This window comes from Macrotis lagotis, chromosome 1 (assembly GCF_037893015.1).
Source record: "Macrotis lagotis isolate mMagLag1 chromosome 1, bilby.v1.9.chrom.fasta, whole genome shotgun sequence".
Taxonomy (NCBI): domain Eukaryota; kingdom Metazoa; phylum Chordata; class Mammalia; order Peramelemorphia; family Peramelidae; genus Macrotis; species Macrotis lagotis.
Genome location: NC_133658.1, coordinates 24840429 through 25128786, shown reverse-complemented (window position 1 = coordinate 25128786; position 288358 = coordinate 24840429). Strand labels below are relative to the sequence as shown.

At 42.6% G+C, this 288358-nt stretch overlaps 2 protein-coding genes and 1 long non-coding RNA gene across 8 annotated transcripts; 2 read left to right on the top strand and 1 right to left on the bottom strand.

Moving 5' to 3' along the window:
• The first annotated feature begins 72548 nt into the window (after positions 1-72548).
• On the top strand, positions 72549-134919 carry ADRA1D (adrenoceptor alpha 1D). The gene is given in 3 exon segments (XM_074196095.1): positions 72549-72746; positions 72748-73702; positions 134285-134919. Coding segments are annotated over 3 exon segments (1767 nt in total). The 3' UTR covers positions 134899-134919.
• LOC141495047 (uncharacterized) lies at positions 74017-97011 on the top strand. The gene is made up of 3 exons (XR_012470647.1): positions 74017-79949; positions 86396-86509; positions 90497-97011. It is a non-coding gene; the product is annotated as an uncharacterized LOC141495047 (long non-coding RNA).
• Positions 134920-152374: 17455 nt separating the features above from the next.
• On the bottom strand, positions 152375-278090 carry SMOX (spermine oxidase). 6 transcript variants are annotated; one of them, XM_074196079.1, is made up of 7 exons: positions 277831-278090; positions 169680-169914; positions 161692-161918; positions 157391-157564; positions 155660-156419; positions 153971-154131; positions 152375-152877 (listed from the first exon to the last, which is right to left on the bottom strand). In XM_074196079.1, exons 2-7 carry the CDS (start codon positions 169885-169887, stop codon positions 152740-152742), a joined length of 1668 nt encoding a protein of 555 aa, XP_074052180.1. In that variant the 5' UTR covers positions 169888-169914; positions 277831-278090; the 3' UTR covers positions 152375-152739. The 6 variants fall into 6 exon arrangements, with proteins under 6 accessions (XP_074052180.1, XP_074052188.1, XP_074052183.1 ...); XM_074196087.1 differs by having other exon boundaries at positions 277999-278083; XM_074196082.1 differs by lacking the exon at positions 277831-278090 and adding an exon at positions 239613-239842.
• Positions 278091-288358: the final 10268 nt, after the last annotated feature.

Below are 288358 nucleotides of genomic sequence, written 5' to 3'. Positions count from 1 at the left end.
GACTCCAGGGCCAGTGCTCTATCCACTGGGCCACCTAGCCACCCCAGGTCATCAGTCTTCTAATGATAAACTCTTCCCTTGATACAGAGGAGAAAAAGAGTGCTCTCAATTGGTACAATCCAGTAAGCAGTTCTAGGTTGAATTCTGACTAGTTTCATCATTGTTCAGTTTCCCTTATTCTGTTCCAAGCTCTTTCTAGATTTTGATGCAATACGTGACCTACAGACACCCAGGAACATTATAAACTACTATGATGAAAACATCATGATGGAAAGACCAGGAGATCCAACACTTAGAGCTCTTTTGGGACTCATCTTAGTCCTTATCGAGAATGGACTTTACATTAAGGGAGTGACTACTAAGTATCCACAACCCACTAACCTCCTTTCCAAATGTGGCAAAAATCAATGGGCAAATAATTGCCTTCGTACCATCATTGTTCTAGGTCAAGAAGGTCACTTGGGGCTAGTTAGACTGGCTATTTACAGATTTTGGCATGGGCTACAGTCATCCAACCCCTGGTGCTCAGCTTCTTGAAGCTCACAAGTTCTCAGCCTAATTTGTTCTGTCTCTAGCATTCCTTCACTTGAGGGAGGAAAGAATAAAAACAATGGTAAAGGCAGAACCATGGGCTCATTGTTTCATGTTAGCTCAGATAGGATGAGAAGACGGCAAGTGATCAATGCCACCAACCCCCTCCCTTCCTGGAGTCTTATAGAGGTCCTTTCCACAGTCATCTAGAGATGGGGACTTAGATCCCATCCCTGTGAGCCCAGTTCATGTTCTGTAGTCAATAGCAACAAAAAGAAAGGCAAGAGAAGGAAATGTGGAATGCCTGGGAATATTCCAAAGACCTCAGGGTGTTTACATCAAACCAAGCATGCATACTCAGGAGGGCTGGCCTCTCTGGCTAGTCTCCCATCATGTAAGATTCCGAGGATCATTGCAATCCCTCACCTGGGTTTCAAGGGCAGTCTGATGCAGAGATCTGACAAGTTTTCCCATTGGAATTAATAAGAAATAGAGTAAAACAACTTTCTTCTTTTCATGTTTTTCACAATGCCCTTGTTCTTTTATCTTCTACCCCATTTAAAATTCAGGATCCATGAGGGAAGGGATAAGAGTCTTCTGCAGAGCCAGGCTCTAGGCTCCACACACAGACAGTGTCTTATCACCACTATTAATTGAAAAGAGACCAACAATGGGTCTTGGTCTAAATAACTTGGTGGCCCCTAGTTCAAGTGGGGCCAATGCAGAATAATAAATTAAATTAGATTGATCATGCAGCACCTATTTTTCAAAGTAAAAAATGAAACAGGCCCTGCTTTTATGAAGTTTGCATTCTGTTGGGAGTAATTATGTATAGATATAGATAGATTAGATGATATAGATATAGAGATAGAGATATATAGATATAGATGTACATTTATATCTACTTATACATATCTGTAAATATAATATATACACACATATTTATAAGTAGATACACATAATATCCCTTTCTGGCACCCAACTCCACACCAGTTGCCTCCACCCCCACCCACCCCCCATGGAGGTTTCTTGTCTTACCCAAATCCACCATATCATATCATCAGAAGTTTCAGTCATGCCGCTCACTTCCCTTTGGACACCTAACTCCAAATCATTTCCAGGAAGCAGCTCCCATGTCGACTTCATGTCTTCTCCCTTGAAATCATCTGAAAATCTAGGATGAATTCATCCCAAGGCTGACTCAATGCGTCAAGCGTATCCTGTCATTCCCACATCTCCACTACCTTCTCACCTCCCAGTCTGTCATACCTCCACACCACCTTCCTGGTCTCCTGTCATTGATAATTTACCTGAACTCTTTCTTCAATGGTTAGTATACTATCACCCTATCATATACTCCCTATTCTCCTAGAGGATGATGATGTTTGGTCATTCTTTCTCAAAAAAGATCCTGACATCAAGCAGATGATGCCGTGGATTGGATTTGAGTGAGGGAGGGCTGTTCTAAGCCACCAGTCTCACTTTCTCCTCTGGAGTCATGTGGGTGCAGTGGCCAAATATGAATAAGGACAACTGGAGATGGCTCTGGATATGAGGAAATCGGGGTTAAATGACTTGCCCAAGGTCACACAACTAGTAAATGGCAAGTGTCTAAGACTGGACATGAACTCGGGTTTTCCTGACTCCAGGGTCAGTGCTCTATCCACCCAGCTGCCCCTAGCTCCTAAATATGCTCCCAGGTTCCAACCTCCATTGTTAACCCCCCAATACCACTCATTTATTCCCAACCCCTTCACCCCAACTCCCCTCCAAAATATCTTCCAGATCAACCCAGCACTTTAACTGTGTCCTCTGGAATGCCTTTTCCATAGGTAACAAACTTACTTTTATCTTAAACCTTTTCCTTTCCAGCCTTTTCCATCTTCAAGCTCCCACTGAGACATGGTTCCTGCCTAAAAGCCCAGCATTACTGGCCACCTTTTCCAGTACTCATTGCATCTTAACTCGTATCCGTGCCCACGGGTCACGGTCAGAGAATCAGAATAGCCCGCGCTCACACCTTTCAGATTCTCTACCGCTATCGCTCAGTAACCTCTCCTCATTGGAGATCAATTCACAAAATCATCACCCAGTACACAGTTAACAGCTGTTAGCTATGAACTCCAGGATACTCTCCTTCCTTCTTCAGAGTTCAGGGCCTGCCTCCATTCTTTTCCTCTCCAAATCCTACCCTCATACTTGAAGACTGTAATATACACATTGATAGTTCCTCAGATGCCCTAACTTTCTGGATCCTTAGCTTATTCATTTCCCATGACATCCTCCTGCACTCTACCTCAGCTACACACAGAAATAGACATCCCTTTGATCCTGTCATCACCGATGTGTTCCATTTCCATGTTCATGGAATGTTCAGTTTTCTTCTTGGATCATTTCTTTATTCCTCTGTCTTAAAACCCCTAATACTATCATTTTTTTCTTAACATGATTTTTCAATTCTTCAGTTCTTTCTCAAGCTATCCCTCATCTTACCTATATTCTCCTCCCTTCCTCATCTTGATTGATCCCTTTGTAGATTCTACACCATCCTTTACTTTCTTTTTTTTTAATTTATTTATGGGGTTAAGTGACTTACCCTAGGTCACACAGCTAGGCAATTATTAAATGTTCAAGGCTGGATTTGAACTCGGTCCTCCTGACTCCAGGACCAGTGCTGTATCCACTGTGCCACCTAGCTGCCCTTCACTATCCTTTACTTTCAAATCATTTGCCCCTTTATGCCATCACCAACTGTATTCTTCCAATCTCCACCTTTGGATTATTACCATCTACTTCTTTCCCTCCTAAACACTTGCTACTGAACATAGTTGGACACATCATGAAACCGAACTTACTAACTAAATTTATTTCTAACCCTAATTCAATAAAATTTGTTACAGAATCTCAACTGGGCCTTCATCAAGGCAAGACAATCCTTTTAGATGTGCTAACCAAGTCACCATCCCATGCATCAAAGTGTCTTTTCTCAATTTTTCAGTCCTCCTCTATCCTCTCATGGCATCTTTTCCCCTAACCCACTCAGCTGAGAATCTCATCTCCTGTTTCACAGCAAAAAAAACAAAGAGGTTGTTTGCCAGGATAGACTTCTTCTCCCATCCTTCTCAACTCACATAACTTGGATGTCTTCCCCTACTTCCCTTCCTTCAGCCCTGTCTCACATGAGGAGGTGACCTTTTTTAAAAGCAAACTTCTCTACATGCACACATCTTCTCCATCAGATTATACCCCAGATTATTCCCACGCTCTCACTAATCTTCCATCTCTATCTACTGTTTGCTGCCTTACAAATATGCCCATGTCTCTGATGACCTCAAAAAGCTCTCACATAATCCATACATCCTTGTTAGCTATTGGCCTATATTTCTCCAACTACCTAATGTATCTCTCCCACAGGCAGCTTAACTTCCACATGTCCAAAGCAACTCATTTTCTTTCCTCCTAAAATCCCTCCCTCTTCTTAGCTTCCCTATTACTACTTTTGGGGGTTGTTTTTTTGGGGGGGTAAGGCAGTAGAGTTAAGTGACTTGCCCAGGGTCACCCAGCTAGGTAATTATTAATGTCTAAAGCCAAATTTCAACTCCAGTCCTCCTGACTCCAGGGCCAGTGCTCTATCCACTTTGCCACCTGGCTGCCCCCTCCTATTACTACTATTGAGGAGGCCCCATTCTCCCAGTCATCAAGGATCACAATTACATCTCAGTCTTCACTCCTAACTCTTCCCATAACTAATCTGTTGCCAAGATCTATGGACACTACCTTGACAATATCTCCTGCATATGTCCCCTTCTCTCCTCTGACATTGCTACCACCCCAGTGTAGACAACCATCCCTTGTGCTTAGACTATTCCAATTATCTTTTGATTAGATTTCTGCATCAAGCCTCCCCACTCCAATTCATCTTTCAGTCCAATCTATGTTTCACTCAGTGTTCTTTCTAAAGCCCAAGTCTGATGATGTCAGCCCTCCCCCACTTTCTGCAAACTCCAATGGTTTCACGTTGCCTCTAGGACAAAAAAGAAAAATTCTCTGTTTGGTTTTCAAATTCCTTTATAACCCAAGCACTCTTGGTCATCTGACACCCCATTCCCCTTTATATGCTCTGTGATATAGTGACATTGCCCTCTTTGCTTTTCCTCCCACGAAACACTTTATCCCCCAACTCGCACCATTTTCACAACTCCCACCCAAATTCTCTCCCTTTCAGTTTCCCTGGCTTCCTTATAGTTTCATCTAAAGTTCCATTTTTTTCAAGTATTTTCCAGGTTCTTCTTACTACTGGTGCTTTCCCCTGAGATTACCTTCAATTTATTCTGCTAACAATTGTTTGCATGTATGTTTATACTGTAAACTCCCTGAGGACAGGGATTGATTTTTGCCTTTCTTGGCACAGTGACATGTAATAGGTGCATAATAAATGTTTATTGACTTGACTATCAAAATAAGGAGCTCAAGGGAGTAGCAGAGTTATGTAAGTAAGATTTTAATTTTTTGTGTTGGGAAGTGTTGGGGCTCTTTTTAAAGTCTGGCAAAGATCTCTTTTAAAACTACTTTTATAAAGTATAGAAAAGATCATATGATTATAGATAAAGATCTTGGAAGGCATCCAGTTCAATTCTCTCAGTTTATGGTTGAAAAAATTGATGCTTAGAGAGTTTGAGTGACTGGTCCTAGGAAACCCAGTTAAAAGTGTGGGAGCTGAATGCAGGTCCTCTGACTCCAAACCCAGAACTCACTCTAGCAAACAGAAAACTTAATTCAATTCCAAATTATTCCACTTACTACTTTTGTGACCTTGGACAAGTCACTTAACCTCCTTTGGCCTCAGTTTCTTCATTTATAAAATAAGAAGGTTGAAGTAGATGGTCTCTATAGGAAAGTAAAGTTTCAGACCTATAATTCTATGGCCCTATACACTTCTCAAGTTCTTATCATGAAGAAACTGAATTATATGATCTCTAAAATCATAGGCAACTCCCTACCCTATGAGAATCACCTTGGCACAATAGGAGATGCAAAAGAGGGAATAAAGATACTAATATGGGGCATTCATTTTTATAACAGGATGAACCAAACAGAATTAGAATGCTATATTCACTGCCAAAAAAAACCCGTCATGTTTCTTTCAAATAACATATAGAAATAAATGTCTTTGGGGTTCTCCATTAAATACCTCAGCTAATTGAGAATTGGCTGGTGCCCTGCTATTACAAAACCTTCTGACCTAAACAGCCCATCAAAGATTTTCTGACTCTGATCCAGGTAGTCCTCCCCTCCTTCCCCACCCCAATCATCATTAATAATTCATCTCTCTATGATCAGAGCCAGACTTTGAGGTGAGGGGTTTTTTTCTCTGCAGACATTTTCTTCCAAACCCTCTTTCTTTTCAGTAATCTGTAATAGATTCTTTTCTCAAAAAGAGTGTTTTATTTCATTGTTGTTATTTCTGGGTTTTTTCCTGGTAGAATATGCCCATGTTTGGTGTCAGCCCAAAAGGGAACCTTTATGGAAAGTTACACACACACACACACACACACACACACACACACACACACACACAAAATCCTCTATGGATGGGAATGTAGGGAAAATATTTTTTTTCTTTTCCTCTTTGGAAAGAAAATGTCAGGGTGGGGGAGGAATGGGGAGGAGGGGGAAAAAGATCTGGGATATTGGTTCATTTTCAATATTCAAATGGAGATGAATTAGATACTGCTGCTTGTCCTTTGTTCAGATTGGCTTTGTTTTAAAAATAATATGAAATTAGTCATGTTTTAATTCCACCTAATGCCATTCAACCGAGTTTGCCCAACAACTGCTTGCTGCTAAGCTCAATGGTGAATACTGGGGGAGGTATCAAAGATGAAAAAGACAAGATCCCTGTCCTCCAGAAGCTTCCAGTTTGGTATAGAGCAAAGTCATGGGCATACCTAGCCAGGAAACTAAGTCAGCCAACAAGAATTTATTAAGTGGGGCGGCTAAGTGGCACAGTGGATAGAGCACCGGCCCTGGAGTCAGGAGTACCTGAGTTCAAATCCGGCCTCAGACACTTAATAATGACCTAGCTGTGTGGCCTTGGGTGAGCCACTTAACCCCATTCCTTGCAAAAAAAACCCCAACAACTAAAAAAAAAGGATTTATTAAGTATTCTCTGTCAGACATTATGCTAAGTGCTGGGAGTACCATCCAGAGTCAAAAGACAGTCCCTGTCTTCAGAGAACTTACATTCTAATAGGGGAAGAAAATACATTAAAGGATGAAAGGGGATGGAAGGAGAGAAGGTACCCTGTGTGAGATCATGGTGCAGAAAGGCAGTAGCACAGGCTGAAGTTCATAAGAAAGTGCCACTTTCAGGGCAGCTAGGTGGCACCGTGGATAGAGCACTGACCCTGGAGGCAGGAGGACCTGAGTTCAAATCCAGCCTCAGAAACTTAATGATTACCTAGCTGTGTGACCTTGGGCAAGTGACTTAACCCTATTGCCTTAAATAAAATTTTAAAAAGTGCCAATTGCCAAGATTCAGAGGAGTGAGAAAATCAGCATCTAAGGGCTGGAAGAGATCAAACTGTTTCATCCAAATCTTTCATTTTACATTTACCAACCAGAAGGCACTGTAAGTAGCCAATCTGAACCTATTCCACCTGAAGTCTTGACCAGAACTCTAGTCAGTTTTCAAATTCATCTTCCTAAAGACCATATCACTCCCCTATTGAACAGCTTCAATGACTCCCTATTGCTTCCAGGAGCCAATAGAAAATTCTATTTGACTTTTAAACTCCTTCATTCATCACCTGGCCTCTTCTTATATTTCCAGTCTTCTTACACCTTCCTTCCCTCTTTATACTGGATACTTCTATAGTTCTTGCTTCCCTGCAATTCCTTACGGCACAGACTCCATCTCTTCTCTTTGTGCATTTGCACTGACTTCATCTCTCCTTCTCATCTTGGCTTCCCAAGTCTCAGCTTAAAAATTCCATCTTCTGAAAGAAGATTCCTTCCCAATGGATCCAGTCTTCAGAGTGACTGTGCAGAGCAGGATTTGCATGTTGTGCTACCATTGGATTGTGAGCTTCTTCAGGACAGGGCCTATTTTTGCCATGCCTTGTATCCTCAGTATTTAGCACAGTCTGGAACATTAGGCAGCTAATAAATGCGTGTTGACTTGACTTGACTGTGCCAATGAAGCTTCTCCCAGACCCAGGCAGGAGTTGAGATGTTTCATCGGATGATTCTAAAGCAACTAATTAATTCTAAGTGTAGTTGAGTCCCTAGATGACTGATTCACAATCCCTGACTTTCCCTAATAGTCAGTAGCTTATTGTGGTTCAATCATTTCCATCATGAACTCTTTGTGACTTCATTTGGGATTTTTTTCGGCAGAGATATTAGAGTGATTATTATTTCTGTAGCTCATTTTATAGATGAGAAAACTGAGGCAAACAACATTCAGTGGCTTATCCAGAGTCATAGAACTAGTAAGTGTCTGAGGTTAGATTTGAACTCAGGAAGAGGAGTCTGACAGAACATTTTTAACTTATTGTCCTGTCACAGTCAGGGACTTCCTACTGCTTCTTAATATATAGTTTATTCATAGAGGAGAAATACAGATAAAGAGAACTACTCTGCTTCACCCCCCATCTTGCTGTCTCTTCCTCTGTCCCTGCCCACCCTGCATCTCTCTCACCTTGGCCCCCTTCATATCAAGTTTACCAAGACCTTTCAAACAACTTGGCCAATCTCTAGCTTTGTGACGCCATAGTTGGAAAAGGAAGGAGATGGTGACAGAAGGCTGCACGCATCTGCGTGACAAAAAAAAGACTGGAGCCTGAAAACAAGTGACTTGGGAGTCAATAGCAGGGACTTCCAATCTTCTGACTCCAAAGATTCCTGATTCTATACTTCTCCAGTGAAGAAATGATGCTGGAAGGTTCACTGTTCCTTTAAGGCCCTTTTAAGGATGATAGTTCATTGAGACAGCTTGCAAATGTTAGCTTTAAGTAGAGAAGAAAATATTTCCCCAGCCAGATGATGGCAAGGACCAACCGCAAGCAGAGAAGTCATTTAATTTCACATTTCTATAGGGGAAGGAGAAACAAAGGTTGAACAATAGCAGGATCAGAGTCAAGGCTAGGATTCTATTTTATTAGCCCTTACTGGTGGGGTTCTGCCTACCAGCCCACCCACAAGCTTGTCTATAATGACTGAGTCCAAGTCTTTAGAAGTCACCAAGGGACATGTCCATAGCTCCCAAGGAAGATTTAAATTAAATTTAAATTTAAATTAAATTAAAATCAAAATTAAATTAAATTTAAATTTAAATTTAAAAAATCACAAAGACTCACCACCCTGATTCCTTACATTGGAAGATAATGTGTCATAACAGAAAGAGCTCGGGATTTCTAGTTAGATCTGTGCTCTAATCCCACCACTGTTACTCTCGATTTGCATAATCTTAGGGAAAAATAAAACTACTTCAATGGTTTTCAATGGGCCTCAATTTACTTCTCTGTAACATTAAGGGATGGTATAGCTGATCTCTAATACCTAAATCTTTGATGATGAGTTGATAGGCGAATCTCTGGATCAGTTCCGAATATTGAACCAAAATCTGCTTTCTGCAGTTCCACCCAATGTCCCTAGTTCTATCCCCTGGGGCCAAGCAAGATTTCTCATCATGGTAGTATTTCTTCTTTTTTGTTCAATTTACTTATTTAAGGCAATGGGGTTAAGTGACTTGCCCAAGGTCACACTGCTGGGTACTTATTTAATGTCTGAGGTCGAATCTGAACTCAGGTCCCCCTGACTTCAGGCCATGCTCTATTCACTGCGCCACCTAGCTGTCCTTCATGGAAGGATTTCAAAAGTAATGGGAAATTTAATCCTCTAGCTCAGGAGAGGGGTTGGGAAACATTTCAGAATCTCCTGCACAGATGTCTTGAATCCATGAAAATGAGTAGATATTGGGGCGGCTAGGTGGCGCAGCAGATAAAGCACCGGCCCTGGAGTCAGGAGGACCTGGGTTCAAATCCGGTCTCAGACACTTAATAATTACCGTGTGGCCTTGGGCAAGCCACTTAACCCCATAGATATTGTTTCCAGCTAATACAGAGGCCAGCAGACGCAATCCAAGACCACTCTCAAGGTCCCTCTGAAGAACTTTGGGGTTCATTGTGAGACATGAGAGACACTGGCACAAGACCAGCATGGCATACCTATCAGAGAAAGCTGTGTCCTAGGAGTAAAGCAGAATCGCAGTAGCTCAAAAGAACCAAGAGCAAAAAATGTAGACTACTCCACTCCAAATGTTCATATGGACTATTTATGCCTTACCTGTGATAGAGGCTTCCGAACTCATACTGACCTGATCAGCCACAAACGGACACATTTTGCCTTGAGTTTGACATAGTGTTGTCATTTTGGTCATCTCTGAGAACAAAAGATAACAATTAGAGGGGGAGAGAAGAGAAGAAGCCAACAATAGACACTTGGGGAACACCATCCTTGAGGGGTTAGAAAATGAAGCATCAACAAAGGGAAATCAATAGAAAAAGAGTAATTGCTGAGGTGGTAGGGTCATAAGAAGCTTTAGAATTGTAGGTCTTAGACCTGAGAGAATTTTTAATCACTATTCAGTTCAAGGCAACTGATCTCTGTGAGTCTCAGTTTTTTCACCTTTTCAGTGAGTAGAATTGGATTTAAGTGACATCTCAGATGCCTTCCATTTCTGAATCAAAGATCTTACAGTCCATCTCCCTCATGTTACAAATGAGGAAACTCAAACCAGAGAGGATAAGTGTCTAAATCCATACAGGTGTTTCTAAGAATCAAGAAGAGATTAATTTGAGAGGAAATAGAGATGATGGCTAAATAGACAACTTATATAAAGACTTTAGCAGTGAATTCAGTTAGATCCAAGAAACATTCCTTAACGTTTCAGGAACTACACTAAATAACCATCAAAGATACAAATATAACTAAGTGAGATGGAGCGATGCATTGGATATATGAAATATAATTTAAAGATAAAGTCTTTTTTAAGTTCATCTATTTTATTTTTTAAACATTCATCCAAATGCATATATACGTACATATTTTTTTCAGTTACAAAATTTCCTTTCACCTGTCTTTCCCACCCCCTCAGTGGTGAAGTCAGGTTAACATTGTACATACATATTTTTAATAAACATGTTTACCAATTAGCCATTTTTGGTATGAGGAATTAGGATTAAGGGAAAGAGATACTTAAGAGATAATTTTTATAAAGTGTTCACCTAATTCTGAAGGGGTTATTTTTTTGGAGGGTTGTTTAGTTTTATTTTTCTTCCTCTGGATGAGAAAAACATTGTTCATAGCTGGTCTAATACAGTTGTCTTAGCTCTCTGAACTGCTGAGAAGAGCTGCTTCCATCAGGGTTGATTTTCTCTCCATGTTGTTAAAGTGTACAGTGTTCTCTTGGTTCTGCTCCCTTCGCTCAGCATCAGATCCTGTAGCTCATTCCATGTTTCTCTAGAGTCTGGCCATTTATGGTTTCTGAGTGAACAACAATATTCATGTATCATAACTTGTTTAGCCATTCCCCAATTGATGGACATCCCCTCAATTTCCAATTCCTTGCCATTACAAGAAGAGCTGCTTTGAATATTTTGGAACATGTAGGGCTTTTCCCATTTTTAACAATTTCTTCTGGATAAAGACCTAGAATTGAAATTGCCAGGTCAAAGGGAATGGACTTTTTTTTTGGACATAGTTCCACATTGCTCTCCAGAAAGACTGGATCCGTTCACAACTCCACCAGCAATGCATCAATGTCCCACTCCTTCCACAACCTTTCCAACATTGATTATTTTCCCTTTTTCTCATCTTGACCAATCTAATATATGCGAGATGGTACCTCATTGTTATTTTAATTTGCATTTCTCCAACCAATAATGATTTGGAGCATTTTTTCATATGATTATATATATATATATATATATATATATATATATATATATATATATATATATCTTTAACTTCTTCATTTGAAAACTATCTATTCATATCCTTTGACCATTTATCCATTGGGGAATGACTTGCAACCATATAAATTTATTGCAATTCTCTATATTTTTAGAAATGAGACCTTTATCAGAACTCCTAGCTGTGAAAATTGTTTCCCAGCTTTCTGCTTTCCTTCTAATTTTGGCAGCATTGATTTTGTTAATGCAAAAACCTTTTCATTTAATATAGTCAAAATCATTCATTTCACAGTTTATAATGAACTCAAATTCTTTTTTGGTCATAAATGTGTCCTCTTTCTGTAGAGCTGATAGATAATTTCTTGGTTTATTAATTTATCTATGGTGTCGTCCTTTATGTCTAAATCCTGTACCTGTTTTGACCTTGTCTGGTATAGGGTGTGAGATGTGGGTCTATGCCTAGTTTTTGCCATACTATTTTCCGGTTTTCACAAAAATTTTTATCAAAGAGTGGGTTCTTACCCCAGAAGCTGATATCTTTGGATTTGTTAAACATTAGATTACCGTATCTTTTTACTACTGTTTCTTTTGAATCTATTAATTCACTGGTCCATTACTCTATTTCTTAACCAGTTCCAGGTAGTTTTGATGACTGCCACTTTATAGTATAGTTTAAGATCTGATAGATCTCGGCCACCTTCCTTTACATTTTTTTTCATCAGTTCCTTTACTATTCTTGACTAAAGAATAAGTCTGAATGGTGGGTTCAAAAAATCCATTTCACAAGCATTAAATATCTACTGTGTGATAAGTACCGAGGATACAAATGTTTTAAAAAAGAAAATAGTTCTTTCCTCAAAGAGCTGATACGCTAATGGGGGAAGACAATACACAGAAAGAAGCTGAAAGGGTGGAGGGGCAGGAGTCGCTAGAAGGCTTAGGAATATGTCCATAAATGAAACCAGTCAGAGCAGCTGGAGCAAATGAAGAAATGGCTGAGATATTGATCCCTTTTGTTCCACCTTCTAATCCTCTAATCAGAGAGGAAGAAATAACTGAAAGTGTTGATGAGATGTAATAATGGTCCCATCATATTGTTCCTTGGTCAGATCTCATCTGGTGCATTAGTTTCCCCAATAAGAGTGTGAAGGGATGACTGTTTTCTTCTACTTGTGTCCTCAGAACTTAGCAAATAATGTCTTTTTTTCATTCATTCATTACATTCAATTCTGAATGCCACATGTTAGGAAGAACATCCATTAGCTGGAGCAGGGCAGAGCAAGGAGACCAAGGTCATAAGGAAGCTCAAGACCAAGCTATATAAGGAAAGAAGTTGAGGGAATTGGGGATATTTAGTCAGAGAAGAGAAGGCTTTAGAAAAGATGATGGCTGCCTTCATGTGAATAAGATAGTATAATTATTTTGCTCATCCTCAGAGGTCAGAACTGGAATCATGAGTAGAAGTGATGGAGAAATAGGAAAATACAATTCACATCACTCAGCTTTATAAAAGTGGATGAGGCTACCTCAGTTTCCAAAAGGGAGCTGGATGACCCACTTGTTACATTGACATCAAACGATAACTCTGAGTTTCTATGATTCTTTCTCTCACTCAAGACAAGACACCATCAAAGCCAATTTGTAGATGAGGAAACTGAGGCACATGAGGAAAGTGAGAAGGATGCTCTCAAGATTCCATAGCACCAGAGTCAAGGCTCAATGCCATATCTTCTGTTTTGTTTTGGGTTTTTTTTTGTTGTTTTGTTTTTTAGGTTTTTGCAAGGCAAATGGGGTTAAGTGGCTTGCCCAAGGCCACACAGCTAGGTAATTATTAAGTGTCTGAGACCGGATTTGATCCCAGGTACTCCTGACTCCAAGGCCAGTGCTTTATCCACTATGCCACCTAGCTGCCCCAATGCCATATCTTCTGACCTCCCAGTTCAGAGTAGTATGCCATGCTGCCCTTTTGACCACATGACTACCACCCATCCATGAGATATATATATATATATATGTATATATATATATATATATATATATATATATATATCCCCACCAGATTAATCTTTCCAAAAAACTACATTTATCTTATCAAACACAGCTCAGAAATCTTCAATGTCTTAAAGATAATGTCTGGACTTATCTCTGTTCCTTCCTTTCATTACAGCCTGAGAATAATCTTCACCCCTTTCCAAACAAAAGGCATGAGATCTGAAATTAGGAACACCTGAGTTCAAATCCATCTAAGATACTGACTAGCTATGTGACTCTGGGAAAGCCATTTCATGTCTCTGGGCCTCAGTTTCCTTATCTGTAAAATTCAGGAAGGGGAGAGATGGATTATATAACCTGTAAGTTTCCTTCTATATTTACTCAGTTTAATTAAGCAAGCATTTATTAAAACTCTCAGTATGTTTAGTGTTAAGGATAGACAATTAAACATAAGGCATCTCTACCTTCCAGGTTCTTAGAATTGACTCTGCCTATTCATGGACAGTACCCTGGAAGCTTTAACTTATTCTGGGGATTGTCTAGCCATCATACTTGACATAAAATTAGTCTTAATGATCCCTGAGATCTCTTCCATAGATGATTGCCATGATATTTTTAAAAAACATTATTTATTCATTTTCCAGCTGCATGCAAAAATAGTTTTCAATAATCATTTCTGTAAGATCTTGAGTTTCATATTTTTCTTCCTCCCCCTTCCCTTCCCTTCCCCTGACAGAAAGCAATCTAATATAGCCTATACATGTATAACCACGCTAAACATAAATATATATTAATTATGTTGTGAAGGAAGAATCAAATCAAAATGGGAAAAATATTAGAGAGAAAAAACATAATATATAAGACAACTTTTAAAAATTAAAGATATAGACTTTGGTTTTCATTTAAACTCCACATTTCCTACTCTGGAAATAGATAGCATTTTCCATCCCAAGTCTTTTAGAATTGTCTTTGATTTTTATGCTGCTGAAAGGAACACCTCATCTCGCTGTTAGTGTGTCCAGGGTTCTTCTGGTTCTGCTCACTTCATGCAGCATAGTTCATGTAAGTCTTTGCAGGTTTTTCTGAAATCCACCTGCTTGTGATTTCTTACAGAACAATAATGTTCTATCATATTCATATACCACAATTTGTTCAATCATTCTGCAATTGATGGGCATCCCCTCAATTTCCAATTCTTCACCACCACGAAAAGAGCTGCTATAAATATTTTTGTACATATGGATTTTTTACCCTTTTTGTGATATCTTTGGGATCTAATAGTAATATTGCTGGATCAAAGGGCTTTCCTGAAAGATTGGACCAGTTCACATCTCTTGGGTGCCATGATATTATAATCAGTGTTGATACGTTCACCTAGACAAAGAAATTCTCCCAGCCACTAAAGAATGTCTGACTACTAGTGAGTGCCCTTTGAAAGAAATTTTTACTCTCTATAACTTATTAATGTTATTATGATGGTGATAATGATTAATGATAACTTTTAAATGGGGTATGTAGGGACAAGCCTGTGATTTCATCCATGTTTAAAATGTTCCAGCATGAAAATCTCCTCCCACTGAGGCAAAGAAGAAACTCATCTGTGCCTTCCTAGAATCTCAGAATATTTAGAGTTAGAAGAAACTTCACTGACCATCTTGCTGTTGTTTGCCCTTGTTCTCAAGGAAGACCAAAACATCAGGGAGGTGATGCCAAGACATGGGGGTGAATTAGATTTAAGTGAGTGAAGGCTATGCAAAGTCACCAGCTTCACTCTCTCCTCTGGAGTCATCTAGATCCAGTGGCCAGATAGAGCAAAGTGACTGAAGGTGACCCAGATTCAATGCTCAAAGACCTTGGCCTTTAAAGCTTAGCTTTTTGTCCAAGTCCAGAGAAATCCCCAGTAAAACCCTCCTAGAGACAGGTACAAAACCTTGCCTTGAAGAGCTCTTTGAAAGAGGGACCCACTGCCTCATGAGGTGATTCATTCTGCTTTGGAAGAACCCAAAGTCTTAGAGAGTGACCTGGGACCCCAAGAGAGCCAGTGGTTTACCTGGGATCTCACCATCACCGTGTACCAAAAATGGGACTGGAACCCAGGAGAGAGCTTAATGTTTTACAAAGTTCTTCATATATATATATATATATATATATATATATATATATATATATATATATATATATATAATGGCAGCACAGTGTAATCAGAATGCTCAGGACATGAGTTCAAATCCCAGCTCTGCCACTTACTTATGTGACTGCAGACCCAGGAATTAACCTCCCTGTACCTCAGTTTCCTAATCTGGAAAACAGGATGAGTAGACTCCACAGACTCTAAGTTCCCTTCTGGCACTAAAGTTACAATGCTTTGACAGTCATTATAGCTCCCCCAAGGCATCTTGGGAATGGGGTACGGTAGACATCATGAAGACCTAAGTTCAAATCCCAGTCAGGTTGCTTATTACCTGAGTGAACTAAGGTGAGTCTCTTTATTTCTATTCTGTGCAGGTACTGAGTACCAGCTTACTACTTATAGAATCTTGCTATTATTTTTTTTTGCAAGGCAATGGGCTTAAGTGACTTGCCTAAGGTCACAAAGCTAGGTAATTAGTAAGCCTTTGAGGTTGGATTTGAACTTGGGTCTTCCTAACTCCAAGACTGGTACTCTGTCTACTGTACCACATTGCTGCCCCCATTTCTCATCTGTACAATGAGAACATTCTAGGTCTCTTCAAGCTCTGTGCCTCTAATCCACCATCTCACTGAGTCCTCATCATAGCTAAAACTAACACAAAACAGTTGCCTAAGGATATTGGGAGTTGTTTAGGCCAGCTGGGAGGCTCCAAAATCAGTCCAGTTTTGCTAAGAGGGATAGCAAAGAGGGGCTTTGAAAATGCCCCTTGTTTTCAGCAGTTGTTCTTGGACAATGCCAACCTTGGAGCATGCCCATGCACTGCCCACTGAGCCACTATTTGTGGGCAACAAAACAAACCAAGTAGGCCAGGATCCAGCTTTCTTGGTTCATTGCAGAGGAAGCTGAGGCAGTAATCAGGGGTCGGCTTTATTGCCCACCACATCTGAACAGTCTTTCCAAAGGACCCCATCCTAACAGAGATGACAGGAAGGCAATCCCTGCTAATTTTTAATGGTGCACAGGAAAATGGGATGCTTAAAAGCAGCCACTGTTTTTCCATTAAAGTTACAAAACCAGGGCAGGCTCCACATTTTTCCAGGCCCCAGAGGAGAATGGATTTTCTCATCTGCCATGGAGATAAGTGAATATAAAGGAGAAGGAGGTCAAAGGAAAGAACATGGCAGCGGCACAGATGTCCAAGACTCTGGGACCAGACCTCTGAAGCTTACCATCTGTGTGACCCTGGGCCATAGGCTTCACCTCTATCTGTAAAATGAGGGTCTTGTTTTAGACGTCCTTCAAGGCCCTTCCAGCTCCAGATGTGTGACATGCTAATTATAATTATTATAACAAAAGCTGTAGCAGGTTTTTATCTAACTTCTTAAAATTTGCAAATTGCCTTATATGTCTTATCCCTTTCAATCCTTACGACAGCCCCGTGAGATAGATGCTACAAGCACTTTTCTTCCTACTTTCCAGAAGAGGTAACTGAAGCTCATAGTGGTTATATGACTTGCCCTGAGTCACATAGCTAATAAATGTCAGAGGCAGAATCCTGCTCTAGGCCTCTCATGTTCTCACCCCTGTATCACAATGCCCTCCCCTTCCCTTCCCCCAAAACTTAGTTGTTCATTCAGTGATTCTTTGGACCCACTTTCCAGTGAAGTCATAGTTCTATTACAACATCCTGAATTTTAAAATGGAGAGCACTGATGTTCTGAGACTTGACTTGCTTTGAATCCCATAGTTTATAATCCTGCTTCGGCATTTCAAGACCATCCCCCCCCATTCTGTTTTAGGGACTGCCATCCTCCATCATAATGCAAGGTCTTAAAGGTCATAGATCTTTTCTTTTTGTTTATATTTGTATCTCCAACACTTAGCACCCTGCTTGTGACTATGCATGTCTTGGAGTCTGGACTCTGAGCTTATCTTTCTCCTGGACTTGCCACAAGTCTGCCTTTTTTGTTGTTCTTCCCTGGACATGGTGCCTTGCTCTCTGACTGGCAGCGGCACAGATGTCCAAGGCTATGGGATCACATCCTGCCTCGGAAGCTTACCATCTGTGTGACCTTGAGCCACAGGCTTCACCTGTGGACACTCCAGTGAAGGATTTCACCCTTCCCTTGGTGATGTTTCTTGATGAAGGGACCCAGGTCTGCACCAGGAGTCAGTTGTCCAAAGGAGAGGCTAAGTCTCATGGCCACTAGTCTTCTGGAAGGACCTTCCCACGTCCATCCCAAGTAGGCCTCAAGCTCTGAGTCTTTCCAATCCTCCTTTCTCTTCCATTGCTCATTCCCTAAGAAGTCTCTGCTTGGAATGAGAGGTTAATCTGACCAACTAATTTGTACTCATATCTTGGGGCAGAGATTTATTTGCCCTCATTCCACCACCACCAACTCATTTGATATAGAGTCATAGTACGTAATCACAAATGAAGAGATGGCAATGTTGTTATAAAACCTTAACCCTCCGCCCACCCAGTAATTTCTCCAATTCTCTCCTTTTCTACCCACTCCCAGTCTGCCTGTCTTCCTCTCCTCCCTCTCCCTCTCCTCTTCACTCATATCTATTTCCCTGCTTCTCTTCCTTCCCCCTCTTACCCCCAACTCAGAAATCTATGGTGATGGGGGTGGAGGTAAGGGTAAGGAAAGTCTCTCTACCTTTCTCTCCATTGATCATGTTGATTGGAAATGGATCTACTCATCCATCGGAATCTGCCAGTGCTGCCAGCTGTGATCCTCAAAAGAAATTCTGATGCAATCTATCAGGAAGAACACTTAGTCTACAACTGTCAGGACCCTCCCCAATTTGTCTCCCTTGGGGTCGCTGGACTCTGACAGTGGCAACCCTCAAGGCAGGAGGGAGGGAAAGAGGGTCCTCCCAGCAGGCTAGTGTCCATGAGACTTAGCCACTCCTTTGGATAACTAACTCGGGCACAGTCCTGGGTCCTCTCTGCCAGAAACATCACCTAGTCTTCATCTCTGCAGCTAGACCACAACCAGGCAATAGCAACAACACCAAGAACAACAGCCCTAGAGTATTTATATAGGGTCTTAAGGTTTGCCAAGTGCTTCCTGTAAAGATATCTCATTTGATCTTAACAACAGTCTGCTGAGGTAAATACTAGTACCATTTTACAGAAAAATATCTGATAACTGACTTGCCCAGGGTCACACAGTCTGTGTGTGTTTGTGTGTGTGTGTGTGTATGTCTATGTATGTGTTAAGTATGACTCTACAATCATCAAAAGGCAACTTTCAGAGGATAAAGATCAAAGCTGTCAAAAGACATTTAAAATGCTCTAAATCATTAATAATTAGAGAAATGCACATTACAAAAATTTTGAGTTACTATCCTATCCATTAGATTGACTAAGATGACAATGAAGAAAGGAAAATCAATTCTGGAGAGAATGCGAAAGCTGTGGCCAAACCTTCTGGAAAGCTATTTGAAACTGTGCTCAAAATGCTATTAAACTGACCATACTCTTTGATCTAATAAATATCGCTACTAGGTCTGTATCCCAAGTTGATCCCAAACCAACCCTTTTACTTTTCTTATTATTTCATTAATTGATTTGTTGTGTAATATATTATACAATTCTTTAATTATTCAAAATTGATAGTAGCTCTTTTGGGATGGGAAAGGATCAGAACAAGTTACAGATTATTATGGAATATTATTGTGATATAAGAAATGACGAAAACAATACTTTCAGAAAATCCAGCCAAACTTATATGAACTGATTCAAAGTGAAGTGAACAGAACCAGAAGAACACTGTACACAGTGGCCATAATATCATCTGATGATTAGCTGCAAATGCCTTAGCTATTGTCATTAATGCAATAATCTTAGACAATACTAAAGGAAACATGATAAAAAGTGCTATCCACCTGCAGAGATAGAACTGATTGATTCTGAGTGCAGATTAAAGTATATTTTCTTCTCTTTCTTTTTCTTTTGGAATATGATTGATACAAATATTTGCTTTGCATGATCATACATATATACATATATATATATACAACCTATTTGTAATGGGTTCTCTCTTTTTCTTGTCTTGTCAGCAGCAGAAGGGGGTAGAGATGGTGGAGAGAAGAATTTGGATCTGAAAATAAAATTAAATTAAATTTAAAAAGAAAAAAAAACATTCCACAGTTTACAAGGGGCCCAACCACACTGCGGTGTAGGTAGACTTTATATTACCCATATTTTCCAGATAAAGAAGCCAAGACCCAGAGAAGGATAGTAAATTGTACAAGATCACATATCTTGCAAATGGAAGAAACTTGACTCCAGTCTACAGCAAACTGGCATTGATTTTGTGTTGTCAAATCATAGTGAAGGTTCAAAGCTCCTACAGATGCTAACCAAGAGAAGGCCCACATTTCAAACTTTGCCTAGGGCACACAAATGTTCTGGGAGGGCTTTGCTTCAAACTCCAATCTTCTCTGGCTATAAATAATCATAATATAGGTGAGGGAGACAGAACAAAAGACTGAGCTGATCATTAGGAGGCCTAGTTTTAAGTCTTGGTTCTGCCATTTGCTACCTATGTGACTTTGGGGAAGTCACTTGACTGAGCCTCAGTTTCCATGTGAAGAGGTCTGACCAGAAGATCCCTAAGGAACTTCCCTAGAGGTCCCCTAGACCTAGAACATCCCACCGTCTCTGCTGCCTTCTCAACCTGGATTATCCATGGTGCAACCCCTTCCCTCATAGGTAAGTTCCTCCAGGGGCCTTCACTCCATTCTTTACCTTGTTTCTGTCTTCTGTTTCAAAACCATTTCCCAATTTCATTCAGCTCCACTTTTTTCAGCTCCCTTCTATAAATTTCCTCCCCTCCCCCATTAGAATATCACTTTCAGGGCAGCTAGGTCATGCAGTGAATGGATAGAACACCAGCCTAGGAGTCAGGAGGACCTGAGTTCAAATCTGACCTCAGTCACTAAATAATTACCTAGTTGTGTGACCTTGGGCAACTCACTTAACTTCATTGCCTTGGAAAAATGTCACTTTCTTGAGGACAAGGACTATTTTTGGATTTGGTGCCAGATACAAAGCAAATACTTCATGAAAGCTTCTTCCTGATCTGCCTCTTGCCTCCTATCTCCTGCCTCCAATGAGTAATAGCCATTTGACTATTCTGAGTCTCAGGGCCCTTTCTAAGACTGTAAATAATACTACCCATGATGGTATTGATGAAAGATGATCTTATTCCAAAAACTATTTGATGTCTAGCTTCTTGGACCCTCAATTTCCTCAATGGCAAACTCCGGCAACAACCCCTTCCCATGGTAGTGGTGAGGTTTAGTGAGACAAAGTCTATAAAGATCTTTACTGTTTTACTACATGGGTTCTCCGGGGCTCAGCCCAGCTATAGTCTCTCCTAGAGTGAGAAATCAGTTGAGCTCTGCCCACGCAGCTGTACTCTCTAGTAGCCTTTCTTCATTCTACCTATCCTCCCCACCTCTCCCATCCAGAACCATTCCTTGGCCCAGCCCTGGCCCAACTCCCAAACCAAATAGGAAAACACCCTGCTCCAAACTATATTTTGAATTCTGCCCTAGTGCTCGACTCATTTCTGCAGCATGCATATTTATTTGTCCATGAAATTCAGAGGATTTGGAGAGAACAAAGAGGGTGAAGGAGGCACCATCACTGACCTCCTGCTGCTTTAGCCCTGCTTAAGCTCAGGAGACAAAGCTAAAATGTATGAAAATATTTTAGCACAAAAATGCTAATACTTGGGATCCTTTGCTGACTTCTCTGTACAACTGGAGTTCTGGAAATAAAAAGGTAATGGGAGCAGAGACTTCAAAAAGTCTGGAGAAGGAATGAGAAAGGAACAGAAGAATGAATAAACAAATACCAGAATTAAATGTTGATTGGGTTCCTAGAACTGTGAGAAGCCCTGAAGACAAAGACACAAAAGTAATGAGAGACTCTGACCTCAGAGACTGTATATCCCAAAAGGGGTACAAGGTGGGAGGGGGAAGGGAGGGAATCTATGTGTGTGTGCAGATATATTTATATCCATATATACATACAAACTTGTATATATACACACACACATTTGAAAACTGGCATTAGCTGAGTGTTACAGGCATCAGACCTGAAGTCATGAAGACCTAAGTTCAAATCTTATTAGCTGTGTGACTCTGGACAAGTCACTTCATTCTGTTTGCCTCAGTTTCCTCATCTGTAAAAAGGGTTGGAGGGGAAGCTAGGTGGCACAGTGGATAGAGCACCAGCCCTGGAGTCAGTAGGTCCTGAGTTCAAATGTGATCTCAGACACTTACTAATTACCTAGCTATGTGACCTTGGGCAAGTCACTTGACCCCATTGCCTTGCCAAAAAAAAAAAAACCCTAAAAAGAAAGAGGTTGGAGAAAGAAATGAGAAGCCACTCCTATATTTTTGCCACAAAAAGCCCAAATGGGGTTGCAGAGAGTCAGACAACTGAAATGACTGAACAACAAACTGGGAACTGCTGCCCAGGGACAATTTTGAGACAAACTGTACCTTGAAAGATGACTAGAGCTTGAATAGATTAAAAAAAAAAAAACAGCTATGGTAAACTGGGCAAAACACTAGTTTCCAGAGTCAGAGGTGCCGAGTTCAAGTCCTACTTCTGCCATTCATTAACTTGGGCAACATTGATCCAGTTGCTACCTCAGCTCTAGGTCTCCATGATTTCATCTAAAGAAGATGAGAAAATTGTACCAGATGATCTGAAATCATTTATATAATAGAAAGACCCTTAAATTGGAATTCAGAGGGCCTGGGTTTCAGTTCCATCTCTGCCCTTTACTTGTGTAACTTTAGGCAAGCTACTTGGTCTTCCTCAATTTCCACATCTCTAAAATGAGAGAATTGAGTCTTCCAGGCCTAAATCTGATGATTTCTCAAGTCCTTCCCATCTTTATAATGTCAAAGCCATATAGGAATGAGCAGGATTCATACCAGGGATAGGGAATGAAGCTACAGTCTTTTTTCTTTTACATCATAATGGGAAAGAAGCTTCTGGAGAAAGGAGGATAGCATCAAAAGACGATACGTCTTGGGAAGATAAGAGGTAAGCCTAAGTAGGATTCAGTCACTGTATTCGTCACCATTTCCAAACTATTGTACACAAGCAATTTCGGCCCCACCATCCAATGCTCTTCATCAGAATGAGCATCCCACCCCCATACACTCCACCCCAGTCTCATTGCCTAGTTGCATTAGGTATCAAAGACTCAGAATTTGACGTCCAATCTGATCCTGGGACCCTTCAGAATGTCCTGCCCTTGAGTTGGAAGTGAAAAAAGAGGAAAGAGAAAGGAGAATCAGGGTTCTTCAAAGTTCAGTTGAAGCAACTGCGCCATGTCCTTCCTATCCCCCCCACACACACAGACAGACACACACATACACACACTCTCCATGCTTCTCCCCTTCTGCAATGACCACAGATTGATTTCCTTGATGTCTCCATTATATTGCTTCTTGTCTTGATGTTGCTTCTGGAGATCACTGACTGCCTTGTTTTGGTCTTTGGGTTCCTCGAACAGGGAACCTTTTTTTCTGCCAAAGGTCATTTGGAAATTTAGAGCATCATTCAGCAGCCATACAAAATTAGCAACTTAAAAATTAGCCTGCAATCTTTGGTCAAACATTTCATTAATTTACCCCTAAAAAGGTCCTAGATTTATTGTATTTCTAAGTTCTTTGGGTGCCATGGCCATTCCAGACAAGAATTTCCGGGAACCTTATACACCCCTGCATGGAACATTGTACTATTAGATAAACTCTTAGTAAATGTTTGCTGAATAATTCATTAGTTGATTGAAGAGATAAAAAGAAAGGGAAATGCACAGATAGGAGACATAAATCAAAAGACAACCAGAGAAAGATCAGAAAGTTATAAGAGAGAGGATAAGAGGAAAAAGAGAAGACAAATAAATATACAGACACAACAAATGAGAAATGAGATTACAAGGGGCTGGTTCTGGAGGAAGTTGTGGACCTGTTGCAGGATAGAATCTGAATGAGTTGGGAAGGGGAAATGCTATAGGGCTGCTGCCAGGCTGGCAGGCCTACCACTCCTCAAAGATGTTCCACTTGGCCCTCTGGGTCTCAGGTTGGCAGGGTTGCCTTCTAGGCCCTTTAAGTGGTCTGCCAGCCACATTTCCTATTTACCAAGAGTCCTGGTTCTTTTGCTTCAGTGACCTACACCTGCCCCGAGAATGACTTTATTAACATTGATTATTTCAACAAACATTTGCTGAGCAAAGGTTGAATCTGGGCTGGAGCCATGAAAGAGGCAGGAGAAGGCTTAGAGTCTGCCCTCCAGGAGCGAAGGAGAGAGCTGCAGAGATTTGGTCCCCATTCATCTAAATCTCTCATCCCTCACACCATGACGAAGCAAGACTGGGATATCATCTCTACTAAAGGAGCCTGGCCTAGTGAAGAAAGAATATAGGAACTTGGCATCAGGAAGCCTGGGTTCGAGTCCAGTCTCTGACCTCAACTAGTTATGTAACTAGAAGCGGTGAGTTAACATCCGTGAACTCCCACATCTATCAAGCACTGAAGAGAATACCTGAAGAAATTAATGGTGTAAGAATTAGGAGCTGAATACTGAAAAATCTGAGCTCCCATCAAGCCTCAGACAGTCGTTAGCTGTGTGACCCTGAACAGGTCACTTAACCTCCCAAAGCCTCCTCATCTTAAAATAGAGATAGTTACTAGGATTTACCTCCTGTGATGGTTGTGACAATTAAATGAGACGACCTATGTAGATGTCAGTTGTTAATATAACGATTTCTCATGCAGTGCGCGCTGGTAGTATAACACAGAGATGCCTGAGCAATTCTAGGATGCTGAAAAGGGGTCTTCCTATTTAAAAATATTGAGAAGCACTAGTATAGTTTAGAAGGCAGCTAGGTACCACCAAGCCTAGAGTCAGGAGGGCCTGAGTTCAAATCTAGCTCCAGATGTATACTAGTTGTATGACCCTGGTCGAGTCACTTCGCCCTGTTTGCCTTGGTTTCCTCATCTGTAAAAATGAGTTGGGGAAGGAAATGACAAACCACTCTAGTATCTCTGTCAAGAAAACCCCAAATGGGATCACAAAAAGTTAGACATTATATGAACAATTATAGAGTTTAGACTAGGCCCTGGTTCTCAGAAAGCAGATATCAAAAAGGAGCATAAAATGATCAATTGTAAGATTGATATGGGGATTAGGGAAGGACCTCAGAGGCCATCTGGTCCATCCCAGAGAGAAAAAGGAGCAGATTCCAGAGGCAGGATTCTCACTCAAGGCAGCAGACTCATTAGGGCATGATATTTGCCCTGAAGAGGTGCCAACAAAGACCCATCAGTGAGACCTCATAAGAGGGGAGAGGAAAGGAGAGAGTGAGGAGTCAAGGAAGTGGTTATTAGCCATCTTCTCTCAGGGAGGAAATGAACTGAAAAGCTATCCACTCCATTCACAGCGATTGTCTCAGGACTATGTTCTTATGTCTGACTATGGTCCCCCTCCCAGAGGAGTTGGCAGTTATGAGAAAAGCACCTTGAGGGGCATCTGGGTGGCACAGTGGATATCACACCAGTCCTGGAGTCAGGAGGACCTGAGTTCAAATCTGGCCTCAGACACTTAATAATTGCCTAGCTGTGTGACCTTGGGTAAGTCACTTAACCTCATTGCCTTACCAAAAAAAGAAAAAGAGAAAGAAAGAAGAAAAGAAAAGCACCTTGAAATGGTTTTCCCTGAGCCTGAAAATGCCAGTGCTAGAATCACAGGCACTGGAGCTAGTCAGGAGGAAAAATATTTTAGATTTGTTGAAATTATGGCTCTTTATCACATCTATATAAGTATCCCTTTCATTCCATAACCTAAATGGATCATAGGATTTACACTTGGAAGGGATCCTAAAGACCACCAAGTCCAAACAATTCATTTTACAAATGAGGAAACTGAGGCCCAAGGTTACACCAGAAGTAGCAGAGAAAGGATTTGAACCCACTCCCTCTGCTCTTTCCATGGGCCAGGTGACCTCTCCAGATCAACTTCTGAGAGATTCAAGATGCTTTCAGTGAATTCCATAATTATTAATGAAGTGCCAGTTAAGGACACCGCAGTAGAGAGAGAGTTAATGCTTGTGGCTGCTTATATTAAATCTCAACCATGACCAAATTAAAAAAAAAAATGGAAATAAAGAAAAAGAAAAGAAACAGGACAGGGAGTCCTTTTCAGCTGCCTCTTGCCTCCTGTCAGGAGCTTTCCAGAGATGACTTTAATTGGTCAAACTATGTGTTTTTCACCACAAGGGCAAAAACTGCATAAACCAGAGTAAGAATGATATTTGGCACCAGAAGCCACCCCCCAACAGTCTCAGAAAATCCTTTACAGGAAATTGTGCAAAGGAACACTCTGTTATCTCCTAGGGTAGACAAGCACATCCAGTGAACATCCCCTCCTCTCTGAAATTGGAAGTCCACAGACCTCATGAAGGCCAGAGCCTGGCTGCCCTCTCCTGGAAACCCCACTCACAGAATGGCCAGTATTCTTTGCTATACCCTACCCCAGGCTTTGGTCTTTAGAGCTAGCCGATTTACAGCTGGAATCGTTTTAGAGCTCATACAGTCCAACCCTTGGATTTTACAGATGAGGAAAACAAGGCAGAGAGAAGTAAATCAATCTAACAAGGGTCCTACTGGTAGGAGGACTCCAAAGGCTTTGAGTCTCACTCAATTTGAACGCAGTATGGAGGTTGAGACAATAGCAGCTGAGTGGCCCTGAACAACCCCTCACCTCCTGGTGCCTTCAGGCCACTCTCCAGGACCATAAACTAAAGACCATTTCCAAGTCCAAAAAGATGACAAACAATCCCCCTTGGGGAAGTCCCTTATCACTCTGAGCACATTAGCAAGGTCTTTACTGAGTGTTACTAAGATTCTGTGGGGACAGATTAGGAACATTTGCTGATTAGAGGAGAGTGGAGAGTGCAGGAAATAAGAAAAGGAACAGGAGGGTATGTAATCGAATAAAAGTTATCATGGCACCAAGGGATGAGGCGGGTGAGGAGGGTGGTAAATATTTAACAGCTGGGCCTCAGAAACAAATCAATGTACATGGAATATACTTTAATCTGTGTTACTATTTTCTCAAGTACTTGAAAGCAATCAAATAAATCTGATTTGTAGCATTTACCAATTTCCAATGTGTAAATTTTCACACAAAAAAATTGAATTAGTTCATTCGCCACTTTCCATTGTGTAAATGTTCACACCAGACACTGAACAACTGCCATACAGAGCCCCCAAAAGCTGGCTCCGGCATATGCCTGCATAGAGTCCCCAAACTCCAGGCTGAACAAAAACAGAGGCAAGCAGAGCATGGGGCTGTCAAAACCAGAGTGAAGCAGGGCAGAAGCAGGAAAGACTAGACTTTAGAAGGGTCACAGGAACTTTTCCTACTGGTGCTGTGAATTTGAGGGCATTTAGGTGGCACAATTGATAGAATACTGAACCCAGCAGCTCTGGAGGAAAAAGTTACACCCTCATTCAAATCCAATTCATGTGTTTAGCATGACATCACCTCCCTGATGTCAGAGTCTTCTTTGAGAACAAAAGACAAAAAAAAAATTTGAATTTGGACTCCCAACTGAGTTCTACTCTTGTCCTCAATTGCATTGTAACAAATATACTTCACATGCTATATGAGGCTTGGTAGCTTTGGTTGCTAGCAAAGGCAATGATAAATAAATTAGCTTCTGATGTTTCCAGATTTATCTAGTTGGGGGCAAAATGCAATCGATAAAAATGAGTTATTACTGAGAAATCACAAGAACCACCAATGCAACCCAGAAAGTAGGAAGGTGAAGGGGGTTTGGATTTTCACATTTGAAAAGATAGAGAGTTACCCATATCTGATTCTGCCTCTCTCATAGAGTCCCAGCCAGAGTCCTTGACCAGGCAGAGCCAAAGCAATCACCCCAGTCAATCAAGTGAGTAGGGGGAAAGTACACTGAGGCATTTGGGTAGGTATGAGGCAAATAAAAGTGCCAGTCCTGCAGAGCCAACCTTAGGGAACTTTCCATGCAATATATTTGATTTTCTGTCTCCACTGGTTGTACACAACTAAACACCCTTGAAATGAATTAAAAAGGCTAAAAAGAACCCAATGATCTCCAAAACCTGTAATGCTCCTCCAGGGAGGCTCTTAAGCAGGAATGCTTAAGGATCAATTAGGATTTTTTTTTAGTGCCCACTTCTGGATTAAGGGACTGAGTAGGAGGGACAGAGAAAAGTCAGAAGACCCTCTTAAAAATACCCCTTTTCTTCTGGGAGAAACAAATCCAACAATGTGGGGGGGGGACCAGCCTCTGTTCTCAGGGAGCCCTCCTTCTAATGGGGGGAGACAAAGCACCCTCATTCATTGATTTTAAAAGTCCCCCTCCCTCCCAATTGCCCCTCATGCTCCAGTTCACTGAGCAAATATGTTCTTTTCAGAGCCCAAATCCAAGGAAGCACATCTCAATCCAGTCAGTTCTAATCCTTGGCAACCATTCAGCAAATGCTTTGCAGGGGGAGAAGAAGATGTATTTGTTTTTTATAGGAGGCTTGGAAATTATCCATGCGTGTCATTTATGCGGGCAGGCTCCCCCTGTCCGCAATTACCATTAATAATCATGAGCCTCCTTCTACTGAAATGGAATTTCTGGAAAGAAATGGGAACATAGGAAAGTATCACCTATGAATGAATTATGCTTTGTCAAGCCTCCTCACCTTTGCTCCCCATCTTTTGTAAGGGGCTGCTGTTTATGGATACTGGTAAGAGGATATGTTCAGAGGATTCAGAGCTAACAGGAGCTGGTACTCTGTGATGCAGTAAAACCAGTCTCATTATTCCACCCCCAATACACTTCATTTCTCTATTGCAGGAATGTTCTCATGCCTAGAATGCCCCCTTCCCCTTCTCTGCCCCTTCTCAGGCTTCCTTTAAGCCCCTGCTCAAACCCTATCTTCTATAAGAAACCTTTCCAGATATCCTTAATGTCTGGGTATTCCCGTGAATGATTACCTCCAATCAATCTTGTCTATAACTTGTTTGTACATCATCATTCTCATATTCCCACTAAATTGTGAGCTCCATGAAGACATAAATTAGTTTTTACCTTTCTTAGTATTCACAGTACATAGTAGGTTCTTAAGAAATGATTATTGAATGATCACTAGAAAACATAGAGACTGGGGGCAGTTAGGTGGTACAGTGCATAGAGCACTGGCCCTGGAGTCAGGAGTACCTGAATTCAAATCCAGCCGTGGACCCTTAATTACCTAGCTGTGTGGCCTTGGGCAAGCCACTTAACCCCATTTGTCTTGCAAAAAAAAAAAAGAAAAAAGAAAAAAGAAATCATAGAGACCAGCCCTTCTCTTTTAATGGGAGAGGAAACTGAACCCAAGAGCAATGAACTTGGAGCCAACATAACCTAAATTTGCATTCCAGATTGGGCATTTGGTACTTGGGTGACCTTGGGCAAGTCACTGCTGCTGCTACTCTAGTCACATTTCATTGAGAAACTTCTACCAGGTGTAGAAGGATTGCATTCTGGGTTGGGAGAGGGGATGGATAACCCATGAATGAAACTGCAGATACTTGAAATAATAAAATCATAGTTAAGCTTTATGGGGAATCCTAGAATCTCAAAGTTGGCCTTGTGCTCAGGGCCAGCCTTCTACCATTCATATGTAAAGAAGATATCACTCTGCAATTTAGTGGGGAAGACTAGTCTGCCTTGGCCTCAAGCTCACCTGGGAAATACAACTGGAGGCCATCTAATGTCATAAGATCACAAATGTGGAAATGGAAGAAGTCTCAGTTCAATCCCCCAATTTACAGATAGGAAAACTGAGGTTTATACAGGGGGAATAATTTGCCCAAGATCACATTAGTAGCAGTATCAGAGGAGAGATTTGAACAGAGTCTCTTTCACAGCATTATTTTATTTCTCATCTCAAGAAGTGAGTGTTGGGGCAGCTAAGTGGTGCAGTGGATGGAGCACCAGCCCTGGAGTCAGGAGGACCTGAGTTCAAGTCCAGCCTCAGACACTTAATAATTGCCTAGCTCTGTGACCTTGGGCAAGTCACTTAACCCCATTTGCCTTAAATAAATAAAATTTAAAAAAAACAAAGAAATGAGTGTTCTTGACACATCAACAAAACTGATCACAAAGTAGAGGATTCAGGGACAGCCCAGGACTGAAAATTTCACTGAACTGTTAATTTTACCCCCCTCCCCCCCATTTAATGAGTTAGTTGTGTCTATAGTTATGGTCATTGTGAGAATAAATTAATCAATTAAATTGGACATCAGGAGCTCTGTAGACAGAGCTCTGATTGGAGAGAGTGAATGGGGTAGCTTTGGCTCTCCATGTCATTGTTTCTTTCCCTGTCTCAACACCCAGAACCCCCAGAGATTTCCTACTGCTTCTGGTTTTTCCTGTCAGAAAGACAGTCAGTGTGAGGACTTCAGGGAGGCAATAAATTGATTATAGTCCTCTCTTAATCAAATCAAGAGACACCAGGACATAGCGGGGAGAGAATTGACTTGAAAAGCCAGTGTGACCTAGGTTCAAGTCCCACACCTGACATATAATGATTGTGATTGTGACTCAGGATAGATCAAAGCCTTCCTGGCAGCAATCTGAAAAAGTGCCATCTGAATTGGGAGAGGGAATTTCTTCACCTAAAAAACCCCTATTCTAACTGTCACCGCTTCCTTCTCTATTTCCATTCCCAGAATTAAAGGATAGGAAGGAACTTCCTTCCTCTAATCCACTCTGAGCTTTCTGTCTGAACCAGTGGTCTCCCAGTCCCTGCGCAAAGATGGCTGCTCAGGTAAAGAGGCCCGGATCATTGCAATTCTAAAGCGTTCTCACCGTTAAAAAGCTTTCCTTTACCTTTGGTCTAAATTTGCCACTTTGCCACATCTACCCATTATTCCCTTCTACCAATAAGTGTATATGCCCTATCTACTATGTAGCAGGGTATGAAACTAGGTTTCAGGGATATAAGACAAAACAGAAACTACCCTCGCCCTCAAAGAGCTTATTTTCTATTGATGGGACATAACTAGCTGTGTGTTAGTGAATATTTAACAACCAGCTCTTTACACAGAAAAAAATGTACACTTGACAAACTCTTAATATTAGCATTTTCTCCATCATTTCCCTTTTTTGTTTGTTTTTAACATACTTTATTTTCCCCCAATTTCCTGCAAAAATTTTTAACATTTTTTTTGTTTGGTTGGTTTTGGGTTTTTTGCAAGACAATGGAGTTAAGTGACTTGTATCTGAGGTTATATTTGAACTCAAGTCATCTTGACTCCAGGCCAGTGTTCTAACCACTGCACCACCTAGCTGTCCCCTTAATTTGAAAATTTCACTGAACTAATTAATCCCCCCCCCAGGTTTAATGACTTAGTTGTGTAAATAGTCATGGTTACCATGAGAATAAAATAATCAATTAAATTGGACATCAGGGATTTTGTAGACAGAGCCCTGAGGGGAGAGAGTGAATGGGGGATCTTTGGCTCTACCTTTCATTGTTATTTCTTAAAAATCTGAAGTAGGAGTTCTCTTCCTCCCTCACCCCCTCATTGAGAAGGCAAGCAATTTGGTATAGGTTAAACAGGTGCAGATAATAAGTACATTTTATTAAAAAAAATGCTTTTAAACAAATCTTTCTTCCATTGAAAAGCTCTTTAGATTCTTCAATAGAGCATTCAGATCTCCTCTAAAACTTCCCTTCTCCTCTTATGCATCCCAATTTCCTCCAAGCTTCTAATATGACACAGGCTCAAGGTGCTGCACATTCCTAGTTGTCTTCCCTGGGAGGTTCTCAGGCTCCTCAACGTCCTTCCCAATCTGTGACACCCAGAACAGGGCACAATGTGTCAGTCTGATCTCACCAGAGCAGATTTGGAGGTATTACTGACATACCTGGGTGGAACTACTCAGGACATATGGGGAACAGCGAAATCTGGGCCTTGGGAAAGGGTCTGGGGCTGGAGGCAAACATCTGGCTATCATCCACTGAGAAATGAAAGCTCCCCATCATTTTGTCTTGATTGCCCATGTTTCCCAGCTAGAAAGTATGACCAAGTCAGGGAGTGAGGAAGTGTAGGAATCCCAGCATCCCAATGTTAGAAGGGACTCAGAGATGATCTGGTCCAAATTGTGTCTGACCAAGGTCTGGCAAAGGGTCATCCAACCTTTGCTTGAAGGCCTGTAGTGAAGGGGAATTCAATTATCTCCCTCTTGGAGCTTCCCATTTAATTCTTGGATAGTTATGATTGTTGGGAAAGGGATTAAGATCTTAGGGGGAATGGGGGGTTGTCTCCCCTTTGACTTCCTTTTAGCCCCTCCCTAGTTACCACATTGTCCAAGTTCAAGTGGGTGCCAAAGTCTGGAAGGAACTCAGCTAGGTAGGGCAGGGAGGGAACACTCATCCTGGAGTCAGGAAGACTGTCAAATCCAGCCAAGTGACCCTGGTCAAGTCTCTCAACCTGTCTGCCTCAGTTTCCTCATCTGTAAAATGAGCTGGAGAAGGAAACTGGCAAACCACTTCAGTATCTTCGCCAAGAAAACTCCAAATAGGGTCATGGGGAGAGTAGGACGCAACTGAAAAGGCTCACCAACAACAGGGCTGGAAGGAAGAACAGTCTGACTGTTTTCACTACTTGGCTATGCTCTCTCCATCTTCCTTTCTCCACCTTGTCCTCTCTCTAAGGATAGAATCTCCATCTCTCCATTCCAGGTATTTTCATGTCCTGAATAGCTGGAAAGTTGGCCCTCCTCCTATTTTTTTTTACTTTTTTTCAAGCCTCTGATAAAATTCTCCCTTCTACAAAGAGCTTTCTGGATCTTCCCTAACCCTACTATCTTTCCTTTAATGATTATTTCTCATTTATCCTATCTAATGGTACAGTGACGAGAGAACAGGACCTGGAATCTGGAAGACCTGAGTTCAGAACAAAGGTGTTTCCTTCTAAACCTTCCTTGCTAAATCTTGTTTGTACTTAGTTACTTGCATTTTATCTCCTTCTTCAGTCTGTGAACTCCTTGATGTCCAAGATTGTTTTTTTTTTTTTACCTTTGGATCCCTCATATTTGACACAAGGACTAGAATATGGTAAGAGCTTAATAAATCTGGATTTGATTCTTGACTATCACTGTAGTCTGCAAGACTCTATCATTTCAGTTGCTAGTTGGTGCAGAGGATGGAGTACTGGACTTGTAGTCAGGAGGATGAATCCAGCCTCAAATACTTGCCCCTTACTAGCTGTGTAACTTGGGCAAGTCACTTAACCCTGATTGCCTTGTATCCAGGACCATCTCCAGTCATCCTGATCCATTATCTGGGGGAGAAAGTGAAGATGGTGACTTAGTACAGCCTCCTCTCACTCAAATCCAATTCATGTGCTTGTCATGGCATCACCTTAATGATGTCATGGTCCTTTTATAAAATGAAAGTCAGAGCAGCTAGGTAGCTTAGTGGATAGAGCACTGGTCCTGGAGTCAGGAGGATCTGAGTTCAAATGCAGCCTCAGCAGTGTGAACTTGGGCAAGTCATTTAACTCCATTGCCTTGGGGGGAAATTAATAAAATGAAGAACAAACATCATCATCAACATCATCTGACTTGACAATGGCTTTGCCATCTGCCCTACCACTGACCCTTAGGATGACTTGGCCTTCCATCCCACCCTGTAGCTGAACTTTCTTCCATGTCTTATATTCTTATATTCTTTTATTTTCTTGTCTTGTATTCGCCACTAAAATGAGAACATCTTAAAAGCAGGACCTGACTCAAATTTTAACTTGGATCCCCTAGCTTAGCCCAATGCTTAATATTACTATAGTAAGCCCTAATAAATGGTTTTCCATGCATTTGTCCTTCCATTCAAGCCCATATTTTCAAACACCTCTAACCCCTTGCTCCTGGTTTTCCCCTCTGGGGTCTGCCAGAACCAGTTTAATTCCCCTTTAGGGAAGCAGTCCTTCAAATATTTGAAGACAGATTTCATGGCATCCCTGAAGTCTTTTCTTTGCTTCCCCTGCTAAACCGGGATCGATAAGAACAGCAGCGTCATTTTTAATATTTAGTTTTCCCCAGTGCCTAACACAGTGTCCTCCACACTCCAACAGTCCTTTATGATTTCGGTCCTTAATCATAGTTATTGAATTTGTGGTATGGTGGGCGTTTCATAAATGTCTGCTGTATCTGATTGAATTTGTACATGACATGGCAGCTTCCAGGCCTAAAGTCTAAGATTCTGGGATTATTGGGAGATCTGCTCATTTTTCCTTTGCTTAGTCAAGCAAGAAAATATGGCTTGACAACATTTGATCGTCTTCCCCTTCTAATACTTTGCCAAGAGAGATCAGTGAACGCTAAGAAGGGGTGATTCAGGCAGAATGAAATATTCCACAGGAACGTGGGCGTTCTCATTAATGTACACCTTCTGATCTGAGCCACCTGAGCACACTATATATCAAATGGAATTGGATTGCAGCCCACGATAATGGAGCTAATTAAGGTAGGGAAAGGGCAGGCCACGTCAGCAGCTCATTCAGAAGGTAGAGGAGGCGGTCCTGTTGGAGTGGAAGGAGTTCTGGGCCAGGACTCAACAGAATGAGGTTCCAGCTTCAAACTCACAAATGAACCAGTTTGGCTTTATTTTCCTCATCTAGAAAATGAGGGTTATGGACCAGGTGATCCCTCAGGTTCTGCCAACTCAAGACCCTACAAGTTCGGTCTTTCCCAGTCTAACATTCTCTGACTCCTTGAAGCTTGTGTCGGAGGGTCTCTCCTTTAACCAGGGCCTGGGTAAGATCTGGGAACTGGCTCTCACAAAATCTCCCCAGCTCCTGCCTTCACCTTGGAAGTGCTGGGAATCTCAGGGGCTAGCTCATTTTGAAAATCTCTCTGGCCTAAGCCCCACTTCGGAAAACCCTGGGAACCTCAATCTATACTTCATTTTGCTTTCCCAAAAGGTCCCTCCACTCTTTTACAAGCATTCATGCTCATAAGACAATTCCATTAAAGGGGTTTTATGTATAACACAAAAAATAGTGTAAAGACCCATAACTAAGTTCAATTCCCTCTCCCTGTTTCTCCCTTTCTCTCTCTGTCTATCTATGCCTGTCTCTCTCTCTGTCTCAGTCTCTCTCTCTCTCTCTCTCTCTCTCTCTCTCTCTCTCTCTCTCCATCCATCTATGCCTTTCTCTCAGTCTCTGTCTCTCTCCTATCTCTACTTCTCTTTCTCCCTGTCTCTCTCTCAGTCTCTGTCTCTCTACACACACACACACACACACACACACACACACACAGACACAACACCACAGGGACCTATTTAGCCCTACTTCAGTATCTGCCTCAAGAAGCTCAAAGTCTAATGGGGAAAAATGGTGACAAACAAATCAGCATGATAAATTAAGATATAATCAGCAGGGAAGGCCCAAATATAAAGAGGAACCAGAAAACACTTTCTATGGAACTTGAGGTAAGCCAGAAGACAGGCTGAAGAGGGAGAACATCCCGGGTCCGGGGGGCAGCCAGTGCAAAGATCCAGAGTTAAAGCATCTAATGTATTTCTTCAAGGACCAGCAAAACAAAATGCATGGTAGAAAGCAAGGGACAAGAAGAGTGGAAAGAGAGAAAAGGACCAGGTTAGGAAGAGTCTGAAAATTCAAACTGAGGATTGTAAATTGGATTCCAAAAATAATAGGGAGCCAGATGTATTGAGCAGAGGTGTGACCCTAGACCTGCTTGGTTCCCATGACTCACAGTATTGGTGAAGAGTAAGATCCAAGTTGGCCCCTTTAGGCCATTTTTCTATTTCTTTATCTGGTTCTCAGTTCTGAGATTATATGCATATCAATATTTCTCCCTTGCTTTTGAAAGTTAGTTCAAAGCCTCTAAACTATGGTCTTTAGAGGACTTGGTAGGGATACAGAAACCCTCAGGTTGGGGTCAGAAGCAATTTAGTGTGGCCATCCTTCTCACTGACTCTATGTAGGCAATGACCTCTTGTCTTGCCATAGGATTTTCCTTCTGGATCTACCTTCCTTAGTCATATAATCACTGTAGCAGGAATCTCCTGTACAAGAAATAGGGAGGGCTCCCCCAGCCCCTCCTGGTTGAGACCCAACACAACCCCATTCTGTGATTCCATGACAAAATTAATTTGTCACTTTTTTAAAAAGTCTACTAGCAAAATCACCCTCCAGCTTCCAGTTTGACTGGAGTCATGGAAGTGAAGGAAACCTTCAGCAGGCCTGGATTATAAAAGGGGCTCAACTGAGGCTGAAGATTCACTCCAGAGAGACTTGTTGAGGGGAGATATGTTACAAATCCCTGGTTTCCTCCAGAGCTAGCCACAGAAAGATCACGGAAGGGAGGCGTGTGACCTCTAGAGGAAGGACATTTTATATTGCTCATTAGAGGAGAGAAGTTATTCTAGTGTGTTTGTGTGTGTGTGTGTGTGTGTGTGTGTGTGTGTGATGACTTTTTGACTGTTATGAGAGGCATGAATACAAAGGCAATCCTAGTCTGGAAATATAAAGGGAGTCTATTTTTAAAACCAATTCGAATCATATGAAAGAAAGGGAGCCAGAAGTAAGATGCTTGGGCCATCATAACCAGGACAAGATGTTTGACCTCACTCCTCTCACCATGACTACTACAGCCCCTGAAGCCATGGCCATGCCACACCATACCATACCACAGCTAGTGACCAGGAATGCAAGAACTAAGTCTTCATTTAATGACCTGCCCTGGTGGATTCCATGAGTCGAGTCTCACTTGAGAACAATGTTGTATTGTCTGCATGCTTTTGTCTTATCATGAGAGGAGTGCTAACTGAGTAATAGATAAATGAACATGTTCAGAGCAGCCTGGGTACTCTCTGAAATCTGAATCTGGGAAAGGTCAGTAAGGAGGGTTTATTGCTTTTCATTTTCCCATGTTAGAAATGGAGTAGGTCAAAGTAAACAGAAGTTAAATTAGAAAAGACAGTATATGCTCATACTTGAATCAATATTAATCAATATTCTAATTTCTTTGATCCTGGATTGTTTTTAATTGTATTTGATAAACTTAATCATTACTTGTTAGGGTGTGAGTTGAACAATTTGCCTACATGGTTTAACTATGTATAGATACATAGATAAACATGGAAATGGTTAGATAAACAGATAAGATATAGACAGATGGACAGATGGACGATGGATGATGGATAAATGGATGGATAGATGTATGGATGATGTTTCTTTGTCCTTCATTCTCAAAGAAGATTATGACATCAGGGAGGTGCCAAGATAAGCACATAAATTGGATTTGAGTGAAGGGAGCTATGCTAAGTCCCCAGCCTCACTTTCTCCTCCAGAGTCATTGATCCAGCAGCCAGAAATGAATCAGGATGACTGGAGATGGCTGTGAATGTGAGGCAGTCAGGGTTAAGTGACTTGCCGAAGGTCACACAGCTAATAAGTGTCTAAGGTCACATTCAAATTCCATCCTCCTGATTCCAGATCAGTGCTCTATTCACCAAGCCACCTAGCTACCATGGATGGATGGATGGATGGATGAGTGGACAGATGGATGAATGGGTGGATGGATGGATGGGTGGATGGATGGGTAGCTAGATGAACAGATGGATGACAGACAGATAGACAGATAATTTGGAATCATTGGGAGAAAAACCAAGTTGTTCATACTTTTTGACCCTTCCCAGTACCAGACATGCAACTCAAAGAGGTTAAAGACAAAACCAAAGTTCCAGGGAACACCAAACTATAAAGACATTACCATGAGATAAAAACAAAGGGCATCAAGAAAATTTGGTTTTTATATAAGAAGAAAAAGAGAAAATCATTTCATGGAGCTTCTTTGCCAGTAGAGAAGGAATAATATCTCCTAACTTCCTCATAGCAGAGTCTTTCCCCAGAGCCAGGGTTACATTCAGTTGTGCAAAGAAACTTGGAATTCAGCTTTCCCTAGAGTGGGTGGGTTCAATATAGTCTAAGCTCTACAGGGGTCATAGTTCTTGTTTTGTATTTGAAAGCAAATAAAAGAACTCCACACACACACACACACACACACACACACACACACACACACACACAATCTATCACCAGTGTCCCATGTACTCAGACATCCAGGATGGGTCTAATAATGAGGATGAACTGCATGGCATCATCCTAACTCTCTCCGCTGGACTCTCTTAGAGCTGGCAGCACTTACTTTAAACCATTGAAGGAGTTGAAGCAGTTGATCTCTGCTAAGGGTTATGAGAAATTTGAATAAGGTTTCTTTTTTTAAATTTTGTACAACTAGTAAGATAGGGCTGCTGTCCAGAACTTAAAAGTTTGCAGATCACCTGGAGTCAACACCTCAGATGCTATTATCATCTCTAAGTAACAGATGAGGAAATTGAGTCTCAGAAAGGCTGACAACCTTACTTGCCCAGGGTGGCATTGCTAGCATCTGTCTGAGGCAGGATTTGAAGACAGGACACAGAAAATTGGAATTGGAATTTTGTAATATTTTAAGCACTTGTAAAACCTTGTCCATAGCATAAAACAATGGACATGTTGATCTGGTGATTTTCCTTCCAATCTTCCCATAAATTCACTACAGAGGGTCCCAGGTACGAGGGATCTTTCTCAAGTTCTCTGGACCCCCTGGCATGTCCCCTGGCCATCTCTCACCCTTGCTAAATGACCACCCTTACTTTTCTTCAACATTAAATGTATTGTTAGGACACAATCTGAAGGAACACCATCATCCATTTAGCCCAAAAGCAATCCCTATTTTAACATTTCTGTGAAAAGATTTCCATAAAATGAAAAATGAAAATGAAATGAAAAATGAAATGAATAGAATCAAGAGAAAACTGTTCTATAAATTAACAGCAATATTGTTTGAAGGATAATTGAAAATGACCAAGTTATTCTGAGTACTATAAATATTCAAATCAACTTTAAAGGACCTATGAAGAAAGATGCTATCCACCTCCAAAATATCATTGGCATAATGTTATTTCCCTTAGGACATCTATGATCGGTCAAGTCATCCACACAGAAGAAGCAAAGTGGAAAGAATCAAGAAATAGAAGTACACATAGTATGGTTTTACATTTATTTATAAATCTCTATCAAATGGTGGCCTTCTCTGGTGAAGGGTGAAGAGGGAGGGAGACAGCTCAAACTTAAAATATAACCAAAAAATTTAATTTAATTTTTAAAAAATTATAACATACCCTACAAGTGGATTCCAATTTCTGCTTGAAGTTCGCCAATAAGGGAGAACCCAGGGGTGGCTAGGTGGCACAGTGGAGGGGCGGTTAGGTGGCGCAGTGGATAAAGCACCGGCCCTGGAGTCAGGAGTACCTGGGTTCGAATCCGGTCTCAGACACTTAATAATTACCTAGCTGTGTGGCCTTGGGCAAGCCACTTAACCCCATTGCCTTGCTAAAACCTAAAATAAATAAATAAATAAAAATAAGGGAGAGCCCATTACTTCTCTAGGCAGCTCTGTCTACTATTGGACAATTCTTGTCTAAGTTAACATTCTTCCTGTTATCAAGCCTCAATTTGCCTCTAATTTTACTTCTTCTGTATAATTTCTCATCCAGGCTATCTTACACCCTGCTCATACCCATGTTACATTTCTCCATTGCCTCTTGGGTAATCCTCATTCACAATTTTTGGAGACCATAGAATGGAATAACCAATGGTCATTCAACATCACCAGAAGAACACTGAGGTTAAAAAGATAGAATAACACTTTTGGGGTTTTTTTTTTTAGGTTTTTTCAAGGCAAACGGGGTCAAGTAGCTTGCCCAAGGCCACACAGCTAGGTAATTATTAAGTGTCTGAGACCGGATTCGAACCCAGGTACTCCTGACTCCAGGGCCGGTGCTTTATCCACTGCGCTGCCACCTAGACGCCCGGAAAGATAGAATAACAATTACTAATGACCTAGCTGTGTAGCCTTGAGCAATCCAATTAACCCCATTTGCTTTGCGAAAACCTAGAAAAAGAAAAAGGAAAGATAGAATGCTGGTTCCTCCCATCTTTGTCCTTTCCTAAATACTTCAGAGAGAATCTACCCAAAGCCTTCCTCTGGAATTTTTAATATTTTGTGGATCTCAGTGCACATCTGGAGCTATGTGTCAACCCTAGTCTTCACTATTTACCTGACCCATCACCTTTTCTGAACATACATATTCCTCCTGAAGCCATTTGTGCTGCTTCTCCTGCATGGGTCAGTCAATTAATCAAAAGCATTTTTTAAAATGCTGTATACTAGACACTGAACTCATTTCCCATCTGACAGCACTCTTGAACTTCATCATACATACCGTCCAGAGTCTCATCACACTGCAATATCACATTGACTCTGAAATTCAAACCTCCTCAGTACCTGGGATTCTTCCCTCCTTCTGATGGTGGGGGGTTGGGGGGGATGGTGGACAGTGGAGAGCTCCTCCCAGTTCCTCCATTTAAAGAGGATCCCTGGGTCAACCATCTCTATCTTTTCCCACATGGCTGTTCTTTTGAATTTCATCACACCCCTGAGCTGGGTACCCTTCCTCATCTTCCCCATCTACTCCCACTTCATCTTTTTATGTGTTTTCTTAACTATTAGATTGTCAGCTCCATGAAGACAGGAATTGCCTTTTGCCTTTCTTTGTATTTCCAGAGTTTATCACTGTCCTGGATGAATAGTAGGGGCTTAATAAATGTTAATTGACTGATTAAAAGGTAAAGATTCAAAAAAAAAAATCAAATAGTCTCCACATCAAGGAGCTCATGCCCTAAAGAAGAAAACAATATATATGTAAGAACACAGAGATAAATATAGAGTGCATGGAAGATAACTTTATAGATAAAATATCATTGGAATAATGTTATTTCCCTTAGGTCATCTATGATCAGTCAAATCATCCACATAGGAGAAGCAAAGTGGATGAAATCACATATAGTCCAGTTTATGACATACAGGTAGATGGTTGCTCAGTGAAATGATTATGATAATTGATTTATATATACATATATATATATTTGTGAAGTACTACTAGTCTGTTCAGTTTAAAGCATTTTCAAACTTTCCATTTAGTATCTCATTTGAGCCTCAGGATTTATAGCTTTGATTGGTTCTGCAGATGGAAAAGGAGCTGATCCAGAATTGAGTAAGAGGAACACATTGGGCTGGCCAGCATTTGGGAAAATGGACAAGATTTTAATGATTCCAGGGTGTTCTGGGCTGCAAAATCCCAGCTTTGTAAACACTGAATTTGTCAGAGGAAATCTATTTGATGGGGAGCAGGGAACACAATGATCTCAGAAGAACCACAATGGAGGGAGAAGGAAAGGGGCAGGGGGGGTGTTAGGGCAGTAGGTCTCTAATGAACAAAGGAATAACAGCTGATATTTATAGAGCAATTTTCATGCATCATTTCATTTAATCTTCACAGTATCCTCAGGGAGGCAGCACATTGGAGTGAAATGAATACTAATTTAAGTCAGAGGATCTGGGTTCAAATCCTGCCTCTGTTCCATGGTATGCATATGGCCTTTGGTGGATAGCTCTACCTCTCTGGGTCTCAGTTTCCTCATGTGTAAAATACAGTGACTAGACTTGATGATTGGTAAGATCCCTTCTGTACCTAAATGTAAGACCCCCCAAAAGCAAGGGTTACAGGGTTTTTGTCCCCATTTTGTCCCCATTCAAAAAGTCCATGGAGACAATGAGTGACAGAGGTAGGATTTGAACCCAGAACTCTTCTCACTCCAAGGAAGGCACTCTTTTCACTATACCAAGACTGCTCCAGTTAATACATTTTCACAATTGTGTCTCCCTATGAGGCTGGGGTTACATTGAGTTTTACCATTGCAAACCTTATTAGTCCTTTCCTTTCCCAGGCTCAAAGATAGATTCTGGGCACCAGCCAAAAAGGAAAACCAATTAAGGCCATAGTCCCCTGGGATCTAATTCTCATCTTTTCAGATCCTGCTGTACCCAAACAGAATAATATGGATAATGGATTGGAAACAAGGAATCCTTGCCTCTAATAACACATTTATAGAACTTGGCAAACCTTTAAGTCCTTGTATAAATATATTAGTGAGTTTTATCTTTACTGGTGGTGGTGATGTACTCACTGTGTCCAGGAGATCCTCCCTGGGTGAGCAGGGAGTGAGTCCATTTGACCCTTTGGTCTCAGTTTCCTCCTCAGTAAAATATGAAGGTTAGACTAGAGATCCCTAAGGGCCCTTCCAGTTTTGGCATTTCTTTGCTGTAGAGTTTATGATAGAATGAACAGCCTTGTTCAGAGTTCACAATCATCCCCTAAGATTCAAGTCAAGAGTGCCTTGAAAAAAAAATCTGAGACCTTATGGGATACATCCTGTGAGTTCCTGGGGATCCCCCCCTCCCCATCCCCATTCTTTGATTTCTGGTCTTCAAAGACTTACCTCAGTCACTGTCTTATCCTCGAGCTTCCTTCCTCCTCTGCCCTGAAATATTCCATAACCTTCTTGGCCTTCTCAAGCTGGAGTGTCTCTCTAAAAAACTTATCCCTTTTTTTCCGACATATGAATTCCATTTAAGGTCTTGTGAAGTGATATTCCAGTTACTTGTTACAGAAAAATAAGCTTAAAACACACATATGTATTATATATATATATAATATGTTCTATAAATGTGTTATTAGAGGCAAGGATTCCTTGTTTCCAATCCATTATCCATATTATTCTGTTTGGGTACAGCAGGATCTGAAAAGATGAGAACTAGATCCCAGGGGACCATGGCCTTAATTGTTTTTCTTCTTTGGCCGGTACACACATATATGTGTATATACATTTATAAATATATATGATGCACTGTTTATGCTTTATATCTATAGTTCTATTTTAAACTTAGTTTTCTGTAACAAGTGGTTGAAAAAATTCACCTATTTCAGAAATATAGGTTTTAAACATATATACATTTATATATATCTATGATTCACAGCCTCTGTTTTGGGGAGTAGTCCAAGCCAGACTCCATTTCCCCTCTGGGTTCTCTTCCTGAATCCCAGACTTCAAAACCATGCCCTCTTTTAGATATCTGAACTTGTTCCCCCTCTCTTCTCATTTCCCATTTATATATGGTCATCCCCCATTAGAATGTAAGTCCCTTGAGGGCAAGAGACTGTCTTTTTGTTTTTATTCCTATATCTTGCCACTTATCTCTGAGTCTGCTACATGATAAACATCTAATAAATGTTTGTGCTACTTGAGGAACCTTTGTCCTTAAGGAACCCTTAGTCTAATTGAGAAGATAATTTAAACCATTATGCACAAGCAAAATTTAGGCAGGTTAAATTGGAGATGATCTGAAAGAGAAAGGAGTAAGATTAAGAAGGAGGGAGAAGATGGGAGTAGTATCCACAAATGTGAACTGGCCCTCTGACTTCATGGTATAGGGCTGGTTTCTAGAGAGGAAACCTTTCTATATTTTCTCTGCTATGGATAGTCTTGTAAGAGTTCCAGTAAAACTCCATCAACCTGGACCCTTGAGATGCTCCTGCAAGTACCAAGGTCTGGTAGAAAAATTGCAGAACACGTGGTTATCTGTCCTTCCCTCTATCCAGCTGTACAGAGAGATAACTTTCACATCTACTCTGTGACCTTTCCAGAGAGATGGCACCTATTTGGGAATGAGACCAATTATTTCCAGTTATTTGCCGAATTGGCCTACTTCAATTAAACATGTTGGATCTTGGACTCAAGGTTCCTACTTGAGAATGGTCATTTATGAAATAGTCTCATTACCCCCTCAAAATAAACAATGTTTGAGTCTCTAGAGAGCTGGCTTGGAACCAGGAAGACCTGGGCTCCAGTCCCACCTATGACACATACTGGGTGTGGGATGAAACTTGAAGTTGTAACTGGGTGAGGACTATTGGTGGGAAGTCTTCTGGGAGCCAAATGGTTTAATAAGCCATTTAATAAGTCAGTTAGTCTTTTAGTTCCCAAAGACCATAAGGAACAGAGAAAATGAACTGGGAGGTTTGGAGAGAGAGGATATTCCTCACTGGGACCTGTCTATATCACTGAAAATATAGACCCAGCTCATGGCAAATTTTGAAGAAGCAATACAGCATCATGGATGGATCTCAGTTTGAATTCTAATTAGTTATTTTAATAAGAGAGTTGCTCATAAATTTGTTCCATTTTATCTTCTCAACAATTCTGTGAGGAGGATGCTATGCTTCCCATTTTACAGATGATGAACCTAAGCAGACAAGGGTTAAGTGACTTGCCCAGGATCACACAGCTAACATGTTTAAGGGGGATCCAAATTCCCTACTTCCTGACTCTGTGTCCAATGTTCTATATTCACCACACCAAGCTATCTCAAAGATTATCATCTTAATCCTAAAATTATGGAAATGCACCTAGTACTGTACCCTCATTCTGGTAACAAAGGAATTGAGGCCCAGAGAGACATTAGGTGATTTGTTCAGATCACACAATAGTAAGTGAGGCTGGATTTGAATTCAGATCTTCTTGGCTCCAAGTCCAGCTGCCCCATAGAGGCTGCTATCTCCTGCTTTCCTCTGGAGTCTCACTGTAGCTAGGCACAGGGCCAGTTGCAAAGTATGTAAAGCCAAAAAGCCTTCTCTTGTCTAAAAAAAATGCCCATGTGAACCCCAAGGGATCAGGGAAGGGCTAGTGATAAAAAGGACCCTAATGATGCTTACCAGAATTTGAGTTGTTATGGCCCATTTTCTTTCAAAGTCCAGAGAAGGAAGGGCCATTTGTCTCCTCATTGTAAAAATGGATCTGTAAAAATCACCTTATGTAACAAAAAAGGCTCTTAACCAACTGAATGAACAGTTCACAGGAAATGAGATGCTTTTCATATTTTTTTTTATTCTCTCCAAGATATTGCCATCATCTCAGGAGTCTAAACCCTGAGACTTTCAAAGCTCATAGCCTTTCACTGCTCCCTCTCCCAAACACCCTTCAGGGCTATAACCAGGGCAATGCAACACGCCCTTGGTCCAGGATGCAGACAGCACTGGTCCTTCAGCAGGGAGGAAACCACTGAGTTTAGTGCCTATCAATCAATTAAATAGTATATACTGGATATAAGGAATAAATACAACAAATGAGACAATCCTTTCTCAAAAGGATCCCACATTCCAGTGGGGAAGACATTGGGTAGCATATGGCATAGAAATACTAGCCCCTTTAGAGTTCAGATGGTATAGTAACAAGAACAGTTTCTGGAATCAGAAAACCCAAGTTCAAATCTTGCCAATGTTGCTCACTGTAACTGATCTCCCTCAGTCTCAATTTCCTCATCTACTCAATAAGGGGGATTAGACAGAATAGCCTCAAAAATCTCTGCCCGCCTTACATCAGTAATTCTGTGACTCCACAAATCACGCCCTGCTCATTCCCCTCCTCCATGGATTCCCCAGAAGCAGTACTCACAGATCATTCCAAGGTCTCCATGACCACATCTTTTCTCAGCCAAACTGAGGATGTATTTGCTGCCATTTTCCTCTTCTGCATTACATCATCCTGATTCCTATCTGGCCACTAGACTCAGATGACTCCAGAGGAGAAAGGGAGGCTGGTGACTTAGCACAGCACCCCTCCACTTAAGTCCTATTCACTGGCTTGTCAAGGCATCATCTCCCTGAGTCATGGGTTTCAAGAATGTAGGACAAATATCTTCTTCTGCACTAATAGCTATTTACGATGCTGTCCATTATGTTCCCTTTTCTTTGTACACACTGATTCCTGGTTCTTATTCTTCAAGCTCAGTCCTGAATGTCCATTACCCCCAACTCTTCTCAGTTCATTGGCCGCATTTTTCCCTCCCCAAATCCTAGAACAGGCTTTCAAAAATCCACTTCTGTTGCCCATCAATTGGGGAATGGTTGGACAAGTTATTATATATGAATGTTATGGAGTACTATTGTTCTATAAGAAGCCATGAAAGGTCAGACTCTAGAGGAGCATGGAAAAAAATTACAGGAACTGATGCTGAGTGAAGGGAGTAGAACCAAGAGAACATTGGACACATTAACAACAACATTGTGAGGTGATCCACTTTGATGGATGCAACTCTTCTCAGTAGTTCAGAGAGCTAGGAAACTCTAGGAGACCTGTTATGGACAGTGCTAGTCACATCCAGATAAAGGAAAACAAAACAAACAAAAAACCCCTATAGAATCCGAAGGAACACTGTGTTCACTTTTTTGAAATTTCTCTTGTGCTTTCCCTTCCTATCTCATGGTTTTCTTTCTTTTCCTTAGTCCTAATTCTTCATACAAAAAAAAAATGACTAATCTGTAAACATGTTAAACAAAAATAAATATGTTCAATGTTCACTAGACTGTTTGCCACTGAGGAAAGGGGGTGAGAGGAGAGGGTGGAAGTAAATTATGTAAATATGTATATTATATGTATATAGTAATAAATATGTATATGCATGTGGATCAATGTTGAAAAATGTTGATAATGTGTAATTGGAAAAATAAAATATCATTTGGGGAAAATTCACTTATGCATTGTTAATGGAGCTGCTAATTAGTATAACCAATGGAATTAAGTAAATAAAGTAAGGTGTTGAATAAAGTGTCCATAATCTTTGATCCAGAGAGTCTAGTGCAAGGCAAATATTCCAAGCATGTCATTAATGAGAAGAAAGCCTCCATATACAGCTACATTTTTTATAGCAAAACTATTTTTGTGATAGCACAGAACTGGCATCAGAGTAGATACTCATGGGTTGGGAAATGCCTGGACAAGCAGAAGAGGTTGTTGTCAAAAAGAAGACTATTACATCAAATAACAGACGGCATGATACGGACATTATGTTGATAACCGTGAAGGGAATGTTGCTCAAAACCGTCCTTCTCACTGCCTTTTCCAGAACCATTATTATCCCATGGCCTGATTTAATAGGAAAAAGGACATCTGTTGATGATCCAGATGCTGTGGGAGTCCTTGGACTCTCGTAATAATGAATTTCAGAAATGCCAGGCAAAAAACCAGTTAGGTGATTTTTTTGGCAACTTTGCGACAACATGGTATGACTAACCTGTTTCTCCATGGTCTAATCATCATTGTTGTTCCGCTCAGTCCAGTCTTTGGGTTCCAGGGGCAGTATGGAGATACATGAATGGAATGGAACATTTCTGTGCCATAAGAAACAAATAGGATGAATGCAGAAAAGCACGGGAAAAACACGAACAGATGCAATAAGGTAGTCATCAGAGCCAAAAAACTGAATACAACAATGTCAATGGACAAAACGATCCCAAAAGAATAAAAAATGAGCGTGGCAAAATGACAAAGAATGTACTTAGCAGCAAAGAGAAAGAGAATCTAACTGCCCCTCCTCCTCATTCTTTGAGAGGTCCTCAGGAGTTAAACAGTAAGTGTATTTTCAGAGTTTTGCTGCATGGAGTGATCTTGCAGGTTTTTTTCCCTTCTTTTTGTCTTTAAAAAAATTCTTTGTTATACAAGAAAGTTCTCTGGGACAAGACATCAAGGAGAGAAACAGGGAGATACAAGGTAAGGTAAAAATAAAAAATATCTATTTAAAAAATTGTTTCTATAAAAAAAGAAAAAATCTTTACTATAAGTAATCATAGGATAAAAACTGGAAGAGACCTTAACAGGGTAAGGTAAAAATAAAAATATCTATTTAAAAGAAGTGTTTCTAAAACAAAGAAAAATGAAAACCTTTTCTATAAGGAATCATGGGATTAAAAACTGGAAAAGACCTTAATTTAAGTTGGAAATTCAGTGGTTTCCTCAAGGTTATAGATATGATGAGGAGGAGAAGGATAATAACTAATATTTATATCATAATTTAAAGTTTGGAGGGCACTTTATATATGTTATCTCATTTGATCATCATAATATCCCTCTGAGGCAGGTGCTGTTATTCCCATTTTATAGATAAGAAAACTGAGGCAGGCAGTAGGTAAGTGACTCCCCCAGGGTCACATAACTAGTAAGTGTCTGAGGCTGGATTTGAACTCAGGTCTTCCTGACTCCAGTCCCAATGCTCTATTCATTGCACCATCCAGTCATCCTAGACTAAAACCATCTTACCAATAAAGCAAAGGTCTGATGTTCCCTTTGAACTTATGGGTGAATTGAGGCAGCAAGCAAAATGAACTGGGGCAAGAATATGAGGTCAGTGAAAATCAGCTGTATTTGAATTGAGCTTTGAAAGGAAATGGGGCTTCCTTAAAGTGCAGGGGGGCAAGGAGGGCATTACAGGCAAGAGATTGACAGTCTCTGTGAAGGCAGGGCATCCTGGGCAAGGAACAATGAGTAGGCCAGTCTGGTAGAAGAGGGAAGTGTGTGGAGAAGGAAGAAAGTAAAATAAACCTGGAAAGGTGGGCAGGAGCCAGGTTGTGAGGGACTTTAAATATAAAACCAAAGAGCTTTCATTTTATCTTAAGGCGATAGGGAGCCACTGGGGATTCTATAGTGAGCTAAGACCATGGGCAAACCCATGTTTTAAGAACATTACCTGGAAGATATGTGAAAGATGGATTAAAGAGAGGGGAATTTGGATGCAGGGAGACCAGTTAGGGGACTGGGGCTCACCCACCAGCAGCCCATGGTCTGGCTTTGTTTTTCAGTATATGATGTGCCTCTGCATGGAAACCTCCCATGTTTCCAACAGATTGAGTGTGGGCTTGGAAGGTCCCCAGACATGGCCTGAGCAGCCTTCTATCTCACGGAGTGAGTCAGAGATGGCTGGCAGGTATATTTTGGGAGAGGAAATAGAGATTTTGTTGCCTCAGAGACTACTTGGTGGTCTCAGAATGGGTCCACCAAAGAAACAAGCCTTTCCTAATCTCAAAACAAATTAATCCAGCCAGGTGAAAGGCAGCAGGCCTCCTCCCAAGAACCAGCATCATGGGAAAAAGGGCCCACCCCAGTGAGTTCTCCCACTCCCGTGGGTGTCCTATGAGTGTGATATAATGTGAGGAAAAGAGGGGTGAATTGAGATTCAGGGAAATCTCTGGTGCTTAGCTGCATGACCACGAGCAAGACACTTCTCATGAACCTCAGTTTCCCCAGCTACAAAATGAGTAGAAATAACACCCCCTACTTCACAGACCCGATGCTTGGTTCTTTTCTCTCCTCTTTCTAATATTTTTTAAACCGACTTAGTCTTTCTCTGAAAAGCCCTCCCAGCCCCAGCAAATCCCCCTTCTCTTACTTGGTCCATCCTTCCTTTGGGAAACTTCCAAACTAGAAAATTTCATCTCTCCTGAAACCAATCATTTTCCCACTTGAGACATCAGAAACAGAACATGAAGCAAGCAGACAAGACCCTGGCCTCCCTTTCACATCCTTAGCCCTCCTCAGTATCCTAGAGTGTGCTGGAATCTAGACACATCTCCGTCTTATCTGTGATTTTTCAAGAGTAGTCCCATCTTAGAGATGGAAAAAGTGAGGTTCAGAAGGGCTGGACCACACAGTTTATTCGTGGGCCAGTCCTAGAATAAAGACTTTCATTCTCCCCAGGGTTTTCATGCTTCGTTGCTACCAAGAGAACATTCAGGTAGAGTTGCCTCCTAGGTTGTTGGCTCAGAAAAGATACTGAACCTGGAGATGTAGCTAGGAGCTTCATGGGCAAAAAGATGAAGAATGACATCGTATAGATAGAGGGGGATCACCTAAGGGGAATGCAGAAAAGGGAGGGAAGAAATCTGAGAAAGAAAGGAGATGGGAGGAAGATACTTGGAAGGAGGCAGAAAAGGACTGAGCAGAGGAGAAGGAGGAGTGGGAGGAGTGGGAGGAACCCGAAGGGAGGAAACAACATATACAAGGGGGGAGTGGTCAGGGGACATAAAGATCAAGCAGAACCTGGATCCTGCCTCTGTCACTCTCTGCATGACCTTGAACCAATCACTTCATTTCTCTGGCCTCAGTGTCCTCATCTGTGAAATGGGAGAGCTGAGCAACTAATCTCTTAGATCCCATCAAGCTATGATCCCATGATCCTGAAAGGGGACAGGACCTGCTAGTTGGGAAGATTCCTGAGTCTCTGGGAGTCAGAATCCAAGGTGTCCACACTCCCTATATTGAGGGTTATTAGATCCAATAAGGTGCTTTATGTAAGGGACTTCATAGCCAGGTATATAAATGCGAGGGCTTCTTTTGTTCTTTAATTTTTTATTCATATTAAACTTAAATATAAAATAAGAGGAGAGGGACAGCTAGGTGGCACAGTGGATAGAGCACTGGCCCTAGAGTCAGGAGTCCCTGAGTTCAAATCCGGCCTCAGACACTTAATAATTGCCTAGCTGTGTGACCTTGGGCAAGTCACTTAACCCCATTGCCTTGCCAAAAAAAAGGAATAGGAAAATGGGGGGGAGAGAATATTTTCTTTTTTCAGATTCACAGCAGAATATAAGATAGGATTCAATAAAAGAGGTTTCTTTTTTTAAAAAATAAGATGGAAGTCTTCCCTATTGAAGACAAGGGATTTCCAATACTTCTATTCCCCACTTGTTGCAGGCATTGCATAAACCTCTCCTTGCATAGAGAGAACAGAAGAGAAGGAGAAAGAAGAAAAAGGAAAGAAGGAAGGATGGAAGGAAGAACAGAAGGAAGGAAGGAAGGAAGGAAGGAAGGAAGGAAGGAAGGAAGGAAGGAAGGAAGGAAGGAAAGAAGGAAGGAAGGAAGGAAGGAAGGAAGGAAGGAAGGAAGGAAGGAAGGAAGGAAGGAAGGAAGGAAGGAAGGAAGGGAGGAAGGGAGGGAGGGAGGGAGGGTTGGAGGGAAGTAGGAAGCTAGGGTCTGAGGTGAATTTGAACTCAAGTTTTACTGACACCAGGCCCAGCACTCTGCACTATGGCACCTTAGAGAAGATGTGAGCCCAGCTCAGAACCAGCCCAGTTTGCAACTCTAAGCTGGCCATTTGACCTTCATGTGCCTCCCCCTTTTCCTCAACTATAAAATGAGCTGGTGATTTGACGACCTCTCTAAATTGATGCCTAAATCCCTGGATGTCTCTGGGTCTCGATTCTTCTCCCCATCAAACAAGGGCATTGAACTAGACAGAAGAACTGGGGGGGGGGGGGCCCTTCAGACACAGATCTATGATCCAAGCTGAAAAATGGGATTTGGCTGAGCTGCCCTGGGTGGTTTGTTCTGGGCACCCTCCCTGCCTCTGCTGTTGCCTCTGGCAGCCTGGGCAAGAAATCCCTGTGTTTGTTTTTCGTTGTTTCCTTTAAAAGCATTAACTTGTCAACCCAAATAGTCCAGATCAGTTTCCCGGAGCCTGGTAGAATAAGCCTGAGCTGCAGGAGATGTTTGCTTCCAGGGTGAAGTTTCAAAGACAGCTTCTCAAGGTACCTCTGGTGTGGCCAGCAGCTCTGCAAAAAACAGGCAGGAAGGATTGGGGAGCAGCCCCTTCTTGGATTCACCCCCCCCAGCCTAATAAGGGTGAAGTCATAGGGCCTAAAACCCTGGGTCTGGACTCAGAAAAATTCATTGTCCTGAATTCAAATCCAGTCTCAGACACTTACTAGTTGTATAAACCCTAGACCAGTCACTTCACCCTGTTTATCTCAGTTTCCTTATCTGTAAAGTGAGCTGAAAAAGAATCTCTGCCAAGAAAACACCAAATGGGGCCATGAAGAGTTAGATATGACTGAAATGACTGAATAACAACCTCCTCCTACCCCCAGTATCTGAAAGTTCCTTCCACCCCACAAAGACTGGCTCCCCAGGTCAAGAGGATGAAAGAAAACATAGAAAAGTAAGTTGTTCCTAGAGGCAATGAGGTCAAGGAGTAGACAGAGCACTGGACTTGGAGTCAGAAGTGAGTTCAAATCCAGTTCAGAAATTTACTAGCTATTATTACCAATAAACTTAAGGGCGCCATATCCCCAATACAACATTCCCCAAGGAATTCCATCTATTTTCTGCATACTAAGAGAGTCAGGTGTCTGCCATTCCCCCTTCTACATAGTATAGTGGAAATTCTTCAAGCATTCATTAATCACCTATTGTCTACTGACAGACTGAAGAAGATAGTAGACAAGCCACTCAAGTCTTTCTCTCTCTCTCTCTCTCTCTCTCTCTCTCTCTCTCTCTCTCTCTCGGCAAGGCAATGGGGTTAATTGACTTTCCCAAGGTCACACAGCTAGGTCATTACTAAATGTCTGAGGCTACATTTGAACTCAGGTGGGGCAGTGGATAGAGCACCAGCCCTGGAGCAGGAGGATAGGAGTTCCAATCCAGCCTCTGACACTAACTGTGTAACCTTGGGCAGGTCACTTCACCTTGATTACCTCTCATCTAGGGCCATCTCTAGTCTTCCTGATTCCTATCTAGCCACTTGACCCAGATGGTTCTGGAGAACAAAGTGAGGCTGGGGACCTAGCACAACCCCTCCCCCCTCACTCAAATCCAATTCATGTGCTTGTCATGGCATTACCTCCCTGATACCTGGTTTTCTTCAGAAATGAAGGACAAACATTACTGTCTACAGAGCACTGTACAGAAGACTAAGTTTTTAAAACTAACCAAAAAACAGTCCTTACCAATGAGGAAGTCACTGTCCAAAGAGGGAGACAACTTTCAAATGACTGTGTAGAAACAAAGATAAACTGGAACCTTGGATAGAGGGGGAAGCACCAGGGTTAAGGAGCATTTGAATTTTACAAGAAGAAAGGGAGATTTGAGGTGGGACATAGAAGAAACCAGAGAAGCTAACTAAGAGTTGGTGTTAGAGGTGAAGAGGTGAAAAGGGAAAGAATTTAGGCATGAAATTCCAAAATTTTGTCCTGGCCTCTCTCCCCTCTCCCATCTTTTTCTTTGCATCTCTGTATCTATCCCTCTTTCTCTCCCTCTCCATGTCTGTTTCTCTCTACCTCTCTGTGAATCTCTCTGCTTCTCTATTTGTCTGTCTTTGTCTGTACCTGTTCTTCTGTGTTTCTCTCTCTCTCTCTCTCTCTCTCTCTCTCTCTCTCTCTCTCTCTCTCTCTTTCACACACACACACACACACACACACACACACACACACAGAGCAGTAGCAGCAGCAACTTCACCAGTTCCCATGTTTCCTCTATGACCTCTCTACAGGTAATTCCCACCTCAGGTAGCCTTAGTCTCTCCCATAAGTTTCAGTTCAATTCCACATCATCAATTGAGGCAGCTATGTGTAAAATGAATTAGAGAAGGAAATGGCCAATGACTCCAGTATCTTTGCCAAGAAAACCCCAATAGGGTCCCAAAGAGTCAGATGCAACTGAAAATGACTGAACAACAATCTATGTCAGGCATTTTACAAATTAAAATTAATATTTAAGTATTATTTATTAATATTTAAGTATTAATATTAATAGTCTCATTTGAGTCTCATAACAATCAGGAAGTGGGGATAAGAGCTAGCATAGTTGAGGAAACTGAGACAAACACAGATTAAGTGACTTGTCAAGGGTCACACAGGTAGCAAACATCTTAGAACAAATTTGAACTGAGGTCTTCCTGACTCCAGGCCTAGTGTTCTATCCACTTCACCACCAAGCTACCCTGCCTGGTTCTATAGTTACTTTATAAATGCTTATTCCCTTTCCCAACTGCCTGTTAAACATTTCAAAATAGATATGCTGCAGACACAAGTCAAACTCAACATACCTTAGCCAGTTCTGGTTTCTACCTCCACATTTTGCATCTAAGCACTTCTCCATTCTCACTAGCTACCTCCCTAGTCTAGACCTTCCTTACCACTCAATTAATCACTTCTGCAGTCCCTAGTTAGTGTCTTTGTCTTGAGCATCTTCCCATTCAACCTGCACACTGCTGCTACCAAAGCAAGCTTTCTTAATCTCAAATCTGACCCAGTGACTCCCCTGATCAATCAGCTTCCTGCCATATCTAGGATCAAATGTAAACTCCTCTCTTGAGCTCTGAACCCCCTTCACAACCTGGCCCCCAAATTATCTTGCTTCTTCGTCTGCTCTCTGAGGTCCAGCCAAACTGACCTTCTCTCTGTTCCCTACTCAGCTCTCTATCTCATGTCTTCATGCCTTTGTCTTGCTTATTGCCTATGTCTGGAATTGCTCTTCAATTCTACCTACTAGAATCCTATTCATTAAGAAACACCCCAGGAGAAATGATTTAGGGAAATTCAGAGTTCCTCTTTTCATATTTCCAAGATTTCAGTCTCTAAAGGTAAGTTAACCTTTCTAACCAACCTCATCCAGCCTCAAAAGGAATCTCTAGTTTAAGGTGAATTCAAGCTTGAATGTAGACAGACCTTTTTGTCTAAACTGCCCAAGGCTGGGGGTGGGTTGGATAGAGATAACCTCCCTACCCAAGGGTGACAAGAAGTCACTCTCAGTCCCCCATTGCATTATTCATTCTCTCACTAATTGTTAACCAGAGTTTATTGAACACCTGCTTTTCTTTTTTTTTAATTTATTTTTTATTCTCATTTTGTACAAATGTTTTTTTTTACATTAACAAAATATACTTGTTTACAAGTAAACAAAATACCCCTCCCCCCATGAATATAGATAGACTTGCTTGGGTGAAAAAAAGTAAAGGGGAGAGAAAAAAATTAATATTAAAAAAAATAATAGTAATAATTGTAGGTATGGCCAGGTGGTGCAATGGATGAAGCACCAGCCCTGGAGCCATGAGCACCCGAGTCCATATGCAGCCTTGTAAACCCAATAATCACCCAGCCATGTGACATGTAAGCCACCCGATCCCCACTGCCCTGCAAAAACCAAAAAGAAGAAAAAAAAAAGACCCAAAATAAAATAAAATAGTATTAATTGTAGGGGTGGCTGGGTGGCAGACAGAGCATTGGCCCTTGAGCCAGGAGCACCTGGGTCCGAATCCGGCCCCAGACACCCAAAGATCACCCTACTATGTGGCCCCAGGCAGGCCACCCAGACCCACTTGCTCTGCACCCTCCCCCAAATGATAATAACAAAAAATGTGCTTCAGTCTTTATTCCAACACCATCAACTCTGTCGTGAGTGGATCACATTCTTTATAAGTCCATCACAAAAGTTACTTCCATATTTTTCCAACGTTGCCATTGCTGATCGCAACTCCCTCCTTTCTTATTTCTCCACTACCATGTACTCTATTTTCTCTCTCCTTTCACTATGACTCTGCTGTAGGGTAGCTGAGTGGCATAGCAGACAGATCCCTGGTCCTGGGGCCAAGAGGCCCTGGGCCCCTATACCACCCCTTAGGCCCAGAATCCACCTGGCCCTATGGTCCTGGGCAGGCCATCCAATCCCAGCCCCTTGCAAGAAGTAAAAAAAAGAAAATGTGTTATATCTGACCACTGACCCCCCATGGTCCATCCTCTCCTCCTTTATTCACATCCCCGCCCCTTCCCCCTGCTCCCCCCTCCTTCTTACTCCAGATGTCTATACCCCATTGAGTATATTTGCTGTTTCCTCTCCTAGCCATCTCTGATGAGAGCAAAGGTTCCCTCATTCCCCCTTGCCTCCCCCCTTCCATATCATTGCAATAGCTCATTGTAATAAAAAAAAATCTTATTATGTGAAATATCTTGGACTATTCCCCCCTCTCCTTTTTCTTTCTCCTATTCCATTTCCCTTTTTTTCCTATTGACTCCATTTTTACACCATATTTTATCTTCGAATTCAGCTTTCTCCTGTGCTTCAACTATAAAAGCTCCCTCTACCTGCTCTATTAACTGAGAAGGTTCATATGAGTATTATCAGTATCATTTTTCTATACATGCAGTTCATCCTCATTAAGTCCCTCATATTTCCCCCCTCTCCTCCAATCTCCATGCTTCACCTGAGTCCTGTATCTGAAGATCAAACCTTCTGTTCAGCTCTGGCCATTCCAAAAGGAACCTTTGAAATTCCCCTGGTTCATTGAAAGTCCATCTTTTTCCCTGGAAGAGGACATTCAGCCTTGCTGGGTAATTCATTCTTGGCTGCATTCTAAGGTCTTTTGCCTTCTGGTATATTGTATTCCAAGCCCTACGAGCTTCCAATGTAGTTGCTGCTAAGTCCTGTGTGATCCTGACTGCAGCTCCACAATATTTGAACTGTGTCCTTCTGGCTGCTTGTAATATTTTCTCTGACTTGGGAGTTCTGGAACTTGACTATAATATTCCTGGGGGTTGGTTTTTTGGGATCTCTTTCTCGGGGGGGATCAGTGGATTCTCTCCATTTCTATTTTGCCCTCTGCTTCTAGAAGATCAGGGCAATTTTCCTGTAGTAATTCTTTGAAAACAATGTCAAGGCTGTTTTCCTGATCATGACTTTCAGGTATTCCAATAATTTTCAAATTATCTTTCCTAAGTCTGTTTTCCATATCAGTTGTTTTTTCAATGAGATAGTTCACATTTTCTTCTAATTTTTCATTTTTTTGGTTTTGAAGTATTGATTCCTGATTTCTGGTAAATTCATCAATCTCCCTGAATTCTATTCTTTGTCTGAAGGATTTGTTCTCCTCAGAGAGTTTTCTTATCTCTTTTTCCATCTGGCCAATTTTGCTTTTTAAAGCATTCTTCTCCTCAATAACTTTTTGAACCGTTTTATCCATTTGACCTAAGCTGTTTTTTAGCGTGCTATTTTCTTCAGCCTTTTTTTGGATTTCCTTGACTAAGCTGCTGACTTCATTTTCATGTTTTTCCTGCATCTCTGTCCTTTCTTTTCCCAATTTTTCTTCCAACTCCCTCATTTGATTTTCAAAGTCCTTTTTGATCTCTATCATAGCCTGAGCCCAATTTCTGTTTTTCTTGGAGTCTTTAGATGCAGGAGCTTGTGCTTCCTTATCTTCAGACTGAGTATTTTGATCTTTTTTGGGCTCATTTGCAAAATATTTCTCAATGGTCTTCCTCTTGTTTCTTTCCTTGTTCATTTTCCCAACCTATGCCTGTTTTTTGGGGGTGCTTCCTGAGCTTTTGTGACACTCCCACAAGGATCTCAGTGTGAGGTTCTGTCCTCCCTCCTGGTCTGTGAATGAACATAAGCGTCCCACTCTGCCACGGGGCCGAGGTCGGGGGGGGCCCTGTTGTTCTATGGGGGGGGCCTAGACTGGGATCAGGATCTGAATGTGGTCAGAGCCCCAGAGTCCTGTTCCAGGGGCAGAGGACCGAGCTCACAGTTTCTCTTCACTCCCCTCCCTCAGCTCAATGGGCTCATGCCCTGGGGGCTCCTGCTTACCAGCTCCACCTGCTTCTGTTTCCTGGTCTGGGAGAAAGACCAAGCTGCTCACTGTGTGCCCCAAGGGCTGGGCTCCACGTGCTCGCTCTGGCAGAGGTCCCCTGCTGTTCCCCCACTTTGTGCCCGGTGCTCCCTGGGGTGCAGCTCAGGAGACTCCCCTGCTGCTGTGAGCCGCAGCTCCCAGCGCCCTGGGGCTGCCTCCGGGAGGCTGAAGTTCTTTGGCTCTGGCAGGCCACCCCTCTGGCATGCCGCCCCTCTGACCCCAGGAGCGGAGCCTTTCTGCTCTTTTCCAGGTTACCTTGAGTAGGAGAACTGCCTCACTGGGTCCCTTTGTGGGTTCTGTCTCTCAAAAGTTTAGTTAGAGTCCTTAGCTTATGAGTTTTTATCAGAGAGCTCCTAAGACTCGATCCCTTCATGTGGCCATCTTGGCTCCGCCCCCCAAACACCTGCTTTTCCAAGGGCAAATAAACTGTGACAAAAGAGGGATGGCAAATGACCACCCTTTTTATTAATAAGCATTCTGATCTTACCAATAAAATGATTAAATTACCTTATTTAGAAGTTATATTTCTCAAACCCTTTTAAACACCACAACCACAAGCACCATTCTTTGTTTAAATCCTCTCCTGGTCTGTCAACCACTAGTGCCTTCCTTTCTGAACTATCATGTAATTAATACTTTAAATATATATGCATTTATTAATTTTATATCTATTCCATACATAATTATATATATATATATATATATATATGTTATCTACTCCATCAGAAAATTAGCTCATAGTGGAATAGTTTCATTCTCTATGCTCATCTCCCTCCTGTCTGGAACATAGTAGGCACTTATTAATACTGATTGATTGATTGGTTCATAGTCAGCAGATTCAAATTGCTTAGAAAGTATAAAGGAAACTTTAAAGAACAGAGTTAAGCTTTGGAATCAGCTTTGGTTGGAAATCAGCCCGGACAGGAAAGGGGAGATAAAGCAATCCTTCAATCATAGTCATAGAAAGTCAATTCTTTCATCAATATCCAGAAGGGAGGAAAGACAACAGCAGAGACTCAAATCCTCAGTCTGATCCAGAATATCTGCCTTATCCATTGGGTCACTTGACTATGGAGTAGAAAATGAGGCCTCTAATACAGCACCCCTTCACTCAAATTCAATTCACTTGCTTGGCATGACATCACCTCCTTGATGTCATGGTCTTCTTCAAGGAAGGACAGGGTGGATAGAAATTGTCTCTGTAGTCAGGAAGACCTGAGTTCAAATCCAGCCTCAGACACTTGATACTTACTAGCTGTGTGACCCTGGGCAAGTCCCACAAAAACAAACAAACACAAAGAATGAAGTATAAACATTATGATCAAATCCTCATTGAAGGGAGAAAAAGCAATTAATAAAAAAGGCATTTCAATATCCAATTTCTAATCCTCCCAGGACATCTTTGATTCTCTCTCCACTCTCTGGCTGTTTAGATTCCATTCACATAAAATACCAAATTTCTCCCTCCCTAAACTAAAACTCATCAATTCATTCTCCGTTTCCTTAGGTTACAATTGCAGCAACCTACTTAACATTCCTAGGATGAAAACAATGCTATCTGTCTTAGACTACATTTCCCAGAATCTCATGCAGTGTCTCTGTTGATTTTTCCTAATCCCTAGAGACCTATCCCCCAAAATCCTTATCCTTTTAATTAGGGATTCTTCTCTTTCAGTTCACTTCCACCCCTTCTTCCTTTCCCATCCTCCTAACTCTCATAAAGACCTGGAATAAGGGGTCATATAAAACTACTCTCATTGCCTAGCAAATTTAGGTAAAATTTCCTAAGCTTGGCAGTCAAGGCCTTTTCTCCAGCTACTCAGATGACAGGCATGAACTTCATTATCATCTTCTTAATTTCCTTCAAGACTCAGTCACCTCCTGAAGGAAACCTTTCACCCTTCTGGCTAATCATGTTCCCTCATTCTTCATATTATCTAGCTCTTGCTTCCCAGTATTAAGGTTATACCCTCCCTCCACTACCAGGGAAATAAAATTCCATGAGCATTCCATGTGCCTCCCTTATGCAAGGTGTTATAGATACAACACAAACACAAAATGATACATGCCCTCAAAAAGCTTACATTCTATTGGCGTAAACCGTCTCCATACAGAAAAGCAAAAAAGGGGGGATTTGAGGTATTACTAACAATTAATAATATAGGAGCTAAACCTTGTCGTAGCTAAGGATCCTTGGAGATGCAAGTGAGAAAGGAGCACGTTCTAGGCACTGCCTGTGAAAAGGTTCAGGGCAGTATGTGGTCTGATGGGGATGTTTATCTGTAGTTGTGTTATATGAATAGGGTAGAATACTACTGGATTGTAAGAAATTATGAAGGGAATGGTTTAGAAAAATGTGGGAAGACTAGCCAAGCAAGTGAATTGAATTTGAGTGAAGGGGTGCTGTATTAGAAGTCACCAGCCTCATTTTCTCTTCCATAGTCAAGTGACCTAATGGATAAGGCAGATATTTTGGAATAGATTGAGGGTTGGAGTCTCTTTGCTGTTGTCTTTCTCTCTTCCCTTCAGGATCCTGATGAAATAATTGACTTTCTATGATTATGATTGAAGACTAACACCTCTGAAGTATGTCACCAGAAGACCAATCATCTTTCCAATTATATACATGCCAAAAGTAAGGGCATCTTGTTAGTAGAGCTGTGAACTAGTCTAATCATTCTGGAAAGCAATTTGGAGCTATGCCCAAAAATCTATTAAATTGTGAATACATTTTGATACAGTCACATTGTTACTGTATGCCAGACTAAAGAAAGAGGGAAGGAACTCATAGTTCTTTTTTAAGTCCTATAAAATATTTAAAATACCTCTTTTTTCTCAAGAAACTGGGGGAGATGCCCATCAGTTGGGGAAAGACTAAACAAGTTGTGTTATATGAATAGGGTGGAATACTACTGGATTGTAAGAATTATGAAGAGAATGGTTTAGAAAAATGTGGGAAGACTTGCTTGAATTGATACAAAGTGAAGTGAGCGGAATCAGGAAAACAATGCACACAATAGCAATATTATAAAAATAATTCTGAAAGACCATAGTAACTCTGATCGATACAGAGACCCACCATAATTCCAAAGGGGGGCATGATTAAAATATGCTGTCTGTCTGAGTTGATAGAGAAGTGATTGACTCAGTTTAGAGACTGAAATACATTTTCTAGTCCTTTCTTTTTCCCATTTTATTTTGGAAAGAGGGATGTGGTTAGTGCAGAAAATTATTTTGTATGATCATTTTTTAAAAATGAGGTTTTCTTGCCTTCTCAATGGATAAGAGAGGGAGAGGATTTGAAACTAAAAATGAAATAAGGGGATGGTTCAAAGGTAAGTATCTAGGAGAAAAGTGGAAATGATGATCACAAAGTTCCACCAATAGGCTGACTTCAAACTAAGGATGCTACCTGGAGACAGAGGTTTGGAAAGGCTGGCTCTGTCAAATTTGAGGTAATAATGCTTATATTATCTATCTCAAAGGACTGTTATAAGAAAAATGCTTTGTAACTCATAAAAAATGATTGTAGAAAAATTTAATATTATGACTAAACTTCTCCCTAAAGAAAAGATGAGAACTCGTCTTTCTTTTTTTGGAGGGGGGGAGGGTGTGGCAGGTGCAGGAAAGGTGAAGGACTATGGATACTTAGCACTGCATACATATTATGATTATTATCAGACACTGGTTGGCTAGTTTTGCTGACATCCTTTTATTTCCCTTCTATTTTATTCTGTGTTACAGGAGATAGTTTACTGGATTGAGGAGGAAGGAGGATTAGACTCAAAAACAAGCATAACGGGAAAATGAGTATTTTCTACAAAGGGAGACTAGACTAAGGTCATTGGTACTGGTAAGCAATATTGTTGTTTGTCCTTCATTTTTGAAGAAGACCATGGGGTGATTTCTTGACTTGTTCCAGAGAAGAAAATGTAGACCATTAAGTTATATCTGCATCATTAACGTTTTCTCCATCACCTTCTCAAGTTAATCAATCAACAATCAATAAACAAATAAAAATGTCTAGACAATTAACCCAATTATTCTGGATTAACCTAGAGAAACCTGGATTTGTAACAGTTTGCCAATTTCCCAAGTATAAATGCTTATATTGAAAAATTTAACAATGGACTCTCTACGTGGATTTGAACTGGCTCCAGCACACTCCTGATAATTAATATTTATTTCTGTGGCACCATAAAGTTGGCAAGGTACTTTATATATGCATACTTTGAGCCTTGTGGTTGAGAATACAACAATTCTATGAAGGAGATGATGTTATTACTCCCATTTCATAGATGGGGACATCAAGGCTTAGAAAAGAGATTTGCCCAGGATACCCCAGCTGTTAAGTGTCTGAGGTAGGATTCCAGCCCGGTTCTTCCTAATTCCAGTAAAAGCAAACACTATCTACTGCTCCTTAATCTTTTTCTAGAACAGTGTAAGCATTATTAACCTTATTTTATGAATGGGAAAGTTATCCCCCAGAGAGGTTATTTAGGACCTGTCAAGGGCCACAGTGTCTCATCAGAACCAGGGCTTGACATCAGATCTCTGGATTCCAAGTTCAATGCCCCTCTTTAGGGGCATTGGGCAAACACCAGTAACCAGTTGCCAAATAAAATATATTTGCAATTATCAGGACTGTTATTGCTATTATTTAAGACAGCCCACTGTTACAAATGGGGTTCCATTCATTCTGCCTCTTCATCCCCAAGGCTGATTCTATGTCTCCTGGCTCTGGAGGGAGAACCTCCAGGATTATTTGGGTTTTATTGCTGGGCAGAATGGCTGGGGATTCCCAGCTCTGGCCTGGCTGCCTGCCCTTCAGGAGTCAGCTCTGGAAAGAGTTTAATTAATGACTGTAAATCCCAAGCTCAGCAGGAGGAGATTCCAGTAGCAGGAAAGGAGAGAACCTCAGAACTTTAGCCAGGAGGTGAATCTAGGGGGCAAGAGGGAGGGATAGGAGGAGGCCATAGAGTGAAGGAAAATTGAGGGACAGGGGCAAAAAGCAAAGACTTCCTAAGTTGGACTTCCATCTCCTCAAGTCACCTCCATGGATTCCGAGGAAACCAGAGCAATAAAAGTAATAGGCATTTATCGTTTCCTTGAATCAAAGACCCAAAGGAAATGAAATAGGCCTTTGAGGTCCCAGTGAACCTTTTATTCTCCCTTCTCCATTCTGCCCCCAAATCACCCAAAAGATCCATTTGCTTCATCATAAACATTAAGCCAACAAAGGGTTAAGCATACATTCTCAGTACTAGATCATAGGTTCTTAACATTTTTTTGTACCAGAGTGTTCTCTGGAAGTCTGATAAAGCCTATTTGGAGAAATGTCTTTGATGCATAAAATAGAATACTCAGGATTACAAAGAAAATGAACATTGACGTCAATTTTTCTAATTTTTTTAAAGTTCACAAATCCCAGATTAATAACCCCTGGCTAAGGAAACAAATGCTGTGGACCAGGAGCTGGAGACACAAAGGTAAAAATCAACTACTTCCTACCTTCAGGGAGCTTCTAAAGAAAATTGATCTTGAAGTCATTTTCCCCAGAATCACCTTTCCCTCCCCTAAAAGACCCATACTCATATTACTCAAAGGCTTCCAAGTACCTGAACCCTCTGGAAAGACTCTATCTGGAGACTAGATCCTGGAGAAATAGTGTCCTCTTCCATCAGTGTCTTCCCATCACTTTTGGACTTGTCTACAGGACCATATGGTAAAGAAACTGGGCATCCAATGGCTAGTAATTAGGGAGGTGATGCCTCCAAACACACACTTATACATGAACTTATTTACATATGCAAATGCACAAACACACACACATATTTCTTGGGGGCTCTTGAATTGCCCCTCAGAACTAAGATACCTATGGATTGACCAGAGTTTTCCTTGAGAAGATAATTGGTCTTGTCTTTAGCATGTTTTTATCTTCCTTTCGTGTGATTTTATATTCCTTTTGCATGTTTTTATTTCTTTTAGTGTGTTTTTACCTTTCTTTTGTGTGTTTTTAAGTTTCTTTTCAACATCTGATGTCTCTGCTAAAGTTCCTTCACCTTCTCAAAGACCCTGACTTAAGTTTGTAGAGTTTTGCTCATTGATAGAAAGCAATCTAACAAGCCAATTTGCACAAACGTGCCAACAGTTAATAATGGCTTAATATGTTCCTTTCCCATGGGGCATTTATATTTTAACAAGAAACTCTGCCTTTCTCCAAAGGAATGAGACTGTAATGATAAAATGCCAAGCAGTTCCAGATAAGGAAGAGATAACGATATAGAGATAGATTAGGAGAGGGAGAGGGAGAGGGAGAGGGAGAGGGAGAGGGAGAGGGAGAGGGAGAGGGAGAGAGAGAGAGAGAGAGAGAGAGAGAGAGAGAGAGAGAGAGAGAATCTCACCATTACTTATTTGGCACAGAGTAAACTTTTATTTTAAAATGATTCTGACTTGACTTATCCAGAGTCAATGGAACAATTTAGAGTGATCTAGTGAAATTTATGCTTTAGGAATGATGAGGATCTAAGGATCTATTGGGAAGGCGAGTGAGCCTGGAGGCAGAAAACAGCCATTTGGGAGACATTGTACTAGTCCAAACCACAGTACATAGGCGTCCACCTACCCTTGCCAATGAGCAAGGTCAGTGCTAGTCCTAGTCGCCTGTTCTCACAACTCAGGACCTTGGGATTCCAGGAACTGAGTGGATGTCATTACTGTTCTCATCGGTCTGACTTTGGCCACTTCCTGCCTCTGGAGCCCCTTCCTAATTGGTCTTCTATGTCATGACCCTAAAAGTTGGCCCTTCCCCAGGATCACTGACTTACAAGTTGGGGTGTGGGAGTAGATGAGAAGCTCACAAAGCACAAAGTTGGGGGGAGTGGGGAAAATAAACACAGCAGTGATGCCGGAAACCACAAGTTTCCAATCCGACTGGAACAGCTGGAAGTTCAAAGCGGTCAGTCCTTGCACCCCATCCATCAGGCCGCACATGGGCTGAAGCCCAGATGTGACCTCTGTGCTCCCCTCCATTGTCTTCTGGGCATGTTGTAAATCCTCATTTTCTCCAGCCATCCAGTCTCCTCCCTTTGAGTCATCAAATATTAGAGCCCTGGGAGGTGGGTACAGATAATCTCCCCGGAAATACTCATTTGACAGATGAGAAAACTGAGGCTAGTTAGACTCACAGCTAGTTAGCTAGTTAGACTACAGAGTTTGAGCTTCTTTGGGGAAAGGGCAATTTGATTAACTCCATCATTTGAAATACTCAAATCAATAGAACTACAGCTCAGCTGTCCCAACTGGGGATTGCCAACATTGATTGAACTCACAAGTCTAAACCATAAACAAATATCCCCCTCTCTGTGTCTACGTAATAAAAGGCAAGTTATAACAGAAAGATATTAGCCTTGGACTAAGGCCAAGCTTAGAGTCTCACCTCTAATATATACCAGTTGTATAAACAAGGTCAAATCATCTCACATTTACAGTAGGTCCTTAATAGATGCCCATGGAATAAATGAATGACTTAATCCTCTTGTGTCCTAACCAGTTCTCTAAGCCCAGATAAATAACTGGGAATTCTGATACGCGAGAAAATTCAGGGATGAAGAAATAATGACCCTGTATCCTCAACACCCAAGTCACAAGAGAAGGCCAAGAGGGTGGGAAGAGACAGTGGCAGGCATAGTGATAGAAGAAGGTAGTCTTCAGAAGAGGGGTTCAACTCCATTGGGACTCTGACTGTGGCAGCATAGGACAGGATAGCAGAGGTCTAGGAACCAAAGAGTAGAAAAGCCCTCCAGGTGAATGCTAGCACTCTTCAGCAAAGCCCTGGTTGCCCTTCCAGATTACAGCTTTGTCTAAGACAATACAGCTAAGTTGTTGCCACTCTGCATTGGTGGGTGGCATTTTTAAACTGGGCACACACCTATAGGAATGAAGTTACAAGTCATACCAAGACTTATCTTGGTATGACAAAGAAGCAAAAGGATAGGAGTGAAGGCAAAGGACGAAGATTTCTAAAGGCCAAAGTTGTCAATGAAATGACCTTTCCCCTTTCCACATTTTATTTTCTCTCATGAAAAAGCAGAATCAAGAGTCACTGAGGATCTGAAACCCAGAGGACCCAAGAAATAGAAGCTTGTATAGCAAGTCCTACTGGGACCCCAGGCAGCTCCTAATTGTCCATCTCTAGAGGATTGGGCAGCATGCCAGCCAAATTGCACTCCATGTGGGAACATCATTTCTGGAATCATCTCTCCTCCTCTCCACCCCACCCTGTGCCTGCCTTCCTGTCCCCCTTTCATTTCCAGAGCCATGGAAGCCACAGTGACTAATTTCCAAATCAATTAAATTTATCCTAAGTACAGCACAAAAAAAGTAAAGACAACAACATTTACATTTTCCCCCTGCAGCTTATCTCCACAGAGAGTTAGAGAGTGGGAGAACTACAGCTTTGTCCTCTTCCAATTCCTCAATTCTCCTTCTTTCCCAAGGATAAAGCCCCTTGGACATTCCCATTGAGCATTCCATCCTGGCTCTAAGTTGGGTCCCACAGCAGCAGGAACGGGCCGCATTGAGTCAGCCCCACCATCTTGACCTTTGTGATCAGTGGCCTCTATTTGTGAGGAGGCTGATAGGTTTGGGTTCCATACCTGGGATGAGAAAGCCATACATAGCTTAGATTAATGGTTACTGTGTTTAGGTTGGGATACTTCCAACATCAAGTTAAGTGTCAATTTGCAACCTAGATTAAGGATCAATCTATGGGAAAAGATAATGGTCAGTTTGCGGCTGGTATTAGAGTCAATCTGTAAGCAGGATTTGTAGTCAGGCCCTGGCTAGGGTCAGGGGTCAGTCCATGGCTGGATCTGGAGCCAGTTCAAAACTGGGGCAAGCACATTTCTGACCCAGAGCTGAATCTCACTCTCCATCCTATGTAAAGGCCAATCTTTAGCAGTCAAGGGTAGGAATCAATCTCTAACTTGGATATGGCGATTTATATGCAATTAGAGATCATGGCCACTCCGAATCCGGATGAAGAGTTAGTCCGTGATCAGAATTAGGAATCAAGTTATTCTTGGGAAATATGCTTGAATTTTCCTTCAGGATTTCACTGTCAGTAATCTTTGAAAGGTAATGAGAATGGGGACGGCTAGGTGGTACAGTGGATAGAGCACCGGCCCTGGAGTCAGGAGTACCTGGGTTCAAATCTGGACTCAGACATTTAATAATTACCTAGCTGTGTGGTCTTGTGCAAGCCACTTAACCCCATTGCCTTGCAAAAAAAAATAAAAAAACTAAAAAAAAAAGATAATGAGAATGGAGAGAGAGAGAGAGAGAGAGAGAGAGAGAGAGAGAGAGATCAGAGGATTAGACAAGGACTGATGTCCCAGTTTTCAAAACAGGGAAGAGAATGGAATCTGCAGGTTGCAGGTCAATGAATTTGATTTTGATTACTAATAAAATTTTAGAAGGTTATTATTAAAGCGGAATGGTTAGCGACTAGAAAAGGAAGCAGTGATCACAAAAAAAAAAGGTAGTATGTTTTCTGAGGAGGGGGAAAAGAAGGGAGGGAGGGAAGGAGGGAGAAAAAGGTAAAACTCAAATCCTTGCCAAAAAAAGGATCGGTGAATACTACCATTGCATATTGTTAGAAAAACAAATCAATAAAAATATTAATTTAAAAAGGCAGCATGACTTCATCATGAATAAATCATAGCAAATCCTTTTTATCAGGTTACTAAATTGGTAGGTTAAGGGAATGGTCTAGCTATAATTTATCTAAATTTTGGTAAAATATTAGAGAAAGTATCTATTCCTGTGGAACAGGCAATGAGACATGAGTTACATGACAATGCAACAGAGACATTCTGAACAGAATGAATGGTCAACCCCAAAGAGAAGCATTAAGATATCAATCCAAGGGAAGTCTTTAATTGAAACAGACCATGCCATTTAACATTATTAAGCTTGGGTGAAGGTATAAATAGCAAGATTAGCACATGTGCTAATTTTCTAAAACTGGCAGGGAAAACTATTTGACATTGATCCCAAAATATGGCAAGCTAGAAGTTCATAAGGTAAAATTTAACAGGAATCGTAACAGCTTTAAATGTTTATAAAACAATTGAAAACATTACCCGTTTCATCCTAGAGGGCAGATGCTATTTTCTCCATTTTATAGTGGCGCAAAACTAAGGTTAAGTGAAATGTTCATGACCTCACAAATAAGAGGTATCTGAATAGAATTTGAAATCCAGTCTTCTGGAGTCCAGGCCCAGCACACTATCCACCATAACACCTTTGCCTTAAAAATCTTCACAAATGCAAGATGAGAGGAGGACATGGCAATGAGAAAATGGCAGGCAATCTGAAGAAGTTCTGAAGGTTTGGTATGTGAGACATGATGGCCTCAAAAATCCCCTATGACCGTTGATAAAACCAACACAATCTTGGCCTGTATTGAAAGGCATAAAAGTCCCAAACTTGGGAAGTGACACTTCTGCTATACACCATCTTTATCTTCCTATATGGCCTCTTAGGAACTCACCATTTTTAGCAAGAAGAAAAGAAGTCTCGACAAGAGGACACAAGAACATAGATTCAAACCTGGTCATCAAGTTCAATGTCTTCATTTTACAGCTGAGGAAACTGAGGTGCAGAGAAGTGACTTTCCCGGGTCACACGGCTACAGCTAATCAAGATTCCCGATTGCAAATCCAATTCTTTCATGACTATGCATCTGTGGCTTTCATGAGGAAGGATGAGGGCTGCCTTTAATCCCCACAGGTAAGAGGAATTCTAGTGATTCTGTTTAGCCCCTCAGCCCTTAAAAGAGCAGAACCAGGAACCTGGGGAGAAGGTGCAGAAGGACAGATTTTTCTCAACTCCCCATCAGGACAAAAGATCTAACTAATAAGCTACTCTCAAGTGACACAGACAGCTAACATTTCCATAGTACTGCTATGTGCCAGACTTAACAAATATTATCTCAGTTGATCTTTACAACCAATCTCAGAAATTGGGGTTTTTATTATCTCCGTTTTAGGAAATTAAGTAGACCGAGGCAGGTAGAGTTTAAGTGATCGTGCAGATAGTAGAGCACAAGAAGTTGGTGTTACTGCCTCCAGGTCTGACTCTCTAGCCACTGTGCCACTATGTTGCCTCCTAATCATGGACCCCCTACTTACAGGAGTCTTCAAGAGAAGACAGGATGGTATTTCAGCCATCAATCCATCATCACACGCTGCTTATTTATCCATACTGGGCTATGGGGATGTCAACCTGAAGTGGAAACATTTGCTGGGAACACTGTAGATGGGAATCTCAGGTGAGTAGCAGTTGGATCGGATGGTCTGAGATGGCTGCCAACTGAAAGAGTCATGATTGTTGGATTTTTCTTACATTTGAAAGAGCGATTAGCCCTGGCTGCCCTCTCCCAGTAGGCAGATAGATGGGCACTTATTCATCAAGATAGGAAAAGGTCAAATGGTGTCCAGTTTCTTGGGCAATAAAGGGAGAAAACCTTCCTTGGAACTTTGTTCATATTAAGCATCCTAGGCATGTGTTCCAGGCTGTGTCTGCCCCTACTCCTTCCAGCTCTGAGGAACAGTTTGGGAGAGCCCATGACCACCATTTCTGAAATAATTCTTATTTTGTTCTTTTTTGTTTTTATTTTTGCAAGGAAAAGGGGTTAAGTGACGTGCCCATGGTTTCACTTAGGTAATTATTAAGTGTCTGAGGTCAGGTTTGAACTCAGATCCTCCCGATTTCAGGGACTGTGCTCGATCTACTTCCCCTGAAATAATTCCTAAAGGGTTTGGGACACACCCAAAGTCTTCTAAACTCTCACTCCCTGGAATCTGTCAGAACTATTAAATGACCCTGCTTGAACTGTGAGCATCTAGTCTAGTCTCCTTCAGAGGAGGGTCCCTGAGAGAAGAAGGGATTTGCTCAAAGCTATACAATTTACAGTTGCCCAGAGCTGGGCCAGGACTTCCTGATGTCTCCTCTAGTGCCATTTCCATCAGGGGATCCTCTCCTCACTAAGCCAATATATATGTCCTTGGATAAACTCCCCTGAACTGACTTAGTCCAGATTCCTAGTTCCCCCAAAATTGAACAATTCCAGAAAAAAAAATGGCAAGAGGGAGTTGTTGAGCTGCTTTGAGAGAGGAGAAGATGATGGACATAGGCTCTGAAACTAGATTTAAGCCACCATATTTAGTTTGCAGAAGGTCTAAACTTTACCTTTTACTATTACATAATTCAAATAGTGCAGGTCAGATGAGGGTACCTGTCTAGCCACCCCAAGGTCATTTCCCAGCCAAAATGAAGCCAAAGAATGGGAAGGATTCTAGGACCCTGAGGAAAGAAAAGACTCAGAAGAGCAGAATTGTATCCATTGCTCATGGACTGATATTTGTCCATGTGTATTTTCATAATTTCTATGCATGTACAAAAGATGGAAAGATTTGTATTAGATTATAGAGCCATTAGATGGATTTAATTGAGTAAATGGCCAGAACCATAGAGAATTCCAAGCCAGTCTGCAAGGAGCTCTCTAATACAAGATTCCCAGAGTTTGGTACTTGGCCCCATGATGCTTATTATTTTCAAAAGTGACTCAGATAAAGGCATAGAAGGCAAGTCTGTTAAATTTGTATATTGTGATAAACATGCAAGATGTCAAGTAATAGCTAATAGTAAGATAACAGCAGCAGAGCTCAAATGATTATGATGGACTAAAACATTTGGTACAGATCTAATAGGATGAAATCTAATAGAAATCAATGTTAATCTTACACTTGGGTTCAAAAAGTCAATTCCAAAGAGTAAATAAGATTTTAGGTTTCCATTACTGAGGCCAAGTATTCTGAAGCAGGGGGTTCAAAGTCCCACTGTATGGTGCCCTGGTCAAACCACAGTTAGATTCATGTGCTCATTCAGTAGATCATATTTTAGGCAGGTCATTGACAAACTGGAATGTCCAAAAGAGGACACCCAGGATGACAAAAGACCTCAGTTCTTTTCAAATGAGTAACTAAGAAGAAAAGAGTGCAGTCAAGTATCTGAAGGTCTGTCTGTGAAAGCAAAATTAGATTAATTCTACATGTCCCCTTGGAAAAAACTAAGAAGTCAAAATAGGGGGAAATTTCCCAATAATTAGAGTGAGATGAGCTGTCAAGAGATCCAGGCCAAGGCTGAATGACCATATAGTCAGGGCTATGGTTCATAGATGCTTGTCCTTCATTCTCTTAGAAGACCATGACATCAAGGAGTTGGATTTAAATAAGGGGGCACTGTGCAAAGTCCCTAGCCTCACTTTCTCCTCGAGAGACATGTGCTTCCAGTGGTCAGATATAGATCAGTATGAATGGCCCTGGGAGACTAAGTCATAGTATAACTGAGACAACACTCATCCAGTAATTAAGGTTAGGGAAGAGAGAGAAGTAAAAGAGGCCAAGGATGAACACCTCTGAGGATCTGGCCTTCCTGAATTGGTGTGGTAGAAAGGCATAGAGGGGACTAGAAGGCCTTTGAGGTCCCTTTCAACTTAGAGGTTCTGTTATTTGGTGACTAAAGGAATTGGATGTTGTTGAGGATGAGATGATCCAGGGAGTACCAGTCAGGAGAAAAGAATCGGTGAAGCATTTGGGCAGTCCCTCACCTAGCAGTTCAGCTCTCCATCATCCCCTCTTCCTAAAGGCAAATATCTAAGACTCTAAGACTGCAGAACAGGGACTACTCTGCATTGGTAGAGCTGCCTGTGACCGAGGAGACCACGGAGAGTGCTATGTAGAGGGCAAGAATTCTTCTCTGCTTCCAGATGATATCAGGCCCACCTTGGGGCAGACAGGAAAGCCCGAGGCTGGATGACAGCAGGGTGGAGTCCATGGTGACCTCTCCAAGGGGCCCACGTCCCAGAATGTCCTGAAGCCTGGAGCCATACCTAAACCACCCGAGGCATGCCTAGCGCAGCGACTAGGGCAGGCTGCGGGGGTCCCGCTGGGGGTGGCTAGCTGGCTGCCCACACAGCCGGACTGGGGTTCCCAACCAGAGGGGCTTAGCTGGGGATCTCCCTCCTGCAGAGCCGGAGCCACGGCAATCTCAACGGCCTGCTGCCCTCTAGCGACGCCCGTGAGGAGCACAGGAGCGGCCCCCGAGACTCGGCACTTGGCGGTTTGCAAAGTGTTCTGCAGACGGCCGCTCGGGGGCGCCATGGTGGGCCCCGCTTGGCCAAGTGCTGGGTGAAAGGGGGCTGGGGGGCAGAGAGCGTGGCGCTCGGACAGCCAAAGTGAGGGAGGGGGGGGAGAAGGGGACAGAAAAGTCAGGAGATAGGCAGAAGCTGGGGGGTGAGAGGGAAGGGGGGAGAAGCTGCAGGGGAGGGGGAAAGGGGAGCAAAGGGAGAGGAAGAAGCTGGGGAAAGGGGGGAAAGGGGGAAGGGAAAGGCAGAGGACAAAGGGGAAGGAAAGGGGAAGGAAAGGGGAAAGAGGAAAGGGGAAGGAAAGGGGAAAGAGGAAAGGGGAAGGAAAGGGGAAAGGGCGAGGAAGAAGCTGGAGGCAAAGGGAAAGGAGCAAAGGGAGGGGAAGAAACTGAGGGAAAGGGGGGAAAGGGCGAGGAAGAAGTTGAGGGCGAGGGGCAGAGAAAAGGGGGAAATGGACAGGGAAAGGGGAAGAAGGGGGGGCGAAGAGAAAGAGAAGAGAATGGGGAGACATTAGAGAGGACAGAGACCCGGAGGGGGGGAGAGGAGGGGAAGGAGGCCGGAGAGGAGGGAGGGAGACTGAGGGACCCCCGGCCGAGGAGGGAGGAGAAGCGGGCAAAGAGCGAAGGCCGGGAAGCGGGCAGCGGAGCCGGGAGAGAGGAGGACGGGGCCGGACTGAGAGCGGGGAGGCTGCGGCAGAAGGCTGAGCCCGGCTGCGGCGGCCGGCTGCCCACTGCCGAGCCCGCCCCCCTCCGCCCCCTCTGTCTCTCCTCCAGCCTCCGGGTCCCTTCTTTCCACCAGGAGTTTCTGCTCCCCCCGCCCTCCCAGAGCCCTCCCCCCGGCGGCCCCTCCTCCCGTCGCTCCAGCCCCCCCCCCCCCCCCCCCCTTGGCCGCTCTCTCTCTCCTCCGCCAAAGTGCCAGCCGAGCCGGAGCCGAGAGCAGCAGGGAGACGAGCGCTGGCAGCCGCCCGGGCCGCCGCCGCCGCCGCTCCCGGCCCCCCGCCGCGGGACCCCCGCCGCCCGGCCGCCCCGGCCGCTCGGGCTCCGCCGCGCTTGGAGATCCATCCCGCCCCCTCGGGTGTCTCGCCTTCACCTTAGCGCTGGGCTCCGGGGACGACCCCCACCCCCAGCCCTTCCTGGGCACCGGGGCCGCCCCCGTCGGCCCGCTCCGGGGTCCCCCGCCGCACCCCGCGCACTGCCCGTGGGAACTGGTCCCGAGGAGCCCGTCGGGGCCGAGGGCGCGGCGGCCGGGGAGCAGGAGGGGGAGGCGGCGGCGGCGGGGAAGGGGCTGCCGCTGGCGCTGCCGCGGGAGGGCCATGCCCGGCTGCCCGGCGCCCGCCGGCCCCGCGTTCCCCCGGCTCGGATCCCCGACGGCGGTCCTCTAGGATGCCATTCCCGGACCTGCTCCGGGTCGGTTTCGACGGGCACGGCTCCGACGGCGGGCCGGGGGGCGGCGGGGCCGGCGGGGCCGGCGGCGGGGCGGGGGGCGGCGGCGGGGGCGGCGGCGCCGGCGGCGGCGGGGGCTCGGACGGCCCCGGAGTCGTCGTCGCGGGGGTCCCGGCCGCCGCCGCCGGGGGGCGCGACCGTCGTCGTCGTCGGGGCGGGAGGCGGCGAGGGCAACCGCACCTTCCCGGGGGCGCCGGGGGTCGCGTGCCCGGCCGGCAGCCCCGGCGGCGGGGGCCAGGGCAACGACACGGCGGCCGTGGGGGGGGCGGTGGTGAGCGCCCAGGCGCTGGGCGTCGGGGTCTTCCTGGCCGCCTTCATCCTGGCGGCCATCGCGGGCAACCTGCTGGTCATCCTGTCGGTGGCGTGCAACCGGCACCTGCAGACGGTCACCAACTACTTCATCGTCAACCTGGCCGTGGCCGACCTGCTCCTCAGCGCCACCGTGCTGCCCTTCTCCGCCACCATGGAGGTGCTGGGCTTCTGGGCCTTCGGCCGCGCCTTCTGCGACGTCTGGGCCGCCGTGGACGTGCTGTGCTGCACCGCCTCCATCCTCAGCCTCTGCACCATCTCGGTGGACCGCTACGTCGGGGTGAGACACTCGCTCAAGTACCCGGCCATCATGACGGAGCGCAAGGCGGCCGCCATCCTGGCCCTGCTCTGGGCCGTGGCCCTGGTGGTGTCGGTGGGCCCGCTGCTGGGCTGGAAGGAGCCCGTGCCCCCCGACGACCGCTTCTGCGGCATCACCGAGGAGGCCGGCTACGCCGTCTTCTCCTCCGTCTGCTCCTTCTACCTGCCCATGGCCGTCATCCTGGTCATGTACTTCCGCGTGTACGTGGTGGCCCGCAGGACCACGCGCAGCCTGGAGGCCGGGGTCAAGAGGGAGCGCAGCAAGTCCAGCGACATCGTCCTGCGCATCCACTGCCGCGCCCCGGGGCCCGACGACGCCCGGGCCGCCAAGGGCCACAACTTCCGCAGCTCGCTCTCCGTCCGCCTGCTCAAGTTCTCCCGGGAGAAGAAGGCCGCCAAGACCCTGGCCATCGTCGTCGGGGTCTTCGTCCTCTGCTGGTTCCCCTTCTTTTTCGTCCTGCCCCTGGGTAAGTGAGCCCCGCCATCCTCGTCGCCTCTCCCTGGCTGCCTCTCTGCCAAGGCCCGGGTCTTCCTGGGCTGCCCGGAGCCCCCGCGGCCTAACTTGGGTCGTCTTTGGTGGATGGCATGTCCAGCTTAGTATGTGTGTGTATGTGTGTGTATGTTGTGAATGTTGTGTGTATGTGTGAGTTGTGAGTGTTGTGTGTGCATGTGTGTGAATGGCCTAACTTGGGCTGTCTTTGAGCGATGGCCTCTCCACCTGGGGGGGGGGGGGGGGGGGGATAAGAATCAAACGAAGAAGTAAGGTGTGGAGAGAGGGCTGTTTTGTGAATCAGGCTGACTTGGGTGCTAATGTGTGGGTGGAGAAAGTGAGGCTGGGGACGCAGCACAGCTTCCCCCCCCCCCCCATCCACTTTGTGGACTTGTCATGGCATCAACTCCCTGATGTCATGGTCTTTGAGAATGAAGGCAAAATCCCATCGTGTATCTGTGTGCGTGTGTGCCAACATGCATGTGTGCCAACCTGCGTGTGCATCCACAGGGGCCTAGGTCCTGAGAGGGCAGGAGGCATTCTATGGGCCCATCTCCCTTTCCCTTCCTGCTGCTCTCATTAACACCTAGAAACCTGCCCCTGTTCTTGAAACCACTTAGCCTGGGGTGGGGGGGAAGCTGCCAAGTTGAGGTTCCCCTCATCCATCTGGGGAGCAGAGGAGCTCAGGTGGAGATGCTTCTCTCGAGAAGCAGATGCTACATGCAGAGAAGGGTTTTCTCATGAATGATTGCCAAGCAGGGAACTAGGATTCAGAGGAGGACCTGGGGCTCAGGACTAGTTCTTCTATTGCTTACTGTACATGGCCCTTCCAGCTTCTGGTCTGCCTCAGTTTCCTCTCTATGTCAAATGAGGAGTTTGGGCTGAGTATTTCTCAACTCTCTTCCAGCTCTGCCATTTTCTCATTCTTAGAGTTGCTAAAGCCATCTCACTCAGACTTAGATAAGCCTGGGAATGCCCTGCCCAGGTAAGCTCCCTTCTCCCCAATACCCTGTGTTCTCTCTCTCTCTCTCTGTGTCTCTCTCTGTCTCTGTGTCTTTCTCTGTCTCTCTCTGTCTCTGTGTCTCTGTGTCTCTCTGTCTCTCTCTCTCTGTCTCTGTCTCTCTCTCTCTCTTTTTCTCCTTTCCCTGACTGTCTCTCCTTCTATCTATCCCTCACTCTTTCTGTCTCTCTGTCTCTCTCCTTTCCCTGTCTCTCCCTCTGTCTATTCCTCACTCTTTCTGTCTCGCTATGTCCCTCTCTCCCTCCTCTTTCCCTGACTCTGTCTCTCTCTGTCTCTCTGTCTCTCTGTCTCTCTCTCTCTGTCTCTCTCTCTGTCTCTCTCTGTCTCTCTCTCTCTCTCTCTGTCTCTCTCTGTCTCTCTCTGTCTCTCTCTGTCTCTCTCTCTGTCTCTGTCTCTCTCTCTCTCTCTCTCTCTCTCTCTCTCTCTCTTTTTCTCCTTTCCCTGACTGTCTCTCCTTGTCTATCTATCCCTCACTCTTTCTGTCTCTCTGTCTCTCTCCTTTCCCTGTCTCTCCCTCTGTCTATTCCTCACTCTTTCTATGTCCCTCTCTCCCTGACTCTCTCTCTCTCTCCTCTTTCCCTGACTGTCTCTCCATCTATCTATCCCTCACTCTTTCTGTCTCTCTATGTACCTCTCTCTCTCTCTGTCTCTCTCTCTCCTCTCTCTCTGTCTGTCAGTCTGTCTCTCTCCCTCTTTCTGTCTCTCTCTCTCTGTCTCATTCACCCCACACACACACACAGAGCATTCCATGCCAAGGAGCCAGTGCTGCTGCCTGCTCCCTGCCTTCTCTCCAGAAGCCTCAATGGGGAGAACTCTGTGTCCAGTACAATGTGACCCGGCTGCCTGCTCCAACATCTCGGAGCTGAGCAGGGCTCCCCGTCCCAGCCCTGGACATGACTCCAGTCCCCTGCAATGCTGGGAGGCCTCCCCCCGGAACATGCCAGCTCCATGGAAAGCTGCCACTCCCCCAGCCTGGCCTGGGGAGGAAGGTGCAGGGAGCTGCTTCCTAGTTGGTGAGGACAGCTGAGGATGCCCATGGGGGGGCATGTACAGCCATTCATCATATAGGAGCAGTGATGCACACACGTGTGATGTGTTCATGCTGCCAGATAGACATAAGGAGACAGGAGACACATGCATATACATGGGGAGACAACCACGTGCTTATGGGAGTTGATGGAACCACCACTGTAGAATGAGAAAGAGATCAAAGAATTCAGTCCTCTCATTTTAGATCTGAGACAAAACCAGAGAAGTCAGATGATTTGTCTGAGGTCCCCCAAGGAATCGGCTTGCAGAATGGAAAAGAGCTGAGTTCAAATCTTTCCTATCCCCTTTATTTCTTACATAGTCTTACTCCCTTGAAGAAATCATGCTTTGGATCTGTTTACTCATCTATAAAATTAGAAGACAGGACTGGAAGAACTCTCACATCCCTTCTCCAGTTAAGTCAGTCCCCTCTGTAGATCCCTTGAGGACAAGTCTCTTTTCCCAGGCAGTGTGGCCCAGGGCTGGCCTTGGAGTGAAGAAGTTTTGAATCCCAAGCCTGGAATAATAGATAGAGAGCTAGCTAGCCTCCAAGGAAGGAAGGCTTGGGTTTAACTTTGACTTCAGACACTCACCAGCCCTGTAACACTTAATCTCTGCCTTGGTTTCTTCATCTAAGAAATGGGGATAATAACGCCTGCCTCCCAAGGCTGTTGTAAAGATCAAATAGATAATATTTGTAATATGTTTAGTACATAGTAGCTATTTAATAAAAGCCTGGTTCCTGCCTTCCTTGCCTCCTTCTGTCCCCAGTGTCTGACATAGAACAGATCTTAATTGATTAAAATCAGCATCAATGATAAGTAGCCATTGCCAAGACTCTTGGTCCAGGATCCTAGAGTGTCTCCATCAGGGTCTGAAGAGAGATGGTAGTCAAGGTGGTAGAGGTGGCTTGGCACATGTTTCTTCTTCTTCTTCTTCCTGTCTCTCCCTCAGGTTGCCTCTATTTGGCTAGGCTGACTTGTCAGCCTTCTGAGTGGCTGTTGGTTAGAAATTGGTGGCTTTACATAGTATTTTGATTTTTGAACCCCTATCCATGCTTAAAGCTTAATTCAAAGGTTGCCTCTGCTAGGAAGCCTCCAGTGACTGGGGAATAGTGTTCCCCATCAGCCCTGCCCCACAAACATGCTTGGCCTTCTCTCCTACATCCATCAAATAATAATTCATCTTCTAGCTCCAGGAATTTGTCTTGTTTCTCTAATAAATTGTAGGGGAAAATTATTATGAAGGAAAAGACTCTCAGAATCTCTTGTCTTGGTCTCTGTGTCTATCTCCCTGTCTCTGTTTCTCTGTCTGTCTCTATCTCTATGTCTCTAACTCTTTGATTCTCTATCTCTGTCTATCTGCCTGTCTGTCTCTCCATGTGTGTCTTTATCTGTTTCTCTCTCTCTCTCTCTCTCTCTCTCTCTCTCTCTCTCTCTCTCTGTATGTGTGTGGGTGTCTGTCTTTCTTTATCTGTCTGTCTCTCTCCAAGACTAACATAGGCAGGCTCTATTTGTAAGAAACAGATGAATGGATGAATGGATGAATGGATGAATGAAAGAATGAATGAATGAATGACAGTTGTATGTATATCCATGCTTATATCCATACATATATATAATGCTTGTTTAACCTATATCTACATACAGTTTGCAAATATATATGTATTATATATGTCCATATAGAGAGAATATACCCATATATACTTCCATGAACTAGATGATCTACTTAATATGAATGCGCCTCTATAAAAATCTATGTTGAGCTGGCAAACAGATCCATGTACATCTGTGAACACAGGGCCTTGCACAGCCATGACAATTCAGCGTGTGTGGAGACTGAGGATGTCATTTGAGTGGGGCTGCCCATGCATGTATCTGGACATGTAGCTATGTAGGGGTATTGTTGTATATTGAATTTAAGTGGCATTTCATGGGTGTTTATGGATGTGCATGTATGGGGATGAGTCCATGCAAAAAGATGTCATCTAGAGAAGAACTGAACTTGGAATCAGAAAGAGCTGGATTTGAAACTTACCTCTGCTACTTACTAACTATGTGATCCTGGACAACCTCAGTCACTTCTCTGGACCTCAGTTTCCTCCCCTGTCAAATAAGGTGGTTAGACATGATTTCTAAGTACCCTTCCCATTCTAAATCTATGATACTGTGAGATATGGGTACAGGAACAGCCATGCTTTTCACTGTGACAAGCTCATTAGAGACCCAGTCCTTCCCTGGGAAACACACACACACACACACACACACACACACACACACCCCTACAGGTGAGGAATGGGGATAGCTGTGAGTTCCCTCATTTTAGCATCTGGAAGCTCCTCTCCCAGCCCACTGTGCCAGATGGGGAGAGGTGAAAGGAAGGACGTGAGCCCCCCAAGGGAAAGAGAAAGGGCTGGTGGTGCTTTTTTTCTGGAAGCTTCCTCTGGGCTCCTGAGGATCGCTGTTGGTATCCATGAGTACATCATAAGACCATGCTGGGCTCAGCAGGAGGCCCCTGGCAGAGGGGAGGAGGGACCCAGGACTGCAATGGGGCGTTTCTACTCAGAGTGCCTTCTCTGCAGGTTGGAAACTTCCCAAGCATCGAGCTCTGTCTGGCACCTGCTCACCACCACCGTCCATCCCCCTGTCCTTAGCTAGTAGCTTGGGGTAGTACAGACGTTGATCCATTGGCACTAGGAAACCTTAGATTTCTGCTTGGCTGCCTGTGACCCTGGGCAAAGCACCTGACCTCTCCAAGAGGGTGTTCCTTCCTGTGTGAAATGAGAAGGCTGGGTCACACTTCTGTGGACCTGCTCCTGCCTCATTCCTGTGGCAGAAATGGAGAGATGCCAAGGAAAGAGTTTCTAGAAAGTCCCAGGAGAGACAGGGACTGAAGGGGAGCCCTTTTATCTCCATACAAGCCCCACTGCCCTGGTTTGGGTCTCCCAGAAGAGCATCTCCTAGTTGACTTGTTGTACCTTCCAAGGTTACAGCTTCCAAGGCATTGGGCCAACCAGCCCCTTGCCTAGGGTACTAATGGGAGCTGGCTAAGGGCTCTGCTCCTAAGTGGCAGGCATGCTGGTATGGAGGCCTGCTGGGGAAAGTGCCCATCAAGTATCCATAATAGGGGAACCTTATCCCAAGGTAGGTGGTGGGGCAAGATAATGAGTGGGGACCTTAGGGTACCCCAGGCTATGTGACAGATAGATTTTGTGTTCAGTGATTGTGTCTTACTCTTTTTGATCCACTGGCGGTTTTCTTGGCAGAGATACTGGTTTGTCATTTCCTTCTCCAGCTCATTTTTCAGATGAGGAAACTAAAAGCAAGGAAGGTTAAGTGATTTGTCTGGGATCATACACCTAGTGTCTGAAGCCAGATTTGAACTTAGATCTTCTTAACACCAGGCCTAGGCTTCTATTTTCTGTGCCCTCTAACTATAAGGGCATACGAAGGCAGTTAACATTTGTCTGCCTCAGTTTCCTCATTTTTAGAAACTAGGATAATAGCACCTACCTCCCATTTTTGTGGGAAGAATCAAATGGGATAAAATTTGTAAATCCATTTTGCAAATAGTAAGGCACTAGAAAACTAAGAACCAAGACAGCTCCTCCCCTCAAAGAGCTAATGAGGGAAGACCACACACAAAGAGGTGTGGGAAGGAGATATGGCTGGGAATGATGTAATAAGTTGCATCCACCAGCCTAAATAGAAGGGAATAGGAACAAATTCTTCATTCATAGTGATTTCATCATTGTGGGGAACTGCCAGTATGGCCACTTCCCTCCTCTAATGCACATCAGCTCTTCCTCTCTAACATCCAGACTCAGAGAGCTCTGTGGATCACCAAGGTATTCATATAGTCTACATGTGGTCTTCACAATGTTTCATCATAATGTCACACCCTTAGGCCCACTTTACAGACCAATCAGTTGAGGCTCAGAGTGATTTGCCCAAGGTGACCAAGCCCATAGATGATGAGAAAGATTGGGAGTAAAGGTTTCCAGGACCAATATTCTATCCACTGCATACACTACCTCTGGAGGTAACCAGGAAATGTTTTATATAGGTGTTGGACCTTCAGTTGCACCTTGAAGCCAAGCCATAGATTCTAACAGGTGGCAGTGAGGAAGGATGGTATTCTAGGCAGAGGATACAGCTCAAACAAAGGCTTGGAGGTGGGTGATGAGAGCACAGTTGTTATCTGGGGTGTGAAGATGTGTAGAGCTTTGGACTCTGAAGGAAGATAGACAGTAATACCTCACTTTTCTGTGACCCCCCCCCCCAAGGATTTCCAAAATGCTTTTCTCACAAAGGTCCTGGGAGGTAGGGAGCGAGGGAGAATCATTCTCATTTGATGGAGGTGGAAATTTAGTCTCAGAGAAGATAAATGACTTTCTCCTAGTCGCCAAGACGTTGATCACTCACCACTCATTCGTTCAAAATCTGTTCTGGGACAAAGACGAGAGCAGAGAAGTCCCTGCCCTCAAAGAGCTTGTAGTCTACACTAGGGAGCATTAATAATCAACATATATAGGATACTTTAAAATTCACATAGTACTTTCCATGTCTTGTCTCTTTCGGTTTGCAGAATAATCCTGGTAAGTCAGGTACTATTATTATACCCTTTGTACAAGTAAGGAAACTGAGGTAGATTAACCAAGCTGTTAAATGACTTGCTCAGGGTTATTTTATAAGTATTCAAGGTGGGATTTGATCTCAGTTCTTCTTGAGTCCAGGTTCAACTGACCTCTTTAGTTATAATTTATATATATATATATAATTTATATATATACAATTATATATATAATTTATATATTTATATAATTTTATATCATTTAATTATTATATATTATATATTAAATAATTATATTATGTAATTAAATAATGATATATAATTTAATTAATTATACATAATTGATATTGAATTGCCACTTTAATTAGTATTCAGTTAATTTCATTAAAGATCATTCTTTAATAGTAACAATCATACCCTAACATTTATATAAGTGCCTTAAAATTTGCATAGCCCTTTATTTGTGTTACCTTTTTTTTTTTATCTTTACAATAGTCCTGGGAGATGGATGCTGTTATTATTCCCATTTTGCAGATAAGGAAACTGAAACAGAGCCCAGGGACAAGAAATCAATAAATCTATCAATAAACACTTCTAGGCTGTGCCAAGATAGTAAGTGTCTGAAGGTGGATTTGAACTCAGGGCTTTCAGACTCTGGCTCTTTGCACACTGTGTTGCCATCTAGCTGCTTGTAGCTATATAGCATGAACCTGTATAATTATATATACAACAAAAAAGATAATTTCAAGGCTCAGAGTCAGGAATTAAAGAGGTTTTCTGGACTCTTTCCATTAGACCATGTGTGCCTCCCAGTCTCATTCTATTAACGAGACACAGTCATTAGCTTAATAAGCTAATAGAGCTTGAAAATAACTTGAGATCATCCGAACCAATTAATTTCACAGGCAAAGGAACAGATAATTAATCATGATAATGATGATAATAATAATGTTTTTATTTCATTTAATTTTCACAACAACCCTGGGAAGTAGGTGCTATTATTATTCACATTTTACAAATAAGGAAACTGAGACTGAGATAGGCCCTGTTCTTTGCCCAGGGTCACCTAGCTAGTAAGGGTCTGAAGCAGGATTTGAACTCAGACTAGAAAGATGAAATGATTTGTCCAAAGTCACCCAACTAAATCATGGTGGATCTAGGATTAAAATACAGATTTCTTGGATCAGTCTAATGGTCATTCCATTGCATTTCTCTAAGGTGCTCACGGCTCAACCAGGGCATCATACATGACCAAGAATCATTTTGATATAAAGTAGACTGTGCCATGCGCAAGAGAAGGAGAAGAGAAACAATACAAAGAACAATAAAGAGTAGGGCAGCGACTTATTGGATCCCAGCTCAGAACAGAGTGAAGAGCTTCAGGGCAATTTCATCCAACCCTGTCATTTTACAGATGAGGAAACTAAGGCCCCAGCAGGTTAAGTGACTTAAAAAAAACCACAGATTCCAAGTTGGAAGGTCCCATCTGGTTCAACCTCTCATTTTACAGTTGAGGAAACTGAGACCCAGGGGGGCTGAGAGTGACCCAAGTGGAAAAGTTAAAGTTACAAAGGGAGTAAGGATCAGGGGTAGAATTTGAACCCAGTGGTTCTGCTTCCATTATACCAAATAGTGGATTTCCAACAATTGTTTCTATCTCAAATCTACCAAACATAGAACCAGAAAGAACAAAAGCAAGAATAATAATACATGATATTTGTGTTCTGTAATGTTTATTATTTCTTTTGACCTTCTAAAAGATAAAATATCCTGTGAGTTAGAGACAGTAGGAATTATTGTACCCATTTTTGTAGATGGGAAAGAAAGGCCCTAATGAGGTTAGTGACTTGTGTCAGAGGTGGGGTTTGAACCCTGGCTTTCCTGACAACTAGCCTAGCACAGAAAACTTATAGATTGAGGAGAAGGAAGTGTATGTGAGCTCTGGCTTGGTGGGAGGGGGATGAAAGAACAGGAAAGATTTCTTGGAAGAGTGGTCTTTGAGGTAGACCTTGGAAGAATATTAGATGGAGAAAGGGGTGGGGGAAAGGACCACCCAAATTGCTTGAGTCTCCAATGTGTGTGACACTGTGCTCGGCCTTGGGAATCCAAAAAGTGCAAGCCCTGCCCTCAAAAAGTTTTCAGTCCAGTTGGAGGGAAAGGACATAAATGCCATAGTTTAGAGGGATATAAGTTGAGAGAGGGTGCCCTGGTGAATTTCGGTCTTGAAGGATGAGTGGTATTTAGAGAGAAGGGGAGAAAAAGCAAAGAAGGCATTCAGGGTAGAGATTTTGTGGGACACAGCAATAATAAAGTGTGGATGGAGGAAATGGGCACACTATATTCTAGGAGCAGTCAGGAGATATGCCATTCTTGTTTATTGGGGGGGGTGGAGTTGCAAGGCAATGGGGTTAAGTGACTTGTCCAAGGTCACACAGCTATGTAATTATTGTGTCTGAGGTCACATTTGAACTCAGGTCCTCCTGACTCCAGGGCCTGTGCTCTGCTCTAGCCACTGTGCTACCTCACTGCCCTGAGATTTGCCATTCTGGAAGAGAGAGGGTTTATATATTGTAAAAACAGGTGAGCAGGTCAGAAAGGCAAGTTTGAATCAAACTGTGATGGGCCTTGAATATCTAAGTAGTGTGGACCTGATCTTTAAGGAGTTGGAAGCTGCTGAGGGACTCTGAGCAGGGGAATAGCCTGATCCAGCAAGTGTCATAAGATGACTCTAGGCCAGGAAGGAGAGAAACTGGAGAGGAGAAAAATGACCAAGGAGGCTTGTTAGGGAATTTCAAGTGATTCGTCCTCTCTTTTCAGAGGTGGGGGACTACAGATGTGGAATACTGTAAATACTGTAGATGTGATCAATGTGGAACAGCTAGCTGGCACAATGGGTAGAGCACTGACCCTGGAGTCAAGAGGAACTGAGTTCAAATTGATTTTGGACACTCACTAATTACCTAGCTGTGTGACCTTGGGCAAGTCACTTAACCCCACTGCCTTGCAAAAACCAAAAAAAAAAAAAAAAAAAGATGTGACCAACCTGTTCATTAGGGAGGGGAAGAAGAGGGATATTCAGAAGCCAAGAGAATATAAAAACAAAAGATGAAAATAAAGATTTTGTAAAAAAAAAATTGCAAAATGAGAAATGTTCAGGTTTGGAGCTTGAGTTTGGAATATAAAGTTCTGGGTTCAGATCCCACCTTTGAGATATTGGCCAATTTACTTCACCTCCTAGGTATCAGTTTCTTCCTCTGTAGAATGAGGAGGATTGAATTAGATCTCTGAGATCTCTTTAAGATCTAGAATTTTGACTCCTAAATAAAAGTCCAGGTGGTCTGGGGTGCAGGTCTGGCCCGGGGAGCCACCATAGCGGATTCGAGGAAGGGATAGAAAAGAGTCAGGAAAAATGAACAGGGCTTGGTGACTGCCCATGCCAGGAATCCATCTCCTTGGGAGGGAAATCTAGGAATCAAGGTGAGATTTGGAGTTGAGGAACCAGAATCTGAATCTGGTCTTGGGTAAATTTCATCTGCCTCAGTTTTCCTCATCTATAATAGTGGTAGGATTAGGGTTAGAAATGGCCCATGGGCCTTGAGTTCCATGGCTGGCAAGCTTGAGAGGATAAGGCAAGAGGTTGGCAGGGAATCTAGTGCACCAGGGGAGGGGGGGAAAGAGCAGTTCCAGATGTTGTAGGTAGGGTTCATGGATCTTCCCCCCAGAAGCCAGTAAGAAATCTGGGAGCTAGGGTAGAACTAGCCCCCCCCCCCCCGCCCCAAGACATTAGTCTCATAAAGTGTCACAACCAAGGAGAATGGAACACTCACTGGTCTCTTTCTACAAACAAGGACCTCAAGGAGGAGGACTCTCCAGAGAAGAACAACTACAATATCTAGAATAGAGTGAGGGGGCAGACCCCAGAGACCCTTGAGGGCCTATCCAAGCTAAGGGCAATGTTGTTCAATGGTTAGAGTGATAGACTTGAAGTCAGGAAGACCTGGGTTGGCGTTCTGATTTAAATAAATTCATACATTAGCATTCAGGTGCTAACACAGACACATAAGGGACACAATAAATGTAGAATGATTGATTGATAGACACTTACTGGCTCCATGACTCAGAGGAGCCTCTGTACCTCAGTTTCCTCATCTGTAAAATGGACATAATAACATAGCACCTCCTATATGAGGTTATGGTGAGAATTAAATATGAAAACAAGTGGAAAGTATTTTGTAAACCTTAAGGCACTATCCCAGCATCAACTAATGTTATTATTATGGATTTGGATTTGAATTCCAAAGATCTAAATTCATAATCCAACTCTATAATTCCCTGGTTGGGGTTCCTTGAGCCAATCACTTAATTCCCAAAGTCTCCATTCAATATAATGAGATACTTGAACTAGTTATCTACTAAGTTCCTTAGAGTTTTAAATCTTGTGATTGTGGTTGATAAGGACTGTTTCCTTTTTATCTTGATATTTTATACCAACCAGGGCCTGGTATATCAAAAGTGCTTAATAGGGGCAGTTAGGTGGCACAGTGGATAAAGCACCAGCCCTGGATCAGGAGGACCTGAGTTCAAATCCGGCTTCAGACATTGCATAATTACCTAGCTGCGTGACCTTGGGCAAGTCACTTAATCCCATTGCCTTGCAAAAAACCAAAAAGAGTGCTTAATAAATTTCTGCTGATTGGCCATTTATCAAGTAGACCCACCTGAAGGGGCAGTGAATGTGTGTGGTCAGGGACCTATTCTCCAGCCTCACATAGGACCAGGAGATCAAGGGGAGCTAAGTGAAGGTGAAACCATTGGACATCTCCCTTTCCTCAGCAGGGAATGATTATGAGGGACAAAGATTAAGTTAGAAGATCAGAAAGAAGAAAGAGAAAAAGAACCACAGAATGGTATAATAGGAAGGACCTGGGAGGTCATCCATGCTGATGAAATGGACCCTTGGAATGGAGAAGGAACTCGTCCAGGATCACCCATCTCCCTTTGTCTCTTTCCTCCTTGGAGGCTTCATTTTTTTAAAATGGGGGAATGAATGTGATGACCCTAAGATCTCCTTGGCTCTGATATTCAGTGAGTCTATGGAAGAGGGAAGCATCCTGCCCTTAGAAGGGGAAGATGCTTAGTAGGCCAAGGAGCTTTAATGGATTCGCAAGCTTGTTGAAAATTACCTTTAATGAAGCAATTTGCAAGCCTTTTTGAGAAGGATCAGTATAAATGTGAAGCATCTTTCTGTTGCCTGGCTCCATCCCCTGCCATGTTCCCATGTATAAATGCAGATCAGCTCTTCTCCCTCAGCAGTCTCTCTTCCAAGTAAATATCGAAAATCATCTACTTTCTAGTCTCTCTCCAAGGGAAGCTGCCAAATAGTCTTAGGCTCAGGGCTGAGGCAAGACCAAGGATTTAGAGAAGGGATCACTGTTCCATGGCCCCCATTACTAATAATCCTCTTTTCCTCAGGAGGATTCATAATCCCCTTCCTTCTTACTGACTAGCTTGTTTAACTCTATAGAAATTAGTCAAACCCCCATTCCCCCAGGGACTGACTTTCTCTATCTTCCTAGCTAACAATTTACAGAATTAATAACTACACACACACACACACACACACACACAGAGAGAGAAATATACACCAGAGGCATTTTAGATAGCCAGTGTGGGATCATAAATGATGGGTTAGACTTGTGGGTTAGGAAAATCAGTCCCCAGTCTTACCTGACCCCTCCAAACAGGGACGTACTAGAAACAACTCATCTGAATTCTTGAGAGCCAATTGTTAAAATTTTATTCTGAACGTTTGTTCCTCAGAAATCACCAAAAAAAAAGATACAAATCAGGTTTGTTGCTTTTATTGATTATCTCTGTTTAAGAAAGTGATGGAGAAAAATGCTATGAATGCAGATTAAACTTAAAGGTATGATCTACAACCTTTTTTTATTTTTTGGAGAGTCGGGTGTTAAACATTTATCAGCACACTAATAACTATAAGGCATATAGATAGTTCTGAGCAAATCATTTAACTTTGCCAATTCTCAGTTTCCACAGTACCTACTATGTGCCAGATCAGGGGTGGCGTGGATAGTGGCTAGAAAGCCAGTCTTAAGAATCCGTACAACCAGCCTCTGACCCATTCTGACTGTGGGATCCTGGGTAAGTCACTTAAGACTTTGTGCCCTCAAGAAGCTCTCTAAGGTTATCAGTTACAAAGAAGATGCCAGTCTGCATAGATTGATACCAGAGAAATTATAACTCCAGTCCACCCCAATGGATATGGATATATATATATATATATATATATATATATATATATATATATATATATATATATATACATATATATGTGTGTGTGTGTGTGTGTGTGTGTGTGTGTGTGTGTGTGTGTGTGTGTGTGATTCCAGTGATCTTGGGCAAAAAAGTCCTGTCATCAAAGGGCTTACATTCTAGAGAGAGGACACAAATACTTACAGATATGTATATACAAAGGGTTTCCACTAAATTTCAAGAAGCAGAGAGGGCCAGGGACATCAGGAAGGGGCTGCCATAGGAGGTGCCATCTGTTGGACTTTGAGGGAGGTGATGAGAAATGGATATGGAAGGAGTATGGACGAGCAGTGTTTCCCTTTAGGAGAACTCTTGATCTTGGAGGAGGAGTAAGGGAGGATGGAAGGAAAAAGGGATGATTCACAGCCATGAGTCAGGCAACAAAATAAGACAGGATATGACCAGGGACCTGGAAAGTAAATCAGAATTTCCATGTTTGAAGGAAATCAGAGGAGGGAAAGATAGGGATGGAACAAGGAAATGTGGGAAAGCTTGTCAGAGGTTGTGGGACTTTGATCTGGGGACCCTTCAAGACAGGGGAGATTGGGATGCTGTGTGGGTGGGTGGGTAAAGCAGCAATGGAGAACAGAAGAAAACTCCAGGGCAAGGGTCCAAATGGTGTCCACCTCTGTGAGAGTTGGTGGCTGCCCTGGGATGAGTGTATAGAAGCTAGGCCATTACCTGGAGCTTATGCTTAGAGATCAGTTCTCCTGAGGTTTTCAAAAAAAAAAAAAAAATAGAGTCCCTAGAAACCCTGAGGCCATGATGGAGAAGAAAACTCTAGACTTAGAGACAGAGGGTCTGGGTTCAAATTCTGCCTTTCCTGTGTGCCACCAAGCAAGTTTGAACTTACCTAATTAGCCTCTGGTTTCCTCATCTATGAAATAAATGTGTTGGAATAGAATAATCATTAACATTTAAATGGCATTTTTAAAGTTGGCAAAGTACTTGTAGATGTTATATTATTTGACCCTCATGAAGCCCCTAGGAGGTAGCTGTTCTCATGATTTCTGTTTTATAAATGAAGGGTCTGAGGCTAAGAGAAGGTTAAGGGCTTTCCTTGTATCATTCAGCCCATCAAGTGTCTGAGGCAGAATTTGAACTCAGGGTCTCCCAAGTAAATGTTCACTCACTCCCAAAAGACCCTAAGGATGAAGGGTCCATCGGGGGGTTTGTTCCCCACTCATTGGACAAGCTCAGGTCAGGCTCTTCCTCCTCCAGCCACTTCTTCTTCATCCCAAGGACTGAAAGAGCTGGAATCGCTTCCCCCAATTCAGCCCATTAAGGATTTTTTGAGCACCAGACTCAGAGGTCTGGGACCTGATGATCCATTCAAAAGAATGAAGCTTTCTCTGACCTCAAGAACCTTCTTTATGACACTTATTCACAAATTAATACAAAGTAATTTGAGGAGGGGAGACAGTGATTGAAGGAGTGGAAGGAAGAGAGAGAATGAGAAAGGAAAAAAGAGAATGAGAGAGGGAGAAAAAAAGAAAGAATTAGATAGAGAAAGACAAAGAAAATGAGAAAGAGCTAATGAGAGAGCTAAAAAAGAGAGGGGAGAATGAGAGAAAGAATGAGAGGGAGAGAGAGAATGAGGAAAAAGAATGAATAAAGAAGAGAATGAGAGAAAGAGAAAATGAGAGGGAGAAAGTGGGAGTGAGTGGGAGGAGAGAGATATAGAGAGGGAGAGAGAACAAAAGAAATAATGAGAAAGAAAGAATAAGAGAAAGAGGAAATGAGAAAGAAAGAATGAGAGGGAGAATGTGAGAGGGAAAGAAAATAAGAGGGGTGGGAGGAAGAGAGAGAGAGAGTAAACTAGAAAATTGGGAGATCTGGGGAGTTCAGGGAAGGCTTCATGGAAGAGATGGCACCTGATCTGAGCCTTCAAAAAAACCACAAGAATCACAGAGGATGAGCTAAAGATGAGTATATGCTAAGGAAGGAAGTGGCTTGAACAAATAAGCAGACTGGAAATGAAAGGTTGTTTTTAGAGAACAGAGAGTAGTCCAGCTGGGCTGGAATGTGGTCTAAATGAAAGAGAGTCCCTTGAAATAATGAAATAAGACTGGGGAGGGGGAGGAGGTAGTTAGAGTCAGGCCCAAAGACCTTAAATGCTAGCTGCGGAGTTGTATTTCAACCTGGAGGTAAGAGTGAGCTATGGAAGGCTTTGGAGGAGGGCAGTGGTATGGTCCGAACGGTGACTTTGGCAGTTGGATACAAGATGAACTGAAAGGGTCAGAGAGGCTTGAAGGAGAGAGACACATTAGTCCTACAGACAAGTGATAGGGTCTGAACTAGGAAAGCAGGTCAGCAGAGAAGAGGGGATGGGTACAGAGATCCTATGGGGAAAATGAGGAGGATTTGGTAGCTAATTAGACATAAGGAGCAGGGAAAGGAGAATAAAGAGTCTGACTCTGAGACAGAGCTGGAACTCATCATTATAAATCTAGAGCCAAGATGCCCCAAATATGACTAGATCAAATATCATGTATTCTGTCCTCAGATTTACTTTTTCCATTTTATTTTTGGATGCACTTGGGGTTAAGTGACTAGCCTAGGGTCACTCATCTAATAATTATCTGAAGTCATATTTGAACTCAGGTCCTCCTGACTCCAGGGCTGGTGCTACCTAGCTGTCTCTGAATCAGAATTTTAGATCAAGTCAAATAGAATCAGGGAGAGGTTACTGTTAGCAAGGCCACCTTGGGAGAGGTGAAGCATGGGGCAGATTTCAAATAATTCTCCACCCCGCCACTGCCAGTGGAGAGGAGGAAGCTGCCATCTGGTGTCTTCCTATTTTAATTAATTGTTCTTGCTAACCAGCTGTTAAGCACTCAACAAGTGTTTATTAAGTTTCTACTGGGTGCCAGCTCTGGAGAAGGCACTGGAGATGCAGAATAAATAAATAAGAAACAGTCTCTGCTATTAAGGGAATTTGTTTCTATCTATAGAAAAGACAAGGGGGCAGCTGAGTGGTGCAGTGAATAGAGCACTGGCCCTAAAGTCCAGAGGAATCTGAATTCAAATCCTGCCTCAGACACTTAATAATGGCCTAATTGTGTGACCTTGGGCAAGTCCCTTAACCCCACTGCCTTGTTAAAAAAAACACCTAAGTGATCTCAGCTCCTTTTAAATTTGGGTCAAAGAAGCCCCAGCTAAAAAAAAAAAAGAGTGAATCTGGAATCAGAAAGACCTGAATTCAAATCCTGCCTCAGACACTTCCGAGCTGTGTAACCCTAGGCAAGACTTTGAACTTCTTAAAGTCTCATTTTCTCATCTTGAAATAATGAAATAAGACTGGGGAGGGGGAGGAGGTAGTTAGAGTCAGGCCCAAAGACCTTAAATGCTAGCTGCGGAGTTGTATTTCAACCTGGAGGTAAGAGTGAGCTATAGAAGGCTTTGGAGGAGGGCAGTGGTATGGTCCGAACTGTGACTTTGGCAGTTGGATACAAGATGAACTGAAAGGGTCAGAGAGGCTTGAAGGAGAGAGACACATTAGTCCTGCAGACAAGTGATAGGGTCTGAACTAGGAAAGCAGGTCAGCAGAGAAGAGGGGATGGGTACAGAGATCCTATGGGGAAAATGAGGAGGATTTGGTAGCTAATTGGACATAAGGAGCAGGGGAAGGAGAATAAAGAGTCTGACTCTGAGACAGAGCTGGAACTCATCATTATAAATCTAGAGCCAAGATGGAGGGACTCAGATGATGTAATCTCTAGAAGGTACTTTGTGAACTTTGAAGCACCAAAGAGATGGTAGCTCCTCTTTGTTACTGTTACTGTTACTGTTATTATTTGTGACTCCTTGTTTCAGGATAATCAAAAATGCATCTTCAGGCAGCGGGCAGCTTCGTGGGGAGGGGTTTGACTGACTTCATCGAGACTGGCAGCTTTTAATAGTAGCATGAGGCAAGAGGGCTTTCAGTTTCAACCACTGATTAATGATCCTGGCTCTCCTAGGGAATGTGGGGAGGGTTTGTGGCCCCAGGGGAATGTGTGCAGCCAGAGCATGGTGGATATTTCCAGGGGCACAGAGGGGAAAATCCTACTCGTACTCTTCACGGACAGGGAGGACATCATCTCCGCTCCCTCTCTCCCAGAACGTGACCTCTGAACTGTGAAACCAATAGTAGGCATGGGCTACCCCAAACCATCCCCACTCCTCCTTCTCCCGATTCCTTCTTGAATGAGTAAATGAAAACACGTCTGAAGCACCTACTGTATACAAACATGATGATCATTGCAAAGTATGTGAATAGAAAAAAAAGAAAAGAAATGAAAGACAGCCTTTGTTCTCAAGGGGCTCACATTCTGATTAGTGGTGGGGTACGGGGTACAACACCCATAAAATGAGTTCACCTGAGATCCAGAAACCTTTAGAATATATCTGCAGATTATACAATTGGAAAACCCCAAAGGACTTCAGGATGCCAGACACAAGTTAGATGGGAACGACAACCTCATCATTCATGTCTTTTTATTTCTTTTTTTTTTTTTTGCTTTTAGCAAGGCAATGGATTTATGTGACTTGCCCAAGGTCACACAGCAAGGTCATCATGAAGTGACTGAATCCAGGTTTAAACTCAGGTCCATTCCTCCTGACTTCAGGGCTGGTGCTGTATCCACTGTGCCATCTAGCTGCCTCTCATTGTTCTTTTCATTGGTGATTCTAAACTCATCTAAGTGAAGTGAATAGCCAATTAGATCCTTCCTACATGGCTGACCTTGGACCTTGGTGGAGTCTGGTCATCCATCAGAGACTGGGAAAGTAGGCTGGGGGGAAGGTTGCCCCCTTCCCACTCCCAGAAATGGTTTTTTCCCCATCCTCTTTCTATGGGACTGTATATGTGTGTATGTTTGTTGCTCTTATAGATTATGTGTATGGTCATATGGGTTTGTCTAAAGGTACCTTACAGGAAGGTAGGAATAGTTATCCCAAGAATCCTATGCACCCCTCTCCAAGGAGTAATTTGATTGCTGCCCAGAGATAGTGGTGTGACTGGTTGTTCTTTTCTCCTCAAAAAGGAGATACTATGCCCCCTTAGATCTCTCTGCCCCTCTAAATTTCCCCAGTCTAGGGGAGATGCTTTTATTCTTGGCTTCAAATCACTGACCTGGCCGCTATCCCTTAAAAAGGGAAGGGTTACCAAACTTATATCTGCAAGCTTGACTTCATTCCCGTCAAAGGCTAATTATGAAAGGGGCATCACAAACACTGAATGGGGAAATAAACTCATTTATCCAAGTGAATCCCAACCAGAAATCAGGGTAGGTAGATTATTATATTAAACTAAGCAATTACATTAGAATATACTAAACAATACAAAGTGAATAACTGGGAATAATGAGGAATGAGTTATCTCAGCTAAGGTAGAGGGGGTGTGGGGAGAGACAGAGAAAGTCAGAGAGAGGATGAGAGTCAGAAAGAGGAAGAGAGAATGTTAGAGAAAGAGGGAGGGAAATCAGAGAAGGGGAGAAAGAAGCAGAAAGGAGAGAAAAGGGAGAGAGAGAATGAGGGAATGAGAGGAAAAGGGAGAGAATGAGAGGAAAATCAGAAACAGTAAGAATGAGAGAGGAGAATGGAGAAAGAGGAATAGAGATAAAGAGTGAGAAAAAGAAGATGAGAGAATGAGAGGAAAAGAGAAAGAATGAGGGAAAGAATGAGAGAGAAAGAGAATGAAAAGAGAAATGGAGGGAAACAATGAGAGAGAATGAGAGACAGAGATAAAGAGACAGAGACAAAGTCTCACTCAAGGGGAAATTCCTCAGTTTCTAAAGAGGCCAACCAGATTTCAGAGACAAGTCAAGCCTCCTCCATGTCTCCTGCAAATCCAAAGTCTTTTCACCTTCTTCAGTACCTGAAGAAAGCTTTGGGATTATGTATGTTCTCTCAACCCAAGAGGCTTCTCATCTTCCAGGCTCTCACCAACTTCACATCTCAGATAGACACACCACCTCCAATGATCATTCTCTCCCCCAGAGAGAAGAATTTCATGCAAAAACATCAGGTTAGACCCCAGGTTTCATCTTCTTTGAGAATAGAATTGGTAGAATCAGGGGTCAGTTTGTGGCCAGGGGCAGGGGTTATTTTGTGGACTATTCAAGTTTCCCCGCATCTGGCTCCCACCTAGCTCTCATTACTTATCTCCTTGTTCCCTACATATGACATTTGTTTTCCATCTCTTAATCTTTGCCTCATGTGCCCCCATGTCTAGAATGTACTTCTCTCTTGCCTCCATCTGATGAACTCCCTAGCTTTCTTCAGAGCAGAGGTGTTAAACTCATGACCCCAAACTCCTGGGCCAAAACCACATTAAAATGCAATTGGAAAATGCTTGGAAAAAATAACTCATTTTTCTTGAATGATGAATATTCTCATCTGACATAGAATATGGCTACTGGTAAAGTTGTTTTTGTTAGAATACTGAGAAAATGTTTAATTTGGGGGGTTCCTCTTTAAAATTTATAATAGTAGGGGCAACTAGATGGTACAATGGATAGAGGACCAGTCATGGAGCCAGGAGAACTTTAGTTCAGATCAACCCCAGACACTTAATACTTACTTAGCTGTGTGACCTTGGGCAAGTCATTTACCCCATTGCTTTGCAAAAATCCAAAAAAAATTTATAGTAGTTCCAAAGGTGTTATGCAAAAGTTAGTTGATGGAATTTAACTTTTGTTCTAGTGGCTATTTTTTTGAGCTGCTTAGAATTGTACATCTTTTAATACCTTCTATAAGAATTGTTCTAGTTATCAAAGATTCTACCCTGTTGAATTTAAAGGGGGTATCCTAATTTGTAATATATGTGAGATGAGATAGAGTTCACCTTTGAAACATTTAGTCCATTAAAGGGAAAATAGTAGTACCAAGAAATAAAAGATAAATAAACAAAAACACAACACAATCTAGATAATGTTAATTTGTGATTTTCTAAGTCAATCTGAAGCATGGAGAGTTTCTATTTGGGTTTGACACCTCTGTTTCAATGCCTGGTTCAGATACTCCACTATCCAAGGCCTTTCTTAAGCCTCTTCCCCGCTCTCAATCCCTCATTCCCCCCTCCCTTATACCCCCACCCCAGTGCTTCATTCTCTCCCCCTCTTGAAACATCTCTTCTATTACTGCATGAAAAAACTCCTGGTATTTACTTGCATTTGCTACAAGTCTATATTATTGTCCCTCCCCCCACCCCAAGAAAATAAAAGGTACTGGAGGGAAAGAGCTTGATATTTTGCTCATAGTAGTTTTTTTTAATAATTTTTATTTAAATTGGAATGAATTGAATTAGCCAATGATCAAGGTCACTTTGTAGATTAGTCTAGGGCTCAGTCTGTAGCCAGGCTGTACTTATAGTCAGGTTTAGGGCTCATCCAGACCTCACAGCTGGCTTGTGTTCACCAGGAACAAATCTTAAGGATCTTTTCTGCTTAGGAAGACAGTAGCATCCTCATGTGGCATCAATTCATAGGCATTTATTAAGCTCTTAGTATCTGCCTGGCCCCATGCTGGAGACTGGGGGCACAGAAACAAAAATCAGAGTCCGTGAAGATCTTTCATTTTATCAGGAGAGATGAACTGTACATGCCTAGGTGTGACACTAAGTCATTTCCCAACTGCCTTCAGTGACCCCAACATTTCTCCCAATCTTTAAGATTGGGAGAAGGATTTGAAGGCATAGAAGATGGCTTCAGTCATCTACTCTGAAAAAATTACCATCTGTTTCTAGAAAAGTTATTTTCCCCTCTCTGTTTTCTACCAATGCTATAAGGAAAATTGTGTGAATTGGAGAGAATTATAAAGGTAGGAATGCTGGTATGGTTACATGGTAGGGGAGGAGAAAAGGGCAAGGTGAGAAGGAGCCTATGTGATTTCAAATTAGTGATTTCATCCCTTTGTGATAACTCCACCATTGACAATTTGTCTGAAGCCTATCATAGAAGAATTGCATAATGACTAGTGTGTACCTGAAATAGAGCTTCCTGATTTCATGACCAACCTTCTATCTACCTCATCTCCAAGTTTCCTGCCTTGCACTTAGCAAGGACTCAATAGTTCAATGTGTTTTGATTGAATGAAAGAATAAATGAATGGGGAGAGGGGAAGAAGTTGGGAGAGATGAAAGAAAACAGAATAAACATAGCCTCCAATTCCCAGTAGAGATTGGCCTGCCTTCTGTTTAGAATTTCATGGCTTTCTTTTCTGAGAAAATCTCATAAAAGTGAAGATTAGTGTGTCTAAAGAACGGAAGGGAAGCAGCATGGGGTAGTCAAGGGGATGGCAAAAGAAACAGTAGCATAGGGTGATTAGAGGTAGTTGAACAGATGCAGGGTAGGCCCGCCTGGAGGGCACAGTAGGTACCCATCACCTATGGGTGCTGGGCTATGGCAGAGGTTCTAAAGTTCCCCTCCCCCCCCCAAAGGTTTCTTCTCCCCCTAAGCCCAATCTTCCTTCTATAGGGCTGAGCTTTTTGATTTACCACCCTCTTTGAGATGCTCCCAAGTTAGACAACAAAGCCAGAAATGTTCCAGACTCCCCATAGGACTTTATTCCCAGGAATGGAAGCCCTGGGAAAGGAGGAAGGATGCTCAAGGCTTCCTCTATGTAAACAAAAGTCTAAATTAATTCATCAGAGGAATGCATTTTCCCTGCCCAAGAACCAGAACATAAATCCTTATATTGTTAGATTTCTTCTTCATTTTTTAATTTTCATCTTTTCTTTTGTTATCAGTTCATTTCAGAAAAACCCAGATAGAACTATAAAATGTAATAATTAAATGTAACCCTAATAAACCTGATGCCAAATACAATACAGAAGCTTTGTTTTTGAGTTTGCCATCTTTTGTAACAATAAAAAAGAAAGAAAAAGACAGGAGAAAAGAGTTAAGCATAAATAACCAACTGAAAATATATCCAAAACTGAAAATCTATCCAGTTTTTACTGACCTCATAAGAGAGAAGGATTTGAAGTCATCGAATAGGATGCCAGTCCTTTCTCTGCTCCTTCCTAATTGTGCAACCTTGCCTAGCTTCTTAGGCCTTGGCTTACTCACCTATAAAAGGATGAGATTGACCTAGGTAATCTCCAAGATCTTCCACTTCCAGAACTTAGAGACCATGGCGCACTGGTAATTCATGCATGTACTATCCACTCTGAAAAAATTACCCGCTGTCTCAGGAAAAGTTATTTCCCCTCTCTGTTTTCTACCAATGCTAGTCTCCTACTTCTTCAAAGGAAGTGAGATACATTTTCCTTTCTTATTTCTAAGGCGAAAGTTGGTCATCATAATTACATAGTATCTGATTTTGTTTTACATTATCATAATTGTGTATATCGTTCTGGTTCTGCTTACTTTACTTTACCTCTGTTCATACACATCTTCCAATGACTCTCTAAATACTTCATATTCATTGTCTCTTTCAGCGCAGTTATATCCTATGACATCCCTATGTGAGGATTAGCTTGACTACTCCCCAATCAATGGACATCTACTTTGTTTCCATATCTTTGCTCACATAAAACTTTCTGCTAGGACTATTTCCCTGTGAATGAGACCTTTCTTTCTCTCTTTGACCTCCTTGAAGATCCCAGGACTGGAATCTTTGGGTCAAAGAGAATAGGCATTCTGGTTATTTGTTTAACATATTTCCAGAGTTGCTGAACCCATTCATAGTTCCACCAATAGTATACTAGTATAAGTCTCTTTGGAGAGTCCCTTGGATGGGGCTTTAAGTAAAGGTTCATCAGTTTATAATGTTGGAGAACTGAGATTAGAGAATTCAGCCTAAGATGGAATCAGGGATCAAGGACTAGGGAAAAAATGGGCCAACCAATTCCCAGAGAGATAGGCAAGAGCAGAGATTAAATTTTTCTGGATTGGGGAGAGTTCAGGACTTTGGTTTAGTAAATAAATATACTCTTACTAAATGAACAGGGAAGAGAGACCTAGAGATCCAGAGAGATAAGGGGGGAAAGGAAGAATGATGGAGAAAGTAGGGAAAGGAAATAGGAAGGAAGAAGGAAGGAAGGAAGGAAGGAAGGAAGGAAGGAAGGAAGGAAGGAAAGAAAGAAAGAAAGAAAGAAAGAAAGAGAAAAAGAAAGAAAGAAAGAGAAAAAAAGAAAGAAAGCAGGAAGGAAAGAGAGAAAGAAAAGAAAGTAGGTAGGGAGGAACAGACTAAGGAAGAGAGGGAAGAAAAGCAGAAGGGAGGAAGGAAGAGAAGAAAGAGAGAAAGAAAGAAAGAAAGAAAGAAAGAAAGAAAGAAAGAAAGAAAGAAAGAAAGAGAAAGAAAGGAAGGAAGGAAGGCAGAAAGGAAGAAAGAAAGAAAGAAAGGGAAATGAGAAAAATGGAAAGAGAAAAAAGGAAGGAACAAGAGAAGTAAGAAAAGAAAGACACAGTACAAAGTGGAATCCAGTGCAAGTGAGAAATATTTTGAGGAATAATGGGTCAGGAAGGATAGACTATGCCAGCTCTAGTTTATGTGATCACATCTTCCCTCAAGAACTCCTTTGTTGCCCTTGAGCCCTACCTCCTTTCCCTCCTCCTCCCAACCCCACTGGGTGGGTCCCCACTACCCTTTTTAGCATGGCCCCTTAGGCAGAGGAGCTAGGTCCGCTCTGAGCCAGGCGAGGCTGCCTGCCAGCACCAACCCAGGCCACTCTCTGGTGTCCTGGGGGAGTTGGCCAGGTCCCTGAGCCAGCAATGATTTCATGGGAGATTTCTCCATGATGCTCTCTGTTTGTTTCAGGTGCCAGGGGGTCCCAAAGGACCAAGCCAGTGGCCTTCAAGCCCTGGACAGATTGTGGGAAACTAAGGGCGTGAGGCACTCAATGACAGTCCCAGGCTTCAGGCCTGAAACACCAGGACATGCCAACTGCCCTGGTTTCACCCACCCTAATTCTGCATCTACCCCTACCATTTCCTGGCCTGGCCAAAGGGATTACTTTTGCTCCAGAAATCCAGAAGCCCCTCAAATGCCCATAGCTTTCTCCTCCAGGCAGCCCTTCATCCCTAGACCCATAAAAGCTTAGATTCATAGGGTTAGCATTGGTTTCTAATCATCCAGAAGTCGTACTTCAGACCAGGAAGCCCTGGAGGTCAAGGATTAGGGTCTAATCCCCCTCCCATCAGACCAGAGACCCCAGCACCTCCCACTAGAATTGTCTGAGAGCAGAAATTATGTCTCAAGCATGAGATCAGAGCCTCCCTGAGGTCAAGGGTTGTACTTCCCTCTTCTGTGTCCCTGAGAGGACAGACTATGCCTCCTTTATCAGACCAGGAGGTCCCTGAAGGTAAGAGTAACTCCTGTCTTGGGTGGCTGACCCAGTATCATACTAGTCTAATTTTATCCCCTAATTCTGGAAATTGTCTGAGCATGTGTGTACAATTAAAATAATTTGGGGTGGCTAGGTGGCACAGTGGATAAAGTACCGGCCCTGGATTCAGCAGTACCTGAGTTCAAATCTGGCCTCAGACACTTAATAATGACCTAGCTGTGTGGCCTTGGGCAAGCCACTGATCCCCATTGCCTTGCAAAAAAAAACTATAAAAGAACTAAAAAATACTTCATTCAAATCACCAAATTTTCACCATCACCTTCTGAGCATGGATCACCTACTATGTGCTGATCAGACCTAATGTGTGCCAATTAGAAGGTGTCCTTTTGTACAGGAATAAGGAGATTGAGAAGGGGCTACTCCTCTCCTGGCTAGAAACACCTAGTAGTGTTGAGCAGACAAAATCCACACATGTGAAATCATTAGAGAATGAGACAGCCTGCCAAACCGAATATAACCTCATGCCAAAATAACTGACACATCATTATAGGCAGACTGCAAAGGGAGCCATCAGTGTGTTGGCAGGAATATTCTAGAGTCACCAGCTTGAAGAGCTGAAAGATCTTAGAAATCAACTTAGTATTGAATGGACTAAGGGGAGGAGTTTGGGAAATCCTATTGTTCCACTGGTGGCAAGAATCTGTAGCCAAGGTTATTGGAGCCAGAAGTATTAAAGACAGTCGTTCAAGCGCAGATCTCTGCCACCAGAATATCCGAAGTGTTATCATCCCTAAGAAGTCTGGACTTAGTGATAAATGCAAATTATTCAAGGAAATGAAAGAAATTGGGTGATATTTCCCTTACAAGCTGGAAATTGTTAGCATCTCCCAAACACCAAGCAAAACATCCCCTGGCCACTGGAATTATAAATAATGTTTGCTATCCTTCATGGATTGACAAATGACAAATCCTCATGCTACAAAGACAAACCTCAGACTATGCTGGAGAATTCAACCAATAAACTGTCCTGAAAGCAGACCATAATGAGAGATCAAATGGCTGCCCACAACAGCCTGACATCACACTAATCGGTAAGAACTTAGGAGGGAGGTTTTTGGTAGACATCACCATTCTGAATACTCAGTCCATCAACCAACATAGAATGAAAGCATTTCAGAAGCTAGAGACTGAGGAGAAAAGGTTAAAAAAAAGAAAGAAAAGGGAACTGCAGAGACAAGTACCACTGTCCCCATCATCTCATTGTCTCCTGGAGGTATATGATGGATGTTCTCAGTGAGCCTAGGAAGGAAGAGCTTAGGTCCTAATGATTTTATCCAACTACATAAAGCATTTGTCAGATATTCAATATAAAGAAATGGTTGGTGGCTTGTCTTGAGACTATTTCTATCTGAACCCCATTGAAAAAGATGAGGAGTGGGGCAAGCTAGGTGGTACAGTGGATAGAGCACTGGCTCTGGAGTCAGGAGGACCCAAGTTCAAATGTGACCTCAGACACAATACTTAGCTGGGTGACCTTGGGTAAGTCACTTAACCCCATTGCCTTACAAAAATAAAGATGAGGAGGTAATAGCTTCGATGGATATAATATCTCACAGTTTACAAAACAGTTTGCTCATATTATCATTGAGATTTAGAGGAAGCAAAAAGTCATCTGGTCCAACTCCCTTGGAGGTGCAAGGATAAAAATGACTTGAGCAAGCTCACACAGTAATTGGAGCTGGGCAAAAACTCAGGTGTTCTAGATTCTAGTCTTATATTTTTTTCTTCATATTACACAGTCTCGGATGCTGAGTGAAGCAACAAAACCAGGAGAACATTGTTCACATTAATATTGTGAAATGATCCACTCTGATGGAGGCAGCTCCTCACACAGTTCTGAGATCAAGGACAATCCTGAGACACCTACTATGGACAATGCCATCCACCTCTAGAGGAAAAAATATGGAGTCTGAATGCAAAGCAAAGCAGACTATATTCACTTTTAAAACTTCTTTTATGTTGTTTCTCTCTCTCTCTCGTGGTTCTCCCCCTCCAGCTTTAATTCTTCTTTCTCAACATGACAAATATGGAAATATGTTAAACATGATTGCACATGTATAACTTTAACCAGATTGTTTACTGCCCTGGGGAGAGAGAGGTGGAAGGAAGGGGAGATAGAAAAATGCAGAACTCAAAAGCTTGAAAAAGATAAATGTTGAAAACTATCTTTGCAAGTAGGTGGGAATATAGAATAAAAATACACAGTTTCTTATATTTAAGGGAGAGGGACTGAAGGGACTCCAAAGATTTTTTTTATTGCTCAAAAAAGTCACTTGCTTTCAGAGATCCCACATTATAAACATATGGATTCTATTGTCCTCCAAATTTGGAAAACAGTAGGTCAAAAAAAAAAAAACCCTGGAATCTCACACAAAGGATTTTCAGGTCTTATGGAAGTATCTAAATTACTTTAAATAATTACAGTGGAGGGGAAAGATTTCTGGATTAGTCAGAAGATCTGGGTTCAAATCTAGCCCTGCTAGTTACTAGCTATTTGAGATTGAATTTTCACCTTGCCTCTGGGGTTCTGTAAAATGAGAATTTTGAGGCTGATGACCTCTGAGGTCCATTCTACTCCAAGTCTCCATCTCCCCAAGGAGGAGAAATGATTTGAGAGTGGGATTGGAGTTTGCTGAATGAGAATGATGGGAAGCAGGAATTCACCCTGTTCATGACCATATGGACTCTGAAGGCTGGAAAGGAGCTCTGCATATTTCACTTAAGTTAAAGGAAAAATGAAAAGCAAAGAAAGATCAGTAGGCCAGAATTCTCTGATACTGACCCGAAAGTCTGGAGCAGTGGGATATGGGTTTGACATTTCCACCCTTCTCTGTGAATTATCAGCAGTATTGGGCCTGAAGCCCTAGGGAAGGGTCAACAGAATGTTCTCCACTAGCTCTGCCAGAATATAGCTGTTAATCACCCTGTCCCTGCTCACTTGGCTCCACAGTTATCTGCAGTCTTTGGCCTGGGAGTTTAGCTCTCCCTCACCCCTTCCCTTTCTCCATCACCTCTGGGTCTCCTTTCTAACAGGCAGTCTTACTGCTTGGGGTTTACAGGGCAGAGGCAGGGTTCAGCGGGAGAAAGAAAGGATGGGCTCTCCTACCTGGAGACCACTACCTGGATCAGCTATCAGCAGAATTCAAATGACAAAGACAAAATAATCCCACCTGTGGTATAAGAGATTACATTATCCCAAGGGTTTCAGTGGGTGTGCTTCAACTCACATTTATTAAAGTTATTCAGGGAGTGTCGTTAGTTATTTAGCTATTAGTTATTTAGGTGGTACAGTGGCCAGAGCCCGAGAGTCAGGAGGACCTGAGTTCAAATCCAACCTCATACCCTTGATATTTACTAGTTGTGTGACCTTAATCCCATTACCCCAACAAGTAAAAACTATCTAGAAACAGGGCTCTTTAATCAGAGAAGCTAGGATTAATTCCTGCTTCTGACCTTGGCCAAAGAGGATGAGGTTCCACGGAAAGAATATTTTAAAATTCGCGAAGCACTTTATTATTATCTTCTATGATCTTCACAGAGACTCTGGGAGGTAGGTGCTATGTTATCATCTCCATTTGTTGATGAGGAACCTGAACATTAGAGATGTTAAATGACTTACACAGAGTCACACAGCATTCGGTAGTGACTGGGGCAGGTTTGAACACAGGTCTTCTTAACTTTGTCTGGCTCTCTAGGGAAACTAGGTGGTACAGTGAATAGAGCACTGGCCTTAGAGTCAGGAGGTAGGAGTTCAAATTCAACCCCAGGTACTTGACAGTTAATTGTGTGGTCTTGGGCAAGCCACTAAACCCTGCCATTTCCAAGCAACCTGACTCATATGTGGCCCATGCCTGGGCCTCAGTTTCCTCCTTTGTAAAACAAGGCTATTAGACTAGACAGCTTCCAAGGGCCTTCCAAGCTCCAGAGATCTCTTAGTTCGGGCTGGCCATTGTGTTAAGCACCAGTGTCCTCATTTGGTGCACTGGGCAGCTTGGAGCCTGAGATTTCCCATAAGCAATCACTTTACTCAGCAAAAGTACAAACGAGCATGACTTTTCTCTATTTCCCATAAACTCTATTTCCCTCAACTCCCCAGAAAGGTCCATGAAATCTGAGAAACCTGCTCAATCTATAGAGTGGCCCTTGGTATAAATTCAAACAAGAATAATAATACCAGGAATATCCGCCTCGCAGGGCTTTTGAGAGACGTTTGCAAAGTGCTTTCACCAAAGCATCGGCTGTTACAGATACAATTAATCAACAAATATCTTTTAAATGGCCATGACGTACCAGACACTATGCTAGATGCTGGGAATACAAAGAGAAAAATAGACACTGCCTTCCCTCAAGGAACTTACCGTCTAATGGAGGAAACAATGTGTCCTCATTTAAGTGCTTAAAAATTTGACAAAGTAATTCGATCAAGAAATAGTATTAATCATATACTATGTGTCTACACATACTACACACAAACACTGTGCTAATTGAAGATACAATCAATGGTTGGTTGGTTGATCCCTGTCCTTCATAATCAAAGAAGACCAGAACAATATCATTATCAATTCCCAAGTTCATAAGAGAGATCTTCAGGGTGTCTCAGGATCACTTCTTCTGACACCCCTTGTGAGCACTTTCCCTGTGTAAATTTTCCATAAAATAGTTTTTGGCTAGCCTATGCTTGGCATATGAACCACATGGCCAACCCATCATAGGTGTACTTTCTGTAGTAATGTTTTGAATGCTTGGCAGTTTAGCTCAAAAAATGACCTCAGGGTCTGGCATCTTATCCTGCCAATTCTGGGCACTGAAGATAGGATTAATAAAAAAAAAAAGAAAAGAAAAACAAGCCTTGCCTTTAAGGAGCCTACAATCTAATGGGGGCAGGGAGCGACACTTACACAAAAGGAGGCAGCAAAGGGAGTGGGAGAAGAGAACACCGGTCAGAACAGCAGATGTAGAGTGAAGTGTGCCCAAGAAACTAAGGCCTACCCTCTAAAAAGGGAGCATTGGTATGCTACAATTCTCCAATCAAGGAAGAGAGAAGAGGGTGGCAGGTGCAGTCAATTGGGCTTGAATTAGCCCCTGAAGGAATAGGATTGGGGGAAAAGGGAAGGGCTATTAGCTATTAAGACCAGAGAAGATCATGGGGTAGTCAGGTGGTGTCCTGGACTCAGAAGGACCTGAATTCAAATGTAGCCTCAGACATTTAATAAGTACCTAGCTGTGTGACCTTGGGCAAGTCACTTAAACCCATTGTATTGCCAAAAAAACAAACACTAGACCAGGGAAGACCTGGAATAGAAGGTGGTGCTTGATGTGAGCTTCGAAGGAAGCCAGGGATTGGTGAGCAGTGAGAAATAAAGTACAGCCATGGCATGAGGGATAATCATGTATCTGATCATCTTTTTTCACTAAGAAAACCTCCCAGATGGCAGTTCTGAGCCATTTCTTAGCTCTACTCTCTATACCCTGAAAAATCATGTCAAAAGTAAACAGGGTCCATTTTCTCTGAAAACATGATCTAATTCTTCAGCAACATCAGCAGCAAATGTTTTCTGAGTACCTGTGTATACTAGTATTCTGTTAGCTGTGAGAGGGGCATAGTTCAAATATAGGTACAACATCTTCCCTGCCTTTGGTGGTTCTTTTGGTGATTTCCAAGATGAAGGGATTTAATGCAACAGACATTTATGAAGAGCCTACTATATTCAAGGCATCGTATTAGATGCCTTGTCTTTAATGGGTTTTAATTCATTGAAAAAGATTAGGTATTTAAAAAGATAAATGATAATAAAGGATTTCATAGGTGAAAGTCAGAGGAGGGGAAAGAGGAAAAGGTCACTGGAAGTTGGGATAATCAGAGAAAGTAGAACTAAAGTTACTCATTGAAGACTCCATACATTTGGAAAACCATAAAGAAGAGTTTGGTCTTGTAACATGTATAGCCTTGGAAACTGAAGGGTTAAGGAAAGAAATCAATAGATTTTTAATCTTCTCAGCAGCCAAAACATGTTTTTGATAACTGTTCACCCAACATCTCTTTTCTAGATGTCTGTGAATCAGGTTGGACCAAAAAGGAGTTCATAATGTGAAGGATAGATCAGAAAAACAATCTCTTAGAGACATCTTCTCCAGAGATAGCCTGTCAAGTGAATCATTACAAGGTTGATTTCTTTGGGGGGGACCAGACCACTGGCTTCATCATTGCATGGAAACACATTCTACTGATACCATCAAAGTCTGAGTAACTCAGTGTTAGTTATTTCTTAGAGCACCGAAAGCTAAAATGAGTTTCCCATGATTAGAGAACTTTGAACTCAGATCTTTCTTATTCCAAGTCAAGAGCTTTATCTGTTACAACTCCAACTACTAAGCCCAGTTATTCATTATTCTAGCACAGTAGGCATTATATAAATGCTTCTTCCATTCCATTGTACATGGTTTGAGCCCAAGTCTTTTTTGACTACAAGACAGCTTTGCTTTTATATAATACTTTACAGTTTACAAAAGGACAAAGAAACGATGAGAAATTGTGAGAGATAGTAGCCCATTCATTTTGAGGTTATCTTGTTTGATATTTGGATAATGTTGGTATTTTGATGGTTTGTTGCTGAGACATTTCAGTTCGGTCCAACTTTTCATGACCTCATTTAGGGTTTTCTTGGCAGAGATATTGGAGTAGTTTACCATTTCTTTCTCCTGCTCATTTTATAGATGAAGAAACTGAGGTAAACAGTGTTAAGAGACTTGCTCAGGGTCACATAGCTGGTAAGTGACAATGGCTGGATTCAAACTCAGAAAGATGACTAAAAGCTCAGTTTTCTATTCATGAGGAAACTAAAACAAATAGTGTTAAGTGACTTGCCCAGGATAACACATTTAATAAGTATCTATGACTGGATTCAAACTCAGGAAGATGAATTTTCCTGATTCCAAATCCAGTACTCTATCCATGGCACCACTTAGCTGTGCTATCTTTACTATCTGGGCTAATGTTGGTGCATTGTCTAGGATCTGCTCAAAGGAGAAGTGAGAAAACCCAACTGAGCAGGAAAAATACAAGAAAGTACTAGAAGATAGTTAAAAAGTTCAATTTTTTTAAAAAAATTATTTTTAACATTCATTATTTTTGAAAGTTTTGGGTCCCAAATTATCTTTTTTCCCTACTGCCCTCTTCCTCATTCATTAAAAAGGCAAGTGGTATGATAGATGAGCTTTTTTAATGAAGGATCCAGAACTGAAAATAGAAAACAATGCTATCTGGTAGATATTGAAACTATTCCAAGTAACATCTGGATAAGGGCTATGTTTGCTTCCTTGCTGGAGGCACTTGTCAATTTTGTGTGTGTAAAATGAGACAATCTTGAAACAGCTTGAGGAATGCCTTTATGTCTCTAGCTTATTATATAAAATGAAAAGTCCCTAGAGAAGATGGGGGGGGGGGCCATCTGGGAAGAAAACCAGGAAATAAAACATTCTGAGGAAGTTGGGTGGGAAAGAATGGAAATGAGGATCAAACGCTTAGTGATTGGGATAGTAAGCACAGAAGAGAAAGGAAAGGAGAGAAACCATCATCGGGACTGAGGCATGAAACTTCTCCCATTTAGAGAGACTTGGGTCTTTCTCTGAACTTTGGCGAAACAACATTTCAACTACAACCATAGGCAAAGCTACAGTTTGGGATGCTTAGCTACACCCCCCCAAAAAAAGTTCACATGGCCCATAAGGTTAAGTGAAGAGTCTTGCATTAAATGTCCAGAATATAATCAAGAAATTCTTTAGATTTTTTGTTCCTGCCCAATATCACGTGATACCATTCGGGTTATTTCATACAGGTGAATAAATGAATAAACATTTCTTGTGTCCACTATGTTCTAGACACTGTACAAGACAGTGTAGTGATACAAAAATAAAGGTAAGACATTCCCTATCCTCAAGGAGTTTACATTCTAATATGCAACTATAATACATATAGGGGAATAGTTACTAGAGACTGAAGTTTGAGTCTGGGGAGTCACAGGGATGAGCAATTGGCAACTGGGGGAACAGTACATGAAACAAATAATTCTGATTCTTTGTAGTATGACAAAGGCAAATTTAAATTCCATTCTTTAGGAAATCATTTTATTTACGGCTTACAGTAAACCCAGATTTCTTAGGATTTAGGATTTTAGAATGAATTCCTTTTTTTCCATTAAAAATGTTAATCAATTAAAAATCAATTTATATGTAGTCTACAGTAAGGAAACCTTGAATTGAAATCCAGCCTCAAGCATATTCCAGTTGTGTGACCCTGGAGAAGTCACTTAAATTCTATTTGCGTCATTGGTAAAATAATGATAATTGATAATAGCATTTACCTCAAAGAGTTATTTTAAGGATCAAATGAGATAAATATAAAGTAATTATCCCAGGACCTAGACATAGTAGTCATTACATATTTATATTCTTCACATAAAGCAGTAAATCAACCCACTATTTCTAGTAGCAATGATTCTTGAATTACATTCCCAAAGTCAGACTCATGCTAGACTAGACTGGACTAGACAAGGCCAGAATAGAAGAATAGAACAGAACAGAACAGAATGGAATAAAATATAGAATAAAAGAATAGAAAGAAATTAGAATAGAATAATAGAACAGAATAGAATAACAGAACAGAACAGAATATGGTTAAGGCACAGAGTAAATAATATGATACCCACACTGGGTAGTTCCTAGTGATTTGAAGCATGGTCAGGCTAGCTAGATATAATGGATTAGGGGCATTCACACACCAATCAGGACATCTTAGCCCCAGGGTATGCCCAAACTTTATAGATTAACTCCCCCAAGGTGAAGATGCTTGGTGTTCAGATCCAAGAATGATGATTGATACCATCAAAAGAAACCTTGAGACTATCTCCAAGTATGATAAAGTCCTAGGACAGGAAACTAAAATATCATGATTTATTACTTCTTTTTATTGTTAAATGAGTAGTTAGGAAAGAAAGAAGAAAAACAATACTGAAACTTCTCCAAAGTTATAAGGACACTTTAGTTGCTTGATTCAATGGTCTTTTCTCAGTCTTCAGCCTTCTTGATTTCTGTGCAACCTTCAGCACCACCTGCTCCTCTCTGGGCATTCATGGGATTGCTCTCTCCTGGTTCTCTTCCCTCTTGTTTGACAATTCCTTCACATTCATCACCACCACCACCACCACCAGAAGCACCACCACCATCATCATCATCATCATCATCTCCTCTCTCTCTCTCTCTCTCTCTCTCTCTCTCTCTCTCTCTCTCTCTCTCTCTCTCTCTCTCTCTCTCTCTCCCCCTCTCTCCCTCTCTCCCTCTCTCCCTCTCTCCCTCTCTCTCCCTCTCCTCTCTCTCCCCCATCTCTTTTTCTCATTTCTATTTCCTCATCTCTGCCTCCTTCCTTGTTTGCCTCCCACTCTCTCCCACTTTCACTGTCACCCTTACTCTTAATTTTCCTCTCTAAACATAGCTCCCACATGTTCTCTGTATCTCTATATCATGATACTCAATCTACATACTCAGTCATTCTCTCGTCTGAATTCTAGCCCCATGTCTCCATTGGTCCTACTGGACATCTCTATCTGGATATCTCATGGGGATATAAAACCCAACATAATGAAAAAATTTTTCATCATCTTCTTCCCCAAAACTAAAACCAAATAAAACAAAATTTTCAAAAGCTGCTATCCCTATAGCAGTTATGCATCCCAGCCTACCAGTTCCCCAGGTTTACTCCCTTATTAGAATCATCATGAAATCTCTCTTCCTCACCACTCAGATCCAATCAGTTTCAATGTTTTGATTTTGCTATCTTATGTTTGAGACCAGAGTGACTTCTTAATGTCATTAAGTACAGCCTCTTAATTTTAATAAGGAAACTGAGGTGCAGAAATTATGTATCCGGAGTCACACATGTAGTTACCATGAGAGGGTGAATTTGAATCTAGGTCTTCCTGCACTCTTTCCAGGATACCACAACAACCCATGTCTGTCCTCTTCTCTGCACTCATATAGCCATTGTAGTTCAATGCTAGTCAATTGTACTATTTCAGGAACCTCCTTCTTGGTTTCTCCACCTCAGGTCTCTCCTGTTTCCAAACTATCTACCACACAGCTGCTAAAATGTCATCCCTAAAGCACAAAGTTTCTATAGCTCCGCATTCCCTGGAAGATAAAACTTCTCTTTTTAACTCCTAAAACCCTTCACAGTCTTTCCCAATTCTTTATATAGTAATTCCTCTCAGTCACTCCACATCTCAGCCAGACTGCATTATTAACTAAAGTCTTACACTATTGCTGTTGTTCAATTGTTTTTCAGTTGTGTCTGACACTTCTTGATCCATTTAGGGTTTGCTTAGCATAGATACTGGAACAATTTGCTATTTCCTTCTCCAGCTCATTTTACAGATGAGGAAACTAAGGCAAACAGTAAAAAGTCCCACCTCACCAATTCATAATGAGAGTTACATATTTATATTCTTGCATTAAAGATTCATATTAAAATTTGCTTATGACATATTCTTTGCATGGAGAATATAATCTTGTTTAGGCCCCATATTATCAGGCTGTTGGGTTCTTCTTTATCCAACTCTGACACACTCTGGATAAATGAAAGGGTTCATGACACCATCTAGGACTCAGTGTTGCTGACTTTATGATATGGATTCACCCATTTCAATCTTTTCCAGTGTTCTCCATGACTCAGATCACAGGCAGCAAGATCTGCAGGCCAGTCCAGCATATAAGACTCCTCTAGGGAAGATAGCTCACTTTCTTAAAAACCAGGAAACAGCTGAATTCAGATCTGGTATGCCACTTGCTATAATACCAACCTCCCTTGGCTTTTCTTCCCTTCCTCCAATAGTAAAGATGATTGATATTAGGATCAAGGCAATCTCAGTCATCAGCAATAAACTACTGCCTTTGTCAGCTTTTATGTGTTAGCTACAGGCATCCCCAGTATTAGAGAGAAATGGTCATTTGTCAAGGGTATAACACATGTTTTTGTCCTTCCTACATCATGTTGTTTCTTTCATTTGTTATCATTATGATGATGATGAAGATGGTGATGATGATGATGATGACAATGAAGGTGATGGTGATAATGATTATGGTAGCGGTGGTGATGACAGTCAAAGTGATGGTGATGAGGTGATGATGAAGGTGAAAATGATGTCTAGACCTATGATTTCAACAACAAAAAGTCAACGTAGAATATTTGCTAGCATTTATATATGCTGTAAAGTTGACAAAGAATTTTTCAGATATTATCTCAGAAAGATTAGAGATAGTATGATGTGGAAAACTGGATCACTAATGAGAAATGACTTGGATTGAAATCTGACATCCATGTTTACTTCTCATATTCCCTCAGAATCTCAGTTTCAGTCTCTATAAGATGAGGATAATAACTTCTGTGTCACCTTACAAGAATTCCATAAGAAGCAAATGAGAAAATATATAAAGTGTTTTGTAATTTTAAAGCATGATATTAATATCATATATGATTATGATGTGAACCTGTGTGGAGAAAGCATGGCAGATAACATTTGAAGGAGGGTTAAAAAAAAAACAAGCAATTTTAAAGAAGTGACTATAGACCAAGAGGCCAGATGGAAGATATGGATGATTCTTTCCTAAAAGAGTTTACAAAACCAACCCAGCTAAAAGATATGGAGGTAGTATACATTATGGCTGAGCAGACTTGGTGTCAACATTCCTATATTTGAACCCACCTCATACATAATAATGGATTGGTAGGTCATTTAACCTTTCAGAGAGGCTTAATTTTCTAATCATTAAAAGTGGGATGATAATGCCTGTAGTACTCCCTAACTAGATTGCTGTGAAGATCCAATGAAGTCCTTTTATAGTCTTTTTTTCAGACTGTAAAGGGTTATACAGGGTGTCACAGAAATCTGCCCGAAATTTTAAGCTATTAAAAGTGTGTAACTGCCCAAAGATTTTTGGGACACCCTGTAAAAGTATCTGCCCTGGTTATTATTTTATGAATCCGTAAGGCCATACACAAACTTGAAGAAGAGAATGTGATGGAAAATATTCAGATGAGGGTAAAAAGAAACATTTTATCTTAGGAATGCTGTCAAAACCATCCTAACAATCAACCAGAATCTATGAAGAAGGCTTGTGCTGGGCTTAGTGGGAGGTGTTGGAGGCTACTATTGTTCAGTCATTTCAGTTTTGTCCCACTCTTCCTGACCTCATTTGAGACTTTCATAGCAAAAATAGAGGAGTGGTTTGGCATTACCTTCTCTAGCTCATTTTGCAGATGAGGAAACTGAGGCAGGTAAGGTTAAATGACTTACCCAGGCTCATATAGCTAGTAAATGTCTGAGGCCAAATTTAAACTCAGATCTTCCTGACTCCGGGTCCAAGCTTTATCCATTTTGTCACCTAGCTGGCCATGATACTGTAATGGTTTACCGTTTCCTTCCCTGGCTCATTTTACAGATGAGGAACTGAAGCAAATAGTGATAAGTGACTTGCCCAAGGTTGCGCAATTAAAAAGTGTTTGAGTTCAGATTTGAACTCAGGTCTTCCTCTCTCCAGTCCCAAGATTTATCCACTATGCCACCTAGTTGGCCGCTAAGTTCTGGAGACACAGACAAAAATCAAACAGTCACTCCCCTCAAGGAATTTACCTTCTTTGGGAGGAGACACAGTATCTAGCACATAGGTTTACCTATAAGTGTATTCAGGCTATATATAAAAAACAACTCCCAGGTGATCCCAGGGCAGTGGGAGGCATTAGCTGGGGGTGACAATTGTCTCAAGTTTGTGAGAAACCAGGACTCTAAGAAGGCCAGGATCAGAAGCTCTGTATGACAGCTTGTACAAAGGCATGAATATGAAAGGAGATGTATGTGAGGGCGAGTAAACAAGAGCATTGTGGCGAGACTGTAGAATCCAGGGAGGAGGAGGATCTGTAGCAAGTCTAGAAAGGGAAATCGGGTGTAAAATGCTTTAGATGTCAAAGAGACAACTTTGAATTAAGCTGAGAAAAACTGGGGAGCCAGTGAAGTTTCTTAAGCAGGGCTTAACAGCACTTTGGCAGTTGTGTGAAGGATGGATTTGAGAGGAGAGAGACGAGAGGAAGGAAAATCTATTAGGAGTCAACTGGAAAGAAGTAACAAGGCCCAGAACCACAGGGGTGGCTGGGTAGGAGAGAGAAGGGAGCCGATGATAAAATTGTTGTGGAGAGAGGACCAACAAATATTGGCAACCAGTTGGCTATGAGAGTAGAGGAAGGGAAATCAAGGTGGAGGGTGTAGATTATGTTTTCTTAATGACAATTATAAAACCAGTCTAGGACTATATACATGTATACATATATATATATATATATATGTATATATATACATATATATATATACATTTGCTTATATGTACATATATACATATATTCTGGTCCTCGATGCTTCTTTCTGAGACTATTACAATTCCTTCCCAATAGGTCTCCCTTTCTCTAATTTCTCCTTACCCAATCCATCCTTCACATAGCTGTGAAAGCACTGTCATTCTCCTATGTACTTTTATATAAAAGATATCTGTATATGTGTATGGGAGTGAGTAGCAATATCTGATAGTAATATGGGCTATACATAATATAGAGCATTTATTGAACAAATGAATCTGCAGATTGCACAGCATCTGATGAATTCTCTTTCTTTGCTGATAATTTAATCTCTCCTAAGGTAGAGAATGCAATGAATGAGACTAATGCTCTATGGTGGTTTTATTTTAAATTAATAAGGAAAAAACTGGTTGGTGAAGTGGAAATGACAGAAAACTGGGGAATAAATTAATATGTTTCATCTAGGCAAAGAGGGAAATACTGAGCATGGGCAGACGGGGAAAGAGAACCATTTATTTATTAAATATCTAACGTGGAACAATCACTTTCTTAAATCCTTTACGAACATGATTTCATTTGCTCCTCAAAACAAACCTGGGAAGCAAGTACTATTATTGTCCTTATTTTACACTTAAGGAAATTAAGGCAGGCAGGGATTAAGTGACTTACCCAGGGTCTTGCAGTAAGTATCAGAGGTCAAATTTGAATTCATATCTTCCTGCTCAGCACTCAGCCATATGGTTTCCCTAACTGCCTCTGGGTATCCTATTCTGAGGAGGGCAGGTGCATATCTGAGCCTTTAAGGAAGGTTCAAGGAAAAGAAGTTGGTAAGAGGCTGTAGTGAACAGAGGATAAACTCCAGAGTCCTGTCTCTGACACTACCTGTGGGTCCTCGGGCAACTCACTTAAGCTCTGTCTGCCTGTTTCTTCATCCATAGGATGAAAAACTGAAACTCAGCATCCTCTGAGGTCCCTTCTTGCTTTCTCTAAAGATATTTTTCTAGGTTGAGATTCTATTTTTTTTTTTTAGTTTTTTCAAGGCAATGGGGTTAAGTGGCTTGCCCAAGGCCACACAGCTAGGTAATTATTAAGTGTCTGAGGTCGGATTTGAATGCAGGTACTCCTGACTCCAGGGCCAGTGCTCTATCCACTGTGCCACCTAGCCACCCCTTAGGTTGAGATTCTAAAAGGGAAGATAGGCCAAGAAGGATGAAGGACTCTCAAGAATAAAATTCTAACAATCCAACTTTAGAGGAAGTATCTAGAAAGAGTGATCAGATTTGACAGGGATTGCAGATTTTTAAGGACATACAATACTATGGAAGCAATGAATCATCACCTAGGCTGGCATGAATAGTTAAGAAAATTATTAGGAAAAGTAAAACCCAAGATGAACTGGTGAGGTTTGTTGGGAAGATATTAAAGATGCCAAAATGGGAGAGCTTAGTTGAGTTTAGGTGGAGAAGAAAAAGGAGAAAGGAAAAATCTCCTGCTTGGAGTAAATGGGACATCATAAGTCATTGTTGAACGAAATGCCACTAACAGAGAACAGAATAAAGGAAAATCACTAGGCCTTCAGCCTCCATGATGATTGGAACTAATAGAACAAAAGTACTTGAAAGGGATTTTTAAGATCCACGTAAGACAGACAATTCCTAACTCAGGTAAATTATTGCATAGAGAGGAGGAAAAATTCTCATGTGATACCAGAGAATGGTAGAATTGTCAGAAAAGGAAAGATTAAACAAAAATCCCTTTTTTAAAAAAAAGGAAGAATTCCCAAAATTATATTCTGGGGATCCTAATAGTGGTCCCCAGAAAAATGTTCTAGAACCATTATTAGAGATAGTCTGTAAGCACTGAGAAAAGAAAGCAGCAATCTCTGGGAGATAATGTGGGTTGACTCAGAACCATGGAGTCACCCTTGAGTCATCCACATCCACATCACTCTTGATTATATCCCCAATATCTGAAATATTCATTCCTTTCTCTCTACTCCCATGGATACCACCTGATTTCAGACCTGTTCACTTCCTACCTCAACTATTGCAATAATTTCCTCATTGGACTGCCTCCTTCCTAGATCTTCTCTCATCCATCCTTCATACCTTTAGCATTCTCAAAGTAATTTATATCTATAGATGAGGTGTATAGATGTAATATATGTATAAAACAATCCTTATATAAAACCAATATTATCCCCATTTTACAGTTGAGGAAACTCATAGTCCTAAAGTACAGATCTGGCTAGCTTACTCCCCTGGGGGATTTTTAGTGAGTTTTTCTTGTCCCTAAGATAAAATACAAGCTCCTTCCTCACCTTTAGCATTCCAAGACTCTCACTCTCTATTTCCACCTTGTTTCACCAAACTGTTTATAAAATAATGTCCTTCTTGCATTCTATGCTTCAACCAATTACTGTTCCTCAAACTCAAAATTCCATTTCCCATCTTTATCATAGAACATCATTAAAATCATGAACTCACTCCCTCTTTACCCCTGCCTCTTAGAAATATTGACTTCCTAAAGCCACTGTTGAAGAACCTTTCCTGAGCCCGTAATCATTAGGGATCTCTCCCTGTTCAAATGATCATATGTGTGCTCATCCAGTTACACATTCATCCTCAACTCAAAATACCAAAAGTTCCTTGAAGGTAGGGCAGGGAGAGGGGAGTCATTTTCCTTTGAATCCTCAGTGTTCAAATTAGTGCTTTGAACCTAAGCCCTGACAAAGCAGCTGGGTGGCTTAGTGGATAATAGAGTCAGGAGGACAGGAGTTGAATCCCGTCTCAGACATTCGCTAGCTGTGTGACCTTTACCCAGGGCCACCTCCAATCCTGATTCATATCTGGACACTGGACCCTGATGATTCTGGAGGAAAAAGTGAGGCTGGTGACTTAGGACAGCACCCGCTCAATCCAATTCAGGGGCTTGTCATGCTATCAACTCCCTGATGCCATGGTCTTCTTTGAGAATGAAGGACAAACATCATCTTCATCATTATCATCATGAAAGGGATTGGACTGAAACCACCAAATTAATTTCATTTTATTACTTATGTGGGAAATTCTCTAAATGTAGTATCTATGAATTTCAGCAAGATATTTGGCAGAATAACCCTTAGGACATGATGAAGAAAGGCAACCTTAATGACAGTGTAGTTGGATGCATTGGTAGCTACAGGGAGAGTGACTAAGGACACCAGATCTAGAGCAAAGAAAGTCTGGATTCAAATCCAGCCTCAGATACTTAGCAGTTGTGTAATCTTGGGCAAACTGATTAACCTTTGTCTACCTCAGTTTCCTCATCTGTAAAATAGAAATAATGATAGCTTCTTCTAGGGGTATTGTGAAGCTCAGACAAGAGAATATGTGTAAGATGCTTTTTGAATTTTCAAACACTCTATAAGTTCTAGTAGCTATTATTAATCATTATTGTTGTTAAAGGAATTGCTTGCACAATTAGAACCACAAAGGCAGTGACTTGACAGCAGCCGTCCTTGTAGCCTGCTGGGGTGCTCTGTTCTAGGTCCAGTCTTGTTCTGATTATTATTGATGACTTGGATAAGGGCATAAATAACATAGTTGCTAAATCTGGGGAGATAAAATAAAGCTGGCATGGATAAATTATACTATGAGTCATTGAATCAGAATCTAAAAAAATGCAACAGGAAGAATCAGGGGATAGGACTGGCAAAGTGAAATTTAAAAGGGATCAATGTAAAATCTTGACTGTAGGCTCAAAAAATCAATTGTACAAGTGCAAGAATAAGGAAAAAATGGTCAAATTATTGCTAACTCAGATAAAAAAAAATTAAAGCTTCTGATTGACTATGAACCCAGCACCCAGCACCAAACAAAAACTCAATACTTTTTAAATGCAGGAAAACAGTGGGAAATGCCTACCAGACAGATAGGTGGCAAAATAGATAGACCACTGGACTTGAAGTCAGAAAGACCTGAGTTCAAATTTGACCTCAGAGACTTACTAGCTGACAAGTCACTTCACCTCTATTTCCCTCAGTTTCCTCACCTATAAAATAGGGGGAAATAATGGTGCCTAGCTCCCAGGGTTGTTGTGAAGATGAAATGAGATAACATTTGTACAGCACCGTACTTTTTAACTCTTAAAGGGTCATATAAATATGAGATTATTATTATTATTATTATTATTATTATCATTATCATTATCATTAAGTGATTTATCCAAGGTCATACAAGTCATTACTGACAAGGCAAGTATTCAAAGTCAGAACTTCTGCCTCTCTACCCTTCACATTGAAAATGCTTCCTAGAACAAAGTAAATTTAGTAAAGAAGGGAACAAAAGATGCATATGCTATCAGTCAATTCGTCAACATTTTATTAAGTGCCTACACTGGACTAAGACCTGGGGTTCAAAACAAAGGCCAAATGAAAAACTAAATCCTTTGGGTCCTGCTGTCAAAAAGCTGGCTAGCTCCAAATCTTTGTCTATCTTGACTATAATATGGAAGATATATATTTTATTTCTTGGCCCTTCCAAAGGACATAGGAGGAATGAATGGAACGGCAGAAAGGAAGGTTTGATATACCAACCATCAAAGTGGAATGGGCCACCCCAGGAGATAGCATGTGCCCCATCTGTGCTGTAGAGACTGGACAGCCACCAGTGGGATGAATTGTCAAGAGGATTCCTGCTCAATTATAGATTATACTGACTCCTGCCTTATTTCCTTCTCAATGAGTGATCCCATGGACTTACCAGAAGACAGATAAAAGGAAGAAAATCATGCAAAGGATGGATGTCCAACAATCAGTTGAGTTCTTCTTGTCTAGAGAGCTCTTTCCTTACCCCTGGAGATATACAAACATAGACTGGTTGACCACTCATTGACCATGTCACAGAAGGTATTCATACTTCAAGCGAGTAAGGGTTGGATGGATGACTTCTGAGGTTCCATACCAGTAGAGGCTTCACAACTTTTATGAGCCAGGGAATATCATCACCTCCATTTTACAAACAACCAAGCAAGTCCAGAGAGGTTAAAGAATTTCGTGAGGACATACAACAAATTAGTGGCAGAGCCAAGTCAGATTCCCAGACTCCTAGATCAGTGGCAGTACAGTGGAGAGAATAGGGGATTTGATGTCAGAAAGACTTGAATTCAAATTTTGCCTGAGACACTCCTCTACAGAATGAAAAGATTGTACTCAATGCTGCTGCTAAAATCCTTTCCAGTCCTTAACCTCTGACCCTCTGAAACACACGCATTTAGCCCCTTTCAGAGTCAGTTTTCCCATCTGTAAAAATAGAAATAATGACATTAGTACACATCTCACAGGTGCATGTGTGTCATTTTGAAACTTTAAAACATTGTATGTGTTAGCTATTATTGATGATTTCTAAGCATGGATGATAGCCCATCTCCATGATTAGGGGAAAGTGAACCCTATTTCAAGGTTAGCCTCCATTTCCTTATACAAGTCCCTCTCCGGACATTCTTGCCTTGTGTCTAACCCCGGTCCCCCGGGACAGAGTTTAAGGCAAGCATGGGAAGGCAAAGAGACCCTCAGATCGTTGGTTATGCAATCTGGTTCTTGGCCAAGAATTCACTGTCCCAAGAAGGAATCATCACCCCGGCCCTGGCTGACTCAGTCAGCACAAGATTTCATGGTGAGATGTTTTTAAACCATAATAGAGTTTTAATGGAATTAACCTCTGCCTTTTCAAAGATAAGAAAGATTAACAGCTACCACCAGGCCCTCCACTCACCTTGCCATTTTCAGGAGAGATGTTCTTTGGCTGAATATGGCATGGGAATTTTCATATTTTTCTGCAAGGACAAGAAGAGCCCCTTGGAAAACTTGATACAATGTTCTTCTCGGACAACAGCATTCCTCTGATGGCTCAGCTTCCAGAATTTTTCGTATTCCTCTATGTCTTTTCAGCCAAGCGTGGACTGTGTCCTCAGAAGGCACTCTTCCTTATTAGATAAGGGAGGAGAAACTAATCCGCTCTCTCTAACAAGTTTTTTTATACAAATGAAATATATTTATTTATATTTATGTCCACAAATATAGGTTTTCTTGTTGCTCAATCACTTTTTAATCATGTGTGATACTTTGTGACCACATTTGGGGTTTTTGGGGGGCAAAGATACTGGCATGATTTGCCATTTCCTTCTCCAGTTCATTTTTCAGATGAGGAAACTGAGACAAACAGGGTTAAGTAACTTGTCCAGGATCACACAAATAGTAAATGTCCGAGGCCAGATTTGAATTTAGGAAAAAAGAGGGCCCCTGACTCCAGGTTCAACACTCTATCCACTGCACCACTTAAATATCTGTCTACAAATGCATATGTATAAAATACTGAAAACTATATAATTTTTATTAAGCACCTACAATGTCCTATTCTATTTTATTATTATAATTGCTGAGGATATAAATACAAATAAAAACAATTCCCTCTCTCAGAATTTATATTCTATAGGGGGTAAACAATATGTAAACACTCTGGAGTCAAGAGGACCTGAGTTCAATTCTGGCATAAGAGAGTTACTAGCTGTATGACCCTGGGCAAGTCACTTCACCTCAATGCCACCCCCCAATAGAACCAACCACAGAATATAAACACACAGTAAAAACATGAGAATTCATGTTGCAGGGGAAAGACATTAATGGTTACAGAGGATCAGGAAAATCTTCCTATATGAGATGGTATAGAAGCCAAGATTCAATGGAAGGGAGGAATTCCAAGAGGAAGAGGAGGAGGAAAGAGTGAAAAAGTCCAAAGGTAGGAGGTAGAACATTGTATGTGGGGAATACCAAGTTAAATTAGACTAAACCCAAATGGTGAGAGGCAAAACAGGAGAGCTGTGTTTCATCCTGGAGGCAATAGGGAGCCACTGGACATGATTGAGAAGGGGAGTGATGTGGTCAGATTTTCAATTAAGAAAAATCACTTTGGCCACAGTGTGGAGAATGGACAGGCCAATTATAAGACATTTCTGGTAGGCAAAAGGGAGTGACTCTGATAATAGCTATGTGAATAGAAACAATGGGGGCATGAGAGAAGGTAGAAAAGGAGAGATGGCAAGATTCAATAAGTGGCTAGATGTGAGGGAGAATAACTGAGGCTAATGGCAACATGAGTAACCTAGGAGACTGGAAAGGTGGGGCTATTCTGGATAGAAATAATGAAATTTAAAAGAAACGAGGGCTTGAACATATTAAGTTCAAGATGTTTCTGAGACATAAAATTTGTAATGTTCAATAGACAACTAACAATTTGGGCAGCTACATGGTTCAGTGAGAAGAGTACCCAGGCCTGGAATCAGGAAGACCCATGTTCCTGAGTTCAAATGTGACCACAGGTACTTCCTAGCTGTGTGACCCTGGGCAAGTCACTTAACCCTGCTTGCCTTGGTTTCCTCACCTGTAAAATGAATTGAAGAAGGAAATGGGAAATCACTCTAATACCTTTGCCAAAAAAAATTTTAAAAACCAAATGAGTCACCAAGAAGTGGACCCAACTGAAATGATTAATCAGCAACAACAAATTTGGAAAGAAGCAAAGTGGGGGATGTGGAGCCAGACATATGGACCTGTGAGACTTCTGCATAAAGATGAGTATTAAACCTAGACGAGTTAAGAAGGTTACAGGAGCAACTAGGTGGCGCAGAGCACCAGCCCTGGAGTCAGGAGGACCTGAGTTCAAATTTGACCTCAGACACTTAATAATTACCTAGCTGTGGGACCTTAGGCAAGTCACTTAACCCCACTGCCTTACAAAAAAAAGCCCCAAGAAAGCAAAAACAAACAAAAAGGTTAATGAAAGAAGCAAAAGGGCTCAGAGCAGAACTCAGGAAATGTTCACAACGAAGATTGTGAATGAGTTAGCAAAGTTAGAAGGAGGGATGAGACAAGTATGAGACAAGTATGAAGAGAATCAAGAGATAAAATCAGGCCAAGACAACAAAGAAAGGAAGGGCTGAGAATGGAAATAAAATTATAGAACAGATTATTTAAGGATGTATATGTTCTTTCTAATGAAGCACATCCCAGTCCTCCAGACCTATCCATTCTGTGGAAAGCTTGTCCATGTCCTCCTATAGGTTCAGGACAAGAGACCTACCACTTTGGAGACATTCTTTGCTGTCTCTTAATATGGAAAGGCTAACAATGGAGTACCCAGGCTGTTCACTGGCTATCCCAGGCTGTTCACTGGCTATCCCTTGCTCTTTCTATGTGATCAATCCATGTTTGTTTGTTTGTTTGGATTTTTTTTGTTTCATACATACCTTTGCTGAGAACCTTTGTTCCTATCCTTCTGTGGAGTTTCTCATTGGTTACATGCTAAAGGAGCATTTACTCATCATGTACCTTTCCAGTGGGCAACATTCTGGGCATCACTCATTTTCAGCTCTCCAGGGGTGAAGGAGGTATTCCCTTATTCAAAATAATACAATAATATCAATAGAATTTTGGTATTAAAAATCCTGATAGAAATTTTAAAAACTTGACAATTTTCCAGAAGCCATCTAGAACCTTTTTTCTCCTCTTGTTCGATTTTGAGTGCAACTATTTTTTCAATTTTTTCAATTTTTTTCTCAATTACATGTAAAAGTGTTCAATTTTTAAAACATTCCTTTAAAACTATTTTTGTTTTCAAATTCTTTCTTCTCCTCTCCACTGAGAAGGCAAACAATTTGATATAAATTATGCATGTAAGTTCATGCAAAATATTTCCAAATTAGATATGTTGCAAAAGAAAACACAGGGCAGGTGGCTAGGTGGCACAGTAGATAGATCACTAGCTCTGGAGTCAGGAGTAATTCAGATCCGGCCTCAAACACTTAATAATTACCTAGCTGCGTGGTCTTGGAGAAGCCACTTAACCCCATTGCCTTGAAGAAAAAAAAACTAAAAAGAAAAAGAAAAAATAAGAAAACACAAAACAAAAACAAGAAAAATAAAGTTTAAAAAGTGTGCCTTGATCTAGATTTAGACTCCATCAGTTCCTTTTCTGGTTTTGGACAGCATTTTTCCTCCTATGTCCTTCAGAATTATCTTGTATCATCAGTTCATATGAGTTTTTCCAGATTTTTCTGAAAGCATTCTCATGTCTTATAGCACACTAAGATCTATCCCATCACAACCAAATGGATGGGCATCCACTCGATTCCTAATTCTTTACCACCACAAAAGAGCTACTGTAAATAGTTTGTACAGGTACTGGATATGCACAGGATATGCATGGTTTCATAACCCTTTGGGCAGAATTTCAAATAATTGACTCCAAGTCTTGTCCATCTTCTCATAAGTATTAACTAACTTTGCAACCTTGGGCAACCTAATCCCTCTTTTCCTCAATTTCCTTAACTCCTGCAAAATGGGATTTATAATAATAATAGCTCCTACTTTCTGATAATTGTGTGTGGGGGTGGATTTTTGTAAAGATTAAATGAGACAGATAGATGGAGCGGATTAGATCACTGGGTCTGTAGTCAGGAGAACCTGAATTCAAATATGACCTCAGACTAAGCACTAGCTGTGTGACCCTGAATAAGTCACTTAACCTCTGTTTTGGTTTATATATATTTAATGGTGATACAGTAGGCATATATCTCACAGGGCCGTTGTGAAGATCAAATAATATTGCATCTATAAAGCATTCTGAAAGCTTTAAAGAGGTCTAGGAATACTAGTTATCATTATCAGCAAACCTCATAGCACTGTATGAATCAGATGTCTGTTTTGATGGATGACCTCTCTAGATCACAGACTTTCATTCCCTTGCCTTTTCCGGTATGAATGGTCAGGTCAACCTCTTCTGGATGGTCTCTTCCCAGAAGCCAAGGAGGTAGGTCAGGGGTTATTATTTCTATTCTACAACTTCCCCCTCAATGAGTTTAAGTCTGGTAAGTGTAGGAAGCAGGACTTCACCCTGACTGCAACAGTTGGAAACATTTCTTGTGTCATGGACTCTTTCTCAGAATGATGTTTTTAAGTGTATAAAACAAACTCTGTAAGCTTTCCAAATGAAAACAATTATACTGAAATACAATTTTCCACATGATTTTAAAAAAAGTAACCGACCCCTGACATGCATCCAAGATCTTCAAGGGTTCTGTGGACACTGGATTGAGAACTGTCCTTTGGGTTTCAAAAAACATTATTTGAACAAATACTGAGTGGAGTGACCAAGAAACAGCACATAGTGATAATAATAATAATATTGTATGATGATCAACTATGATAGACTTAGCTCTTTCAGTAATACAATGATCCAAGACAACTCCAAAAGATTTATGATGGAAAATGCCATCCGCGTCCAGAGAAAGAACTATGGAGTCTGAACGCAGATGGAAGCATACAATTTTCATTATTTTATTTGCTTCTTGTTTTTTCCTTCTCATGGTTTTGCCCTTTTCTTCTGATTCTTCTTTCACAGCATGGCTAATGGGGAAGTATGTGTAACATGATTGTGCCTATATGACCTATTTTAGATTGCTTGTTGTCTTAGGGAAGGGGGAGGGAAGGGGAAAAGGAAGAAAACTTCACAAATATAAATGTTGAAAACTACCTTTTACATGTAATTGGAAAAATAGAATATTAAGATAAAAAAAAGAACTGCCCTAGAACAATGGATCTTTCCAACATCAAGTTCCCCTGAGATGGCATCTGAGGATGTTAACTTAGATTTCAACTTTGCCTTGATTATGAGGGTCCTGGAGGGAAAGGATGTCTTTACATCCCCAAAGCTAGAGCAGTGCCAAGAACCCAAGCACAGTTTCATTGATGATTGTTGGTTCGTAGATGATAGACATTACATTGGATCAGTCTTTGGCTGAATTGCTTACAGCAGTGACAACCCCAAGCCTGGTTCCCTCACAAAAGAGCTACAAAAGGGAAAGCTGCCTGGAGAAGATGACTCTGGAGTTAGATCTGAAAGAAAGAGAAGAAGGCTATGCTTATGAAGGAGGTGGTCAAAGAGGAAGGAGTTAAAATAACTGTTTCTTTACATGCAGAGGGGAAGTCAAGAAAAAGCCATGACCTGGGATGTAACTGTCAGATGGTGATATGCCCATGGAAAGGGGGCACCTCAAAGCCCTTGAGCCTCTAGGGATGGTGTCCAGGTTTCTCTGGGTCAGAAGAGATTCTTCACCACATCACGTTCAGTCCAAGGAAAGGTTAGCACAGCTGACTATCCTACACACCATGATTGCTTCTGTACCGCCCTGCCTAAATAACTATATTAGACCCAGTTGCCATTAGCTCCACTAACATAGAATTTGGCTAGAAAACAGAAGGTGTGAATATTGTCCTGAGCTCTTCTCAGGGAGGCTCTTTTTTCTTATCTCCAGTCAAGGAAAGACACCGTGAGTTATTTTCATCAGAAGGACCATGGCATCTGAAAAAAATACTGCAGAGACAAAAATGCCAGTCCCATCACCAAACAACATTTTTCTACTTGGCGCCAGGGTCTGCCCTCTTAGTCAATGTCCCCGGGTGACTTCCAATTCAAACAGGATTTCAGTTCATAACAAAAACATCATAGAGTTTTTTCCCTTTGGCTGGGTCCTCAGCTGCCAACCAACCCCAGTCTGAAACCATAATGGGACCTGGATCCCCCTTCAGACCTCCCAGGCAAACACTCATCAATGTCCCTGTAGATGTCAGAATAATAGCTGGCAAGGTATGCTGGTACTTTGAGGTTTGCATTCATGATCATGCTAAGAGCTTGCAGGCATCTGGGAAAGATTAGAAGTGACAGGATGAAAATAAGGAAACTGAGGCTCAAAGAAGAGATTGATCTGCTATCTATTTCCCATTGGCAGAGGTCCCGGCACCAGAAGCCCAACTATCACACCTCCAATCTATGACTTGGTTTCCTGAAGGTGTCCCACTGAAGCAGCAGGATGGTGTGGTTGAAAGAAGGTTGGGTTTAAAGACAGATGACCTGGGCTTGAGTTCCAGCTCTGTAATATATGACTCAGTTTCTTCAACTATAAAAAATAAAGACATCGGATTAGATGATCTCTAGGATGCCTTGCAGCTCTAATTCTAGGATACTATGATTTCCATGTCATATCTTCCCATATGGGTGGATGCTTTGGTCCCTTCAGTTAACTCTTAGGAGTAAACCGAGGTATCTCATTCCCTAGATCCTCTAACATGCCAACCATCTTCCTGATACTTCATCTGTGCTTTTTTCTCCTCTTCTACTAACACCTCCACCCTCTTTCCAATATCTTACTCTGAGAACAGTTGATTGGTGATTATTCTTCATTCTCTGATATCTATGGTAATAATGTAATAATCAAGTTACGGTGTGTCCGGCTGTGACCAATTTGAGCCTGGAATGTTCTACCACAAGTTGGGCACAAATAGTCCCCATGGGTTCTCTAAATCTGCACATCTCACATTTCTTTCGAGTTGCTTCCATTCTACCTTGCTTATATAGAGCGTAGCACCCTGTCTTATGAGCAGGATGCCATGCTGGACAGTCCTATTCCAAAGTCTCCCATGCCACACCATCAATTCCAGAAGTCTTCAGAGAGACCTTCAGAGTGTCCTTATATTGGTTTTTCTAAAGTGTCCCCCCAAGAGTTCCATAAAATAGTCTTTTTGGAAAGCATGTGTTTGACCCTCAAACAACATGGCCAACCCATTGAAGTTGTGCTCTGGGAAGAGTAACCCTTGCAACACTGCCATTCTAGGATATAGTAATCAAATCAAAAGGACTCTACTGACTATCCTTGTGACTGGCCAGAACAAAGTCCTAAATGCCACTCCTCATATGTGTTGAGTTTTTCTGTTAGATGGTAAACTCCTTGAGGGCAGGGACTGTCTTGCTTTTTTATATTCATATCTACTGCTCTTAATACTTATATTTGTCCTTTATTCTCAAAGACCATGACATCAGGGAGGTGATGACATGGCAAGCAAGTGAATTGGATTTAACTAAGTCATCCACCTCACTTTCTCCTCCAGAGCCATCTGGGTCCAGGTATAAGTCAAGATGTCTGAAGATGGCCCTGAATGGAAGGCAATCAGGGTTAAGTGACTTGTCCAAGATCATTCAGCTGATTAAGTGCCAAGTATCTGGATATGAACTCAAGTCCTCCTGTCTTCTGGTTGGGTGCACTATTCTAATATCATTTCCTCATACAGAGTAAGCTTTGTCATTCATTTATTCAGATAACACCAGCCTGGCTATATCTTCTCACAGGTGCCTTGAAATATTTTCAAGAAATTAATTCACCATCCCTCCCTAGTTAGGATAACACAGTGGATAGATTTAGGGGTCAAGAAAATCTGAGTTCAAATCATGCCTCAGATATACTCTAGCTGTGTTATCCTGGGGAAATCACTTAATGCTTCTCGGCCTCAGTTTCCTTAACTGTAAAATAGGAATAATAATGAAAACGCCTACCTCACAGGATTGTTGTTAGGGTCAAAGATATATATATATATATATATATATATATATATATATATATATATATATATATATAATACTGTATATACTTAAAGTCCTATATGAATGCTAGCTATATGTGGACTTGTATATTGAACTGGCTTCCTGTTGATGTCTTGAGAAAGAGGAAGTAGTTTAACATAGAGTGTGGACCCCCTAGGGAACTTATTGGAAAGATAGGAAGCAGAATCACTGAATGAGGAGGTAAGGATGGAAAAAAATGAAAGTTAAAGCAAAGTTAAAGCAAGGAAGTGACCCAAGCCCCATACAGTGAAAGTCGTACTATTAGAAGTTAGAATTATGTAACATGGTCACTGCTTCCAACCCAATGGCAACTTGTAATCCAGATTCAAATGATGCAAGAAATTTCTTCAAGGAGTTTCTTGATTTGAACTCACCAAGACCTTGCCATAATGCAGTCAATGGTCTCAAGATTCCACTGGAATATTGGACAATCCCCGAGCATGGTAGAATTGGAAGAAGTTTCAGAGGGCAACTCATTCAGAGCATTCCAAACTGAGACATCTCCAAGCTTCAAGAATTGGATACCACACAAGCTCTTCATTGAGTTCCCTAGATCTCCTTAGAGAGCAGGCCCTTCCAAATGGAGGTTGGTGAATAGAAGACATGCTGCCCAGAGGTCCTTCTATAGAAAGCCTCTAATGAGAATTATCACAACAGCAATCAACACCAAAGTTTTAAGGTTCACAAAGTCTTTTTCCTACATTATCTCATTTGATCTTCACAAAATCTCTATGAGGTAGGTGTTATTGTTCCCATTTTAAAGATAAGGTACCTGAGAGGAGTTAAGTGACTTATCCAGGACCATACATCTGAGATAAGATTTGACCCATCTCCTCAACTCCAGATGGCTCTTGACTAGGCCAGGCTGCCTCTGTTCATCCTTCTCCCTGTGTCCCACCCCACTATCTCTTGCTAAGCTATAGCAGGAAAAAAACGCACATTTCTATTGCCTAAGATCTCTAGCCTTCCAGAGCTGTTCTTAAATCTGACTCAAGAACAGAAACCTTGGGAAGGAAGTGCTTGGGGCTTTTCAATTAGCAAAGACCTAGGATGGAACCACTGGGAACAGGGCCAACCCTAGAGGGAGTAGAGAACAGGTTTGATGATTATTCCAGTCTCTCCAGAACCCTCTTAGAAGAGCAAGGTCAGAGGCTGCAGTCAGAGAAAGTCTTCTTTGTGAACCTGGATCTGTTTTCCCCTGGGAGGAAATGGGATCAAAGGCTATGAAACAAAGAAAAATAGGATCCATGTCCCCTTGATGAACCAAAGACCCTGAAAGCAGGATCAAAATCACAGACAGACTCACATTCACTGCCTTGGATGGTCTCTTTAAAAGGCAGTCTTCCATGTTGACTGACACATGGATGGAGGATTCAAAGTATTTAATCTAATCTAGCCTAGATCCCTAAATTTTCGCAGCTGAAAAATGAAGGCATTGTGCACTGGATTCGTCTGATGTCCCATGTCTATGATTCTATCTTATGATCTCTGGATTTCAATGTCTTCATCTAGAAAATGAGAGCATTAGACTAGGTGGTCTTGGTAGTCCCTTATCACTCTAAATCTATGATTCAAGAATTTTAAATCTCTTAACCTCTCTGGTACTGCCACCAAAATCTGGGGTCCTATGAGCAAGAGGGTCATTAATGTGGGACTGCTGCTCTGCCCCCAGGAACACCTGGCCTCCAGGATCCATCCCCCATCACCCACTGACTCTGGTGAATCCACAGGAAAGTATCCCTGACAACAAGTCAACAAGATAGCCTGCAAAACCTCTGCCCCCAACCTTGGTTGACCCTCTGGGGCGTTCCATTCTACAAAGCTGGTTAGAAATCTCAGTTCATGCCCCAAAGGTAAAGATGGCTAGCAATGACCTGGACTGAAAGCTCAGAGTGTTCCTATGGAAAGATCCTTGGTTTCTCTGCAAAATAGGAACTGGCTTAAATGATCACTGAGGTCTTTTCCAGCTTCAGATCCTGTCATCTGATAAATGACCATCACACATCCGGGCTTGGGATGTGATTTCCATCCTGATCCTAATTTTGGAGATAAGTAGCTAAGCCCCACTGCAGTGATAGCCAATGGCCAAGAAACAGGGTAAAATGCAAGACTCTCCATCTCCAAAGATGGATTATGTGGGGCGGGCAGGACTGTGGGAATTTTATAGTACAAAGAGTGGTGGTCTTGGAATTGGAACAAGAGACCTGGGTTCAAATTCTGTCTCTGGCACTAACTAGTTGTATGATTTTGGCCAAGTTGTTTCTGCTCTTCAAGACTACAAAAATCGTCTGCTCTACCAGACTACGTTGTCTGTGAAGGAAGGGTAGTGTTATCTGTTCTGCTTCCCTAACAGAAGTGATGGAGAAAATCACTCTGTGAACATTAAAGTATATGTGACTGTGACCTCTCAGCCTCAGTTTGATACCTATAAAATGAGGGGTAACAATAGCCCCTACCTCACAAGGCCGTTGTTGAGACTCAATAAGATTATAGATGCAAAACTCTTATAAATGATGCATGCTGCCAACTTAAAGAAGGGAAAGCTTAGTCAGGGCCAAAGGAGACAAGGGAAGGTTTCTTGGATGGGGTAGCATTTGAGTTAGGAGAAAAGGAAAGAAGACCAATCAAGAAAATGTGTATAAAGCATTCAGAAAACTTAAAAACAGGGGCGGCTAGGTGGCATAGTGGATAGAGCACCGGCCCTGGAGTCAGGAGGACCTGAGTTCAAATCCGACCTCAGACACTTAATAATTACCTAGCTGTGTAACTTTGGGCTAGACACTTAACCCTATTTGCCTTGGAAAAAAAAACCTTAAAAAAAAAAGAAAACTTAAAAACATGATAAAAACAATCCATTGTTATTGTTTCCTCTTTATCAATGGATCATAGATTTAGACTTGGAAGGGACTGTATAGGACATCCAATCTAACCCCTTTGTTTTACAGAGTACAGAGAGGTTAAATGAGTTGGAAAACGTCACTTAAACTATTATGTGTCTGAGTCAGAATTCACACCCAGGTCTTCCTGACTCCAAATCCACTACCCTATACACTACGATATTGAAGTTCAGAGAGAAACAATCCAAAGACAAATCCCCCCTGCACTTTTTAAAAAAAAAATTGTTCAGGGAGGAAGAATAACATAAGCAGAAGTAGAAGAAAAGGATAGTCGCTGGAGAGTGGGAGAGTGAAGTCTGATTCAATTGGATGAGTCCCATAGGAGAATGTGGGCAAGTCTGGACACGGAGCCAAGAGAGTCAGGTTATGAAAAACTTCCACTGAGACCGCTCCAGCTGAAAGTTTTATGTTTGGTTTTCCCAGTTTGTTGTTGAGTCATTTCAGTCATGTCCGACTCTTTAGGGCCCCAGGAGGCATTTGTCATTCTCTTCTCCAGCTCATTTTGCAGAAACTGAAGTAAAGAAGGGGATGTGACCTTCCCAGGACCACAAAACTAGCAAGTGTCTGAGGCCAGATCTGAATTCATGAAGAGGACTGTTCCTAACTCTAGGCCCTGCACTCTCTCCACTATGCCACCTAGCTTTTTCAGTGCTTAAACTAAAATAGACCAATCAAGAGATCTCTCCTTGTGTTGCTGAAGGCCCTGCAAAATGTCAGTTAAAGCTGCTACTCAGTACTTAGAGAGAAATTATACCTGAAGATGAGCAAAATGAAGAAGGAAAATGCATAGATTTGTTATTTAGGGAGATCAGTTTGTTCACAAACATAGTGTAGTTACAGTCTATAATCCTTCTAATAAAATAGTAGAGATTGTTTTTAGCTGTACAGCCACAAAGTAGATTATTTTTAGGTTTTTTTGCAAGGCAATGGGGTTAAGTGGCTTGCCCAGGGCCACACAGCTAGGGAATTATTAAGTGTCTGAGACCGGATTTGAACTCAGGCACTCCTGACTCCAGAGCCGGTGCTCTATCCACTGTACCACCTAGATGCCCCAAAATAGATTTTTTTAAATGTGAATTGTGTTATATTCAGGTTAAATAAAATTAAATGGCATTTTGTCATTTATTCAAACAAAGGAAATCCCTTCTCATGTGTGAATTGAGTTGCTTTCACTCTTCCCCAACAGTGATTCCTAATCTTAACTTCTAACTCTGACCATACCATGACCCCTAATCCAAATACAAACTAACCTTTAATGCTTGCCATAGCCACTCATTTTGACCACAGGCTGACCACTAACTTGGCCATAGACTGTCTTCTAATCCAGCCCTGTTGCTCTTCAGTTGTTCAGTTGTGTTCAATTCTTTGTGACCCCTTGGACTAGAGTACACCAGTCCCTTCTCTCCTCCACTATCTCTCAAAGTCTGTCCAGGATCAGTTCATTGTTTCCATGACACTCTATCCATCTCATCCGCTGCCATCCCCTTTTCCTTTTGCTTTCAATCTTTCCCAACGTCAGTCCTGTCTTATTATTATGTGACCAAAGTATTTAAGCTTCAGCTTCAGGATTTGACCTTCCAGTGAATAGCATGAATTAATTTAAGCGTTGATTGATTGAATCGCCTTTCTTTCCTAAGTATTCTCAAAAGTCTTCCCCAGCACCATACTCAAAAGCATTGATTCTGTGGGTCTCAGTGTTCCTTATAAACTATCACTTAATCCAAAACCAGACTTGCCTCTAACTTTGACCATAAGATGGCCGCAGATTTTGGCTACAGGATAGCCTACAACCTTGGCCACAGTCTGGCCCTTAGCCTAATTCAGACTGCCATTTATTTGGCCACAGATTGGACTAATCTTTAAACCACAGATCTGCCCTCTAACTCTGACCATAGGATGGCCACAAATTTTGGCTACAATATAACCTCCAACTTTGGCCACAGACAGTCCTTAGCCTAATTCAGAATGCCATTTATGTGGTCACAGATTGTCTCCTAAATCAGAATGGACTAATCTTTAAACCACAGATTGACCTCTAACTCTGACCATAGGATGGCCACAAATTTTGACTTCAGGATAACCTCTAACGTTGGTCACAGACTGGCAATGTATCTGTCCACAGACTGCTTCCTAAATCAAATATGGACTAATCCTTAAGTCAAACACAGATTGTCCTCTAATCCTGGCCACCAACTGAACCCTAATAATAGGCAAGTGAATGGGTGTACCAGCACACCAGGAAGAAGCATTCCCTTTGGTCCTTCCCTTTTCCAGCTGAGGAAGAATGAGTAAGTGCCTGGCACTGTAGGTATGCTGATCAATAGCAGATGAATTGTTGAATCTAGAAGTAGTATGAAAATTTGTCAAGAAAAAGAAAGGACTTTAGTTAGTCATCTCACATTTTCCCAAAATAAAAATTCCCTTCATTGGCATCCCTGAAAACAAGGCCATCTAGCTTCAGCCTGATCAATTCCAGTGACAGGTTGGATCATTTCCCTTCAGGAGAAGAGACAATGGCAATATTTCCCCAAGGGTGCTGGCATACCTTTTGCCCACCCGATCTAGTCGAAGGCAGACTCCTATCCCACCAGAGATCTTTTAAAGGCGGTCTGATGGAAGAAGAGGGGGAGGGGGAAGATGGAGAGGGATAGGAAGAGAAGAGAGGGGAGGGAAGAGGAGGGAAGGGAAGGGACGAGGAGGGGAGGAGAGGGGAGAGGAGGGCAGGGAAAGGGTAAGGGAGTAGAGAAGAGGTGGGGAGAGGGGAGGGGAGGAGAGGTCAGGGGAGGGGAGAGGAGAAGTGGGGAGAGGGGAGGAGAGGGGAGGGGAGAGGAAGACAAGGAGAGGAGGGAAGGGAGAGGAAAGAAGAGGAGAGGAGGAGAAGGGGAGAGAGGGGAAAGGAAAAAGGGAAGGGAAGAGAGCAGAGGGGGAGAAAGAAGAGAGGAGAGAGAAAAGAGAGACAGGGAGCAGGGGAGAGGAGAGGAGAGAGAGAGAGAGAGAGAGAGAGAGAGAGAGAGAGAGAGAGAGAGAGAGAGAGAGAATGTGGATAGTAGTTCTTTGTAACCCATGCTAATAAAGTCAAGAATATCTTACAAATAGGAGCATATTGTATGAGTCTCAATTCATATTCATCTATAATACATCTCTGCCCCATTTCCTTTCTAGGGATTTTGGGAGGAAATTAGTTTATAAAGAATAAAGCAATAAATAAAATCTTTCTTTAAAAAAGAATAAAGCAGCAAAGAAAGGAGATATATTACTATTCTGAGAGGGGTCAGCAGAATGAGAAGGAACCTGACCTTCCTCTGGGATCCTTAGGCTGGATTTTACTTCTCTCTTCCATCTTTAATCAGGATGGTAATTCATCCTGGTCATTAACTCCCATTTGCAAAGCCACCCTCTGGTCTAGGTCCTTATTACCTAATGCCTAGACTATTGCATAGCCTACTGGTTGGTCTCCCTTCCCTCAAGTCTCTCCCCAATTCACTTGCTAATATAATCTTCCTAAAGTACAAATCTGACTGTGTCATCCCCTACCTACTCAGTAAACTCCAGTGGTTCCTTATTGCCTCCAAGATCAAAGTTAAAATTAATTGAAAGTTAATAGCCTGGCCCTTCCTGCCTTTTCAAGTCTTCTAATGTCTTACCCCAGAGTCCACAATCAGCCTTTTAACTGAAGCAAGAGCAATGGCTCTCCATCTCCTGACTCCATATCTTTGTCATTGGCTTTAACCCAAGCTTAAAATGTTCTTTTTCCTCCTCACAATTCTTGGTTTTCTTTCCTAGTTTTCATCAAGATTCAAATCAAAGCCTGTCTTCAATAGGAGATGCCCATTTCCTTACAAATATCTTGGTTGTACATGTTGTTTCCCTCATTCTAATTTAAGTTCCCTGAGGACAAGGACTATGATTTTTAACCTTTCTTCGTATCCTCAATGCTTGGAAGAGTAGTGGGCGCTTCAGAAATTCTGGCTGACTAGCTTATCAACCAGTGGCCATAACTGGAACCCCTCTGTGGAAGGGCAGGCAGAAGGCATGACTGTAGAATGACATCTCTCCAAGCTGTAGCCATCCTTCAAGGCTGACCCAAACTGGCCTCTGGACCTCTGGCCGTCGGCCCCTACCTAGCACTACTGGCCCATGACTCTCTTTGGCATGAATGGAATAATAAAGCTAATCATAATAATGATAATGCTTCTAAGTCAAATGGAAGCTCATCGCTTGGCACGGTTAACCCAATGATTAGTCATGCTAGGCTTAAATAAAAAGAAATTCACCCTGTTAGGCTTAAATAAAAAGAAATTCACCCTGAGAACGGGATTTTTCAGCCATAGTGTTTTAAAAACAGGCCCAGAGTGGCTAGAAGATACTTTCCTCTAGTTTCTAGCTCCACCTGCTGGTGAGAATAAGGATGGAACTAGTGAGGTGATGGAGAAACCTCCAAGTTCCAGGAGGGTTGAGCAACCTTCTTTGCCCAAGGTTTAGGGAAGTGCCTAACCTCCCAGGAGAGCGGGGGCAGCCTATTTTGCCTTTCTTTGTATCCCCAGAACTTGTAGGATGACTGACATATAAGTGCTTGCTAAATTGTTTCTGCCACATGCCCGCCCCTTCCTCCCCCCTACTTTGACCACCTCCTGAAAAGTGCCCAGCCCTACCTGCTAGAAGCCTTCCTCAGAGCGGGAGCTGTCCAAGATATCAGCAAGAGCCTTGGCCTTGCCAAGAGTTTTACCTCTGTTCTCCTTAAAGCGTAATGATACAGGGGCAGCTAGGTTGTGTAGTGGATAGAGCACCTGCCCTGGAGTCAGGAGTCCCTGAGTTCAAATCTGGCCTCAGACACTTGATAATTACCTAGCTGTGTGGGCCTGGGCAAGCCTCTTCACCCCACTGCCATGCAAGAAAACAACAATAGAAAGAGTAATGACCCTTGGGGCAGGGTGGGTTCCTCAGTATCAGAGATCCTCCCCAGAAGGCTGGGCGATCACTGGTGATATTGGAAATGTGGAAGATGCTGCTGGTAGTTGTCATTGTCAAAGTGGCAATTCCTGTTTAGACATGAGGCAGACCAGATTGTTACCAAGCTCCCTTCCAAATGGAATATTCTGATGCTGTGAGGGAGATCCCAAAGCACTTCCATGGTAGTATACCCACCCAGATTGGGCTGCCCAAAAGAGATTAAAATGTGGTTGCTGTATAATTGTAATGTGTTGAAATATTATGTTTTTAAAGAAGTATATAAACATTGTGGTTTTTAAGTCAACGTGTGGCCCATAAAGCTCCTCACGTAAGGCTTAGTGACCCTTAGTTCTACCTGGGTTTGAAGTCACTAGTTTACCCTGTTTCTCTCTCTAGTGTATGTTATTGTTTCTAGGGTATTTGTTTTCTTTCTTCCCCATGAGACTTGAGAGTCCCCTGAAGGCAGGGGAAGGGGTTACCTAAGGAGCTTGTAGCAAATAGAGAGCAAGAAGGTTCCTTAGGGGCCCTGAGTCAAACTCCATCATTCATAGATAAGGGAGCTGACTGCTCCAGGGCCACCTCCAGTTGTCCTGATTCATATCTGACCATTGGAATCAGATGGCTCTGAAGGAGAAACTGAGGTTGAGGACTTAGCACAGCTCCCGTCATTAAAATCCAATTCATGTCTTATCATGGCATCACTTCCCTTGATATCCTGTTCTTCAAGAACAAAGGGCAAACATCATCATCACACAGGGAGTGGGTGTCTGAGGCAGGATTCAAATTATGCTCCTGATTTCAAGCCCAACCATCTAGGATTAATGGGCTTCCCCTATAAGAGTAAAGGCTCCCTGGAGGCAGGGGCCCTCTTCTACCAGATTAGAGCCTTCCTGAGGGCAGAGCTCTGTCTCTCCTTTTACATCAGGAGCTTCTCAGATGCTAGAACTGGGTAACACTCCTATCAGATTGGGAAACTGATGCTCTGAGATTAGGGTCCCCCTAATCTAAGTGACTGTCTCCACCAAGAGCTTCTGAGAGTTTCCTGCATCAGGGGCTGTCACATGGTGGGGGGGGGAGGATGAACTCCCCAGCTGCCTCACACATCCCTGGATCCTCCTTCCCCTGCTTTCCCTCTGAGTCTCTCCCTCTCCCTCCAGGCTATCAAATGATGTGGGGGGGGGAGGGGAGAGGATGATGGAAGAATTGACCCCCCCTTGCTGCCCAGCCCCCACACATCCTCTGATCCTCCCTCCATCTCCCTCCAGGCATCAAAAGGGTGGGGGGAGGTTGGTGGAAGGATGGACCCTTCTCCCCACCCTGGCCCTCACCCATCCCTCTCCCTCTCCCTCCAGGCTATCAGATGGGGGGGGGGGGGGATTGTGGAAGGATGCCCCCGACCCCCACCAGCTGCCCCACCCTCACCCGTCCCTCTCCAGGCTATCAGATGGGGAGGGGGAGGATGGTGGAAGGATGCCCCCCCGGCTGCCAGGCCCTGAGCCGACCCTCTCCCTCTGAGTGTTTGTCTCCCTCTCCCCGCAGGCTCCCTCTTCCCGCAGCTGAAGCCGTCGGAGGGCGTCTTCAAGGTGATCTTCTGGCTGGGCTACTTCAACAGCTGCGTGAACCCCATCATCTACCCTTGCTCCAGCAAGGAGTTCAAGCGCGCCTTCCTGCGCCTGCTGCGCTGCCAGTGTAGACGGCGGCGCCGCCGGCCCCTCTGGCGCGTCTACGGGCACCACTGGCGGGCGTCGGGGGCGGGGGTCGGCCCGGGCGGCTCCCGGCGGGACTGCGGGGCCCCCGGGGCGACCCCGCGGAGCGCCTCGGCGCGGCCCGACTGCCTGCTGCCCGGGGGCCCGCCCGACGGCGGCGCCGTGGGCCCCCGGCTCAAGGCCACGGCCTCCCTCCGCGAGTGGAAGCTGCTGGGGCCCCTCAAGAAGCCCACCACGCAGCTCCGGGCCAAGGTCAGCAGCCTGTCGCACAAGCTGCGCGCCGCCGGGGCGTCGGGGGGCTCCCCGGGCGGGGGGACGCCGGCCACCCCCTCCCGCAGCGAGGTCGAGTCCATCTGCCTCGGGGTCCCCCAGGATGCAGGGGAGGCGGCCGCCTACCTTGCCTACGACTTGGACGGCTACTGTGGCCTCCGGGAGACAGATATTTAAAGGAGCCCCCCCCCCCCCCCCGCCGCCCCCTGCATGTGGTCAGTGAGGCCCCGGCTGGGGGTGGGGGTCGGTTGGGACTTTGCAAAGGAAGTACCCGTGTACTGTGGGGAAGGGTAGAGGTGGATGAAAACTGGACCAAGGCAGGCAGGGGTCCTGAGGGGCTCCACTCGAAGACCTGGGCTCTACTTGGTCCAGCACCTACACGGATCACATCGTGCCATCTCTGGCCTTTAGGTCAATGGCAACTGAGATGGAAGAGGTTTCTGGGACCAAGGCTTCGGGTCAGACTCTACTCTTTCTTCTGGGTTTGGGGCCCTCCAGCAGCTCTCTCTCATAAAGAAAATCCATTCAACCTGTCCATCAGGTTGAAGAATACCAACTTGAGCGTCCTTGCCTGGGCCTATCCCAGGACCCATTCCCTCAAGACCCCCTCCCACTCAGTTTGCCCTGGACCTTGGCCACCTCCGGTGTCTGAGTCAACCTCAAGTCGGATCTCAAGCCCAATTAGACTAGAACCACCCCAGTCTAACTTTCACTTAAGAACCTATTGGGAAAACTTCCCAGACCCAAAGCTGGACCCCAGATTTAAAGAAAGACACAGTCCGCTATCCCTTTGACCATCCCCAGCCCTGCCTTTGCCCAACTTCCTGCTACGGTCTTCAGATAGGGATCTCAACTCCAGTCTGTAAGAGATTCGAAGGTCCCTTCCCACAATGATAATTTCTGAGTCTGTGAGAAAGGCAATGTGGTGAAGTGGCTAGAGGCCCAGCCTTGGAGTCAGGAAGCCCTGGGTTCAAGACCTACCTCTGACACAGACTGGCTGTGGGCAAGTCACTTAAGCTGTTGGTGACCCAGGCAACTAACTCATATTGTGATGAGTCCCTACTTGAGCACTGGGAGTTTCCATCCAAGAAGTTCCCTGCCTAATGGACTCATGCTCTGCCTGGCAAAATACCGGAACTCCTATGATCCTATATTCCCTTTCCTGGGTGACGTGGTCCCTGGACACTCACCCCTAGGTGCTCACTAATCTCCTGGAGAAGTTCTGACCTGACTCAGGACAGGGAAAGGTCCCCTGCTTCTTCTAAAAGTCCTCTTCTCTTGATCTGACCCCTCCACTATTTGGAGTTCTACTCACCAACTGCCCCCTTTTCCAATGGGTATCCCGCCCCTTGGAAATCTATGGTGAGCTTCTACCACCTCTGAGCCCTGGCCCCCAGGAACCTCCTTGCCCTGCTGACTGCCCCCTCCTCTCTCTCCCCTCTGCCTCCCACTGACTCTCCATTGCTTCTTGAGGATACCCAAAGGAAAGGAGAGGGAGGAACCACCTCTCTGGAGATGTAGGAGTTTGCCATCCCAAGTGCCCACTTCCCAGCCAGTCCCCTGCCACTGTTACACTCCTCACCCTGGCTACACCATCCCGCCACTTCTCCTGACTAGCCTCTACCCCCAGCTGCTCCTCAGTGGAGCCAAACCACACCATCCTGTTTACACTGTACATATCTCTGTGTGCATGTTATAATGCTTCTTGCCATGTTTGGGAGCATCTATGAAGCGTTTTTTTTCTTTTCCTGGAGATGTATTTATTGGTCAGAATATTTCTATGTTGTGACTTGTTCTATGCCAGCTTTCTGGGCACTCTGTGTGCCCCCTGCAAGCCCCTGCTCCTTAAAAATAGCTTTGCTTTTTTCTTTGTCTAAAATTCAGCAAGTCTTTGGTGGCCAGCCATGTCCAACTGAGTGCAGACTGGCTTTATGCTGATGGTTCTGCTCTACGAGGGAGACTAGAGTCTAATTGTTTATTTTAGTGAGTGCTGCTGTCCTTAGAAACTGTTAACATGTCAGAAAGGTCTATGAGAGAGGCAGTGGGGTAGAATGGGGAGGGGGCCATTCTTGGAAGCAGGTTCAAAACCTACCTCTGACATATCCCACTATTAAACATTTTTAAAACAAAATAAGCCCGTCAATTCTCCTCCAGGACATAAGCACAATTTTTCACCTTGCCTTGTTCAACAGGTAGGTTCAAGATGTACCAAGAGTCTCAAACGAAGAGACAGCCATCCGTGACAGGAACAAAACATTAAATTGCAAACAGGAGTAAGAAAACAGATTAATGGACCCGAGATCCTCAAACCTGGCTTTGATCTTTGGCTGTCATCTTTGGGTACAATATTGTGCTTTTCATTTCCTGTATCCTGACCAAACTCATAAGCTTTTATCTTTATGCTGCTGTTGCCAACCCAGGAAGAAAATTTCTGGTCCCAAAGGCCCTTGAGTTTCTGTTCACAACTTGGTAAGGAGCCCACATTAAAAAAGAAAAAAAAAAGAAAAAGGTAATTTAAGGATGTAAAACTCAGCCAGTATGACCCAAAATTAACATAAGGGAAGGTTAATGGTATACAAGGGGAGAACAGCAGCTGAAAAAAATTACTGTAATTTCAGATCTATCAAACTTCTCCCATCCAAGATTTAAAGAGTCCTGTAATTTCAGGTCTGTAATGTCTGAGGGGGAACATTCTGGCTTACCATGATTTCCAGTCTATTGCATGCATGGGAAAACCTGAGTTTGGTTTGAAAAAGACTGGTATTTTCTGAATCCTCTCTATCCCCTCCTGTAAGATTGAAATAGTTATCTCAGACCTGTATTGCATCCACTTTAGTCAAGGGGAGGAATACAAGATTACCTTCATTTCCAACCCATTCCAATCTGTGGACAAGAGGAGAGCTTTTACAATTGATGGAGTGACGTAGTTTCCAACCCCTCTTGATGTTTGTCTTTCCTTTTTGAAGAAGACCATGACTTCAGGGAGGTGATGCCATGACAAGCAAATGAAATGGATTTGAGTTGAGGGGGTTCTGAGCTAAGCCTCACTTTCTCCTCTGGAGCCATCTGGGTCCAGTGGCTAGGTGTGAATCAGGACTTCTTCCAAGGCTGCAAAGGACATTTGGGAGTTCTCAGATGCTGAAAAAGCACACTTAAAAACTGGTGTGTTATTTTTGATTTGTGAGATCCCTGAAGCATTTGAAGGAGGGGAGTCCAGATCCTCAAAGGAAAACAAGTTTTAAGTGGGTCTAGAGAACCTAGCAAGGTCTAGGTTCTGGTCTACAGAATAGATAACCAAACAAAATTATCTGGTGGAGAATTGAGGGGAAAAGGTAAGGAATTAGGATTATTCCTCTGGGAAAAAAAGAGAGAAAACTAAGAAAAAATCACAATCTTTGGGTTCATGTTATTCAGCAAAATCTAGGTATGAACCAGGAGGAAAGAGGCAGACATTGAAACAAGACAGATGTAGGTAAGACTTGGAGATGTTAGACCCTAGTATGACCAAGGTAGGCATGGGAGTGGGAGGATCCATTGTCTATCCGGGAGAATCCAGAAGGACAGTGAAGAGAATAAAAGTAGCCTCTGACCCATGGCCCCTCCCAGCAGCCTGGTCTGTCTTACTGCTGTTAATACACATTGTGAAGTGAATCATCTGTCTTCCCCCTCCAACTCTCCTATCAGACCCCTCTCCCCAGGTGCCTAGTGCCATCATGGGCACTGCCAGTCCCAGGCAGAGTCAGTTCTCCTGACCAGCCCTGGTTTATTTGGCCAGGCAGGACAGGAGTTCTCCCCAAAGCCAAGGGACCGAGCATATCAGGGAGTCTGGAAGGGGTAATTTCCTGGAGGCTGGCCTCCCTCCCACTGCCAGCCCCTAGTCACCACTTAGTGCCATCTCTGTCAGAATCTGTGCCCCAAGGGGCTTCTGTGGAAACTTGTTCTGATGATCAATAAAACACCATGCTTAGTAATCTTGGTCTCAGACTTCCCATCTGTGGGCTGGGCCTGAGAGATGTAGCAGCATCCATCAGAAAGGATGTCCTGAATAGAGGGAGAGCTCGGTGAATTGGTTACTTGCTAATTCTGTGTTCATTCCTGAATTTTTTCACTTAACATATACTGATTTTCTCTCCTTCTTACCCCCCCCAACAATAAAGAAATTTTCATAATGTGTACACAGTCAGCCAAATCCCATTAGCTCTATCCAAAGAGGCATGTCTCATTGGGCATTATGAGCCCATAACTTCTCGCTCAGAAGGTGGGCAGTATGTTTCATCTCCAGTCCTTTGGAATCATCCCTCAAGCTCAGCACTGTGGGAGGAGCCTGTGGGTGGAGGGCTGGAAAAGGGACCTGGTCACTGCCTAGTTTAGGAGGCAAAACACAGAAAACTAGAAAATGATTCAATTAGGGTTCCAGATTTCATGGTGCAGACTTTTTAAAACTATAGAAGTTAAACTGAAAGGGACTCGGAAGGTCACCTAGTCTAAGCCTCACGTGGGGGTAAAGAAACTGTCCCAGAGAAGGAGAAAAGAAGGGACTTCCCAAGACTGCAAGATTAGCTCATGGTAGAACTGATTCATCTACACATTTCTTCCTGACTTGAATCACTGCATTAGAGTGACTCCTCTGGTTTAGACAAAACCATTCAGGGATATTAGCCCAGGAATAGCAGGGAGGATTTGGGGTACGTCTTCCAGTCTTCTCCTGTTAGCCCTGGAACAGGCAGGGATAGTTTATTTGATGAGTTCCTGGCCTGTGACCTTGAGAAGCAAAGAGAAAGACTGGGGGACGAGGGGTGGAGTGGGGAATATGTTCCTTTAGCTGAGGGGAGGGGGAGAGAATAGGACTAGAGACAAATTTCACCACCATCACCCTTCAGAAGGGTGGAAGGCAGCACCACGACTACCATCTAGTGGCCAGTTCCTGGATTACACATAGTGGGCATGGTCTGAGGAAGAGAATGCGACAATGATGACAACCATGGGGGCCATGAAGACACTACAATGACAACGACAAGGATTATAGCTAGTGTTCCATTTACTCACTTATATAGGCTTTAAAGGTTTCCAAAGTCTTTTGCATATGTGAATTCTTAAACTAAAGGAGGATCATAGGAATAATGAGATGCCAACTTTAGAAGTGGAGGGGACCTTAACAGATGAAGGAACTGTCCAAGGTTCCTTGACCTTACAAAAGAGACCTTGGAATGTATCACAGTGCTCAGCTAGTGAAGCTGTTGTCAGGGACCCAGGCTGCCCCCACAACCCTAAACCTAGGGCAGGTGCTCCCACAGGGGCAGGGAACATCCAGCCGGCCACAGAAGGCTCAAAAAAGCATTTGGTCTGGTGCTACCTTAGCACCTGCACACTGGACTCGAAATTCAATAAATCTAGAAACTTTTTAGGGGTGAATTCATTAAATATTTGATTAAAGGACACCCAAGATCAAAACCCAATTCAAACACTCACTAACTGTGTGTCCCTGGGCTATCACTTTACTGTCTGCCTCAATTTCCTCATGTGTAAAATGGGGATAATAACACTAAACTCCCAGAACAGGGAGAATAAAATTAGATTATACCCATAATGAGTTTGGGAAATTTTAAAGTGTTATATAAATGCTAGGTAGGAGTACTGTAGTAATAGTAGTAGTAATTGTTATTCAGTCATTTTCAGTTCTGTCCCACTTTTGTGACCCTTTGTGGGGTTATTTTGACATAGTTACTAGGGTAGTTTGCCATCTCTTTTTCAGTTCTTTTTATAGATGAGGAAACTGAGGCAAACAAGGTTAAATGACTTGCTCAGAGTCACACAACTGGTAAGGATCTAAGGCAGAATTTTAACTCAAGTCTTCCTAACTCCAGGTCTCTCTTCACTGTACCAACTTAGTAATAGTATCTATATGACTGTGGGAAAGTAACTTAATTTCTTTGGACTTGTTTCATGGAAAATGATGGTGCTAAACTCTTAAAGGCCCTTTCCAAGAATTAAAACGACTTGGCAGTGGAGAGATTAAAACTGAAGGCCCTCAGCCCTAGACCTTGTCAAGTCTCATTTGCACATGGAACTTAAGAGATGGGAAGAAATTAAAGTCATTATTAAATATCATAGCATGAGAGTGACAGAGAGACAGACAGATGGACACAGAGAGGGACAGAGAACACAACAAAAAAATAAGAGGAAGTGTAAGGAAGAGAAAAAGAAAGAGAAGAGGAGGAAGAGGAAAAGAGGAGAATGAGAGGAAAGAGATGAGCGGGGAGAAAGAAGATAAAGGAAAAAAGGAGAAAGAGAAGGAAGAGGAGAGGAAATGAAAGTAGAGGAGGGGAAAGAGACAGACAGTCATAGAAACGGAAAAGACCCCAGAGACCAGCTAGGCATTTTCAATGCCATTCTCACAAGTCAGGAGAGGATTCCAGTTAGCCACCTTTATAGCAAACACACTCCTATTTGTATAACATTATTCAGCCAATCAAAAACTTATTAAATGCCTAATGATATGCTGAGCCAAACAGCAAAGTCATTCAGGCCCAGTTTCCAGCTGCCAGGGACAGAGAAAGGGCTCCTGGTCCTTAGGGTGCAAGAAGAAAACTGATGTTAATGTTTCCTAACCATTCTAGTTTCTGCTAGGATGTTGAACCCTTTGCTGTGACAAGTACTTTCCTCTCTCTTTCTTTCTCCTCTCTTCTCTCTCCTCCTCCTTTCCCTCTTCCTCCTCTTTTCCTCTTCCTTCTTTTTATCTTTCTTATTTTTCCTCCTGTTATTTTTTGTTGAGTTTTTGCTCTTTCTGTTTGTCTCTGTCTTTGTCTCTCTATAGCTCTGACTTGACTCTCTCTGTCTCTGACTCTCTCTCTCTTTGTCTCTGTCTATGTCTCTGTCTCTGACTCTGTCTCTGTCTCTCTGACTCTGTCTGTTTCTCTGTCTCTGTCTCTCTCTCTCTTTTCTTGTGATATTTAAGAATGATTATAGATGATTATAGTTTCTTCCTGTCTCTTAAGCTCCTTGTGTTCAGGAGATGTGGGGGGAGCACCCCCAGGCAAAGTTTTCAGGTGCATCTCCACCAGGAGTACTTCCTAAATATGATGACTGTGGTCACTGGGCTAGAATGAATATGAATCCCAAAGCTCAGGGTTATAAACTACTTCCAGTAGGATCTAAGAAAAGATGATAGTCAAGATGGGTCTTCTGCCTCCTGTCTCTCCCTCAGGGTGCCCTGCTGCTTCCACCTAGCAGCAAAGCATTGGACTTATAGGATAAAAATGAAACAGCCCCCCCAAAAAAACACCCTACTTCCTCAGGGGAGTTAATGTGAACATATATACATAGAAAATGAATTCAGGTGATATGGGGAGAAGTCTTGCTCCTGCCAGTTGGGGGGGTCTAGCTTCAAGTATATCTAAGGTGGGATTTGAACCTACTCTTCTGGCTTTAAGTCTAGCACTCTTTCCATTACACCACAGAAACCAGACCACCCCCTAGATGACTCATTAGGGATCTAGCCTCCAGCAATTTCTCCAAACCCTTCCTGACCCTGTTCTATTTCCAGCCTTTCTGACCCCCTAAGGAGTTAGTTATATATGTCCTCCCCTCCTTGGAAGGAATGTCTGAGTTTGGGGGGTTTTCCCCCCTCTTTATGTGACTTCTGTGAATGTTAAAACCAGATGTTGGGCAGAGGATGGAATGGTGCCTTGGCCCACACAGCTTGGAATATCTCTCCTGTGAAATGCAGAATAAGGAAACAGGTGGTATCTGGGACTCTGGATATTCAGGAGACAAATATGGTGTGGGGTGGGGTGGGGAGCTTCTCTTTTCTTCTTAAGGATGTGATAAAAGTCTTCCCTAACAACTGGTGGTTAGAACTCCAATTGTTTGCTGCTATATGATACTATATAGAATCCAGATGTGTTCTGAATCATGAGGGAGGGGAGGCAGAAAGGAGGGAGGGAGGAGGGAGGGGGGTTGGGGGGAGGTGCCATCCAGTGATTAGAAACAGCCCCAGGAGAGGGAGAAGGGCACTCAAGGGTAGTGTTTGTGTTAGAAAAAGGCAAACATCAAATATTAAAACAGATCATATTGGTGCTAGCACTCCATAGAATGCCAAGATCCAAGAGACTTGAGGGAACCTGCTAGCAGGAAATGAGGGTCAGGACATCACTACTAGATTCGGTAGCCAACATGCACCAAGTGGCTGCTGGGCAGCTACAATCCAATTCCCTGAAGTTTCTCTTTTTGTAAGGTCACTCCTTACCTTCCTTGCTTTTCTCCTGTTGAGCCAGAAGGTCATGAATTATAAGCTCTTCGGTGTTTTATTAAAAAAAATTAAATACCTACAATACACAATGACCAGGTAGTAGCAGAGTGGACCTTCATTCACTCAGTAAAAGCTGAGTTCAAATTTGACCTCAGATACTTATTAGCTGCATGACCTTGGACAAGTCATTTAACTTCTGTTTGCCTCAGTGTTCTCATCTGTAAAATGAGTTGGAGAAGGAATTGGCAAACCATCCCAGTGTCTTTGCCAACAGAACCCCAAAGGAATCAAGAGGAGTTGGACACAATTGAAACGAACAAGGCCCTGAGCCCGGGAGATGGAAATTAGAGGACAAAAAGGAAATTGTCCCTGCCTTCAAGGAGCATCCTCTAGTGGAGGATGTGGAGGGGGTTGCAATATGTACAGGCAGGTGAATGAAGAATGTATATAGAGTAATACTAAGTTACTTCAAGGGGAGGCTGACGTTCTGGATTGACACCAGTGAAAACGTCCTCTAGCAAATAGGGGCTGAGATGAGCTTGGAAGGACTCAGAGAATTAAACATTCTAGGGGAATCTAACCAAGGTAGAGGAGAGAAGGAAAAATGGAGGAGGGGCACAAGTCACTAAAAATCTGATTCAACCAGTACAAGGAATATATGAAGAGGAGTGATCTGAAATTTTTCTGGAAAGGAAAGTGGGAGGCAGATTTATTTCCTGGGTGAAGGGAAGGTGCCCAATGAGAGAACTCAGTCGTACCAGTCACTCCAAAGAGATAGATGGGGCCAGAGATGAGTGGGATATCACAAACACAGCATAGACCAAGTTAAAGAGAAGGGGCTGGCCCAATGCTCAAGAAATGTCACAAAGGCAACTGGTATTTAGAGAAGGTGAGAAACAAGATGTTTGAGCAACTGAGAACAAGATGACAACCTCTCCACACAGCCTGGAGGCCTGGAACTTCTAAAATGGGGGTGAGGCTGGATTCAGTCTTTCTATGTAGGCTGTGTTGGATATTCTATGTAGAATCATAGACTCTAGAGCTGGGAAGGACTTGAGACCAACTAGCCCATCACCTTCATTTTGTACTTTATCCAAAGACACATGATTAAACAATTGTTCAAGGTTGAATTCAAACCTGGATCCTCTCACTCTAATGTTAACGTTCTCTCCACAACATCCCTTCATGCTACTTATAGAACCAGATTAATGGGATCCTGGGTTCTTCCACAATAGAAGAGATTTTATATCATGATTTATGGAAAAATATAGTCAGTGCCTTCTGGACAATCCTGTAAAATCTCTCCAGAGTAGTTAAAATAGTAGGTTCTCTGAGGAAAAGCCCCCAGTAGGTAATAGTAGCAACAGGGACTAATGTAGTTACTGTTCCTTTGATTGCATCAGCAACACTCAGACTAGGCTTTGAGGTCCAAATCACTCTATACTGAAATGCCATTAAGTTGTCCAGTGCTGAACTTCAAAGATTTGGGGGAGGGAAGACTAACACTAGGGGGTGTAAGTCAGCGAGAACCAGGCCAAGCTCAGGAAAGGCCAAGGACTCCCTGTGAAGAACATCATGCGACAGAGCCCAACATCAAGGTCTGATTCAATAACTAAAACTGGAGAAATCAGTAAACTAAAATAGACACTGACCTCTATAAAGAATTATTTCAGATTCAAAGATACCCCCAAATCCAACTCAACCTCTGGCAGAGACTGGAAAGAAAATGGATTTTCTAAATAAATCCCTAGAAGAAATGGATCAAGAGATTTTGTTAAATGAAATTAAAAAACTTTGAAGGAAAGATTTAGAAGGTAAGCAAATAATGTAGAATAGACAATGACAAATCTTACTCAAGAAATAGTGATCTTAAACATTAGAATATAACAAAGAGAAATTAATGATGCCTGAGTAAGGAATATTAGCAAGAAATATGAGAATAAAATAAAAGTGTTGAATAAACAGAAAGCAATATAAGGCATTGGACTGAACTGGATGGGATGGGATGGGATGGGATTGGATTAGACTGAATTGGAGGAGAATGACTAGGAGTAAGGATGAAGGGATATATGTTTGCTTTTAATTTATATGTATTTATACATGCTTACAATACATATGTGTGGCAAAACCATGCTGAAGACCCTAGAATGTATGCAATGAATGAAATGACTTCATAATAGGTCATCCAAAATTGAGTCCCTTAGCCCCTCCAATCCAGAAGCCCCTCTGTAGCCCCTAAGTCAGATCGTGTCACCCCTCTGATAGTCTCTCTTTATCCTTATGAAACTGTTAAGAGAGAGGTGAGATAAGAGTTCATGGGGGCAAATTCTGAACTGATTAGATAAGTCACCAATGTACTGACAGATGACTTGGAAGAAAGTCTCTAATGAAGTACCGCAGTCATCTGTCCTTGTTCCTGTGCTGAGAAATATTTTTATCAATGACTTGAATGATGCAGAGATGACACAGAGATAGCTAGCATGCTGAGTGAACAACTGGATCCCTAAATCTCTCACCAGAGCCAATGTTAATTAAATGAAATTTTATAGTCTTAAACATGAGTTCAAAAAAGACCCAACTTCACAGCAAGATGATCCAGGTATGACTCTGTCTCAGTTTGATAAGCAAATGTTTGTTGACTTATCTGAAAAAGATCTTGAGATTTTAGTGTCCCACAAGTTCAGTATTGTCCCATCCAATATTACCTCTTGTCAGACCTCAAATCTGTGTTGCACTAACCATTCACCACCTTTGACCTCATTGAAGTGCTGCTCAATAGAGTTGGAAAAATTCTGAAGAGATGCTATTTTACAGATTTATGCTACATCAACTCAACTGATTCTTCACTTCTGCAAAATACCTCTCTTGAGTGAGTTGCTATCCCACTCACACAATAGCTTGTCCACTCTTTTCACCCTTCCTCAGACCTCCCATGTCATCCCCTCTTCTTCTCTAAGCTCAGAAGGTCACTTCAAAGTTCACTGGAAAAAATTAAGGTAATTTGCTGAGAGCTCTTCCTTCCTCTTATTATCCAAATGCCTTCCCCCCTCTTCCTTCCCTCCCGTCTCAAGGGAAGGCCCTTCCCTTTGCCAATATAAGCATAAATGCCTATGGTTCTATTAATCCCATATTTTCCAGTAGATTTCTGGCATCTGCACATTCTCACTAATCTTCAATCTCTCCCTGTCTCCTGGTTGTTATCTTGTTGTCTATAAGCATGTTCCTGTCCTTCTAACATCCTTCATCTTTTCATACATACACACACACATACTCACACCTTCTGGTTCTCCTCCTTTCTCTCTTCCCTTTCATGGCTTACCTCACTGAGAAACCTGTCCCTAAATTGGTGCCTCCCTTCCTTTCGGCTCACTCAACCCTGAACCCATTGCATTCTAGCTTCTGATCTTAATCATCTATCTATAATGGCTCTATCCAAAGTTATCCAGAATTTATTCATTGTTATAGCCAATGGCCTTTACTCAGTCTTGACCCTTTTGTAACAATGTTGATCACCCTCTTCATTCTGTCTTCTCTTCAGGTTTTCATGATACTGCTATCTCCTAGTTCACTTTTTACCCATCTGACACTCTTTCTCAGTCTCCATTGTCCAGGTCATAACCACTAACAATGAATGACTACCAAGAGCCTATCCTGTGCTCTCTTCTCTCTAGCTCTCTTGGTGATGGTATCTGTATACAGGGAATCAGTTATCATCAGTCCATGTAGATGATTCCCAATCTATTGTCATTGTCGTTGTGTCATTGTTCCTGTGCTGAGAAATATTTTTTATCAATGACTTGAATGAAGGCAGAGATGACACAAAGAGATAGCTAGCATGCTGAATGAACAACAGGATCCCTAAATCTCTCACCAGAGCCAATGTTAATTAAGTGAAATTTTATAGTCTTAAACATGAGTTCAAAAAAATCAACTTCACAGCAAGATGATCCAGGTATGACTCTGTATCAGTTTGATACACTCATGGCATCATTTGGGATTTTCTTGGTGAATACTGGAGTGGTTTGTCATTTCTTTCTCCAGCTCATTTGACAGATGACAAAACTGAGGCAGAGTTAAGTGATTTGTTTGGGTCGTATGGTTAGTGTCTGAGGCCAGATTTGAACTTAGAAAGAAGAGTCTTTATGACTTCACACTGGACACTATGAACTATGGCATCAAACCTACATATACAGCCCCAATCTCCCATCACCATTGGCCTATTGGACATTTTCAATTCAACCAGTCCATGAAGTCAGACATAGTACTGACAATGACTCCTTTCCATCCCTCCAATAGGCCACTCCATCTCCTAACTCCAAACACTGGTTGTCTCCCATGCCTGGATCACTTGACCTTTTCATTTTCAGTTCCTAGTTTCTTTCAAGTCTCATCTAATATCCCAGCTTCTAGAAGACACTTGAATCTTAGCGTCTTCCTTCTGAGATAACATTTAGAATGCATATTCCATTCACACTGTATAGAGAGTGTCCCAAAAGTCTTAGTGCAGTTTTATATTTTAATAACTTCAACATATAAATGCTGCAAACTTAAATTATTTACATTTAAAAACATGCATATGTTTTTTATGAAAATTCAATCAAACCACTACATCACTCGAGTCTATTTTCAAATTTTGTAAAAACTTTCATTAGCTGTTGCCCAATGACTAAAAGGATTGCAACTGTAATTCTGACTTAAGATCATCTCAGGAATGAGGTTTTGATGCATACACAACAGTTTCAGCATGGTCCCACAAGAAAAAGAGATCAGGTGAATGAAGTGACTGAAGAAAAGGATCTTTTCTTCCAATTCAGAGAACTGAGAAAATTACATTGAGAAATTCTCACATGCGCACTGAACAATGCAAAATGCTCCATATTGTTAAAATTAAGTATATTTTTCTCAAAATTCACAAGGGTAATAGCATTTTTAGTAATTCAACTTTCAAATGCTGTTTTTGTAAGTTTGTGGAATTTATATTTTGAAAGTTATTAAAGGTTAAAATTGTATTAAGATATTTGGAACAGCCATGCAACATGTATGTACATAGCTATTTGCCATTGTCTTCACCATTAGATTGTGCAATCTTAAGGAAAGGGATCAAGGTTTTTGCTTTTCTTTGAATGGCACGGTGCCTGGCTCATAGTAAATGCTTAACAAATGGTTGCCAATGGACTACCTCAACATGAATCAATTGTATGATAGAGTAGCCAAAATAGATATTGAAATTAAACAAAGAATGAAACCATTCAGTTGCCTCGAGACTCTAACATCCAGAATGATCATAGATTTAAAGCTAGACAGAACCTCTAAGATCATCTAGTTCAACTGGATAAGGAAAAAAATAGCTGAGGTTCAGAGATGGGAGTTATTTCCCCAAGAGAACACATAGGTGTTTAGTGATAGAGCAGGATATCAAATCCTGTCCTCATCACATCATGTCTTCACTCTTGTGTCCTATCCAGGGCATCAGAATTTAGAAAGGGCCTCAATTGACTGGAGAGCATCTAGAGGTTGGCAACTAAATTACGAAGGACTCTGAGTCCATACCATACAAAGTTCAACTGAAAGAACTGGAGAGGCCTGGAGGAGGGACATCATAAAGGAAAATTATAGCCATATTTAAGTATAAAAGTACTTATTATTGCTGTCATTATTATTACTTCAAATTCAGTCTCAGATTCTTACTTGCTTTTGACATTGTGCAAGGTACTTAACTTCTGTTTGCCTCAGTTCCTTCATCTGTAAAATGGGGATGATAATGTCACCTACCTCTTAGGGTTGTCTCACATAATCTAGTGCTGACTCTTAGTAAGTGTTCTATAAATGTTAGTTGGTACTATTATCATTAATACTACAACTATAATACTTTATTTTATTTAGTGCCATTTATTAATTTATTAAGTGTTAGTAAGCATAACTAATTATTAGTGATAATAGTGATAAATAACATTAGTGATTGAATATGTTGATATAGTAATAAAATAACACAATTACTGATACTCTTGGTAATAATTAGTATTATAATATTAGTAATTAATCATTGCTTTATTACTAATTAGTAGTAATCAGTAATTGTATTTTTACTAATTGTTAAGAATTAAGTGTTAATATGGTTAATTCTATTTTCATTTTTAATTCTAATTACTAACAATAATCATTATTACAAATTATTAGTCATAATAATTAGTGGCAATAATTAGGTATTACTAATAATAGTAATAATGCTGCTATTACCCTAATAACATGAACCAGATAGCTAGCTTTATAGAGAGGTTAAAGATTTTGCAAAGTGTTTCATTATATTTTTTGATCTTCAAAATCAAATCATCCTGGATCTCCTGGATTGGTCAACAGTAGATCTCAGACCAATCCCATTTAGGTATTGTTTGGACTCTGATTGGTTCCGAGTGAATGTAAATAACAATTGCTTCTGTTTGGGTCAGAAATTCTGAGGGTCTTCCCAGATTGATTTTTTTGGGGGGGTGGGGGACTATGCGAATGACATTTTTTACTTCTTTTCTTTCTTTCCTGCCTTAATCAGTGAGAAACCCTGAGGGTTTTACCCTCCCAGATTATTTGGGGGGGGGGGGGAAGTGGTCATTCTTGGCCTCTTCTTTTCTTATTCATTCAGTCAAACTGTGATTAACTTTAAAAGGTTAAGATCTCCCACTGCATCCAGGACCATCTCTAAACATCCTGATCCACATCTGGAACCCAGAGGAGAAAATGAGGTTGGACACTTTGTACAACAACCCCTCGCTTAAAACCAATTCATTTGCAGGTCTTGGCATCACCTCTCTGGATGTCATAGTCTTCTTCAAGAATGAAGGACAAACAACAATCAACCAATCAACGCAGGTCTTCTGAATGCAGGACTTGTGGCCTCTGTGGAGTAGGCTCCAAGAAGCCGAAGCAGAGTAAGGGGTCTGAGGGGTCCAAAGAGGTCCATCGGAATACAATGTCAGAGGGAAATCCCCCAAGATTGGACCATCCAAAGATGGAATGGGCTGCCCTCTGGAGTCTCCCCTAGTAAAACAGAGGCAGTAGAGAGCATTTGGCTAGTGTAGTGAAAAACAGATTTTTGCTCAGTTATCGTTGAGGCTGGGGTCCCTTCTTATTATTTGGGTTCTGTGATTATGATTCTGTATTTTGTTCCTCCCCTTAAATCCTGCTCCAATGTCCCACCAAAATAATAACAATAGATATATAATATATCGCTTCATGGTCTGCAGAGTCCCTAACCCATTATTTCATTTGAGTCTTACCACTCTCCTGTAAAGAAGATGCTAGTATTATCATTTTACATATGAGAAAATTGAGGCAGGGATTAGGCAGTATGAAATGCTTGAGGCAGAAGTTGGACTCAGGTCTTCCTGGCTCCAAGGTCATTGCTCTATCCTCTATGCCACCTAAGTGGCAGAGGGCTTTGGGGTGATGGCCCAGTGATAGACTTATAGGCTCATCATTCCACATCCAACATAACTAGATCATCACCAGGTGAGCTGTGGCTCGATGCTAGATTCATCCATCACAACCGCTCTCAAGGAGCCCCTCCCAGAGGTTGGGATCTACCCTGTGAGGAGGCCAGGGAGAGGGCTGGAGTGTCATATAAATGGGTAAATAGTCAGCAAATGATCTGGGGGGCAGAGAAACCCTGGGAATCTCCCCAATATACTGTCTTCCTTAACATGGCACAATAATGGGTCATGCTGGGTAATGGCCACCAGATGGAGTCCCAAGCCTTTGTTCTACCTCCGGGCTAATGTCTGAGCCACCTCCAATGTGGGCACAAGGTTCAATGGGACCAAGGTCTCCCTGGAGAAAAAAAAAATGATCTGCCTCCAAAGACAGGGTTCATTTTTTTAAGGACAAAGATGGTCTCTTCCCATCCCCACTCCCCCACCTGCAGAAGATCCGAGGCTTCCTGAGGGTTGTGACTATATTTCCTCTTTAAACATAAGCCTATTTTCCTGTAATGCTCTAAAATCTGGGCTTCCCCAAATCCTTTCCTTAAGACAACTTTGGGATGCAGATGAGGAATTATTAATAGTAGTAATAACAATAATATCTAGCTTTTATATGGCATTTTAAGGTCAGCAAAGCAGATGAGGATCTTACAGACGGGGAAACTGAGCCTAGGAGAGGTCAAGTGACTTGCCCAGGGTGACAGCTATTAGTATCTGAGTCAGGATTCAAACTCAGGTCCTCCAAACACCAAATCCACCACCCTATGCTCCTGTGCCACCTGTTATGCCCATTCAGGGAAGCTAACTTACAGAGTTCAGCAAGTTGCCCAAGGATATATTGCTGGGGTTGTGTTTTCTCCTTCAGGTACCTCTTATCCTGGCCCACACCCTGACCTAGAATTCTACAGACTACATTCCTAAGGACAGAGAGGGTGGTTTGCCCTTGCTCCCTCTGATACTTTGAAAACCGACAGCATCTTTCAGAGAGGGAGAATCGGGGGCAAGCAAACATGCCATTTGCCAACAATCATCAGGTTCTGCCCAAGTGTGGCTCTCCCCTTCTTCAGGGAGTTCCCCTCCAGGATTTCCAGTTCCCATGTACCCCAGGGGTAGCAACAGCGTGACCCAGAGAAAAAGGCTCTTTATTTAAGGATGTGATGATGCTAGACCTGCCCCTGAAAGTGGAATTACACTACATGGTCCTGCCCCCTTGAACATCTACCAGCCCCTAGGGAGGGCGAGTGTTTCATTTCACTGATGAAAGTGGGGGCCCCAGTGTTTTAAAGCCAATCCCCAGAGGTCCAGCCTGCCCTTTCCTCTTTGTAGATTGAGTCTAAGGATAGGACATCACTGACTAGGGCAAGATCACAAATTGAATCGGGATCTCAGAGCTCTCCTTCATTCCAAGGCTTGGCCTCCTGGTCTAATCACAGATTCACTTCTTTTTTTTATGTGTTTTTTTTAGGTTTTTGCAAGGCAAACGGGGTTAAGTGGCTTGCCCAAGGCCACACAGCTAGGTAATTATTAAGTGTCTGAGACCGGATTTGAACCCAGGTACTCCTGACTCCAAGGCCGGTGCTTTATCCACTGCGCCAACTAGCAGCCGCACAGATTCACTTCTAAATAAGGCCACAGACTGGTCTTTAATTACTAACTTGCCCAGTTGTTTACCTCTAATCTTGGTCACTACCTGGTCCCTAAACCCAACCACCACCCTCAGCCTCAGGCTGATTCCTGATTCTGGGTTTCTCTAAATTATCAGTAGTTTGGGGTCCTCCAGGTCCTGCCTCCCCCTGTAGGAAGATAAATGTGGCTTTTTTAAAAGGAGAATTTGTTGATCAAAAAGATCAAAAATAAGCTATAGACCAAAAGATACATGACATGGTAATTATTGCAGCTTTATGGGTGGGTAAAGGAAGGAATGGATGAATGGATGGACTGAGAAAGGGTCGGACACCTCTTTTATTCCAAAAGTATTGAAGGCACTTACAATACAGAGCGGGGGAAAGAAAAGGAAAATGAGAGGCACCAAGAAGTGCAATCAGAAGGGAAACAGAGATTAAGTTCAAGGGGTTAGAAGCAGATCCCCACCCCAGCCCTGGTAGAAAGTACAGTACAATATGTAATGAAGCTACAGGGGATGCCCTGGGCAAAATTAGTAGAGGTTTCTGCTTATTAAAAAAAAAAGATAAAAAATTAATTCTTCTCAGGATCAAGAAAAATAACTCCCTGGGCCTTGCAGAATGAGAGGCCCTGGAGAAGGGGGTCCCGAGTCATGGGCTCTCTAAGGCCAGAAGCCTCTCAGGTCCCACAATGGAAAAGGTCTTGGTACATCTCGATGAGGCGAGCTGCCTCCCGTTGGCCAGAGAGCAAGGCGCCATGGGTGGTGGAATAGTATTTTCGGTGCGTGGCCTCCCCAGAAAACAGCACCTGCATGGGCTGGAAACAGACCAGGAGAGAAACCAAGGTGAGAAGGAGTCAACAGTCTCATGGGACAGTACAGTGGATGCGACTTGCCTGCTTAGGACCTATCCCTTGAGACAACGCAAGAAGTCAAGAAGCCTGTGCCTCCCAAAAGGCCAGATTATCAACACTGGAAAAGGGTTCAGCAGTCATCACGTCCAGCCTGGATCTGAACAAGAAACCTCACTATATCGTGACTGATAAGAAGTCATCCATCTTATGCTGGAAAGCCCCTAGTGATGGAAACACTGTTTCCCAAGGCAGTCCAAAATGGAGAACAAGACTAATCTTTCATCCAACTATCAACCCTTCAAATATAACTTGTGTCTCCTGCCAAGAGGCTTCTCTTATCTAGGTCAAACTTCCACTCAAATGGTGCCCTGGTGCCCTTCACTATCTCAGTTAGCTTTCCCTGGATGCTCTCCAGAATCCCAATATCCTTCCCAAATTTCAGAGCTAGGAGCCAACCCAATACTTTTCTCAGGAGTTGAGCAGGGTAGACCAACAGGACAAAACCCCTCCACCAATAGAACAATACCCCTCCTTATTCCTAGATGCTAAGCCTCTTTCTTCATGGTTTCCTTCCTCTACATTCCCCCCTTCGATGTTTGGTCCATTTACTCTAAATATACATACACACATTCTATTGGATATATACACAGTCTCCTCATTAGACAGCAAATTCCTTGAGGGCAAGGACAATTTTTGCCTTTCTTCATTGTCTCTCCCATTAGAAGGAAAGATCCTTGAGGGCAGGGACTGTTTTTATCCTTAGAGTTTGATATAGTAATTAGCCCATAATAGGTGCTTAATAAAACTTTATTGATTCATAATCCTGGCTTCTTCCCAGGGTGGTTTCCATGAAGACTGATGGAACTTAGCTCATTCTCTTAAGCAGCATATATTTGAGTCTAGGGTCCAAGTTAGATCTTGATGAGGGCTAATTTCACGCTTTTCCACACAGTATGGTTGAGTCCAGGACCAATGACTCCAGGGCTTCCTAAATACTTAATGTTTGGTTGATGGCTCCCCCTTCCTCCCTCCCACATCCAGGAGGCCACCTACTCACCGCTGTCTTAGAGCTCTCCGTATAAGGCAGTGGCTTGGCCAGTCTCTCCACATCAGCCCCACTTGAGCCCACTTGGGTGTAGGAGTAGGAGCCTCGGAAGTGAGGGTTGCTGCCCCAGGAGGAACGGAGGATCCGGCGAGGCTTCGGAATGTCAGGGTTCCCTGTTGGGGATCCACAAGAGGAAGGGGTAAGGGATGGATCCTGGAAGGATGCAGAACCCCCTAAGGGTCTGAAAGTTGAGGAAATTTCCTGATCCAGAGGCAGAGAAAGCCAGTGGTTACTTCAGGGATGGAGAGAGGAAAGAGACAAGGAGGGAAAGAGCATTGGGAAGGAAGTCACAACGGATTAGGAGGAGAACTGGAGAGTAAGGAAGACCTCGATTGTAATCTCAGTTCTACCACTCACTTCCTGATGACCATGGGCATCTATGAGACTCAGTTTCTCATCTCCAAAAAGGGAAATTTGTATTTAATATCTCCTAATGTATCCCACAGCACCAAATCTAAACGTGGCCCAAGAGATAACAGCATATGGGTCTGGCTTCAACTCCTGGTCCAGCCATTGACTTTAACCCCTCTCAATCTGTTGCAAATTCAAAATGGAGGAGGGGGGAAGTATGTCAGAGAAGATCCACCTTCATCACTCGGAATGCCTTCTTTCCTTCAAGACTCAGATGAAACATCACCTTCTACCTGAGGTCCTTCCTGACCCACCCCACCCCCAGCTGCTGGTCTTTGCCCACCCTCATCACTCTGTATAACTCTGTATGACTGTATCTGGATATATTAGATTACCAGCTCCCTGAGGGCAGTTTATTATCCATTGCAACCTCCTCTAGAGTCTCACCCTGGTTAGCCTGGGTCTTCAGATGCCACACCATCCTAAACCTCCCACTCTATCTAAATCTTACCAATCTGGAAAGGTTGTGAGGATAGGCCTAGATGAGCAATAGACCCATCATCCAATGACCAGACCAGCTAAGTTTGAAGAATCATGAGGCTGGCGACTGGAACCCGCAATGTCCATCTGTTAAGTTTCAGGGGAGTTGTAACTACATTAATGAAAGAAGGCTCACCCAAAGAAATCCCAGTTGTTAAATGTATTTTCGTCCAACCTCATTTTAAAGATGGAAAAAAGGAGACCCAGCAAGGGAGAATATATACTGACTTAAAGTAGGAACCTTGGAAATAAAAGGGCAAGCATAATTGACAAGAGCCCTTAACTAGAGTTAAAGCTTCTGGATGGCAGCACCAGGTCTCCCACTTAATAGTTTGGCAAAGTCATTGAACCTCTGTGACTTGGTTTCCTCAACCATAAAATGGGGCTAGAAAGTCCTCAAAGACACTTCATTTTGCAAATGAGAAAACTGAGGCTCGTGGGGGGGGCCAAAGTCATAAAATCATAGATTTTGAGCTGGAAGGGCCTTAGTCTAATTTTATAACTGAAGGAACTGAGGCCCTGGAAGCTGAGGTGATTCACTATGGTCACACACACAAAAGAGGGGGGGGGGGAATTTGAACTTAAGGCCCTTGGACTTCAAAACCAGTGATCTTTCCATTATAAGCTGCCTCTCCAGGTTTGTTTCCCTGACCCACCTATCTTAGGAAATCTGCTCCTCAGATGATAGATGAGAGTGTATTCTGGTTATTCAAAAAGGTGACTGATGGATGGATGCCCACACCCGCCCACCTGTGAACTTCCGAAGCATCTCAGTGCAGATCTCAGCCACGGCCTCATCATCACATTTTTCCATGACGAGAGCCTCCTCCCCACAGATCCAGCCACTGAGCACATGGCCATAGCGTTCTGGGGGATAGAGGACGTCAAAGCCGCAGATCTTGCGGTACCACAGCTCCTCGGGGTAGGTCAGGCTCCGGCTCTCAGCCTCATCTTCCCACACGAACTGGAGGCTGTTGCATTCGGCCCCCCAGAAGGGCTCTTCAAACTCCAGAAAGATCTTGTCGGTAGTGCCAATGCCCAGGCGGCGAATGGCTCCTGCCTTCTCGGAGGGAAGCCCAGGCCGGAAGAGGGTGGAATGGTGCTTCTTCAGGACACCCAGGGACACGGTCACGATGACGTGGTCAGCTGGGATCACCTCACAATCCTCACACTCCACGGCCACTGGCCACTGGTTTCTCTCCTCCTCTCCTCCTTCACTCCGGTCCTCCATGGGGGCTTCCCCACCTTCATCAGAGGTGTCGTTATTGTGGTCGGCCAACTGCTCGATCTCGGGGCCACCACGCCGAGCTGATGCCTGGTCCCAGTGTATACAGCGGACTGCCTTACCCAACTGGATGACACGGTCCGGGATGTCTTGAGCCAGCAGCTCAACGATGCGCATGAAGCCACAGGGGATGACGTGGTGTGCTCCCGGAATCTCTGTCCACTCTCCAAAGGCGCTGAGGGATACCTCATCCATGCTGTGGGAGCTGCTTTCACAGCTCTCCACCTGATGAAGGAAGAGGGACAAAGAATGAAGAAGAGACTGAGGAAAGAGCCAGTTGTGATAGACTAGAGGCACTCCTGATTAGCTAAAGAATCAAAGGAAGTGTTGTGTGACCTTGGGCAAGTCACTCTTAACCCCATTTCCTTAAAATAAAATAATTTAAAGAAAAGAACCAAAGGAAGTCCCCCCAATAGATCAGAACCTTCCAGATAGTCAAGTTTCTGTCCCTTCCATAAGCCTAGGAGACCACCCAAAGATAGGGACTGTTTCTGACCTCAGCCAGGAAGACACTAACTCCATGACTTCTGCTTTGTGCCTCATATAAGACCTTGCATATATAACAGAAACTTGGTTAATGTTTGTTCAGTGACTTCAAGGGAACAAATGAATTATGGTCAGTCAAAGTCTGAGACTAGCTCCAACATTACCCAAGGAGCTTCCAGGCCTCACAGGCAGTTGAGATATGATAAATGTTTGTTCGGTGTATTCGTGAATGAGTTAATAAAGGAATCCAAGGATGGGAGGCAGCTTGGTACAATCTCAGTTTGCCCACTTGCTACTGGGGGCACCCATTGGACATATTAGCAGGCTACTTCTCTGGGACTCAGTTTCCTCCACTGTAAAATAAAAGTGTTAGACTTGATGGCCTCTAAGGATGCCTCCAGCTCTAAATCTGATTTGTCCTGTCCAATTGGGCGATACTGTCTCTTCACCTTGGACAAAAAGCTCTCTTAGGGGATTGGGAGTTCCATACTTCCCCCAAATCAGGTCAGGGGCCCCATTGAATAGTGGCTGTGTCTTCTCCCTCTGCCTCTTCTCCCACCATCCAACCCAAAAGAGGGCAGGGAATCATCCATCTTGAGGTAGGAGAGACCTCAGAGATAAATAAGCAAGCTCAACTCCCTTCATTTGCAAGGGAGGGAACTGAGGCACAGCAATGGTCGGTGGCTTGACCCAGAAGTGACCCAGCCCACCTTCAGATACTGCTGGATCATGGCAAGCTTCAGGCGTTTGGTGGTCTCCGAGTCATCTGGGTCGGCTTTGATGCGGTTTCGCACTTCTTCTCGGGTGAAGACACCCACACTGTTCTGACTTTCAGCATTAACTGGTTTACCTCGCTGGAAGAACTCCTGGGTCAGGTTATAGACCTGGGGGGAGGAGGAGATCAGCACAAAGACTGAGAAATGGAAGGGCTTCCATTCATTCACAGGTTCACCAGCCAGCTGCTAGAGGAGCCATCAAGAGCACCAAGCCCAGATCCTCAATTTACAAATGAAGAAACTGAGGCCAAAAGGATTTTCCCAAGGCCATCCATGTAAGAGCTAGCACTAGAAGTTTAACCAGTCTAACACTCTCATTTTCTAAATGAGAAAGCTGTGTCAGCTCAGAGAGACTTGCTCACAATTATGAAAATAGTAAACTGGGTCATAGGCCCATTGATCTAGAGTTGGAAAGACCCAGCTCAGGCTAACCACTTCCACTGCTTCATTTTACAGATGAGGAAACCAAGGACCCCACAGGTTAAGCAAGCTTCCCACAGCCTACCAGGTAGCAAGTTACAGAACGAGGTCTCTCACCAGGTCCTCTCTGACTCTCCCTCCAATATTCCTTCCTCTGCCTCAATTCTAACACACATTCCAATTCCAGTCTTCCTCCAGGCTCCTTCAAGTCGCTTCCTCCAGGTTTGAATTAGTCTTCTTGGACAGTGGGTCTGTTCATTTAAGCCCCTTAGCACTTGCCTCCTTCATTCCACAAGACTAACTCCTCTTATTTTTGTTTATAATGGCCATTTCTTAAAGACAATTAGTGTGTATATGGATGGGTGGATGAGTGTGTGTATGTGTGTGTGTGTATTGTCTCCCCCATAAGACTAGGAGGTCCCTGAGAAATGGCAGATCAGACACAAGTCTCCTTAAGGGGTTTCCCTCCCAGAGCTCGGGGGTCACATCACAGAATCTCAGAGGTGGAAGGAACCACAGTGACCATCAAGTAAGTGGTCCCTTCCAGTGTGGGAAAAGCCACTCCCTCCTGGGAAGCCCAGACTGATGGACAGCGAGGTGTGCTGCTTTCTGGATATCATGTGTCCTTGTTGAACCTCAAGAGGAAGGAGAATCTTCTTGGGTCCTGATTGGGTTCAGACCAACTGACATCCCCTGCATGCCCTGGAACATATCAGCTAACCTCCATGGACTCATTTCCTGGCTATAAAATTAACAAGTTGTACAAAAGATCCCTAAGGACTCTCAGCTCTAATAGGGGGGTCTCTAAGACTTTAATGGGAAAGAGAAATTCCCCTCCCTGGTGGCCTCCAGCTCCATGGCTGCGTGACTGTCCCCACTCTCCCAGGAAGCCCCAGAGGGGACTTGGCCAGGTCCCACATGTGTCTGTGCACGTATCTCTCTCCAAAGAGTCCAAAGTCATGGTTTGCCATTCCCTCCCAGAGTTCGCTTGGGTTCTATCTCAAGGATGCATGTTAGAGATCTAGAGGACAATCTATCAGAGAAGAAGAGAGGGGGGGAAATGGTTTCTAGAGAGACCCCACTCCTTCCTTTACTTACCAAGCAGTACCTTGGAGAGCCAACTGATCTGCTTGAATGAAACAACCTCAGAGCTATATCAAAAAGGGCAGCACCCTGATATGAAGGACTGGATTCAAAGGCAACCTCAACTACTTACTAGCTGTATGACTCTAGGCAAATTTCGTAACTTCTCAAGACCTCAGTTTCCTCATCTGCAAAATTAGGTGGTGGAACTCAGTGGCCATTAAGGTCCCTGGCTGTTCTAGTTCTATGGAACTAAGTCACATAACCTTTCTGGACCTGTTCCCCATAAGTAAAATGAGGGGATCGGACGTCTAAAGTTCCTTCCAGCCCTAAACCAAGGTGGTAAGGGAGTAGAGATGGGACAGATGATGGAGAAAGCTAGTCTAAGGAAGCCCTAGGAGGTAGGCCACTGAGAAACAAGGTGTGGATGCCCAAGTCTATCCAACCTACCTGAGTTTGACATCCACCCCACTGCCAAGCTTCCAATTTTTCCTTGTCTTTGTTTGAAGACCTGCTTTTAGAACAATTCCATCTGTCATTGATTTACAATCAGGAGCCCCTATGGAGCACCAAGGATACCCCTCACCAGATTCCCTGACTTCTCTGCCACTTCATACAGCCTTCCTACTTTAGTCATTCTCCAAAGAAGCATAGACTCTGAGGTTATCATTCAAGAAGTCATTGGGCTGGCTCAGGTGTGCACTGCTCAGGTGAGATCTCCTTAGAAATCAGCACACCACACCTACCAATGGGGACTAGTAGACTATGGGTTGGGGTTCTTTGGAGAGGAAAACGTGCACAATGATGCATGGGCACAGGCCAGATCCCCTCTGGAGCTTCCTCATGGATGTGAGGACAGCCCCAGAGCTGGAGGTCACCCAGGAGGGAAATTTCTTTTCCCAGAGAAATTTTCAAGTCACAGTATTAGCCCTGGAAGGGACCTAAGGGACCATCTAGCCCAACCCCCTAATTTGACAGCAGAGGAATTGGCTCCCAGAGAGACTAAGTTACCCAAGGTCACACAGAGTTTAGTCCCAACCAAGAAATCAATCAATTCCCTCTACATGAGACGAGTCTCATAGGGGAAGTATGATATTAGTAAAGCTTCCTAATTCTAATCAGATCGAGGTTGTTTTCTTAATAACTGATCTATGGCTTAATCACTGATCCATTTCTTAATAACTGATATTAGTAAAACTTCCTAATTCTAATCAGATCAAGGTTGTTTTCTTAATAAACAATTCATCATTAGAATACCAATTATAGGTTCCGTGAGGCCAGAAGCCCCAATCCATTTCACCACCCTTCCAGACTTTCAGTCATTAAGAAACATTTCCTTAAACGAAACTGAAATCCAGAACCCAAGTCCAATCCCCATTCCAGGTGATAATACTTCAGGACTAAATATACACACTTCCTTTAACGGAATGGTAAGTCTAAGATACTGATGAATTAATAGGTATTCATAAATTCCCCATCACAGTATGGTGAAAGGATAGAGGACTGACCTTGGAGTTGGGGAGATTTGAGTCCAAATATTCCCTCTTGAAAATTGCTTAAGTCCCTTTAGGTCAGGGGCAGCTAGGTGGCATAGTGGATAAAGCACTGGCCCTGGAGTCAGGAGTACCTGGGTTCAAACCCAGCCTCAGACATTTAATAATTACCTAGCTGTGTGGCCTTGGGCAAGCCACAACCCCATTTGCCTTACAAAAAAACCTAAAAAAAAAAAGTTCCTTTAGGTCTCAGCAGCCCAAGTCACTCTCAAGGACTCTGAGTTACTAAAGGTAGATGAATTTCCTCTTGGTGGAAACTTTCCCACACCAATGAGATCCCCTATCAAGGTAGTCATGTGGTGCAGTGGATAGAGCATTAGACTCAGAGTGGGGAAGACCTGAATTCAAATCTTGCCTCAGAAACTTAGAAGCTGGGGCAGCTAAGTGACACAGTAGATAGAGGACTGGCCCTGGAGTCAGGAGGACATAAGTTCAAGTCCAGCCTCAGACATTTAATAATGACCTGTGTGACCTTGAACAAGTCACAACCCCATTGCCTTGCAAAAAGAAAAGAATTAAAAAAGGAATTTAGTAGCTTCATGACCCTCAGCAAATCTTTTATAAAATACGTTTGAAACTCCCAAGGTTGCTATGAGGATCCAATGAAAAAATATTTAATTGTCATTTACTAGGGTCCAATTCTTTGTGACCTGTTTTCTTGGCAGAGATACTGGAGTGGTTTCCTATTTTCTTCTCCAGTTCATCTGACAAATGAGGAAAGTGAGGCACACAACACAAAGTCACACAACTGTTAAATGTCTAAGGCCAGATTTGAATTCAAGAAGATGAGCTTTCCTGACTCCAGATCAGTGGTTCTCTGAACTATGGTCCCTGCCAGCTGTCGTTATACTCATAAAGGATTTTGGAGACTTTAAGGTGCCCCATGCATGCAAACTATTGTTAGTGCTACTGTCCTCACACACTCAAACATCAAAATAACTCACAACCATCCTTTGCATTTGCAATATCTTTTTAAACTATTTAAAGGATCTGTATTCCATTTTCCTTGGGAAGTAGAAATAATTATGGCCACGACCCAGAGAGGGTAGTGAGTTTTTCAAAATCACACAGCAAGTGAAGGACAGGGCCAGACTCCCCCAAAAAAATTTCAGCCAGCCTTGGGGAGCTCCTTGCCCTTTCCTCCACCCATGAGCTCCTCATCCCTACCCTGTCACTTACCTCGTTGTATAAATCACTGAATTCCTCAACCACATCCTTAGGGATTCTTTGGCCACGATTGGTGAGGTAGTAGGCCACGCCATTCTTGGAGTAGAGGCTGATGCGGCCCACGCTGCGTTCCCCATCAGTTGTCTCTTCCAGCAATCCATTCTCTTCTGCTAGATGGTAGACAGGGTTTCCATGGGAACCATGGATCCAGGTAGCTCCCAGTTCAAAGGTGGCGTGTTCTAATGAAGAGGACGGTCAGAATCGTCATCTCGCCCATCTGTATAAAGTTTCCTTAGAGTCACAGAGAATAAGAGAGGCCCCTGAATCAGACCTCCTCATTTTACAGATGAGGTGACTTGGCCAGCAGCCCAATTTGGGGCTCCTAAGAGTATGATTCCAGAGTCAGATGGCACCTCCAAGACCATGGAATCAATTCACCCTCTTCATTTAAAAAAAAATCTAAGTTTTTACTATAATGAAAGGAGGTTTTTAAGAGAATAGCAATAAATGATTAAAATAAACCTGACTCCATGTCACCAGTACATTAATGCTTTTTCAAGGCCAGGATGCCCACCTCCTTCACAACTGGCCAATCCCTCTCCCTTCCTTGAACCCCTTCACACCCTCCACTGGTCCTGAGCCCTCTCAGTCCAGTCAATAGGAGCATCTCTTTACCTGCCCAGGAGACCCAAGACCCATGCAGGCAGAGTGACTGATTACAAAGTTTGGATGATATAGAAGCTACCAACTCTACAGGTTCAGCCAAGATGAAGGATCACCAGGTCTCTGCCGTCTAAGGTCCTTCAGGCTTTATCATCATGCAACCTCTCTGAACAGATCTCTCAGAAACCTAACCTGCATCTAACCTACAGGTGTTATCATGTACATTTTTGGCCCTTTCTTTTCACCCTATAGCTAACTTCCTTAGGTGTTTGTCTCTTCCACTTGGAGTATCAGCACCATGAAATCAGAGAGGTCCGTGACTGGCATTGATCATGGCAAGGACATTTTTTTTTACTTTCTACTTTAGATTTTATTGAATTTGTTTGTGAAAAATCATTTCGATTTAATGCAATCAAAACTATCCATTTTGCATTTAATAATATTCCCTCTCTCTTTTTTGGTCATAAATTATCTTTCTCTTCCTAAATCTGACAGGTAAATGATTCACAAGGACATTCTTAAAAACCCATAAAGAGGGCAGCTAGGTGGTACAGTGGATAGAGCACTGGAGTCAGGAGTACCTGAGTTCAAATCCGGCCTCCAACACTTAATAATTGTGTGGCCTTGGGCAAGCCACTTAACCCCATTGCCTTGCAAAAACCTAAAAAGAAACTCACAAAGGAAGGAAACTTCCTCACTAACATAGTTTTCAACCCTCAGCACCGAGTAGCCTGGATCCCTCCTATTGCATTTAGTCTTTAGGAAAATAAAAAAGGGTAAATCGGGACTCAGTTTATAGACTCAAACTGGGCTACAATCCTCATTGTAGGACCATGGACATATTCTTGATTCCCTATCTATACAATAAGGGCAAGAGTAGAAAACGAAGGAAGGGAGAGAACAATATTGGACAAGAGACTCTCTCAGGCTCCTTCCCACTCTAACATTTGATGATTCATTTCCTCTTGTTCCATCCTGGACGGACAGAGGTCAACCAGAATTCCCCCTTTGGGAATTCTTCCTCCCTAAAGTGTTTCAAAATATATTAGCCAGAATGGGTCCAATTTCTAGAGAGAGGGCTCACTTTGCCATAACCCAATCAGGTTTGGGCCATTGTGCCCACTTCACAGGCAAGACCATTGAGGTTTAAAGAGGGTAAGTGATTTACACAAGGGAGTCTGTCCAGGATTTTTTGACTCTGAGCTCAGCATCCCTTCCACTACAAGAACATACCACTGCCCTTCTTTCCCAGAGAATAGAGACCAAGACTATACCTGCATAGGTTGTCCTGGTATTCAGCAGGGAAGGAAGCTCCCTCTAGCAACACAGGTGGGCACGTCTCTCTGTAACCTAAGAGCCCCAGAGAGTTCCATGGGTCATCCATGAGAACGAAGGCACCTGCCCAGGGTCTGGTGAGCAGGATGTGTGAGACACAGGATCTGAACCCAGGTCTTCCTGTCTTTGAGGACAGCCTCCTGTCCACCATAGCCTCTCTTCCTCAGAGAGTGACCTTACAAACTGGCTGGGGGGAAGAGGAGGGATTGCTTAGGGTTCTCAGGACTCCCTACCTAGTTCTAAAGCTGGGAGAGACCCCAGAGCTCAAGTCCCACCTTTCATTTTACAGATGAGAAACTAAGATCCAGAATGGGGAAGTGACTGTCCAAGGTCATACATTTAGAGCTAGGCCTAAAGTTTGATCTGACAGGAGAAAGAAGAGAAAAAGAAAAGGAGGAGGAAGAAGTGGAGGAAGGAGGAGGAGGAGGAGGAGGAGGAAAAGAAGAAAAGAGAAGTAGAAAGAGGAGGAAAATAAGAAAGAAAGGAAAAGGAAGAGGAGGAGGAACAGAAGGAGGAGGAACAGAAGGAGAGAGATAAGGAGAAGGAGGAGGAGGAGAAATAGGAGGATAAGGAGGAGGAGGAGGAGAAATAGGAGGATGAAGAGGAGGAAGGGAAGAAGAAGAGAAAAAAGGAAGGAGGAGAAAGGAAGAGGAGGGAGGGAAGAAGAAAAGAAAAGGAGGGAGAAGAAAAAGAGGAGGAGGAGAGACATTCATATAGTATTTTAATGCTTACAAATTACATTTTACAATTACTTCATATGCCAGGCCTCAGTTTCCCCCTTCCCTTCAAAGCATTCATTCTGTTCTCACCCTGTGATTTTTATCAATATTAGGAATTCCTAGCAGGAAAATGTTGATGCCATTGCAGATCACATAATCCTAAAGTTGAAGGTCTGGACAGGATCTCAGCACCCACGACTCATCTCAGGCTTCTCCGGCTTAAGCCACTGGGAGGCGTTGTCATAATAATAATGATTTCTGGGACACTCTGAGGTTTGCAGATCACTCTATTTCTACTTTCTCATTTGATTTTCACAACCCTGAGGCAGACAATACTGTCATCCCCATTTCCAGATGAGGAAACTGAGGTTCAGGGAGAAGAGAATAGCCAAATAGAAACCCCACAAAACCCACCTCCTCCATGGGGCAGGGTCTTTTGTGGGGGAGGGGAGGGGGAAGTGCCTTTTCACTAGCTGTCCCACCATGCCCTCCTCACCTCTTCCCTTTTAAAAATCACATGTTTCCTTCCAAATGTGGCTCGGCCCTCAGCTCCTTCCAGAGGCCTTTCCCAGTCCCCACTAGTTACTGTGGGCCGCCCCCCAAAATGTCCTTGCATCGGCTTTGCACAGATTATGGCTAGCCTTACACTTACTCTTTATCTCGCCAGCTACCTGGCAGAGGGCCTGCTGCTTCCAGGGCAGAACGAAGCTTGGCCACTGACTATTTTGCCTTGATGCATGGAACCGGGTCCCTGGCTGGTAATAAATGAATGGACTCGGTGAGGAGGGTCCAGGCAGAAGAGCCAGGGCCTCCTGAAACACTGGCAATTGCTCTGGTTCCTAGGTAGGGAACCTTGGTCTCCTGAGAATGCACACTCACATGGATGGACACACACACACACTCTCTCACACACTCATCCAACACACTCTTACTCTCTCACTCTCACGCACTCATCCATACTCTCACACACAATTCACACATAGACACACATACTCATTCATTCATACATACACTCACACTTACATGCACAACTCACACATACACACTCTCATACACTCGCTCATTCACATCCACACAGTCACATATACTCTCTCACACTCACACCCTCACATACTCTCTCAAAAACTCTCACACACCCATTCACTCTCTCATGCTCGCACACTCATACATACTCTCACACACACACAACTCACACAATCACTCACTCACACACATATACACATTCACACACGCTCTCACACTCACACATACAAACACTAATACACTCTCACATACAACCCCCACATTCACACACTCTCACATGCAGGCACATACACTCAACACCCCTGCCTCAGACTACCTTCTCTTCCCCTCTCTGTTACTCCAGTAAAGTAGAAAGCTATTTCAGACTAGGGCCATTTTGTTTGGCCCTTGAACCCTAAGCTCGCAGCCCTGTGTCTCCCCTGGGATGGACTGAACTGAACATCCCATCCCCTTCCCTCAGCTCTTGTGGTCCAGCCAAAGGGGTGGCAGGAACCCCACTTTCAGGGAGGTGAGCAGGCTGGGAAAAAGGAGAAAGAAGCAGGTTGTTTCCTCTCCTCCTCTCCAGGCAGCATCTCATTATTGGAGCTGCAGCTAAAAATAGGAGCCGGCTCCCCAGAGAATGTCTGAGCTCACCACAGAGTCGCAATTAATTCCAGGTGTTGCTAAAGTGAGTGAGCAGACGGTCTGGGGAGGGGGCCCCAGCCCCAGGTCCCAGTCTGAGACTGGGAGACATCCAAGGCCACTGGCCTGATAAAAAATTATATAATTATATATAGTTTTTCAGACACATTCCTATCACCAAAGCCCCCACAATATCTCCTCATGTAGAAAAAAGGGAAGTGGGTCTTTGTTTGGGGTCTAAGACCCCATGGGCAGCCAGCTGGGAAAGTCATGGGCCCTTTCTCAGAATCCTATTTTTCAATGCATCAAATAAGCTACATAGAATTACTAAAAGAACCTATTCTATTGAAATATAGCTGTCAAATTTCTTTTTTTTAAGTTCATTTATATAAACACCCCTGGACTAAAAGGTCCCTAGAGTTACTTCTGTCTTTCGATGAATCTATGATTTTTTTAGGTCACTTCTCCCTAGGCCTCAGTTTCCTTATCCACAAGTAAGATGAGAAGCTTCTCATCTTCAAACACATCCAGGTACCCTCCGAATTACTGCCTATTTCTAACAATTTATGAGTCTAAGCTAGCAGGGCAATAGGCAGTAGATAGATCTAGATACTTAGACAGCTGGGTCTGGAGTTCAAATCCAGCCCCAGACACTAGTTAGGTAATCCTGGCCAAGTCACTCAACCTGTTTGCTTCAGTTTCCTAGGTACTGTCATTATATTATTTATAATATAATATTGCATGTATATTATATACATATATATTTAAATCGACCCCTTTGTAACTTTCCCCCTACTCACATGGTTCTATGCCCTGAGTTAGAGAAGTTTAACCTTCTTTCTTCCACAATAACCCTCACAAAGACCTTTACGAGAGAGTAAAATGAGGATAATAACATCTCCTGTGATTGTCGTAAGGAACAAATGAGATAAGTGCACTATTCATGATACATTAACAGCAACATTGTGCAGTGATCGACTATGAAGGATTTGCTCTTCTCAACAGCACAATAAACAAAGACAATTCTAAGGGACTCAGCCAGAGGAACTATGGCATCTGCATGCAGATCAGAGCTTACCGATTTCAATTTTTTAAATGTTTCATGTTTTCCCCCTTTTATTAATATTCTTCTTGTATAACATGACTAATAAGGAAATATGTTTCATGGAATTAAAAAATGACTGGTATAACTAATATCAAATTATTCAATGTCAAGGGGAGGGGGAGGAAGAAAAATGTGGAATTCAAAGTTTTACCAAAAAATGAATGTTGAAAACTATCTTTGCATAAAATTGGAAAAATAAAGAAATTTATTAAAATAAACAGTTAGTGATGGTAGTGGTGATGATGATGATGACATTGTAGTATAATGGACTAAGTTCCTAGGAGACAGAAAGACCTGAGTTCAAATCCTAGCTCAGATGCTTCCTATATCTGTAACTGAGCAAGTCATTTAATCACGACCTCAGTTTACACATCTGTAAAATGGGAAGGATAATAGCACCTCCCTCACAGATTTTTTCTTTGAAAATTAAAAGATATCATACACCTGAAGCACCTAAATGATTGCTATTTTCTCATTTTGAAAGATAAATAAAGAGGGGAGAAGAAAGGTTAAGGCGACATGCCCAAGCACACAGAAAGTTAGTGATGACATTAGATTGGTGCCTAGGATTAGAATCCAACTCTCGTAGGTCATGGAACCACCAAATGGATAAGATGACTTCTCGGGTTGCTTCCAATATTCAAATTCTGTGAATGTTAAAGCTGGAAGGGACTGTAGATGGCTTCCAATTCAATTCTACTGGGGTGGCACAGCATTTCATCCAGTCCAAATAGAAGGCCAATGACATGGAAGAGCATGTCGGACTTGGGAATCTCTAGATATGACTTCTCCTTCCTGTCACCTGCTGCTGTGTGACCTTGCTAGAGTGACTTTCCTATTCGGTAAACGTGAATTCGGTAAACGCTAATACATGTCCTCCCTGCTTCATCGGTGAGGCTCATATGAAATAGTCTATAGGACTAGTTTGACCTTAATGGCAGTCATTATCATTCCTTTGCTTCATAAATCCCAATTTCAATTGGCAGGGAGCTCAGAGGTCAAACGGAGCCAAGCCCTGCCCAAAGCAAACAGAAGTCCCAAGATAATGAACCTGATCAGCAATTGTCAAATGCCTGAGGAGGGGACCCTATCACCCCTTCAAGCAGCCCCCTCCATTTTTGGACAGCTCTCATTTTTAGTGACTTTTTGCTGACATCTAGGCAAATAGACAGCTCACAGAGCTAGAGTCAGAAAGATCTGAGTTCAAACATTGGCCTCACACACTCACTATTCATTTGATCTTAAGCAAGTAACTTCACTTGTGTCTGCCTCAGTTTCCTCACCTGTAAGAGGAAGAAAAACTCATCTATTTTGCAGGGTTTGTGAAGATCAAATGAGGTAACACTGCAAACCTGAAAGCACTATGTAAATCCTAGGTATTGTCATTATATTACTTCTAATTTATTACATAATATATGTTAAATTTACCCCTTTGTAACTTTCCCCCTATTCACATGGTTCTATGTCCCGAGTTAGAGAAGTTTAACCCTCTCTCTTCCATAATAACCCTCCACAAAGACCTTGAAGACAAACACTTGGCCTCTCCTTTCTCCAAGGTAAAGAATCCTAGTGTCTCCCTTTGATGCTCATGTACAATGAAGAAATGCCCCAAGAGGAGAGTGATTTCCAAGGTCACAGAATCATCCAGGAATAAGCAAGAAGGAGAACCTGCCTCTCCAGGTGCGATGGCTTTGATCTGGGAAGGAGGGGACATTAGGACCACTTGGAGAGGGAGAAAGGGATTGGGGGGAGAAGAGCCAGACTAAAAGGATTTTCCCCTCCCCTAGATTTGCTACATTTGGGGCATAAGAAGTCAACTAATTTAAAAAAACTCATTTCAGACCTTAAGTCTTCTCCTGTAAAATATAGAGCTGGGAGTTGGAAGACCCTTCCATCACCGATGACCTATGATTCTATTGCCAAGCCACTGAACTTCCCACCTCAGGCCACCAGGGGGCAGAGGATCAATTTAATTAAACATTTCGTATAAGAGGATAAGACTATTCTCACGGCTTGTAAAGTGCTACTAACCACTTTACAAATATCCGGTTGTTCTTATTTGGAGAGAACAGCAGGTCCGGAGTCAGAAGACCTGAGTTTAAATCCAACTCAGATTAGCTAAATGACCCAGAGCAAGTCATTTAACCCTGGGTGCCTCAGTTTCCTCATCTATACCGTGATCTGGAGGAGGAACCATCCAACCACTCCAATACCTTTGAGTTGTTATGCTACTGTCCAAGGTCATAGGGTCAGTTAAAGTCACAGATGGGACTAGAACCTCGGGAGTTTGCCAATATAGCAACATGTCTCACCAAATTAACCATAATAAAGAGATAATAATCCTTGGCCCTGCTCACAAGGCTACTTTTATCTAAATGTTCCAGAAACATCCTCCCTACTTTCAAGGAAGAGAAGACTATTCCAAAGGAATGAACATCTAATGGTCAAGTGAGACCACAGCTTGTCCAGACGAGCTGCTGACCTTAGGGGGAGAGGAGGAGGAGGAGATGGAGGGAAGGGGCAGGGCTTCTCACCGAGTTTCACACTCTGCACTCGGCCTCCGATGCGGTCCGACGCCTCGAGCACTGTGACATCAGTGAAGCCGTGCTCCAGGAGGGCTTTGGCGGCGGCCAGACCGGCCAGGCCAGCGCCAATCACAACCACTCGAGGTTGTCTCCTTCTCCGCAAGCCACGACTGAGAGGGTCATCCGCACTGTCACCAGAGGTTTCACAACTTTGCATACCGTCCGAGCTGGCTTTCTAAGGAACCTGCAGGCAGAGGTGGCAGGGAAGGGGGGGGAAAGGAGGAAGAGAATGCTGAGCCTGGAACGTTGGCCATCCCTCCTTCCCTCCTTCCATTTTTCTATCACTCCATCCATCCATCCACTTACCCTCTTCCAAGAGTGAAATCGAAACAATGATTTTCCCAGCCCAGGTCCCAGGGTCCCGCAGTCATTCTCCCATCAACCCAACTCAGGAAAGAACCCGACATCAGTCCTTTACCCATCAATGCCGGCTCAGAGAGGATTGGTTAGAAGGAGCCTCAGAGTTCATCTAGTGTGGCCTTTCTTTTTACAGAGAAGGAAACTTCTACAGAGGTACAATGACTTAACCAGGGTCGTGCAGGTAGTAACGGTAGGGCCAGGATTCCAATTCAGATCCCCAAGCTCCAAAAGCCAGCCCTCTCCCTCACCACACTGCTTCATAGTTCATGCTTCAAGAACTCTTAGAAGGTTCAGAAGTATATAGACCTCTCATCTAGTCTCTCATCTGTCACACACAAAGGTTGGACTTGATGATGGCCGAGGTCTTTTCCAGTTCTAATCTATGAGGCCGTGAGGTTCCTTCCCCAAAGGGAATTGGAAGAGATGGAAGAAATTTCAAGAAGATGAAGAAATTAGGGAAGAGGGATCTTCCAGGATGGCCCTCAATTCCCACCAAGATAGTCAGCTCTGTTCCCACCTCATCAACTGGTGAACCCCTTGTTTTTCCTCACTCAGAGGGTGGCAAGATGATGGACCCTGAAGCAAAGCAGAAAGGGGGGGGGGGCTGAGAGAGAGGGAAGCCAAGGAGAGAAAGGGGCCCTCCCTATTGGGGATGATGATAGGGACCCCAGGGAAGGAAGATGGTCTCAAGGAGGGTCTCCCAGTCTACCCCATAAACAACTTCCCATCCAGCCCCTGCCCATTCACCTCCTTACACAATAAAGAGGAAAGCCCGATGGCCAGCTCAACAAAGGAGAAACCTCAGGAGCCCAACTGAATCAAGGTTGCATTTGCTGGACCCCCAAATCCAACAATCTAACTACACAAGTCAAGTTCACAAGGGGTTCCTAAGGGCAGTGGGGAAAGAACTCTTCTGACCTTACTCTTTTATTTCTCTCCTTTTCCTTCTTCCCCCCTTCAATTCTCTCCTCTCTGTCTTTGTCTATCTCTCTTGACTTGCTGTCTCTCTCTGTCCCTCTCTGACTCTTCTGTGACTCTTCTCTCTCCCTATCTTTCTCCCTCTGTGTCTGTCTTTCTCTTCTCCCTCTGTCTCTGTCTTTCTCTTCTCCCTCTGTCTCTGTCTCTCTCTCCCTCTCTTCTCTCTTCTCTTTCTCTTCCCTCTCTCTCCCTCTCCCTCTCCCTCTTTGTGTGTGTCTGTCTTTCTCTCCTATTTCTCTGTCTCTCTCACACAGACATACAACCTAAGGAGGCTGGTAATTTGGTGGGAAGGAACATGGTTCCCGCCCTTCCCCTGGAGAGTGCCACGGAGGCCGGCGATGTGGCCTCCCTTATTCCTGTCTGCTTTTCCCCTCACTGTCTTCTCCAGTCACCACAAAGCACACACTGGGCCTGGGAAAATAGAGGGATTGGTACAATGAGCAGGGTGGGTGAAGGAGGTGAGACGTCCAACTCAGTGTTAATCCAAGGCCTGCCATCCTGTCCCCTGCTCCCTTTTCCTCTCAGGGGTCACCCATGGGCCCAGTCAGATTGCCCAGTTGTTAGGGGGCACCTTTGACTGAAAGATGGCTCCTCAGCTTCCTGAGCCTCCCCTCCATGATCCAGGCCTCTTGGGGAGCCACGCAGGCTTTCCTGATGTTCTCTATAGACCTCATTCAATCTCTGGTCCCTGTTCCTTCACACAGTCCATCCCCCAAATCTGGAATGTACTCCCTTTTATCTTCCCTTTTTGGATCTAGTCCAAACCTACCCTTCCAACCTTATTACATATTAATGTCCTTTCCATCCTCTCCAGTCTGGCCAAATGGCCCTTCTGGCTGTTCCTCTATCACATTTCCCATCTCCATCCCTTTGCCCTGGCTGGGTACTCTGTCCTTGCCTCCACCTACTTAGAATCCCTTATTTCCCCTCCAAATTCAGCTCACCTATAACTGTCCACATGAAGCCCACCCTGGTTCCCACCATCCTCCACAGTTCCTGTGGTGGTCCCCTGGCAAAAACATGATTTGTATTTGACATTTTCCTCATCAAATGTCAGCTTCTTTGAGAGTTGGGACTATTTCATATATTTTCAATATTATATTCTCAACATCAGGGCAAGAGTTCAAATTCAGCCTCAGACAATGATAAGCCATGTGACCCTGGATAAGTCACTTAACCCTGTTTACCTCAGTTTCCTCATTTGTAAAATAAACTGGAGAAGAAAATGGTAAACCACTCCATTATCTTTGCCAAGAAAACCCCAGATGGGGTGACAAAGAGTCAGACACAACTGAAACAACAGAAAAACAAACATTCTCAGCATCTAGGAACAGTGTCTGGCACCTTGTGAGTGATGAATAAATACTTGTTGCTTGGTGGCTTGGAACCCCTAGCTCCTTTTGAGGCTCAATTCGAGCCCTTCTTCCAACAAGAGACCTTTCCAGATGCCTCCAGGATGTTACACTCGGCCCACTGAAATTACTGGGTAATTATTTTGTAATCCATCAACAAGCCTGTACCAAGAGACTACCGTTTGCCAGGCCTTGTGCCAGTATCTCTTGAATGGAAGCAAAGTGGTTTCTCTGAGGTGGGGCCAGCATCCAGAAGGTTTGAAGACCTTCCCCTCCCTCCCCACAAAGACTGATCCCCATAATGCCATTCACTGCCTCAGAGGGATTTGGAATAGAACCCCACCCTATGAGACCAGCATCAGGGAGGATAACCCTAATTCTTGGGATCTGATTAGTGATAGGCTCATAAAACTTGGCATTTGAGTCAAGGAGTTACGAATGGCCTTCCTGGGGGCAGCTAGGTGGTGCATTGGACAGAGCATTGACCCTAGAGTCAGGAGGGCCTGAATTCAAATCTGATTTCAGACACTGAATCAATACCTAGCTGTGTGATCTTGGGCAAGTCACTTAACCCCATTGCTTTGCAAAAACAAAAACAAAAAAACAAAAAATAACCTTCATGGAGGAGGAATAGAAGCCTTCCACCAGAGAGTATCCACCTGCTAAGCCCCTCCCTACTGTGCCAGGACATGGTAGCTAAGCATTCCAGCACCCACCTCTTGTACAGCCATGTAAAACTGGGGGACTGTCAGTCCTCTAGGTCTCCAGCCTCCCCCCACCACCACCAGGCAAAGGCTTTGTCCCCTCTTTCAGTCCAAGGACTCATCAGATTGGTCCAAAGCTCAACCCTGAAGCAGCTGCCCAAGGACCAGCTCCAGATACTACCCAAATAAGCTCTGCTCTCTAACTCAAGAAGGCCCGTCTCCCAGGACCTCAATTCCCCATCCCTCCTAGTTGGGCAGAAAGGATGATCTTTGTATCCCTGACCCATCTCTTCTTCTTCTCCTCCCCACTTTCTCACTTTTCTTTCTGTCCTCTTCCCCTCCCTCCTGATTCTCTCTGCCATCTTTTGTCTTTCTTCCTCCTTCTTTCCTTCTCTCTTTCCCTCCTTTTTTCTCTCTCTCTCCCCTTTTTCTTTTTTCATTCCTTTCTCCCTCTTTCCCCCATCTCTCCCTTCTCTTTCTCTCTTCCCCCCTCTTTTCTCTTTCTTTCTCTTCCCCCTCCCTCCTTTTTTCTCTCTCTCCTTCCCTTTCTCTGTCTTCCTCCTTGCTTCCTTGTCTCTCTCCCTCCTTCCTTCCTTCACACACTCTGTCTCTGCTCTCTCCCTATGTCTTTATCTTTCTTTGTCCCTTTCTTTCTTTGTCTTCCTCCCCCCTCCTTTCTTCTAACTCTTTCTGAACTCCCTGTCTTTATCTTTCTCTTCCCCTTTTGTTTTCTCTCTGTCTCCCTCCCTCCTTCCTTCCCACTCTGTCTCTCCCCTATGTCTCTCTCTCTCTCTCTTCCTCCCTCCTTCCCACTGTGTCTTTCTCTCTGTGTCTCTGCTCTCTCTCCTTATGTCTTTCTCTTTCTCTCTCTTTCCCTTTCTCTTCCCCTCTGTCTTCCTCCTTCCTTCTCTCCTCCTTCCCTCCTTGTCACTCTGTCTCTCTGTCACTCTGTCTTTCTCCTTCCCTGGCTCTCTCTCCCCATTCTCCCCTTTCTCTCTGCCTCCTCCCTTCTCTATCAATTCTCTCTTTCTTGCCCCCACTTCTCCCCCCTTCAACAGAGAAAGCCCCCTCCTTCTGCACAGAATTGTTCAGAGACCAAAGACTTTTCTTCCTGCCTCTCAGGTACTAAATTTAGAGGAGAGGATGTGGGGCAGTGGGGAGACGATGAGGTGAGGAGGATATTTGTATGTTTGGGGGAGGGCACGCTCTGTCCCCCTTCCCCAGGCCCTCATCTCCCGCCCCTCTGATGCAGCTGCCGGATGTAGCCCTGTCAGTTCATAAACAGTCACAGCATGCCCAGGCGGGCCCAGTGCCAGCTGCTAAGCAGGCTGCTGACGCCACCAGGGCCACCGGAGCAGCAGAGGCGTCCGGCAACGTGGCGCTCACTTCCTGCCCCATGCCCAAACACATACACGTGGCCCATCAGGAAGCCAGCTGCCAGGCTGGGGGCTGATGACCAGCCCTCAGCCAAGCCTCCTGGGGAGGCTGCTCTGCCTCCTCCCACCTGCCAACCCATGCAAGCCCAATTTTGCCCAGGTTGGTACCTCAAGGTGTTTCTCTTCTCTCCAACTTGGAGCAGAGAACAAAGTGACTCTGAAATGCAAGGGTTCAAAACTCCCCTAGGATGTTCATGCTCTGTGTGACCAAAGCTCCATGAGCCTCAGTTTCCTTCTTTGTAAAATAAGGAAGTTAAACTAGATAGTATCTGAGGTCCCTTCTAGATTCATGATCCTAGGAAAATCTTTCTCTTCTCCAGGCTGGTCTCCTTCCTTCCAGCCTCCACTCTCTACTCTTGCCCACAAAGCAATGGAAAAAAAATCACTCTCTATTGTTAAACAGTCAGTCGATAAACATTACTGAAGTGCCGACTATGTGTTAATGCTGGGAATCTAAAAAGATAATCTCTACCCTCAAGGAGCTTAGGATCTAACTGGGGAGACAACAGGCAAATAAGAAACACAAAGGAGCACTATATAAGATAAATAGGAGATAATTAATAGAGGGAAAGTACTAAAATTAAGAGGGATTGGGGAAGGCTTCCTGGGGAATTTTAGTTGGGATTTTTAAAAAAGCCAGGGAGGTCAGTGGACAGAGTGGATGAGAGAAAGCCTTCCAGGCAGGGAGGAAGGACGCCAGAGAAACTGTCTGAAGCTGAGAGATGAAGGGTCTTGTTTGTGAGATAGGCAGGAAGCCAGTGTCATTTGATCAAAGGGTCGATGTTGGGGAGTAAAGTACTCTCGGTCCTTCATGCTCAAAGAGGACTAATGACATCGCTATGCTGAGGTCAGACCAATGACATCACTATGCTGGGGTCAGACCAATGACATCACTATGTTGGGGTCGGACCAATGACATCACTATGTTGGGGTCAGACCAATGACATCACTATGTGAGGTTCAGACCAACGACATCCCTGTTGGGGTCAGACCAATGACATCCCTGTTGGGGGCAAGTCACAGTGTGTCCTCAAACTAAGAGGAGTTCAAAAATGCTCCACCCCAGGTGGGGTACAAATAGTCCATGTGAACACCTGGGGTGCTTTAAACTTACACATCTCTATTTCCTTTAAGCTAGTTCCATTCTGCTTTGCTCATAGAGTGCATCTCCCTCACTGATGGGGGCACACCATACTGGACAGTCCAGTGCCAGTGTCTCCTATGTCATGCAATCAATTCCAAATTCTTGAGAAAGACCTTGAGAGTGCCCCAGTATCCCTTTGTCTGACCCCACTTATGAGCACTTACCCTATGTGAGTTCTACATAAAAGAGTCTTTTGGGGCAACATACATTTGGCATTGAATCAACATGGCCAAGCCATCAGAGCTGTGCTCTCTGTAGTGGCATTTGAATGGTTGGCAGTTCAGCTTGAGAAAGGCCCAGTACCTTATCCTGCTAGGTGAACTTCAATTTAAATGGAAGTGATTCAGTTTTTTGGCATGGTACTGCAAGGCTGTCCAGGTTTTATAGGCACGTGACCATGAAATCAGCACAATAGGTCTACAGACCTCATCAGTCTAATGCTTCTTCTCTCCCTTACTTTCTTTTGGAGCTTCCCAAATACTGAGTAGCTCTGGCAATGCGAGTGCCAACCTCATTATCATACTCATTATATATCGCCAACATAAGTGAACTCCTCCATAGTCCTCAAAACTTCTCCATTTGCTGTAATTGATGGTTCCGCATATGGAGGATATGGTGTGATTTTTTTTTTTTTGTCCTTCATTCTTGAAAAAGACCATGACATCAAGGAGGGGTGCCATGACAAGCAAGTGAATTAGTTTTGAGTGATTGGGAGTTCTATTAAGTCACCAACCTCATTTTCTCCTCCAGATCCATCTAAATCCAATGGTTAGATATGGATCAGGATGACTGGGGAGGGTCCTGGATGCGAGGCAGTCAGGGTGAAATGACTTGCCCAAGGTCAAGTGTAGCTAGTAAGTGTCTGAGGCCAGATTTTAACTAGGTCTTCCTGACTTCAAGGCTAATGCTCTACCCATCTAGTTGGCACCTGTGTTTTCTTGCTATTCATTGTTAGGTCAAAGGAACACAAGCAGCAGAAAATTGATTCAGACTTTGTTGCATCTCAACCTCAGAGGTTTCACTGAGGTGACAATCATCTGTGAAACAAAAGTCACATCCCAACTCTCCCTTCACTTTCTTTTGTCTCTCCAGTGTCTGCCAAAGAGTAGCCACTGAATAAATGCCATTTGGCTTGATTGCCCTTACAACCCCACTGCCTGGCACTTGATCCCTCAATAGAAAGGCATCATTTTATCTGGCCCTCTCAATTCACACGTGGGGAAGTAAAGCCAAAAGAAGATAGAATGGAGCAGACAACAGTTGAACCCATACCCACTGCCTCCCACACTACAAAAAGTCTTGCCAAGGAATGAGAAGGCTTCCTACTCTAAAGAGTGAGTACCAATGGGGCTGTCTCCCTGTCTCCCTCCCTCTCCTTCCCCCTAACCCTCAACCCCAGCTTCTTTTGGGGACATAAATAAACAAACAAACAAACAAACAAATGAATAAATAGATAGAGAAAGAAAGAAAGAAAGAAAGAAAGAAAGAAAGAAAGAAAGAAAGAAAGAAAGAAAGGCAAGAGAACATCCCACTGGCCTGCTGATCTGTATGTATGGCCAAGACAGAGCACACTGTGCTAGCTTAGCAGATAAAGGAGTACAGAAGAAGGGAGGGGGAGAAGGGAGGAGAGAGAATGGTGGCTCAGCTGGGAAGGAGGGACATAGGCCAATGGGGGCCAATCCTCCGCACCTCCACCCCAACTTGGGATGGATGGATGGGTCACTCAGAGAATATCATCTCATCTAGCCCCCCTGCCTCAGCACCCACAAACTTCCCCTTTTCCTTCTCATCCCTGGTCAATCCAAGCCTGCCCCCTCCCCTTGCCTTGCTGGCATAAGGTCACAGGACCCAGGATTCAGCCCCTTGCTGCTCCCTGCCCCCACCCCCCAGGAAATGCTCCATGGGGGCAGGGCCACCCCATGCAAGGTTAGGCATGACAGCTCACACTCATAGAGCACAATGAGGCTTTCAAAGCCCTTTCCTGGCTATACATGAGTACTCCGAAGTAGAGCAAAGGAGCATAATTAGTCCTACTTTCCAGATGAGGAAACTGAGGCACATTAAGAAGTTAGATGATTGATCCAGGGTCAACAGCTACTAAAGCAGAACTTAAGTGCCCAAGCCAGAACACTAAACCCCATTGACTCAGTCAGGCTGGGACAGCTAAAGTCATGGCAGGCTGAAAGGAAGGGAAAAGGGAGAAGGAAGGCACCCACAGGGCACTTTAAAGAGAATTCAGGTGAGACTGGCAAGCTCAGCAGTCCGCGGTCCGGCACCCACCAAACACAGTTTCAACATCTTATCTTGTGAAATGAGTCAACCCTGCATCACATGAAGCTGTGGTTTCAAAGATGACCCAGTAACTTGCTGACACCGATGAGAACTAGGCAGTGGGAGCATCAGAGCTATGCCCATTCAAGGCTAGCTTCCTTGTATAGACAGGATACCCCCACTGGCTGCTATGACTCAACTGGGGAAATAGGCTGCCCACAGCCAGTCACATCCTTCCATCTGCCCCTCTGCCGTGCTTAGCAGACAGAAAGTCAGCGGACTTAGAGTCAACCTAGAGCCAAGAGTCAGGATTCAATGGCCAGGGTCAGAGGACAGTCTATAGCTATAGGTAAGAGGTAAAGTATCCGGCCAAGGATAAGGCTCACCAGTCAGTCTGTGACCAAAGTTCAGGGGTATCTCTTTTGTAAGTTGAGATCAGGGGTCAGTCTATGGTCATGGGTAAGGTTGTGTGTGGCCAAGACGCAGGCTGATGGTTCACCTATGGTCAAAGTTAGGGGTCAGTATTCAATGAGTTAGGGTCAGGGGTCTGTCAGCGGCCATGGTAAGGTCAAATAACCAGATTTAGGGCACCACATCATGATCAAGGTTAAGGATCAATCTAAAACCAAGATTAGAGGACAGGGCTTCTCTGGGCTCCATTCAGTTTTTGGCCCGAGATAAAGACTCTGGCTTGTGACCAGGCCTATAGGGAGTCAGAGTTAAGGGTCACTAGGGTATGTCCAGAACAATCTGCAGCCAAGGTTAAGACTGGGTGACCCATATCAGGGTTCTGGCCAGGGGCCAGAAACCTAGACAAGAGGCTAATGGCTCTGAGCGCTTCTATCCTTCTAGTAGAGAGACAGAGTTATTCTGTGAATAGGTCTGGAGCGTAATATTGATGGCAAAGGCATAAACACTCAAAGGGGGCCAAGCTCGCTGCCTCCACATTAAACTTGTCCCACTCTTTTGAGGACTTTAGCCCAGCCTACAATTCACAGGAAACATTTACTAAATGGTGAAAACTCCTCAGCCTCCAAACCTGGTCTGTAGAACAGACTAGTGGGAGCCATCTTTCCTCCATGCATTTAGTCCGGCCTCGAGTCAATGCTTCCTCTTCCTAAATGGGAAGAATGAAGGACTAATGACCTAAAGGTTAGGATGGACTCTAGGATACCCAGCTATACACCTCACCCTGTGGGATCCAATTAATCAACCAACGAGCCTTTATGAAGCTCCTACTATGTGTCCAACTTTGCCCTAGGACTGAGGATACAAGTGTAAAGAAGACAATCCCTACTTGCAATGCGTTTAGACTTTAATGAGGGAGGCCATAAGTAAAATATATGAATAACAAAAGTTTACCTTTAATACATACAGACAGAGTAGTCCAATGGGAGGTAAATGAGAAGAGCCTCAGCAGTTGGGCAGGGCAGGAAAGACTTCATTCGGATCTAGCCTGAGTTGTCTTTTAGGATTCTATAAGATGGCGACCCAGGAGGGAAGCATATTCCAGGGATGCAAAGGTTTGGAGATAGGAAATGAAGGGATAGCAAAGAATAGACAGAAGAGCCATTTGGTTGGATCACAGAGCAAATGGGGAGTAATGTCCTAAGTCACTGAAAAGACTCATGATTGGGGTCACAAAGGGCTTCTAAAGCCCTTCTAAAGAAGAGTTTATTTCTATTTATTTCTGTTTGATGCTGGAGGCAATAGGGAGCCATGAGGGTTGGTTGAGTAAAAGAATCACAAGGTCAGATCTTCACTTAAAGACAATGATGTTGGCAGTAGAAAGGAGGATAGACTACAGTGGGGAGAGATGGGAACCTATTGGAATGATCTAATCTTAGAAAATCATGAATTAGAGTCTGAGCTAGCAACTAGTGAAGTATAGAGAAGGTGCCCCATTCAAGAGCCAGGGTGAAGTAGAATTAGCAGGATTTACTAATTGGTTAAACACGTGGGCTGAGGGACAGCAGAGAGCCCAAGGGAGGCAGAGGTGACTAACCAAGACCCTGGAAGGATGGGGATGGAGCCAAGCAAAAACCGAAATCTGGCAGCAAAGAGAAGAGGGGTGGGGGAAAAGATAATGACATGCTAAATTTCAGTTAAAGGTTAATGAAAATAAAGATGTAATTAATTGTTTTCCCACCCAAGTTTCTGGATGCCCTAAAATCTATTCTTAGAGTTCATGGATACCAGGTTGAGAATCTATGATAGAGGGGGGCAGCTAGGTGGTGCAGTGGATAGAGCACTGACCCTAGAGTCAGGAGGCCCTGAGTTCAAATCTGACCTCAGGCACTTAATAATTACCTACCTGTGTGGCCTGGGGTAAGTTACTCTTAACCCTATTGCCTTAAATAAAGTTAATTTTTTTTTTTTAAAAAAAGAATCCATGATAGAGAGGAGCTCAGGATAGAGCCTTGGGGAGCTCCCCCAGAAATGGTGGCAAGAATTATAAGCCAGCAAAGGGATCAAGAAGAAATCAAGTCCCACAAAGTTTATGTGGGCTTGGATTACCTCCCCCAGAGGCCTTTGCAAATTTACCCAAGCTCCTCTGTTCTCAACCCAACAGCGCTGACACGATAGAGCACGTTTGGGTTGCTGAAGCTCTTTACACAAGTGCTCTATTGCCCTGGAGAAATCTGTTCCAGATTTGGAGTTGGAACCCATGTTTGAACCTTAGCTCCAATTATTATTTGTGTCATCTTGGTTGAGTGACTTACCCCCTCTGGCCTCAGTTTCTTTATTTGTAACATGATAGGGGTCAGATTAGGTCCTTTCTAGCTCCAGATCTCTTTTGAATCCCAAACAGCTCCGTGTGGTGGGAACTGATACTGATCTCATTTCACCTTTGAGGAAACTTAGTCTCAGACCCAAGGCACACAGCTAGCAAGTATCTGCAGTAGGGCTCAGAACCCAGCTCCTTACCTCCATGCTGGCCATCTATATTCATATATTGGGGCCTCTTTAGTATTGAGGTAGATCTGAAAAGATTCAGAAGGTCCCAGGTTGCAGTCAAGCAGGCCTCCTCATGACACCCTATACATCTCCCACCTCTGAGCCTTTGCTCAGGCCTGTCCCCAAGTCTGGAAGATAATCTGTTCTCATCTCCAACCTGTAGATCCCTAGCTGTCCTCCCATTGGCTCTAACAGGTAGTCCTTCGTCATGCCTCCCATGCCTCAGGAACCACCCAGGATCTATGTGTATAAGCTCGTTCGTGGGTTGTTAGCCCCCAAGAGAAAGGAGCGCTCTGTGGAAGTAGTTGCTTTTATCTTTAAGTTTCTGGTGGCATTACCGTACCAGTCCACATCCACATGGTAAATTGTTGAATTAAATGACTGCACTAACCAGCTCTGTACCCTTGGGGAAGGGAGGCATCTACCCTCTTAAATCTCATTTGAAACATTAGTAAAATGGGAATAATAGTTGTCCTACTCAATCTCCGAGAATTATGGAGAGCTCCAAGCTTGATATAAAATGCTAATTATAAGTTTAATGTGCATCTCAAATCCCTGGTAATATTAGAAGCTCCCTGAGGGCAGGGAACATTAATGCAAGCTAATTAGTTAAAAAAAAACGTTGGCATTCAAATTTGAGAGTCAGGAAGATATGAATTCTAAATCTGTCTGGACTAGCTGTATGATTCTGAACAAGTCATTGAAATTTGTTTCCTCAACTGTAAAATGAGAAGATGATAATAACATCTATCATAAAAGGATCAGATGAGGGGCAGCTAGGTGGCGCAGTGGATAGAGCACCCGCCCTGGAGTCAGGAGTACCTGAGTTCAAATCTGACCTCAGACACTTAATAATGACCTAGCTGTGCGGCCTTGGGCAAGCCACTTAACCCTATTTGCCTTGCAAAACCTAAAAAAAAAAAAGGATCAGATGGAATAATGAGCATCAAGCTCTCTGCAAACCCCAAAATACTCAACAAATGTTGCTAATATTATGATATCATTTCTCCTGCATCCCTGAGAGTGATGAATTTCTATGGTTTGGGAGGCATGTCTCCTGTCTTTGAGATTTTCCAGATTATGCTGCGCCTCTGAGTTGGGACAGGCCTGGTGTGGAAGTGCAAGGCCCTGCCATAGATGCCCCAAGAGGCAAGCCAGAGAGAAATGCCACTTCGTGCCCACCCCAGCTGGGCACTGGTGGGGAAGGATTTTGTGTCCTTGTGGCTCCAGGGACAATGCCATTATTCTTCAGATTTTCCAAACAGCCAGAAATCCTAGCCCGCCTGCCTCCTGTGTGGGCCAGAGGGGTCCAGAGCCGCAGACAATGGGTCTCCTGTGTTTGCAGGAACAAGAAGCCCTCCCTCCCCTCCACAGCCATCCCTGAGGGATGTGCTGAGTCAGCAAGAAACCCTGGGGTCCCATCAACCCTGGACTCCTACTGCCAAAACAGGCCTCTCGATACCAGTGGAATGAGGCGAGGTCTGGGGGGGGGGGGGATGGGGGAGGAAGGACAGACGGGACAGAGGGAGCAGAGAGGAAAAGAGCAAAGGGGAAGGGAGGCGAAGGCAGAAAGAATGGAGTAGTGGAAAGAGCCCTCTGGGATCCAAGGACCTGAGTTCAAATCTCACTTCTGATGCTAAGCATGATATAACCTTGAGGAAACAGCCCTGGGCCTTGGTTTCCACAGTTAGGGTTGGATCAAACGGTTTCACAAGTCCCTGCCAGCTCCTGGAAGAAGAGAGAAACAGCAAAAGGAAGAGGATGGGGAAGTGAGCTGCGGCAACCCCTTCAGTCTGCAGAGGAAGCAGAGGAAGTGACTTGCCCACAGTCGTGCGACTCTGTCAGCAAGTAGCAAAGAATACTAGTGCTGTAATCACCTGGAGATCATCAGATCCTTCCCATGTGTGACCAGGTGGTACTTCTTTGACCTCCTCAAGCAGGGATTCCCCAGCCCCAGAGAGGGGGAGCCCCCAGAGGACCGGCACAACAAGGACCCAGCTCTCAGGTCTCACAACCTGACACCAGATCTCAGTTTATCCCATTGCAATCCATCTCAGCATTGCTTCTGGTTAGGCTCTCTGGGAACCAGAAGAAAAATCCTACTCGTAGAGCCCTGACCCTGGGGCACAGAAAAAGCCTGCTCAGACCCAAGCCTCCTGATGCCAACCCCAGGGTGATCATCTGGTCAGTCATTGCAACCTTCACAAAGAAAATGAGTTCCTTGGACAGAGTATGATACCTCAGACAGGTAAGTAGTGACATAAAGTAAAATGTGCAATGGTCTAGTTTCAAATCCTGCCTCAAGCAAGTACAACCTGTGGCTTCTGGGCCCTCAGTTTTCTCACCTGTAAAATGGGGAGCATAGAGAGAACTAGAGAACCTTCAGGAACCTAAATCAAACTTCTTCTGTCCCTTCCTTCTAGCCACAGGATAACTCCCCTTTCTCTCTCTCTGACCCCTGACCCTGAGCCCAGGCACCCTCCATGGAGGGCCATCCCCACCCTACTGCCCAGAACCAGGAGGAGGGGTCAGATCCACAGACCAAGGATGCCCTTGCTGCTTGCCCAAAGTCCAAGCTAGGGCTAAGAGTTTGGGGAAGAATGGAGGGAAAAAAGAAACTAAAATCCCAATGGAAGTTTCCCTTTCTTTCTATGAAACTCGAGGCATTAAGCTATCATAACAACAATATAATAGCATCGAGATCACCATCAATGAACATATCAATCCTCCCAACATCCCTGGGAGAAAGGTGCTCTTGTTGACCCCATTTTACAGCTGAGGAAACTGAGACTGAGAGAGGTCAAGTGACCCATGTCACTGAACTCAGATCTTCCTGACACGTCCAGGGCTCTCTCCCCGACTGAGCTGTCTCATGGAACAGATTGAGTCTTATGATCAGGGGAAATGGGTATAAGTCTTGCCTTGGGAATAAACTTAATATGTGACTCTGAACACATCAATTCCTTCTTGTGGTCCTCAGTATCCTCATCTGTAAACTGGGGCAACCAAATAGCATAGCCTCTGAGGTCTCTCCTGGTTCCAGACCTTGGGAAAGTCTTATCCCCGTAGGAGTCTTGGTTTTTTCATCTATAAAATGGAGACTTTTAATTGGACATTCCAGGTGGTTCCTTCCATCTACACTTGATATCCTGTGAGTTAATGGCTCAGCTTTCCAGACAACATTCCAAGACAACCAATGGTTGAGGTGGCTATTGGCCTGCACAACTAAAAGAGCCTTTCTGCCAATGAAATCACAGAACCAGTAAAAAAACAAAGCCAAAACCAAAACTATTCAAGGTACCCAAGAAGAAAATGAAAACTAACTTCAAGGGCCTTGTCTTCCTGCCTCTTGGCTTTTGCCCTCTAGCTGGCATGCTTTCTCCACTTCACCCATTACCACAGATATGCTGATATTTGCTTCCAACCCCACCTGGGTCCCCAGCTCTGAGAGATGGGTGTCGTTATAGGTGTTCTCCAAGGAGAAGAGATTATGACATCTACCCTAGAGTAAAAATTTCATTCAAAGGCTCAACTGTCAATGCCAAAAAGACTTTGAATCAACACAAAGGGACAAGGAAAATCAAACATTTGAATTTTGTTTAATTCTCCATAGTTTACAGTTGAGGAAACTGAGGTTCAGGCAAGGAGAAGGATTATATCTCAAGATCATAGCATCAGAGTTGAAAGGGGCTTCAAAAGGTTATGAACTCAACCCCTTCACTTTGTAGAGGAGAAAATGAGGGCCCAGAGATGTTAAGTGACTTTCCCAAGGTCGCACAACTAGTAAATAGGAGAAGTCACATCCCAGGACAGATATGGTGCTCTTCCCACTAGCCCACATGACCCTTGGACTACCCAGACTGATCCCCTCTGAATCACCAGTCTAGCAATAGCCAAGATGCTCCAGGAGAGGGGGTATCAAGGACTGGTAGAGAAGATGAATCCTATGGAGAGAGGGGCCCAACCAAGAGACCCTGGGTAGAGCTACCCACACAGAAAAGTGGAGGCCAAGGACCTCAAGGCAAGGTGTGGGGAGATCAGAACCTCCATCTCCACCCTTGACAGATGCTGGGGCCTGGGCCAAAACCATGTTTGCCCAACCCTAGTTATGACACCCCTTAGAATGTCTCATTTCCTTTCAGCCTCAAACCAAATTTCAGTCACCTACATAAAGCCTGTCCTGATGCTCCAAATTACTAGTGCCCTCCTTCCAAAACAGATAATTCATTTTGTACAGCGTTATTACTTATGGCAGCAGCCCACCACATTGCCCAAGGCTGATACAGGGATCAGATTCAAATTTAACAATTGTGAGTTGTCTTCCCCCAGTGGACAATACGCTCCTTGAGAACAAAAGCTGTTCCTTTTTCTTATTTGTATACCCATAGTAGGAACTTAATAAATATTTACTGAATTGAATTTACTGAAAATAAATTTTGAAACATAGATAACATTTTAAAATTAAGTCAATAAAAGGTCTACAAAAATTCTCAGAGATTGAATGGTGGCCGCCATTCCTATTGAGTTTACATGCATGGCTCATTGGTTGGTTGGTTGGTTGGTTGGTGTTCTTTGTTCTCAAAGAGGACCAAAATTACATGACTATGTCAGGGTCATGGTACAATACAAAAGCAAACTTGGAAAGTTTCACCACTTGCTCCATAGTCTGCCCCAGAATGCCCAAGGACAAGGATTGATTCCCTTTTGCCTAGAGATTGGATCTGTGATTTAATGGACTCAGAGAACTCCCACTCCCAATGAAGGTGAACATCTCCTTTCAAGTTCTAGTATGAGAAAGATTTCTGAGACAAGGGGATGCCAAGTGGTTTGCCCAGGCTTACTGAGACACGAGGTATTAGTCTGGCCTTGAACCCAGACCCTCTTGGCTCTCTCCCCTAGACTAAGTTGCCCAACAGACTTGATGAATCTAGGAGTCCAAGTCAGCACCAGGTCTCAGTATTCTCAACTGTAAAATGAGTATAATCATACCTACCTCCATACCTCAGAGGAAAATAAAGGTAAGAGATTTGGAAATATTGAGAAGTACAGGACACCATGGGCTCCAGACAGATTCCACCCAATATATACAGCAAACTTTTACTAATCTCTTTCTACTCTTGTCTAGACAGATGAAAGTATAGCATTCCCATCCTCAGAGAGCTTAAGTTCGAACCTAAGGCCAAGCCTGGCAGGTGTCCATCAAGCCCCTGCCACAAAGTATGGCTTCCTGAAATTCTATTTCCACTTTCTAAAATGAAGTGATCCAACTAAACAGGGCCTTGAAGGTCCACATCAGGGACCCTGAAGGCTCCAGGTGGGCTTTTCTCTGTCTCCCTCAGAGCTCAAGCCCAGGCTCTGAGCCAAGGTTGCTTCTTCTGGGCCATGGTAACCCATTAGGCCCAACCAGAAGAAAAGGAAAACTTCTAAGCCAGCCCCAGGGACTCCCTAAGGGTCATTCCATCAAATGAAGCAAAGTAGGAATTGAATAATTGATGGGGTGAGTCAAGAGTGAAAAAAGGCTGGTTCTAAATCTAAGAGATACGTGCCAATGGTCAGGCAGGTGAGGACATGGCTGCCAAGGGAGGGCTCCTAAGAGGAATGTCAAGGTCCTCTAGATGGTTGTCTCATGTGGGCCCTGCTCCCCAAAGACAGGACTGCACCCATATTGACACAGATAGGAAGTAGCCCCAAGATCGAAGTTTCTTCATACCCTTCCCACCCACACCCAACACAGACTTGGAGTTCTCTAGTTCGTTATTGGATCAGACCTAAAACCCCACCTACCCTTGTAGTCAGAGTCCAATTAGTCTCCTAAAGAGGAAAAAATATAATCTTCACTTTAGCTTGTATGAAAGTTAGTGACTGATTCATTGATCCAATGGGCAAGGCACAATGCCAACCCTCAGGGGGGCCTTTAGTCTAATGGGAGACATATAACACAGGCCCTGCCCCCAGGGAGCCCCTGGTATGATGGGGAAGACACAGGTCCTATGCCTAGGGAGACCCAAGTCCATGCCTTGTTCTCCTCACATGGTACTTAGAGCAGGGCTTCCCCTGGTTGGGGACAGAAGACTAAGCAAGTAGTCCTCCATGTGCCACTTGACAAAATTATAGAACCTTGAGCAAGTCACCTCCTTGCTCCATGCCTCAGTCTCCCCTTCTGTAAAATAAGAGGTAGAACTATATAGTCTGGAAGATTCCTTTCAGCTCTTAAAGTCTCCAACTATGTAAAGTCTTCTCCCACCATCCAAGTACTATATAAATGCAAGCTATCATTTATTATTATTATAATTATTATCATTATCATTATTCATCACTCATAAACAATGCTCATTTGCTGATATTGCCATATCAGCAGGATGGGTGGCTTAGACCTGGGAAGATGAAGAACCCCTCCCCACCCCTAACCCTGGGGCCAAAGAAGCCAGAACCTAAAAGGATGAGCTGCTCAAATCAGAAAAGATCCTAGAGATTTGACCTCAGTCATTCACTGGCTGCGCAAGTCAGTATTCTCATCTGTAAAATGTGGATGGTATTAGAACCCAACTCCCAGGACTGTTGTAAAAATTAAATGATTTCATCTACCACATCCATACTTATTCCTTTTCCTTCCCAACAGAATAAGAAAATATTTCAGAAGGGGGAAAAAACCAGTTGGAGAAGGCGGAGAGCTTGGTAGTCTAGGGGACCAGTCAAACATACTCAGTCCCACCAGGGGAGTGAGTGAGCTGGCCAGCCCTGGCCACCATGAGAGTTCTGGCAACACATCCTTGGAGTTGGTGGGTCCACCAAGTGGACTGGCAGAACCCCAGGAGGGAAGACACAGGCTATGGCTGCCGTGGAAAGAAACCCATACTGCCTGCTCCACCCAATGTCAGCACCTTGAGACAAAGCCTCCTTGGCCCCATGCTAGAACAGCAGCGAAGCAGATGTCCACCAGTCTGCTAAGTTGTGGGGAGTTCCCTAAAGCATCCAGAGGCAAAGGATATGCGATGGCTGCATGGCGAATAGCCACAAAGGCAGAAGCCACCCCAGGTCTCCTGAACTCCAAGCCTAGCTTTCCATCTGCTCTGAGTGAAGAGGAGGGAGAAGAAACTTTGACAAAGATTCTCCCATTTGCTATCCACATCCACCCTGTGAGATGGGTGCCACACAAGGGACCAAGCATCCAACAAGTATTTCCCTTGTGAAGGTTTGAAAAGTCCTTTCCAGATCTTCACAACTCTAGGAGGAAGGGGCTAGTATCACCCCCATTTTACAAAAGGAGAAACTGAGGCCCAGAAATGCTAGGTGACTTCCCCAGGGTCCCACAGGACCAAGGTCAGGATTTGAACCAAGATCCTCTGACTCCAGAGCCACAAAACCCTTTCCCCTGACATCCCAGGCTCATTGGCTCCTGCATTTGAGTCCTATCCTGCCTTAGAAGTCTGTGAGCTGAGGCTGGGTCTCCCACTTCCCTTGCCTCCCTGATACACCCAATCTGGACCAGAGGATGAACACACATCCTTTAGGAGAGAAAGGCCCCTTCCTGCCTCTCCTACCTCTGGCACTCCCACAGGTCTCCAAGCTCTCCTCCAGCTCAAGAATCTCTCACCTATGAAGCATCTTTGCTCTGATCTGTCCAGACAGGACCCAGATCCAACCTCCCCATCTCTTCGGGTCCAAATTCTCCTCCCCACTTCTGCCTCCATCTCCCCCTTTGGCCTCAAGTTCATCCATAAAAGTATCTCATCTCCCTTATTACAGGGAGTCCTGAAGATGCTTCCCAAGTGTGGGGATATCTGCCCCATGGTGGCATCTGACTGCCTCCATCTACAGATGGCAGCACTGGGGATCCTGCAGCATTGCAAAGATCTGAACCCAGATCTGGAGCCCACAGACCTGGCTGTGTGACTCTGGACTATGCGTCTCCCTCTCTGATTCCTCCAAAAGGGAGGGGATGAATTTGATAATCACCAGGGTGACTTCCAAGGGCTATCTGTGATCTGATGGATCTCTTTAGACCAGGCATGTTTAACCTGGGTTCATGGACACACCCTCCCCATCCCCCATGAACAGATTTCAAGGGATTAACAGAAGTTAAGAACTCCTGCACTAAACTGAGTCTCAGTGAGGGAAGTGACTTATCCAAGGTGATACATCCAGCCAGGGGACCTTTAAATCAATGAACTACCTCTCAGCTCCTCCCTCCCTTTGACTTCCTTGCTTTCCTGTCCCCCCCCCAATGCCTTCTGATACCAGCCCCACCCCTCCTCCTCTCTACTGCCCTTGGGGTTAGGTCAGAAGGCAACCCCTGTGAGTCCCCCCAGTTGAAGGAAAGAAAAAGAGAGAGAGAGAGAGAGAGAGAGAGAGCCATCACTGAGACTCCCCATGCAGCCCAAGCAGCCTGGTAGCCCAGAATCTCTAGTTCTGTCCATTTGGGGAGACTGAGTCTGCTCCCCAAGGAGGGCAAAGCTCCTATTCTAAAAGCTTTACATACCCTGACTCTCAGGGGTCTCACCACTCCCTGGGAGAGGGCAAGTGACTTGCCCACAGTCAAATAGCTTGTAAGAGTCACAGGTAAGAGTTAAGCCCAGGTCTTCCTGATGCTCAGTCCAGTGTTAGATCCAATGCACAACCATTAGGGAAATCTGACTTTTGGTGGCCTGAAAGCCAGTGCTTAGGCCTAGCTGGCCTAGTACAAGACATCTGCCCTCCCTGGGCCTTAGCTTCCTTAGCTATAAAGGAGGGAAAAGGGGATGCAAAATTCAGCTGGGCCTAAGAGGAGCCTTCAGTTATTCCCAATATTCCCAACATCCTCCTGCCCATGGGCTGTTGGCAACTGGTCCATCCATCTCTGCCTTGGCCTCCCAAATCAACCAGAATGATTCCACTTCCCAAAGCAGATGGGAGCCAGTTAGTTCAGCCTCTCACTCACCTTCCCCTGGGGACAGACTGGGCCTCTTCTCAGGCAAGGACTCCAGACTCAGGTCTCTCCTGCCTAGACACCGCTATTCTTGTAGTCTTCTTCTCCCCACCCATGGGTGGAATGCCCTCCCAGACTCAACCAAGTCCAACCCCAGTCAACCTGCAGAGCCCAGAAGGCACCTCTTCAGTCACCAATGGCTGTGGAGGGGGGGAGCCTCACCCCAACCAGTTCTTTTGAAGTCCTGGAAGGAACAGATCCAACCAGGTTTTTGGAAGGGGAAGGGGGAAGAGGAAAAGGAAAAGAAGGGTCCGAGCCCATTTGGAACTGTCAATTCTGAGGGAGAGGGTGTGGCTCCCAGAGTCCTCAGCTGGCTGCTCCCCAATACCTCCAGGAAAGGAAGAACAATAAAAACCATCATTACTGCTAATCCATTACAGGCTTTCGTACCTCCACATAAATATCCAGTCAATACCCTTAGACACTGCTCTGGTGTCCTCACAGCCCTGATCAAAACACTTCTTTCAGTGGCTCCCCACAGTTTAAGGGAATGGGGCAGTTCGGCAGCTAGGTGGAAACATGGATGGAGTCAGGAAGATGGGAGTTCTAATGCTACCACTGATACCTCAGCCACTAATCAGCCTCAGTTTCCTCATCTGTAAAATGGGGATAAGAATAGCATTTGCCTTTCTGAGGACTGTTGTGAGCAGCAAGAGAAATATTTATAAAACAAGTCACGCCCCTGGGGCCTATGCAAATGCTAGCTCTTATTATTCATGTTTTTGGATAAAATGCCAAACCCCCTATTAGACATTTAAAGCTCTTCCCATCTGCCTCTGACTCTTGGGGTTGTTTTCATCTCAGTCCCCCTTCCTCCATTCTGGTCAGCCTGGCAGACTTGCCGTTCTCTATCCATGACCGGCAGGCTGGCCTCCTAGGTCTGAAAAGCTCATTCCATTCACCTTTTTCCTCAGAATCCCTTCATTTCTTCCTTCAGGCCCAGCTCAAGGGACACCTTAATTCTCCCCCAAAGGTCAGTGCCAGTCCTCCAAAAGACTGATCATGGGTATATTCTGTAATTATTTATCAGCCCTCGTCCTCCCCACCCTCGGGAGAATGGCAGCTGCCATGACCTAGGACCTTTGAGGGAAGGGGCAGCTTTTCAGGTTGTCCTTGTAAGCCCTGGCACAGCTGGACCATCAGGATAAGAAGCTTCCAATGGGGAAATGTCCAATGCAGCTGTACTTTGCTCTTCTCCCCCATCTGCTCTTCAATTGATAGTCTAAAAAGATGCCTCAGGACAGGCAAGTCTAGGTAACTGGCCAGGGCCATACAGCTAGGATGTGTCTAAGCTCAGGCTTGAACCCTGGCCTGACTCCAAGGCAGGCTCTCTACCCATTAAGCTACAACACCCTCCTGCCTGGCACCAGAGTAAGTATTTAAGGCTTATTGAGTTCAGTGGTATTTCATTAAATTCTCATTAATTCATTAAATTCTCAAAACAGCCCCATGGGAGAGGCAGGGAAGAAAAGAAAGCAGCCCCATTCTTACAAAAGGGGAAACTGAGGTTCAGAAAGATTATATAAGCAATATAGAATCTCAAATATAATAGAACAACAAAGTTATAATAAACTACAAATCACTGATTTCAAGCAAGGTCATACCCAAGCCATTACCTTATGAGAATCTACTTGAAGCAGTTCAGTATGATGAATGGATTTGGATTCAGGAGAACCTGGGTTCAAGTTACCTGTGCCTGTTCAAGGTCCTCACTAGTTGGTGACCCTAAGCAAGTCACTTTACTCGGTTTTCTCAACTGTTAAGTTAATAATAATTCCTATTTCATAGGGTTGTCATAGGCTTCAAATGCTATTTTAGATGGATGGATGAATGGAAGGAGGAAAGGGAGGGAAGGAGGAAAGAAAAAGAGAGAAGGAAGGAAGGAAGGAAGGAAGGAAGGAAGGAAGGAAGGAAGGAAGGAAGGAAGGAAGAAAGAAAGAAAGAAAGAAAGAAAGAAAGAAAGAAAGAAAGAAAGAAAGAAAGAAAGAAAGAGAGAGAGAGGGAGAGAGGGAGGGAGGGAAGGAGGAAGGAAGGAAGGAAGGAAGGAAGGAAGGAAGGAAGGAAGGAAGGAAGGAAGGAAGGAAACAAGGGAGGGAGGAGGGAGGAAAGGAAGAGGGAGGGAAGAAGGAAACAACTTAAAGTCACATATATATTCATACTATCATTTTAAAATGAATTTTCAAAGACCTCAGAACAGAAGGAGCTTTCATTTGTTCTCCCTACTACCCCTCCACCCCCATTTGAATCCTTACTGTCTCTGTTTTCTCTAATGTCTAAACTGAATCCTTTGGAGTAGACAGTTCAAGTCCCTGTATTTTCTTTGTTCTGTCTGCAGGGCAGCCTCCTGGTGCTAGAAGATTGTTATTAAAAGACCTTCCCAGCCTTCCCCTCCTCATCTTGCAGAGATCCCCTGCCAATAGCTCCAGGCTAGCTGCTAAAGGGTCAGGAAAAACAACCCATTCAGCATTTTCCACCAAACCTTTCATAATCACTTAACAAGAATTTTTGCTTATGAAAAACACAAAGTATCCAGTTCCCTTTTTGTCTACCCCTTTCTTCCCTCCTGACTCCAGTTTAAAGTGTCTGCTCTATGAATAGTCTCCAGCCAGAAAGGTCTTATCCCCAAAACCACACTCGCAACCTCAGCATCAACCAACCCACTGGACGACCTGTCCATCTGGCCGAGGCCTAACTGTCCGGTCTACGTTCAGTCGTGACCTTGGACAAGTGGCCTCACCACTTTACATCTTCATCTTTTCATCTTTCCCTTCATAAAATGGGGAAGTTGAACCAGATGCACTCTGGCATATGCCTTCCAGATGTCATTCTATGACCCCATTATCATGGTCCTTTCCAGCCCCAATTCTCTGGAAGGCTAACCTTCTGAGGCCCAGAATCTTCGATTCAAGACACCTCAGACCTGGAAAGGAGCTCAAAAGACTAGTCTTTAACAGACCAAGAATCCCTCTCCAATATTCCTAACAATTGGTAATTGGAGTCTTTCTCAAACATCTCCAATGACCAACCTCCTGACAAGAGGCGATAAAATTCAGGGAATAGAATGAAACCTATATAGTTTTGAACAAGGCCACTGTGGGAATTTGCTTTGCTTTTCACTACATATATACATACATGCACACACACACACACGCACACACACACACACACACACATATATATTATATATATATATATATAGAGAGAGAGAGAGAGAGAGAGAGAGAGAGAGAGAATAGATGTTTGTTCATTTCTTTAATTTTTTTCCCCAAAATTTAAAAGATCTTGGGTAGGGCAGCTAGGTAGTGCAGTGAATAGCACATCTGTCCTGGAGCCAAGGAGACTGGAGTTCAAATCTGACCTCAGACCCTTGATACTAGTTGTGCAACCCTGACCAAGTCACTTAAATCCTTACTGTCTCACAAATAAACAAATGAATGAATGAATGAAAATCTTAAGCGAGGGAAAAATCCACTACACCCCCCAAGATAGCCCATTTCATTGGTGCATAGAGCTTTGGAAGTTAACTTCGAGGTTATTGAGTGCAACTGTTTCATTTTACAAATCAGCCGACTTACCCAAGGCCACACAGCTAAGAAGCATCTAAGGGAAGATGGAACCCCAGGTTTCCCTTGACTCTAAGAACCTCACTGTGTTCACTTTACCATACTAGATAGCTCTCAAACTAGGGCAAGAGAGAGAGCCAATGGGTCATGATCTGGGTTCAAATCCTCACTGTCACTTGAATAGCCCTGCAATTATTTAACCTCTTCAGGGCTCTTATTTCCTCACCTGTAAAAAAGAGGGGATCTACAACCTCATGTAATTCCCTTGCCCTGGAGGCAAGGCAAGAGATTAGCCCTGTTTTACAAATGAGTAAAATGAGGCTCAGGAAGGTCATAATTAGCTTAATAAACCACAACTCACCCCCTCCTGTTTAGTCCATGACTGCTCATTCTATCACACTGCCTTCTCTGGTTCTTCTGAAGCCTCTTAACACTGAATCCATTAAATCTTGTCCTTTCCTTGGTCTCCAACTGAACTCTGGGTTTCCCCAGAACAAAGGTCACATCTCTTTCTTCTTTCTCCCCCACAGGTCCCATCACAAGGCTGGGCTTAATAACATAGAAAAAACAAAACATGACAAGAAAAGGATAGCCCAGAGGGATTGGAGAATGACAGGATTCAAGAGAGATGAAGTAAGGTAGAACATTACCTCTTATTTTCATTCCGATCGGCTCAGCCCAAGGACAGCAATGTTGAGTTTGGACAGGACAGAATAAAAATGGCAAGGAGGAAGTAAAGAGATAGAAAGATGATACATAAATTGTTGATAAACTCAACGACCAAAAGAGTAATATTCTCATATACTTTGTATACATTACAAAGCTACTATTTTCATACCTCTAAGGTTTGGCAAGAAATTTCTCTGACTCCTCGTAACAACCATGCATTTTTCAGATGAGGAAACTGAGGCAAATAGAAGTTAAGTGACTTGCCCAGGGTCACATGGTTAATAAGTATCTGAGGCAGAATTCGAACTCAGGTCTTCCTGACTCCAAGTTCAGCACCAAATCATCTATCTGTCAAATCACTTAGCAAATGTAATTATTGAGCCATTATCATTACCGAGCCTTTGAAAGATGTGAAGATCAGGAGAGATGCCACAGGATTAGAGAACAATAAATGTCTTGGTTTGCAAAAAGGAAACATGATACATGCCAACTAAAAGTCAGTGATCCTACCTTTGGTTCTAAGCAAAATTCTAGAATATATTATCAAAGGGTCGATCAGGAAAATCCATGAAAGGATTCAGAGATCCCAAGGAGCATCACCAAGAATGGACCTGGCAGGGGCGGCTAGGTGGCGCAGTGGATAAAGCACCGGCCCTGGAGTCAGGAGGACCTGGGTTCAAATCCAGTCTCAGACACTAAATCATTACCTAGCTGTGTGGCCTTGGGCAAGCCACTTAACCCCATTTGCCTTGCAAAAAATAAAAAGAATGGACCTGGCTGTTCTCATTTCCTTGGCTGAAAAGGCTTCCAAGACTGGAATATGAAGGGAAAGCAGTCAATATTGCTCCCCTACATTCTTAGCAAAGCAGTTGACAAAGAGGATGTCAAAAATCTCCATGGTCAGTCACCTCAGGAGGTTACAGTCTTACTAAGGAGAGAGAGAGAGAGAGAGAGAGAGAGAGAGAGAGAGAGAGAGAGAGAGAGAGAGAGAGAATGAGAATCAGCTAAAAGATAATTTAGATTTGACTCTGAAATAAAATCAGAGCCCAGAGGTCCTTAGTCATGACTGCCATCTTCTCTCCTCACCCCAAACCTGGCTCCCTCTTCTGTTGAATTAAATTACAAATGGCAGGAATTCTTCTGCTATCCCAACAATCAAGAATCAGTTTTGGGAAGAGGGGAAGCACCAGGAGCCTACAGGACCAGCCTTGTGCTCTTGGTAATTTATAGCTACCTGGGGGTTGAGACCATAAATCTGAGATCTCTCCCCCTCCCTATCCTGAATCCATCAGAGCTGTGCTGGGGGATAATTGTTGCTTATTATATAACTCCTCAGTTTTCTTACTTATAAAATAGTCATAAGGGGGAAGTAGGAAGATTTTGGTTATAAAGTCAATCCAAAAAACTCTTGGATGGACATTGATACCAAAAATGAAATCAACAGCTTCCTCTCAGATCAAATATAAACTACTCAAGCGAGCATATCCTGGCTCCCACTCATCCTTCCAACCTTCTTCTTTCTCAGCACCTACTTCTCCCCTCCAAGACTTGGACATTCCCAGATCACCTCTGTCTCCCTGTCTCTAACTCTCAATCTGTCTCTCTATCTGTCTCATTTACTCTCTCAAACTCTGACTCAATGTCTCTCATTGTCTTTCAATCACTATCTCTCTGGATCTCTGACTCATTTTTTTCCCTCCACCTCTGACTCTTTCAATCTCTTGATCTTTCTGTCTCTCACTCTCAATCTGTGGCTGTCTCTTACGTTTTTCAGTCTCTGACTCTTATTCTCTCAATTTCTCTGCCTCTCTCCTTCCACAAATCTTTGCCTGACCCAATTGACAATGGAGTGCCCTGTAGCTCTTTTCCATACTCTGTTTCTAACCACTGTGTACATGGCTACTTCTTGTAAAAGTAGACTGTAAGCCCATTGAAGGCAGGATGACTTTTATCTTTCTGAGTATTCCCAAAACCTAGCAAATTACTTTATACATGCTACGGAAGAACTTAATTGTCTGTGGAACTGAATTGAGGGGTACTAAAACCCCTACCTTTGCAGGTAAAATTCATACTCTGGCCTTCAGGGGTGGGGGGGGGGGTGTTTTAAGCACTTTCTCTCCAATCTTTCCCAAAATCACTTTCACCAGTTCCAAAATAAAAAGGAAGCTCCCCAGGGCAGAGACCCACTTTGATTGAGGTTTTGAAAGATAGGCAAGAAGGTAAAAGTCTCTCATTCCTCGGCACACTCTTACCCCCAGTTCTAAGGTAAACCAAATTAAGCAAACACTGAATGAATTAAGAATAATAGGTTGTCAAGGAGTTCAAAAGGAGAGTTAGAAACTCACCTTCACTGAAAGAGAACAAAAGGTTCCTTTCCCAGGTTGAATTTCACTCCCTTCACTTAGCTACCTAACTCTGGAGCAAATCACTTAACTAAGCCTCAGTTTTTTCATCTGTAAAATAGGGATAATAATTTTTGGGTTAACCTACCATATGAGGTTGTTGTGAGGGGCAGATGAAATATGGGTGGTAAAGCATTTTATTCAAAGCACTACATAAATATTATTACTATGGTTCTATCTTGGACTGCATATTTTATTGAGCAAATATAAGAAATGAGCAAACATGAATCAAGACATAAATTAATAATAGTCCCTTGATGCAGCAGATGGAACAGGGAAAATAGTTGGGTTGGAACTTATTGGCCATTGTCAAAAGTCCAAGGTCCTATGTGACCTTGGACAAGACCACTAACCTCTCTCAGCTTTGGTTTTCTCATTCATACAATGGGGTTGTTGGACCAAATTGCTCCATAGTCCTTACCAACTCTAATGCTCCTCCTCTGAGAATCATAGCGTATAGTTTTCCAATCCAATCGGATGGCTAATTCCAACATAAAAAAGCAAACAAGACTTTTTTACTGACTAGGCACATGAGAAGTTTTACTAGGCATAGCCATGCATGGTCAAGTTAGAACTGTAGCTAAATGGATAGAGAGAAAAAGCTTGCTCTCCTAACTTATCTTTTGATCTTACTCAGCTTTATTTCCATAATAAACCAAAGAGGATCCTGGGAATGTCTAAATTCAAAGCAAATGTTCTCTCAACCCAGGCTTAAAGACTTATCTTAACCTACAAGCAAATTGCACCTATGTCTACCATGATGTCACCCTATGCTTACAAGGAAGACTTTCTAGAACCTCTGTCATAACAGGCTTGGAGCAGGTAGCTTTAAAAAGAAAAGACCAGAAGCCGTTAAAGAGTAATTCCTACCAAATGTGACAATATCCAGCAATAACTAGGGACTAATGGAAATGCTTACCCAGAAAAACATGAGATGTAAGTTGTCCCTCACAAATATGCCACGAATATAAATATTCCTTATAACTGTGCCATCTTTGACCATTGTAGGTATCTATGGGAAAGTGTGATCCAGATTTATGTAGAGAATGTTGCTTCATTACATTGTTTTTCTTCCTGTGCTTTTTTTTTTTTAAATTGCTTTGAACTACCAATAGCCTCTGGCTAACTAGAGAAAATGGAAAGGGGGAAGCTAGGTGGCTTAGTGGATAGAGCACCATCCTAGAGTCAGGGGGACCTGAGTTCAAATCCAGTCTCAGACACATAATAGTTACCTAGTTGTGTGACCTTGGACAAGTCACTTAGTTCCATTGCCTTGAAAAAAATAACATCGAAAATGAAAGCACATCAGTGGGGGCTCAAGAACTATTCCTTCATTTGGATATGGCTCTACAGAGGACAATAAACTTAAGACAGTTATTCTGGGGACTCTACATGGGAAAGGGACTACAAGATTTAAACTGAGTATTAATCTAATACTTTAAAATTATATCAACTATTAAAATTATATCAACTATCAAAACATATCAAATTATATCAACTAACATGAATTGTTTTTCTCAATTAGTGTCCCCATTTATGAGCCTTTTTTATGCTTGATCTGAGGGAAATGTGAAATGTTGAATAGCTATTTTCTGTTGTTATCATTTCCTAAGATTTTCTCAAAATGGATGATGAGCCTTGGGAGCTAGAATGAAAACATCTAATATTTCAAAAACACTTGAATATTTGCCAAATAATTTGCATTATTTTATTTAATCCTCACAATAAGCCTATGAAGTATCTACTCTGATAAACTCTGACACAGCTGAGGGAGATGGGACCCACACAACAAGTTCTGAAGATTGATAAATACCTTGAGGAAAGCAACCATGATGGTTAAAGGACCTGAGTCCTCATTATATGAAAACCAGTTGAAGGAGCTGAGCATGCCCAGCCTGGAGAAGAGAAGACTGGGAGGATAGGGAAGAAAAGGGGAACATGACAGCTGCCTCTTAATATCTGGAAGGCTGTTGTATGGAAGAATAACTATATATATATATGAATGACTGACAGATGGATCCCATCAGCCTTTTCCAAAAAAGATTACCACTTGTCTAGGTGCAAAAAAATGTTGCCAGGTTTTTTTAAACTTTCAACTTAATTTTATTTTCATCATTCAAAGGTTTAGATTATACTTAAACATGAGATTAGCTCCTGCAATGTACAAATCATACTTTAAATTCTAGGATGAGATCATGATGGTCTGAAATCTGAAAGGTAGCAGTCTGGTTCACATAAAATTACTTAGAATTTTGTTTGTTTGTTTGTTTAAGTGAAATGATTAGTCCTCTGTCCCCTGGGAAAGGATGCTTAAAGTGGGAAAGGATCCTACAATCTGATGGGGTGAATTACAATTTTCTTTGTTGTTGTTGCTGTTCAGTCATGTCCAACTCTTTATGATCCCATGGACCAGCCCTTCTGTCTTCCAGTCTTTCCCAAATCTGTCCAAGCTCATCCACTGATTCTGTGACACTAAACAGAATTTTTATTACATACAATGCGTTACAACACAATTTCTCTAGCCCCTCCTGGGCTTGGATGACTTACACTGGGTCTGAATCACATCAGTTCTTTAACCTCCCTAGGTAGAAGTTGCAAAGGGACCAATTACAAAAGTCAGGGAAAAGGCCCCAACCATTAGAACTAGCCACAAGAGGAAAGGATCACCACCTCAAGAGACAAAAGGTTCTCCTGTTGCAATAATTAAACCCAGGGAGAAATGTAACATAATCTATGGTCTGCGTGGTCCCCCCTCTTAGGCTGTGGGGAGTTTATGTTAGACAATGGGTTATGAGTTCAGTCATACCCTCTCTTTGCTACCAGTTAGGAAAATTCCAAACATTTAGGTAAAGTTTGGGTTATCGGTCTCATTTTTCATTTCTATCTATTTCTGGATAAGTCCTGGCCTCTTTTTGGTGAAGACCAAATTCATTTTATTGGATATTACTTGGATGACGAAGCAAGAGCTGGTGTCTGGGAATAGACAGCTTTGGAAGAGGAAGAGAGAGGAAAGAGCCCTTTCCTTGGGACATCCCCAGCCTGGGTCTTCTGCTATGAAATGCCCACAGAATGGATAAATCTCCACTGTATCTCTGTCCCACATGAGTCTGCCCTTTTCTCCTCAAAGATATTTTAGTGAGGCACCTGCTCCAATTTTTGGAATTCTTCATTCTTGCTAACTCTTAGTTGTGGTGGTAGTTCAGTTGTATCAGTTGTGTTTGACCATTCATTGCTCTTTTTCTTGGGGTTTTCTTGGCAAAGGTAATATATTGGTTTGCTCTTTCTTTCTCCAACTCATTTACAGTTTGAAGAAACTGAGGCAAACAGGGTCAAGTGATTTACCCAGGATCACATAGCTAGTGTAATACAAGTAGCAAGAGCAGCTAGGTAATACAGTGGACAGAGCACCAGGTTAGAGCCAGGAAGGCCCATGTTCAAATACAACCCCAGACACTTACTATGTAAAACCTGGGCAAGTGACAACCCTATTTGCCTCAGTTTCCTCATCTGCAAAATGATCTGGCGAATGGCAAAGCCCTCCAGTGGTTTCTCTTCCAAGAAAATCCCAATTTGGGGTCAAAGAGTCTGTGACAACTGAAATCACTGAAAAGCAACTAATTACAAGTATCAAGGAAAGAATTCAGCCCAAACCTGCAGTTTTCACTCTGGCTAGCCAGTAAGAATGAGGATTGTATAAAGGATTCTAGTCCCCTAAACTGAACATCAAAGAAAACTTCTCAGAACTCAGACTTCCTGTCTCCCCAGGAAACAACCTTCAATACACAAGCTAAATCTATTCCCACAGGATGGCTATGACCCCAAGCTCTTCACCTCTTTCTCCTAGCACACTGTTTCTGACTTAGTTTTAAAAGGTGACTTATTACAAGAGGGGAAACAGAAATTCAGAAATAATTACCAGTATTACCAAGAATTTAGGGCAATATTTTAGGGCAATAAAGAGATGATCTGACCAGTTCAAAGGTCTGTCAAATCCATAACTGTTTTGCAAAAACACTTTACCTAGGAGAAAGCACAAGGCATGCTGGGGTCAGAAAGGACTGACTTTCAGTCTACCTAACAATAACAAAAACAACCAGAAATAACACGTATGTCATGCTTTAAGGTTTGCAAAGCCAAAATATTTTATAAATATTATCTTAGGAACCCTGGGAGAGTTAAGTAATAGAATTATCCCCATTTTACAGAACCAGCAACTGAACTGGGCTCCCACAGCTAGTGTGCCTGAAGTTATATTTAAACTCAGATCTCCCTGATTCCAGGACTCTATAATTTTGCCACCCAGCTAGGAGGTGCTATTACTAGCCTCATTTTACAGATGGGGAAATTGAGGTAGAGGTGCATTGACTTGGCCAGGTTCGTACAGCCAGTAAATAATAAGATCAAATCTGAACTGATTCTGGACCTAAGCTTCCATCTGCTGAACCACCTAGCAACAGTTTATCCTCAGTACTAAAGATATCTGAGATAGCAAGATCCCAAAGCGGAAAAGCTTCCCGTCTGCAGGTGCTACTCAGTAACTGTATGAATTCAGTTCTCTGGGCCTCAGTCCACTCCCTGGGACTCACCTCCTGCCTCCAGGGATCTGGGGGAGGTGTTTCTGGGCTGCTGAAATCACAGATCCTAATCTTTTTCTGGTATTACCAGTATGGGGTGAGGGAGGAAATGGGATGTCCCCAGGCCAGGGTAGGAGGCACACAGCTCAGCAACACTGAGTGCCCATGACTGGCCCAGAGTCACACAACAGGGATTAGAGGCACGTCTTATTTATAACAACCTTCCTTTGAAGGTGGTGTTGCTCTTTAGTCGGTTCAGTCAAGACTGTCTTCATGGTTCTATTTGGGTTTTCTTGGAAGTTCATTTTACAGATAAGGAAACAGGCAAATGAGGTTAAGGGCCTTGCTCAGAGTAGCTAGTTCACATAGCTAGTAAATGTCTGAGGCTGCATTTGAACTCGGGTCTTCCTGACTCTTCTACTGGTGCTGTATCCACTGTGCCACCTAACTGTCCTTAATAGAGGAGTAAACTGTGACCTAGAAAAGCCATGTTCTTTCCCAAGAGTCTCACAGTTAGCAAGTATCAGAGGTAGGATTTGAACCCAGATTTTCTGATTCCAGGTAGGATTCAAGACTATTCCAGAGAGCAGTTAGAGCACCGGCCCTGGAGTCAGGAGGACCTGAGTTCAAATCCAGTCTCAGACAATAATTATTTAGCCATGTGACCTGGAGCAAGTCACTTAACCCCATTGCCTTGCCAAAAAATCCCAAAAAACAAAGACTATTTTAGCAGGGGTTCTTGGAGAGAAAGCAAGCTGCCCCCTCCCTAAGCATCTTCCCCATCTCTTTCCCAGGGATCATCAATCACTCAAAAGGTTAGTAAGGTAGTTAATGTTAGCTAGTAAGCATTAGGCCCAAGATCCAAAGACCAAGGAAGGAAAGAGCCTGTCTAAAGCTCAGACCAATTCAGGGGGCTAATTCACCCAGGATCCAGAAGAGGTCAATAGGCCAGGGGATAAGGCACTGCCTCTGTGATATCACAGAACAGGGGCCCGCTGATCAGATAAAACCCTCTCCCAGTACAGCAGCAGATAGAGCACTGTCCTTGGAGTCAGAAGGATGGGAGTTTGAATCCAGTTTCAAACATTTACTAGCCATATGACTTTGAGCAAGTCACTTAATCTAATTACCTCACAACCAGAGTCATCTCTAGTCATCCTGATTCCCAGCTGGCCAGTGGACCCAGATGGCTCTGAAGGACAAAGTGAGACTGGTGACTTAGCACCACTCCCCCTTACTCAAATCCAATGCATGTACCTGCCATGGCATCACCTCCCTGATGTCATGGTCTTCTTCAAGAATGAAGGTCAAAACATTATGGTCTTTGGGTCTTAGGGCACCTAGGTGGCATAGTTAATAAGGAAGATGGGAGTTCAAATCCAGCCTCAGACCCTTGCCACTTACTAGCTGTGTGACCTTGGGCAAGTCATTCACTCCGATTGCCTCACATCCAGGGCCATCTCCAATAGTCCTGATTCCTATCGGGTCATTTGACCCCAGATGTGCTCTTGAGGATAAAGCGAGGCTTGGTGACTTAGCACAAGCTCCACCCCCCAATTCAAATGCAATTCATGTGCTTGTCACGGCATCATCTCCCTGATGTCGTGGTCATCTTCAAGAATGAAGGTCAAACATTACTATTGCTATTCTCAAGGTCTTGCTTAGAGCACTTGGGTTAAGTGACTCGCCCAAAGTCACACACTCAATAGGTGTCAAGACACCAAGGTTTTAAATCTAAGACTGCTTAGCCCAGAGCAGGCACTTAATAAATATTCTTTGACTGACAGATACATTGACTCCAGCCCTAACCATTCCCATATTGTAGTCCTTTTGGCATTCTGGTGATGCCTATGAATTCCTCTTTTGGAAGCATGTTTTTAATTGCATAAAATAAAATATATGAGATGACAAAGGAAATCAATTTTGTTGAAATACAAATGTAGATTTGTGGGTTTTTTCCTATCCAACTTAATGAACCCCTTTTCAATTAATTTGTGAACCCCTCAGGTTAAAAATTCTTATTCTACACCAATAACCAATGTCCTTAATTAACTAAGCCCCTTGGCTTGACCCAGTAGTCTACACTGCAATCTACACTGCCAAAGTCAATTGTGTATAGCAGCAATACTAACTCCAAAACCAATTTGATGCTGGGAATGGACAGGACGCCCATCTCTTCCCCACGACATTAAGGAAGGGATTTCTTCCCAAATGTTTTCTGTCTTTACCTCTAAATCCTATCCCACCATTCCTATGATAGCCCCTACCTACCCATTCGATTCATCTCAGCCAAGATGTAATCAGAGGGCAGAAAGAATCTTTTAAAGAATCAGTGGGAGGATCTCCCATTCCTGGCAGACTTTCCCTTCCCTTTCTCCTTTTCAGGTTCTAAAGGCTCCTGGGCTTCCTGCCCATTTGGGGGGACAGATGGGGGGAAAGAAGGCAGAGAAAATTAACAGAGCCCTGAGCACAGTGGGTTGTGCCAGGAAACTTAGAGGGGAGAGGAAAAGAAATGTCTCGTTTTTCCATTTGGTTTTTTAAGAGTCCCAATTAACATCCTCCATTCAGGAGGCCCTCCTAGGTCCAAAAAGATCAAATAAAATAAAGCCTTGGAAAGTACTAATGTTCAAGGCAGGCCATAGTAGATAGTTCTCCCAAGTATAATTTGAGACTAATAGATCTGGTGCAGGTAGGTGATACAGTAGAAAGAGTTAAAACCTGTCTGTGTGACTCTGAACTAGTCACTTCACCCTGTGTGCCTCAGTTTCCTCATCTGTAAAATGAGCTGGAGAAAGAAATGGCAAGCTACTCCAGTATCTTTGCCAAGAAACCCCCAGAAGGGGCCATGAAGGGTCAGACACAACTGTACACAACTATACAAGAAGTGGAAGAGTCCCTACTCTTGCCTTCTGACTCTCAGTAAATCACCTGCCCTCATTGGTCTCCACTTTCTTCATCCATAAAATGGAGGTGTTTCACTAGATCAATTCTGAGACCTGAAGGATGATCCTATTAGAAATAACAAAGTTGGTCCCACCTCTCCGCCCGAAATAACAGCAAAATGTCCTCTCCCTCAGGTCTGATATTCAAGCTTTAGAACTTCAATCCCTTGGATAATTTAATTGGTTCTAAGCAACTCTCTGAGATATAAGTGGCCACTGATGGAGGGATTGTCCTCATCTGGGCCATCCCCCTATTGAAGGAAGCCCTAACACTTGGCATGAGTGAGATTATTGGAGTAGAGAGGAACTGGATGCCAATGAGAGAAAGGGATTCAGAAAACTGAGCAAAGGGTAGAGGAAGTAGTAGATGTTGGTGGGACTCTACGGGAAAATGAAGAAGATTCTACGACCTGATCTGTGGGGTCAGTTGTGTCCTTTTCTTCTCTCCGAAGGACTCTGCTTCCAGGAAGACAATGGCATACTTTTCCTATTTCATGAAGGGATTCTTGCCCAAAGGATTCTGGGAGGCTGACTCTGAAGCAGTAAGAGAGTCTCCCTCCCATTCCTGGAGCAGCAGCTGCCTCATGAGAAAAGACAGCAGGACAAATCATTTGGACAAATCCTTAACCTCCCCTAGCTTGAACCTCCTCATCTGTAGAATGAGAAGGATGGTCTAGAATAAGTGCTCTGAAGTCCCTGTCAGAACAGCTTCCACAGTCCTAGGGTCCACATGGAATAGATCCTCTTCTCTCTCTCCCCCCACATCCTCATCTTTGTTGCTTGCCTCCGATCTTCCCCTTAGAACCTATATTGCTTATTCTGCCAGAGTAATTAGTCTAGAACCCTGCTTAGATCATGCCCCTCCCCTGCTCAAGAACCCCACCCTGTTATTTTTTTATATGTTCTTTTTTGTGCTTCTTTTATATCCCCCTAAGTCTCCCACCCTTGGCTCCTATGATCTATTATCCTTTGTTCTTGTATGACCTGGACAGCACCTATTGTTCAGGAAAACCTGGAGAATGGTCCCTGCTTTCAAAGAGGTAATATTCTAAATGGAAGACAATGCATGTGTGTGAGACACACACAAACACACAACCCTATTACCTGATTCTATTGTTAGCATTAAATTCAAAGTTCCCTGTGATCTGATCTCTTCCCTTCCATGCACTTCCCATCAGCCAGGATATGCTCAGTCCCATCTTTATACCTTTGCTCACACTGTGCCACTGCCAGAGTTGCTTCTCCCTTCCCTCCGCTTATTCTAATTCTATTCATCTGTCAGTTTTCTAGCCTTCTTACCACATGGGAAAGTATTTCTCATTCTTTACCCCTTCCATGACCCAGTGACACCGATCAGCCTCCTTTTAATTCTTTGCAAATGACATTCATATCCCTACTCTGTCATCTTCATCGGCTCCTCCTCCGTGTCTATAATACTTTCTGTCCTCATCTCTACTTCCTTCAGTACTTCTGCAAGAAGCCTTGTTCAGTCCTCCTAAACCATCGTGCGTTCCTTCTGAGACCATCCCCAATTTATCCTGTCTATACCTTGCTTGGGCATTGTTGTCTCTCCCATTTGACTGAAAGCTCCTTGAAGACTCCAACTCTTAGGACCTGACCTAGCTTATTGACTGACATTCAAAGCCCAAAGGAAAAGTTCCAGTATCCTATAAGAAGTCTTCGCTGACTGTCCTGTCCCCTTAGGATCTTTCCCTTACTTCACTCCTCCAACACCAACACGCCATCTCATAAAAGTCCTAAGTGGCTTTTATAATCATTTCTTCTCACACATGTCCCTCTTTTCCCTGAGATGTCCCATTGGCATCATGTCCAAAATGGAAGTTGTGATCTTCCCCCTAAATCTATCCCTCTTCCAAAACCTTCTCGTTTCTATCCAAGGAGTAATCATCTTCTCTATCAACCAAGTTTACAACTCTGAATTCACCTTCTCTTCTCTCTTCCTCTCTTCTTTTATCCAATCAGTTGCCAAGTCTTGTCAATTCCACAACACCTGTCCCAGAAGCCCCTCTGTGCCCCCCCACTTACCTGGTCCCCACTCACCTAGCTTGGGTTCCCATCTCAAGTATACTAATATAGTCCAGTTCCCTGTCCTCTCTCTATTTTGTTCCCCACATAACTGCCAACCAACTAACAGCATTTACAGAGATGTTTAGCAGCTATGTTTCTGTGTTAGGTCCTGAGATTTGAAAATTTCAAGGCAGGAATAAAACAGCCCCCTGCCCTCGTGGAGCTTATATTCTAAAGGGAAGGCATGTCTAACACACATACATACACACACACACACACACACACACGTACACAATCTTGCACAAAGCTTGGGGTAGATAGCAGCTAGGGCGAGCAAGAAAGGTTTGAACAGAAAGGGGCAGTTCAGCTTAGTTTAAGGGAAAACTAGGAATTCTTAAGTAAAAATGAGGAGGGAATGCACATGAGCCTGGGCAAAGGTCTGGAGGTGGGTACAAGAAATGGTAAGGTTAGTCAGATCATATTACTCATCAGAACTCTTCAATGGCTCCCAATTGGTTCAAAGATCAACCAATCAATAAACATATAATAATAAATGTTTCCTATGGGAAGCTAAACATAAACACCTTTATGTGTCTTCTCCCATAAGACTACCAGGTCCTTGAAGGCCAGAAATGTCTTTCTATCTCCTTACATTTGTAATACAGTTGTATTCATTTGTGCTTACTCAGCATAACATGGTGACTCACACAGAAGCGGCCAATAAATTCTGGTTGACTCGACTTGATTTGGCACTATCTTTCTGATTTTATTTCACACTATTTGCTTATGGAGCAGCCAAACTGGACCATTTGGCTATTCCCCCAACATAAACATGCTCTCTCCCACTTCTAGGCATCCTCTCGGGCTCCCAGCCCTGCAAGTCTGGCCAGGCTGGAATGTGCTCTGCTCCTCCCCCCCCCCCCAACTTCTCAGAATCCAGAGGTCTTCACTCCAGAATATGTGCTATGGCCATCTCTTGTTCAGATCTCACAGACTCTGGCTCTCTTCATCCTTATTTATCTACTTACATCAGATTCTACTATCTTAGATCTAGCACAAGAAATATCCTGAAAGATTATCTAGTCTGATCCCATCATGTTACAGAAAAGAAGGGCAATGACGCTACAGATTATGCAGTACTGAGGTCTAATCTCCTCCTACCCCAACAGAATGTCAACTCCTTAAGAACAGTGACAATCCTCTTTCTGCCCACTCTCCAAGGGGACTTTTTGTTGTTCAGTCTGATTACTCAAGACCCCTGTTGGGGTTTTCTTGGCAAAAACATTGGAGTGACTTGCCATTTCCTTCTCCAGTTTATTTTACAGATAAGGAAACTGAGGCCCAGGGTCACAGAGCCAGTGAGAGTCTGAGGCTGGATTTGAACTTATGAAGATGAGAGTCTTCCTGACTCCAGGCCTGGCACACTATCCACTGCAGTGCCACCTAGCTACTTCCAAGATGCCTAGCACTTTGCATGATGGTGTTAGATAATAGGGGCTTAGTAAATGTTTGTCACATTGAATTGAAATTCATTAAACATACTTTTTCACCAGGGGTCATCTGGAGACAAAGTCCCCGCATTGCTATCTAACCCAGGACAGTAATTGTGATGGAAAGAGAGATGTTAAGTTCCTGGGGTGGTAACTGGAGCCAGGAGCCAAGCAAAAAGACAAACCAGACTAGTGACTTCCCTCCCCCTTCTCTGGCAGGAGCTAGGAATTCCTGCCACTTCCGGATCATCTCCACCCCTCCTGCCACTGTCTGTGAAACTTCCACCTGAAGTTGGCCAGACCCAGTGAGGTCAGAGCTGTTGCCAAAGATACCAAAAAGAACCAAGAGGGTGTGGGGAGCTATGTGGCAACAAGAACCCATCAGTCAGTCCATACCAGGAAGGCTCATGGGATCCCAGGAGAAAGGGAGAGAAAAGGCTGGGGACAGAGGCAAAGAGGGTCAGCTAAAGAGAGGGTCACCCTGAAAGAGAGGGACAGGACAGCAGGAGGGGGAGGGGAAGAGGCAAACTCATCATGTCTAAAATGATGGGAATGGGAAATGAATGAGAGGGGAGTTTGAGGCAGCCTGGGAAAAGATCCAAACTCTATGGCTAAAAGAGTCCTCCAAAATCACTTAATCCAATGTCTCCATTTCACAAATGAAGAAACAGACAAATAGAAAGTAAGTATCCAAGGCTGAATTTGAGCATCTTCCTCATGGATACAAATGAGAGAGAGAGAGAGAGACAGAGAGACAGAGAGAGAGAGAGAGAGAGAGAGAGAGAGAGAGAGAGAGAGAGATTGATTGATTGTGGACAATTAGGTGGCAGAGTACAATCCTGGAATCGGGAAGACTCATCTTCCTGACTCCAGATTTAGCCCCAGACACTTACTAGCTGTGTGACCATGGGTAAGTCATTTATTCCTATTTGTCTCAGTTTCCTCATCTGTCAAATGAACTGGAGAAGAAATTGGAAAAATATCTTTGCCAAGAAAACCCAAAATGGAATTGCAAAGAGTGAGACACAATTGAATAATAACAAAAATAAATGTGTATGTACATTTTTTTCAAAAAGTTTCTTTATTCATAAAGTGAAATATTTGAAGTTACACTCCTTCCCAATGAGGGCTTTGGAACCTTAAAAGAAAAAGTAAATGGTAAATTTTAACACTTTGGAATAGGCTGATATTTTAAGTAATTAGATTTTTTTCTTTTTTTCTTTTTGCAATAGCAGCAGAACGAGGTTCTGTTAACTCGTTTCATACATATGTGTGTGAACATGTAAATCAATTTTATGTATATATGCAAATATTTTTATATTTTATGTGTAGATATAGATTAGGTATAGGTATAGATATATAGATAGATATGGATATGGATATGGATATGGATATGGATATGGATATGGATATGGATATGGATATGGATATGGATATGGATATGGATATGGATATGGATATGGATATGGATATGGATGGAGAGAGAGAGAGAGAGAGAGAGAGAGAGAGAGAGAGAGAGAGGAGACAGTGGCACAGGACTATCCAGTATGGTGTGGCCTGTCCTCATCAGAGAAGGTGCTATGCTCTATCAGCAAAGCTGAATCATGGGAGCTCAAAAGGAACGTGAGATGGACAAGTTTAGAGAATCTACCCTAATATTCACAGGGCCCATTTGCACCTGATATATGGTAGAGCATTTCAAGCTTATAACAGTCTGATCAACCACAGCCAGACATACTGTAACTTGACTCTAACATTCGGATGCCGTTTTGGTCCTGCCCAATACATACAGCTACACACATATTTACCTGTATGTGTATCTGCATATGCATGTGCTGTGATATATAACCATATACATGCTTCATCGATAAATCACATCTACCTATTTACATGCTTTCTCCCATTAGACTGGACTATAAGTTCCCTGAAGGCAGGAACCACCTTCATGCCATCCTCTCTATCCACAGCCTTATATCTCCTCACACATTAAATCCTCACTAAATGCTTACTGATTTAGTTTAACTGAAGTCTAAATTCACACAAAGGACCAGAGACCAAGAACTTTCCTCAGAGGCCAGTTTGTCATTTTTATAGTCACAGAAACCAAAGTGGAGGAAGATGAGAGTTTCCTGAGGTCACACAACCACTGGAGACAAGACATGAAGCAGATATACAAAAAGGGAGAAACTGAGAAAAGACCAAGAGGAGGAAAAGACCAGTATAGAAAGGAGTGGGGGTAAATGGGACAGGAAATGGAAATGTTAGGATGGAGAGGGGAGGGAGGAGAGAGAGAGAGGACAGACAGATAGATACAGTGTGGATACTGGAAAATTATTTTTGTTATTAACTGATAGGGGAAAAGGAAGGAGTAGAGAGTAGAAAGAGAGAGAGGGAAAGGGAGAGAAAAAAAGGGAAAAAAGAGAAGAGTACAGAGAATAAGAGATGGAAGAATAAGAAAGAGCAGAACAGAGAGAAAGAATTAAAGAATGAGTAAATGAATGAGTATGTCAAAGGACAAAAGAGGAAACAATAAACATTAGAAATCAAGAAGAGCCAAGGCAAACAGGCTTGGATTAATGTCCAAGAGAACTGAGGAAGAGACACAGGGCAACTGCAAGTTTCAAAGAAAAAAAATGTGTCAGTGGCTCCCCTGTGGACTGGGACTTGTAATTTATTTGGTTTTGCTCGGAACCAGCCACTTTTGGGTCATTCCAACCATGTCTAGCTCCAGGTACACATACACACAGTCTCATACACACATATATATTCTCATTTACACATATCACATATACTTACATTCTCATACAGTTACATTATCAAACACAAACACACACATGATCATAGAGACACACGTTCTCATACGCTCATTAACACACACAGTCTGCCTTCTCTCACTAACAGGGGTATTCCTGTCCCCAACCTCAGTTTTCTGTGTCTCTTCCATCAGTTCTCTTGGACATTAATCTCAAGATATGCAACCAGATATCAGGAATCATTCAGACCCAGGGGGAATTTCCTCTGGGGAAATAGGACCCCAAGGAAAGTTAACTTTCCTTAGGGTAGGGAGGGAAGAATCTTGCCAGCAGGATAAAATTCTTAGATCACAGCTAAAGTCAAAAATCCTTAGTGGTTCCCTGTCATCTACTACCAAGAGATAGATCACATTTATATTGGCTTCAAAATTTGCCAAGATGAGGGGCAGCTAGGTGGTGCAGTGGAGCACCAGCCCTGGAGACAGGAGGATCTGAGTTCAAATCCAGCCTAAAACACTTAATAATTACATAGCTGTGTGACCCTGGGCAAGTCATTTAACCCCATTGCCTTAAAATAAAAAAAAATTGCCAAGATGCCAATAGATGTGTGTATGAATGTGTGTGTGTATATAGATATAATTTGGTTATATTATGTATACTGAATCTCATTTGATTTCCTCCCCCAATAATATCCCCATTTTACAGATGAGGAAACAGGCTAAGAACAGTTCAATGACTGGCCTATAATCCCACAGGTAATTAGCAGCAGGGATCGTGACCCCCCCCCTCAAGCAATTATTCCACCACCTCCCATTGACTTCCTCCAGTTCTCTAGATTAAATTCAGTACCAGAAACATGTATGAAGCACCTATGACATAGGCCAGGAGTTGGAGTCAGAAAAGTCCAAGTTGGGCTCCTGCCTCTGAGTTTTACTGGTGCAGTGGCTAAAGGGAAGTCATGGGACCAGAGATGTAGATAGAGCTGGAAGAGTCCTTAGGGCCTCCAGGACCAGCCCCCGGTGGTCAAGGAAGGTTCTAGAGTCCCAGAGTTCCAGGGTCAGGCAGCTGGTTTCTTAGAAAGTCAATATCTGAGTCCAAACCTTCCTTCAACCAGTGCTAGTCCATAAAGCTTCCACTTTTTGTTTCAGTTTCTGCCCATTTGATACATCTGTCCAGAATTTGGGCAGTATCTTCCATTGGCCCTGCCTTACAAGGTCAATGCTTCATTATCTTAATTATCATCGCCTTATGGGAATGTAAGCTTCTTGAGGGCAAGAATTCTCCTTGTTTTTTATTTGTCTCTCCAGGGCTTAATACAGTGTCTGCACAGTGTAAAATAGATGTTCAGTAAATGCTTAAGGATTGAAGGACTGATAGTAGTAGGAAGCTAAGCAATGTCTTATCCCCTCAAACAATGAACAAGCCAAGGAAGATTCAACGGAGAAGAAAAAATCTGAGAATATTTCCAAAGGTTTTGGAATGATCATGGGCCAGGGTTTCCCTTCCCTCTGCCAATTGCCCTGCTACAGATGAACATTTCTGTCTATTTGGAAATAGTTGAACTTCCCCTCCAAAGGTGGGATTAGTACCAGGCTCTGGGAGGCTGGTCCCCAGCAAGCAGCTGGCAGTCATCTGCACATGCCCGTGACCTTCTCTGACCACAGACTCTTGTTGTTCTCCATCCCCTCCCAACAGCCTGCTGGCCAGAGATTATGCTCATGGAAGCCCCAAAGACTTCTGGGTGACTAAGATAACAAGCCCTGCCCCAGAGACAGTTGTGATCTCAAGTGACCCTGTTTCCCTCTTGGGGAAACAGGTCATGCCCAACCTTGTCTCATGGAAGCCTCTTCAAATCTTGTCGCTCAAAGGACCTGCTAAAGTCATCTCCATCCCCCTGCCTCCCCGTTGCAGAAGCAAACCACAGTCTCAATAACTTCCCCCATCTCGGGCCAAATTTATAATTCTGAGAGGGAACAACTGGGCCGCAGAAGGGGAACAGAGGTCAGAAACTGGAGACCGTGGGAGCAGCCAGCCCCAGAGTCGTCACCTACTTCTGGTCCTTTGTGAACTTTCCCTGATAGAAAGGTGAGATTTGAACCCAACACCTCTAATCCTAGAACCAGTGATCTTTCTACCTAATTCAGAAAATAAAATGCTAATGAAGGGACGGTTGGGTGGTGCAGTGGATAAAGCATGGGCCCTGGAGTCAGGAGGACCTGGGTTCAAAACCAGATTCAGATACTTAATAATTACCTAGCTGTGCGGCCTTGGGCAAGTCGCTTAACCCCATTGCCTTGCAAAAACAAAAAAAAAAAAAGCTAAAAAGAAAAACATGCTAATGAAGAGCCTACTGCTCAAAGGACACTATTCCAAGATAACACTAGCTAGCACTTACCTAGCATCTTCAAATCCTCAAAGAACTTTCCAAATATTGCCTCATTTCATTCTCCTAGGAACCCATTATCATTTCACTGATGAAAAGACTAAAGCAAACTAGTTAAGTGACTTGCTCAAGGTCACACAACTTATAAGTACCTGAGACTAGATGTGAACTCAGGTTTTCCTGACTCCAGTCCCAGTGCTTTATCCACTTCACTGCCTTTAAGATGGTGAGGGGGGCAGCTAAGTGGCACAGTGGATAGAGCACCAACCCTGAGTTCAAATCCAGCCTCAGACATTTAATAATTACCTAGCTGTGTGACCTTGGGCAAGTCACTTATCCCTATTGCCTTGCAAAAACAAAAACAAAAAAAAGAAAGAAAAAGATGGTGTGAGAGACATACATTTTAGCCAAAATATAGTCCTGTCCTTCAGAGAGTTTACAATCCAACCTTCTCAGGGAACACTCTCTTCCCTGGTCAAGTTGGTCCTTCTGTTCCCCCAACATGTTGTGGTCATGTCTGCCTCCCAATCTTTGATCATAGTCTTCTCCCTGCCCCATTCAGGAATGGCTCCCTCTTAATCATGATAGGACACATGCTTCTATGTTTGCATACATTTACATACATACATGTCCATACACACACATACACATATATTTGCCCTAAAGTTTGCAAAGCACCTCATTTTCCATATTTCATTTAAGCCTTATTAGCCCTTTCAAGGGAACACTAAAAGAAATAAGATTCCCATTTTACAGATGAGAAAACCAAGGCGGCATGCTATACAGAGAACACCAGACTTAAAGTTGGGAAGACCTCAATTGTCACACACTCACCGTGACGCTAGGCAAGAGCTTTCACTCCCATTGGTCTCAGTTTCCTCATCAATAAAATGAGGGTTTCTGAATCTAAATCTGTGGTCACTTGGCAAGCAACATCAGAGGGAAAATCTGAACCTAGGCCTTCCCAACTCCAACCCCAGAATCAACCCCTTTATATCTCTTCACTCTGACTCTCTCCTGTCCATTCCAAAGCACATTGCAGACCTTAAGAGTGCTGAATAAATGTTTCATTGATCTTTATGTAGTTTATTGATGCCTTTTGTCTTCATATCAAAGTCATTTCCCACCTACTTCCATTCTTTGCAGGGAGAGGACCCCTCCCCAGTGATTTCTCCTAGCATCAAAGAAAAACAATTAAGAATAAATAGATTCAGAAATCTTATCTGACATCATATACAGTACTCTGCCCCAGTAGTACACCACCTTTCTGCTGTAAGGGAAGAGCACTAACTAGGAGCTAATATTATTTTCATTTCAGTCTCATCTCTTCCAGGAAGTCTCCCTAAACTGAGGAGGTCATATTGGAGACCCTTGAGTTTTTGAGGGTTTTTGGAGGTAAGTGGGGTTATGTGCCTTGCCCAGGGTCGCACAGCTAGTAAGTTTCTGAAGGCAGATTTGAACTCAGTTTGCCCTGAATCCAGACCTGGTGCTCTATCCACTCTGCCATCTAATCCCCCCAGTTCTTCTTAACCAAAATAGCAAACAAATCAGCATTTAATTTCTGGGTGATGATTCATGGCTGTTAGCGCTATCCTCTCACATACAGCCTTTGCCTATCTCTTCTACTACAAACCACTAGGGAAAAGCTCTTCCTTTGGTTAATAGAGGCTGGCATCTGGTAGATAGGAAATTCAGCTTGCTATCTGGCCCTGTCATAGGTTAAACTGCCTGCCCTCTGGGATGTCCTCAGTGGAAAAAAAAACAAAGAGGGGAGTAGGTCAGTGGCATCTGAGGAAAAAAAGGAAAGATCACAGTCTAAGAACCAGAAAGTAATGATGTAATGGGAAGTTGGAAGTCAGAACTGCCTCTTCCTAGCAGTATGACCTTGGCCAAGTCATTTGTCTTGGCTTCAATTTCCTTAATTATAAAATGAAGGGGTTCAATTTAGTTGGACTGTGAATTCCTTGGCACTTTCTTATGTCTGTGTGTGTGTGTGTGTGTGTGTGTGTGTGTGTGTGTTTTCAGGGCTTGGCACCTTTAATAATCCTTTTTGCAAATTGAGGTTAAGTGACTTGCCCAGGGTCACACAATAAATGTCTTTGTACTATTAACTGACTGATGATTTCTGAGATCCTTTCATGTCCTGATCTCCCACAATAATTGACAAGGCTATATGAAATGCCTTCTACATCTAGACTTTCCTTATCATAGTTTCAATATAGATTGTGAGTCAGCATAAGAATATATAGGGGCAGCTAGGTGGTGCAATGGATAGAGCACCAGCCCTGGAGTCAGGAGGACCTGAGTTCAGATTTGACCTCAGACACTTAATAATTACCTAACTGGGTGATCTTGGGCAAGTCATTTAACCCTACTGCCTTACAAAAAAAATTTTAAAAAAAGAAATTCTATGGAAATTTGGGGGGGTAAGTTTTATGGAAGCTGCAGTCAAGACACAAAGACCTATAGATGACAGAGAATCGATGACCAAATACTTAATCTAATTTTGCAGTAAGGTCTAAAAACATCCCATAAAAGAAAAAGAAAAAATTGAACTTCTCTGATATTAAGAGAGGACCAAAATATCTTGTGGATTTGCCAGATCATGGGGGTGCTACACTCCCAACCCCAGTGGAAGTATCTACCTGTATTCCAAATCACTTTTCCCCAACCACTCTATGAACAATGACTACCCCCATTTTACCTGTTATGGAGGGTGACATAGCTGGGGTTAGAACTGGGGACTAGCCTCCTGCCTCCAGATGACTTAGCCTCCAGATGGGGCTCTCCTCTCTTCCTGTCTTGCAATGTGTACTTGGATAAGTCAGTTCACTTCTCTACATCTTCATGGCCTCATCTTTAACATGGGTGCTGCTTGGCTCCCAAGGACACGTCAAGAAGCCAAGGATCCAGGCGGCTAGGTGGCACAGTGGATAAAGCACCGGGCCTGGAGTCAGGAGTACCTGGGTTCAAATCTGGTCTCAGACACTTAATAATTACCTAACCATGGGGCCTTGGGCAAGCCACTTAACCCATCTGCCTTGCAAAAACCTAAAAAAAAAAAAGTCAAGGATCTCTTTCATGCCCGTCCCAGACTCCCAGAACCCCCAATAGGAAGGAATGTTGGTGGCAGCAACCCCCAAAAAGGTCCTCTGGACCAGAGTTGACAAAGGGCAACCATCCAGTCTGGAATGGGAGGCCTCCAGTAGGAGGGCACTCACTTCCCCCAAGGCAGCCCTTTCCCCTCTGGAACAGCTCCCTCTGTTTGGACAGAAAACTGGGGGTCATTTCCACCCACTGTGGATAGTTCTGCCCTATTGGGCCAAGTTGAACAAAGCTAATCCCTCTTCCATAGAAATTCCTAGGAAATATTTGAAGGTGGGTATCATGGTGGGTGAGGAGGAGGGACCCAGGGACTTCTCATCTCCAGAGAAAATATCTCTTGGTGCTTGAGAGGACCATCATCTACCTCTCTTGGATCCCTAAGGCTTGTCAAAGAGTAGGTACTTAATAAATGCTTCTTGACTAACCAAGCAAACACCCAAAGATAATTCCCCCCAAAATATTTGACCTTTTTCAGTTTTGAGCTTCCAAGAGGCCTCTTCATCTTTAGGACTCCAATTTAGTAGCAGGCATGGTAGACTCCCATTAAGTACTCAGACCTCCTCAAATACTCCCAGTGTGTTCTCAGACCTCCAAGACTCCCTCTGTGTGTTCAGATCTTCTCAGACTCCTACTATGTACTCAGACCTTCTCAAGAACTCCCACTGTGTGCTCAGACCTCCTCAAAGACTCCCACTGCATCCTCAGAACTCCTTAAAGACTCCCACTCAGACCTTCTTACAGACTCCTACTGAGTGCTCAGACCTTTTCAAGGACTCCCACTATGTGCTCAGACCTTCTCAAGGACTCCCACTGTGTGCTCAGACCTTCAACACTCCCACTGCATACTCAGACCTCTTCAAAGCCTCCCCCTAAGGGCTCAGACCTCCAAGACTCCCACTGAGTGCTCAGACCTTCTCAAAGACTCCCACTGAGTGCTCAGCCCTTCTCAGAAGCAGCCCTCCAGATTCATCTCCAGGAAACCAGACCATGAGGAGAATCTCCTTTGGAGTTTGGCTTCTGCAGCTCTCTTCTTCCAGGAATAAGGCCACAGAAGTGGAGGTCCACCCGGAGAGACCCAGAGGGCAGCCTTCTCTTCAACTTTCCTCTGCCAGCAGCCAATTTATATTCTGTAGGCAAGTCTTTCTCCACCCTGAATGCTGTCTATCGTCCAAGATGTACAGGCACATCCTGAGAAAGTCCAGACTTGGGGTGAAGAGACTTCAGGTCTCATCCCAGCTCTGCTTGGACAAGTCACTTCATTTCTCTCCACCTACATTTGTCTCATTTATAAAATCAGAAGGTTAATTAGATGATCTGAGGTGCCTTCCAGCTCTAAATGCTGATTCTCTGTGTCCCAGATAACAATGACCAGCTGTCTGAAAATGGGCAAGTCTCTTCACACTCTGAGGGTGTATTTTCTCATCTGCAAAATATAAATAATATTTACTCTGCCTAAGCCATGGGTCAAATAATGACCAAATGAATCACTATGTCAAGTGAATGGAAACTCCTCCGAGGCAGGGGCTGCCTTTGTCTTTGTCTTTGGATCTACTAACATACAGTAGGCCCTTAATAATAAGGGCTGAATGATTCTGCTTAATAATAACGATAACAATATGATTTCTACCTCTTCGGCTCCCTTTCCCTCCTTGCCTTAATGTGTGTCTTCATGCTGCCCTGACCCTCTCCTGTCAAAGTGGAAAACACCATAAGCTTTTCACACTGAGAAAAAGAAGTGACTTACCCGAGGTCACACCACCGTCAATCACGAGGCAGCTGAATTATTCTGACAATTCCTAAGTCCAGGGAACTGGGCCTTGGCCAGAACCAGCCTTAGTCTCTCTCCGGTCCCCTTTCTCACTCTCTCTGCTACACCCTCCCCACCTAGTTCCCCTTACACCCACCCTGGTTTTTCTGTAATGGAGAAAAGTACCTGATGACCTATTCCAGGAATCCACAGCCCCCTCTCAAACAAGGCCTTCCGGATCTCCCCAGCTGTTGGTGCTTTCCCTGCCCCACCCTTCCACCCCCATCCCTTCCTTCAAGTTTACTCTGGACATATTGATTCACCCCAGGAGAAAGTCATTTCTCTGAGGGCAGGGATTGTTTCCTTTGTTGTTACTGTATCCCCACTTTTCCAGTGTCTGGAACATAGTAGGCATTTTATAAAAAATACTTCCTGAATTGAATTGACCTGATTTGGGAAAAAAAGGAGAGAGAGAGAGAGAGAGAGAGAGAGAGAGAGAGAGAGAGAAGTAAATGAAAGAGAGAAAGAGAGAAAAAGAGAGAAAATGACATAGAGAGAGGAGTCAAAGAGAAAGAAAGAGAAAGGAGGAAGGAAAGAAGAAGGAAAGAGGAAAAGAAAAAGAGAAGGAAAGAGGGAGGGAGGCACTGTGCTAAGAGCTTAAAAAAATTCTCATTTGATCTTCACAATACCCATGGAAAGAGCTATTATTATTCCTATTTTACAGATGAGGAACCTGAGGCAATCAAAAATTAAATGACCTGACCACGATCATACAGCTAGTAAGTGTTTGGGACTGAATTAGAATCAGCTCTTTCTGACTGAAGGCCCAGTACTTACTCTGCCACCTAGCTATTTTCCTTTGGAAGATGGACTTCATAGGAAAAGTTAAGAGAAGCCAATGGTTAGTCCAAAGGCCAAGTCCATTGATACAGTTTGAGCGAGAAAGCCTGATACCCCCCTGATATGAAACTTTGCAAATGATCTCCTACTCTGGGAGAAAGCCAGATGCTCAAGTCAGAACTAAGACTTACTGTCCTGTATTCAAATTCTGACTATGCTATTTTGAAGCAGCTAAGGGACTCACTGAGTAGAATGCTGAACCCAAAGTCACAGAACTGAACTTAAATCTGACCTCAGACATTCACTAGTTGTGTGACCCCAGACAAATAATTTAGCTCCAGTCCACCTCAGTTTCTCCAACTGTAAACTGAGAAGAATAATAGCACCTATCTCTTGGAGTGAAAAGAGTTAATAACTGTAAATGCTTTGTAAACCTTAAAATGCTCTCAAAATGCTAGCAGTCGTCATCATCGTCATCATCCACCTTACTATCTCTGGGATCTATATGACAAAAAGCATTTTTCTGGACCTTGGGATGTCACTGCCTCACAGAACTCCTGGGGAGCAGTCTCTCGACCAAGACAGATTTCCACCTGTTCAACAGCTTGGAAATCTGCCTGGGCAAATTTCTGGTTAAAGGTTAACTGAAGCCAGTATCTGATTGCTTACCATCGCAGGAAGGAGGAAAGGGAGGGACAGAATTTGGAAACTCAAAACTTTAAAAATGTTAACCAAAAAAAACCAAACCCAGTAAGCTGATTTGCCCAAGATCATTCATTTGACACAGGTCAGAAGCCCAGGCCCTCCTGCATGTCCCATTAACTACCTATAATAATGCCAGTAATTAATAAAATAAAAACAAATAATTAGCTTCTATATATGGTTATAAAATTGTGATCCATATTAGCTCTTTCCAATCGAACAGCATTCTGGGGTGATCGGAGACATTCTTTTTCTTTTTTGTAATAAAAAATGTCAATAAACATTTATTAATCAGATATGATCCAGGCACCGTGTAAACATTGGGGATACCAATACAGAGAGAGAGGCAGAAAGAGATAGAATGAGACATAGCTACAAATAGAAAGAGAAAGACATGGCGACACAAAGAAAGACAAAGAAAAAGAGAGACAAACACACAGAAAAAGAGAGAGAGAGACAGAAAAAGAAACAAAGGAAACATACAGAGAAACTTGGAGAGAGGAGAGACTGAGAGAGAGAGAAAAGACAGAAAGACAGAGATAGAGTACAATGCAGACACAAAGAGACAGAATGAGACAAAGACAGAGAATGACAGAGACACACACAGAGAGAGAGAGAGAGAGAGAGAGAGAGGAACAGAGGAGACAGAGACACACAGAGGGAAAGGTAGAGAGACAAACATGGAGAGAGAGAAGAGACAGAAAAGGAAAAAAGAGAAGAGACAGACAGGGGAGAGAGAGGAGAGAGAGAGAGAGAGAGAGAGAGAGAGAGAGAGAGAGAGAGAGAGAGAGAGAGAGAGAGAGAGAGAACTGCCTTCAAGTAGTTTATAGTCTGAAGGGAAAAGTCTGTACCCCAAAAATACTTGATTCAGAAGCATGGTGGAGAAGTCAGTCAGAGAAGTCCCAAACTAGTGCAACCAGATTCCAGATAACTTCCTTCAGTGGACTGCTGTACTACTGGCCCTCTTAAAGGACCCTCCTGAACCCTGGGCACTGGCAACCTCCTTGCCATGATGCAGAAATGCCCAGCCCTTACCAGCTGCCCTACAGCCAAACCCTCCTGGGTTTAAATGGATGTTATTTCTCAAAATCAGACAGTTGAGATGGTCCCAATTTCCTATTTTCAAACACTTTGAATGATAATGAGCCTTTAAGAAATGCTTTTTAAACCATTCCTTGATTGTCCCATGGACACATAGGTGTCTGGGCTGAGATTGGAACCTGGGGATTTGGGACTCAAAAGTCCAGAGCTCTAATAACCCAGATACTATCTTTCTTGTAAGACTGTCATGGGCTTGCAAAAAACCTAAAAAATATATATATATAAAGTTGTTTTGGGGCGGCTAGGTGGGTGGCGCAGTGGATAAAGCACCAACCCTGGAATCAGGAGTACCTGGGTTCAAATCTGGTCTCAGATACTTAATAATGACCTAGCTGTGTGGCCTTGGGCAAACCACTTAACCCCATTTGCCTTGCAAAAAACATAAAAAATAAAAATAAAAAAATATAAAGTTGTAAAACTGTTATGGGGAAAGACTTGTCCGACTGGGAACATAAAAAAAGCTGGAGTTCCTATTGTCTTCACCCTCTGGGGCCAGGCACCCTGGGTTTTCTCTTTTAAGCTTAGAAGCCCTCATCCACAATATTACTCCTCTATCATCCTCAGTCCAAATAATAGAGGCCTTGAAGAGCAGCTGTAAAATGACCTGTTTTCCCAAAAAGACATGACCAATGATCTGGATCTGTCATTCATTGCTTTCCACAAATCCTTCCTCCTGCAGTCTTGCCAAATTACTCTTCCTTTTTCCAACTTGCTACTCCAAGTATGTTCTTTTCAGTGTGTCCTATCTTCCTCCAAAGGCTTTGCAGACAGTTAGAGAGAGGAAAAAAATCCACTAGATTCAGATTCAGAGGAATTGGCTTGGCCATCCACTCCCCTTAAGGTAAGCAGCCTTCTCCTATCTGGGCTTCTTATCCATAAAATGAGATGATTTCTAAACAGTTTTTCAGCTCCAAATCCATAGTATATTAAAGTTTCCTCCCTCCACAGTGATCCTCTAGGGTCCCAGGAGGCAGAAGGATACCATCCTAAGAGGGTTGTATTTGTAAGCAGATGAACTGGGCTCAGATGCTAAGCAAGTCTCAACTTCTCTGTGCTTCAGTCTCCCCATCTGCTATCTGATTGGGCTGTTTTATGGGGCCCTTCCTGTTCTATCTGTGATTTTATCTGACTCCCTCCTTCTTTCGAGAAAGATTCTGGGATTACCCTAAATCTCTTTCCCTTCTCTGATACTAGCTGGCCCTTATTCCAGTCCCACAAGTTATCATTTCATGATACGCTGTCCGACCGCTGAATGTTAGACAACATTATTCACAGGTGATGTCTTATTTCTCCAACTAGACTATCTTTTTTCTTTCCCATCAGCACCTGGACAGCACCTCACACAGTAGGCATTTTTCAGGGAAACTAAAGACTTATCATACATTTACTGGAGTATCGTCCCTTAAGGAGGGGAATGGCTGCCAGGGGTCTCTAACATAGGTGGTTGCTCTAGGGAAGGACCATTCCACCCTATCCTACCACCACTTTAGGCAAATCCCATCCCTTTCCCCTGCCAACCTGGTGGTATGGAAAGGGCAATGGATTTGGAGTCCTAAGGTCTGGAGTTCAAATCTCAGCTCTCTTCTACCTACCACCTATGTAACTTTGGACAAATGGCTTCAACCCAGGACCTCTGACCTCTCTAGATCTCAGTTTCCTCATGGGATGGCTCCTAAAATCCTTTCTCTAGTCTGTGATCCTATCCCTCCAAGTCTCACACTATGACATCTGCTGGCTATATGGTCATGAACAAACCTCTTAATCACTCTGGGCCTTGGTTTCCTCTTACATAAAATGAGAAGACTAATTTGCCTTGTCTCCTGCCCAGGAGGTGGAAGGAATGCCTTTTGGAAGTTTGAAAGCATTGTGGTTAGAAATGTAAGTTGCATGGTTATTATTATTAGTAAAGCCTTAGCTTTGTCCCTCTTCTAAAGACTCTGCAAAAAGTACACATTGGTTTGGGGTGGAAGAATTTTAAAGACCATTGACCCCCATGACCCCACCAGGTTTTCATTTATAGAGAATGAAGGAAATCCTAGGTCAACAGTCTCCCACAGTGTTCTTCCAACCTTCTGCAAGGCACTCAAACCTTCATTGGGTCACTGAGAGCCCCAACTCCACTGTTTACAATTCTCCACCCATGCTCCTAAAATGACTCAGCTTCTCCACAACATTTGATAAGTCCCTTTCCCCTTTAAGAAAATGGAAAAACAAAAAACAAAATAAAATAAAATAAAACAAAGCTCAACTTGCTAAAGATGGACCCAAAAAAGGGAACTAGATAGTACAAAATTAGATGTAGAGAAGCAACCTCTTTATGGAAGGATCCTTCTAGTAATCTTCAACCAACTGGCTTTTTCTTTGTATCTTTTGTTTTCTGAGGGCTATATCAGCGGGAGCTGTGCTCTGTCCAAAGGTCAACTCCAATTCCAACCACCGTGGCCCACCATGGCCCACAGGGAGAAGGGGATGTGGAACTCCTAAGATGAAACTTTCCCTCCAAACACATCTTATACCAAACAAATAGACTCTTGGCCCTACATTTAGAAGGGATTTTAGATCTCATTGAGAAAGTCGGGGGGCGACCATTTGTTGAGTAGATTCTAAGGATTCCTTTGACATGACCTTAGATAATAGCAGTGCTCCTCTCCCACTCTTAAATTCCACAATTCTGAAATTGGACAAGGAGATGGTGAACTACAGTGGGAAAAGGACTGTCTGTAGAATCTAAGGACTTAAGTTCAAATCCGACCTTATAATTATGACATGTATGACTTTTGTCAAGATATTTAAATTCCCTGGGTCTCAGTTTCCTATTTCTTAGTCTATAATAGTCACTAGAGCCCCTTCCATGTGTCATCTAGGACCCCTTCATGGAGAGCCATAAACTCCTTGAAGGGACTATTTGGGGGTTGGGTGAGGGGTGGGGAAATAATACCTTGTACCTCTTCCAGACACTAATTCCCTCCATAAGGGGAATGTCCATTGTGGAAAATCCCTCCATAGCTACATGTCAGCAGTTGGATCTGTCTTTTGCCTTTCTTTGTATTCCTAGTTCTTCACACAGCATCCGTCATAGAGTTAGGTGCTTCATGAATACGTGTTAAGTCTTTTACAGAGCTGCCTTGGGACTCTGAGAGGTTAAGTGACTTGCCTGTGGTTAACCAGCCAGTAATATGTCAGGGACAGCCCTAGATCCAGTTTCTTGACTCTAACAATGGCAGTTTCTCTACGACTTAGAAAATAAGTGAAAGGGTTGGAGAGGAATAGATCTCACATACAGAATTGTAGAGTTGGAAGAAACCCTGGAGAAAAATCTGAGGAAATCTTGGAGAAAATCTCATCCAGCCCCTTCATTTTAGAGAGGAGAAAACAGACTCAGGGAAGCAAAGTGACCGGCCCAAGGTCACACAGTTTAGGCAATAGAAGAGACAAGATTCAAGTCTAAGTCAGCTGTGATTCCATACTCGGGGTTCTTGCCACTGTATCTGGACAGATGTTCTGTGCCACCAACAGGTGCCCACTTACCAAAACTCACTTATCCCCTTCACATATACCAGACCACACACATCCACAGCCTAGAACATACATGGATTAGCATGTATACATATATACAACCTCAACCTATGGATCCATCACTTAGTGTGTTATGACAAAAAAAGCAAAGCATGGGAATTTGAAATAGGTCACTTAATATTTTATGAGCACCTACTATGTGCCAAAGCTTTGGTTCTGCTGCCCTCACATATGTACTACTACTACTACTACTCCATGAGGTGACCTCCTGGGAGTAAAGAGCACTGACTGGGGAGGCTCAACCTCATGGAATCACTTCTTCATCAGGCCTCAGTTTCCTCAACTGTAAAAATAGCAAGTTGGAATAGAATTTCTTCTGAGCTCCTTTCCAACCCTAGGAGGCCATGACTTGTCCAACAGCTGCTAATAACACATACACAAGTCTGAACAAGTTCACCTAAGGCTACACCCTAACAAATATATATGTATACCATGTGATGTAGTCTGTGAATGAAACACATGTAGATTCCAATCCTGGCCATAGCAAACAAACACACATGCAAACACATCTACACAAGGAATAGTGGTCCACTTCCCATCGACATGACCCTAGGCAAATGACTAAATTTCAATAGCCTCAGTTTCCCTAAAAGTGAAATGAAGGGGTTGTTCTAAATGACTTCTGGGGTCTGTTCCAGCTACATCAAAATCTATGATGATTCTACCTATGTGTTTCACAAGGCCACAGTACAGAAACCTATCTGCATCCTTTACCCCCCAAGTTTTACATCAATTCCAGTGGGGGGGGGATTGGGAAGACACCAGGCTCCACCCACCACCCTAAAACACCCAGAATTTGAATCAGCATACCCCCATACACACCCATATGCCATACATACATCCAAACAACAGGCACCATACATACATATCCACCCCATCCAACATGCAACTTACACACATGCATACAACCCGGAGAGTTCTTCTTAGCCTTTGGGACACATTCTTCAAAACCTGGCACAGTGATTTCTCTCTCTGTCCATACCAGCTCACTGTCTCATTCTCACACCATCCATCTCTCTATCTCTCCCTGTCTGTCACATTTATACCACACACACACACACACACACATACACACACACGATTTTTTGGCCTTTAAGGACCCATTCTTCAAAACTTAGTACAGTGACTCACAACTTCTATATCCCTCTCACACGGATACATCATCTCTGTCTCTCTTTATGTCTCTGGCACATATAATCTCTGACTCTCTCACATATACACTCCAGTTCTCTGTCTCTCTGTACCTCTCTCTGTCTCTCACATACACACCATCTATCTCTTGTCACTCAGCCACGTCCACACATATCATCCATTTCTCTCTATTTCTCCCTGTCTCTGTCTCACACACACATACACACACATACACACACACACACACACACACACACACGCTAACACACACATCTCAATGTCTGTTTGGTTTGCTCCCTGACTCAGAGTCTCTTCCCGGCCGCCTGAGTAAAGGGGGAGCCCCGTGTGGGTGTGTGAGTGAGACAGGTTGTGCTTTCAAAGCAGAGAAGGAAAGCTGGGAAACCGGGAAATCCGCCCCTGCCCGGGGTTGCCTCGGGTGCCCTCCAGTGACAGGGTCACACACACACACACACAGCCTCACCAACCACACAAAGGGCCTACCTACCACACAAAGACACCAACACACCTAGAGCACATAAGCAGAAACAAGTGGCCCCCACGTCCCCCCAGCCCAGCCCTCTCCCCCTCCTCCTCAGGCCCAAGGTTCGGAGCTCGGACCCCTTTAGGAGCAGCCAGCTCCCGGCAGTGGGGGGGGGGGGGGAGGCCGGAGTGGGGGCAGGCTTTGTCTCGGCCGCCGAGCCGGGGCCCCCCGAGTGTGAGGGTGCGGGGGCACACACACACACACACACACACACATACTCATGCACACCAATACCTCCTCCCACCCCTCGGGCACCGCACGCATACGTGTACACACACACACACATGCACGCGAGAGCAGCGTGTACACCCCCAGTCCCCCACAGGCGTCCCCCCCCGTGGTGATCACTGCGACCCCCTCAGAGCCACAGGCGGGGACATCGAGGCACTCGGACTCCTGTCACTCTCGGAACGCTTGTCGGAGGGCGCCCCGGGGAAGGGACTGACTTTGCTCCTTCTGTCCCCCTGGGGTTCCCCCCATACACGCACACACGACATCGCACCCCCCGCGCGGACACTGCGCTGGGGGATCCTGGCGGAGCCGGGGTGGGAAGGGGCGATGGGGAGGAGCCGCGGTACCTTTCCCTGCCGAGCCCGGGGAAGTGAATCGCGGCTGTGCGGAGCTCCAGCCTCCTGCCCGGCAGCCGCCGCCTCCTTCTTCTCTCTCCTCCTCCTCCTCCTCCTCCGCCTCCTCCTCCTCCTCCTCCTCCTCCTCCTCCTCCTCCTCCTCCTCCCCCTCCTCCCCCTCCTCCTCCTCCTCCTCCTCCTCCTGCAGCCGCCGCCGCCGGGACTGTAGGGGCCGGCCCGGCCACCGCGGCCTGTTTATGCTCGGGGCTCCGCCTTGCTTTACCCCGTCTCGGGCCCCCTCCTCTCCCCTGGCCGGTCGCCCCGCCTCCCGGGAGGCTGCCCCCCCCCCGGCTCCGCGCTCCGCCCTCCTCCGCCCTGGGGCGCTTGTCCGCAGCCAGTCAGCTGGCCCGCCGTGGGGTGGGGGATGGAGGGGGCGCAAAGCCCCAGGACCGCCTGCCCCGACTCGACCCCCTCCTTCATGCCACCCCCCTCGGCTAACCCCAAACCCAGCCCCCGTGATGCCTGTAGCTTTGAAACTTCTGTCACACACAGTCGTCTGTCCTCTGAGTCTCAGTTTCCCCTTTTGCCAAGTGAAGGAATTAGACTACGAGAACACAAAGCAGGTTCTTCTGTGGGAAAATCCTCGGCTTTTGAGGGAATTTTGTCCCTTAGCATCTAAGCTTTGCCTAACTGTCGAAGTTTCCCTCCCCTCCCCCCCTTCACCCCTTCTCCATTCCCTAAATCACAGGTTTAGAACTGGAAAGGTTTAGAGAGGTTATCACAGCCAGTTCTCTCTTTTTATACACAGGAGGAAACCAAGGCACAGAGCAGTTAAGTGACCCACCCCACCCCCCCCAATCACACAACCAATACAGAACTGAAGCTGGATTTGAAACAAGATCATTCCCCTCTCTGCCATACTAGTCTGCCTCCTTAGAGAAACAAAGATACAGTCTGCAGGAGCCTAAAAAATGCTTGTAAGAACTTATTTCTGTGAGGAGAATTGAGAGGAATTAGAGGGTGTGGGGGTTAGTTGATTATCATGGGATGATGTTAAAAAGAAACGACTAAGACCTAAATAAGGATTATACTGGAAGAAAGGGAGGCAGAAGAGGGTAAATCGTGAAACATCAAGAGACATAAAGGACCTTTTATAGTGGAGGAAAAGAAGGAAGGGTAGAAGCATTGGTTAACTCTCAACAAAATGGTTCAAAGAGGGAATAACGTACACTCGCAATTGGGTTTAGAAATTTATCTTACCCAACAAGGAAGTAGGAAAGTAAAGGGGGAAAGAAAGGGGCAGTAGGGGGCCGAGAGAGGAAGGGAAGATATAGGAAGGGAAAGGGGGAAAAAAGTGGGGAAACTGATAAAATGGAGGGCAGATTGAGGGAGGTGATGGTCAAAAGCAAAATCCCAGAGAGTAGGGACAGGGTGAAAGGAGAGAGAAAAGTATAAACGGGGGGAACAGGATGGTGAGAAATACAGAGCTAGTAATCATAACAGTGTGAACGAGATGCACTCTCCCATAAAATAGAAGTGGTTAACAGAATTGATCAAAAACCCGAATCCCACAATATGCAGTTTACGAGAAACACATTTGAAGCAGGAAGATACACAGAGAATAAAAGTAAAACACTGGAGCAGAATATATTGTGCTTCCACTGAAGTAAAAAAAGTTGGGATAGCAATCCCCACGATCTCAAAGGAAAAGGAAAAACGGACCTGATTAAAAGAGATAAGGAAGGAAACTATACTTTGCTAAAAGACATCACAAACAATGAAATAATATTAATACTAAATACATATTATATATATATATATGTATGTATGTATTTCAATTGGTAAAGCAGTCATTCTTAGAGAAGTTAAGTGAGTTACCTGAAGAAATAGATAGTAAAACTATACTAATAGGGGACCTCTACCTCCCTCTCTCGGAATTAGATAAATCAACCCACAAAATGAAAAAAAGAAAGAAATAAAAAAAGTGAAGAGAAGCTTAGAAAAATAGATATGATAGACTTCCGGAGAAAACTGAATGAGGAAAAGAAAGGAATAGAGCTTTTTCTCAGTGGAACATGGAACCTACACAAAAATTGACCATGTATCAGAGCATAAACCTCACTATCAAAGGCAGAAATGCTAACTACATCTTTCTCAGATGATGATGCAATAGAAATCACATGTAATAAAGTTAAGGAAAGAGATTAAAAATTAAATAACCCAGTCCTAAAGAATAAGTGGATCAAACAACAAAACATAGAAACAATAAATAATTTCATCTAAGACAATGACAATAATGAATCGACATACCAAAACTTATGGGATGCAGTGAAAGCAGTTCTTAGGGAATCTTTTATCTCCCTAGACATGAATAAAATAGAGAAAGAGAAGATCAATGAAATGAAAATGCAATTTAAAAAAAAACACATTCAAAATCCCCAATTAAATACCAAATTAGAAATCTTGAAAAATCAAGGGATAGATGAATAAGATTAAAAGTAAGGAAATTATTGAATTAGTAAACAAAACTTGGAGTGGGTTTTATGAAAAAAAACAAAATAGATACAATTTTGGTTAATTTGATTTAAATAAAAGAAGAAAACCAAATTACCAGTATCCAAAATGAAAAAAGTGATATCACCACCAATGAAGAGGCAATTAAAGCAATAATTTGGAGCTACTATTTTGCCCAACTGTATACCAATAAATCTGACAATCTAAGTGAAATGGATGATTATTTACAAATATATAAGTTGCCCAAATTAACAGAAGAGAAATTAAAATACTTGAGTAAGCCCATTTAGAAAAACATCATCAGTAAATTTCCTAAGGGAAAAAAATCTCCAGGGGGGCGGCTAGGTGGAGCAGTGGATAAAGCACTGGCCCTGGAGTCAGGAGTACCTGGGTTCAAATCCGACCTCAGACACTACCTAGCTGTGTGGCCTTGGGCGAGCCACTTAACCCCATTTGCCTTTCAAAAACCTAAAAAGAAAAAATCTCCAGGGTCAGATGAATTCACAGTTGAATTCTACCAAATATTTAAAGAATAATTAATTCCCAAACTATATAAACTATCTGGAAAAAGAGGCAAAGAAAGAGTCCTACCAAATTCCTTTTATAACACAAATATGGGCTTGATGGTTGGTTCTTGTCCTTCATTATGGAAGACATCAATATGCCTGAGACAAATTACAGTGTGTCCAACTGTGGTTAATCAGCCCAGTACAAAGTCGGAATGCTCTACCATAGGTCAGGCAAAAATAGTCCATGTGGGGGCAGTTAGGTGGCACAGTGGATAGAGCACCGGCCCTAGAGTCAGGAGTACCTGAGTTCAACTCTGGCCTCAGACACTATAATTACCTAGCTGTGTGGCCTTAGGCAAGTCACTTAATCCCACTGCCTTAAATTTAAAAAAAAAATAGTCCATGTGAATACCTGGGGTGCCTACTCTAAACTTACACATGTCATGCTTCCTTTGAGCTACTTCTACCTTCCTCATAGAATGCAACAACCTCACCATGTGCCAGCTTCTCCCAGGTTGTACCATCAGTTCCAAAGTTCTTCAATGAGAACTTCTGTGAGTCTCGGTATTGCTTCTTCTGACCCCCTTGTAAGTGCTTGCCCTGTGTGAGTTCTCCCTAAAATGATTGTTTTGGCAAGTGTGCTTCTGGCATTCAAACAATGTGCCCAGCCCATAGTAGTTGCCCTTTCTGTAGTAATGTTGGAATGCTAGGCAGCTTAGCTCCAGAAGGGACCTCAGTGTCTGGTATCTTCTCCTGCCAGGTGATCTTCCTAAGACAATTCAAATGGAAGCAATTCAGTTTCCTGACATGGCATTGGTATATGTTTCACAGTCATATAGCAATGAGGTCAGCACAATGACTTTGTAGACCTTCAATTTTGTAGTTAGTCTAATACCTCTTCTCTCCCACACTTTCTTTCACAGCCTCCCAAATACTGAGCTAACTTTGGCAATGTGTGTGTCGATGGTCAATGTATTCTTTCTTAGTGTACTGCCAAGGTAGGTGAACTTGTCCACAGTTCTTGCTGTAATCAATGGGTCCACATATGATGGTGTGGTGCTAGATGATAGAGTACCTGTGTTTTCTTGGTGTTCATTGTTAGACCAAAATTAGCACAAGCAACAGAGAATCAATTCTTGCTTTGGTGAATCTCAGCTTCACAGGCTGCATTGAGTACACAATCTTTTGCAAATAGAAGATCATGCACCAACATGCCCTCTACTTTTGTCCTGGCTTGTAGCCTTTTCAAGTTGAAGAATTTGCCATCCATACATTAGCTGTGTTTATCCTCAGTGAAGGTGTTTAATAACATGATTGAAAACATCATGCTAAAGAGCATGGAAGCAAGGACATAGCCTTGTTTCATTCCATTGGTGACTGGGAAATCTTGAGAGCAGCATCCACTATCCAGACCCTGGGCAAGCATCCCATCATGGAACTGACATACAATACTGATGAACTCAAGGAACCCAAATTCTGACATAATTTTCCATAAGCCCTCAGGACTGATAGTATCAAAGGCCTTGGTCAGATCTACAAATGTATACAGCCTCTATTCTGTTCCTGGCAATTTTTATGGAGTTGTTGGGCAGCAAACACCATATTGACTGTTCCTCACCCCCTTTCTGAAGTCACACTGACTCTCAGGGAGAAGATCATCTTCCAAGTGAAGGATCAGTCTATTGAGAAGGACTGGCAAGATTCTTACCAGCAACGAATAACAGAGAAACACCCCTGTGATTGTCACAGAACAACCTATTCCTTTTACCTTTATAGAGATGGATGATGGAGTCATCCTTGAATTCTTGGCGGATAACCTTTTCATGCCATATAACAATGGGCAATTTCAGTCAGTTTTTGAATGGGCAATGGACCCCCCCCCCCCATTCTTGTAGATCTGTTGGAATAAAATCAGCACCTGTGCTTTGCCACTTGAAAGGAGCCTAATGGTGTTCACAACCTCTTCTTCAGTTGGAACTTCAGCTAGGGACTAATACTTAAACCAGGAAGAGCCAAAACTGAGAAAGAAAATTATAGACCAATTTCCAATGGATACTGATGCAAAAAAAAATTTAAATAAAATATTATTAAAGAAATTACAGCAAGTTACCACCAGGATAATACACTATTACCAGGTGGGATTTATAACAGGAAGACAGGACTGGTTCAATATTAGGAAAACAATAGGCATAATTGACCATATCAATAATAAAACTAGCAGAAATCACATGATTATCTCAATAGATGCTGAAAAAGCTTTTGACAAAATATAGCACCCATTCCTATTAAGAACTCTAGAGAGTATAGAAATAAATGGATTTTTTCCCTTTAAATGATAAGCAGTATATAGTTAGAAGCCTTCCCAATAAGATCGGGGTGAAACAAGGATGCCATTATCACTATTATTACTCAATAGTGTACTAGAAATATTAGCTTTAGCAATAAGAGGGGAAAAAATTAAAGGAATTAGAATAGGCAATGAGGAAACAAAATGCTAACTCTTTGCAGATGATATATGATGGTTTACTTAGAAAATCCTAGAGAATCAAGTAAAAAAATATTTGAAATAATTAACAACTTTAGCAAAGCTGCAGGATATAAAATAAACCCACATAAATAATCACTATTTCTATATATTACCAACAAAACCTAACAAGAGATAGAGAAATTCCATTTAAAATAACTTTAGACAACATAAAATATATGGGAGTCTACCAATAAAGACAAACCCAGGGATTATATGAATATATTTGCAAAACACTTTTCACACAAATAAATAAATTCAGATCTAAATAATTGTAAAAATATCAATTGAACATGGGTAGACCAAGCTAATATAATAAAAATGATGAATTCTGCCTAAACTAATCTATTTATTCAGTGCCATACCAATGAAATTACAAAAAAAAATATTTTTAGAGCTAGAAAGTTTAACAAAACTCATCTGGAAAAACAAAAGATCAAGCATATGAAGGGAATTAATGGGAAAAAATGCAAAGGAATTTGACCTAGCCATACCAGATCTAAAACAATATTATAAAGCAGCAGTTATCAAAACCATTTGCTACTAGCTAAGAAACAGAATGGTGGATCAATGGAATAGATTAGGTTCACAAGCTACTTTAGTAATCTACTGTTTTATAAATCCAAAGATTCGTTTCTAGTATAATAACTCATTAATTGACAAAAAACAACTGGGAAAACTGAAGAAGAGAATGGCAGAAACTAGGCATAGACCACCATCTCATTTTCCATACCAAAATAAAGTCTAAATGGGTGCATGATTTAGACATAAAGGGTGATACCATAAGCCAATTAGAAGTGCAAGGAAATGCTTACCTCTCAGATCTATGGAGAGAGATGGAGTTTATGATCAAATAAGACATAGAGAACAATATGAAATGCAAAATAGATGATTTTGGTCCCATTAAATTCAAAAGTTTTTGCACAAACAAAACCTATACAGCCAAGATTAGAAGGAAAACAGAAAGCTTGGAATCCATTTTTACAGCCAGGTTTAAAAAGGTCTTAAAAAGGTCTCATTTCTCAAATATGGACTTAGAAAAATTGAGTCAAATTTATAAAAATACAAGTCGCTCCCCAGTCGATAAATAATCAAATGATATGAACAGTTTTCAAATGAAGAAATTAAAACTATATATATATATATATATATATATATATATATACTCATGTGAAAAAATGCTCTAAGTCACTATTGATTAGAGAAATGCAAAGTAAAGCAACTTTCCCCTATCAGATTGTCTAAAATGACAAGGAAAATGATCTGTTGGGATTTTTTTGTTTGTTTTTGCAAAAGCAATGGGGTCCAGTAACTTGACCAAGATCAGCTAAGTAATCATTACATGCTTGAGTCCAGATTTGAACTCAAATCCTCCCAACTCCAGGGCCAGTGCTCTATCGACTGCACCACCTAGCTGCCCCTAAAATAATCAGTGTTGAAGGAGATGGGGGACACTAGTGCACTGAGAGTTGTGAACTGATCCAACCATTCTAAAGAGCAATTTGGAACTATGCCAAAAGAGTTATAAAACTGTGCATATTCTTTGATCCAGTAATACTAGATCTGTGTAACAAAGAGATTATATAAAAGGAAGAAAGACCCATAAGTACAAAAAAATATTCATAGCATTTCTTTTTTTGTAGTGGCAAAGATAGGAAATTGAAGGTATGTCTATCAACTGGGGAATGTGGACAGATTGTTATGTGAATGTGATGCAGTACTCTTGTTCTGTAAGAAATGATGAGTGGGTGGTGTTCAGAAAAACCTGGAAAGACTTTCATGAACTGATGCTGAGTAAAGTGAGCAGAAACGGAACATTGTACACCTTAATATCAACATTGTGCAATGATCAACTATGACAGACTTAGCCGTTCACAACAAGATAGTGATCAAAGATAATTCTAAAAGACCTGTCAAGGAAAATGTCATACACATTCAAAGAAAGAACTATGGAAGCTGAATGCAGATCAAGTATGCTATTACCCATTTTTTTTTATTTTTAAGGAGTTTTTTTTGCAAGGCAAATGGGGTTAAATGGATTTGAACCCAGGTACTCCAGGGCCGGTGCTTTATCCACTGCGCCACCTAGCCGCCCCTATTTACCCATTTTTAAATTTGTTTTTTTTGTTTTTTCTTTCTCATGGTTTTTCCCTTTTTGTTCCAATTCTTAATATGGAAATATGTGCAACATGATTATACATGTATAATCTGTATTAGATTACTTGCTATCCTAGGGAGTGGGGAGGAAAGGGGGGGAGGGAGAAAAGCTTTACAAAAGTAAGTATTGGAAATTATCTTTTTATATATATATATATATGTAATTAGAAAAATAAAGACAATTATTAATAAAAAAGAAAGCAGAATATTTTTAAAAATTAAACTAAAAGAAGAAACAGTAAAAAGAAAAAAGAAAAAATCTCTCTCCCATTTTCTGACTCATGCTAAGCAGTAAATCTTGTTCTCTCAAACAATTATAAAAGCCACCCCATAACCCCAGAGCCCACCATACCTCAGCCTTGAAATTCAGCAGAATGGATTCCCTGTGACAGACTCAAATTTGATCAAGAAATCTTAAATTGTAGGTGATTCCCAGTATCTTTCTGAACCTAAGTTTTGTCCTTAACAAGATGGGGAAATTAGGTTTAAACTCACACTCTTCTACTTTTGTTACTTTCAGCCTACTGCAATCCTACAACAATGGTACAGATCATAACCCATAGCTACCTTCTCATACTGGGATAGTCCAGTCTGTTTGCCCCAAAAATCCCCCACAGGGGGCCTTTCTCTGGATTTCTTTACATTAACTGGGTATCATCAACACCCGCAATCTGACCACCAGTCATCTTTTATTCTCTCTAGCTGACCAACCAAAGCTTCTCCTTTCCTGCTTGTATATCTTTTGAAAACAGGACTATTGAATCCTACTTCTCTCTCTCTCTCTCTCTCTCTCTCTCTCTCTCTCTCTCTCTCTCTCTCTCTCTCTCTCTCTCTCTTCTTTCTTTCTTTCTTTCCTCCAACTATCTATTCCCCAGACCTGATCCTAGGCTACATTTCCAGTCAATCATCCTGTACCATCCTGTTCCCTCCTCCATTATGGCTTTACGTATTTTAATGGAAGCGAGTTTAAATCGTATGGAGACCAAGTCCTTCATTTTATAGAGGAAAAAAAAAAGAACTAGAAAGACTAGGTAAATTGCCCAGAATCACACAGGAAAATATTTCAGAAGAACAATTTAAGCTTAGATCCTTTGACTCTTGAACAGCTTGTTGTTGAAACAGATAGAGCGCCAGCCCTGGAGAGAGTAGCATCTGAGTTCAAATCCAGCCTCAGATTCTTACTAATTATATGACCCCGAGTAAGTCACTTAACCCAGTTTGCCTTAGTTTCCTCATCTATAAAATGAGCTGGAAGGGAAACGGGAAACCACTCCAGTATCTTCACCAAGCAAATCCAAAAATGACTGAAGACTTTAGAACCATTATTATTTCCCCTAATCAGACCAGAATATTTTGACTACAAACTCAGTTCTCTGTCACACTAATAATCCAGTAGAAAGACTGAATCCTTTCTCAAGTATTCTCTTCCTTTCTTCAGTCTTGACTTTGTGACCCTTAATAACTATTCATTGCCAGAAATAAATGATATACAGCCAATTCTCAATTATCCAAAAAGTAGGTTATCAATTTTTATAACTTTTGTATGGCAATATTTTGAGGTTTTAAGTTGGGGTTGTTCTTTGTTCATTTTCTTCTTCTTAGAGGAAAGGATTTAAATCCTGAATTTCCTCCTAACACCCTCCTAACCCTTCTAACATTGAGTAGTCTTTCATCCACTAATCAGTGTCTTTAGAAAATGCTCTTAAGGACCTATTTGTACAAAAATATTTATAGCAGCTCTTTTGTTGTGGCAAACAATGGCAGTCAAGAGGTTGTCCATCACTTGGGGAATGACTAAACAAGTCATGGTATATGAGTGCGATGAAATATTATTGTGCTGTAAGAAGTGACAAGCAAGATGATTCAGAAAAACCTAGAAAGACTTACATGAATTGATGCAAAATGAAATGAGCAAAACCAAGAGAACACTGTACATGGTAATAGCAATATTGAATGATGAAAAACTATGAACAATTTAGTTATTCTTAGCAATACAATGATCCAAGATAATCCCAAAGGATTCATGATGAAGCAGCCTATCCACCTACAGAGAAAGAACTGAAACTGTTTGAATACAAATTGAAGCATACTATTTTTCTCTTCCTTCCTTCCTTCCTTCCTTACTTATTCAGTCTTCTTATACAAAATGTCTATTATGAAAATATTGTACATGATTCCACATGCATAACCTATATTAAATTATTTATTGTCTCAATGAGAGGGGAGAGAAGGGAGGGAAGGAAGAATAGAGATTAGAACTCCAAACTTTTTTTAAAAAAAGTTAAAAAACTAGGGGCGGCTAGGTAGTGCAGTGGATAGAGCACCGGCCCTGGAGTCAGGAGTACCTGAGTTCAAACCCAATCTCAGACACTTAATAATTACCCATCTGCGTGGCCTTAGGCAAGCCACTTAACCCCATTTGCCTTGCAAAAAAAATCCTAAAAAAACTGTTTTTAACTTTAATTTGGAGAAAAGAATCTTTATTATATAAAAAATTATTATATTAAAAAAGAAAAATGTTATTCAAAATTTATTCACCACTAATTCACCATAATTTAGAAAGTTTTTCAATGTTTCATGAGACCCAGGGCTTAATTAATGTAAAAGAATTCATTACCAAGACGGGTAGGGAATGGGGAACATAACCTAATGAACTGTTTAAGACCAGTCAGACCAACAGCTTCTTAGAACAATAGTAAAAACTAAAAGGAGGTTAGAAGAAAGGCTAAGATTGAGAAGATGATATGATCTATAATGATAACAGCTCCAATCTGATCTATTTGAATGAATTCATGGCCTTGAAAAATGGAAACAGAACAAAAACTCCATGGTCTATGAAAGTTTCATCTATGTCAAACAACCACCACAGCAAGAAGGCCAAATGGGTCAGTGATGATCCAATAAGCAATACTGGCTTAGATTTTAAACTTCCAAGCAAAACCTTCAAAGAAGAGTCTAAGCAATAGACAGTGAAAACTGAGGTCACAGGAAGCTTGGCAAGAGATCAGATTAAACCAAATCATCCCAAGGGCATTAAAGTTAGAATTGGAAGGAGAACAAATAGATTAAAAATGGAACAGATTTGTCGTCATTTCTGTAAGAATTTCTTTTCTTCATCAACGGCAGCAACACATTTGGAATCTAATATCTCAGTCCCTGGTGTAGCACAAAATAAAACAAAAACAGGAAAGTGGATGAACCAAATCAAATTTACACAAAGGAAATACGTCCTGAATGCAACAGTTTGGAGGGTGTTAAAGGGAGTGGTTCTTAGGATAGCTGAAAGAAGATAACTAAACACTGGGAGGAAATCCAGTCAGCTTTACAACAGAAAAAGAAAATGATCATGGCGATATCAGCAACTATTGAACAATGCGTTCTTATTTTTAGAAAAACTTCATAAAAATGACCTTCACCCATATTGGGACTCGGCCCTTGATGAAGATTTAAGAGAACAGACAGACTTTTCTAAATGACTCTCTATCCCCAAACAATATAAGATGATAGTTTAAGAACCAGGAGGGAGTTTAAAGATCATGAGTCCAAAATCCATCATTTTAAGAAAGGAACCCAGATTTTAAGTGAGATAATATTTGTAAAGTGTTTACCATTGCATACCATACAAAATAGGCACTATATACATGTTTATTTTCTTCCCTTACCTAGGAGCAAAGGTTACTGTAAGAATTAAATGAGATAACATATCTACAGCTCTTTGGGAATCTTAAATCATTAATAAATGCTCTTACTATTTTTAGTAGTTATATAACAAATAATAATATTTATGTTTTTGCAAAGCACTTTGCATGTATCCATATTTAAACATAATATTTTTTTCAACAAATCTGAAGAATAGGTGCTATTATTTTCTTATTCTGTTGTTATTTAGTCATTTTTAGTTGTGTCTGACAGAGTATGACTCCATTTGGGTTTTCTTGACAAAGATACTAGAGTGCTTTGCCATTTCCTTCTCCTTTCACAGATGAGGAAACTAAGTCAAACAGGGTTGAGTGACTTGTCCAAGGTCACACAGTGTCAGAGGTCAGATTTGATTCATCAAAAAGATGAGTCTTTCTGATTCCAAGTCCAGTACTCTGTCCACTGTATCACCCAGCTGCTCTATTTTGCATAGGAGTAAGCTGAGGCAAACAGCAGTTAAGTGACTTGGGCAGCTAATAAGTGTGAGAGATAAGACTTGATCATTGATTCAAGGGCCAGTGTTCTACTATGATACCTAACTATCTAAAAGGCATAGAAAATATAAGATTCCATGTTTATTTCTGTTGCTTATTAAAAATAATTTAAAGAATCTCTCTGAGGCATCCTTTTAACGTTCCTGCAGTGATCTCAGGTGGCTCTGAGATATGAAATGTGCAAAGAACTGAAGTTGACCATGATCCAACCATCCAAAGAAAGGTAGATGGCAGGTGAGATTAGGCTGGAAGACATTACAAAGAGTCATGGGGGGAAAAGTATGAATGTCGTCATCAAATAAAAGAATGATCAAGGGGCGGCTAGGTAGCACAGTGGATAAAGCACCGGCCCTGGAGCCAGGAGTACCTGGGTTCAAATCCAGTCTCACACACTTAATGATTACCTAGCTGTGTGGCCTTGGGCAAGCCACTTAATCCCATTTGCCTTGCAAAAAAAAAAAAGAATGATCAAAAGGAGAGCACAAAGGGAGAATGAGGAATGAGTGATGTGACAAACCAAACTTTATGTCCTGTTGGCATCCCCCAAATTGCAGGAGAATTCAAAGAAGTTTCCATATATCAGGTAGACTCCTCATGACAAACTTATTGGACAGAATAAACAAGAGTTGTCCAAGTTGGGCAGGAATAATCTGCATTATTGCAGAGGACTTTCAAATTGATGAGATCCCATGTCCATTGGAGTGTGGGTTGCAATCTGCACCATTGGAGAAAACACCCTGATACATGGCTTCAATTTAACTCCACTTCCTTACAGATTATATTTTTCCAAAATTCACAATCATATGAAATCATTAGGAAAATCACAATTTAAAAAGAAAGCTCAGGGAGAAGCTGTGCATACCCAGGGTCATGAATGTATGAAGTATTTTTGCTTATGTAGTCTAGTGTTCTCCATAGTCTCAAGTGGGTTCTAGTTTATAACTTAAAAAAGCAGGTTATATTGTCTTCAATAATTCAATTCAACCCTGTTATTTATTTGTCATCAGAGTCCCCCCCCCACACACACACCCCAAAAAATTTAAAGCTAAAAGAGAAAAAAAGTCAAAACTTAGAGATGATAATTTTATAGATAGGAAAACTGAGAAGAAATCACTTGCTAACTCTTAGTCATCTTTGGATTCTCCTCAGTGCCAAACAGAGCACACGCTCAGAAAATGTAGACTACCATAATGGGAGTAGACACCAATCAACACATAAAGAAAAATTCATCCGAAGAACAGACAGAAAGACCTCAAAGGCCTATAGATGTAGCAGTAGAAGAGATGGCAAGGCCTGGAAGGTCATAAGAGAGTGACACAAAGGCAAGTCGGAAGGGAAGACCTAGTGGTCCTCCATCTTATTGGAAGGTGTTGGAAAGAATGGAATTGTAGAGTCCTTTATCTATCCAAACTTGTGAGCAGTTAAACAGCCAATCTAAAGGGGAAGGGAAGAGAGGGTGATAAGCCCAATTGTTTCTCCTTGGCTAAGACCAGAAATTTTGTCATTGTTATTTTAATTTCAGCACCCTGGGACAAAGTCTAACTGCCCCACCCTTGTTATGGCTCTGCCTGGGTCAATCTACATTCCAACCAGTCTCTTGCATCTGCTCATTCTCTAGGATCATCCCTTAACAGTTAGGCACTGGGGAAGGAAGGGGGAGTCAGAGGCAGAGTTTACACATTAACAAAATACAGCTGAACTTACCACATCCCCTGAAGCCTGGGTTGGTTGGATCCTCATCATCCTGGCCATGGGAGCAAGGAGCCGAAGACACTGTTTTCCAGGCCCAGTCTGACAAAGCCTTATTGTGTCCTCAGATCTTCTTATCTCCCTATGGGTCATCCTGACCCTGAGCATGTCTGGCTGCCTCTGTATCCTGGTTCAACCCCACCCCCCAGGGGAGAGCAGTACACCCCACCAGTGGCTGCCCACTCCATCATCCACAAGTAAACATGCTGGAGTCATCGCTGCCCTGGCAACCAGCTAGGCTTAGTGACCAAGCCGGAAAGCACAGAGGCTTAGGCTGTTGTTGCCTTCGCCGCTCTTTGGGAAAACGAGTGTCTCAGGGTGAGGTGGAGGGGGAAGGCCAGATCGAAGGAAAGAGAGTAAGAAAAAGAAGGTGGGATGGAGGTGCAGAAAGAAAGGGGCAAAAGAGAAGAAAAGAGGAGACACTGAAGAGCAGTTGAGAGGAAAGGAAAACAAGAGGTGAGGAGAAAGAAGGAAGGAAGGAGGGGAGGCAGGGAGGAAGGAAGGAGGGAGGGAGGAAGGAAGGAAGGAAGGAGGGAGGGAGGAAGGAAGGAAGGAAGGAGGGAGGGAGGAAGGAAGGAAGGGAGGAAGGAAGGAGGGAGGGAAGGAAGGAAGGAAGGGAGGAAGGAAGGAGGGAGGGAAGGAAGGAAGGGAGGAAGGAAGGATGGAAGGGAGAAAGAATAAAGAAGGAAGGGATGAAGGATAGTGACTCAACAGGGAGGTACCTATAACTCAGTGATCAGAAAACACTTGGATTCTAGAGAAGAAAGGTGAACATCTTTAGTGAAATTGAAGTAAACAGATTGTGTTTCTGAGAGTGCTCTTACCTACCAACATAGTCATGGCCCCCATTCATTTCTTCAGCTCCCAGAGGACATGGTTCCCCCAGAAGTCTACTGGACCTTGTGCCCATCTGGAGTCTATGGTCAAGACTGAATCTAAATGTAGGCAGGGTCAGAAGCTTGCTGAATGTGCTGGATCAATCAGCGATTATTTATTAAGCACCTGCAGGCATTGTACTCTCCAGGAGCTATCCAAAGGCAGGAGATGAAATGTTATATACAGAGAGCAACAAGCTGTCTTCCTTGGCTGAAGCCCAGAAGGAATGAAGGGGAGTCGCTGGGCATCTGCCAGGGAAGATAAGACTGCAGTCTAATTAGGAAGGACTCTAAATACTAAATCAGAAATTCATGGTTTTTTCCTCAGGAGCCATGGGGAGCCACTGAGGAGTGAGAACATGGCCTAGTCCAAACTGGAGCAGTTCTGGAGGAAGGAATAGGATCAGGAGAGACTTGATTCAGGTAGATCAATGAGAGACTTTTACATTAGTCCCAAAGAAGACTCCAATTAGATGTGTGGCTTTGTGACTCTGAAAAAGATGTTGTAAAGGTAGAATCAACCAGTCTTTGCAACTAATTGGATACATGGAGTGAGAGAAAATAAAGAGTCAAGAATGATCCTGAGGTTGCAAAACAAGGTAATTGGAAAAATTTTGCTGTTGAGTCATGTCTGACTTTTCATGATCCCATTTGGGATTTACTTGGCAAAGACATTGGAGTGGTTTGTCATTTCCTTCTCCAACTTATTTTACAGATGAAGTAACTGAGGCAAACAGAGTTAAGTGACATGCTCAGGGTCCCACAACTGGGAACTGTCTGAGGTTGAATTTGAACTCAGGTCTTCCTGACTCCAATCTCAGCACTCTTTCTCCTGCACCATCAAGTCATCCTAATTGGAAAGATAATGGTGCCCTAAATGAAAGCAGGCAAATTAGGCAGAGGGTGGGCCAGTGTGGGGGAGGGGGGAGAAAAAGAATTCTTTTTTAGAAATATGTTAAACACAACTGTACATGCATAACCTATTTGGGAGGGAGAAGGAAAGGGAAGGAGATAGAAAAATGTGGAATTCAAAAGTTTACAAAAAGATGAATGTTGAAAACTATCTTTACATGTAATTGAAAAAATAAAATAAAATAACATTCCAAAACAAAAGAAATATGGTTTGAGATGTGCATGAGACATCCAAATGGAGATGCTCACTAGGCATCATCTAGGATCTTCAATGTATCACAGGATGATGCAACCTTGAATTCAAAGGAGAAATTATAATTCTTTTATCTGATAATAATAGTAATTAACATTTATATGACATTGTAAGGTTTGCAAAGCATTTTACAAATATTACCTTGTTTGACCTTCACAAGGAAGAAAGTGTAATTTTTACACTCGTTTTACAGTTGGAGAAATTGAGGCAGACAAAGTACAATCAAGTTAAGGAAGAAGGACATGGAAAACCTCAACATCCTTTAAGAGGTTGGCAGTCTTGGGACTGTATGCCTGTGCCTGTCCGAAGGACAGAGCTTATCTGAGACACCTCATTTCTCACCTGGCTGCACTACCTTAGGACATCTCTGATTGACTTCTCCACCTACACTCCCCACCCAGGGCCTTCCCTTGCTCTTTCAGCTTCCTTCTATGGGTGTCTTCCCCCATTAGATTGTAATGTACAGTAGGGGATCTCTTTGTTTTTTCTTTTTTTGTATCTGCAGAGCTTAGCACAGTACCTTGGATCTAGTAGGTGTTAATAGAAATATTAGTCATTGTTATTGTTATAATTAGAGTTCACATGTGGCCACCTCCCAAGGATGGTGAGTCAAGCCAGGGCACAGTTGGCAGCCCTCATACATGGGGCTAGTCAGGAGGATCCATGAGATTACCTTTGGTGCTCCTCCTCTGACTCACTGTCTGGCCCTGGGGGAGCAAAACAACTGGGGGGGCCTCTGTTGAGCCATTAGGAAGGAAGGTGATTCAGATGATTCCTAAACTGTAATCTCAGAGGATTGAAGTTCTGCCCTAAGGAGAGAGGACCGAGGAGTCAGGATAGAGCCATCAACTGGTCTCTATTCTTGCTAGAGTCCTTCACCAGATCCTAGACTCACAGGATGTAGAGATGGAGAGGGCCTTGGAAATATTCCGCAGAGAGTGACATGATTGGCCATAGAGGACCACCAATCTGGAGCCCTTCCCCCCCACCTTAAAAATGAGGATCTTAGAATTTGCAGAAGTGAAATCATTTTCTCAACATCAGACAGTAAATAAGTGACCTAGAATGGGAATCCCTCAAGTCCCACAGTGGGAAATGCTTAAAGGAGCTGAGAGTCAAGGAACCTGAGTTCAAATTCTGCCTCTGATGACCTTGGACTTCAATTTTCTCATCAGTAAAATGGCAGGTTTGGTCTAGAATGGCCTTTACTCTAGCTACCCAAGCCCCTCCAATATCAAAACAAGAAGTGGATTGAGGGTTAGCCTTTAGGAAGGACTTTCCCAAAAAATGTTATTAGATGCAGACACGTGTGATGTAGAAAGCACAATAGTCCTTGCTCTCAGGGATCGCAGGTCTAAGACATATGAGAAAAATGAGAGGAAATCTTCAAAGCAACATGAGAGGGAGAATAGAGGAGCATCACTTCATAATACTCACCATCAAATACCTTTTGGTCTAGTCAGACTGGCCATTCCTTCATCTCCTGCCTCCAGAAGTGATCCAAGTGACCCAACACTCCTCCTGCCTGTAATGCTATTTCTGTATTCAGAATGCAGGTGTCGCCTAATAGATATATACTCTCCAGCTTTTTGTGTTTTCTCCCTCTGGAATTGCTTTCTATTATTTTGTAAGCATATTTTGTTGCCAGCAAACATAGGGCAACTGAGCCCCTCATGAGGGGCTCAGAAGAATTGATCTTGAGACACCCTGAAGGTTTCTCTTAAGAACTTTAGAACTGATTGTACAGCATGGGAGACTCTGGCACAGGACTGCCCAGCATGGTGTGCCCTCATCAGAAAGGAGGCTGGATTCTATGAGGAAGGCAGAATTGAAGTAGTTCAAAGGAAATGAGAGATATGTAAGTTTAGAGTATACACCCCAGGTGTTCCCACGGACTATTTGTGTCTGACCTATGGTGAAGCATTCTGACCTTATCTTGGTCTGATCAGCCACAGTCAGACACACTGTCATTTGTCTCAAACATAGAGATGTTATTTTGGTCTTCGATAATGAAAGCCAAAAACCAACCAACCAACCAATTGTATTTTGTTGCTGGCATACATAAATACATTAAAATGGCATCAATATAAGACAAAGGAACAGATATAGAAGTCAATTCTACCTGGTCCTTTTGGTCTTGTTCTAAATTTATTTGCATGGCAAAGAAGGAGAATTGCAGACATTTGCAAAAAAAGTCTTATCATCCCAGCTCCTAAGTGGAGTCCACTGAATATTTATAAAAGGACACAAAAGAAGAGAGTGGGGTTGAAAGTCATTTTCTAAGCCTAAACCAGATAGGACATTGAAATCATTTCTCTAGTTGGATGGTTGAGGTTTTTCTCACAGGAGAGCTCACCATAACCCCAATCAGTTCTCAAGCTAAAACACCAAAAGATTCCCCCTCTCTAGTGGGATAGGGCCTATTTGTTAGGGGGTGGGGGTATCTCTACAACCCCAGTACATACTATAGTATATAGAAATCATAGAACTCAATATTCCACTCAATCTGTGATGCTCCCTCCAGTAATGTAGATACCCAACCCACTCATGCCTGCTCAGTCTGTTTAACTCTTTTCTACATCTGCTCATAATTCCTCCATAGGGGACCCACCCAACCAGCTAGAGGCCTGCCTCAATCTGTCTGGTCTAACCATGGGCAGCTAGGTGGCACCTTAGTGCATAGAGTTCCAGGCCTGAAGTCAGAAAGATTCATCTTCCTGAGTTCAAATCCAGTCTCAGGCACTTATTAGCTATGAGACCCTGGGCAAGTTTCTTAATCCTGTTGGCCCCAGTTTCCTCATCTGTAAAATGAACTGGAGTAAAAATTAGCAAACCACTACTCTCATATCTTTGCCAAGAAAAAATCTCAAATGGGGTCACAAAAAGTCAAACCGAACTAAAACCAGACTGAACAACAACCATGGGTTGCTCCCATAGCTCCATACTGGATTCCCTCTTTTTTTTGTTCCATACCATTTCACTTGATGATCTCATTAACACCCTATTATTCCATTCAAATATCATCTCTGTGCTGATGATTTCCCACCTCTAGTCTCTCTCCTAGGTAATCACTTACCACCATATGGATATCTTACACAGCATGTACTATAGGCATCTCAAACTCAACATGTACAAAACAACATTCATTATCTTTCCTCCAAAACCCTCCCTGCATCTTTCCTTTCCAATTACTGTCAAGTGCCACCACATTCCTAGTCAACCAAGCACATCAGCACCACCTTCAACTTCTAACACCCCACACCCCTGCCATATCCAACCAGTTGACAAATCTTGTTATTCCTACCTCCACATCACCTCTTTAGGAAAATCACAATCCACTGGGAGGTCAGAAGAAATCAAGGCAAACTGTTCAATGAATACCAAATCTACCAATTTGTCCCATAACTTTCCATCTTTTCTAAAAGAATAGAAATGCTTTAATTGCACACTTGGCTAAAAATCTAATTAAAAAGAGGTGAATAAACTATAGTATTTGAATGCAATTGTACCATGTTCCTTAACACTTGCCTGGTCCATAGTAACTACTTGTTTCCTTCCTTTCTTCTTTCCTTCCATCCATAAAAAATAATGGAAGTGATAGATTCTGAGAAACCTGCAAAAATTTCTATGAATTGATGCAGAGAAAAGTAAGTATAATCAAGAGAAAAATGTATACAATGACCATAATATTGTAAAGAAAATAGCTTCAAAAAATATAAAAATTCTGATCCATACAACTATCAGTCATATCTGCAAAGAGCTGGGGACAAGCATGCTACCAAACCCCTGGCAAGAGGAGATAGATTAGGGAGACAGGATAACATATATATTCATACAGGCCAATGTATGGATTTATACTTGGCTGATTATTTGTTACAAAGGAGATTTTTTTTCAATTGGGAGGGGATTTAGGAAGAAGAGTCATAGTAATATCAAGAAAAGAACAAAAGAGGGTCATGAACTTTTGAAACCTTTTTAATAGGAAGAGAAAATAAAGAACTCACAAATGAATAGGACAGTTTTGAAACCAGCATAATACATTTATTCTCTCTTTTTTTAAATTGTATGTAGCAAAGATTTATGATTTTGGTATGGCTAGGTGGTGCAGTGGATAGAGCACTGACCGTGGAGTCAGGAGCACCTGGGTTCAAATCCGGCCTCAGACACTTAATAATTACCTAGCTGTGTAGCCTTGGACAAGCCACTTAACCCCATTTGCCTTGGGAAAAAAGACTTATGATTTCATACACTATCCTTTTTTCCTATTCTTTATACAGGGAAATGTTCTCCTTTGTCAACTTCAAAATAACAAAAAAATAACAATTATTAGAGTGCAAAAAAAAAATCTAAGTAAGCAATATCTCTAAAATTCCTCATAACTACCAGTTAAGCAACTCTGTCAAAAAAAAGGAAATGAGATTAACCTAACATGACTTATTCTTGATAAAAACCATGCTGGCTCTTTGTGATCACCACTTCCTTCTTCAGTTTTCACTAACCATCCCCATGGCTTCCTGCCAAATGGGTCGTTTTCCTCGTCATAAACAAGTTGCGAAAGCCAGAACAAGGAAGGTGAATTCAAAGTTCTTTTTTGTTTTCCAGAAAGCATCAACCCCATTCCAGCCTCTAGTCATTACACCATTCTCCCTTCCCAGCCAAGTCTGAAATGCCCATCCTTCTTTCTTAAAGAACAACACAAATGATCAGAAGGATCCGATTCAATTCAACATGTATTTAACACTTACTATGTACAGGACATTGTATTAGGTGCTGAAGCTACAGAGACAAAAGCAAAATAGTTCTTACTCTCAAAGAATTTATATTCTACTGGTATGAAAACAATGCAAATTAGTAAAATTAGTGAGATGGTATGGAACAAAAAGAAGAGGGAATCCAGCATGGAGCTTTGGGAATCACTCATGGTTGTGACCCCATTTGAGGTTTTTCTTGGCAAAGATGTGGCAGTAGTGGTTTGCCAATTTTTACTCCAGTTCATTTTACAGATGAGGAAACTGAGGCCAACAGCAAATTAGAAACTTCAGGAAGGAGAGAGCACTATCAACTGGAGGGGAGGAGAGCATCAATAAAAACTTCATTGAGAAGATGGCACCTCAGAGATGGACAAAGAGTGAATGTCAGGTTTAAGAGACAGTTTGACAACTTCATGGCAGTGGCAGAGTATAGAGTTCATAAAATAGCTCCCAATTTACTTTGACTAGAACATAAAGGGGTTTTTTTTGGATTTGGGGGGGCATGGTAATGTGGCTAAGTGACTTGTCTAAGGTCACACAACTAAGTAATTATTAAGTATCTGAGGGTGGATTTGAACTCAGGTCCTCCTAACTCTAGGGCTGCTGCCCTATTCACTGTGCCACCTAGCTGCCCCTAGACTGAGAGTTTTTGCTGGCCAAAAAACATAAAGCCAAAGCAATCAGACTTTGCAGAAATATGCAAAATAAAGTCAAGGATCCCAGCTACAGAACAATGATTTTGCCTTTGGCTTCCTTTGGTGCTAAACCAGAGTGAATCATCACCATTGTCACCATCACCTTTAGGACATAATCAAAAGCACCTAACCCCAAGTCAGACAGATATCTATAAAACATGACTTTGATCTGATCCAAACATTGAGGATCAAAAAAAAAAAGATAATCTTAGACTAAATGCATTATGTCTGGCTTTTGTTTCTTGGAAATGGTGGTTATGACTAAAAAGTTAGCATCCTTCCTTGTTAGGAAGAATTACTAGCCACTAGATTAGTGGAAACTAGCAAGGACTACAAGTCATAACAAGATAGGTCCAACAGACAGAAAATTACAATATCACCTGAGGACTTCAGTGGTCCAGAATCATTGGAGTTGTGAGTCATCCTCCCATTCCTACAACTTAACCTGTGCATTTCCCATATTTGTACCTCTAATTCATGATCTCTTCACTTATCCTCTCCATGTTAAAGATCAGTGTATTTGAAAGAGATGGTGCTCTGCATTAGCTTTCAACTAATTGTGTCTTCTGATTAATGAGAGAGAAAAAAACATAGCACATTTGTGAGGTATCATAAATGATTATTGTGAATAGCTGTGGACTCTTAGAGTGACTTCAACTGGAATTGCTATCCAGAAGACCTCTACATAAAAGGGATGCCCTAGTTGCTATATAAAATCCATGAAGGTTGTAGTCTGATCATGGAAGACCTTAAATTCTTAACAAATCTTAAACTCAGTCTAGAGGCATAAGAAACCTCTGAAAACTTTTGAGCAGAGAAGAGATATGGTTAAACCTGTATCTTGGGAATCTTACTATGACCATTCACAGTATGCAAAATGGATAAGAGAAAGGAGAGAATAGAAGAAGGAAGACTAATTAGAAAGTTATTGCAATAGTCCAAGTAAGAAATCTAAGCAAGTGATAGCTATGTGAATAGAAACAAAAATAAAGATATCATGGGTTAGAATTGGCAGGAATTGGTAACTGAAGCAAGAAAGAGAGAAGAGCCAAAAATGATGTCAAGATTATGAATCTCAATGAAAAGGAAGATAGCACCAGAGGAACACTTGGATCCAAAGTGAAGCAATTCAATGAGTCCTTTGCCCAGTTTTGTACTAGGCTAAAGGGAATCAAAAGAAGTCTGGGACATTCCCTCATACTCAAAGACCTAATAATCTAAGTGAAGAAACAAGAAGTGTGTTTATCCATACAAAGATGTACAACTAATATTATGTCATGGAACCTAAGTCTCAAGTCACAAATGTGACTACATTAAGAACTGAGATCTCACTTTCAAGGGACCTAAGAGACCATCTTGTCCCACCTGAAGAAAAATGTCCTACTGTATGATAACCCTGAAAACTGAATGAATTGATAATGGATGAATGGATGGATGGATGGAAATAAATACCTACTAAGTTCCAAATAATGGGTGATGGATAGAGCACCAACCTTGGATTCAGGAGGACAGGAGTTTGAATCCACCCTCAGAATCTTGACCCTTGCTAGGCTCTGTGACCTTAAGCAAGTCACTTAACCCTGATTGACCGGCATCCAGGATCATCTCCAGTCATCCTGGCCATTCATATCTGGCCACTGGACCCAGATGACTCTGGAGGACAGAGTGAGACTGATGACTTAGCACATTCTCCCTTACTCAAATCCAATTCATGTGCTTGGCATGGCATCACCTCCCTGATGTTATCTTCTTCAAAAATGAGGGACAAAGTATTATTAGTAAGCAGCAGTGATATAAATACAAAAAGCAAAGACAGTCCCTAATCTCAAAGGAGCTTATTTTCTAATGGGGAAGACAATGTATAAAAGAGTTGGAAAGTGAGAAGTGGATTCCACAGATGGATACATAGTAGTAAAATCTGGGGAGTCAGAAGCAGAAGAGGGAAAGGAAATAAAGACTGACTTACCTAGACTCCTCCACAAAATAGAGGCACCTGAAGGAAATTACCAGTGAGAGAAAGAGAGAGAGGATGTTCCACGACAAGAAGGTCCAAGGGAAGAATTAGAGTACCATCATCTTGGAAGGAACTTTTAGGGTAAGAAGGCAGTGAGGGGTGGGAGCAAAGTTCATAGAGTCCAAAGTAGAATTGGGAGAGAAAAATGAGTCACTTGAGTTTTCTTTAGATAAAACATCCCCAGATGCTGATCTCCATGAGCCCAGTCAGGAGGCCCTTCATTAACCTAGGTGCCTATTAGGTTTATCAATCTCCTCCTTAAACCATGGCACCCAGAACTAAGTACAATATTGCAGGTGATGTGTGACCAGGTCAGAGTCCAATGGGACTATAGCTGCCCTGGTGTGGGCTCTTTGTCTTCTTTAATGAAGCCTAAGTTTGAGTTTCTTTCTTGGCTTCCATATCAAACTATTGACCCAAGTGGAGCTTGTGGTTTGAAAAACCAACATGCCATCTAATCATATTTCCTCCTACTCATACTTGTGAAGTTTTGGATTTGGTTTTTTTAAACCATTTAAGACTTTACATTCATTCTTTTATTAAATTCTTTTTTATTTGATTTAAGAGAGTTCATTTTGGGGCAAGGTGGTCAGATAAGTTTTCCTAGAGAAATGGGAATAGACTTTGAAGGAAAGGGAAAAATTTAAACAGGAATAAAAGGGAGGAAAGGGTTCCGGGTGGGAAGAATGGCATAGCACTAGATATGTTCTTCCATATTTCCTTACATTTTCAATATTTTTTACTTTTTTATAGTACAATAAAGTTAATACTTTCATTTGTTTCATTTTTTGTTATAAATAATATTCATAGATTTTTTCTGGAGTTTGCCTCCCTTCACAAAAGTCTTACGCTGATGCCTCCCCTCTTTAAGTTGAAAGAAATCTGAACTAAATAAAACTGGAAGATCTACTATTATGGAAAGGTTTGGAATATGGACCAAGAGACCAACTCTATATTGACCCCATACCAAGCTAGCCAAGTTCAGAAATGCTGATCGTTATGGGATGACCATCAGGCCAAAGCAGCCTTCTTCACCAAGCAGCTCATTTTCTCTTTCCTAGTGATAGTAGACTAGTGGTAGAAAAGTGGGGAAGCAAAGGGGGAATGGGAAAGAATACCCAGAATCACTCAATACTTTCTTTGCCTACACATGTTAATCCACTACCATCTTCAATGTCATATTTTGTCTATCATATTGTCTGGTACATCATAAGACCCTAATAAATAAATAAATAAACAAACAAACAAACAAATAAATGAATAAATAAATAAAGCACTGACTATATACCAAGTACTGTGCTAGATTAAAAGATACAAAGTCCTGCCCTCATGGGATTTATATTCTAATGTTTATTTAAGGGACAATATATGTTCCTGGTCAAAGAGTACATACTAGTAAATTCTACATACAACTCTGGTATAAAAACCTGATTAGCTATGTGACCCTGGACAAGTCACTTAACACTCATTGCCTCAGTTTCCTCATCTGTAAAATTAGTTGAAGAACAACTCCAGTTTCTCTCCCAAGAAAACTCCTATTGGGCTCATAAAGAGTTGGTCATGACTGAAATAATGACTGAGCATCATAGAAAACTGTACCAATGAAATCATAGATCCAGGTCCTATTAGAATATAACCTCCATGAGGGCAGGGATTATCTCTCTTTGTCCAGCATAGTTTAACATGTAGTAAATGTTTAACAAATTATTTTTTCATTCACTTCAATAATTATATATTAAACATCTATTATGTATTAGGTACTATGCTAGACAAAGGCAATATGCATGTTTGTTTTCTGTGAGTTCAAGATAATGGTTAGAAAAAACATCTTTTTCAAAAATATAATTTAAGCCAGATATGAGAGCAAACATCCATAACTGTGACTGGGTGCTTGAGTTAGTAGATCTCTTAAATTCAAGAGTCCCATATTGCAGGAGGCTAATCCATGTGGTGTTCCCAATGAGACTGGCATCCATTTAAAGATCCTCTGAAAGGGAGGTGGCATACCAGGGTGCCAAAGGAAGGGCAAATCAGTTTAGGTCAGAAATGGAGCAAATCAAAGTATCTGAGGTGATCAGCAATGGGATAGGGTCCTTGAGATGAGAAAGGAAGGAAGAGAGAGAGAGAAAATGAAAGAGAGGGAGGAAAGGGAGAAGGAGGAGGGATCAAGGAAGGTGGTTGAAAGGGAAGCTAGAGGAAGGAAGAAAGGAAAAGGGAAGGAAGAAAATGGAGGAAGCAAGAAAGCAAACAAGAAAAGGACTGAAGGAAGCAAGCAAGGAAGGAAAGAAACAAGGAAGTAAGGAAGGAATGGAAGGGGAGAAAGGAAGAAGGGAGGAAAGTGAGAGAGGAAAGGAGGAAAGAACAGAGGAGGAAAGAACAGAATGGAAAAAAGGAATGGAAGGAAGAAAAAAAGGAGGAAGGAAGGGGTAAAAGAGAGAAATGAAAGAGGATGGAAGGAAAGAAGAAAGGAAAGGAAGAAATATTGTTTTGGATAAAGAAACGATAGAGCTCAAAGGACATATTCAATCAATCCACAAGCATTTATTAGGAGCCAGGTACTGTTCTAAGTGATACAAAAACACATAAAAAGAATGAAACCATCCATACACCGAGTGATCTGGGGCTACCCAGAAGCCTTCTTCCATACCTCATGGAGAATTTCTCAAAGAAGAGGATTGGAAGGGTCAGATGTGGCAAGCTCCTGACGTCAAAATTAAATGAGACCCCGATTATGTTTTAACAGACAGGAAATGAGTCATTACTGCCTGTGCAATGAGACATTAGATGGTTTGTAGAAAGGTCAAAACTAGCATCAAATTAATAGAAAGTTTAAAGAAGAGGAAACAGTATTTGAGGTCATAGCAGCCACCATCCAAACTGTATCAACAATTGACACAATTAAAAAATGAGAAAAGGGGAAGACAGGGAGCCCTTATATGTTCAAAGAAGTGTACAGGATATTCTAATTCATCATCTAGGTGCCCTGACAGACCAAGCCCTCTGTCCTTGATTTCTAGTCAGTGGGTATAGTCTATCCTATCAGGATGCACATGTCTTGAGGACATAGGCTTTCTGGCATTTCTATCTTCAGTACTTCGCACCGTGCCTAACATATGTGTTTAATAAAAGCTTGGTTTTATTTATACACACACACATACATACACACATACATATATACATCCTTCCATTAATCCATTCATTCAGGGGTTGATCCCCAATCTCAGATTCTGGGATTCTATGAAGAGGTTCTGAGAATAATGAAACTTGGATTCTGGTTTCACTTCTCATGTGCACTGTACGGTTGTTGTCAAGTTACAGGATAGTTAGTGGAAAGTTAGTGGAAGATAGTGGAATTTGGAGTCAGAGGACCTGAATCTTAACCCTAGTTTAGCTACCTTCGGCAAGTCCTTCCATTTCTCCAGGTCTCAATTTCCCCTTCTGTAAAATGATGAAGTTGAACTATCCTTCCTGGTCTAAATTGATGATCCCTTCTTCCACATCTTCAGGTTCAGAAATAGACTGGATTTAGACCTGGTGGGAATCTGGTCTCTAAAGAAAGGAGAAAGGGATTTTCTCATATTCTTTGACTTGTCATTCCCCTAATCATTTGAAGTCCAAGGAAAATCACTTAAAACTTAGGTTTGGCTAATGTTTAGAGTCTTCCCAAAAGGAAAGGAAAGGAAAATAACTTAAAGCTTAGGTTTGGCTAAAGTCAAGAATCTTTCCAAAAGGAAAGTCCAAGGAAAATCACTTAAAACTTAGGTTTGGCTAATGTCAAGGGTCTTCCCAAAAGGGATTAGATGGGCATTCAGTGCAAAATATAGGTTACATAGAGGTCAGCTACTTAATTTCTCCACTACATCTCATAATTGTGCTTTGACAAAGACTTCAAACATGCAAGGTTAACCCATAACTCTTATTATAGTCTCCTGGGATGTTGACATCAAAGTAGGAGACATTCTGTAGCACTGGAAATCAGTCACCTTCACCTCAGTTCTGCACTATCCAAACAACTCCCTCAAGGTTCATGCCTCCTGACAAGCCAGGACATGGTTTAGGTCTTTCCTTTTGTCAAAGGACATCTTCTTCAAGATGGGTTTAGGCACACAAAACCTCTCTTACTACCAATCAGTACTGACTGGGATTATCAATAGGTCCTGAATTTCCAAGGTAACCACTCCTGAAAAGTCTATCTTTCATGGTTATTCAGGGAAAGAAACATAAGCAGAAGAGTTAGCTGTGGTCTTGTGATCCACGTTCAGGCTAACCTAACAGCATAGGTATTTGAACCATATGTGAGCAGGCACCATGGCTAGTAAGTTGGGAGACAGTATGGGTATCCATCATGGAAAATCCAAGGGCTAGCTATTATAGAATCCCCAAATGGCTGGCAGATAGGAACAGTGTGGAAGAAGAAGTTGGCTTTCTCTTTAAATGCTAATGCGTGGGCAGCTCTTCCTAGCTGAGTGACCAATTCTCTTTGGATGCTTCCCCCTTCCCTGGCTACTATCATGGATACCAAGGAGATTTCTAAATTGTGCCAATGTACTAAGTCCTTTAGCACTAAATGAGAGGACAGCTGGTTTATCAGAAGTGACCAGACTAGCTCAGCTCAGTTCCCTAAAATGCTCTATGAAGCTTTCCTAACCAGAATTCATTGGGGAAGGTCCATGGCTAATGATCACCACCATTATACTTCTTTGTTCAATAGCAATCTCAGCAAATTAGCTAGGATACATCTGGCATGGTTGTCCATACTCCAAATTCTGAAAAGGTCTTTAGGAAGGTTTGAGATCCCTTCCAGTGCCTGATACTTAAGTGTCTTGAAAAATTCCACATAGCACAATTCTTAATCTCCTAAAAGCTATGTAAAGAGTCTCAAGCAGGTCATTCTGTCTATTTCTTAGACAACCCCCAAATTAAGTGGGTTTTTTTTAGGTCCTAGGTCTATCATTGCTGGGGAACATCTGTAATCTCTAGGAGATCATAATCACCTGAAACACACATTCCAAAAATTCAATAAACAAAGAACATTTTGCAAAGTTTGTCTTAGGTCACTGTCTGCCTAGTAATTTATAAGGGCCTCCAAACCAAGCAACTAAAAAAATAATGACCTAGCTTGCACCCAAAAAGGAGATGTGAGAAGATATTCCTACTTCTTTGTAAAGGTGGGGCATCATAGAGAGGAAGTGTTGAATACCATATCACACTTTTTCAATATTTTGATTAGTTTTCCAAAATTTTTTTTTTCTTCATTATAAAGGAATAATTCTCTAGGAAGGACTAGGAGGGTGATAGAATGGGCTATGAAGATGGTGGCAAAATAAAATATATGGTAAAAAAAATGATTTTCTTAAAAAACACTAAAATAAAGCAAATAACAATATTGAAAAATGGAAGAGAAAAGAAAAATGAGCTTCCTTCTCAGAAGGAAACTCTCATTCCAAATGCCTACAAAAGCAACTGGTGAAACTGTCCTGTTCAAGGTCACTTGTCAAGACCAATATGAATCTAAAGACGCTTCTTCTCTCCCTGTCATTTTAGTAATCCCTTGTATTCCTTAGCCTCCTACTTACATGGATGGATCTTCTAAGGAGTCTCAATGCTTTCCTAGCAATGATCTCATTTCATTAACTCATAAAGCTCAGAGGGGGACAAGATCTAAAAATCTGACTCAGTCCCTCCCCTACCTTCTAGAAATAAGCCATTATTATCCTCATATTATAGATGAGACAATTGAGGCCCTGAGATCCAAAATTACAAAGCTAGTTAGTTGAGGGAAAGAGAAATAATGACTAAAGCCCAATTGAATCACCTCCAAGGACATTCATGCTATTACAGCAAGAGACTAGTAATGGACCAAAGAGCAACAGGGTTCCCTTCCCCACTAACTCTGAAATCATGGAGGATGGGTTTAGATTCAGGGAGCTTCACCTCTAACAAGATAAATCTGTTGTTTCATCTCTGAGGCACCACCTCACACCTCTCAGTTTGGCCAATATGATCAGAAAGGACAATGATCAATGTTGGAAGGGATGTGAGAAATCTGCTACACTAATGCATTGTTGGTGGAGCTGTGAACTGATCCAACCTTTCTGGAGAGCAATTTGGAATTATGCTCAAAGGTCCACAAAAATGTTAATATCCTTTGATCCAGCAATACCACAACTGGGTCTATACACTGAAGAGATCATGAAAAAGTGTAAAAATATCACTTGCACAAAAATATTCATAGCAGCCCTGTTTGTGATGGCAAAGAACTGGAAATCAAGGGGGACGTCCATCAATTGGGGAATGGCTGAACAAATTCTTATATCTATCTATCTATCTATCTATATATGTATATATATACATATATACATATATATATACATATATATATATATATAATGGAACATTACTGCATGAACTGATGCTGTGCGAGATGAGGAGAACCAGAAGAACACTGTACACCCTAACAGCAACATGGGGGTGATAGTCAACCTTGATGGACTTGCTCATTCCATCAGTGCAATAATTTGGGACAATTTTAGGGGATCTGGGATGGAGAATACCATCTGTATCCAGAGAAAGAACTATGGTGTTTAACCATAGACCAAAGATTATTACCTTCAATTTTTAAAAAAATTTGTCTTAATGTACTTCATAATTTTTTTATCTTTAATATTTTATTTCTTCCCCAAGGATATGTTTTTTTCTCTCAACATTCAATTTTGATTAATGCATAGCATGGAAATAATGTAAAGATTATCTGTGGGGGGGGAAGGAAGGGGGGGGAATTATAAAATGTAAAACCTCACAAAAATGATAGGTAGAAACTATTATTGCATATAATTGGAAAACAAATAAAATATTTATATAATTAAAAAAAGAAATCTGTTGCTTTCTCAAATACTCTGGCTCTTTATCTCCTCCCTGGAACCAGAGGGAAAAATCACTAAAATCTGAGGTTTGGCTCATATCTAGGATCTCCTCAAAGGGAATCAGAAAGGTACTCAATGTCCAGGGTCAATTATGTAAATAATATTTCTTTACTGCACAAAAAAGACATTTTTTAAAAATTGTCCTTGGTAGTTATAAGATCTCAGTTCCACTCCTCACCAAATTATGTCATTTGGAAGTCCCATTTTCCTCATCCTGAAAAGCTTGATAATACCCAAACCATCAAAGTGTTGTGAGAGGGTTTGTCTTGGAGTAGTTGGGTGACACAATGGATAGAGAGCCAACCCAGGAGTCAGGAGGACTTGACTTCAAATTGGTTTTCAGACACTTGTGAATGTGTGATCCTGGGCAAGTCACTCCACCCTATTTGCCTATAAAATGAGTAGAGAAGGAAATAACAAACCACTCCAGTGTCTCTCTAAGAAAACCCCAAATGGAATCACAGAGTCAGATGCAACTAATTGACTGAACATCCCATATTCATGAGATGAACTGAATTGAGCTCCTCTGACCACCTCTGGTGACACATCTTGAGGAGGATGGTAATCCAATAAGAATAGCTTACTCTGCAGACTCAAAAATGAGAGAGTCATCCTCTGGTGTTCCCTCTTACCATCTACCAAGCATATGGGGACTCTGTGGACCTTTATCACCTCTCTCCTCTATCCATAAGGGAGGAATAGAGCTCCTCTTCTCTCTGGGGACCATGGCAGGTACAATATCATAAGAGCATCTGTGTTGCCTTTAGAAGCATCTGAGATTCCGGCTGCCTCTTCTGCTTTGTTTCATTCTCTGTGTATAGGCAACTGAGCTATGATCATGAGAAATGGACTTTTGGGGAGTTGCTAGTTCTGAGGTTTAGACGCTCCTAAGTTCTTCCGTTGGTGCTAATTAGCAACCGAAAGGATTTTCTGCAGCTTTACCTTCTTGGAGAAGATGAGCACTGCCAAGAAGATGAGCTCAAGCCCATGAGCTTCACAAATTTGAACTTTAGGGAAGTTACACAGGGGGTGAAATGACTATTGAGTTGTTCCACAAAATTGACTTGCCTCAGTGATAATCTCATTTCTCAAAGCGTGCAGAAATCACAAGGGGATCTGAATATTACTGAGAGAACTTTTGATTGGGGTTGGAGGGGGTGTGAAAGGAGAGGAGAGAATGATGGAAACTCTCAGGTGATGAGAACAATTCCTTTGAGAGTATGATAGAGACCAGAAAATTAGATTTTGGGGAAACATACTTCAGAAGGCTCAAAAGAAAAATAGATAGTATACATATTCTTCAGGGAAAGTGATCCTTGGAGGGCTGGAAGATGCTTAAAAATGAAATTCTTTTTAACATACAACAGTAGTTTCTACCAATCATTTTTTTGCGAAGTTTTGAGTTTTGCGATTTTTTTTCCTTCTCCCTCCCTCCCCCCAACAGAAGGCAATCTGATATAGTCTTTACATTAAAAATGAAATTCCTTTTTCTTCCTTAAGGATATGATTTCTCTCTCATCACCTTCAACTTAGATCAATGTATACCATGGAAACAATGTAAAGACGCCTGCCTTCTGTGGGGGGGGGGGGGGGAGGGAAGCAAGATTAGGGGAAAAAATTTAAAACTAAAAATAAAATCTTTCTTAAACAATGAAATTCTTAAGTAACAAAGGGAAATAACTCTAATGACAAAGAGACAAAATGGGATTTGTCTGAAAAATTAAACAAGGATGCACAGGCAACTCACTAATCAACTTAGATTTTAAAAAGAAAATCTCATAAGAAAGTAAGGCCATATGACCAAGGATGACTATAGGAGCATGGCATCATCCTGCCAAAAGAAAAAAATGACATGAATTCTGAAGTTCAGAATGAGCTACAACAGGCAAGGGGAGTAAAGAGTAACAAAAAATGGGGGGTTAACTATATTGGGAGAAAAGGAAGGAGCAAAGAAGAGATAGGACCTTTTCTTGGGATGAACAGGACAATGAAAACTTACAAAAGAGAAGGCAGAGCTGTCTCATTTTGTCTCTTGCCTCCTAAAGAGAATGAAAATAAAAGAGCAAAAACATGCCCAATGTCTAGCAGCATTCACAAACTGAGCCCTTAAAGCCACCATAGACTGAACCCTAATGCCAGTTACAGAATGACTTTGACCCCAACCACAGACTGAGTTCTCATCCCAGATACAGATTTAACCCAGTTGTGTCATTAGCAATGAACCTGGCCACTATTTCACCATCACCACAACCATCCACCCAACCCCAACCACAGACTACTCCATTTCTTTAGTTAGAGACATATCTCTAATCCTGATCATATGTGGCACAAATATTTTAAGGGACTGAGAAGAGGTTTCCCTCTTCTATTATAAAGTAGCATTACCATAAAACTTGATCCATAGGAAGAGATTGTTTAGACTTGAGAAAGTGTCTGAAATCAGCAGTGGGCTGATTCTGTGGGGTCCACCCTTGCCTCAAACCTGACCAAGACCAAAAATTAATATTAAGTAATGTCTGTCTTCAATGCTTGATAGTATGGTCCCACCCATCCCATTAAGCAGGCCCTTTCCCCTTGACCCCTTAGTCCTAATCTGATATCCTCATACAAGACATGAATCTCCCAATGTGCATATCTACCAAGGTACAATCAAATTATTTCTGAACAAGGATTCTTCATTTGGGCTCGCTGTCTTTTACAGTATTCGACAGAACGCTGAGAGATTTTACCTTCCTCACCTGATTATGTACTAGATGTGGACAGATAAGTGGTCTAATGGATAGAGTGCCAGAGTTTAAATCTCCAACACTTACTAGCTCTGTGACTCTGGGCAAAGTCACTTGAACCTATTTGCCTTTATTCCTTCATCTGTAAAATGAGCTGGAGTATCTTTGCCAAGAAAACCCCAAATGAGTCATGAACAGTCACACACAACTGAAAAACAATTGAATAACAAAATCATAGTCCTGTGAGATCAGGGAGAAAGCCCCATCAAGGAAAATAAGGGCTAGATAGCTACTGTGTTTTGCTGGTAATTATTGAAAGGAAATAACAAAGGAACAAATATACTTCTCAGCTAACTATGACACCTTTACAAAAGAATGGCCAGGTATTAAGGCATCAAAAATTTCACAAAGGCAAAAAAGCAGAAATATCAAACACATTTCTTCTTAAAACAATGCAACAAAATTATAACAATAATAAGCCCTTTTATGTATGTTTTATGTATGTTAACTCATTTGACTTTTCCAATAATCCTGTGAAGTAATTTCTGTTATTCTCATTTAACAGATAAGAAAACTGAAGTACTCAAGTTAGAAAGTGCCTGCAGTAGGATTTGAATTCAAGACATCCTGACTTCAAATTCTCTCTATCCACCTAGCTGCCCCTATTCAATAAAGGGACAATGAAGAAAGAATTCAAAGTTAAACTAGAGACTAAATAACTCTATCTTAAAGAACTTTTGAAACAAAGAACAAATCATAGAAGCAATAGACAGATTAAAGACAATGACAAAAATGAGGCAACAGATCAAAATTGGGGGAATGCAGTCACAGCAGTCCTTAGGAAAAATGTTATATCACTGAACATTTTAATCAATAAAAGAGAGATACAACAGATCAATTATCTGGGCATGCATGCAACTAAGAAAACTAGAAAATCAAGATTTAAAAAAAATTAAACATCACTATATAAATCCTAAAAATTAAAGAAGAGATTAAGAAAATTGTGAACAAAAAAAATTTACACTAATAAAATAAAAGTAGAGCTGGGTTTTAAGAATAATAAAAATGGATAAACTGCTAACTAATTTGTTTTTTATGCCAGTATTAAAAAATGAAAAAGGTATATTTACAACAAACAAAGCAGAGATAAAGGAAATCATTAGAAATGATTTTACCCAATTATATAGTAATAAAAATGATGATCTAGATGAAATGGCTGAACATATATGAAATATAAAATGAACAAGAAACATAACATAATATAATCTTAGAAAAAAAATGGAAAAAACCATGAATGAGCCCTGAGAACAGATAGATTTAAAAGTTAATTTTATCAGATTTTAAATAAAATTATTTTAAATAAACTGAAAAATAAGGAAAGAAAGACTCCTACCCTAAGCTATGGGCATGATTTTAATTCTTTACCCAGGGAAAGGCAAAGCAAAAAAAAAAAATAAATAAAAATTTAATCTTCTTAATGAACACTTTATGAGAAATTGTTAAATAAAATGTCAACAGAAAGACCACAGCAATGTATCATAAATATTGTACACCATTACCAGGCTGGATTTATACCTTTCATGAAGGTTTGGCTCAATATTAAGAAAACTATCAGCATAATAGATCACATTAAAAGTAACACGAAAACAAAAAGTACATGATTATGTCTATAGATGCAAAAAATACTTGTGGCAATGTTTTTATCATTGAATCATTTCAGTTGTGTCTGACTCTTCATGACCCCATTTTGGGGTTTTACTGGCAAAGATACTGGATCGATTTGACATTTCCTTCTCTGTTTCATTTTACAGATGAGAAAACTGAGGTAAATAGGATTTAGTGATTTTCCCAGGGTCACACAGTTCATTATTGTCTGAGGTTAGATTTGAACTCATGAAGATGAGCCTTTCTGTCTCTAAGTCCAGAGCTCTATATATTCTGCCACTTATAAAATATCCATTACAGTTAAGGAAAACAGCTAGAAAATAGAGGAATGAGTGGAACTCTCCTCAATATGATAAGCCAAGCCATCTAAAATCAAGAGAATAAGTGATGTGTAATGGAAATGAACTAGAGGATTTCTCAATTAGAAGATTCAAGGTAAAGTAAGGGTAACAATTATCATCATGATTATTTGATACCATGTTGGAAATGCTAGCTATAGCAATAAGAAAAAGAAATTGAGAAAAGAGGGAGGAAAGTATCACTTTCTTCAGATGATACAGTTTCCTTGGAGAACCCTAGAGAGTCAGTTAAAAAAATAATTGAAATAGTAACCTCAGCAAATTTTGCTGAATACAAAATAAATCCACACAAATCATTAATGCTTCCCATCAGCAAGAGAAAGAGTAATTCTATTTTTAAATAGCTGCATTGGGGAGACACAGCCCTCCAGGAGTCCAGAAAGCCCAGGTGTTTGTATTTTTAAGAACAACTCAGAAGGAAGGTGCAGAGAAGGGCTAGGCAGTGAGTAGGTTTATTGTGTTGCAAATCTGAGACTTCTGGAATGCCCTCCCAGTCTGGAGGGCATTGTGAGTCAGGCCCACTGGGCCAGAGTGCAGTTCAACTGGGCATTGAACATGAATTTTCATAGGGGCCTTCTAGAGACACCCACCTCCCTTTATTACCTAATCCAAGAGAGAATGCGGTGGGTGGAGAGAATTACAGGCTACATAAAAGGAGGATCTGATGAATTCATTAATGAGGGATTAACTATGTTTCCCTTGGTGGGGGAAGAAGGAGGTATTTCCACCTTTAAAGGGAGATCCATTGTCTAATAATGGTGGACTTTCTGGTCCAGTGACAAATTAGTCAGGGAAGCTCTTCAGGGGATGAAAGAAAATTTCTGAGTCCTTCAAATCATACTGTGTGGACAACAGTCATCCATCCTCTAGACAGAAGCCTCTTAGTATTTGGTTTATATGCCTAGGCCATTCTGTGATTTCCTTAGCCTAGAAACACCCTCAATGCTCCCCGCTCTGCAGCAGGAACTCAGTCTTGGTGGAGGTCGCACAGCCAGCACTCATCAGAGGCTTGACTTGAATACAGGTCTTCCTGACTTGGAGGTCAGCCCGTGTGTGTGTGTGTGTGTGTGTGTGTGTGTGTGTGTGTGTGTGTGTGTGTTGGCAAGGCGATGGGGTTAAGTGACTTGCACAAGTTCACACAGCTAGGTCATTATTAAGTGTCTGAGGCCAGATTTGAACTGATGTCCTCCTGACTCCAGGGCCGGTGCTTTACCCACTTTGCCACCTAGCTGCCCTCTCTCTTGCATTCTTAGTCCTCCTTTAAGGTCCAACTCAAATGCCAGGACACCTTCTCCAGGGACTCCTTCCCTAAGGACTTCCCCCTCTAACCTCCTGGACAGCTAGGTGGCACTGTAGTGGATAGACCTGGAGTCAAGAACACTTGAGTTTAAATATAGCAAAATAGATAAGAAGGAATTTGATTTTATTAATGTGATTCAGGAAAAGTCTCTCCTGGGCTTTGATCCACAGAATGTTGGATTTTGAGTCTAGGGAGATCTGGATTCAGAACCTGCCTTTCTTTGTCAATACCTGTGTGACCAGAGGCAAATTAGCTAATCTCATTGGTCTTCAGATTTCCCATCTCTAAAATGAGGACTGTAGGAGCAGCAATTCAGAATTCCAAATCTAGCCTCAGATAACTTACTAGCTTTGTGACCCTGGACAAGTCACTTAATCCTGTTTGTCTCAGTTTTCTCATCTGTAAAACGAGCTGGAGAAGAAAATGACAAATCACTCAAGTATCTTTGCCAAGAAAACCCCAAATGGTGTCATGAAGAGTAGGAAAGGATCAACCACAACTCTAAGCTCACTTAATAGTGTGTATGGGCTTGGGCCCTTAAATGATATCATTGCATATGTTCATTATTTGCGTCAGTTTTCCCTACTAAGCTTTAACTCAAGGCTCTGATTCCAGTGTACATTTAATAAATATAGTCCCACATTCTGGAAGGACTTCAGAGGTCATGAGTCTGATCCCTCTGTCTAGTCCAACACCTTCATCCTACAGAGAAAGAAGAATGAAATGACTACTCTGAGGACTCACACACATACACATTTAGATGACACAGTCAGATTTTGAACCCAGAGCATCTGACTCTCAATACAATATTCTTTTAAAAACAAGTGTTGCTTGTCCTGGCCCTTAGTCTCTCTGCTGTCACTTCGACTGCCGCTACACAGCTGGTTTTTCCAATCAAGTCTGTCTATCTTTCTGTCTGCAGGCACATAGTTTTCTCTTCTAGGTCAAATCTCAGCATCATAGAAAGTTGTCTTCCAGAGGGTTGAGAGACGAGGAGGAAGAGGAGGAGGAAAGGAAGAAAGACCATCTCAGTGAAGTTCTGCACCCTTCAAATCCATCCCTAAATCTTAGTTTTTCAGAAAGAGTCTTTCCTTGGCAGCATCTCCAGCCCCACACTTTGTATTCCTGATTGGGGTGGGGATGGGGAACCAAGCACAAGCTCTTCTTTGTTGTTACCCAGATCTCTCCATGGAACTCACCAGCTTCTCTGGCTTCTATCAGTAGTCTGATTTGACCCTTCATGGTTCCTAAGGAGAGCTTGGTGACTCGGGGAAGAAGCCAAGAGTCCCCAGGAAATTCCAGGGTTTGAATGGAGAGATCTCTTTGGAAATGGCAACAGCCTTTTCAAGAATTCAAGAACTCCAGCTATCTCTCATTCTAACCCCAACCACTCAACAATAATTTATTAAGTGCCTGCTGTATGCCTAACTTGGGACCTGGGTTGTTATTGCTAGAAGGAATTCCTGGGTAAGGATATTCTTCTTACCAATGCAGGTTGGCATCTTTTCTTCAATTTACAGTCTGAACTATGCTTTAGTTCAATGACTTGCCCAAGGTCACATGGCCAATACATATCAGAAACAGGTTCTGGGGGTGGTTAGGTGGTGCAGTGGATAGAGCACCTGCCCTGGAGTCAGGAGTACCTGAGTTCAAATCCGGCCTCAGACACTTAATAATTACCTAACTGTGTGGCCTTGGGCAAGCCACTTAACCCCATTTGCATTGCAAAAACCTAAAAAAAAAGGTAAACAAAAAAACCAGGTTCTGAACCCAGGAGATGCTGTCTTGAGGTCTATACCCTATCCACTATTCCAAGAAAAAGATTAAAAACTTAGAAATGAAACAGTCCCTACCTTCAAGGAATTTATGTTCCATTGAAAATGATACAATAAAGCCATTTCCTTCTCCAACTTGTTTTACAGATGAGGAAACTGAGGCAAACGGGGAAGTGGCTTGTCCCAAGTCTGAAGCTGGATTTGAAGCCAGTTCTTCCTGACTGGGGGATGAGCAGCACTGGATTCAATGCAGCACCACGCAGCTGTTCTCCTTAGTAGACACCTAACTGTTAACAGGCCATGGAAGGATTTTCATTGAGGATAAAGCTGATTCCACTGAGCAAAGCTATCACATGTGTGTTGGTCATGCGCTGGTCTGTGGTCTGTGGTCTGTGGTCTGAACCCTGAGGGAAGAACACCAACCTCTGTTTCCTGGCTACTTTTTGTACATAGGAAAGTATAATAACATCCCAAACTTTAATCTCCTAAACAGATTAAATCTCAACTAGAGTTTCAGCACCTTCTTTGGCATTTTATTGTATTTTTCCTTGGTTACAGGGAAAAAAACAAATTTCAACATTCCCTTCGAAAACCTTGAGTTCTGAATTCTCCCCCTTCTTCCTACCCCAATCCCTTTCACTGGAAAAGCAAGTGATTTGATATAGATGAAAACTGATTTCAACACCTCTCAACCTAACTTGCGGGGGGCAGCAGGCCTTAGAACATTACTCTCATCACCTTGCATAAGTGGGATAATTCAGGCCTATGATCTGGTGGGGCATGAAGTGAACAGACCAACTAAAGAAGACCTGAGTTCTAATCTGACATCAGACACTTACTAACTGGGAGACCCTGGGCAAAAAACTTAATACTGTTTGCCTCAATGAATGAAAATGATGTGGAGGAGGAAATGGCAAACCACTTCAGAGTCTTTGTGAGGAAAATCCCAAATGGAATCCCAAAGACTCAGACCCAATGGACAAAAACAACAAAAACTCAGGTACTAATCTGGGATGTGAACCCCCATCTTCCACCTCTAGCACCAGTGCCCTATCCACGGTGTCCAAAGAGGCTCATTTTCTCTTCATCCCTTCGCTTTCTTGCCTGCCCTTGCCCTACTCAAAGCTCACTATGGTAATGCCATTCCAGGGGTGCTAGAGCTGACTCCAACTACTGGAGGCCAGATGTTAAATTCTCATTGCATTTAAACTTTGCTTCAAATCAGAGTCTGATGTATGTTTTATGGAGTGCAGAGACTTAAGAAAGAAATAGAGAAAATGTCAATAAAGCAGATTAAATTTACAAGTCTGCCGTATATTCATTTTTTTCTGGAAATCTGGCTGTTACACATTTACTAGCATACCCTTGATCTTACATCTCACATTCTCTGCAGTCTCTGAAGGATTTGACGCTGAAGGAGTCATGAATCCAATCTTAGAATCACAGAATTTCAGAAATGGAAGGCATATTAGAGATCATCTCATCTCACCCTTTCCTGGAACTTCAAAGGTCCTCCCAATACCCTTTGGCCTACCAGACAGCCATTCTTTCCACTTAGCCCATAGACCTTTTACATTTTATTTTTTGTTTTATTTTTAAATTTTATTTTTGCATTAAAAACAGACATTTCCATAACATAATACAATGGAAAAGATGCTTGCACATGAAACTGTAAATTTACTTGCAGCTAACTTGCTGCCATAGACGGTTTTTTTTAGGTTTTTGCAAGGTAATGGGGTTCAGTGGCTTGCCCAAGGCCACACAGATAGGTAATTATTAAGTGTCTGAGGCCAGATTTGAATTCAAGGACTCCTAACTCCAGGGCCTGTACTCTATCCACTGAGCCACCTAGCCGCCCCTGCCAAAAATCTCATTTTTGTTGCTAATAGTGAAGAATGTTAAGCACCTACCATTTGCCTGGTACTAGGGACACAAATATATAAAGAATGAAAAGAGCTTTAGTCACAAGAATTTATGTTCTTCAGCTATGGGTTTGGCTCAGTGGATAGTGTTGAACTTGGGATTCGGAAGACATGAGTTCAAATACCATAGCGGTTTTCTACCTATGACCTTGGACATGTCACCTCTTTCAGTTTCCTTAACTGTAAAAACAAAATAAAAATAGCATCCACCTCACAAGAGTGTTGGGAGGTCAAATAAGATTCCATATGGAAAGCACTTTATAAACAACCTCAACATTCTATAGAACTACCTTTTCAATCTTAGAAAATGACAAGAATACATGTAAAGAAATATCAAAAAAATAGAAAGAGAACAAATATAAAATTCTTAGGGAGGGAGCCACCAATCATTGGAGGTTCAGGAAAAGATTTCCCCAAGGTGTTAAAGACCTCAGAATCATAGATTTACATTATAGAAGGACCCTAAAAATTGATGCTTGCATTTTATTTTGGAGGAAGAAAGGGAACATAAGGGAATGTTTCTGGATTAGGGAGGGGTTTGGGGGTCTTTATTTTTGGGATCCCAATATAGTAGGTACTTAATATATATTCATTGAAATGAGCTGAAAACAGTAGGTGAAGGCAGAGCTGGCCCACAGGAACCACCTTTGAGCAAGATGGATGAAGGACATTATAATCAACAGATACTGATTACTGCTACTGAGTCCACAGGATTGAACTGCTCCTTTTCCATCTCCACTATGGGCACTCTCTTCACTCTGGACCTACGTACAGAGTTTTCAACAGCATCCACCCTGAGGAAGCTTGACTTCCAAAGAGAAGCGTAAAGTTCCCTTGTCTTATGATTCCTTCAGCTTCCTATGCCCCAATTCCACACTCTTGAGGAAAATTCCTTAAAGATTAGGAATGGACTCATGCCTAGGGTCTCCCCAATGCAGTTAGTAGAAAATTCCTTAAGGTACAATATAAAGCATTTAAAAGAAACTTATTTATTCCCTACCTACAAAAGAAATGCAAAGACACAGAAGACTCACAATATACAATGAAAGAAGGTTTTAACAACTTAATTTAGAACTTTTGTTACACTGTTTTAAGAGATTGATACTGAAACCTCATCAGAACCTGAAACAGCAGGATTAGGCATCTTACATTTCACCTCATCTCTGCACTGTCTCCCTCAGAGCGCTCCAGCAAACTAGGGCTGGGGTGAACCCATTCTCTTATCATTGATTTTCTTCTTTAAGGGCTCTAAGGGGTTGTCAGAGACTTCACCTCTTCCTGCCCACACTGATCTCATAGGACTCTGGGTCATCAGTCACTGTGGCCCCTTTCTCCCTGAGCCTGTCTTCCCTGACCCCCATACCACCATCCCTAGAGGATGAGGATGGTGTTAGGGCCTAGGCACTAGAGCCTTCTGAAGGAAATGTCTTCCCACTGCCCAGTATCACATTCCCTAGTTTAAGCTGATCATCCTCTTCAGGGTGCTCCGACTGCAGCCCACTTGGTTACTTCTCTGTATTTTCCCCTTTGCTCTAGATATTCCTAGTTATAGATTTTTCTTATCCTCAGTCTAGAGAGAAGAATCAGGAGTGCTGTGGGAAAATGGTCATGGGAGTTCCCAGACCAGGTGACCATAGCCCAGAGACCATTTGTCTGTTGGGTTATAGAAGGCAGTTTTGCTCAGGTACCGTAACCAGACTAGCCAGATCACAGAATCAGATTTAGAGCTAGTTTGACCCACTCTATTTTTAGATGAGAAAACCAAAAGCATAGAGGGAGAATTCAAACCCTGGTCAATGGGACATTTCTGTACTCCCTCCCAACTTAGAAATCCTAAGATTCCCTAAGGAGTAACTTTAAATGCTTCCTCGTTTCTTAATCATGAAGGACTTCCCACGAAAACCCCCAGAAGTTGTCAAAAAAGGGAGAGTGATTTCAACATAATTTCCCTCCTACTCACATGGAGGACAATGAGGGAATTAATAAATGACTGCAGACTCTCCCTCAGTGGTAGCTTGTACATTCTGTGGTTCAGAACCACCCACAGATCCAGAAAAAAGTCAGGATATTTCTAGAACCACCTTTGTCCAGGAAACTCCAACTGTCTCCCTAAGCAAAATCTCATTCATCGACTCCTATAAATAAAAGCCAGGATCGTCATGATGCCAGAAGCCCCATTTCTCCAACTCCGCAGTCATTTATAAATTTAGAGCTGGAAGAGACTGTAGTGACACATTATGGTTTGGTGAAGGCTCACTGCCTCCAGAGATGAGAGGATCTAGCTTCAAAATCCACCTCTGATAGTGGTTGTCTGCAAGTCCTTGGACAAGTCATTCCACAATCTCAGGTCTCAATTTCCTCATCTGTACAATAAAGGGTTTGGACCAGAAGGTTTTTTTTAAAAAAATTCTAGATTTGTGATCCCCAACCAATCAATTTCTAGGTTTTATCTATCCTAACTTCTAGGAATCTTTCAAATGGTCCCCTTCTCTCTGTTCACATAACCCCCCGCCCCAGGTCATGACCAATTCATCTGGACCTATTGCAATGACTCTCACTGATCTCCCTGACTCAATTCAACCTTCCCCAGTCCATCTCCACCCAATCACCAAAGAGACTTTGCTAAAGCACACATATGGCCACCTTTCTCCCCGTCCAAGAATATTCAGTGGCTCCCCATTATCTCAGCACAAAAGATATACTATTCAGCTTGACATCTCAAGCCCTGTAAGAGTCAGCCTATCTTCTTCCTGTCTATCATATTAATACCATTTTCAAACTCTCCACTCCATCCCAACTGGCCTGCTTACTATTCCTGATTATGACACATCTCATAGCTAGGTGATGCAGTGAATAGAGCACCAGGTCTGGGATCAGGAAGACCTAAGTTCAAATCCAGCATTAGATGTTTTACTAGTTGGGTGACCCTGGGCAAGCCATTTAACCCTATTTGCCTCAATTTCCTCATTTGTTAAATGAGCTGGAGAAAGAAATGGCAAACCACTTCAGTGTCTGTGCCAAAAAAAACACCCAATGGGGTCACAAAGAGTTGAACATTACTGAATAACAATTATAACCTCCCTTACTCACCCTTACCCCTGCCCCACAAATTTACCAGTCCACTTTGGTTGTCTTCTTTGGTGCAGGCTTTCTCATATGCCTTCTCTCCCCATTCTGTTTTTCAGTTTACTTTTATGTATTCTCTTCACCCATTAGAGGCTAGGCTCATTGAGGACAGGGAATGTCTTTTTGCTAGTATTTGAATTCCCAGTGTCTGGCACATACTTAATAAATGATTACTGACTTGATGTGCCTGAAGTACTCTGCCTCTTCACCTTGAAGAATCATTCACTTCTTTCAAAGGTCAGTTCAGGGGCCACCTTTTAATTCTGCCATGTTCTCCCTCCCTCTTGGACTCTGCCTCTGGACTTCCTCCTACACTCAGGGGCAATCCTGCTCTCTGCTATGCCCTCCCTCTGAGACACCTGCCATTGACACTGGATGGATCTTGCCAGGACGATGGTTCTCTGCTTGTCTCCCCACCAGGCTATGAGCACCTTGAGGACAAGAAGAGGGTTCGGTTTTTAATCTCTTTTTGTATTTCCAGGCTCAGCAACAGTGTCTGACCTATAGTAGGGCACTTTAATAGGAACGGCTTTAACAAGGGATCAGTTGTCTAGGATTGGGTTAATAATAGCCAGCATTGATTATATTGATTTAAGGTTTGTGAAGAGGTTTACCAATAATATCCCTTTGGATCCTCCTAGCAATCCAGCAATGAGGAAACTACCTTGTGGCCTCCAAATGGAATGTTCCTTTAAGGACAGGAACCATTTTGCTTTGAATCCCCAGCATCTAACATCTCTGGTATATATGAGGAGCTAGACAATTGCTCAGTAATTGATGTTATCATTACTACTATTGTTGTTCAGTTTTTTCAGTTATGTCCAACTCTTAATGATCGCATTTGGGGTTTTCTTGGCAGAGATACTGGAGTGGTTTTGTCCTTTCCTTCTCCAGCTCGTTATACAGATGAGGAAAGTGAGGCATACAGGGCTTAGTGACTTGTCTAAGGGTCACACAGTTGACTGAGTGTCCGAGACTGGATCTGAACACAGGAAGATGAATCTTTCTGGCTCCATGTCCAGGGATGACTTATCCACTGCAGTACCACCTAGCTGCCATGGGAGGTAGATGTCATCATCATCTCCATTTTTACAGATGAAGAAACTGAGCCAGACAGAGGCTAAGTGATTTAGAGTTAAGGTAGATTTAGAATAAGTTTAGAATACAGTTAGAATTAGGTTAAAATGTGGCTACTAAAGGAAGTGCTCCAAGGGCATCTGATCTTGGAAAGACCCAGTGACACTTACTTGAAGGGAGGATGCATATTCAGCTCATGAAGCTGCCTCTCCCTTCCCTATTCTAGGCTCCATGGATAGAACCCAACCAATTCAACCTCAGGTCAATAATGGTTTTCCCTCATCAGTTCCCAACAATGGGTTAAGGCCCTAGGGTCTGGTCCAGCTGGCTTAAGACTCTGGGGAGCAGGAGTTCCCAAGTGTCCCAGAGGTAGTACAGAAGGTCCTCCCCAGCACGCTGGCCTCCATTCCTCCCCCACCCTCTGTGCCTCTTCCACCCCTGACAAAGCAGTCTTTGTGTCTCAGTCCCTGGAGCCTTGAGTGAAGCACAGAATATCAAAAACTTGGGCTCATTATCATGTTTTAGTTTAATTTCTAGTTCTCCCTCCAGGCCTCACACTCCTCCCGATTATTCCCAGGCAGGAAACCTAAGGACCTACTCTTCATTCCCCTGTTTCTACAGAGCCCAATGGATTTTCACACTCGAGATCAAAAGGAAGCATGACCACACACAATTTGGTCTTGGGCTCCTTAGCTGACTTCTCATGGATAAAGCTTATCTTCCAACTTACCTGAGATCTGCCCGGGGAAGAGACATTTTGCTCCTGTCTCCTTCTCAGCATAACTGAGCTAAGCTATTCTAATGTCAATATGTCATGGATTAATTGGAAATTCCCTCTAAGTTTAGGGAACAAACCTAGTACAATTCATAGTCCTGGAGAGCTGCCATGACTCAGATGGACCAAGTAGTCCATGTGCAGCACCCAGGAAATCCACTCAATTCACTGTCTATCACCTTTTGGGGGAAGAATCCCATCAACAGAACCTGTGATTCTACCAGATTAAGGACTTACTTTGAATAAACTCCCTCCATCAAGACAGATCCACCATTCCCTGAATGTAGGTCAACCACTCTAAGGCAAGCAATGACATTATAGGTAATGTCAGGACTTGGTCATATCTGTACAAAGTCATCAGCCTCATTCTCTTCTCCTAAGTCATAGAAGTCCAGGGGCAAGATATAAGTGAAGACAAATGATGATGGACTATAATTGCTGGGACATTGAGAAGAGAATGACAGAATGTATAGAATATACACATCACATTTTTCATTTTCGTTTGCATTATTAAATTTTTTCTCCATTGCTTAAGTCTAAACAATCAAAACAATCCATCAAGCCCTGGTTTTTCTCTAGATATATATGCTCACACTGAAAATTCAACAAATGGCTCTCAGGATCCTTTTCATGGAGCTGGTTCCTACACAGTTCTGACTAGAGGCATCTGTCTCTGATGGGGAACTGGTACTTGGAGAGAGATGCTACAGATTCAACCTCAGAGGCTGAACACTATAGGGGTGTTTGATATGGAAATGACATTGAGGCTCATCTCTATTTCAACCTGTCATTTTACAGATAAGGAAATTGAGACCCAGATGGGTTCAGAATTTTTTTTTTAAAGAAAACTGAGATCGAGAAAAAGTAAATGACTTGCTCAAGAGGACTCATGTAGAAGCATTTAGGTAACACAATAGTTAGAGTACTAGATCTGTGGTTAGGAAGACCTGAGTTCAAATCCAGTCTCAGATACTTAATATTTATGTGAACCTGAATAAGTTCCAGAGAGGAATAGGTCCGAGACCTACTTAGTGGCAGACAAAAAGGAGCCTGGATCTTAGGGCTGCCAAATCTGCTCTTATTTGCTCTCTCTTTTTCAATCACAAGAATGCTACTTCTTTTATCTTTCTTTTTGGGGAGGTATTTGGGGTTAAGTGACTTGCCCAGGGTCACACAGTTAGCAGGTGTCTGTGGTCAGACTTGAACTGCTTTATTTTTTAATATGGTTTGTGACAAGCAATATCAGTCCTCCACTCTTTCAAAGTTTGTCCTTATCTTTTTAAATAGATAACTCTACAATAATTAGAAACAAGATTAAAAAAGCACATTTTGAATATTGAGGAGTCTGATGATCTTATCTCTGGAAATTAAATATGAAAAGGCAAGCCATGTAAATTATCTCCACTAAAAATAACTGTCTTGGAAGATTTTTGAATATCATAAAATATTAAATAAATCATCTAGAAAAGATACCTGTACCTAGCATGTCTCTGGACAAAATTCCTTTCTTCAGTTCCCATGAAACATGTGAGATTTGAGGAATGGACTCAAAGATGGAACAGATCAAAGAAATCCTTTTTAAGTACATAATGGAAAGGCTGGAATATTGCAATGTATTTGCTCATTTTTCTATGTTACAAGAAGCAAACACATTGCAAATAGTTCTATTTTTCTCTCATTCATTTCAGTTTGGTAAAGATAACAAATACATTTATTTTCTAATAACTAGAAGAATCAGCATTTTTAATCACTTAAAGGTTTGCAAAGCACTTTACATATCGAGAATTTTCATTGGCTCCTCCCAACATCGTTATGAGGTGGGTATTGTAGCTATCTCCATTTTATAGTTGAAAAAAGGAGGCTGGGTGAGACTAAGGAACCCACCCAAGATCACTCAGCCAGGAAATGCCTGAGGGAGGATTTGAACTTGTCTTCCTGACCCCTTTACTCTATCCATTGTACCACCTAGCTGGCTATAATCAAATTTTTTTTCAAAGAAAATAATTTTATAACTTGTCACTACTTTCTGAGAGTGGGAAGGTCCAGTGCTGGATTTTCTCCTTCGATGATGATGATGATGATGATGATGTGATAGTGGTAGTAGTGATAATGATGATGATGGTGATGATGGTGATAGTGGTGGTAGTGATAATGATGATGATGGTGATGATGGAGCCCTGTAACATAATGAAAGGTAGCTATGTATAGAGTTGGGGGTCTGGAATCAGGAAGACCTGAACTTAAATCCAGTTTCAGATGCTTATTAGTTGTGTGATCCTGAATAAGTTGCTTCACCTCTGTCTGCCTCAGTTGACTCTTCTGTTGCAATTCTGATAATAATAACACTGAGCTTGCAGAGTTGTGAGAATTAAATAAAAGAATATTTGTAAGGTACCATAGGACAAACTACAATGGTGTACCTAGTAGGTACCTAATAAGTGTTGATTCCTTCCCTTCCCTTCCCTTCCCTTCCCTTCCCTTCCCTTCCCTTCCCTTCCCTTCCCCCTTCCTTCCTTTGCCTCTCTATGTCTATGTTCTTTCCAAACTAGAGTTAGGACCAACTATGTCATACTTCCCCACTACTTCATTGTAGACTCCCCACCAGTGGTCTACAGAGTTTCAAAGTCTGGGAGTATCAATATTGCCATTTGCTTTGGAAGGAAACAGAATTTGTGCTTTGCTAAACATTTTTCAGTCATATCCGACTCTTTTTGAGTCTATTTGAGACTTTCTTGGCAGAGATGTTGGGTTTGCTGTTTCCCTCTCTAGCTCATTTTACAGGTGAGGAAACTGAAGCAAACAGGGTGAAGTGACTTGCTCAGGGTCACACAGCTAGGAAGTATCAGGCCAGATGTAAACTCAGGAAGAGGGTAATCTCTGACAATCCAAGAAATCATCTTTTATATATCAAGCTTTAATGCACATCCTCATTTTATTCACCCAATGATTCTAGTTCTTAGGCCAAGCAGAATAAATCTAATCTCTCTTCAGAGTTTGGAAGATAACCATCAACTCCACCCTCAAACATCCTATTCCAAGGCCTTAATCTGGCAGATATGACTTGGAGTTCTCTAACTTGAATTATTCAACAATGGAATATACTGACTCTGAAGCAGTGAGTTCCCCTTCTCTAGAAGTATACAGGTAGTGACTGGTCATTTAGATAGAGGATTTGGCAAACAATTCAGTTGATCCTCACAAAAACCCAAAGAGGTAAGTGTTATCATCATTACTTCCATTTTGCAAATGAAGAAATTGAGGCAAACAGATTAGGAGAATGGCCCAGGTTCATGCAGCTAGGAAGTAGGTGAAGTTAGATTTGAACACATCTTCCTCACCTCCTTCAATTCCTCTCTCTGTGCTAAGAAGAAGGAATTCTAAATCACTGCTAGGTGCTAAGCCTCAGTCTAATTTCATGTTCTTGCCATGGGGCTGTAAGCACTTTATTATGGCCATTCTACAAAAGAGATAACTGGGGGAGGGAAGCTAGATGGTATAGTAGATAGAGCACCAGTCCTGAAGTCAAGAGAACCTGAGTTCAAATCCAGCCTCAGACACTTAATAATTATTTAGCTGTGTGGCCTTGGACAAGTCACTTAACCCCATTGCCTAGCAAGAGAGAGAGAGAGAGAGAGAGAGAGAGAGAGAGAGAGAGAGAGAGAGAGAGATAACTGAGGCTTGCTGGGCATCCCATAGCTATCAAGTATTTGAGGTAATCTAGACTCCAGTCAAGACTACAAGCCCTGGACGGCTAGGTGGCACAGTGGATAAAGCACCAGCCTTGGAGTCAGGAGGACCTGGGTTCAAATCTGGTCACAGACACTTAATAATTACCTAGCTGTGTGGCCTTGGGCAAGCCACTTTAACCCCATTTGCCTTGCAAAAAAAAAAAAGATTAAAAAAAAAGACTACAAGCCTAAGTGGCTGGTATCTAGGGGTGTCTTCCTCATCCAACAGGCATATAATATTTTCTTCATTAATTGATTCAGGAACTTCTGAGAGTCCTTTTCCTCTTCATAATACTAAGGTCAAGGTAGATAGATCAGATTCCAGAACCATAAACTAACTCAACACTTGCAAGAAACCCAAGAAATCATCTAGTCTGAGCTCTTCCCTGATGGATCTCCTCTAGAATCCATGACGCAGGGGCGGCTGGGTGGCATAGGGAATAAAGCACCAGCCCTGGAGTCAGGAGTACCTGGGTTCAAATCCAGCCTCAGACATTTACTAATTACCTAGCTGTGTGGCTTTGGGCAAGCCACTTAACCCAACCTTTTTGTGCCTTGCAAAAACCTAAAAAAAAAAAAAATAGAATCCATGATGCTTGGCTATCTAGTCATTGTTTGAATACTTCCAGAGAAGGGAAACTCACTACCTCAGAGGTAGTGTGTGCCACTGATGAACAATTCAAGTCAGAAGTTGCTTTTGTATCCTCCTTTCATTCCTCCATTGCTCGTAGTTCTATCTTCCTAGGCCAGGCAGAATAAATCTCATCCTTCTTCAGATCCTGAAAGACCCCAACCTCAAATGTCCTATTCCAAGGCCTTAACTTGGCAGATATGACCCTGAGTTCTCTAAACCTGTGCTAGGTCAACACAAACCCTAGAAAATTCCACCAATTTACAAAGATTTTTTGAGTATAGACCTAAAATTGACTGAAATTCCTAAGAATATCCCCACCAGGGGATGGACCACAGGGCAATGAATTTTTCTTTATTTTCTTTTTTCCTTTTGGTTAGGCAGTGGGGTTGCACCGCTATTAAGTAATAAGTTTCTGAGTGTAGATTTGAACTCAGGTCCACTTGACTCAAGGGCTGGTGTTCTATCCACTGCACCACCTAGTTACCCCCTTGTAATTAATTTTTCAACCATAAAACTCTTCACTGCTATCTTCCAAACTGGGGGTCTGGGATCTGCATCAATGGACAGAATAATTAATGAACCCAACAACTTCATTAATTCCTGAAGTACAATGTTACCCAGATTATAGTTTAATCTCCAGATTACAGATCCCTAGGTCCTTTAACTGGCAATCAGCAAACATTTATTAGGTGCCTACAGTGTAGCAAATTCTGTGCTAGATACAGGGGTATAATTACAGAAATGAGATGTTCCCGGCCTCTAAGGAGTCGACTTTCTGATGGATTATCAAATCATGTGGTCTTCAGTGTCCTCTACTTGCTTGGTCACTGTTCTCTGGAAATACCTGGTCTATAGAGTGCTTCCAAAGACGGCAGTGCCCAGAAATGAAAAGGGGGAAAAGAAAGATAGAAGGAAAGGGAAATCCTGGGACATTACTGCTATTGCGTGTCCTTCCTTCTTGAAGAAGACCATGGCATCAGAGAGGGGCTGCCACGATGTTCACATGAATTGGATTTGAGTGAGACAAGGCTGCCTCACTTTCTCCTCCGTAGCCATTTGGATTCAGTGACCACATATGCATCAGGATGGCTGGAGATGACTTTGGAGATGAGACAATCAGGATTAAGTGACTTGCCCAAGGTCACACAGCTTTTAAGTGTCAAGTATCTGAGGCCAAATTTGAACTCAGGTCCTCCTGACTCCAGAGCTAGTACTGTATCCACTGTACCACCTAGATGCCTATCCCACACACAGTGTCACATAGCCCCATAGAATGTCCCTTCTCAATAAGTGTTTCTAAGGTCGCTAAGACTTTCCCAACAGTTGATCCTAGTGAGAAAAATCCAAAAATACTTAAGAGTTCATTTTGAATCCTGCTTTTAAATTGTTCAAGATCCCTGAAGCATGGTTCCCTGCCTGGCTTCTTGTTATGTTCTCTCCTGCCTTTCTCGGAATGTTATCTCACTAACTAGGGTGTTGGAGGAAGGAAGGACAGAAGGTCAACTGTGTCAGCTAAGGCTAAAAAGAGGCATTGATAAAGACGCACCTGAGACAACATTTATACATGGGCCTCCCGTATTAGGAAAGCTAACCCAGTTTTTCAGCTCTTTTGGGATCAGCACTTACTCAGTAGTTCATGAGTCCCTACAAATGCATTCATTTCTACTAGCCAGACAAAGAGCATATTAATTTTGAAAAAAGGCATTTAATCAAATCTAATAGAAAACAAAGAGACAAAAAAGATCCCCTTCCCCTTTACTCTCCCACAGATCACGACACCACCAGGACAGGAAAACACACATGTGACAAATATACATGACCGAAGAGTATTTATGGAGAATACAAAATCAGGAATCCACGTGGCTAGACCATGAATGTAGAAGGTGGTGACCAGAGCATCTATATAGTATGGACAGCTCAGACATCTGACACTCTCTGGTAATACCATGGCTCTGTTATCTCTTATGCATTATACCACTACTCTCTATAACAAGCCTGCTGGGCTGTGGGGTGGCACAGGTCTAGAATCAGGAAGACCTGAGTTTAAATTCATCCCCAGAAATTTTACAGCTGTGTGATTCTATTCAAGTCATTCCATCTCTATTTACCTCAGTTTCCTCATCTGTAAAATAAAGATAATCATAGCACCAGGGGTTGTGAGGAGAGAATTATAAAATGATTAGCATAGAGGGCAGCTAGGTGGCACAGTGGACAGATCACTGGTCCTGGAGTCAGGAATACCTGAGTTCAAATCCAGCCTCAGACACTTAATAATGACCTAGCTGTGTGGCCTTGGGCAAGCCACTTAATCCCATTGCTTTGCAAAAACCTAAAAAAATAAAAAATAAAAAAATAAAATAAAATGATTAGCATATAGTAAGCACTATGCAAATGTTAGTTCTTTTGATAATTAACTTCTGCCTATCTCACTTTCCTCAACTGAATGAGAATAACAACACTTACCTCAAAGAGGTGTTAAAAGGATCCCACGAGATAATATTTGTAAAATGCTTACCAAGAACCAGTGTCTGGCAAATAGTAGGACCTATCTCCTTTCTCCCTCCCCAGGGACACCATCTCTGTGCTGGACAATATGTCTCAATGATGAGGTTGCCAGGCTACTCTTTTCTACCATCTTTCAAATCCAAACCTCAGACACTTACCAGCTGTATGACCTTGGGCAAGTCACTGAACCCTGATTCCCTCACATTCAAGATCATCTCCAGTCATCATAATTCCTATCAAGCCACTGGATCAAGATGGCTTGGCAGGAGAGAGTGAGGCTGGGGACTTCGCACAGCAGCCCCTTTGCTCAAATCCAATTCACTTGCCACTCAAGGTGTCACTAGATATCCTGGTCTTCCTGCAGTACAAAGAACAAACATCATCATCATCACCATCTTCTAAGCCTCCTCTAGCCCAGCATTTGCTCTTTACTCCCATCAACTAGGGTGTGGTGACTTAAAAGCCTCTCTCTGTCAGAGATAACCATAGCTCCTTTAGTCGGTAGCCAAAAGCATTAAACCACCACACCCTCCAGTCAGGAGAAAGCAACTGGTAAAATTCCTCAAGGTAAACTTAAGAGGTAACATCATTACTGATCTGCGAGTATAGAAGGCCTGGGTTCAAGTCTTAGCTCTGAAAGTTAGTAAAACCCTGAATGCCACCAGGCAAATTTCTAAAACCAAGAGTTATAAAAGAACAGAAGAAACTTTCTCCATATCTGAAGAGAATTTCTAACACTGATGAAATAACAGGTCTGGATCTTTATTAAAGGTAAAAAAAATGCTCTATTATTTTGATTTTCTTAAGCTCATTCAAAGTCCATGACCTAATATGATTATTTGACTTATGGTTGGGAAATATCTCATAATTACTATATAATCCCTGATTACAAGCCTCTGTTCTTAAACATGTTTTGAGGAATCTGTCTATAAAACACTCATATACCCACCCACACTAGCTGTGTGGAGGCAGGGGCATTGAGGCAACTCTTTCTCCCAAGATCCCCTTTAATTAGCATGCAGATCCAGTGGGCTAAGAACAAAAGGATGAGTGAAGACACAGTTCCGCCTTTATCACATATAGCTCCCAGCGATAACACCCCTGAGTTTTGAACAACACAAAACCTCATTGTTCCCCTACACTATTAATACAGATAAAAACTTACATTTATGAGGGTGAACCTCAGTCTGGAAGGGACTCTAAAGGGTATCTGTTCCCACCCCCACATTTTACAGCTGAGGAAACCAGGTTCCACGGAAGTGAAGTCACCTGGCCAAGGGCATCCCTTAAGAAAGCATCAGAGGCAAGATTCGAACACAATGCCTCTAATGCCAGCCCTTTTACCTTGCTTTAGAGTTTATAAAGCTCTTTCCTCATAACAATTTGTTGTAAAATAACTGCTTGCTAGAGCTATAGGTAGGAAACCTAAGGAAACTGAATGGTAAACTGAGGGAAAACAGGCAACAAGCCCAGTTGAAATGACTCTCAGAGATACTGTGAGGAGGGCTCTTTCAAACAAAAACTGCTACATATCATTTATATAGCTCTTTGAAGTTAAAAAAAAATCTTTTTCTCTTGAGTACAACAAATGACCCTTAGAATATCATCACAGGAATCATTATACCCATTTTACAGATGAGAAAACTAAACAATTAAATGACTTTTTTCCAGATTTCCCCAGTCAATGAGGGTCAGAAGCAGGATTTGGGTCTTCCTGCCTCTCTGAGGATAAAGGTCTCAGATCCCTATCAGCCTTTCAAGTGACCCTGAGGGAAAGAAGCAATGTTCTTAATGGTCCTAGAAGGTAAGAGCTCGCCTCCTCTAGGTTCTCTCACCCAGAAGGGTGAGAAACCCCAAGGCCTGGCTTGTTGTTTGCTACAAGGAGATAACTGATGAAGAGCAAGAGGATGTAAAGAGGATGTAAAGATGTAAAGAGGATGGTTTAGGGAATCTGAGAGGGATGAGAGGTCTGAGAAGGCAGACCTCTGGTATCCTCTGATAAACTGAGGAAAAGGTGAATGAATAAAATCCCCAGGGGTATCCCAAACCAATCAGTAGAAGAAACAATTCATGCTGAGATAGAATTTTCTTCCTTTAAAAATGGATTCCCTCATCAGACTCCTCAGAGGAAGGAAGCATTTAAGTATTCATTGCCATAGCTCCAAAGAATGTTTGAGCAAAGGGTCATCTAGTGTGGACTTTAGAAGTCATTTAGTGTGGACCAACTCCCACATTTGTGTTGATGATTGGAGCCCAGAGAAGGGAATGACTTGCCCAAGGTCACATAGCTAGCTGCCAGCGGAACCAAAGAACTTTGCCAAAGTAAGTGTTTATTTAGTTGACAAAGAATCAAACTCTTGGCGGGGAGGGGAGGGAAGGGAGAAAAAAAATTAAACCAGAAAAGAATAACATGGTGTCTGTGTGTGTGTGTGTGTGTGTGTGTGTGTGTGTGTGTGTGTGTGTGTTTGAGAGAGAGAGAGAGAGAGAGAGAGAGAGAGAGAGGAGAGAAAGGAGAAAGAAGAGGGAGCAAAAAGGAGGAAAGAGAGAAAAAGTGAGAGAGAGAAATAAAGAGAGGAGAGAAAGAAGAAGAAAGAGGGAGAGAAAAGGAGGAGAGAGGGAAAAGAATGAGAGAGAGAGAGAGAGAGAGAGAGAGAGAGATCAAGGCTGACTCCTTGCCAATGACTCCCACTTCCTCTCTCCTGCCTTTAGTAATTTCCCAATGCAGGCTGGAAGTCCCCCAAATAGTTCAATGACAGCAGGCTAAGTCACGAATCTCTGGCAATTTAACTAAGTGTTCATTGCTAAGCCATAGGACCATGAAAACAGAGCCAGAAGGGACTTTGGAAACCATTTAATTCAACCCTCTCAATTTATAGATGAGAGAACTGCAGCTGAGAAAGAACATATGTGGCACATAGTAGGTACTTATTAAATGTGTATTGACCAAGTAACTGAAAAGGTCAAGTCAAGATTTAAACATAGGATTTCAAATCCAGCCAGTTGGATCATTCTCCAAGTGTGTATAGGGGAAATACTTCTATCATAGGCTCATAACTTGAGAACTGGAAAAATGTCATTGGAAGTCATTGCGTCCAATCCTTAATTTACAGAGAAAATAAATCAGAACAGAGTAGTTAAAACTGCCCAAGGTCACACAACTAATAAGTGTCTGAATTGGGATTTGAACCCTTTTTGACAAAGAGTCTGGAATTCTCTTTATAATATCCTCCCCTTTCTCCTCCTCTTCCTCATCATCAACATCACTACCCTCATCATGACTACCATCTTCACTAGCACTATCATCATCATGAACACCTCCACCACCACCATTATCATGATCATTATGACTCCCACCTCCACCATGATTATCATGACCACCTCCACCACCATCATAATGACCACCACCACCATCATCATGACCACCATCACCATTATCATGATCATGACCACCATCATCTTGAATGCCACTACACCACCATTATCTGCATGATCACCCTCACCGCCCATCATCATCCCAACCACCAATTTGACTGCCATTTATATTGTCCTTTCAGGTTTACAAAGTACACTGTGGAATCATATCATTTGACCCTCACAACCACCCATCTCCATTTCCCAAAAGGTCTTGAGAATCAATCAATCAAGTATTTATTGAGTGACTCCTATGTGCCAGGACTCTGGGGATACAGAAAGAGAAAAGAAATAATTCCTTTTCTCAAGATGTTTATATTCTTGGACATCATCTATAAGAACATACAAAATAGATTCAAGGTTTTTTTTTATTTGAGGAGCCTAAGTGTTGGAGCAGGATAAGAAGGGTTGGAGTTGAGCTTTGAAGGGAATTATGGATTCTAACAGGTAGATATGAGGAGGAAGCACATACTAAGAATGGGGAACCATGACTGCATAGGACCAGAGATGGAAGATGAAGTGTGATGCGTAACAAGACTGGAAAGGTAGACTGGAGCCTGACTGTGAATGACTTCAAGTGTCAAATAGCACACATACTACTTACGCCTTCACAATCTTGTGGATACAAAATAATAACCAACAAATTTATTTGGCACTTTAAGGTTTGCAAGGCTCTTTAGGAATATTACCTCATTTGATCCTTATGTTAATCCCATTTTACAGATGAGGAAACTGAGGCTGAGAGGTTAAGTGACTTGCCCAGGGTCACATAGTGTTCATCTGAAAGCAAGTCTGAACTCAGGGCTTCCTCATTCCAAGTCTAGCAGTCTGCCTTTCTGCACTCCCTAGCTGCCTAGGAATTAGTTGAATGCTGTCTCCTCTCATTGGACTGTGCGTTCCTTAAGGGTAGAAGCTGTTTTTGCTTTTTCTTGAATCTTCAGCCCTTATCACAGAGCAATTCTTATCAATATCAATGAAAAAAGTGAAAACAATCCTTAATCTCATAAAGCCAACAGGGATAGATATACATATATATTCAAATAAAGAGAAAGGGGTCCATATAACCATAATAACACCTACTGTGTGCTCCAGGAATTGTGATACGTGCTTTAAAATATTTCATCATTTAATACTCATTATTATCCTTATAATAAGGTTTGAGGAAATTGAAACAGAAAGAGGTGAAGTGACTTGTTCAAGGTCATTCAACTAAAAAATTTCTGAAGTTAAATTTGAACTCAAGTCCCCCAACTGCCCACAGATGTACTTACTAAAAGATGGACAATGGTTCTTTTTGTGGTAGAACTAGAAACTAAGGAGAATTTCCATAAACTGAGAAAAAGTTGAGTAAAAAAAAAAAAGGTGCACATAGTATACATTCAGATTCTGGGGTTTTTTCCCTCTGAATATGGATGGCATTGTCCATGGCAGGTCTCTCAGGGTTGTCCTTGATTTCTGAACTTCTAAGAGGTTCTGCATTCATCACAGGTGATCATTTCACAATGACTTTAATGTGGACAATGTTCTCTTAGTTCTGCTCTCTTCACTCAGCATCAATTCATGTAACTCTTGCCATGCTTCTCTAAAGTTCAACCACTCATGAAAGTGGAATGACATAATTAACCACGTTGTAGCATCTTCATGGAAGCAGTGAATGAGATCTTGGACAGACTTTGGAAGGGAGTGGGACTGCTGTGGTCCATGGTGTCATGAAGAGTCAGACATGACTGAACCACTGAACAATACATTCTTCCTTAACCTTGTCTTCTGCAGACTATCTCCAGCTTCCTTGACTGATGTGCAGATAACATGATTTAGTTGACAATACCAGGTACTCCTTCCAACTTTCCAACAATTCTTTAAAGAGGGACTCCTCATAAATGGGTTCTAGCACTAAATACTTGATTCTGACTCCTGCTTCTCACTAGCTATGTGACTTTGGGCAAGTCACTTCACCCTGATTGCCATCCAGCCATCCAAGACAATCTCCAGTCACTCATATCTGGCCACTGGACCCAGGAGAAAGTGAGGCTGGTGATTTAAGCACTCAAATGCAATTCATGTGCTTGACAGAGCATCGCCTCCCTGATATCATGGTCTTCTTCGAGAAGGAAGGACAAACACCAACACTTGATTTGACCAAGGAAGAGGAGGGTGGGACCTTTGCTTACCCCTTCTGGACACTGTGATTTTTAATGTAGTTAAGAGTCACAATTGTTCTTTGGGCTACCCCATCAAGACCTGGACCATTCATAACTCACTTTCTCCTCTTACTCTCTGTGTCTCTCTCTGTCTCTCTCTCTCCTCTCTCTGTCTCTTTATCTGTCCATCTGTCTGTCTGTCTCTGTGGGTGTCTGTGTGTGTGTGTGTGTGTGTGTGTGTGTGTGTGTGTCCCATACAATCCACTCTTATCCACTACAAACTTATTCTCATTTCCCTTTTCTGTTGCCTATTTTTATATTCCCTATTTTGTATTGATCAAGTACATTTCCTGGTGTAAATGGAGAATTCTGAAATAAATTTGTTCTCCAGGATAAAATTGTGAAATAGAAGATGGTGGACTTCAGTGGCTTCTGTGACCTACTTCACTAGTCCATTTTCTAGTCATCCAGTCCCTTCAAGCTGCCAAGAATAATCTAAACTTTCCAATCCAAAGGAATGAATCTCTAATAGTATAACTTCCATGCACTAAGCAGTAGGAGAGTTAGATTGGCTGGATAGTTTGTCTGGTAGGATTACCCTCTTCTTGTTCTCTCTGTCTGCCTACCTGCCTGTTTGACTGTCTGACTCTCTGTTGGTATGGCTATCTTTGTGTTTGTGTCTCCATCTGCTCATCTCTCTAGGTCTCTATCTCTCCCTCTTCTCTCCCTCTCCTCTCTAGTCATTAGCACTGGACTTCCTCAGTCTCCTCAGAACACTTGAGGGGGCACTATCCACATGACCCAGCTCTTAGCCTCCTCCAGACCCCAGGAATCTTTCTCCAGAGGGTACACACAGGTCTAAATTAAGCACTTCCTTCCAGGGGAGAAAATGTTCTAAGGGAAGTTGAGTTCCAATTCCATCGGATGAAGACAAGGAAAAAAAAAAAGATCCGTTCCCCAGTGTGGTCCCCACAGCTCGGAAATTCCGATGGCAGCCCTGGCCCATCCTCGGCTTCCTGCAGAGGAAGGAAGAGCCATTCCATTGGGAATTATTCTTGGCCCCAGTCTTGGCCAGCCGGGATGGCCGGCCTATTTACATTGGCTCCCATCTCCCCCAGCCTCCCCCTCCACTGGTTTTTTGTTCTCTCTGCTCAGCTGCTGCAGTTGAGAAAGACAGGTGGTTCCCAGGGCACAGGGTTCTCTACCCTCTTTCAATTGCTTCTCTCTCGGTCCCAAAAAAGTCTCAACAACAGATTGTCCCCTTTCTCCAAATGAATTTCCTTGCAATCTGTAAGGAATCTAAGTAATCATAATTAGAGTTAACTGAGCCCCAAAAGTTCCAATCCTTCCTCTGTCCCTTACTGGGGTGAACCTGCATCAGCCAGGGGTGAGACAAGGTGATATTTAGAGTCTCTTCCAACTTTAAAATCAAGATCCTTCCATTCCAGGATTTTAACCAATTGGTTAAGTTCTGTGCCAAGTGCTGGGAATGAGACATTCCCTATTCTTTGGCAAGATGAGGCAATAACATTATATACATGGACAGATTTGAAATGATATACAGCTATGAAACAATATGCCATTCATGGGCCTAGTTTCAAATGGAGTCCATGGAGGTAATGAGGACTATGAGGGATCAGAGAAGGGAGAGAGAACCTTATTGGTCTGGGATGACTTTCTGGAAGAGGTGGACTTTGAGAGAAGAAGAAGAGCAACATGGTGGTGAAAGAGGTAGTCGTAGAGTCTGTCCCAACATCTATATATATAACTCACTTCTCTCTCTCTCTCTCTCTCTCTCTCTCTCTCTCTCTCTCTCTCTCTCTCTCTCTCTCTCTCTCTCTCTGTCTCTCTGTCTCTCTCTCTCTCTGTGTCTTTCTCTCTGTCTCTCTCTCTGTGTCTCTGTCTCTGTCTCTCTGTCTCTGTCTCTGTCTCTCTCTCTCTCTCTCTCTCTCTCTCTCTCTCTCTCTGTCTCTCTCTCTCTCGCTTCTGTGACCCACCTCACTCTAGTCCATTTTCTAGTCATCCAGTTCATACAAATATGAAACAAAATACTAATGAACCAAATGTCAGATGGAACCACAGGGGCAATAAGGGCTCTAAGGGATCAGAGTAGGGTGAGCCACTCGGAATCTTACTGGTCTGGGAAGACTTCCTGGAAGAGGTGGGCCATGAAAGATGAAGAAAGGCAACATGGTGGTGAAAGAACCAGGTATAGAATGTGGACAACTAGGGTTCAAGTCCTAATATTGACACATACAGGCTGCAATCTGAGGGCAATCACCTAACGTCTCAGAGTCCCCAGGCAACACTAGAGAATAAGGAAATGCAGAGGAGTTTCTAATCTATGTTGACAGAGTTCCAGGAAGGCCATCTTCAGCAAACAGATGGTAGCTCAGGACAAGGGTCAATAGGGTAACCTGAAGGACTGGATTTTAGAATGTGAGTTCCAGGTCCAATAAAAGCCATCTGTATTGGTGGCAAGGTGAGGCTGAGGCCTGCTGTTCCTATTAAATCATGTGGTCTCAACTCTCAAGTCTCTTGTACACCTTCCCCTTTCGTGTCAACTCTACAAGCATTCATTAGGCACCTATTCTATTCCAAGCATTGGAGATACAAAAACCAAAATAAAAGTCCCTGCCCTCAAGAATAAAAGTTCTGCAAGGGTTGGGTTATTCATTTTTGGTTTCATCTTAGTGACTGGCACATCATAGGTGCCTAATAAATGTTTATTGGTTGATTTATTCATTTTACATGGGGTGGAGAATAATGAACACCAATAAATATATACACTCATATGTTCAAAGTAATTACCAGACTTGTGTGGGCTCATACAAAATGAAGAATGCATAGTCAAAAAAACTACATAGCCAAAGACAATGTAAATAGATAGAATGGTGGGGGGAGGGGAGATAAAAGAAAACTTGAACTCTGTCGAATTAAAATAGCCATCACTGTATTTATACCTCCCTCGTTTCTGTTATAGCAGTGGGGGGCCGTGGGTATGGATTATTGTTGTTCCGTCATTTCAGTTGTGTCTGACTCTTTGTGATCTCATCTGGAGTTTTCTTGGCAAAGGTACCAGTTCACTATTTCCTTCTCCAGTTCATTTTACAGATGGGAAAACTGAAGCAAACAGGTTAAGTGGCTCACCCAGGGTCACACAGCTAGTAAGGGTCTGAAGCTGGATTTGAACTCATGAAGATGAGTCTTCCTGACATCAAGCCCAGTGGGCTAGCTAAAGTGCCAACTATATAATATCCATTTCTATTAAGGAAAACAACTAGAAAATATAGGAATAAATGGAACTATCTGTAATATGGGTAGAGACCAGGTCTTAGTATCTCTGGTATCATCCTCAATTCATCCCTCTGATCCCCCACGTATCCAATCAGTTGACAAATCTTGTTAGGGTTACTTTAACAACATCGGCTTCTCTCCACTCACACAGGTCTTAGTATCTCTGGTATCATCCTCAATTCATCCCTCTGATCCCCCACATATCCAATCAGTTGACAAATCTTGTTAGGGTTACTTTAACAACATCGGCTTCTCTCCACTCACACAGGTCTTAGTATCTCTGGTATCATCCTCAATTCATCCCTCTGATCCCCCACGTATCCAATCAGTTGACAAATCTTGTTAGGGTTACTTTAACAACATCGGCTTCTCTCCACTCACACAGGTCTTAGTATCTCTGGTATCATCCTCAATTCATCCCTCTGATCCCCCACATATCCAATCAGTTGACAAATCTTGTTAGGGTTACTTTAACAACATCGGCTTCTCTCCACTCACACAGCCACCACCCAACTTCACACAATTATCACCTCTAGCCTGAAGCATAACAATAGCCTCCTAATTATTATTACACTTGTTTCGCTGTCTCCAGTGTCTCTCCTCTCCAAGCCATCCTCCATTCAGCTTCAACGTGATTTTCCTAAAGCACAGGCCTGGCCATTGTTACTCCCTTACTCAATAAATCCCAATGACTCCCCAGTATTTCAGAATCAAAGATAAAATGTTGTTTATCATTTAATACTCTTCACACCCTGGTCTATACCTACCAGTCTGGTTTGGTTTTTTTTTTTCCCACATTACTTGCCTCCCCACACTATGGTCCAACCACATTGGCCAACCAGCTGTTCCTCAGTGCCTTTTGCTTCGACTGTCTCCTGCCTGGAATGCTCTTGGTCCTTACCCCATGATGTCAACAAGTTTCCTTCAAGGTTTTCTTGAATACTCATCTCCAATCCCACCACCTGCACAAGTTCTTTCCTGGTCCCCTCAATGGCCACTGCCTTCCCCTTTCAGATTGCCTTCCATCTACTCTGTATGTGTTTGCATAGATTACTTATTGATATGCTGCCTCTTCCATCAAAATGGCAGCTCCATGAGGCCTGAGTCTGTTTTAGCCTTTGGTTGTATCCTCATTGCCAAGCACAGTGCCTACCATGCCATTGTTGCTTAATAAATGTTTGCTGACTGACTGGAAACCTCTCAATTACCCTCCATGATAGGGAGATGGAAAGATAAATCAGACCCTCTAGGTAGGGAGAGATGGCATGCACAGTATCAACATAGCTAATCAAAATCTGCTCATTGTATCAAGCACACCCAAATAGCAATGAGAATAGAGGTGGGAGATATCACTTCTAACTAGAAAGTTCTGGAAGGCATGCTTCTTAGAGGAGGAGGAGGTATTGGATCTGCCTTGAAGGATGGGTTAGATTTCAACAGCTGAAAATTATAAAGGAATACATTCCAGAGAAAGGAATCAGCAGGAACTCCAATTTGTACAGGTCCTTGGAAAACGTGGTGCCCTTATCTGGACATGATATGGTCCAACCAAGGTAACATCTAGTGAGACTGTCACCTCCATTCCCCAACTGGATATCACATTACTTCTTTTAGTTTCATCATGCTGGTGACTCATGAGTCCAAATAAACCATAGGTCATTTTTACATGAATTATTATCATCTGATCTTGCCTCTCATTGTCTGTACTATATTAGCTGCCCTCGCCAGTCCCTCAGTCCTCCACAACTGGTAACCATCTCTTTGCTTAAGAAAATGAAAAGAGACAAAAGCTAGCCGGTAATGTCTCTCTTCATTTTCCTAATCAAAATAAAAGTCC

What these genes read in the sequence shown, in the direction of transcription:
- SMOX (XM_074196079.1), bottom strand. Translation starts at nt 169,887, where the DNA reads ATGCAAAGTTGTGAAACCTCTGGTGACAGTGCGGATGACCCTCTCAGT. An exon ending in AGTGCAGAGTGTGAAACTCG is followed by an intron (nt 161,919 to 169,679) that starts GTGAGAAGCCCT and finishes CCTCTTCATTAG; the next exon opens with AACACGCCACCTTTGAACTG. An exon ending in GATGCTTCGGAAGTTCACAG is followed by an intron (nt 154,132 to 155,659) that starts GTGGGCGGGTGT and finishes GATCCCCAACAG; the next exon opens with GGAACCCTGACATTCCGAAG.